The sequence below is a fragment of the Xiphophorus couchianus genome, chromosome 11 (assembly GCF_001444195.1).
Source record: "Xiphophorus couchianus chromosome 11, X_couchianus-1.0, whole genome shotgun sequence".
NCBI classification, from domain to species: domain Eukaryota; kingdom Metazoa; phylum Chordata; class Actinopteri; order Cyprinodontiformes; family Poeciliidae; genus Xiphophorus; species Xiphophorus couchianus.
In genome coordinates this window covers 11,674,478-11,949,358 of record NC_040238.1, presented here as the reverse complement: position 1 = coordinate 11,949,358, position 274,881 = coordinate 11,674,478, and the positions used below count along the sequence as shown (strand labels likewise).

Here is a 274,881-nt window from a genome sequence, read left to right as displayed (position 1 = left end):
GCCTCGAAATGGTCAATAATGATTTGTTCTGGGATTTTTTCCATCTTCCGAATTTGTTAGTTTTAGCTCCTCTCCAAAAGTTCCTTAATCATGGTCAAGAGGAGGGGCTGGAGAAACTGTAACGTCAGGTGTGACTTCATTTATTACCTTTTCCCACAGACATCCGTTGCTTGCTCCTTGAACTTGAAACGCTTTTCCAAAAGCAGTTGCTCCCGTCATCCTGAGAGACCTGGGACACATTTTGTCCGCTATCGTCGCCATACCCGACGTCGCCATGCATGAAAGGTCCCGATGAAGCGGGAGCGTGGAGGGAAAACGCGCCTCCTTCTGGCACCGAGAAGAGCATTAGAAATGCTCCTTCGGGCCGTGCTCCATCGGGCCTTTGCTTTGGCCTTCCACCTGCTCAGCAAGGTGTTTCTGGGGTCCCTCAGCTGCAGGTCAGTGGGTAAATTAGCCCAGAGGTTGTAGGGGACGTCAAACTGCTGCCGCAGCTTTGGGAACCTTTCAAAGATCAAGTCAATGATAAAAATCTTGATCCCTACAGAAACACCTAGGATAAAACCCAGCAGCTGGAATGGAAACATGCATGAGAAGATGAAAAACAGCCAAAGTATCACATAGATCTTAACAGTGAGCTCTGGCCGAGCCCACATGCAGAGGTTTTTTATCTTCTCAAGCATGTCGGCCATGTTTCCAAAAAGCTTCTGAGTTTTCTGAGCAGTTTTGACAACCCACTGGAACATCTGAACGATATTTAGGTTGTCTTGTAGATGTTCCACTGGCTCACCCATGTCGGGTATGATGCTCCACTCGATCCTCCAGCCTTTGGAAATTAGATAATTTACAGAAAGCTGGAGAATCATGAAGAGCACGACGAAGGAAATGGTCCAGCCAAGCCACACTGTGCACATGTAGACGAAGAAAAAACAGGCAGTCATGTGCACAGAGCGCCAGCTGGACAAAGCAGACAGGTTTCTAAAAAAGTGTTCCACAGGTCTCATGTCTTTCTCAAAGCGTCTCATGTTGTGGGTCATCTTAATGGGGTTTAATCCGTCCTCGCTCTCCTCATTCACTCCCTGGTGAAAATGGAAGTTGTCCAAAAAAGCTCTGAAACGATCACTGATCTTCATTTTGGCTGTTGGCTTCTGATAACTGTTTGGGCTCATCAGTGAGCTCACTGGACTTCTGGGGCAAGGTCTTGCTTCTGATCGTTGCTATGGAAACGATCAGAACAGTTCTGAATGAGTCAAGCTGAAATAATGACTAAATACTTAAATATTAATAGGCCTGTCGCGATAGGCGATAAATCAATTAATCGTACGATAAATTAAAACTATCGACGTCATTTCAATTATCGGCATTATCGTCTCTTCCGGTCTTTTTTTCTTTCTGTTGATGACACCGAATGAAAAAAGTCTCAACTCCGGTGCTCTCCACTGACCCTCCTTCCTCATTTCCTTCATGTAAAGCCCAGCTCACACTACACGATCTTAGAGCTGTCAGCCGATTGTCGGCCCATTTTCAAAACCTGACAGACCACACATTAGCCGACAGAAATCCTAGGTATAACGGTTCCACCGGGTTCCTGCCGTGTGGTTTCCAACAATGGGCACAAAATAATGGCTACACGTCCAGTGAACTAATTTAAAACCAGGCATTAATCAATGCTTTACTACAATCTACCTGCAATGCATGTGGCTAGTGTCAGTCCTGACTGAATGAAAATCATTATAACCTATTTACGTCACGTTAACGAAGAACAGCTGAAAAGTTACCAGGTTTATCAACTGCAGTAGCAATTTCGCTCCAACTCTTCCTCTTGTCATTTCTATATTCTTTGCATGTTGAATAAACATTAATATTGTTGCCACATATCATCTCCAATGTCCGCTGGACTTCGGGTTGCTCCGTGTCAGCTCTTTGGGATTCCCCTCCGTAATTTACCCTCAGAAAGCAGGAGGAGAATCTGCGCTTTCTGATTGGCTACCTGTCACATTCAACAGGCTACGTTAAGCTTCCAGTCGGGGAAAACCCCTGATTTAGATCGGAGCGGCAACGAGGATCTACCGTAACACACCACACAATCTTAGAAAGACCAATGTTCTAAGATTCTCGTAAGGGGAAAAATAGGAGCAAAAAATCGCGTAGTGTGAACTATTGCATCATGTAGACGATGTGTCCATTTTCTCTATTTAAATCTAATTATTACTGAAGGGCAACACAATATACAGACTTCATAATCTGCACTCTTTAGGTTGAATGAAGTATTTATTTCCACTTTGGCTTTATGTTGTTTAGTTTTTATCAAGTGCATTTTTTGTTAATGGAGACTGAGAATCCATTTTGTTTTTGGTTGTTTTGTTTATTTTGTTTATCAGTTCCAGTGTTAAATATTCTTTTGAAAATAAAGTGTATCTATCTTTGGCAGGAAATCGCATCATTATTACATCATTTCCATTAAATCAGTGTAAAAAGGTCTTCAGACAATATTATTGTTTATCGCAATAATTTTTTGAGACAATTAATCGTTCAACAAAATTTGCTATCGTGACAGGCCTAATTATTAAGTAATATTTTTTATTTAACATGAAGACATTAACAGTAGATTTCTACATGATTGAATTTTGTGGTTTTCCGTACCTGCTGTGGTATAAGTGGTTGTGTATTCCAACCCTGACTGGTTTCGATGGAGCGCGGCGGCATGGCGAAGTGACCTGTAACGCCATTGCCATATGTTTGGCTCTAGATTCCACATGTTTCGACTGAGCTGCACCAAACTTGGCAAGAATGATCCTGATTGGATGCCTGGTGATCCTATATCGTCATAGTCTGACATCATCTAAGCCCCGCCCCATCAGAACAGGAAGTGCCTTTTTTTTCATGGAAAGCGCTATCTCTGGCTCTCTTGACCTAATCAAGATGATTTTGTGTTGGATGACAGATAACAATTGGGCTCACTTGCTTTAAAGTGCTAAGAGTTTTCAATGGAGGGCGTGGCCATGGCGACGCAGCGAAGTGACAGGTCACGCCGCTGCCATATGTTTGGCTCTAAATTCCACAGTTTCAAGCTGAGTTGCACCAAACTTACTGGGATGGATCCTTATCCAGCCCCAGACAGGAATTCATAAGAATTCTTGGTGGGCGTGGCCTAATTTATCTACAGCGCCCCCTAGAAGTTTTTAAAAAATCAGCCCCAAGTCATGCTTCAACCCAGACTCATGAAACTTGATACACATGTGTATCTGGTCAGGACCTACAAAAAAAGTCGCCATGGTCCAAACTCAACAGGAAGACAGCCATTTTGGATCAAAGCTGCCATTTCCTCTTTTTTTATAGACATCGCATCTGATCGAACTCGTTATCAGCTTTTGAGATACGGACTTCAGAATCACTCAGCATAATCTTGAGGCACTGAAGGTCAAACAGTTATCACAGGATTTTTCATGTGGGCGTGGCTTAGTGTCAAAGTCTGACTATTTTCCATAAAACATCAAGGTGCAATAACTTCCACATACAAAGTCAGAGCTGCATCAGACTTTCTATGTCTCATTATAGACCAGCTCTCATCACATTCACATGGTTACCTGATGACATAACCTGCGCCCCTCCCACTTCCAACAGGAAGTCACTATCTGGTCTATCAAACCCTACAGGAAGTTCTTGCTAATGTTTCACTACTAAACAGGAAGTGACAATAACTCATCTCCCGGATGTCAGATATCAGCCATCACATTTTTACACAACATGTGCTCCTTTACCCAATAACAACACTTCTGATAAGCAACTATCGACGCACAGTCGACAATAAACGTTTTGATTCATATTTAATTGCCCTGATTAAATGATTTTTTCCTGTGCCAGCACCACCTGTAATAAAAATGTGCAGTTGTTAAGGATTTATTCCATTAAGCTTGGCTAGACAATACTGCCTGATTTGATAAAAAAAAAAAAAACAGAGAACTGTTTTTCATTCAAAGATCTAATCAATGCAAGGCTTTCAATTCTTCTAATTTATTTTTCTCAAATAATGAAACGTCTTTACACTGCAGACTTAAATCAGGTATTTGTTCCTGATCACTGTTTTCTATTTGTCTTCCTTTTTGTAATACCACACACTCCAAGCGTTCCAATTCAACCTCAGAACACCATTCAGCCCATCGTCTTCCAGCATTACATCACCAGTAACATTGTCCACAGATTCCAACTCAAACTCACTCCTACTTAAATCTACAACAGACTTTACTGAAGGTTTTGTTCCATCAACAAATCCAAACAAACCAGTTCTGTAAAACTCACCAAAGGTTGCACAACTTGAAGGCTTAAGTTCACTATCAAAGCGATAAGGTAGAAATAACTGCATTATGCTTTGGTAAAACTTTTCTGGCTCTTTTGTTTCAGAGAAACGCGCATATCGAACAGCTGCTGGTTTTGTCCAAATTCTTTTGCAATAAACCCAAAGTCATTATTCAACTTTATTGCATTTCTACGTTTCTCATTTTTTGTCAAAACGCTATAATCTGAAGCAAACTTAACCAGGCACCTATTATTAAACATATTATCATTCGGCCTATTCTTATAGCGGTCAACTATCTCAGTCATCCACATGTCTTTTGGGGTAAGATCCTGTGATCTAGCTTTTGTCTCAAAACAGAAATGGGAAAACTCATTTTCACAATATTATCACCAGTTGGAATAAAAATAACGCTCCGAGAACACTCCTTTAAATGCATGTTGGTGAGTCTATACACTGCTTCCTGAGCACAAACATCACGGTTATGCAAATAGAATCTACCAAATCTCTTTAAAGCTTCTTTAGCACAAACATTTCCTTCTTTGGCTGCTTCTCTTTCTGTCCACTTCCTAGAAGAAAACCAATTTCATGTTAAATTTTTGACATGTAAGATACAATATAAACACAACATGCATATGCATCAACACAATACTGGATATCAATATTTGCATTCCAAGCTTTTAACAGCGGTCTACTATATGGATTAATCCAGATTTCTTTAATTTGCCTTTTCAACACCATTCCTACTAAATCGTTTATATGCTGATTCAAATACATCTTGATTCATGCACAAGCCTTCAAACATTTCTTCCACGGTACTATATGGACAGTTCTCACCCTAACCCACCTTATTTTTATTTCATAAAGACACTGTAATATTTATTACAATACAGAGACATAAGAGTCGTCTTCTCTTATGAACAACCAAACCAAAACAATAAGAACAGATCCAATAAAACACTGATAAAATTAATAAATTACAAACTTTAAAACGATTGTTTCCTTAAAATAAGTATCACTGCTGTAGCATTTTACACACTGCATCACTGTTCTTTTCAAAGCTCAGCTTATTAATAACACTTCCCAATAATTTATAATCTGTTACAGTTTCAACTTGCCAAGTCATGAATGATTGTGCAGGTAATGCTGTTGGATTGGGATTTACAAAAGTCAGTGAACATATCTTTAGTTTTGGATACTGTAACGGGTACCAGGGTTCCGGACCCGTGAGCAGCAGATAAAGCTGAAAAATGGAAATGGAAATGAGCACATGGGAGACGCAGTCTGTGTTACTCCAATTTCTCTCAGCTTATTTATTGAACAAACCAGCTCATTTAACTGTCAATACAGCCCAATTTATAGTTCAGTAATTTACTGTACATATTAGACAAATTCCATCATTGACATAAACATCAACATTCGCTTTCCTTAAACCAGAAATAATCAAATAACCTCATATTTTGTCCCAATTCCCTCAGGTAACATGTACCTTCAATTCACTGCAATATGCATATTTAATATGCATATTTAATCACACACAGTGACATATTTAATGAGCATGTATCTAAAGTTATTGTAAACTGGCATAACTATATTAGAATTAGGCCTGTCACGATAGCAAATTTTGCTGAACGATTAATTGCCTCAAAAATTATTGCGATAAACAATAATATTGTTTGAAGATCTTTTTACACAGATTTAATGGAAATGATGTAATAATGCATGCAATTTCCTGCCAAAGATAGATACACTTTATTTTCAAAAGAACACTAAACACTGGAACTGATAAACAAAATAAACAAAACAACCAAAAACAAAAATAAAATGGATTCTCAGTCTCCATTAACAAAAAACTCACTTGGAAAAAAAAACTAAACAACATAAAGCCAAAGTGGAAATAAATACTGCATTCAACCAAAAGAGGGCAGATTATGAAGTCTGTATATTATGTTGCCCTTCAGTAATAATTAGATTTAAATAGAGAAAATGGGCACATCGACTACCTGATGCAATAGTTCATACTACATGATTTTTTGCTCCTATTTTTCCCCTTACGACAATCTTAGAAAGTTGGTCTCTTTCTAAGAGTGTGTGGTGTGTTACGGTAGATCCTCGTTGCCGCTCCGATCTAAATCAGGGGTTTTCCCCGACTGGAAGCGTTAACGCAGCCTGTTGAATGTGACAGGCAGCCAATCAGAAAGCGCGGATTCCCTCAGTGTTTTCTGAGGGGAAATTACGGAGGGGAATCCCAAACAGCTGACACGGCACAACCCGAAGTTGCCGACATTGGAGATGATGTGTGGAAACAACATTAATGTTTATTCAACATGCAAAGAATATAGAAATGACAAGAGGAGGAGTTGGAGCGAAATTGCTACTGCAGTTGATAAACCCGGTAACTTTTCAGCTGTTCTTTGTTAACGTGACATAAATAGGTTATAATGATTTTCATTCAGTCAGGACTTTACGCTGACACTAGCCACAGGTAGATTGTAGTAAAGCATTGATTAATGCCTGGTTTTAAAATTAGTTCACTGGACTTGTAGCCATTATTTTGTGCCCATTGTTGGACACCACACAACAGGAACGAACCCGATGGAACCGTTATACCTAGGATTTCTGTCGGCTAATGTGTGGTCTGTCAGGTTTTGAAAATGAGCCGACAATCAGCCAACAGCTCTAAGATCGTGCAGTGTGCGCTGGGCTTTACACTAAGGAAATGAGGAAGGGAGGAGTCGGAGTTGAGACTTTTTTCATTCAGTTTCATTAGCTGAAAGAGTAAAAGGTCGGAAGAGACGATAGTGCCGATAATTAAAATGACGTCGATAGCTTTAATTTATCGTACGATTAATCGATTTATCGTGACAGGCCTAATTAGGATTCAAACTACTTTAATTAAATGAATGCATTACGTCACAATTTAACCTTTCACCATTGTTTAGAACACAAATATACCCTGGAGCCTGATCTACATATCCCGCTATCCGCAGCTACAGTGTGCTAACCAACTAGCATCACGGCTTGTTAGCTACACCCTCTAGCTACTGCTGGCTGCGAAATACAACAAAACTCTTTCGATATCTTTACACTTTGACACATTTCCTTAAACATTTCTCGAACGGTACCAAATAATAAAAAAAGTACTTTATTAAAACAAACTTGAAGGTTATTCTCACCTGAAAAATGGAAATGGAAATGAGCACACGGGAGACGCAGTCTGTGTTACTCCACTCCAATTTCTCTCAGCTTATGAGAAAACGGCAGAGCAACAGGCAGCTCAGAGTCTCCATGCGCCACCTACTGGTGAAACACCATTACTACACCCAAGAAATGCATGCTCCTTTTTTCCTATTGTGAGCACACACCCGTGGGCATCACAATACATTAGTGTAAATGTGGATCAAGTCTGTATTTTCTGTGACTGTGAAACAGGGAAATGTTCAATCTGCACTGACTGGTTTTCATGTTTTGGTTTCTCTGCTGAATTCACCTGATACAGTAGGACCTGTTCCTGTGACCTTAAGGAGGAAATGTTCTGTTTCTGTGTTTCTCATCTGTTGCCTGACATCAACGTTTCCTTGTTGGTTCAGTCTGTGTTTGTTTGGCTTCATATCTACACCAGAAAGTTTCCACAGCCCCACAGTTTTACACAATCAGTTTTGGTTGCTCTTCGTTACTTTTGTTGTTTTTTAAAATCTACGCAAATACCTCACAATGATGAAACTAAAAATGATTGTAGACACATTTGTAAATTTATAAAAAATGTAAAAGTATTCATTGTGGCAGTCAATATTTCCCTGATGATCCTTCAGTTGTTTTGCTGCCACTTGTGATGAATTCAGCAGACTGAACAAGATGTGGAGTGAAACCCTTTGTACTACAGAAAGTATCTCAGCTGATGAAGAGGTTTCAAGGGTCCATAGAGTAGATAGATTTACTGATGTTTTAAAACACACTGGAGGACATTTCTGATTGGAACATCAATGATTAAAACACCTAAAGCAGACAAACGCAAGAGGACACCGTCCACCAACACCAGGGACGGTCTGGTTTTATACATGCCTGACAACGGATGTCGAGGTCAGTCTGGCATTCGTTAGAAAAAAACTGGACTTTATTATTTCACAACAAAATAAAAGACCTACGGTCAAATCTGGAGTACGGACACAACCACAACGGAAAAAAACTAACTAATCCCAACAGTCCACTGCAAGACCCTGTTAACACTGAAGAAAAACCTTGGTTGTTAAAGAAAAGTCTCAATGTTTACTGTTGCATAGGTCTGTCACAACCAGTGGCGCAAAAAGCGGGTATGAAGTGTGTGCAACGCATAGGGGGCGCTGCACTAGACGGGGCGCAAAAACGATGTGGGGAATTTTTTTTTCTAATCAGCATTTTATGTACTTAACAGCTGTTTGTGTATGAAATGATCAATAACAGAGGAACAGCACTGATCAGGCGGCCCTCCCCTCCTGCCAGCAGCTCTCCCCTCCCATGTAGCTTGAGCAGCGGCCCTTCGAGAATGAGCTGAGGCGCGGTTTTTTTTTTTTCTTTTAAATTTGAATTGTAGTAATGCTCTCGACTACAGGGAGCTAAAGATGGGGCGGCAGAAAAAACACCAGGGCACAAAACAGAAAACGGAAGAGGGGGAGGAATAAAGATGTTGGAGAGACGAAGAAAAGCTTTTCAAAGTGGTTGAAAGACAGAAGGTAAGTAATGTCAGTGTATCAACAAGAGAGTTGTAAATATTCAGGTTAGCTTAAGCTAAGCTAAAATGACAGGCGGTTGTTGTTGTCCAATACAGGACGCGATTTATTCCGTATTGCTATAAATGTCTGATAGACACACCTATCACACACATCTCGACAATAAGTGTAATAATAACGACCAAAACAAAACAGAGGAAATATTAAGGTCAGCTAAATTGTCGTTGCGGGACCTAAATACGAACCTCCTCCTCGCCTCCCCACGAACTGACGCTGTTGTCATGGTTACCTAGAGACGGTTGCTACGCAGGCGCGGTGAGCTGCTATCAACCCGCGTCTTTTTAAAATGTCCACCCGATAAAACACCGTCCTTAGAAGCAAAACCTCTGGCAAAAATACAGACGGTAGTAGGAAGACACACATTCCAGGCTAAACAACCAGAGTGAAGTTTAATAGGGGCATTAAAAAATGTGTCGGCGATATTCAGTGGGTTGTTTGATATCAGACAGAATGGGTCAGGAGAGGAACCGCAGACCCGTCAGAACCTGAAGTACCAGACATCAGTCTCTTCATCCCTCAGTCATTTCCTGAGACCGAAAAATAATATAAATGGCGATTTAAAGAACAAATCATACAAATAGATTAATAGTAAATAAATAAATATTGTGAAGAGAACATTAAAAACGTTTGTTAGGATAGTGTAGGAAAAATGTTGATATCTTTTATAAATACAGTGTTTTGTGGTCAATATTATTTCACCATTTTATTAATGTGGGTTGCCAGTTTGGATCAGGCTTCCTATCAAGCTATAAGAATGATAGAAAACATGCTAACAAAAAGCCTCAGACCTGCAGCTCACAGGCGGTTCTAGACACAGTCTAACAGAAGTGGCTCTTTGGCTCAAATATATATTAAATTATGACATGCGATGACATGTTCGCATACACCTTAGAAAGTATGTAGTTGTGCCCCTGGTCACAACAACAAATGTTACAGGACAATAAATTGTCCCAGAAGTTATTGTGATAAACGATAATATTGTTGTACAATGGCAATGGTATAACAATGCAAGAACAGATTCTCATTTGTCAATAAACTTTAAATTCTAATGAAGATTCAACACTGGAACTGGAAGACCTTTTAAATAACCAAAATAAATAAAACAACAGAAACAACAAATAAAAAGGATTATTAAGTCTCTATAAACTAAATTATCCTTCAAAAAAAGATCTGGTTGAGACCAAAACTCCAGACTGAAAACTTTCATCATCCAGATTTAGGCAGAAATAGAAAAACAATAAATCAGGCAAATGGAAATTATTGAGTTTGTTTTAACTGATCATACAATTAATTGATTCATCGTTTTTTGCAACATGACACTTATTTCATGACTCTTGTTTTACATTTACATTTTTATAACCTTCTGTAAGTCTGAATCAGTTCATAGACCCTTACTACTGGTAATAATTTTATTGTTTTCATTTTATTTCTTTTCTGCTTTGCTCTTTATTTGTAACAACGGGGTTTTTTTTCTTCTTAATTGCAATAAATGAACGGACATGTACATCCACATGTCACTTCATTCATCCAAACACAATAAATGAAGTGACATGTTGATGTACAAATGACTTGAGGATTTATCCTCAAAAATCAATTCTGGATTTATCCTCAAGCGAAGAAGTTTAGAAATAAATGTGCAGAAACTTTAACTGGTTCTTGGAATGTGTGGCTTTAAAATCAGCGCAAAAACAATAACAATTATAATTACTCACCTGGAAAATATGAAAGCAGACATGGTTTTTACAGGAAACCCATCTTTTGGATTCATGAGTATAAAACCTCGAGTGTAACCAATGCAGCCATTTTAATTCATCAGCATACAATACCAAACAACGTTGTATCAAGTTTATTGCATAAAATATTCAGTTCATCCAATATATATTTATAAAGTAGAGTAGTTTAAACTCTTTCGAGTGTTAGAATTACTCAATCACTTATAACAACTTATATATAATAATTAACACCAATTCTGAGAAGGACCAAATAAAGTGTTGATTTAATTCTACCAAATTCACAGATAATGAGTGACTTGGACCGTCGTCTCCCAGCAGATGAGCTTCATAAATCCCATCTTAAAATACCAAACAACAAATCACCTGATGGATTCTGTAAACAATCCCGGTCCAATCTTCTGTAATACAGCAAATAAAATTTAATTATTATTGTTACCGCTGAGCGCCATCAAACCGCCATGGACCCTCCTAGCTGCCGTCAGGTTCCTCTGGTGCTGATTCATGTCCTACCAGCATCGCGCTCCGGTCCGCTGTAGCAGCGGTTTTATACGGGAGGCCAGACCCTCTGAATTTGTTTGACTCCTCATTCAACCAATACTGCAGAGGAACGGTTTTCCAGAGTCAGCACAATCAGGAAGTGTCACAGCGTCCCTACGTTGGAACAACATGCCCACGTTCTTTCTCCAATCTTAAAGATCAATCACGTCTTTCACCCAGTCTAAAACTACCAACGTTCACACAGTAGTGTGAACGTTGTGTTCACACTCCTGACGTGTGGGTATAAGAGTATAAGAAGTCACGTACAGCACTATATTATGCAATGTTCACGCTTGAAAATAGAAATAAAATAAACATAATGTCCTGGAAAACTTACTGTATTCACACACAAACCTTCCTAGTAGTTCTCACAGCTTGGATCTTAAAGTTACCGGCCCGTCAGGTTGCAACGCCGTTCTCTTTCTATAAAGAGCTTTTAAATATTAATAGGTAATATATATTTTAGTGTCTTTATAAAGCAGTATAAAGATCTACTAAATCAAAACATCTCAACTATTTGAACTGCAGGAATAAGGTGGTGAGATCAGAAAATCCTCCTAGTTCATTATTCAAATTATATATTTAATCTGTTCATATGATCAAATATTCATATGCAGGAATTATATCCCGAAAATAAAATGTTTCCATTTTCAATTTGACAGCAGGATTTCATAACTTTGTAATGTTTGCATTAACACAGAATGGAATAGAATAGAATAGAATAGAATAGAATAGAATAGAATAGAATAGAATAGAATAGAAGTACTTTATTCATCCCAGCAGGGAAATTACTTCGCAGTTACAGCATAGAGACAAGACAAGACAAGAGACAAGACACAATAACAATGTCCGGGTGTTGAGTCGGGAGTTTGGCTGTGGTAGAGCCAATGACGTCACAGGCCACCGCTGCATCAGCCGATGGGGGAATGCAAACAGCGATCGAAATGGCGGACGTAAACTCCCTCGGCAATTAATACGGCCGCATTCCCACAGCCAGAAGTTCAATGTCCGGGCTACAATCTGTTAACTTCACGTTAACATGACCGGGATTACACCACCTCTCACTCACATAAAGTGCAATCCCATGCCTGCTTGGCAATATAAAATATAAAGTGCCAATATAAAGTGTTTAATTTCCCCATAAGTGCAGTTTTATTATTATCTATTCAGACTGATAGAGAAAAAATCTGAGGGGCCGTTCAGGACAAAAATTATGTTTTGTCTTACACACACTACTAAAGACTCATATACACACACACACAAAATATTAAAATTGCACATATATACTATTAAAATGTCACACGTACACATACAATTTTTCTCTCTCATGCATACACTAAAGACTAAGATTGCGCATATTAAAATATACTTATCAAGGACTCGAAGGACGTAGGGCTCTAACGCCGGAGTGAGCGGCATTAGAGCCCTGAGGTAACCTCTGAGCATTTGAGGAGGGAGCAGTAGAGAACGGCTGGCCGAAATTAGCGTTCATAAATCGGATCAACCTTGAGCTAAACGGCGCTTACTCCGTGGAGCGCCAATATCTAACTTGAAGCTAACGTCACTGTGGTAACAACGCATGCGTGATCTGATCTCCAAATTATGCCCCCCCTCTTCCGTGACAACTCACACATACAAAAAATGAGTCTTTCACACAGAGAAATACAAGTCCAATTCATTCATTCATTCATCCATTCATTCATTCATTCATTCATTCATTCATTCATTCAGCCTAGTGTTAGTTCACACATACATCGACCTATCATTCAGAATAGTATGTCTGTATCCTATGTGTGTGTGATATTTTAATAGTGTATATGTGTAATTTTAGTATTTTGTGTGTGCGTATGAGTCTTTAGTAGAGTGTGTGAGACAAAACATAGTTTTAGTCCTAAACGGCCCCTCATAACAACAATCTTACAGGAACTCAAAAATATACGCTTATGTGAAGAGCTATACATCAAACCTGAAACATGAATATGGCTGAATATTAACTACACATGTAAACTACACATGTATACGTAACCAGGAGAAAAATGGGTACATATCAAAAATGTATTTTGTAAACCATGTTTTGCTTTTATTTCACCGACTGGTTGTAATTCTTGTTTTTGTCAGCATGTGGTGCTGTTGTTACAGAGAGGTCTAAAATTACCGGAAGTAGAAAAAATCTCGTTTATGTACCGTGGCACCCTAACTGGTAAAACGGAAGAGAAGGACATTTTTGAGCCGAGACCTGCTGGAGAAGACGACTCCATGGCCACATGAGCGAAGAATCCAGGTGTTCGGTAATTAATGTTTGAACTGAATTATCTTCCGTGGACAAAGCTACAGAGATGATGCTAATGTTATGTTTTTCTGTTTGTCCTCTTTTAGAGGTGCCACTGCCGTTTGTTATATGCCTTTGTTAGATTTCAGCTTTTATGTGGAGCTGCGTTGCTACTCTATTGAGTGCTAATAGCGTTGTTAGCCCGCCATTTCACTGAAGCTAAGGCTTTCTACTGATAAAATACGGGTCATTCAGTTTTCCATATATTGAACCTCATTCTTTTCATTTTTTGCAACTCAGAGGGAAAAGTTTTTTTTTTTTTTTTAATTAAAGAACCCCTTTTATTTGAACCTCCGTGTACTGTATTGAAAGAGGTCTTGTGCGAAATTCTGAATCTGAATTCGTGGTCATAATCCATGTTAGAGTAAATATTTCCACTCAGGTACTGTAATCTGTTCTTGTGTCACACTGATGTGATTTCTCACCATTTTCAACTTTTCTGTCTCCATGGATACCGCCTCTATACTCAAACACTTTCTTTGTTAGCTGGAGCTTTCCAGTCGTTTACGCAAATGCGTTTCAGCTCGTTTGTGATTGGTGAGTGATGTTGCTATGGGATTTTGTAATCAACCCGATTCTATTAGCTGTCAGATGTGTCAATCACCCAGAGATGTTCCTGAGATGTATGGAATTCATTTTGGGGATGTCTTTTTGGAGAACTCTTAAAAAAAGTTTCCAAAAAAGAGGCTGTGGTACGAACTGCAGGTCAAACAGATTAAATGATCTGAGGAACACAGATAGTTTTTTAAATGATCGACTTTAAACTGTTTAAATGGAAAAGGTGGAACCTGATTCATCTGGTTCTACTGACTGTCTGGTTCAGTGAAGTGAGTTGGAACCGGTTCTGGTGCCTCAGGTTTAGCTGTCGCTGTAGAGCACAGGTGTCAAACTCCAGTCCTCAAGGGCCGGTGTCCTGCAACCTTTAGATGTGCTTCTGCTGCACCACACCTGAATGGAATAATTAGGTCATTAAGGCTCTGGAGAACTGATCTACACAAGGAGGAGGTAATTAAGCCATTTCATTCCAGTGTTTTGTACCTGTGGCACATCTAAAAACTTCCAACTCGTTCACGTCTGCTCGGTGAACGAGCAGACGTTCACCGCTGACCCGGACGACTGCCACACCTGCAGACACGGAGCAGTTCAGAACCAGAACCGAGCGGCTGGTAGGATGGATCCGAGCCGACGAAACCCACCGGCTTCCCGGCCAGCAGGGCGAAGATCCGCAACCGCTCTTCGCTCAGATGGAGGTCAGTCTGTGTCCGGCTCCAGTCGGCCAGCTGCAGGTCCAACAGCTGGCGGCAGAACCGTGACCCCTGAGGCCTGTGACAGCAGCAGGGCCAGGCGGTGGTCGCCTAAACACACACATCACCATGGTTACACACACACATTGCCAAACACTGTTTATAGCTCCAGTTTAAATTCACTATCAGGTTCTGCCGGTCTCCATCAGAACCCGAGGTTCTGTCTGCTCCTATCACCTTCCCTCTGGGCAAGTTGGCACGCCTCGCTGACGCGGCAGCCCGTCAGGTAGCCGAACAGTTTAAATTATAGGTTTAAATTATTTTATCACCAGATTAAATGAGAAAATCTGATCCATGTGTGAGTGAGGAAGAGGAGGAATGTGGAGCGGCGCAGGCTGCTCTACCTGGGCCTGCACCAAGAACTACCTTGTTGCTGAAATGTGCCATAAAACAGGGTTTATACAGGAATCCTAAACTTGAATTTACTACTTATTTTTACTATCGCTACAATATTTTTTACTCAATCCATCCATTTTCTTCCACTTTATCCAGGGTTGGGTCGTGGGGGTAGCAGTTTAAAAAGGGTGGCCCAGACTTCCCTCTCCCCAGCCACTTGTTCCAGCTCCTCCAGGGGGGAATCCCAACTGTAACCCAGTGTTAAAAACACAAGTAAATAATTAATAGATGTTGATTTAATGTCTTCTACAAGATTAAAAAGTATAAATAGATTTCATGTCTTATTCTACAATAAGAGTTAAAAAGTAATAAAGTTTTAAAAATAAGTTAATAAATATGCTCATAAATGTAGATAAAAAGTTCTAAAAATCTTTAAAAACTTTGACATATGCTTTTAGTGATTGCTTTTAGTGACGGATTAAACAACCAATAGCTGGCACAGTGTGATTTCACATCAGCCAATAAGGTTGATTGTCCCGCCTCTTTAACTGATTTGCTGAGATTTTGCTCAGACTGCGTTAGACACGCTTGAGAGCTCAGCGTTAACGGTTGTTTCTGCTAATAGCCTGGAGATCTTGTCAAATTTGACAGACTCTTGGAAATCGGTAAGAAAAAACAACGTTAAAATAGTTTCGCAAAATATATAATTCAAAATAGTAAATCCGTTTATATTAAATCTCAGAAAGCTTCCCTTGTGAGCGGCTGAAGCCCGGAAAAATCCCCTTGTAGCGTCGTGTAGCATCGGAGCATCGGTGAGCCAACTGCCAAGCACGCGCTTGGCAGTTGGCTCAGTAAATTCGCTGAAAATTGGATAAAATACCGAGTAACTGATCAAATTTAATAAAAATAAAATTGTATTGTAAGATTTTTTTATTATTATTATTGTGTATGTTGTGTTTTTTCTATGTAGTTGCACTTATTTTTCTATTAGCATATGTTCCAATATTTCAACGGTGCTAGTTCATGGTGCTGTAACGTGCTTTTCTGTTGGTATTGCTTGGAAACTTTCTGTTCTGAGTAGGTCAGAGCTAATGTGAGCTTCTAATCCACATTCTGATGTTAAATATAATGTTGTAGATAGAAATATATATATATATATATATATATTTTTTTTTTTTCTTCCATATATTGAACCTCATTCTTTTCATTTTTTGCAACTCAGAGGGAAAAGTTTTTTTTTGGTTTTTTTAAATTAAAGAACCCCTTTTATTTGAAGCTCCGTGTACTGTATTAAAAGAGGTCTGAATCTGAATATATATATATATATACAGATATAATATATACTATATTTAATTTAAAAATATTTATTATATATACATATAATATATTAATATAAATATATCTGAATATATATATATATATATATATATATAGATAGATAGATAGATAGAAAGCTAATTTCTTTAGTTTTACTGATGTGTTGGTAATATTGAACTCTGATAACTTGAATATTGTTGTACAACATGGAAAAAACTTGAGAAATGATGAAAGATCTTTTTGAATTGTAGCTTAAGCTTTATTGATATTAGCATCCTGTATTTTAAGATGCTTTACTTTGGCCTTGTTCCAGGTCAAGATCATCCTCTCCAGAACTTGGATGGCGAGTCCCAGCCCAGAGGTCCAAGTGAACTGGTATATGGTGACCCGACTGGTCACTAGCTGTGAGACATTGAATGAACATTTGACACACACATTGAAAAGACTAAACAAACATTGAATGAACATTTGACAGACACATTGAAAAGACTGGGTTATTTATTTTATTAAATTTTTTCATGTTGGTGGGATTGAGGAGGTCTTCGAAGTATTCTGCCCACCGGCCCACAATGTCCCGAGTTGAGGTCAGCAGCACACCATCCCCACTATAAACAGCGTTGGTGTTGTACTACTTCCCCCTCCTTAGATGCCGGATGGTGGACCAGAATCGCCTCGAAGCTGTGCGGAAGTCTTTCTCCATGGCCTCTCCAAACTGCTCCCACGCCTGAGTTTTTGCCTCAGTAACCACCTGAGCCGCATGCCGCTTCGCCCGCTGGTACCCATCAGCTGCTTCTGGAGTCCCACAGGCCACAAAGGCCTGATAGGACTTCTTCTTCAGCCTGACAGCATCCCTCACCGAAGGTGTCCACCAACGGGTTTGAGGGTTGCCACCACGACAGGCACTGACAATTTTGTGGCCACAGCTCCGATAAGCCGCCTCGACAATGGAGGCATGGAACATGGCCCACTCAGACTCAATGTCCTCCACCTCCCCCGGAACTTGTTCAAAGTTCTGCTGGAGATGGGAGTTAAAGCTCCGTCTCACAGGGGATTCCACCAGACGTTCCCAGCAGACCCTCACAACACGTTTGGGCCTGCCAGGTCTGACCGGCATCCTCCCCCACCACCGGAGCCGACTTACCACCAGGTAGTTGTCAGTGGACAGCTCTGCACCTCTCTTCACCCGAGTGTCCAAGACGTACAGCCGGAGATCCAATGAAACGATGACACAGTCGATCATCAAACTGGTGCCAAGTGCACATATGGACACCCTTATGCCTGAACATGGTGTTCGTTATGGACAATCCATGACGAGCACAGAAGTTCAACAACAGAACACCACTCAAGTTCAGATCGGGGGGAGGGGGGATGCGTTCCTCCCAACCACAGCCCTCCAGGTCTCACTGTCATTGCCCACGTGAGCGTTGAAGTCCCCCAGCAGAACAAGGGAGTTTTACAACAAGGGAGCGGCACTCAGTCAGTTGAAACACCTTTCCAAAACCAGTTGCTCTCATCATCCTGAGAGAACTGAGAGACAACTGTGTCCAACTCCTTCCCAGGAAAGTAATAGTCCATTATCTTCTCCATACCCGTGGTCGCCACGTATCCAAGGCCCCAACCAAGTGGGATAATGAAGGGAACGAGCGTCTTCGTAACGCTAAACATTGTTACTCTGCACAAATCTGAATGTCCAAGAACCGCAGGGAACTCACTCCACAGTACTCCAAAGTAGCTACTTTAAGTTACTTTGAAAACATGGTGTGAAGGACAGCAACGCAGATCCTTAACAGTATGTTGAGAACGATCTAACACTACTGTATGTCTCTGGATCTTTGGCTCAAGCCTTTTCAACCATCTTTGTGTGCTGGGAGGAGATGGCATCAAACGCCTCATCTCTGTGCGTCATGGCAGTAAACAACATGGGCTTTTTGGTGGTAGGCATTGCTACTGAAATCCCCATCCCAGAACCAGGTAGCACTGAGAAAGCCTTATGCTTCTTGACTTCAGTGATGTCATTAAGTTTGATGGCTATATTTCTCTTATTCCTGTAGCTCTCAATACACAAGTAGTTCTCTGTAACGTACAGGACTCTGGGACTTATGTACTTTTTTGGGGTCTTCCTGTCTCTATCAGGCAGCAGGCCAGCCGTTCTCACACACTTGGCAGAGGGCGCTCACTCTCCGGAAGGTTGAAAGCCTCATGAAAAGCTCCTCTCTTTGTGCTGTGGTATCAGCCGCCGCTTTCTTCTCGTCTGGGACTGAGAAGAGCAGCATTACAAATGCTCCTTCAGGCCCTTGCTGTGGCAATCCATCTGCTCAGGGCGGTGTTGCCATGCTCCTTCAGCTGCAGGTCGGTGGGTAAGTTGGGCCAGGAGGTGTAGGGGGCGTCAAAGCGCTGCCGTAGCTTGGGGCACCTTTTAAAGATCAAGTCAATAATGAATAACTTGATCCCTACAAAAATACCTATGATAAAGCCCAGCAGCTGGTATGGAAACATGCATGAGAAGATAAAGGCCAGCTACAGTCCCACATAGATCTTTAGGGTGAGCTCTGGCCGGACCCACATGCACAGATTTTTTATCTTCTCAAGGATGTCGGCCATGTTTCCAAAAAGCTTCTGAGCTTTCTGAGCAGCAACGAGAGCCAAGTGGACCATCTGAAAGACAATTGGGTTGTCTTCTGGATGTTCCAGTGGCTCACACACGTCAGGTACGATGCTCCACTGGATCCTCCAGCCTCTGGAAATTAGATAATTTAGGGAAAGGCGGAGAATCACGAGGAGCAGGAAGATGGGGATGGTCCAGCCATGCCACGCTGCGTACATGTACACAATAAAGACAATGGCAGTAGTGTACACAGAGTACCAGTTGGATAAGGCAGACAGGTTGCTCATGAAGTATGCCACAGGTCTGAAATCTCGTTCGAGGCGTCTGATGTTGTCAGTTAGCTTCCTGGGACGTAATGGGTCCTCTCTCTCCACAATCGTCTCCTCTGGCTGGAAACAGAAGTATTCCATGTAAACTCCGAAACGATTGTGAAGCCAATTCACAAAGCTCTCGTTAGGTTTTTCTGTTGGTTAAGGGGATGGAGGTTTTGATGACTGAGATGGAGAATCCTGAACTTCTAATTTTATGACTTTCTGTTCCAGCTCAATGCTTTTGGATCGTTCTTTCTCCAGTTCGTATTTAAGTGAATCTATGAGGGGCTCATCTTTCAGTTTCTTCAGCTCTTTTTGTAAAGCGATTCTAGAAGTCCTTTAACCTCATTCAAATCACTCTTTGGCTTTTCCTCCTCTCTGGGCAAGAAGCGTGTTTTTGTCATGACGTCGTCGCTGCTTTCTGTGTCCGATGTGCTGGGCGAGTCAAGGAAGTTGTCCCATCTTTGGAACCAAAACTGGATTTTGTCAAAACACCTCAGCATTTTGGGCGCTATGGAAACGATCAGAGCAGTTCTGCATGTGTCAAGCTGAAATAATGACTACATGTAATCACAAAAATATATGTTTGACATTTGCTAAAAGTAGTTTTGGTCAAAACTGCTTTAAACAAAAGAGAGGGAAGAAGACATGGAGCAAAGGTCAACTAGACCAGCCAAATAAACCAACAGTCATTTTATTGAACTCTGGGAGGAAACTGGAGAGAACCCACTAATGCACTTGGAGAAAATGCAAACCCCATGAAGACAGAAGAACCCAGGCTGGAATTCAGACCCAGGCAAATGTTTTATTCAAAGAAAAGAAATGTTTTAATCACACCTAAGCACAATTTAGAGACCAATTAACTAAACAGCCTTAATTTCAGACTGTTGCAGGAAGCCGGAGAGAAACCTGTCAAATCTTTTTACCTTTCAATCCCATAGTTTCATTTAACTGAACACATCAGGACACATGTTCAGTCCCAGTCAGATTTCTCCAGCCTCGAAATGGTCAATAATGATTTGTTCTGGGATTTTTTCATCTTCCGAATTTGTTATTTTTAGCTCCTCTCCAAAGGTTCCTTAATCATGGTCAAGAGGAGGGGCTGGAGAAACCGTAACTTCAGGTGTGACTTCATTTTTTACCTTTTCCCACAGACATCCGTTGGTTGTTCCTTGAACTTGAAACTCTTTTCCAAAAGCAGTTGCTCCCAGCATCCTGAGAGACCTGGGAAACACTTTTGTCTGCTATCATCGCATACCCGACGTCGCCATGCATGCAAGGTCCCGATGAAGCGGGAGCGTGGAGGGAAAACGAGCCTCCTTCTGGCACCGAGAAGAGCATTAGAAATGCTCCTTCGGGCCGTGCTCCATCGGGCCTTTGCTTTGGCCTTCCACCTGCTCAGCAAGGTGTTTCTGGGGTCCCTCAGCTGCAGGTCAGTGGGTAAATTAGCCCAGAGGTTGTAGGGGACGTCAAACTGCTGCCGCAGCTTTGGGAACCTTTCAAAGATCAAGTCAATGATAAAAATCTTGATCCCTACAGAAACACCTAGGATAAAACCCAGCAGCTGGAATGGTAACATGCATGAGAAGATAAAAACCAGCCAAAGTATCACATAGATCTTAACAGTGAGCTCTGGCCGGACCCACATGCAGAGGTTTTTTATCTTCTCAAGCATGTCGGCCATGTTTCCAAAAAGCTTCTGGGTTTTCTGAGCAGTTTTGACAATCTAGTGGAACATCTGAACGATATTTAGGTTGTCTTGTAGATGTTCCACTGGCTCACCCATGTCGGGTATGATGCTCCACTCGATCCTCCAGCCTTTGGAAATTAGATAATTTACAGAAAGCTAGAGAATCATGAAGAGCAGGACGAAGAAAAAACAGGCAGTCATGTGCACAGAGCGCCAGCTGGACAAAGCAGACAGGTTTCTAAAAAAGTGTTCCACAGGTCTGACGTCTTTTTCAAAGCGTCTCATGTTGTGGGTCAACTTAATGGGGTTTAATCCGTCCTCGCTCTCCTCATTTGCCCCCTGGTGAAAATGGAAGTTGTCCAAGAAAGCTCTAAAACGGTCTTTATAAAACTTTATAAATAATGTGTTTTAAATTTTAAGACTTTGAGTAAAAAATATCAAGTCTTTTCAAGTAAACAGCTTCAAGTTGAGTCAAGTCCCAAGTCAATGGCATGAAAGTCAAAGTCAAGTCCGAGTCTTTGAGCATTTTTTCAAGTCAAGTCTCAAGTCGTGATTTTAACGACTCGAGTCCAAGTCATGTGACTCGAGTCCCCACCTCTGTTGACAATCCAGTGGAACATCTGAAAGATATTTAGGTTGTCTTGTAGATGTTCCACTGGCTCACCCATGTCGGGTATGATGCTCCACCCGATCCTCCAGCCTTTGGAAATTAGATAATTTATGGAAAGGCGGAGAATCAAGAAGAGCACGACGAAAGAAAAGGTCCAGCCAAGCCACACTGTGCACATGTAGACAAAGAAAAAACAGGCAGTCATGTGCACAGAGCGCCAGCTGGACAAAGCAGACAGTTTTCTAAAAAAGTGTTCCACAGGTCTCATGTCTTTTTCAAAGCGTCTCATGTTGTTTGTTATCTTGATGAGGCTTAATGGGTCCCATTAAGCCCCAAGCTTTTTATAGTTTTTCTGGCTTCTTCTCTTGCTTATCCCTCTTATGCTTTAGATTTATCTGTCGAGTTCCAACTTTGTTGTGGGCATTTTTACCCGACTCTGGAGAGCTAACTGACTATGCTCCTATTCCCTCCACCATCTTGTCCGAAGTCCATCTAATATACTGGATGTCTTACTTTTACACTTTGATTCATATATAAGTGACATGAATGAAATTTTACAAATTCTAAAATCTAAAATAGTAAAGCAGTGGTCCCCAACCTTTTTATTACCGCTGACCTGTCAAGACTTGGCAGTTTTGCTGCGGCCCGGCGGGTGAACCGTCAGATAATGCTTCTGCACGTTGGTGTTCCTGCTGAAGCCTTTTTTTTTTTTTGCCCCGATTTTCCCTTTACGACAATCTTACAACGTCCTGCAGTGTGTGGTGTGTTGAATATGCCTGATCTAAAATTGGGCATATTCAACATTGTCTTGGCCCGATTATCGCAGCCTGTGGGGTTTTCCCTGACTGGGAGCGAGAGCGCAGCCTGTTGAATGAGACAGGTAGCCAATCAGAAAGCGCGATGACGTAAGAACAGAGGGAATCCCAGACAGTTGACATGGCAACTGAGAGTCTGGTGGACATCAGAGGTGATATGTGGAAATGTTTATTACTATATGTAAATGTCATTTTTATATATATTTACTATATGTGGTAATGTTTATTCAGTTAAAAATGTTAACTACGAAAAAACATAACTCAACTCCAAATCATAGTGCAGCAAATAGAGTGGCTGCTCCCGTCGTCTTTTATCAAACGCCTTTTCTTTTAGTTTCGTCTTTTATCGCGTAAAATGAGTCCACAAACTATCACTACTACTTCTACATAGTAGTAGGAACAAGGAACAACAGAAAAATGCTGAACAAATGGTTTAATGCAAGGATGATTCTGGGAAAATAGCGGGGCGACATGACAATGCTTCTATTTCTACGATTAAATCTGAAAATGTTTCTGCTTCTGTGACTGCATCTGAAACAAAGGGAGTTAATCCCGCACCTTACAATTCTTATTCTTCTTCTCTTCCCACACATCTGTACCCGGACTTGAGTGCTCTCTCTGTGTTGGATCCGGACCTCGACGCCTACCCGATTCCACCACTACGACAAGCGGTACCTGCACCAACAGCTGGGGTCCCTCAACCTTCAACAACAACGGTTGCAGCAGCAGCTGCTGCTCCTTCTAAGGAGGTGGCAGAAATTCTTGTGCCCGAGGATGAAGAACTGTTCAGTGATGAAGAGGATGAAAAGATGGCGCGTCCAATACAAGTTTTCAACTGAGGACGTGGAAAAAAGGGTAGGAGAGAAGATGATCTCAGATCTAGAGACAGGAACAAAGGACAATCTTCGAAGCCAAGCGTGGCTCCTGAGTTGAGTGCACCCATGGTTGAGGTTATGGGTCTGATGGACCAGATGTCGTCTTTCAATCTTGGACCACCCAGGACGTTGAGGACCCTGCAAAAAATCTAACTAATCCCCTCCATTCTGGAACTGTCTTTGCTGATCAGCTCGGTGAATTCTGCCGTGAATTCCGGCCTACGGGAGCAGAACTGTGGAGACTTCTGGCCAGAAAATTTGAACCACTGATTTGGCAAAAATTCATGTCTTTTTGACAAAACCTGAGGACCGATTAAAGAACATTGACTGGGATGACAGTGACAATGACAATTATAAAACAATTCTCACTGGACTTGCAAATACCATAAATATTACGTTTCCGGTCCGAATAGACACGACCTCCATCTATACATAAAAAAAAAAAAAAAACGACCAAATGGGAGTACTGATGACTTCATTCATTTCCTTATGGACACCGTTACAACATATGGAGGCCATGCCAGGCCAGATACTTTCAACAATCAAGCTCCACCTGGCCCTTGGGAAAGTATTACCTGTGATGCCATAATTAAAGGATTGCTACCAGACATCTCAAAGGAACTGAAACAGAGCTATGTGGGTTGGGCTGAGCAACCCCATTTAGAAGATGTCAGACGTTATGCCAGACATGCACAGCAGCAAGTGGACAGCCGCATCAGAGAGCAAAAGGACATGGTGGAAAAAGAACTTCATTTGGCTGCTGTTACAATGTACTATGATCAATCGATGAGAGAAAGAGGACAACCCAGAGGACGAGGCCGTGGCCGGCGAGGACGAGGCTAAGCTCCTCACAACAGAGATGCTGATGTTTGTCACAATTGCGGGGAGCCTGGTCATTACCGCTGGCACTGTCCCAGGAATTACAGGAACATGGCAGATTGACTAGAAGGGGCGTGCGAGGACGGATCGGCTCAGGGGGTGCACTCAACCGAGTGTAACGTAATGCACACACACACCTATACAAGCAAATTGTGTGAATGTCAATGATCCTGCTCCTTGCAATGAAGAGCTGCTTGCTGACTGTGAGGATTTGAATGAGTCTCCTGTTTTTTCTGTTTCTGGCAAAGAAGAGCTGCTTGCTGACAGTGACACATTTGACAAAATTCTAAATGCAATTTCTGACTTAGAAGAGAAATTTGGCTTTAAAAAGCAAACTTATGCTCATTTTGCATCTCATGCATAAAAGGCCGTCCCAACTTTTGATTTGACTATTTCAGGGAAAAAGGTGTCCTTTATGGTTGACTCCGGAGCAACATCTTCAATTGTGAGAAAAAAAGAATTTAGTATTCCACCAAAACTTAGTGGGAACTGTCTAGTCACTGTCTGCCTGCCTGAGGTCATGTAGTAAAGGAGAGAGTTACTACCCCTATTGCATGTAAAACTCCTCAAGGATTCTCTTTCAAACATTAATTTTTGTTGTCAGATATGTGCCCAGTAAATGTTATAGGGCGAAATCTGATGTGCCGATTAGGGATTCATCTTGTCTCAACACCGGAGGGCGTAAAAGTTGCATCGCGGTCTGATTGGACTCACACAGCTGTGAAATTTGACTCGTCTGCTCTTAACTATGTTTATAAATGGAAGCTTCCAAATTCAATTCTTTCAGAACAACGTCTTGCAGAAGTAAAAACTTTAATATCTCTTTTTTCCGATATTAAACAGCATGATGAATTAAACTGCATTTCTAATGTTTCATTGGGAGCTGATTGTGATTATGAGAAGCGATGGTTCCGAGCTCCTTCTGAAAACTGTCAACATCTGCTTTGTTTTGGAACACACACACAGCAGGTTTGGCTGTCTCTCTCTCAGCTGAGCAGAATTGCAAAAATTGGAATAGAGTGATGTAGGATAATTTATTCATGCGTGTAAAAATGAGACTGATTGGATTATTTCACCTGCTGACCCAAATGTAATGTTTTCTGAACGCATGTCGGCATTCAAAAAATTGTTTCATTGTGCAGTGCACTGTCAAAAAACTGTGGAATTGATTCCTACCACAGACCTAAATTTTGGAACATGCTTTTTATCTCACACAGATCTGTCTTCACTACCAAAAGCACTCTCTAAAGTTCCTGATGACTTTTGGGCTAAAAGCAAATATGATGTAGGTCTAATTAAAGGGTGTGAACAAGTTATTACCCTGAAATCCCTTCAAACCTGAAGCTGTTGAAGGCATAAAACGTCTTTTTGAAGCTCTACAAAAAGCCGGCATCATTGTTCCCTGTAATAACTCTCCAGTTCGCTCACCAATATGTCCTGTAAAAAAAGGCAAAGATCCCTGGGGAACGTCAAGAATGGAAATCCTCAGGGGCTGTTTATGAAAATGGAATATGGATGGGTCCAAATGGCAAGCCGTGCCTTCCTAAACATATTTTCCCACACTTGGCAAAACTGACTCATGGTTTTGACCATGTTTCAAAGTCTGGAATGATTGCTGCACTTACAGCACACTGGTTTACAAAAGGATTCAGTTCTTTTGCACAAAGACACTGTAAAACATGCATGATTTGTGCAACACACAATACAGGGAGAGGTGCGAGCGCATCTCAGGCTGCACAGCCTCCACCTGACAGACCTTTTAACTATTTGATGATGGACTTTATTGAACCTTCCCCTGCTGAGGGGAAGAAATTTTTGCTTGTTTTGCTTGTACATGTTTAGCAAATGGGTGGAAGCTTTACCATCAAAGCATGTGGACAGTCACACTGTAACTAAAGCTCTGCTGACTGAAATGATTCCACGATGGGGTATTCCTGACAGGATTAGCAGTGACAATGGCACACACTTTGTTAATGCTGCATTAACTGAAGTGGGAAAGTTTTAGGTACGACTCTAAAAACTCACTGCGGGTATTACCCACAGAGCGCATTTTAAAGACCAAACTAGCTAAATGCTGTGAGAAAACAGGTCTGTCATGGGTTAAAGCCCTACCAATCGTTTTGACTTATATGAGGATGCAAAGAAGAGCCAGGATTAACCTCAGTCCATTTGAAATCCTGTTTGGCAGATCTCCTAACTTGGGTTTACGGCCTCAGAGGAAGGTCCTTCCTTCCACTTCTGTCTGTGATGATGCAAAGTTGTCTTACTGTCAAAACCTGTCGAATGTGATTTCTCAAGTTTTTCAGACGGTGAAAGACGCATTGCCATGTCCTGCCGAGACTCCACTACATGCCATCAAACCCGGTGATTGGGTCGTGGTGAAAGACTTTCGGAGGACGCATTGGAACTCCAAACGCTGGCAGGGACCCTTTCAAGTGCTACTCGTCACAGTTACGGCTGTTAAGGTTGCAGAGCGGGCAACGTGGATTCACACCAGCCAGTGTAAACGGGTACCGGAGCCTTGAGAGGACACTCATCCTGACTGAGAGGAATTCGTCCAGCAGTCGACAGAACAGCAGACCAAGGAGAACGACACGCAACTTTCTGAATGAGGATAAATGACCTTACTGCTGCTGGTGTTAAGTGCTAGTAACCTCTGACACCGCAGACAGCCATGTTTCATTTCTTGCATTGCTGAATACCTTAATTTTGGTGTTAAGTGCTAGTAACCTCTGACACCCATCATTCGGGAAAAGAAAAGAGACGACACAAAGGAATACAGAAGGGACAAACACATCAACGAACATTGGTTGTTTTGTACATCAAAAGGCTCCCCAACCAAAGAACTATTGCTGGTCCACTGGCGAGTGGTCGAAGTGGGGATCGAAGATTAAAATAAATACTAAAAGAGTTCCTGAGAGAAAGAAAGAAAAAGGGAGTTCATCATGACGGCGATCACCCTTTCATCTTGTTCCAATTACAATTATTTGTGTTGGCTATTTTTAATTTTTTGTTGTTTGTTTGTATCACTCAGGTGGTGGGGTTTATTTCCCTCTGATAAGGTGGAAAATTTTCCTCTACATGAATTGCGAGATATTAAATGGCTGTCTACCGTTGATTTGCAACTTAAACATTCCACTCCTTACGCCTTGAATTTGTGGTACCACTATGCAAAGTATATTGCAGCACACTGGTTTCCATATTGAACAGGTCAAATTGCTATGTTTGCTCACACATGCCTTTAGCTGCCCACTCCCCAATGGTGATTCCACAGCCTTATCCAAACATCTCTGACTTGTTTCCAGACATTTTGAATTCTCCTCCACTTCCAGCTCTTAATGGTTTCACAAAGCTCTTTCAGGTCACCAACGCATTCTTTGAGGAACCTTTCATTGGCCCTGTTCACATTCCACCTGAAGTAGGATTTGACTGTTTTTTGAATTCCAAAGTTGAACTGATAGGTCACACTCCTACATTTATGGACAATATACCCCATTCATATTGCAAATCTGTACTTGTTCCTTGCGCTCCGTATGCTAACAATGCTTCTCTTAATTACTCTCGAGCTCCTCCAGGAACTATCTGTTCCCCTTATTACCAGGTGCCAGATGCCCTTGGCACTTTGCCCCGAATTGATATGTTCTGGCTCTGTGGATATTCCCTTTACCTGGCTCTCCCAGCATATTGGGCCGGTAGGTGTGCCCCAGTTATAGCAGAGCATTCTTATGCTGTTGGCAGTATAAAAATTCATGAGCAACACCGACGGGTCCGCAGATCACCCATAGACCCGCATGACCCGATTTGGGGTTCAAATGTCCCAGAGGATGGCAAGTTGTGAACTCGGGGTCAGAGGGCTGTTCTATCCTTCCTTCCTTAGGTATTGGTAAAGTTATGCTTCGTGTGGAGACTTTGAGTTACAGGTTTGAGTCATTTGTTAATGATGTTTTGGTTGGTCTTGGAGCGGCTAAAGTCGAATTAACTGCGTTAAGCCTAATGGCTCTTCAAAATAGAATGGTTCTAGATCAACTAGCATCTTCTACAGGGGGGTTGTGTGATGGCGGGTGCTTCTTGTACTTTTATTCCAGCTGATGATGAAGATGGTGGTGCTGTTACTCATGTACTGTCTAACCTGACAGCTCTAAAGAACGCTCTTAATGATGACCATGCTTCTCCATCTGATTGGTTCTCGTGATTTTCAGGTAACGGTTGGAGACAACTCCTAATAAAACTTCTCACACCTGTGTTTATTGTATTGGGGATATTAGTGATCTTCTCTTGCTATGTGAGTCCCCTACTTAAAAGGATAGTAGAAATTCTCATTAACGTTCATCTCCTGAAGTACACTTTCCTTACTCACAAAACCGATCAGTTCCGTAACCCTACCTACCTGAGTGATGATTCTGATGACTTGGACTTTTTGTCCTCCAGTGATGAGGAGGTTAATGTGTGATGTTTGGCTTTTTTGTCTTTAAATAGTTAATCATTGATATTTTCAAGCTAGTATCCTAGCTTAGCTTTCCTATCCTGCTTTGCGCATTACAGAAATGTCTATGTTTTACAAAAACAAATCCCTGTCCTTTCTGCATGTTCTGAATATGCATTTTATATTTTGATTTTACATTTCATTTGATCTGGAAATATGTTCGTTTTTTTTCTTTTTAGCTTTTTTCCTTTTAAGTTTTAGTTGGAGTTTCCTTGTTAAGAATTGTGGCATTGGTTTTAAATTGCTCAAATATATGTGATTCAGTACAAATTGTATTTCTAACTACTTATCGGGAAGGTTTTCTATTAAGCTTGAATTTTTGTTCGACACTGATTTTTGTTTTTTTTTACTACTTGATTTTATTATTTCTTGGGTTTTTTGTTGTTGTTTTTTTACTTTTGGTTTTAGCTTTTGTGTTAAATTTTTTGTGTGTGTTTTTTGATTTTTTCATGTCTTCAATCATTGGTGTGATTCCTCCACAACGTCTCCCTGGCAAGGACGGGTTGCAGGATAACTTTTCCTACCTGACAGTCATATTGTTACAGGGTTCAATAAGTGAATGCCGGTAGGTTTTTCGTATCTTGCGTATATGTTTTTTTGTTGTTGTTTTTTTCTTTCTGTCACATCTTCCAGGATAGTGTTATGTTATATCTTTTAGCCAAAGAGGGAAATGATGATTAATATTAAATATTATATTTACTTATAATCAAAAGGGGGGGAAATGATGTGGAAAAATTACAATAAGGTCACACCTGCTAGTTGTATTACTTTATGTTTATTCTAAGTTTCTGAATAGTCCCAAAAAGATAAAGCTATTTGGGTTACATGTACAAGGTTGGACACTGTTTTTCTCAGCTGCATGGGAACCAGTCTGTTTCCTATGTTGTGGATCCCTTTTGTATAAAACTCATGTGTTGTCTCTGCCTGGCAGAGCTTTCCGTTCAGACTTGCTCCATTATTGACTGTCCTACACGCTCTCTGACTTGTGCGCAATTCATGAATAAACCTGATTGAGTGATTTTACCTGAACAGTGCTTGGAAATAGATTTTTCCACCACAGTGCTAAAATACAAAGGTCTCGTTGGAGCCATGAGTTAAGTTTGGATTTACGTTCTTTAATCTTGTTTTCAATAGTTAAGGTTGATTCTTGGTTTTTGGTTATAACAGTTCCCAAGTATTTCATTTCAGATTTAATTGGAATGCTAGATATTTCTTTTAGGGGAGTGTCGTGAATGGCTATAAGCTCACTTTTTTTTTTAAACTTAGCATTGGTCCTGAAAAAAGTTTAATTTTATCAATTACAATTGGAACTTGCTTGTGATTTTTTAAGAAAATGGTGGTGTCATCTGCTAACTGGCTAATGATTAATTCTGTACCGAAAACGTCTTATTTCTCAATGTCTGCACAGTTTTTAAGATAGCTTGCTAACATTGCTGCAACCAAATTAGAGATATGGGGAAAATGGGACACCCTGGAGGAATTCCAACATTAATGTTAAATCTAGCTGTGGTGCCCTTAGGTAGTATTACACAACTATTAATGTTTTGATATAGACCTCTAATTAAGTTAAAGTTTGCTCCAAAACCTAAATGTTCAAGAACTGAACATAACATAACATTAGCATCATCTCTGTAGCTTTGTCCACGGAAGATAATTCAGTTCAAACATTAATTACCGAACACCTGGATTCTTCGCTCATGTGGCCATGGAGTCGTCTTCTCCAGCAGGTCTCGGCTCAAAAATGTCCTTCTCTTCCGTTTTACCAGTTAGGGTGCCACGGTACATAAACGAGATTTTTTCTACTTCCGGTAATTTTAGACCTCTCTGTAACAACAGCACCACAAGCTGACAAAAACAAGAATTACAACCAGTCGGTGAAATAAAAGCAAAACATGGTTTACAAAATACATTTTTGATATGTACCCATTTTTCTCCTGGTTACGTATACATGTGTAGTTCACATGTGTAGTTAATATTCAGCCATATTCATGTTTCAGGTTTGATGTATAGCTCTTCACATAAGCGTATATTTTTGAGTTCCTGTAAGATTGTTGTTATGAGGGGCCGTTTAGGACTAAAACTATGTTTTGTCTCACACACTCTACTAAAGACTCATACGCACACACAAAATACTAAAATTACACATATACACTATTAAAATATCACACACACATAAGATACAGACATACTGTTCTGAATGATAGGTCGATGTATGTGTGTGTGTGAACTAACACTAGGCTGGGAGGAATTGCCCCCCCAATCTGAACTCTAGTGGTGTTCTTTTGTTCCATAACTAACACCATGTTCAGGCATAAGGGTGTGCACTTGGCACCAGGACACCCTAGGCCGCAGTTCGATGATCGACTTTGTCGTCGTTTATTCTGCAGCCGTACGTCTTGGACACTCGGGTGAAGAGAGGTGCAGAGCTGTCCACTGATCACTACCCGGTGGTGAGTTGGCTCCGGTGGTGGGGGAGGATGCCGGTCAGACCTGGCAGGCCCAGACGTGTTGTGAGGGTCTGCTGGGAACGTCTGGCGGAATCCCCTGAGACCGATCCCATCTCTGGCAGAACTTTGAACACGTTCTGGGGGAGGTGGGGGACATTGAGTCCAAGTGAACCATGTTCCGTGCCTCCATTGTCGAGGCGGCTTATCGGAGCTGTGGCCGCAAGGTTGTCGGTGCCTGTCGCAGTGGCAACCCTCGAACCCGTTGGTGGACACCTTAGGTGAGGGATGCTGTCATGCTGAGGAAGGAGTCCTATCAAGCCTTTTTTGGCTTGTGAGACTCCGGAAGCAGCTGATGGGTACCGGCGGGCGAAGCGACATGCGGCTCAGGTGGTTACTGAGGCAAAAACTCAGGCATGGGAGCAGTTTGGAGAGGCCATGGAGAAAGACATCCGCACGGCTTTGAGGCGATTCTGGTCCACCATCCAGTGTCTCAGAAGGGGGAAGCAGTACAGCACCAACACTGTTTATAGTGAGGATGGTGTGCTGTTGACCTCAACTTGGGACGATTGTGGGCCGGCGTGCAGAATACTTCGAAGACCTCCTCAATCCCTCCAACATGCCTTCCATTGAGGAAGCTGAGCCTGGGGACTCTGGGTTGGGCTCTTCAATCTCTGGGGACGAGGTCGCCGAGGTGGTTAAAAAGCTCCTCGGTGGCAGGGCCCTGGGGGTGGATGAGATTCGCCCGGAGTTCCTTAAGGCTCTGGATGTTGTAGGGTCGTGTTGGCTGACATGACTCTGCAATATTGCATGGACATCGGGGGCAGGTCCCCTGGATTGGCAGATTGGGGTGGTGGTCCCCCTGTTCAAAAAGGGGGACCGAAGTGTGTGCTCCAATTATAGGGGTGTCACACACCCGTTTTCAGCCAGTTCAGATTTTCCTGACGGTTTGGCCCGTTTTCAGCCCGTTCAGGAGTTTGCCCTGATCGGTTCGGCCCGTCCAGGAGTTTCTCCTGACGGTTCGGCCCTTTCAGAAGTTTGCCTTGACCGATTCGGCCCATTCAGATTTTCCTGACGGTTCGGCCCGTTTTCAGCTCGTTCACCAGTTTTTCCTGACAGTTCGGCCCGTTCAGGAGTTTGCCCTGGTCGGTTCGGCCCGTTCAGGCGTTATTCCTGACAGTTCGGTTCGTTCAGGAGTTATTCCTGACAGTACTGCTCGTTCAGGAGTTTCTACTGACGGTTCGGCCCGTTCAGGAGTTTTTCCTGACACTTTGGCCCGTTCAGGAGCTTCTCCTGACGGTTCGGCCCGTTTTCAGCCCGTTCAGATTTTCCTGACGGTTCGGCCCGTTCAGGAGATTCTCCTGACGGTTCGGCCCGTTTTCAGCCCGTTCAGGAGTTATTCCTGACAGTTCGGCTCGTTCAGGAGTTTTTCCTGACACTTTGGCCCATTCAGGATCTGTGTCCTCTATCAAATTATGGGCAAGAATATTTTTTCATACACTGGTTTGTGAATAAAAACGTAGGTCTGACGTTAGAAAAACCGTTTCTATTTATATTTTTATAATCGTCCTCGCTATAGCGGGACAAAACCCGCCTCGCCCATAAACACAGAAATGTTTTGGCTGCAGAGAAACTTCTGACTTTAACTTCATCATTCTGCTAAAAGCCCGGTTCACTACAGGCAGCTTGAGTCGGTCCACCGACAGATAGAAAGAATATCTGATTTATATCAGACATCCTGATATAAGACACGGTACCGACTGTCACCACGAGTCGCAATGCAGATCAAAGCCCCGGTACCACCTGGTACCACCTGGTACCACCTGGTCTCTGTTCGCTCTGCTTCTCCTTAACGTTTCTACCAGGCGGGTTAAAGCTGCTGCTGACAGGATCTGGGCTGGAGGTTCACGACTGTAAATAGAAGTTATTGCAGAACCTCAAGTGTTAAAGGAAGATTCGGCCCAATTAGAGTTCATGAAATAAACATCAGAGAAAATATTGTAGCAATAATTAGAACCGCAGCAAAAAGCCAACGATCTGATTGGATGCTGGGAGACACCAGTGTGTTCAAGTTGTGCTAAAAGCAGTTAGCCTGTCAGAAAGCTATGCTAGCCTAAAATAGCCTCAATGCTAAACATGTAGCAGCTAATGCTAATGTTAGCATTTATAATCACATTTCTTTTTTTCTTTTTTTTTTAAAGGTTTTATTGGCTCTAGCGGCCTTTATTTGATAGTTACTTGACAGGAAAGTGGGTAATGAGAGAAGGGGGAAGACATGCGGCAAAGGTCGCCAGGCCGGGAATCGAACCTGCGACAGCCGCAACGAAGACTAAGGCCTCCTTATGTGGGTTGTACTTAACCCCTGTGCCACCACAGCACATCCCTCATTTATAATCACATTTCTACAGAAACTCCATGAAATTGCGAAGATAAACGGATAGAAAAACATTTTGAAACCTGAAGAACAGATTAAAAATGATAAACATCTTTGTTGTTTATTTCTATGACTTGTGATGTAAAGCACAAGTTCCTCTCAACTACACCCCTCCGGGTCTCACTGTCAATGCCCACGTGAACGTTGAAGTCCCCCAGCAGAACAAGGAAGTCCCCAGGAGGGACACTCTCCAGTACCCCTTCTAAGGACTCCAAGAAGAGTGGGTAATCTGAACCGTCGTTCGGCCTGTAAGCACAAACAACAGTCAGGACCCGCCGCCCCACCCGTAGGCGGAGGGAAGCTACCATCTCGTTTACCGGGGTAAACCCCAACATACAGGCGCCGAGATGGGGAGCAACAAGTATGCTCACTCCTGCCCGACGCCTCTCACCGTCTCTCACCTATGAGACACCTACAAAAACACCTATGATAAAGCCCAGCAGCTGGAATGGAAACATGCATGAGAAGATAAAGGCCAGCCACAGTCCCAGAGCTCCCTCGACGCCTCCAGGTGGTCCCAGAGCTCCCTCGACGCCTCCAGGTGGTCCCAGAGCTCCCTCGACGCCTCCATGTGGTCCCAGGATTCCCTCGTCGCCTCCAGGTGGTCCCAGGGCTCCCTCGTCGCCTCCAGGTGGTCCCAGGGCTCCCTCGACGCCTCCAGGTGGTCCCAGGGCTCCCTCGTCGCCTCCAGGTGGTCCCAGGCTCCCTCGTCGCCTCCAGGTGGTCCCAGAGCTCCCTCGTCGCCTCCAGGTGGTCCCAGGGCTCCCTCGTCGCCTCCAGGTGGTCCCAGAGCTCCCTCGTCGCCTCCAGGTGGTCCCAGAGCTCCCTCGTCGCCTCCAGGTGGTCCCAGGGCTCCCTCGACGACTCCAGGTGGTCCCAGGGCTCCCTCGACGACTCCAGGTGGTCCCAGAGCTCCCTCGTCGCCTCCAGGTGGTCCAGCCCCTGTGCCGACATTGTTCGCCGGACCCGCCTCCAGGGATTCGCCAACGAAGTTGCCCCCTTGGTGGATGGATGGATAGTTTTGGCCCCACTTGGAGAACATTCAATCTCCATGAAGACAGAAGAGCCCAGCCTGGGTTCTCGAAGCTGCGGCAGCGGTTTGACGCCCCCTACACCTTCTGGGCTAATTTACCCACCGACCTGCAGCTGAACCAGAAACACCTTCCTGAGCAGATGGATTGCCACAGCAAGGGACAGTCATGTGGCAATCCACAGCAAGATGACCCAGGCAAACATTTCAGAAAATAAAAGAAATGTTTTAATCACACCGTAGCAGAATTCAGAGACCAGTTAACTAAACAGTCGTGATTTTAGACTGTGGCAGGAAGCCGGAGTACCCGGAGAGAAACCTGCAAACAGGAAACTACTTTTTGATATTTATGAAATGTAATCACAAAAATGTATGTTTGACATTTGCTTAAAGTAGTTTTGGCCAAAACTACTTTAAGCAAAAGAGAGGGAAGAAGACATGGGGCAAAGGTCAACTAGACAAGCCAAATAAATCAACAATCATTTCTTTGGACTCTGGGAGGAAGCCGGAGAGAACCCACTAATGCACTAGGAGGAAATGCAAACCCCATAAAGACAGAAGATCCCAGGCAGGAATTCAGACCCAGGCAAACGGTTTAGTCAAGGAAAAGAAAAGAAATGTTTTAATCACACCTGAGCACAATTTAGAGGCCAATTAACTAAACAGTCTTAATTTCAGACTGTGGCAGGAAGCCGGAGCACCCGGAGAGAAACCTGCAAACAGGAAACCTGTCAAATCTTTTTACCTTTTAATCCCATAATTTCATTTAACTGAACACATCAGGACACATGTTCAGTCCCAGTCAGATTTCTCCAGCCTCAAAATGGTCAATCATGATTTGGTTCTGGGATTCTTTCATCTTCCAAATTTGTTAGTTTTAGCTCCTCTCCAAAAGTTCCTTAATCATGGTCAAGAGGAGGGGCTGGAGAAACTGTAACGTCAGGTGTGACTTCATTTCTTACCTTTTCCCACAGACATCCGTTGGTGGTTCCTTGAACATGAAACGCTTTTCCAAAAGCAGTTGCTCCCGTCATCCTGAGAGACCTGGGACACATTTTGTCCGCTATCGTCGCCATACCCGACGTCGCCATGCATGCAAGGTCCCGATGAAGCGGGAGCGTGGAGGGAAAACGAGCCTCCTTCTGGCACCGAGAAGAGCATTGGAAATGCTCCTTCGGGCCGTGCTCCATCGGGCCTTTGCTTTGGCCTTCCACCTGCTCAGCAAGGTGTTTCTGGGGTCCCTCAGCTGCAGGTCAGTGGGTAAATCAGCCCAGAGGTTGTAGGGGACGTCAAACTGCTGCCGCAGCTTTGGGAACCTTTCAAAGATCAAGTTGATGATAAAAATCTTGATCCCTACAGAAACACCTAGGATAAAACCCAGCAGCTGGAATGGCAACATGCATGAGAAGATAAAAAACAGCCACAGTATCACATAGATCTTAACAGTGAGCTCTGGCCGAGCCCACATGCAGAGGTTTTTTATCTTCTCAAGCATGTCGGCCAGGTTTCCAAAAAGCTTCTGGGTTTTCTGAGCAGTTTTGGCAACCCAGTGGAACATCTGAACCATATTTAGGTTCTCTTGTAGATGTTCCACTGGCTCACCCATGTCGGGTATGATGCTCCACTCGATCCTCCAGCCTTTGGAAATTAAATAATTTACAGAAAGCTGGAGAATCATGAAGAGCACGACGAAAGAAAAGGTCCAGCCATGCCACACTGTGCACATGTAGATGAAGAAAAAACAGGCAGTCATGTGCACAGAGCGCCAGCTGGACAAAGCAGACAGGTTTCTAAAAAAGTGTTCCACAGGTCTCATGTCTTTCTCAAAGCGTCTCATGTTCTGGGTCATCTTTATGGGGTTTAATCCGTCCTCGCTCTCCTCAGTTGTCTCACGGTGAAAATGAAAGTTGTCCAAAAAGGCTCTGAAATGATCACTGATCTTCATGTTGGCTTCTGGTCTCTGAAAACTGTTTGGGCTCAATGTTGGAGCGCAACACATTAAATCTTTAGAACTTCTTTGATCTATTGTGATGTACATGATGTCATCTATGACCTCATCAGTGAGCTCACTGGACTTCTGGGGCAAGGTCTTGCTTCTGATCGTTGCTATGGAAACGATCAGAACAGTTCTGAATGAGTCAAGCTGAAATAATGACTAAATACTTAAATATTAAGTAATATTTTTTATTTAACATGAAGAGATTAACAGTAGATTTCTACATGATTGAATTTTGTGGTTTTCCGTACCTGCTGTGGTATAAGTGGTTGTGTATTCCAACCCTGACTGGTTTCGATGGAGCATGGTGGCGTGGCGAAGTGACCTGTAACGCCATTGCCATATGTTTGGCTCTAGATTCCACATGTTTCAACTGAGCTGCACCAAACTTGGCAAGAATGATCCTGATTGGATGCCTGATGATCCTATATCGTCATAGTCTGACGTCATCTAAGCCCCGCCCTTGAAGGTTAGCACTTGAAGCTAACGTCACTGTGGTAACAACCGCCTCTTCCGTGGCAACACATACAAAAAATGAGTCTTTTATACAGAGAAATACAAGTCCCATCCCCATTCATTCATTCAGCCTAGTGTTAGTTCACACACACACATACATCGACCTATCATTCAGAACAGTATGTCTGTATCCTATGTGTGTGTGATATTTTAATAGTGTATATGTGTAATTTTAGTATTTTGTGTGTGCGTATGAGTCTTTAGTAGAGTGTGTGAGACAAAACATAGTTTTAGTCCTAAACGGCCCCTCATAACAACAATCTTACAGGAACTCAAAAATATACGCTTATGTGAAGAGCTATACATCAAACCTGAAACATGAATATGGCTGAATATTAACTACACATGTAAACTACACATGTATACGTAACCAGGAGAAAAATGGGTACATATCAAAAATGTATTTTGTAAACCATGTTTTGCTTTTATTTCACCGACTGGTTGTAATTCTTGTTTTTGTCAGCTTGTGGTGCTGTTGTTACAGAGAGGTCTAAAATTACCGGAAGTAGAAAACATCTCGTTTATGTACCATGGCACCCTAACTGGTAAAACGGAAGAGAAGGACATTTTTTGAGCCGAGACCTGCTGGAGAAGACGACTCCATGGCCACATGAGCGAAGAATCCAGGTGTTCGGTAATTAATGTTTGAACTGAATTATCTTCCGTGGACAAAGCTACAGAGATGATGCTAATGTTATGTTATGTTCAGTTCTTGAACATTTAGGTTTTGGAGCAAACTTTAACTTAATTAGAGGTCTATATCAAAACATTAATAGTTGTGTAATACTACCTAAGGGCACCACAGCTAGATTTAACATTAATGTTGGAATTCCTCCAGGGTGTCCCATTTTCCCCATATCTCTAATTTGGTTGCAGCAATGTTAGCAAGCTATCTTAAAAACTGTGCAGACATTGAGAAATGAGACGTTTTCGGTACAGAATTAATCATTAGCCAGTTAGCAGATGACACCACCATTTTCTTAAAAAATCACAAGCAAGTTCCAATTGTAATTGATAAAATTAAACTTTTTTCAGGACCAATGCTAAGTTTAAAAAAAAAAGTGAGCTTATAGCCATTCACGACACTCCCCTAAAAGAAATATCTAGCATTCCAATTAAATCTGAAATGAAATACTTGGGAACTGTTATAACCAAAAACCAAGAATCAACCTTAACTATTGAAAACAAGATTAAAGAACGTAAATCCAAACTTAACTCATGGCTCCAACGAGACCTTTGTATTTTAAGACGAATTTACTTATCAAAAATGGAAAGTTTGTCAAGATTGATTTATTCAACTTGTAGCACTGCTGTCCCAAATAGCTTAACTAAGACTATTAACAAAATGAACATGAACTTTATTTGGAGAAACGGGCTACACTACCTATGGAAAAGTGATATGGTCAAAGAAATCAAAGATGGCGGTCTGAAAGTAATTGACTTTGAATGTCTTAACAGAACCCTTAAAATTAATTGGTTGAAATCCTGGAATTAAAATTCTCAGTTATTTTGGTATTCTGTCCCTAACTACATATTTAACAAAATAGGTGGTCTAAAACTTGTACTTCTAGCTTATTTCAATATACATAAATTGGCCATTAAACTATCAGAGTTCCATAAACAAGTGTTACTATACTGGAAAATCCAGTAGCAGTCAGTCTCGCAGCAACTCTGAAGAGGCCTCTCACTAAAGACTGCTGCTGTGTGGCAGTCCCTGGACCTTTTCAACTCCTCTAAGATTTGAGGTCATAACTCAGGGAATATTTTGAGTTTTTACACTTTTAAGCTGCTCCTAGTTGTGAAAACAATACTTTATTGCCATGGTTACACATAACTGTTCTAAAGTAAAAGAAATAAGGAAAGTCCACGCAAAAATCCTTCCAGCTGCCTCTAAAACTAGATTAATTCATTTTCCATACATGAAAAGATTCAACAAAAAGGTTCAGAGACTTTTATTTTGCAGAGCTCTTTATTATAACAGAGCAGCTCCTGAGCAAAGTCAAAAGTTTTAAATAAATATTATTCAAATGAACCCATCCCTTCAAACTTTCGACAATCTCTGAAATGGACGGTCATTCCTACTGCACGAAAAAGAAAGCTGTGAAGAAACTGCTTGATTTTTTTTTTAAAGAATAATCAATATAATAATAAAGTTAATCTAATTTCAATTTAGACAAACGTGAAATGCAAGAACCTCAAATCACATTCGAGCAGCGAAGTGAGTAAATGGTCCACGAGGACAGAGGAACTCTACGGAGTTAAATGGGGGCCAGAAAGTTTGCTCAAGAGAAAATAAAAACTGAAACTGGGAAAACAAAAGAAAGACATTGAGTCTGAAAAGCAGTTTTCAACATATTTTTCAGTTTCACATCTTTTTTGTTTAGTTCATTTTTTTTTTCTCCTTTTGAACAAACGTCATGGCCCAAATTTAGCTCCTCAGAACTCTGCCACGGTTTCTGTTTGGTTCCGAGAGGCCATGTTGGCGGTCCGTTCTGGTTGCGGCGTGCTCATGCTTTCTTGGGCTTGTTTGCCTTGTTTACATATTTCTGGTAAACCACCCGCAGCGTGGTGAACAGGTTTCCTATGAAGAGCGTCAGGTAGGAGCAGCCACACATCAACACCTGCACGGCAAAATAAAACGGCAAAAACAAATCAAATTCATTTTATTTCAACAGACTAACATATTCCGGCACACTAAAACCAAACTCTATGTACATGTATGTGATTTGAGTTTTGTGTGGCAGAACCAACAGATTTGTAAAGTGGAAAGAAAATCTAATTGGTTTTCAGCTATTCTTAAACATAAAAATCTGATTAGTGTGGCATACATTTGTATTCAGGCCTCCTGAGTCAATAGCTTATAGCGGTGTTTGTCCAAGTGTGGACCACCAGGGGGCACTGCGGGGGCCTCAGAAAGTTGTAGGGAAGATGAGAAAAATGTCAAAAATAAAACAAATTGAATCCCATCTTTTTTTTCTTTAATTTATCTGTTATTCAATCATGCTGTTTTTTATATAAAATCTAAGTTAAAATCATTTATCTAAATGTTATTTCTGATGCTCATTTTCTGATTGGCTGCCTGTCAAACTCATCAAGCTGTTTTGCTCCTCACATTAGCATAAAACAAAAGCAAACAAGAAATGGGAAAGTTTCTGACAAGAAAAAGGCCAAATGAACCGTCCAGCCATCTGAAAAAAAATCAGTTGTGACGTTGCCTGAGCATCTTCTACATGTCCAATGTGGCCACCTCATGCAGCATGCGACAAATGTGGAAAGGTTCAAGGTATGCGAATACTTTGGATTTTTTTCCAACTGATGAGAAGAGAATGACGTTTTTCTAGGGGGAAACTAACCTGCCACTCTTTGCACTTTGGGAGCTGGGACATCTTGAAAAGCGTCATGCTGTTGTACAGCTGCCAAAACTGGAACCGAATTAAAAAAAAAAAATCAAGCTCAACAAGACAACTCAGGAAAAAAAAATATAAATCTGATTTATTGAATGATGTCACTTTTAAAACGGAGGCTACATACTTGGCCGAAGAACAAGAAGGGAAGCAGGAAGGTCAGGCCTCTCCACATCCAGGACTGGAAGCCCTCTAAACACCCAGAGAGGACATTAAACTGAGCTGACCTCAGACAGACGTCCTGCTGCTACGAAGGCTCAATTGAAACATTTTACAGCAGAGACAGGAAAACTGTTCTAACAGAGCAACAGAAACTCCTGCTCATAACGTTCTCATCCTGTAATTGTCTTGTTTTGCCATGATGTTGATTAAATGGGGAGAATGTCACAGATTAGAAAATGTGGACCATTATGAATATAGATGTCATTACGTGCTAATAACTGATATTACACGTTATTCGTTGAGCTATTCTGGAATTGTTTCTATAAAATGTGGTTCCTAATTATTCACAGAAAATGCGTGGATTATTTAATCGAGCATAAAGATATAATTTTTTTTAAATGCAGCTTTGAAAGCTGAAATGCAACTTGACACACTATTGGTTGATGTTTGCAATGCAACCAATCCAAAAGCACCATTAATTTTCCTAGGCTCCGATAGGCTGAAACGCCAATAGCTTCTGTGCTCTTTTGTTAGCACATAAGCTAACAAGATATATTAGCTTCTGTGGTAGTGCTAAGACGGTTTCCACTATGCGTGTTGATTAAGTCTGGGACTTTAATGCGCTAATTTCAATTAATTAATTACATGTATTTTTAGCATATTACATTTTTTAACGTAATTAGTCAGACATTTTTGTTTGACAATTGCTATGTTCAAGTTGTGCTAAAAGGCTCATCAGCAAAGCTATTCAAGCCTAAAATAGCATCTCAACGCTAACATGTAGCAGCATCCGCAAAGCTAATGTCAGCACCACGGTCCACATTTCTAGAGAATAAATCAACCTCATGGTCGAATAAACGGAATAAAATAAAAACAATAAATATCTTTGCTGTTGAATCTATTTATTCAATAATCTAGCAGCAAAACTGAACATTTTTGGACAGAAAATGTTGCTTATTTTGTCAATTGGTTTTGAATAAAATATGATTAATTTTGATAAAAGAATTACAGAACCTGCAATTAACTTTATGATTAAACATTTTAATTGAGTCCCAACATTAATACTAATGCATATAAAGGTATATGTGGTGTTTTAGCTAAGATAATAGGCTGTTTTTGTTTTCTCCAGAAACAGAAACGGCAACAAGTTGGCAATGAACATTGGTCGTTAATATCAGCCCAGTTTTATTTATCGGACCAAAACCGATATGCTACAAGGAAATCGGCCAATATAGCTGCCAATTTTAATGCAGATATAACGCCCATCTCTACATATTGCAGGTACATAGTTAAATAAAACTGCTTCTTTTTCTCTCCACATTTTTGTTGTGTCGTGACGTTGCTTAAAGTGTAAACGTGTTGCCTTCACTCACCGACTGTGAGGTCCATGTTGTGTCTCTCCCCCAGCGCTTTGAGTCGGTACAAACAGCCACTCTGGTAGTAGTACTGCAGGAACTGAACAAAACCTGCAAAAAGGAAACAAAACATCACAATGGATCAGTTGTATGTTCGGCAACAAATTTAATTCTGAAAAAAAAAACAACAACAAAAAACAATAACTTCACGTCTTTCCGCTGAATCTTCTAATATTCAATTTAAAAACTTTGCAAACTCTTATACCACTTTAGCCTTTTTTAAACTATTAAAATATGATATAAAAAGACTAACGTTTGAAAATATCTTCCTTTAAACAAGCATTTGTGTATTTACACTAGATTATTTTAGTTATCAATTAGTCTATCGATTATTCTGATGATTTATCGCATAAAAAATTGGCACATTCAATAGACTTTTCATTTAATGACTTACCCCTATTTACACAATATTATCAATATATTAAAATGTTCCAATTCCTTTTTAAAATAATAAACATTTTGTTGCCTAAAACACAATAACAGCATTTTTTTTAGTGTACAGCTGATCATTCCTACCAAAGGATGAATCTGCAGCTAAAAGCAATACACCACTAATCCATTTATTGTTGTTGTTTTAAATTAATAGTTAGCTATCAAAAGATTTTTTTATTTTTTTACAGAATTTGAAGAGTTCTGGGTTGAATATACTTGCAGACAAAAAAGGTTTTTCATCTTAAATGCAAAACGTAAATATTTTTTGTACAATTTTGTCTTAATATCTGCTCCGACTGTTGTTCTTTCAGCAACTGGCCATTTTTAGAGTCTGTATACTTTAGTCAATAATTAGTCAGTTACTAAATTACTTGACAATTATTTCAATAATCAATTTATAACAGGTTGAAACATGGAAAGATGTTCGTTTTGACCCATTATTTAATGTGAAACTGGCCCAGACAGACTTACTCTGATAGAGATTGTAGGATAGAAACTGATTTCTGAACATCTGGTAGAGGGCGCCGTCAGGCCTGCGAACAAAGGTCACACCAGGTGAGAGAGGTGATGAGATTGAGCGGATAAATAAGTAATAATACGGCTCGTTAAGTTACGAACTGTGGAGGATGGGTCGGAGTGCAGATCAGGTCTTACCAAGTCAGCATGACTCCAGACAGGAAGGCTGACACGTAGTGATGGAAAACCCACCAACCTTTGATCCTGAAACAGCAAAAGATGCTCAGAGTTGGCAAAACGTCTTCCTTCCCTGAATACTTTTCACATTGTGTTGATCGGATCTGGAGCGGATCCTTGCGAAATCGCTCAAATTCATTCAAACACCTGAATACGCTTCAATCCAAACCAAATGCGTTTAAACTTTTTGTCGAGTCAGAAGGACGTACGGGTCAAAGAGCAAAGTTTCTTTTACCTACTCAACAATAAACTAAGAATGCAATACATTAATTAAACAAACATGAATTAAAACAAGCTCCTCTTCCTTGCTGTTACTTATCAGTTTGATCTTATTTCAGGTATACTAAGATATTTGTACTATAGACTATGCCAAAAATTATTGGTAAAATTTTGTGTTTTTGTGGTGTAGCAGCTGACTATGTTCACTTATTAGGAGAACAATTTCTCATTTAATTTGAAAAAAAAAAAACTTTCATAAAATAAATCCATTTTCCATTCAGTAGGTATTTATGCACTATTATACACATTTTACTGACAAAAAAGTAAAACCACCTCTTACTTACAGGTAAAAGAGGGGTTATTTATACGTACTTATTAGTATAAGTACTTATACTTCTTTTTGGCACTACCAGAGCTCCATACAATGTCTTTTTGATGAAGGTTCCTGGCCACTGACATCTGTCCCACAGTCCTGTTTTGCACTATAACATGCAGAACTATTCATAATTTTTCTGTATTTTTTGAGCATTACAACATGTGGATACAAGTTCATTTGAAGTATTAGCTACTAATTTATCAAGTTTCAGACATTTCTTTTGAATATGCAAATAGAAAATCTGAGAAAATCTTTAGGCTGAATCCCAACGCTGGACGTGTTTTAGACTTTTAGATCTCTCACGGAGCCTCTTGCCCAACATGGGATGAAACCAGGTACAGACCTTGAGCCGTTGCTGATGAGGATGCTCTCCCGGATGGTGAGTGTGCAGTAATACCACACCAGCAGGAAGTTGAACAGAGCGTCCAGGACTCTGACACAGGAGCAAAAACAATCAGGGATGCGTCGCGTCATCACACAACCCAAATCTCCTGCTGCCTTGCAGCTTTTAAAATCCACCAACTGAGTCAAATCTGAGCCATTCCTACCTGTAGCTGAACAAAAAGCGACATGTGAAGGAGAACACGAACAGGATGAAGGTCAGGACCAGCTTGAACTTCTCATATTCACTTTTATATGCAAACCTGGGTGGGGAGAAACACAAGGAGACGGTTGGTGAAGCGGCTCTGAAGCGCCTGCACCGTGGCTGCACTGAGAATGTGCAACTTACTTTTCCTGTTTGTTCAGGAGCGTTACATTAATGTTTCCCAGAACCAGCGAGAGGTACAGCCTGAACAGGGAAGACGCAGAAACCAGTCAGTCGGGATATTCAATGCTCTACACTTCAAACTAGAGGTGGGTATTTATCACATAGTGTATCATTTATTGCGATAAATTTTGAATCAAGATTTGGATTTATTGCTGTCACAATAAATTCACATTAATGATATCATTTTTGCTACTTTCCCCCACTGTGTGTTCTATAAAGGCGTATCAATAAATACAAACAAATCTGAACCAGGGTTATAATAGTTTTGGGTTGTTCATTCTGGTTTAGTTTTATTTCATAGTGACATTTTGTTGGTCTAATTCAGTTAGTTTAAATTAGTTTCTAGAGTGTATTGGCTAGTTTTCATTAGTTAAATGTTGTTTAGTTTCAGCTTAGGTTTTATTTGTTGTTGTAGTAGTAGTTTTAGTTTTTTCGTACTTCAAACATATGATTAAATGCAGTTGCTGTGTTAGTGATGCAAATCACAGTGTTTTTGTGACGGGTGTCCTAAAGGAACGTATTGAAAAAATGCCGTGCTATGCAGTCACAGCTATAAAATGATCTAAAAGAGTAGTACAGTTTTAAGTGACACAACATTCCCACAAAATATCATGATAGAACTCCACTCCAATGTCTTTCTACCCGTTCTTCTTTGGCAGAAATGCTTCCATCTCAAAGAAAGCATTCGTTTTTTCTTTGATGGACTCTTCTATCTTAGAGACGCAACTCATCAGCTCTGGGCTCAGCATGGATGTCCGATGATTTTCTTTGCGTCTGATGGAGAAAACGTTTTTGACAAACGTAAAAAAAATATATATATATCTATATATATATATATACAGTACAGACCAAAAGTTTGGACACCTTCTAATTCAATGGGTTTTCTTTATTTTCATGACTATTTATAAGGCAATAAATCCCACTTATTAACCTGACAGGGCAGGTTGACCTATGAAGTGAAAACCATTTCAGGTGACTACCTCTTGAAGCTCATCAAGAAAATGCAGAGTGTGTGCAAAGCAGTGATCACAGCAAAAGGTTGCTACTTTGAAGAAACTAGAATATAAGGGGTATTTTCAGTTGTTTTACACTTTTTTGTTTAGTGCATATTTCCACATGTGTTATTCATAGTTTTGATGCCTTCAGTGTGAATCTACAATGTCAATAGTCATGAAAATAAAGGAAACTCATTGAATTAAAAGGTGTGTCCAAACTTTTGGTCTGTACTGTATATATATCATTTCCTGTTGACACTCACTTCCTCAGCCGAAGACTGAACTCCTTCAGTTTCTTCCTCTGCCGTGCTATGGCGTTGGAGAAGCTGCTCTGCAGTCTTGTCATTTCTTCAAGCTTCTGTTTATACAGTCGATGGGTTTCCTGCAGGTGGAGTAGATTGACGAGGCATTCTTACTCATTTTTAAATAACTTCTCTGCTGCTGTTGCACGTTTGTTTCTCTACTGATATACTGTATTGTAAGTGGTCTGTCTTTTTCAATGTTTTATAGACATGTTTTAGAAAAGTGATGATCTGACTCCGCTGCGCATCCCTTGGATTGCTAGCTTGATATATTTATTATCGTCATTGTTATGGTTAATCTTGTTTTTTTCTTTTAATGTACAGTATATATCTTACACTATTTGTGTTAACATTTATATCTGATGCTGCTGCTACACATACATTTTCCTCTTTGCAGAACAATAAAGGCTGTTTCTATTCTATTCTACTATATTCAGTAAATAGAACAGAGTTGTGTAGGTGTATATACATATTTTTATTTTCTTTATTGTTATGTTGCAATAAAAAAAAAAGAACAGAGCTGTAAAACACTCAAGTCATTTTAAATGCTGCCGGATTTGCCGAAAGTGATTTTTGAAAATATAAATATATAAATAAATCACCACCAGGTGCTTTGGAGGGAAAATGGCAAAAAAATGATTTAGCCTATTATTTTTTAGAAAGATGCAGAATGGACACAATGATGGGCTAATAAATACATCTAAAAAATGTTAATAAAGTCAATATTTTTGGTCATTTCAGAAAGTGAAACTAGCGTATTTTAAACACCCATTGTTCATATCAAGTTGTTATTTTTGATGAATTTGGCTCAAAGAAAATAAAAAAACAACAAAATTCTTTAAAAGAAAAATCTAAATATTTCATAAAATCAATAAAAAAAATTGTTTTAAACATAAATCTCAGGTTTGTAGGGTCTGGGCTCCTCTTGCAAGAGTTACTACATACCGTGATGAAATAGGATTATTGTGAAATATATTAAAGCTAATTCTGACCCTTTAAGCATTTCAACAGACAAGTAGCTGCACGTAAAATAACATGTGATCAAATCTGCCTTATAAGAACCGGCCTGTTAAAATGCATTTAAATGTTCCTGATAATCATAATTGAAGCTTATCTGCTGAAGGTGGATTCCAGCCTCCAGTCTCCACACACACACACCGTCTTTTAGCTTATCGGGGCAGCAAGTGTTTAAATTGTTTACTATAGATGGACACAATAACTAAACAAACCTGAATATTCTGGTGCTCTTTCTCCAAATCCTCCCATTCCCGACAACATTCGGATAAATCCGTTGGACCGAACAACATTTATCCCCCGTTGCTTAGAAATCAGGAGGAATTGTGAAACAGTCGAACGCTCCTTTGCGACAGTTGTAACCGTCAACGCGACATCAGCGGACGACACCCGCGTCCAGCTGATGCCTTTCTCTGTAAAAGCGTCACGCTGAAGAGCCTCGGGAAAAACAAAGCGACTATGAAGGTGCTTTGAAAAAGGCTGGTTTCTGCTGCCACAGCTGCTACATTTTCATTTATTACTTTTAAATCCTTGTTCGCCTCTCCTTTCTGAAGGTTAAACATTTTTATTTTTTAGAACCACATCCGGTATGTCGCTAGTATTGTTCCTATTGTAATTTTGAGGACGTTTTCTTACTAGTTCGTCCAATCAGAACATATCCTCGCGATTCCGTTATGAATTCTCAGCCAATCAGCGTCAGCGCATCATGACGCCACCTCGCATTCACGCCGTAAGGAACTTTACGTTAGCGCGTCCGCCATATTGTGACTGGCAATATCCACATTCTTCTAAAACAGGGGTGTTCAAATAATTTATTTATTTGATCTTAAATTAATATAAATTTAATAAATTGATTAATTATCAAACAATTAAAATATAATGCTTCTCAATGAAAAGAATTAACCATATATTAACTATATGTTTATTTTTTAAATATACATTTTTTTTTTTAATCAGATTTTTTTGGCCTTCAAGTGCTTTTTACTTGACAATTTTGACCCAGGTGACAAAAGGACCGAGAGCCCCAGGCGTCACCCAGGCAACAAAAAGTACTAAAGCATCTTTGAAAGCAGGGTCTTCTGAATAATAAAGATAAATAAATAATAAAAATTATAATCAACTACCGCTGATGTGTCTGTTTTTTGAGCAGTGATAATAAGTACAAAATAATATATTATGATAATATAATATGCCATTTGAGCACATGGAATGGTGATCTAAGAGACAGAAATAAATATATATTAAAAAAAATTTTAAGTTTTTTTTTTGGAAATTCTGGAAGAAGAAGGAGACAAAGAACAACAAGAAGAAGAAGTTTGTGTTTGGAATTCTAACAATTAATGATTTGAATTAATGTGTGCATGAAGCTGTCAGTGTGTTGATACGTTTTGGTTCAGGAATTTTAAAAAAAAAAACATCATAAAATTCATACTCTTCCACAAACATGGATTTATTAAGGGAATGTTGAACGTTGCCTTTTAAAATAAATGTCCAAGAATTGGTCAAACATAAGAACATACATGACAGACTGACATGTATTATCGTTCATAAAAATGGAGGTTTTGACAAATCTGTGTCCGTCTTTCCAATGGTGAGAACCTCCCACTCACACAACTGCTGCAGAAATCCTGTGTTGGGCCTCATGGTGGGTTTACATTTAATAATGTAGCTCCAGGATTCCTACAAAAGGCAGATCAACAAAATAATGCATTATTATGCATGCTTGAATTTTGCAGCCTTTCAAAATTCAAGACAAGTGTCATCTTTAAAATAACTTGATGTTTGTCTTGAAAATCCAAATAAAAATAGTTTCAAACTCTCCCCCAGAGGACATATCATGTTGTCTCGAGGGGTTACCCTTTTTTTATTTATTCATCTATTGAGTTTATTTGATATGTGACATAACAAAACGTTAATTCCACATGTTTTGAGTTATGCTGTTGTTAGCAGACATACAATAATTGTTGATGAACTCAAGTTTGAAACAATGTCACGTACACACTGAGAGATATGAATGGGATTGCATGTTGTGAGTTTAGTAGGCACCATTTCATCGCCACACCTCAAAGAACTTACCATATATTAACTATACGTTTATTTTTTAAATATAAAATACATATTATTTTAAAAATCCGATTTTTTGGGCCTTCAAGTGCTTTTTACTTGACAACACTTGACGTGTCTGTTTTTTGAGCAGTGATAATATGTACAAAATAATACATAATATATTATGATAATATAATATGCTGTTTTACTTTTTTTTTCACCACTAAAAAAAAAAAATCAACAATGAGTTGGGTAAAAATCTTTTTCGCAGGTGCGAACGCAAAGCTGAAAACAGTCATTCCATTTACGGACTATGAAATCACAGGGACACACGTTGTGACACTTAAAACCGGCAACATGTCTCAATGCCAAAAAATAAATAAAGGTTAGTTTAAAGTCATACTCTGAATAAATGTTACATGAATTATATTTAAGTTGAGTCAGTGTAAACACTCTAAGAAGACATGGTTCCACATTAATGGTGGCTAACCTGGTATCTGATGTTAAATGTGATTTAATGCTTGATGAAAGAGTTATTTTGATAATTTTTTTAGGGAACTTGTACTTCAATTGATCATCTGTAGTTAATATGAAGATATCAGAATATGAGAAAACAGGCAAACGTTTTCGTTTTCTCTCTGTGAATAATTTTTGTCATTTTACTATTTCCAAAATGAAGAGCAAAGTTGAAGCCATTGGCCAAATTGTTACTTGGATATAAAATGATGCCTTTTTTTTTACTTTGATGATTTGTGTACATGCCGTCCTGTATAATTTATACTTGCCTCCAGTGTGTATCTGAAGTAGTGTATGAGGAATGCGAGTACCACGGCGCTGCAGCGGCTTGTTCCCTCCCTGGAAACTATCAGGACACGAGATCCTTCATCAATGTGAGAACCTGAACAACAAAGAAGTTACCATTTGATTAAAAAACACATCTGCTCCAGGTGTTTTTCTAACAAATTTGCGACTTTTTTAAACTCAGAAAATTTTCTGGATGTTTGTCCAGAAATTCTGGATGTTTGTTTCTGGATGTCAGATTTTTTTCTAGCAAAATTTTGACTTTTCAAACTCAGAAATTTCCAAAAATTTCTGGAAACATTCAGAGATTAATCTAAAAGTTTTTGCTAATGCACCGTCGTAGTTTAAGAATTTAACTCTTTTTGTCTCATTCATGTGTAACATAATAGTTTAAGATTACACTCTTATGCGCTAACATCCACGCCACTTTAACTTCAACTTGTTCAACAGAAACATGTCCGATACTCACTAATAAAACTGCATGTGGTTTCGAAGTGCGAATATAAATCAGACTCCACCTTGTCAGCCAGCGGGATGTCAAGGATCACCCGGGTTTCTTTTTCAGCCCTGGAAGTTAACAATTGCGTTTACAAAAACAGAAAAGGAACTCATGAAGGATTTCGAAACATTTGCGAGTTCGAACTGGTCTTACTTTGAAAAGTCGCTCTGGGTGAACTGCGAGATGCTGACGATTGCACGGATTTTCAGGTTCCACAGGGAGCCCTGGCTGTGCTTCAGGTCTCCCATATACAGCAGTCCAGGTATGACCTCCAAAGGATAAAGCCTCAAGCTTTCAAGCTCCTGAGACGAACCCACACATATATTTGACTGTGATGGACTGGATGCAGCTGAAATCTTATCGTTTGTCATTGTAAAAGTTACCGAGAAATCTAAAGGTGGAGGGATGGTTGGTATGTTCTGCATACTGCATATTCTATAAATAAGATCATGTTCATCATTCATACTCATTTAGGCTTTTTCACATTTGATCATATTACGCTCATGGGTTTCAGTGTGTTTATAAAGAATTTATGTAGCAGATCAACACAAAATTGTGCATAATGTGAAGTGAAATATTTAATGAAATCAAATTACTAAGAGTAAGTCTGACGCAGACATGCACTGAGTCCTTTCTGGGTTGAATCTACATAAAACCACCTATTATTACAGTTACGACCACAAGTTTTTTTAATATATAGAGATATAGATAATCTATATAGATATAGACAGTATGGAGGATCAAAAAGAGACAATTTTAAAAATAAAAGCAGAAATACACTAATCAGTACACCTAATATGCACCAATTAATTTAAAAGCTGAGAAGTTTGCCTTATGTTTTATAATTTGCTTGACCTTCATACTTTATTTATTTATTTAATTTTAGTTGTAAGCTTATATATATAAGCACGTAATATACGTTTTACAGTTTTTTTAATTATTGTTTTGTGTTCTCCCTTTAAAGTTAAATGTATATTTGCATTTAAATTCTTGAACTTTTTTTATCTTCTTTTTCCCAAGGTTTATTTATTGCCATCTGTTCTTTTTGCATTTTCTGCCTCATCTTTTCGTTTTACCGTATGCATTTCTGCCTCATTATGCAAATGAGGAGGATTTGAGTTCCTGCCTGTTGGTTGGTTGGTACAACTCCAACCTACATGCAGAGCACAGTCACAACAAATATGTGAACTACAATCAGTTTGCCAGCCACTTTAGACGTAATGCATCTTTGAGTAAAAGGAAAAATATTAAAAACTATTTTTAAAAACAGTATGTGCAGAAGCATATAGTTATTTGGGAATAAACTGAAAAAAAATAAATTAAGTTATAAAACCTGAAATAAAGTTCTCCTTTTTTTGCGTTTTAAGAGCACCGATTTATTTATTTGGGCAGTTATATACTTTTACGTTTAATTACGTCAGTTCTGGTCTTCCATAATAGTAAGCGAGCAGATGGAAAACAGGCGTGGAAGAGCAAGAAACTGAAGTAGTGAGGTAAAAGCAACACCAACAAAAGCAAAATGAAGCGCAAGACGGAGCAAAGCAACCGAAATATTCAACTAAACTCGAAGCTCAAATGTTTGTGACTTTAAGTGGATTTTGAAGGCAGTGAGCTGCATTGAATTTGATTTTGTGACCTTTGGACTGGATAGATACATAGATTGATGTGTAAAAATAAAGCAGTCTGTGTTAGTGAGTTTTACCCAGATGGTGTAAAGGGTCTTCTCGGTCCTTAGAAATGGGTAAATAGCTGAGAACAGCCTGTAGCCTCCTGCCAGTATTTGAATTGGACGGTAGTAGGATTTTCCCAGCTCCCGGGCACAATCAATGGCCCTACCTGAAATCACAGCGAGGAGGGTTAATATCTGCTGCTGTGTGGGAGGAAGTTGTACCGTTACATGGCTGCTGATGTTCCAGTATAATTACCGCTTTCTTCTTCTAAACTGCTTGTGGTGGAATCATAGATCACAACGTTCTGCATGGTGTCGAGCTTCACTGCATCTGGCAGGTAGAACGTACCATCTCCAGCCTGCAGCTCGTCACCATGTGAAGTGGAAGATTGAATCAGTCACACAGAAAAGTCTTCATATTGAACAATCAGATCCTCTTCAGTGTGTAGCTTTTATAAAGAATTTTTTCCATATTTTCAAGAAAAAAACTTGAACATTTCTGCATTTCAAAAGTCAAAAAATTACAACTTTTCAAACTCCAAACTTTTCTTCTTTTTTTTTTTCTAGAAATTTTGTTAGATGTTGTTTGGCAGAAATTTTCTCTACAAAGGCTTTAATACACTGTCATGTTTTCAAACAATGTAGCCATAATGTTTCCACCAAAACTGACACTAATAATGTAAGGAATATCCTTTTTAATGAGGCTATTTTCAGTAGGTTGACTTTTTTTTTCTGATGTAATTTTCAATAAGATCCAAATGTATCATTGCAGAAAGTGTATTAAACATGAAAACCAAAATGTTTCTCTAATTTAAAAATCTAAACAAAATATGTTTGGGGTTTTTTTTTAGCTGTAAACTAAATTTTTGTAGGCAGACAGACAGAAACATGATGCCGTACCGTTTTCACATGTCTGGCTGTGATAATATGACCTGTCAAGAAGTGATGGGTTTCCTGGGCATCTAGAAAAGAAACAGAAAAGTTTCTCATAACTGAATTTCAATGAGGCAACGGGAGCAAGAGAATAAAACCATCAGACGCCCAGGCAACTGCAGCCGAAATCTCACCAATCAGACAGAGGTAGTTGATCTCGGCCAGCCTCGGCACGGTCCGGGTCTGGTTGAGGAGGTTGTAGAGCTCGACGGGTTCACACAGGGCGAGCTCGGCCATGCTGGGAGAGACGGACCAGGAACCAATCAGAACAAAGAGCCGCAGGATGTGGGTATAGTCCAGAGAAACCCCAACATCAACAAGTGGGCATGTTGTCTTCACTGGGGAAGCTTTTTCTGTTTGACTGCTTCCTGTTGCCAAGCAACACGGAATTCCCTCTCATTGGTTGCTGGTGATGATGCAACCCGGAAGTCTCAAATTCAAATTTGATATTGTAAAATTGGAGTTTTATCCAATGCTTGTTCAATGTTACACATGAAAGGTTCAAAATGTGTCTAAGCGATAGCTAATCCTACTAAACTAGTGCTTTAAAAAAAAAAAAGAGAGACGGTCTTTAATTAGCTTTTATATTTATCAATCTGATAAAACTTTTCTATCAGAATAAGCTGCTCTGCTTGTTTATTTTGTCCTTAAGCTAAAAGGCTACGACCTAATTTTAACTGCGGGACTTTAATGAATTGTGTGCAAACAAAACAAGTTAGTGCAAAAAAAAAAAGAAAAAAGAAAAACTAGACAAAACTAATATAGAAATGGATAACCAATAATTAAATTCCAGAGTGTAGACTGAAAAAAGGTGTATTTTTTAGCATAAGCTTACTATACTTCCACTTTTTCATACTAACAGCATCATCAAAATCAAAAGAGTAGACATTTTCCTGGATATTTTTCTAAAACATGTTTCCAAACAATTCCAACTCCATCTGTAGATGAACTCGTAACAGAAAATAAGCAATCATAGTCCAACCTGATTGTATTTGTTCTGCAAGTGATTTTATAATTTCTCAAAAAACACAGTTTGAACTTCTCACAACAATCATTCCACACCCGACTCCAACCGAGGTACAATTGTCTTTAATATTTGTCCCGACCCTCTAGTTTTTTTTAAACTCACCCTTCTCTCTTAACTCACAGTTTGATTCCGATCATAATGGGGTTTGCATGAATTAAACGCAGTTTTGTTTTATTATCACAAGACTGACTGAACCCTGACGCTTACACACACACACACACACACACACACACACACACACACACACACGCGCACACACACACACACACTTGTGTTCTGCTTATACAGTGGCGTTTGGAGAACAACACGTACTCAGTTCCAGGCCGGCCTGAATGAGTGACTGTGTCCTCCGTCCTGCCCAGAGCCATAAATCATGCTGACAGTCTGTGAGAAAAACAAAGCTTCTTCCTCAAGATGCAGACAGAGAAGGACGCTCCTTCCAACGGAAAAAGGATCTACCACATTTTTTCACTCGTCGTCTTTGGCTTCTTAAACTCAGGTAAGAAACGCTGTCAAGATAAACAACTTGGAGATTTGCAGCACAACTGAACTACTGGGCCTGTCACGATGACAAATTTTGCTGGATGATAAATTGTCCCAGATGGTTTTTTGTTTTATTTTTGTGATAAATGGCAATATTGTTGCTTTGAGACCATTTTCAAGTAACATAATAGCAACGGCATAATAACGCAAGAACGCATCCTCAAAGATCAATAAGCGTTAAATTCTAATGGACATTTCACACTGGAACTGGAAGACATTTGAAATATCCAAAATAAATAAACAATACAACAGAAGCAACAAATAAAATGAATTATGAGGTCTCTGTGGAGCTGTCGTTCAAAACAGGTTATAATTGAGGCCAAAACTTTTATCATGGAATTTTTGGTAGAAAGAGAGACGAGGAAAAAAAAAAGTTAAATCATGCAAATGGAAATTATTGAGTTTGTTTTAATTTGCCATGCGATGATTTACTACTTACTGCGTCAGAACCATAATATGTTGAAAAGGCAATGAGTAAAGATTAAGTGCATGTTTGCATAGCTCATTTTTACTCTGTTGCATGAGAGCATATTTACTTTCACAGCCTTACCTTAAGCAGCGACTACAGGGAAGAGTTTTATGATGCAGGGAGAACCTGTTGCAAATCTAAAATCTTTTCAATTTTTACATTTATAAAACGCTAAGAACATGTCGAAAATAGCAACAGATGTCCCGTTTGTTCCTCCACCACACCCTGTTGAGTTACTTTACCTCGTCACAATGTCAGTATTTGTTGGGATGCTGGATTGTATCCGACCGCTTGTTTTTTTCTCTCCACAGTCCGTATCAGAAGTGGCAGTGTCAGGGTTTTTTTCAGCTGTGTTTATGTGTTACTATGTTATTGTGGGTCACTAAGCTGCTCTGTTTCTGCAGCACTAGCCTGGTGTCTGGATTGGCCTTTTCATGGACTGCCAAGAGGGAAATTTGAACAAACAATGCTAACTGTTGTTGCTCCATGTGGGCCCATCCCATAGTCTAACAGCTGTTACCGTAGCGATGAGGCTCTGGCTCTGGAGTGACACAGCTGTATGGCTCCGTCCAGCTGTTGGATAAATCCTGCCCGTTTTTCCGTGTTTTAGGTTTTGAAAACCATTACAAATGTGTTGTGTTTTCAGTAACAGTGCATTCGTTTGGATTTCATAGAAATCACAGGCCAACCAAGGCATTGTTGGTACGGAAGCATTTAACTGCCAGAACTAGAAAATAAATACTGAAGTGATGCTTACTTGTTTCAGCAAGAAATAAAACCGACTATAACTATGTCTGTCGCAATAAATCAACAAATCAATGACAAATTAAAACAAGCTCAATGATTTCCATTTGCATGACTTATTATTTTTCTCTTTCTACCAAAAACTGGAAGACGAGTGTTAAATGTTAATTAGAATTGAAAGTTTATTGATCTTTGAGAACGTGTTCTTGCGTTATTATGTCATTACCATTACATTACTTGAAAACTGTCTCAAAATAACAATATTGTCGTTTATCGCAATAACTTTTGGCATAATTTAATGTCCAGCAAAATTTCAGACAATAACAACTTCGTATCGTTTAGAAGCTATTTGTTCTAATTTCAATTTTAAAGCATCGTCCACTATGCTGTTTCTAATGCGCAGTGAAACCCTCCATGCTGTTCTGCAGGTGAGGTGGGAGCCGTGAACATGACCATCCCTAACGCTCTGATCAGAGGCGCGGTCGGGGGGGAGGCCCTCCTGTCGGTCCGCTACAGCAGCTTCAGCCTCGACCTGCCGGTTATCAAGTGGCAGCTCCAGAGGGAGAAGGCGGTCACCGTGGTCCAGTCCATCGGAACCGACATCATTGGGACCCTGAGGCCTGAGTATCAAGACCGGATTCTGGTGTTTGAGAACGGGACCCTGCTTCTCCACAACCTCAGACTGTCTGATGACGGGACTTACGACGTGGAGATCTCCATCACAGACGACATCTTTACTGGAGAGGGAAGCATCACACTCACTGTGGACGGTAGGGTCGGCAACAGCTTCGTGTGGCTGCTGGTCACTTATTCACGGTTCTAGCTTTGGAGCTAAATTCGGGCCATAAAATTTGTTCAACAGAAAAATGAATTTAAAACTGAAAAAAATAAAAGATTTGAAGCTAAGAAATATTGTGAAACTGTGAAAAAGAAACTGGAATCTGAAAAGTATTTTGGAAATGTTTCTAGTTTCAACACTTCTTTTCAGTTGTGATAGAGTGCCTTCAGTCAGAGGCTTCTTACAGTTCTCCGTAATACAGACTGCTACAGGAGATATTTCCTGCCAATAGCGCATCACTATCCACAATAACTCTTTGAAGAATCTGAATTAATATTAGTTACAATTAATATTAGTGACTCAATTAATGTTGGGTGATTTCCCTTTGGAATCAATGAAATATTTTTGAATTGAATTGAACAAAAAAAAAATCTTTTTGTTCAGTTTCAAGCTTTTTTTGGTTTCAAATCTGTTTTTCTTCTTTTGAACAAGCCCTATGGCTCCAATTTATCTCCATGCCATTTATGTTTCCTTAGAGGAAACATGGCTGGACCGGAACCATTATGCTCAACTCTGGACATAAGTCAGATGTATTTTCTTCTAAGTATTCTTTAAATATGACACTGAGAATTAATAAAATGTTGCAATCTTTCCAAGTTCCCAAACTTACTGCATTGGAACAAAATCTTCAGTTTCTAAAGTTTTCATTCCAACTGGAGATGTTTAAATGTTCTGAATGTCCATTGAGGTGTATTCTGTTTTTGGCTCTGGTCTTACTGTAGGTGGGATAAGCTATGCTGGGAATGCTGGGAGTTCACTGAACTCCATTAATGACATGTTTGTTTCATGAGAGACAGAACAAGCTGCTTGAGACGCATTAATTCAAAGAGGAAGTTGTCTGCTAGTATCTAAACCTACATTTATCACTCAAAAAAATTACTCTTTGGACTAACATAAAAAAATCATGGAAAGGATTTCCACCTGATTGCTTTATTTCAGCGCTATGTAATTCTGCTACTCCAATTTAAAGCAAATGTGTTAGGTCAACTTAATCTATTAAGGTTGATTCAACTCATTTACTATAGTTGGACCCAGTGTAATTGAAAAGAGCCAGCCCAACTAATTTGCAATGTTTTGGACCAAATAATTGACTTTACTTGATTAAGATTAATGTAAATCTAGTTGAAACCAACTTATGTTACCTTCACACTACTTAATTAATTTGATCCAACTCGTGAAAATTAAGTTAGCTCAACAAACATGCTTCATGCTGAAAGAAAGCTATTGAATCGTGTGGAAATCCTTTCCATGATTGAATTCTGTTAATTCAGAGACATTTGTTTAAGTGCTATTAAATGAAGTGTTTTAAGACAGGACTTTGTGAAAGGGTAGAAAGAACACGCAACAATTAGAAAAGGTACAACAGAACTGTATTTTCAAAATTGTTATCAATTTTATTTTACATGTGCACTGCAGGCACTTTACTGCAAAAGGTATAAACTCTTGCCACATGATAACCCACTTGAACATGCATTTAAGCTAGTTTAAATGAATAGTTTAAACAAAACCTTTAGTCAGTGTTTAATTAGTAACAAGAAACTTCAAAATAGTTCAGTTACCACAGCTCTTAAGTGCTGTGCAGAGAAAAACAAATAACACAGCACAAAAAAAAACAGCTGAGTTTGAACATTGATGATGGAAATGCTCGCATTCCTAGATTTGTACAAACACCTGTAGTTTAATGTGTAACTAAAAAACAACAAAAGGTTGAAGTTTTGTTTTTCCAGCCAAAACTGGGCTGTGTTGATCACTGTTGAGCATAGAAATCAAATTCCTAACAAAATAAAAAGTGTCAGTAAATTTGCTCTTCAACTTTTGAGAACTGTAACAATTTAAATCTCGTTTTCGACTGCAGTCTTTAAAGACTGATTGGTCTTATGAAGCTTTCCTCAACTTTGGAGAACCATGTAGCAAGTTTCTCAGCAGGAGAGTTGTGTTTTGAGAACCTGTGCTTTGTTGGATAGTTTGTTTCCATCCAATTTCAGAACAATTTTCTGCAGAACTTCAAAAGTATAAGGGTTAGGGTAAGGGTTAGATAAGTGCATAGATAAGACCCAGCAACATCACCACCGCAAAAGATGCATTGCCCAAGTTGTTCATCACTTCCACCCCCTCCAGGACAATCCCAACATCCACATGGGCATCGGCAGGCTCTGCACCCTCTGGTCGAATAACGAAGATTCCCAACACAGTCTCTGCTATGGCCATTTGTGCACCTTGATCAATGTCCTATGAGAGATAGAGTGGGGTATTGGGGGGGGATTTCACATTTCATTAAATAAAAGATTTACATTAAAATAGTTTGGCTGACTCATGGTAAAATACTTCCAACAACTAAGGTCCACCAAGGACCTGTCTGTGTTAATTCTCAAATTCACCAGAGGCACGCCAGGAATCTCCCTGCTTCTCTTGAAAAGCCGCCATGAAGTTTTCCCAGGCGCACGACAGTTGTGTCACGTAATCTTCCGTAATCTCGCTAGCATCTCGCGTGATCTCCGCATCTCGCTAGACCAGGGGTGAGCAACTCCAGGCCTCGAGGGCCGGTCTCCTGCAACTTTTAGATGCATCTCTACTTCAGCACACCTGAGTCAAATAATGAGGTCATTAGCAGGACTCTGGAGAACTTGACTGCACTTAGGAGGTGATTCAGTTATTGGATTCAAGTGTGTTGGACCAGGGAGACATCTAAGATTTGCAGGACACCGGCCCTCGAGGACCAGGATTGGACTAGACCCTCTTCGGCTGGAGATCAGTCTGACTAAATTGAATCACATTATCTCAACTTGAATGCATTTTATTAACGCTAGGTTGTTGAATTTTATGTTTATCTGATATGATTTTGTCACGTTTGCCTTTGAGACAGGAAATTATTTTGTTAAAACAACATGTTATTTTTTTGTAAATGCAATGACCACCTCAATTCAATTTTTTGACACAAGCATGGAACAAGCAGAAAATGGTGCAAATGATAGAGAAATGCTGATTAATTGCCAGCTAACCATCACTGTTAGCACATGTTGTATCCCGAGTTTCCATTGACCGCATAAATGCGTAAATTTTAATTCTGAAAATAAATTTGCTTAATAAAAACTTTTGTTTTTCGATAAAAAGTTTTGGCGCTCGCATGCGGTGGGTTTTTGGCTGTATCAAAATTGGCTTATTTCACAAAACAGCAAAGGAGACTTTGTTTTCACGTCACACAAGTCACATAATCAACAACAGGATGTTACTACTGGTGGAAAAGACAAAGAAGAAGACAGGAAGCAGTTGGAGGTTGATGGAACTGCGTGTTTTTTAATGACTTACAAACTCATTCACATGGTAATTTAATTGCGTTTGTTAATTAATGGAAACACTGTGATTGCAAAATTGTGTTTTTTTGACATTAGCAGAATATTGAGAAAGTTTTGTGCTTACATTTCCATACATGTTTACATTAATGAATGTTGGTGTTTGCTCTCACCCTCACCCAGAGCCTATATCCAGGCCATACATCCACATGGAGGCCTCATCCGTCCTGGAGCTCAGCGAAAACTTTGTCCTTAACTGTTCTCATGACAACGGGACCAGAACCACTTACAAGTGGTTTAAAGGTGGGAAACCCCTGGCCAATGAAACACGATTCGTCCTGTCACCTGATCAGAAGTGCCTGACCATCAGTCGAGTGTTGATGACTGATGAGGATATCTACAGCTGCGCCGTGGAGAACCCACTGGGCAACATGACCAGCCTGCCAATCAGACTGGCCGTGTACAGTAAGTAACAACATACTTTTGTCAGTTACGCCTGTATGCTAGACATGCTGACATGGCCAGTATGATTCTTTTTTACAGGAACACAAATGGTTCAACTGAAAAACCCAGAAACGATTCACAGAGTAAACTATTCCAAATTTACTTTGTGAAATCACAATTATTAGGTAAGGGAGCATTTTGCCAAAAAGGAGATTTAATTGACTCCGAAAAGTCATACAAATGCAATATATATATATATACATATATATATGAATATATGAATATATATACATTGTTTTTTACAGGGACACCGCAAAAGATACATTACTCAAGTTGTTCATCACTTCCAACCCCTACAGGGGGTGTATATATGAGCATACATACTGTATATCTATATCTACAGATAGATAGATAGATAGATAGATAGATAGATAGATAGATAGATAGATAGATAGATAGATAGATAGATAGATAGATGTGAATATAGTATATGGTGTACTAGGGCTGTTATAGACAAGAAAGAAACGAAGAGTAAATTTCCCTCACATTTTGAGATTAATCTTAGGAATTTTCTAGGAATTTTTTTTTTTTTTTTAATGTTTGAGCTCGAAATGTCCAAAAATGTTCTACAGTAAAGACAGAAATTTTGAGATAAATCTCTGGAATTTTCTAGAAAAACATGGAAATTTCTGAGCTCCAAACGTCAAAAACTGGCAAGAATAAACTCAGAAACTTTGAGATTAATCTCAGAAATATTTTTTTAAAAATTTGGGGGAAATTTCTGAGGTCAGAAAGCTGAAAATTCTTTGGTTTCTTCTCCCAAATTATTGACTTTTGGAGCTCAGAAGTTTCCTTGTTTTTCTGGAAAATTTCAGACATTAATCTCAAAATTTCAGAATTTTTCTTGCAAATTTTGAGATAGGAAGAGGGCTGCAACTTGGATCAACGACGCCAGAACCATTAAAGATCTTGTTGCAAGTAGCAAACATGGTCACAAGAAACCATCGTCAGAGAAGGATGGGCTGAAAGCTCTGCAGTTGTTCAATAAAAGAATCCTTAAAACTACAACTTACACACATTGTGAGGGAAAATCACTGGAATCAAATATTTTCAAACCAGAATCAGGATGTTGCACCAAAACCTTTGACAAGCTTTTGGTGCCCTCTACTGGAGAGGTTGGTATAGAAATGTCCCCATTTTTCAGGATTACATATCACAGCATCGTAATAAAAGCAGCTTTCCTGTTAGTTTTTGGGTTAGATGTTAAAATATTAAAGTAAACAAGTCTCATTTATGTAAATATTTATTCAGTAGCTCTCGTTTGTCACCAGGAAGAAGCTCAGTCTACATCATGCTTTCCACAGGAGGAATCTTCATCCTCATCACCCTGGTGACAGTGTGTGCTTGCTGGACTCCTTCTAAAAAGTAAACTGTGATACTGTTAATTAACCATGATGGAGTTAAATTGGGGTCATAAAGTTTGTTAAAAAAAACAACTCCTTTTTTTAATTTCAAACGTTTTTTTTTTCCTTTTGAACAAACTTTATGACCCCAATTGAGCTCCATAGACCATCAACTGTATAGATGTAAATGTACGTCCACTGCATATTTACCAATGTTTTGTTTTTTGTTTGTTTTTTAATCTAAGGTCAAGACAGGAAACTAGAAAGTCCAGGATGTATGGTCATTCTCGTCATACACAGCTTAAACAGAAAGGTAAATATAACATTTCTGGAGACTGCAGCTAAAATTGACGTCTTGTGTAAGATGTGTTTTCCTTTACAGATGATGTGCTTCCCAAAATGACGGAGCATAATGGGATAAAAGCAGTAACTTCCCTTTACGTCCTCCAACAAAAGGTATGACTCTTCTCAGCACTCTGCTTATTTACTGTTTTTAGACTACAGAACGATTTTTGTAAAACTAGCTTTTTGTGATGGGGGAGATTGAAAATTAAATATAACTATGCTTTTATTGCAACTGCTCTCTAACAGGCACTGAAATGTATTGCATAAAAATAGGAATTATTTATGAATAGCTATCAAATGAAAAAACGGCTACTCGCTTGCTTTAGAGAGGCTAACAGCTAGCGTACTTCCTTTGCTTATAAACAAGCGAGCTTCTTCTTCTTCTTCTTCTTCTTCTTCTTCTGTTGCATTTTATGGCAGTTTACACACTTTGTGCATTACCGCCATCAACTGGACGGAGATGTAACTTCAGAAATTAATTATAAACTAGCAATGATAGGCTAGCATTAGCCTTAGATAGGCTAACAGCATACCTAGATGGTGACCTTTGACTCGCACTTTGTGTTTTTTTAAAGAAGCGTTTCTTTTATCAAGAAAAGCAATTAGCATTTACAATACCTGAAAGTAATATACGTTAGACACCAATGTTATCTAACGTATATTGCTAATAAATGCTAGTAAATGCTAATTACTCTGAAAAGTAATTAGCATTTACAATACCTGAAAGTAATATACATTAGATGGATTTACAAGTGTTCTTTAATATATATTCAGTATACCTTAATCCAACATTACACCACGGATAAATATATTGTAAATTACGGAGATTAAGTTAACTTCCGATTCGTCAGATGACTAAAGGGCTTTTCCACCTAATTTACCTTGAGCATCTTTAAATTGCTGTAGATTAAGAGCTTCAGTACTCATACTTTTCAAACATTGACTCGATCAGGGTGTTCAAAATTTTTGTCATGTGGACCAAATTTGTCAAGTCAAAAATGTATTAAAAGAAACACATCTAGTTTTCAAATTCTTTTTAACTCTGTTGAACAAATGTATTCTCAGTTATAAAACAGGATTTGGGTCACTTTCTTTTCTTTTCGCTTCCTAAATTTAGCTGATAATTAAATAACAGCTAAATTAGTTGTGGCAAAGTTGGCTTTTTAGTAAAAGTCCCTGGATAGAAATTGTTTTATTTATTATACAAGCTTGGGTATAAAAATATGAATACTTTGTATCATACTTAAAATGTTCCATTGTCATATGTCAGTTGTAATTTTACCTTTAGTAAAAATAGAAAGTTCAATGAAGTTTCTAGAATGTTCCCCAAATGCACATTTTTCAAGTGCAGTTGGGGGACACAAAAAAAGGAGCCACAAATGGCCCCTGGCTTCAACTTAACTCACTCACTCTGGTTACCAGCAACAACTAGCTAATTTGCGCTGCTGCAATTTAAGGTTTTGCCACCGTTCGTCATAACTGCTTAAAAGTAGAAAACAGCATGAAGTGAAAATTGTGGATAAAACAAGACCACACCACCAGTTTAGAAATATTTCAGATATTTAAAACAAAAAAAACTTATCTATCTGTCTTGACTGATAACTTGTGGAAAGTATAATGATACATTTTTTAGCCATATTGTCCCTGAACTAGTACTCTTCACTAAAAGCAGAATATTTAAAACCTAGTTTAGATTTGTGAAACCTTTATTTGGTTTGTGAAAGTTTAATAATGGACAATGCTAATATGTTCCCAAATCACCAGCTAACACATTTTTTGTATTTTTGTCAACTCAGTTTATTTAGCAAATAATGAATAGTGAAAATACAGTAACGCTTTCGTTCATATCTGAAAGTGTTTAAAAATCTCACTCATCTGCAAGTATCTGGTTCATCAGATTCGTCTGCATTACTTGCAGATGAACCACTAACTCTTGTTTTGTAGGAACCCTCATTGGACGACTCGTCCAGCAACAGCATCGGGTCTCCTTCTGAACTGGACAGCCCTCCATCCTACACAACTTTCCCCAACTACACAAACTCCCTTGTGCGGTCAGGTGGAACTCAAGCCGGCTCCTTCCGAAAGTGTGTCTGAAACTTCATAAACTGTTCATCATACCAGATGAAGGAACAGGTCATTTGGTGCCTGCCTTCGTGCAAAACTTTAACTTTGAGTTTTTGTGAACTCAATTAAAAAAATGTGAGCATTTTTTTTTTTTTTTAAAGATCTGTTACTCAGCATCTTGCAAAAGTATTTGCACTGGTGGAGATTTTTTTTTTACATTTTTGCAATGTCGCAGTTAGAAACTTTAGGGTGTTTTATTGAGATTTTATGTAACAGACCAACACAAAGACCAGTGGTGTCCAAACTTTTCGCTGAGGCGGCCAAAACTCGCAAATTTCAATAAATAAAGAATGCAAAAATTTGTTTATTGTTATGTGTTTAGATTGACCTGCTCAATAATGAACAAAATACTTATGAAATCTGTATATCATTAAAGATAAAAAAAAAAAGGTTTAGGACTGTTGCACTATTAAAAGAAAGAGCTGATTTCCACATTTTTTGGGGATATCAGTTGTTTTCTATTTTGTTGGCCAAATTTTGAACATTCTTGACTTGAAGTACAGGGACAAACAAAATAATTTGGCCATACTTTGGGCACTCCTGTCCTGTAATTGACTAATTAAAGCTGCAGATCGTCTGGGGTACGTCTCTTAACAACTTCTAGTATATTGAGAAATTGCATTTTTGGTATTATTCTTCAAATATAGTCCCAGGTTCTGTCAAATATGACGGAGAGCAACATTTAACACTAACTTACAAGTTTAGCCATGGATTTGGGCTTTGATTAGGCCGCTTAACACATAAATATGCTTTGATCTAAATTATATCTCAAATTTTCTGCAGCTTCGAACAGGCCTTCTTCCAGGATTTTCTTGTATTTAGTTACATTTCCCATCAATTCAGACCAGCTTTCCTGTCCCTGCCAACAATATGTATATATATATATATATATATATATATATATATATATATATATATATATATATATATATCCCCACAGCATGATGCTGCCACCACTGTGTGTCATCATGGGTTAAGAGTGGTGCATGTACTGTTAGTCATGGCTGCCATGTTTTTAAATGTTGAAAGTAGGACCAAAGTTGCAGGCAGGAACTTGTGGTAAGCACAATGAAAGTCTAATCATTAAAACAGAAAACCTACAGAGCTTGCACAAGAAAAACAGGCAGATTAACCTATTAATAATAAAATAATAATACACTTTATTTATACAGCACCTTCCAACAGCTTCTTGCATTGACCAAAATGCTGTACAAAGTAAAATAAATACATACACAACAAAATTAAATAAGTGCTAGTCAAAAATACAACCACAATAAAAAAAAGGTGAAAATAATATAAAAACTTACAGCCAGTGAGGCTGTATACAGAGGAAATGTTGGAATGGTGTATAATTAACAAACAATTAAGTTAAAAACCAAGGGAGGGACATACTAACACCGAACTAGAGGATAAACCGAAATACATAGAACAGAACGCAAGAAGATAATAAATGAATATACATGGCAATGAGCACAGAGTTTGACCCAATATAGGAAAACCTAAATAAATATAATATACTTAGCATATTATCACAACGTGTTCAAACATTTTCCACATTGAGGCTCATATGACCAACTTATGCTTAAATGTCAACAGAGACCCGTGGAGTTCATTTTGGTCAACATGGCATAAGCAACTCAAAATGTGGGAAAAAGTAGAGAATTGTGCACATTCACTTGCACGATGTACAAACGTACTGGCAACTGAGAAGTTGCTGGGAAACTGGGAGATGTTCAAAGCTTGATTTGGAACCTAACTCTGCTTTTAAACTTTGGTCTAAATGGTTTATCTCTTATGTTCTCTAAAAAAAAAAACTTCTGAGTCCAGAAACATAACAGCTCCATCTGTTTACTATTAAGGTGCTTTTAATTGGTTGCTCATGTTTTTTTTTTTGTTTTTTTTTTAATTATTCACCTTTCATGTATGTCCAAATTATGCACTACTTTGTGTTTCTCTATCACATAAAATGCACAAAAATAGGTTGAAGTTAGTGGTCATAGAGTGAGGACCATTATGTGAAAAAGTTTAAATTGTATGAATACTTCTACGTTTATGGCTCATCTTTGAATTGTATCCTTCAGGTTTTCCTTATTACTAGTTCCTGGAAAACTGCAGTAAAAAGCTCAGACAACAGGAAAATTACACATTTCAGCAGATTTCAGAATTACATTTGACCAGTTCTAACATTCCTATCATCCACCTCCATAAAGGTGCAGAGTGGTCAGTAAGATAAAGACATTTATTGTTTACACTTCTCTAGCATGTGTGACATATCATGTTGTGTATGAGGAAATTCAAAACTTTGTAGTGTCTTTTGTGTTAATGGAAATTTAGAAATATGTGAAGCAATGAATGGTTGTGAAAAAGTTAGGACACCACACAAAAGGATAGAGATCAGGGCTTTGACTAGGTCAAAGTTTTGACCTAGTTTGGGTCAAGGTCTAAGTTAGAGTGAATCTTATCGTGTCCTGATTTCTTCCCAGACAAAAACTGATTTTTTTTTAACTACATTTTATAGAACAAATTAAAAGGTATTCTCTTCACTTTTTTTATTTATATTGCTTAAATTTCCCAGTATTGTTAAAATTTATATTAAATATTCATATGTTTTCACATGACCTTCAATTTGAATTTTAAAGATGGTTAATTAAAACTGAATTTAAAAGAGAATTGTATTTTTGTATTATATTCTGTATTATTTCTCTCTTTTTATGAACTGAATTTCTTTTAAATCTACTTCAGGTTGTTGTGATTTCTTTTATTTTTTTAAAAAGTGAATCAAACGTATTAATCAGCCTTTTTGTGTGTGTTTTTGTTTTGTTTTCTATCCCCCCCATTCCTTAACAATACACATCTATTTACTGCTATTCTCAAGTTTTTTTTCTTTCTTTCTCTCCCATACTCTTCTAAATTGGTATTATATGAACGAGGCGTTCATATAAATGAGAACAAAAAAGACAGCAAATGATCAGAGGACATTTCTGCCTTTTAAGTTATAACTCTGTGTTGCTGACTGAAAAAATAATAAAAAAGTGAAGCAAATCATCACGCTGTTGGAAATCATAAGAATGGGAAACAAAACGGGGCATTTCTTAGGTATGTTTCTTGTAATACATATAATTGAAATGGTAATTATTGCACTATATATTTATTCTTGATGTTTCTCAACTTTTTTATGATTGACAGAAAATGCACAGAAGTCTCACAATTATCCTTTGATGATGAGCATCAGCAGAGGAGGATAAATTATTACTGGGAAAAAAGCAGAAAGCATTAAGATCTGAAGGTGGAAGTAAAATAATCTCTCCGATATGTTTTGAAATAACATAACTTGTTTGGGTTTATGAAAGAAACTTAATTTCTAATTCCAATTATTAACGAAATTGACAAATAAATTGAGGCTTTGGAGCAACACACTAAAACTATTACAGAATTTATCTAGAAATATTTGCTGGCGTACAAAGTAAGGCATCAGTCATTTCTTTTCAGGGTCAAACACAGTTATACGTGGCTGAATAGATTCCACATGCTTCATTTTCACATGCTGTCATTGGTTCAGTCTGGAGAGGCAAGCACAATTATTTAGGTTAGAGTGGCATGACATGATAATACAAGCGTTCCTGATTTAGTTGTGGAAATGACTTTCATGATGTACCACATGGTGGCGCCTGAAGCCATTTTCACAGCTTGTTTCAGAACTCAGATATTTCAGGGTAGAAAATATCCAGTTATTGGTTTCGCTCCAGTCCTTTCAAGATGTGAACCACTCTTTAACTCATCCAGATACTTTCACTTCTGACCAAGTTTGCACCAAAATGTCAATTTCTAACAATTAGAAACCGTATGTATGCCTAAATTTAGGTTTTATACAGCAATAAACAAACCCAGCAGAATCAGGATCATTTACAAACTTATTTCTAAGCCAATGTTAAAAGAGTTTTCTTTAAAAAAAAGAAAAGAAAGAGAGAGAAAAAACCAACAACAGCACAAGACAGCCAAGTGAAAACATGTTTAGAAACGCCTTTTGATTTATGAATTTATAACACATTTAATCATACAGTCATCCTCATTAGGAGAAATAAAGGTGCTAAAACATCAATCTTTGTCTTGTTCATTTATATAATGTTTTTCACTAGGTGATGGACTTACATAAATAAATCAATTTTTCAATCATATCCTAATTTATTGAATGGGTTTGTACTGAGTATCACATTCAGAACTGATCTCAGGAGCTTCTGAAGCTTAACTTGACTTGGTAAAAAAAAAAAAAAAAATACTGAATTACTTAAATAGCTGAAGACCACCTGAACTTTTGCAGCGCAACCAAAGTCACTGAAAAGAAAATTCTTACAAACTGAAAAGGTTTCACAGTAAAAGTCTTTAAAAACAGTTAAATGACATGCCAAATCAATCTTATAATTAGTGATACACCTAGAAATGTTTGTTTGCATTGGTTTGTCTGTTGGTTTAAGATCACTCCTTATAAACAACTCAAATGTGAGATGTTTTACATTCATTTCTGAGCCTCAATTTTTGCTTTAAACAATAATATTCAACGGATTCATGTAGAGATGAAAAATAAACATTTTTTCAGATTAAAATTGGAATTCCTTGTAACCTGGTCACACTGATCCACCACTATATTTGGCTTTCATGTCTAAGTTACTGCCATTTTTTTTGTTAGTTTTTTTTAAAAGCAGAAATAAAAAAATATGCTGTGATTTAGCATCCATCTTAATTTTTTTTATTTGCGCCCGGATGTTACACACAGACAGAGGTAAACCACGTGGAAGACTGTAATTAGTCGGATACTTTATTTCTTTAATTACAGCATATTGCATCCTCTGGTCGTTTGTGACAGAGGGGATTACAGCAGGCCTGTAAGGTCTGCGCATGCGCTATAAGCATCCTACATCATCATTTAAACACCCCCCCAGCGCAACCTCCTCTCCGGTTGAAATGAAGACCTCCGTCAAGTTCAGGCAGATCACACAGAAGACTTCCTTTGTGAACCTCCGCAATTTTGGCTTTTTATCGGCAATAAGTCATAATGATCCAAATAAACCCTTGAAATATGTCTCTCTGTGTGTTTGAATCAATCCAGGCAATGTATGAGTTTCTCTTTTTGAAATAAACTATTGAAATAATTCTGATATATTGAGAGGAACCTTTATTGAATTTTGAAATATGATAAGCAATGATTTAAAAAAAAATGTCGGGCTTAATAAAGTGGAGTTCTTCCTATCTAACTTTTTATAACATGGAACTCGGAAAATCTAATATCTGTGTAGGAATTGAACGCACCACAATTAGCATCTAAAGTGTAGGTTGTCGCTCTGAAGCTAGGTTAGCTGCCAACCGCTCCTGCTTGGTAAATATTTGTAAATTTGTTGTTTTTGCTGCATTTTATCTATTAATAAATTCTTAAAATTAAAATAATTGAGTGTAAAGGTAATGACAATTTTGAAAAAGCCCTTTTTTATAGAGTTATGTCTCAAAGTGCCGCTTGAAAATCAAAAGAGATACATTTTATAATTAGAAAGATAGCTAGTTTTAGTGTTTAGTGTTTTATTTTAACATTTTTTGTCGATGTCACCGACATTATTTACTATTTAAAACTGGTTTTGACGACTAAAATTATGATAAAGGCAACAAAGTGTGTCTTATTTTGAAATCTGGGTAGATGAACTTCCTGTTGCGGCGCAGCGGCTTGTCGCTGGAGTGGAGCTCCGTCAGAGGACCAGAGAGAGCGTGGTGAGGAATCCCAGCAGCCCCCCCGGAGAGTGCGAGCCGGACCGGCTGGACCCCCTCCCCCTGCCCCCGGAGGAGGTCCCGAGAGAGAACCACGTTGCCACGGGAGAGGCCTCGGTTCAGGTAACCGTTCAGTGCTTGCGGTTCGTGCTGCTTTTCCCGGGCAGCCAGGTGCTTTCCAGAGGGCTGCTGGAGATGGAGAGGCGGCGGTCGGTGAGCCGCACGAACCTCTGCAGACCTGACATCCTGTAGCAGTCTGATTTCTACACTCTCTGCACAAGGGTTGCTATGCCAAAACTGAAGGGGCAGGTTAGGGGTCGGCTTTATTTTAGCACCACATTTCACCGGCGTGAAAGGATCTGTGCGCCTCGATGCGCAAAAATAGCGGCACATATTATGCATCCTGGATAGCAGGACCCCCTAGTCCTCCTCTTCTGCTTTTCCTTGTGAGATTCTTTGCTTGTTTTTGTATTCTGTGTCATACGCAGGCGTGTGATGATGGTTTAACTGCAGCTCCGAATATTTCAGCAGCACAGTTCTCTACCAAAACAAATCCACCGTTGCTATAGCTATTTATTTGCAGAAGCAATTTTATAATACTGACAATTCTCTCAGAGAACAAAAACATCTCATTAGTTCTGCCTTCAAATTGGAACTTTATTTATGATGGTGAGGAACCTGTATCCTGCAGAAAAACGGAGTAATTGATTAATATTTCTTAGATTCATTATTCTGCAGTACTGAGAAGTAATGTTCATGCCTCAGTTCTTAGAGGAATTTATTGATGTTATGTCCTTTATGAACTGCTGAAAACCTATAAACCCCCTACTAAATCCATGTAAATATTAAGAAATAACATGTCTGAAGATTGTTGGTTAGGAAACAAAAATGACGGTTACATAGTTATTTGTGGTATTTTGGAGCCAGAAAAAAATGTATGAATAATAGCAGTTAAAGTTAGATAAGTTACCAAAGTGGACCTTGCCAGGGCCAAACCCTGGTAGCTGACATGAGGAGATACTGCAGAGGGGAGATCACGATGCTGGGAGGGTTGGAAGCTGGGATAGCCCTCCTCTCTGATGCAGAAGGGGAGTGGGGGTGGGCTGGTGGTGGCGGAGGCAGTGGCTGCGTTGGTTTGGATCAGGGATGGTGTGGCGCACCCATCCCTTCCTCCCTCCCTGTCCGTGGTATATACTGGTGCATTACTGCTCCCTGTTCACTTCTGAGTGTAATCAGTCTGTCAGCAGCAGCAGACTCAATAAGTCACCCCAGCACTAACACAAGAACACACTCTCCTTTCTGATTTCTGACCAGAATGTTGCCACAGTCAGCTGCCTCCTGCTGCCTGCATCCGTTCTGTCAACAGTTGTAGTCATTGTTTCTCACAGGGAAAATATGTTTTGTCTTGACAACAAGTGACACAGAGTGTGGCAGACATGTTTTTCTTTCTTCCTTTCTTTGTTCCTTTCTTTCTTTCTTATTCATCCAGGTTTCCTACAGAGTCGGGAAATGTTAGGAAGCATATGGAAATTTGATTAATGGAAAAGTTTGGACATAAAATTGAGTAGGGCTGAAACGATTAATCAAATTAAACGTGATGAATCGATTATTGAAATAACTGTCAACTAATTTAGTAATCAATTAATCGCTTACTAAATCGACTAATCGCTTATTAATCGCTAGTTAGTGTATAACTAGCGTATATAGTTATATGCTAACTATATACTCTATATTAAAAGATCAGTATCTTTTAATATACTTATATTAAAAGATACTGATCTTTTAATATAAGATCATTATATAAAAAAATAATTACATATTTAATTTCTTTTCCTATTGTCCAAAACATCCATTAATCCATAGGAATCCTGTGTACTATTATTGAGCCATTCCATGGTCTCTTATTTTACATTGAAGTTCAGTTTTCTTTGTGCCATCTCACCTGCAGTTCAGCAACAAAACATACAGATCATTCCTATTTTTTCTGCTCTTTGTGTTTATCAGTGTGAGTTATGCATTGTGGCTCTAAAGATGAAAAAAGGCTTATGGATTCAGTTCTTTATGTTCGCTGTACACCAGTGCTGAGGCTGTCTCTTCAGAGAGTTGCCTGAAGTCACTAGCAACAGCATGGCCACGTTGTACCCAGAATAAAACAGTTAAAGCAACAAGCTCCCACTGTGGGGAACCACTGAGGTCCAGCTGCATCTGCTGTGTCATATCCAGACTTTGCTTCTTTTCAGGAGATCAAATTACTCTTTTTATCACCAGTTTTATTTTGGCAAAAACCATCACAATCATCAAAGAAAGTGTAGCACAGTGTGATAAATGCATATTATTATTAATATGTTGTACAATAGTAAAGTAAAATTTTCAGTATTAATAAAATTGACTTTTTTGAACGTTACATCATGTTATGGTGTTATGCCCTCATCAAAAACAAACCTGCAGTGTTGCCTTGATTCTTTCATGCATGTCTGAAAAATCCTTTAATCCCCATGGCAACCATTTGGCTGTGGAAAATGCCTGGGTGGACCTAGCCCCGCCTTTGAGACGCAGCTCCTCCTGGCTAGTCTTGAGTTCCTTCAGCATCTGCTGAGCTCATTATAGGAACTACTAGTAGAATGCTTCAAAGAATGGTTGTAAACAGCTTCATGGAGGAGAATTGTTGTGATGACGTGTTAAAGGTGGAGTGTCGGAAAGAGCAGGAGCTTCTTAAAGAGACAGACAGCAATTTCAAGGTGTCACTTTGCAAAGTAAAATTTCTTAAGTTATGTTTGACGTATATAGCACGTTATAACAACTGACGTTGCAAACACATTGTACCGCCCTTTTAAATTTCACTTCACATTTTCAGTAGAGAGAGTGAGAATATCCTAAATTGTTTAACATTTAAATTTATTATTTAATTAGCAAGTTTACTTTGTAAAAGTGCAAAGAATCATCTTCATAGTTTGATTGTTGTGTCACCATAGCTACAATCTGATGCTATGAGTTTAATATTTCTGTTTGAAATATATGTACAGTATATTTAAGATACATCTCAGCAAATAATATCCGAGTGAATTCTTAAAAAGTCTAGAATTTGATTTGAATATAATTACTTTTCCACCTAATTATGTACCTTTACTGGCACAAATTAGATTCTTAATTATGGTTCATCCACATCAGAAGAAAATACACAGAGGTTCTTCTTGTGTGCTAATAATGTCTTTGGCTTAACCCATTTTTTTATTTATTAACTCAAAATGTTTAATAACTAAAAGCTTTTGTTTCAAATTTCCATATGTTATAAAATTTGTGCAGAACAGAATAGAATCTACAGTACAGTGTTTACACTTTTGGGATTTGATGTGATAAATCGACACTGACCAGGTTCCTGTTCCTGCCACAGTCTGATACTGCCAACACCATATTTCAGGGAGGGGATGGAGAGTTCAGATGTACAGTAAATATTTTTGTTTGATTTTTAAGTGGTGGATTGTCGAGGTTGGCTCCTTAGAGCCACTGGGGCTCAGGAATCCCACAGGAGCTGTCCATGGTGCTGCCCAGGCCGCTCTGGTGTTTGGGCTACTTTTTTCTTTTGACAATGATTTGCTCAGATGACTCATTGGTGCCATCTTGTGGCTAAGATGTATCAGAAAGTTGAACCATTGCATTTTTTTCTTTTCTTGCAAAGAGTTGTTTTTATAATTGCAAAGTTTAAACTGGGCTCCTAAAGTTAAATGTCTCCTTATGAATGCTGATGATTGTTGTTCTTGACTCATAACAGATCAATGTATTTCCTGTTTTTTTTTCATAAATGAACTTTAAAATTACTGAAAAATACCCAATCTTCAATCAGTTTCAGAATGTTAAGCTTGTCGGCACCAATTTATGTGTGACTTTTCTTCTTCACATTATGAAGTGAATATTGTACTGCACCTTTGTGGTGTAGTATAATAAAATTAGTGGTGGGACTGGATTAAAAATTTTAAGAATGGCTTTGCTGATAGGCTAACTGTTTTAGCAAAACTTTAACACAACAATAGTCTTTTCCAGTGTCAAATCAGATCATTTTCTAAGCAAAAATTAAACCCCAGTGGATGGTTGTTTGCCAATGTCGCTTGTGCATCAGATTTTTGGGAGTACCAGAAACACGCAGATATGAAGATTCCAACTGGAAACGTTGTATGTTTAAAAGAAAAAGTGATTGTCTGTGTAAACGTTTTTAACACCTTAAAACATATGTGATGAATTAATCAAAATTAATATGTTAAGGTCCTGGTTGTAATGTGTCAACAAGTTCAAGAGGCATGGCTACTTTTAGAAGGCACTACAGTTGTTTATGTGTGTATTCACCATGTTAGTGGTTCAGTTATACCATTATCCCTTCTGTGTGACACTTCTGCCAGAATGAGGCACTTAAATAAGATCAGTGTGGACATTTGCTGACCAACAGCCTGGAACCAACCAAGCGGCGGCCATTTGTTGCCGGTTTTAGCGTTCGTGTTCAGTTTTTATGTTTGTGAGTCGGTTTCAGAGCAGAACATTGCTCTGTCTAGGTGGGCAGCTGGTTGACGAGAGCTGCTGCAGCCTCTGCATTGGACTCCCTCACCTCACAAGAGGACATTTTTCTCATGCAGTTTAGTAAGTAATAGGGGGAATGAAAGTGGACAAGTGGGTTTTACCTTCCAATTGTGAGAGTTTTGTTGTCAGAGATCAACAGTTTGCAGTAATAGCACCTAGTTTCAGTGCTGTATTTTCAGCCAAACTGTCTTTCAAACTGTTCTTTATTGTCTGTTATCTTCCTCTGCAGGACCAGACCAGCAATGATTCATTTTGTTGAGTTGAGACAATATAAATGTGTCGGACATCAAACCGGTTGTTGAAGTCCTGTTAGGCTTAAAGTGGAGCCATTTATTTTTTACCAACTTCCCATGAAATTGTCTCCCATCTCCTTTTAGTTTCCCTTGAAGTCAAAATTCTAAATCATCATGGATCAAATATCACCTAACATCTGTCTCCACTCCAGCTGCATATTCACTCTAACTCTGTGCTTTGTGCTTTGAGTGACATCATGCTTTATTATTTACTTTACATTATATTTAGAATTCTTAATTGCACTTTCTGAACTTTTGAAAGAAGATTTGTTGCAGTTTATCTTTACGTGTTTGACCGAGGTAGTCAACCTTTGGTTTTTGTCAGTTTCTTAAATGTTTATTTGTTATATTCCTTATTGCACTGTGAAGAAATAAAAGTTGTTTTTACATGTTTGACTAAGCTTGTGAAGCTATTGGTGCATTTAAATCTGCTGTACTGGTGCAGAGTAATCATTACATTTGTAATTCTGTACATTTATGTCTGTGTTTAAAAAAAAGAAAGATTTTAAGTAGGGGTTCACCGATATTAAAATTTGGACTGACATTGATATCTGATGTTAATATTGCAGTTGTGACCAATAATCGATATTTACTGACATTGTAAATATTTCACTGCAGTTTTGACACTTTTGGGGAAAACAACAACCAGAAACACAGCAACAAAATAAAAATAAATATCGCCTATTTATTTATCTGGCCGATACCGATATGTTAAAAAAATGACTAATATCAACCGATATTGATGTTATTTTCAAGTCAATTTAGCACTGTTTTTTTATATTGAATTGGTATCGGCCAATACTAACCTCAGATATCAGTGTCGGTAGTGAAAAAAGCGGTGCATCTGTAGCTAAAGGGGAAACATGTTTTGTTTTATATTAGTGCCTCCAGATTCCTGCTGTTTGGCTGCAGCTCTACTGGTTACTACTGAAGGTTTAGAAGATCTGAGACACAAAGAAGCATTAGCATGGCTGTGTTAATTACAGTATCGACTGACAGTTCATCCTTTACTCTCGGGTTGCAGCAGAGGTGGTTGTTGTTGTGTTTGGCCCGGTAGACTCTGAGGGTTCATTCTCTGCAGGTAATGCTGTTGGCTCTCCACAGTGGCCAGATGACAGCATGGTCTCCCCCAACGCAGCCGTGAGCCAAGACAGTAAGGCCATCTGTCAGATTTAGCTTCCAACTGCAACCTCCCACTCCCCCAGGAATTGACTTTATCACTTGCTCAAAACGTCACCTAGCTTGTTAGCTAGGTGAACTAGACATTCATGATATTAAAGTGAAACATTGATCATACCGATGGCAGCTGTTAATGCTAACAATAAGGACTGCTTTCTGGTTGATATCCACACGTGGTCCTTTATTTATTTAATGCTTCAATCCCAAGTGCCAACATTTTAAAATAAAACCTAAAAAGCAAACTGGATACATGATATTTCCTAACATTCCTGTTTACTTTGGTTAAAACATTTCAAATCGCTACCGATTACTCCTTACAACTGTTTCTTTATTACAGGTTCTCAGTAACAAAGTACCTGACGATTCAAACTAAGTTGTCTGTATCAATGCTACACAGTTTTGTTCCTTGAGCCGATGGGCCTCGCAAATGTTTATTATTAATGTTTCGGACAGACGCTGAATATGAGGCTGGAGAAGAAGAAGAGCATAGACAATGTTCATGGATGATGGCTGGTGTGACACCTGCTGTGGCGCCCCCTAGAGGGAGTAAAAGAAGGCCTTTACCTTTGTGTATTGACCTATAAATGTAGGTAGTGATGGAACCATTCATCCAGTGGCTCCGTATTGATTATCCTCTTTATCCCTCTGCATGCCCTGAGCTGATCAATGTCTGCTCAGCTCCTTCGATGCTCAGCAGCGGTAATGAGATCCCAGAGGATATCATTGAATCAACAGATTAATCAGTTTAACCCGGTGAATCGAGGCTGCGCTCAGGGCAGCAGAGCTCATTGAGTTTTTGTTTCCACTGTGAAGGTATTTCAGACTGCTGCAGAGATGATGACATGTTGCGCATTTAGGTGAACATAGAGGATGGAAAAGCAGCATCTGTATATATTACAGTGTAGAGGAAATGATCTGACCTTGTCACCTGTGTGATTCCCCTCAGGGCTGAAGGATGTTTACCTCGGTGAAGGCCTTTGAGGGGCAGCAGTACTCCACCCTGAAGAGGCAGTGCCTGCAGAGTGGCCTCCTGTTTGAAGACCCCCGCTTCCCCGCCACTGACGACTCGCTCTTTCACCAGGGCAACAGGATTGGACGTGTGGTCTGGAAGAGGCCTCGGGTGAGTTGGTCTGGGGTGTCCAAAGTGTGGCCCGGGGATCTATTTATGGCCCTTTTGAACAATTTTTTGTGGCCCAGCTGACTGTAGTTCAAGAACGGTATGAATTTGACATTCCAGTGACAACATTTGTTAGCATAAAAATTTTGATGACAAATTTACAACAGAGTATTAGGACTACTGGAATTTTTTTTTAACTTTAATCTTAGATTTCTGAACATAACTTAAAATGTTGGCATTCTTACGCTAACCTTTGTTAGCACAAGAATGTTAACTTTGTTTCTGAATTCTGGGATTGCACTGATTACAGTGGAAACAGACCAAGTGTACTGCTGATTTCAAGTTTTGTTTTGATTTGTTAGTTAATTTTTCAGTATTTCTGAAGTTGATATCTAATTTCCATATAACCGAATGTTTCAGGTAGAGTGTCAGAATTTCTTCACACAATTGTAAATATTTTTTGTGATTTGTTAAATCTCAGTAATTTAGCAAGTAACGCTGATCCCCGGCGCAGAATATTTCTTTATCTAGCAAGAAATGTTGTATTTGTATGCATACAGGAAGGAGTAATAAGAGAGGAATTTCACGTTTCTTCTTCCTCAAACATGTAATCCGACTTACATATTCAGGGTTTTTTTTAAATGTAGGCTCTAACATCTTTACAAGCTTGAGATATGCTGCAATAATGGTTGCTTAAAGGAAGTTAGTAAGTATAGAGAGCTTTATATGCATATGCATTATGTATGTATTGTTTTTGTCTTTTCTGCAGATCATAAATGTGTTTCTATGTTCCGTTGATAGGAAATGTAAAATTCATTCGTTAATTATGTGAAAATGGCTGGAAGTATTCTGTCTCCTGGTGAATAAGTCTTTCATATGACACTCTGTGATTGAAATAGAGGTTTTTCTTGTGTTCTGAAAATGCAAAGACATCTTCACAGCTATCAAACACCTTCAGTTGAATTTTGCACCCAATGTAGCAAGACTTACTATTACTCTATAAAAAACAAAATGTGATGCATGTTTGGGTCTCCTGATGATGCAACCTGCAATAAATTCTGAGAAGTATTTTTGCCTCTTAAAAGCATCAAAATGAGTCAGCTATCAGTACTTAAGGTCCCTGCAGGATTGGAGATTATTAACCCTACAGTATGACTAATCATTTTTGATTCCCCGCTAACTTCAGCAGTAATCAGTAATTGCTCCACTGCACTCTCCTTGTGTATAAGCCGGTGATGTATTGGAGCTGTGGATGATATGAGATGCAGGGCCTCAGGACTCTGCAAGCCGAGTCCCCTGCCGCTGTTATCCCCCTCGCGCAGCAGGCCGTGGTTCTGGATGGTGTAACCTCCTTCTGCCAACGTGCATCGCCATGGAAACTGGGTCACACAGATTACATGTTTTGGTCTGTACTGCTGATGTCAGTCATGCAGACGTAAAACTGGAAGAAGGGAGAGAGCACGGGAGGAGGATTTCTTTCCGTTTTCAGTGGGAGATGATTTGTGTCGTCACTTACTCTGTTGTGTTTGTTGGTGTAAAGGTCCAAAGTTTATGATTTTTTCATAAAAAATAGCATTTACTGTTTTAGAAGAATAAAAAAAACAAAACAGCAAAAATAACTTTTTGCTGTTTTGTGTTTTTTCAGTGCTAAATTGACTTAGATTATTTTGACCTCATTAACATATTTGGAAAAATATTTCTTTATTACTCACAAAGCATTTTTCCCTGAATACATTTAATTTCCCTTTGGGATTAAATCTGCAGAATGTAACTTTTATATTTTTTTAAAAATGGTTTTACATCACCATGTCGTGATGTCATCCTCAAGTAGGCACTGCTCAATGTGCTAATGAAGGAGAAACAACTTATTGTTACAGGAACATTATTTATCCATTGTCAACAGTGGCTATGCTGTCTAGCTTACCATTCCAGACTCTATCAGGAAGAAGCTGGAGCATAGCAGAGAGCAAGGAGGGAAGGTGAGAGAGGGGGAAGAGCGGCACTACACAAGAATGATTGACAGCGCTAAGACCCTCCTCCTGGTTTTGATTGGTTGTTTTTAGTTAACACTGGGGGGAAGACAGCGGAGATTGATTTAAATTTTTTTTCACACTGTTTGTTTTGTACTGTCACGACATTGTTACGGCCCGGCTCGGATGGCCGCAACAAAAAGTAGGGAGGACACGGCAACCAGCAACAGTTTTTACCCCTTCAGAGGCATTTATTAAAAACACAAGATGTCAGCTGTGCCAGCGCCGCCTCAGAGTCCAGATCTCGTCTGCGCCTGGTTCTGTTGTCAGCCAGCCACAACCCTGATTAATGGAACAGCGCTCTTTATATACCATCCCGGTGTCTGGAGGCACCTCCCACAATCAAGGACCTAATTGATAAACAGCTTGCACTGCACAGCACACACACAGGACCGCACCGCAGGGCCGTCACAACATGGTGCCAGTTTTGATAAATATGTAAAAAAAGGTTATAAAGTATTTTTTTGAATTTGAGTTGAATATGGCTTCCAGTTAATGAAAACCCTCCACAGGGAGGGTAAGCTACGAAAGTTCTTCGTTGAGTTTCATATCCAAGCACAGCAAAGGAAAATTCAGTTGAAGGAAAAATTGTGGACAGATAGGATCCCACATAGTTTAAATTCATGCATGTGGTGTTTCATTATCTGCCTCCATAACCCCTTTGTCTGTTTTGGAATATACTGCTACAACCAGTATTTACTTCTTTCCTAACTTCCTGCAGCGAGCAGCTGTACTGCATTCGTAAATATTCATTTCTCCTGCTTATGCTTGCTTCCTGCTGATTTAAGTTGCCATCTCTTCATGTGCTAATGTGGGCAAAGGTCTTTATGCAGAAGTGGGTCTGTATGACGTGTAAAACCGTCTCAAAAGAGACACTAACCTTGACAGGCGGCCTTCATTTTCAGGAAAGATCACACACCAATAAGAGATGCTAGCCTAGGGCACAGTCCCTGATGTAGCATTATAACCCAATAAAGTTGACTAATTTGGGTTCCTTAACTTACTGATACTAGTGCAGTGAACGCAAAAGCAGATCTTGGATTGCTCTGCTGTTCTTCCCAGCGGGCACTAAAAGCTCATTCTGGATGTACTGTATTATTCAGTGGGGAGTGCATGATAATGAAGTTAGACATTAAACTACTTAAGGAAAGAGTGCCTTTGAGGGACTGAAATGCTCAGAACCATCAAAATTTAATGAAGGTTTTGGGAAAAGCTTGTTTTAAACACTGCACACCCGCCCTCAGACTTAGCCTGAAGTGCATTTCAACTCTGGCTGGACGTTAAGGTCAGGTGGGGCCACAAAAACTCAGAAAATAAGCTGGGAAGATTAAGGATTAGGCTTTGTTTTAATTCAATTTAGGATCTGTCCCTTCTGTTTAAAATTCACATCATGTCAGATATTTATTTATTCATAATCAGAAGCTTACATATATTTTCTCAGTATTTGTTAGCGTTGCCTCCGAACTTTCCTCCACAAGTTTCGCTCAATAGTTTGCTGGAGTTCTGGCCCATTCTTCCTGATAGAACCGGGTGAACTGGATCAGGTTTGTAGGCCACACAAAGTCTCTATAGGCTTGAAATCAGGGCTTTGTGATGGAAAAAACATTGATTTTGTTGTCCTGAAGCCACTTTGCAATCACTTTAGCTGTATGCTGAGGGTTATTGTCCATCTGGAAGATCAATCTGAGCCAAAGCTTTAACTTCCTGTTACTTCAATATGTTCTTTCCTCCTGATGCCATCATGTGTCTTTTGGCTCCTTCCTCGCTGAGTAGCCATTCAGCCCATGTCGGTACGGGACATGTTTCACTGTGGATGATGACTGTTTTAAAATCTTCACAAGGTTCTGGGCTTCTGTTCTTCGAGTTAATTTGCACATTTGTCCCCAAAAAGCAGCAGGATATTTACAGAGTATGGCTGGGCGATGAATCGATTTTATCGATAAATTGATTTTTAGCTTTTGAAGATTAAATATTTGGAAGATCTGGATTTTTTTTCCATCAATGGGTTGCCATATTTCAGAGTAATGTCGTGGCGCCCAACATGTCGTTGAACTACTCATAGAAGGGTTGATTGAAATAAAAGTCACTTAAAAAAACCCCAATTATGTTATTTGTAATTTCTTTTTTAGAAAAGAAAGTGAGAACAATAATTGATAAAAATCAAAAATCAGATCTGGTATGAAAAAAATCTGAGATTTCATTTCAAGCCATATCGCCCAGCCCTATTCCAGAGAGATAAATATTCAGTGAGAGGAGGAGAGACAGAAACAGATAAAAGATGACAAAAATAGAGCGAGTTGGTTGCACAGAACCGTTGCATGAGGCTGATGGATCCTTTCCCCCCTGGGCTCGGCTGATGAATGGCGCCAAAAAGGCTCTGAAACTGGTTAGAAAGTCTTTAGTGGCAGGGTGTTTGACAAGGCTGCGCTCAGCCACAGTATTCACATCACTTTAGTGTCTACAGGGCCGGGCGCTGATCGATACCCTATTACTCTTCCACCTGCGCCTGTCTGTGGACGGCGGGCCACCACAGGGAGCTCTCGCTGCTGCTCAGTCTCTGGGAATCAATGCTGCTGCGGACAGGAAGAAGAAACGTGCCTCGATAACTTAACTCAGATGTAAGGTGGCCATACGTCACTCCTACTCGCTGCACCCTCAGTGTAACCCAGCTTTACTGAATGTAACGTGGGATGAGGGAGTCAGTCGAGACCTCACTGCAGTGGCCTCTGCTTCTGATTAAAACTTAGCTTTGGCAGAATTCGGCTTTGCAGAGTCAGCAAATGGCTGACCTTGCTTGCATCCTGTATAAGTTGTGAATGTGTGGTGCTAGCCCTTTGTGTGTATACACATGACATTATACATTAGTACAAGTGCTGGTATTTAATAGTAAAGCTGCACACTGGGCTTAAAGGTGACCTATTATGTTTCCTTGAACCAGTTAGGTCTATGGACAACATAGACCTGTTATATTGTTATATTTGTTATATTTAGTTGCACAAAATAATTCCTAGATAATGGGATTTTAGTCTGCCCAGTTCTGCCCATTTTGAGCTCCTTTCAGAATGGGCTGTTTATTGTCTCTGTCACTTTAAAGCCAAATAAGCTGCTGCTGACTTTGCCTCCCAACTCTACATTTACACTTGCATGTGAAAATAGCTTCAAAAAGATGCACAAATATGCAGCCATACATCTTTGAAAAGCATTAGTAAAGCCTTCTGCACAACCAACTTTCTTCGGTTTTTAGGTGTTGTTTGGGTTGCAGTTTACTGCTACGGAACAGGAGTATTTTTCCAGAAAGTAAAAGACAGACATCTCTTCCGTTTATGGCACAATAAAACATTTCTGTGAGGAGGTTGGGCCGCTAAGGCCTCTGCATGTCTCTCAGGGTCTCTGCACGCCTTGCCAGAACAAAGTTTTGCAGAGACCAGGACAATAATTGGCTCTATTTAGCAAGTGGGAAGCTCCCAATTAGCATGCAGTGCTGCTGCCATCATGATGCATAGTTTTGTTGAAATTACTACTGGCAGGGATGGAGAAGAAGAGAAACACAGTGCGCAGAGTTTCTACCTCCAATTCCCACAAGTACTTTTGTCTCATTGAGCAGCAGTTCAGTTAATAACTTTTTTTCTTCTGACTGTATAAAACAGTCCCTCCAGGACATTGCAGTGGTTTTTTTACATTTATCTTAAAACATGTTTTTTTGTAAACAAAACGGTGAAGAACTGTGAGTTTGTATGTCTGAGAGGCTGCTGGCAGCTCACTTCCTGTAGTAGCTAACCATCCCACACACTATCACAGGAACCATGGGGAGTGTGATTGTGTGTGTGTGTGTGTGTGTATGTGTGGGTTATATTTTCTGCTTTATATTTTATATTTTCTGAGTGTGGGTAGGTGTAAGCGTCCAGCAGCTTATTAAGTGCGTTTTCAGGGCTCTCAGTCGTTGCATATTGTTGCTGAAAAATGAACCTAGTCACAGAAGCAGCAGGAAATGTGATTTCACAAATGCAAATCTGAGCTTCTACTCCTGTGGAAAAGGTCAGCAGTGTGACAGGACGGTGCATGAGGACAGATGGTCTGTCTCTGATTTATCAACTGGCCTCAGTAATCTATTTTTATGCTTTTATCATTACAGTTCTGAATCAAACAAAAACCAAAATCATACATTGATCTTCTTTTGCTGTTATTTTAACACTTAAATACTTAAAAATGTTAAATATTAGGTTGGTGTACTGGGGGGAAACTACCAGTGTGTATCACATGTATCAGTCATTTATTAAAATGTTTATTAAGTTTATTAAAAACACAATAAAATATTTAAATGTTGAAAGAATTATGTGAGATTTTATTTTATTAAATTTTTTTTTTAAACTCTGGTATTTCAGTATTTTATCTAACATTTCTCAATTTCCATCCTATAGTTTGTCTTAAAATAACTTAATCACTTAACCGTCATTCACCAAAAATGCTAATACGTTACCCGATTGGTTAACCGTCTGAGCTGCAGACCAATCATGTTGCCCAGAGCAGTGTTAACCACGCCCACTAAGGCTCACACATAGAATGAGTTGATATGCTGCTAAACAGAAATATGAAATAATAACATAGATGAAAAAATTATTAATTATAGTTCTTTTAACTTATAAGAAATGTATTTGTTTGTATTATATTCAAAAAATATTTATTTGAAAACATTGGCACCCTAAATATTTTTTTTTAAATTTTTTAATTAATTTTTGTTTTAGAAAAAAATCTTAGAAAATGCATTCATTTATTAAATGAACAGTTAACTACTGTACACTTATTTATATTATCACATGTGAATATTTATGTAAAAGCTTATTGATGTATTGAATTGTGTAACTTTTGATCATCTGTTTTAATTACCTGATGTTTCTTCATTTTTGAGAAATGTTTTCTGTCATTAACATAGATTCAGAAATGCTGAAAGCTTTTTTCCATGAATAAATGGAGCAATTATTGAGTGTTTTCTGTTGTGTTTAGGAACTGTGTGAGGACCCTCACCTGTTTGTGGATGGCATCAGTGCACATGATCTACATCAGGGACAGTTGGGCAACTGCTGGTTTGTTGCAGCTTGTTCCAGCCTGGCATCCAGAGAGTCTCTGTGGCAAAAAGTAAGTGTCTCTGAATGCGGGCTTTAACTTCATGCTGTTTTGGTTGTCTTCAAATGACAATGGATGAAGCTAAACTTAACTAAATTTATGCAAAAATGTCTTTATACTTTTCTGGAGCAAGGTTGTCTTGTAAAGTTGTATCTATGAACAGGTTTTCAAAATATCCCAAACTTCTTCTTTGGACTTTTTGTACTGCTTCAATCATTTCCTGTCCATTTCTTAGTTGTGACTATAACATACATCCATCCATTTTCTTACACTCTTATCCCACTGGGGTTGGGAGGGGTGCTGGTGCCTAGCTGTCAACAGGCGAGAGGCGGGGTCACCCTGGACAGGTCGCCAGTCCATCACAGAGACAGACAGGGCAAACCAAATCATGCACACACACCTAGGGAGAATTTAGAGAGAATTTTTGGACTGTGGGAGGAAGCCTGAGTACCTGTAGAGAACCCACCACAGAACCCATGCACAGGAAAAACACGCAAACTCCATGCAGCTACAAACTGCACCATTGTGACTATAACAACACATTTTCATTTGTGAAACAGTGGCCAAGCCACAGCGCAACAACAAAAGCAACAACAAATGGAACAAACACAACAACAAAAGCAACAGAGCTACAAACACAACAACAAGCAAAAACAAAAGCCACAGTGCATCAGAAAGCAGAAACAACATAGGAAAAGAGAGCTACAACAAAGTTTACTAAAATGGAGTTACAGTAACTTCCTTTTTAACATATCTTCCATTGAGGCGTAAGATGTTGCATTTTGGCTTTTGCACTTTGTTGACCCTTCTGGGCCACCATAGTGTGACTTTAAAAATGAACAAGTGCAGATCAACAAAAAAATAAGTTAAATATCAAAGTAGTATCTTTGAAAATCATCTTTAAAAAACCTCAGAGATCCATCAGGAAGCCTGAATATCAACATTTTAAAAGGTTATCAAAGTTTATCTGCGTGGATCAAAGTATATATATCTAAAAGTAGATATAATCCCATGTCTGTCTCTTTCCATTAATGATGATCACATTGAGGGAAAACATTTCTGAAGATGTACAATATATGAACTCAATACTTTGCTAAAGTGCAGTTTTAATTATCCTCTAATGAATGCTTGTATCCATTAGCAACCATTATTTGACAATGTAAAGATCAGAGCACTAAAGCGCCTCCCTGGTTTGCCTAGTGTGGAGTCTCTGAGGACAAACTGGAAGCTCTCAGGCTAAATGTGATTTTTATCAGGGTGTAACCTGCAGATGATTGTTTACACTGCTCTGACTAGCAGCCAGTACAAATGGATGGAGAAAGAGTGACGATGCATTGTGACAGATGGATCGATGAACCCTGTGAAACTCTGACTTAGCTGCAGACAGATTATCGTAGGCTAGATTAATAACTGGCCATGTCTTATGTTTTAGCTGATTTCAATTTTAATGTGAAATCAGCACATTAATGTGCTTTTAATGTGTGAAATTAAAAGAAGCACAAACCTTCATGAGGAGATTCTGTTAGACGCACATCTAGTTTCTTCTGCGCTCTGACAAACTGTCATTTGACTTTCAACTCATTCACGCCCTCCGAGGAGGTGCTGAAACTCTCGTCTGAAGCCGGAATAAAACTGTTCCGCTGTTGGTTGTCTCGTGACAAAACTGCATGAAGAGAAAGAACCTGAGAGACATTTTTGTTTGTTTTAGAAACAGATGACAGAATCCCAATCGTAACTGTTGATAGCACTGCTTTGTATCTTTACTCACTTGGTTTGGACCAGTGTTGTATAAAGTACTGAAATCTCAGAGTCAAGTAAAAGTATAAGTACCTCTCCAAAATACGACTTTGGTAAAAGTCGAAGTCACTGACTGAAATGTTACTTGAGTTAAAGTCTTAAAGTATCTGAAACTTCTTGTACTTAAGTATGGAAAGTACTGTAAAAATGGATGTACTCAAGTAATGTAATGAAAAGTACAAGTAAAAAGTAAAACGAGGCAAATGCAGTTTGAATGACTTTTTTTAAATATTTTGGTAAACTTGTCACTTAACTAAATCTTAAACACAAGCCCCTCATCCCATCCCCACACTTTTGCCCTCGACTTTTTTTCTTCCCCTCCAAATCTCAACCTCCCTTGTGGTCATCCTTGCACAAAACCCCATTATCACTTGAAACTGTAAAACCTTCTGTTCATCTTCAAAAGCAGCTGGCTTTCAAAGTGCCTAGAATTTAGCCGTACTCTTCGTGGGCTGAACACAAGACCTGCTATGCTGAACAGCCGTTCACATGCTGCAGATGCTGGGAGGGGCGTGTTGAGCTTGATAGACAGCAGGAAAGGACCTAAGCAAATCCATGTGGTCAGCTGAGCAGGACAGGTAGGCATCAAATTGTTTGGCGCCATCTTGGGTCTTTGATGCTTGCAGAGACGAGAAGAAGTCATCTTCATCCGAAGAACTCGACCTGGTCGCATCACCAGGCTGCATGGAGGGATCCTCGAGATGCTGCTTGATGTAATCAATTCCTGAAATACAGAAATATAGAAGAGTTATAGCACTTAAACAATGCAGCTTTCTGCCATGTAGTGGCCATAGTCTAAAGTAGTGACATAAAGCATTTGATTTTTTTTCTTGCCTACATTAATTATTTCGTGTACCAACTAACAAGCAAATCTATTGATGCATGAATGCTTCCCAATGTGTTGACGGCATTCATGCAATCCCAAACCAAGTCAGTCCCACCATCATTCTTGACTAAGCATGAGACACTTCTTTGCATTTCTCATTTGGTCACCATCACATGCTTGACACCATCTAAAGCAAATGTGTTTATCATGGTCTCAGAGACAGAAAGACTATGGATTGCTGGAAGCATGTCATGTGGTCTGATAACACCAAGATAAACAAATTTGTTTTAGATGCGTCAAATATGCGTTGGTGAAGTTAGTAAAAAGAAAAGTGTCCCACGCTCACAGTAACGCATGGTAGTGGGACTGACATGGTTTTGAGCCGCATGAATGCAGTCAACATGCATGTCGACATGTACCATCACTACTGAAGCAGATTCGTGTACTCATTAATGTATAAGCTTACCCATTTTAATGGTGGCATCGTCCTTCGTCCATGTTGTTCGGAATTTGGGAAGAAGAATTGCAGCTGCAACCAGCTCGGCATCCTTGAACATGTGCAAGAATCGGTTCTGAATTCCAGACTGTAAAGAATCAACAAGAGGCCTGCAGTACTTCAGCTGCAACTTGACTTTGTCGAGCTTAATCTGCAGCAGGTGAATTGTCGGAAGTAGCCAACCCATTTGTGTGTTGGTTTCTGCTTGCAGTATGTTGGTTGCCTGGGCGACAGGGCTCATTACAGCAGCATACTCCGTGAGAAATGCGAGTTCGGCTGGGTTGAACCTGTGTTGACAAAAAAGAAGACACATCCGGATTTTTGTTAGATGGAACCCAGGATTATAAAACTGAATAGAAAATTGACATTTCTGATAGATTTCCAGTGATTTGTGTTTATAATAGACACTGTTATTCACATTGTCATTTGTTTATCTGCAGCTGTTCTATTTTTACTTAAAAAAAAACTTTAGGCCTACTTACATTGGGACCTTCAGGTCGGTGGCAATAGCTCTTAAGGTTCCCTCTCCCTTCTCTTTACAAATCCTGAGTAGACGTTCCACGGCCATGAACAACGAGTTCCACCTTGTTTTATTTGGCCTTAAAAGTTGAAGAGAACAGACATCCTCAACCATCTCTGCTGCAAGTGTGGATCTTCCACATTTGTTCCACAGGCCATAACACTTAGCAAACGTTGCATGGTGCAGCTTCTTGTACGCATCACTGGAGTTTGCATTTGTGGAGTCTTCACTGGCGATGAGGTTTAGAATATGACAAGCACAGCGTTGGTGTCTTGGCAGCTGGAATTCAAACCCATCATCTTCATGCAGCAGAGCTGCAGTGTCAATGTACTCCACATCTTCCTCAGGCACCCCAGTATCTCCTTCATCTTCAGACTGCGCTTCAGCTTCAACTCCCTCTTCACTGTTGTTTTCGTCCTCCCCAAACACTCGAAAAGCCTTCACAAAGTTTGCACCATTGTCAGTGGTTGTCCTCACAATCTTGCCTCTGATTTCAAATTCTGCGTGGATGTCATTCAACGCATTGGCCAAGAGATCAAAAGTGTGGGATCCCCTCAGCTGTCGGCATGCCAAGGCTGCTGAACATCTCTCAAGATTATCCGGGTCGATCCAGTGTGCCGTAACGCCAATGAACCCTCGCCTTCTCACTGACCAGCAATCAGTAGTAGTAGCTACGTAGTCGACCCCCTTCATTGCTTCAATCAGCACAGCCTTCATTTCGTTAAAGCCATCTTCGATCTTGGATGCGAGCGTCACCCGTGACAGCATCTTGGCATTAGGGACAAGGTCCTTGATGAATTCTCCGAATGGCTCCTGCTCGACTACCGAGAAGGGCCGCAGCCCATGTACAATATATTTGACAATGGCCTTCTCAACACTCTTCTGAGGAGTCATGGCCAAGGTGTGAGTCAATGTGGTCTGCTTGCTGGCGGGGGTGGGTGGTCCACTGGCCCTTTTGCGCTTTGCTGTGGTCAGTTCAATGTATTTCTGAACATGGTGCGGATGCTTTCTCTGAAAGACCAAAAAAAAAAAAAATGGACACAAATTGACCCACACATCAGTTACAAACACTAATTTCCTTAGGTTGCAACATAAATGCAAACAAAACACACTTAATCTAGTACAATGTTATTTAAGTAAACTGGTTGGTATTGAACATTGGCCACCATGTAAACGTAGCTATTGTGGCGACTGCAAGGTCGGCTAACCTTGGCTTTGTTAAGACAGCAGAAGCACACACAAAGTTTGTTCCAGTTTTAAAGAGTAGCACATGTTAATGGTTTGTGGTTTTGAACTTGCATGCCTTTCCTATATTCGTTAAATTTAGTCTAAATTGCTATCGCTATGGCTTCTGTCCCCCCTTGAACAGAGGAGTCTAGGTAGCCTGATACAGTCAACATTAGGCCTAAGCTAAATACACCACGTGTGGAACTGAAACAATGCCAAACAAAGTTCATTTATACAGGTAACGTTATGCTCAAGATTTCACAGTAGTGCCTAGTGACCAAGCTATAGTTACTGAAACAGGAGGATTATAACCATTTCATAAGAAGTTACCTCGATGTGTTTCTTCAAGTTGGACGGGGAGTTTTTGTAAGAAAGAATTTCCACATCTTTGGGCAGGAATAACATAAACTGCATGCGGTACGACAAATCTTTAACACCCACGAAAGTGTATATTGTATTTAAATAAGGCCAGGGGCTCTCATCACCAGCTGGTGGTTCCCCTGAAGCCGTGTCCGACGTAGTTGCAGTCTCCGTCTCCTCCTCCATGTGGCTGCTGCTGATTGCGAGACTTGCTTTGTGTTTAATGGGAGAAGCGAAACAGGTGTATCCTATTGGTGGTGATGAACAAGCCCAGGCAAGCAGGCTACCAACTTTGTTCGGTAGCCTACTTGCTACTTGCTAATCAGTAGGTGGGATCAAAACACTTGCGTTTCTCTCTCTCGCTTTTTTGTAACGAGTAACTAAACCACACATTGAAAATGTATCGGAGTAAAAGTACGCAATTAAGTTCGGAAATATAGTGAAGTAAAAGTGAAAGTTATCAAAAAATTTCATACTCGAGGAAAGTATGAAGTACTCCAAAATATACTTAAGTAAAGTAGTGAAGTATTTTTACTTCGTTACTATACAACACTGGTTTGGACACAACTAAACGCTAAAGGGCGAAAATGTTTAATAATGTTAACATAGAAAGGAAGCAGAAGGCAATTAAACATGATGTAGTCCTTTTAGAAATAATAGAGATAATGTGTTCCGGCCAATGTGCTGTCAGGAATATAATGATAGTAATAATAAATAGTAGTAGTAATAGATAATTGTATACACATTATCATTAATCAGAATAATAATTATTCTATGCAATAATTGCAATTATTATTACAGCTATTATTATCATTATATTTATTAGAATAATTATAGTAGTAGTATTAAAAATGTAATCACAATAAAATGTATTTATTTTAAGTTTATTTGTATCGAACATTTCAGTAACAAGGCAATTCAAAGAGCTACATCATGAAAACATACAGCCAGCTATTGTGAAACAAGCAAGTAACATAGTAATTATTTATTGTAAGTATATTATTTTTAACTTTATATTAATATAAATTATATCAATATCATTATTGTTATCAACATTATTATTTATAGCATTCCAATAGCAGTAGACATAGTAGAATAAAAAAAAACTTTGTTATAAAATAAATAATAATTATATTGTATACATTGTATTGTTCTTACTCTTATTAATAATCATAAATTCTAGCCAATCTAGTCATTAAAGTGTGAATATACAAATATAACTCACGTTGGAGCCACAGGAAAACTTATAAAGATGATTTATTAGCTTACATCTTTGAACTATTCTTTCAATAAATATTTTTCTCCTAAATCAGACATTAATAATTTGCTATGTTGAATATTTTGATGCTCTACTAAACTAATTGTCCCTGATGAAAACTTACGCAGCATTCTCCTGGTCATTGTTAGGCTCATCGAACTAAAAAACAGCCACCGCTAAAATACGATCCTGCTTGGTCCAATTTGTGTTTTGGTCAACAAGTGACATGCAAGAATGAGCAGAACGATGCATAGCAATGAGGAGACCGAACTATAATCCATATTCATGGATTCAGAGGCTTCAGGCAGGACGGTTTTAATTGGGACTCCTGAGAGCGCGCTGACATTTTTTGGGTGAAACCAGCCTCAGCCTCTTGTGCTTCAACAAAATCAATCGCTGACAAGAAATGAGCTGAGATTCACCTGATCTGTGACACGTTCACATGTTCTCAGGCGCCTCTCGAGCACAGTTCCTGAGCAGAGCCGGAGGTGTTTTGTAGAAGCCATTGTGAGCCTTAGGGAGGAGGAGAAGGGAGAGAGCTTCCTTCTTCCTCCTGTTTGTCAGGGTCACCATTATGTGGCGGTTTGCTCATCTGCTGGGGAATACTCACTCTGTCTCTGTGCATTTCCTCATGTGGGACCGGGCTGAGGGAAACCCTTCCGGGCTGAATGTTTATCAGACAGGAACATTTTGGTTCAGCTCTCAACCCACGAAATGACAAATACAGGGATCAGACAGGCATCTGAAAGCCTTGAAAATTCGCAAATTTCTATTAGGTGCTTTCAATGTTTGAAAAGTGCTTTATTTCTGTATAAAGCTTGATTTTCAAACTGAACAGTTTTGTAACAAAGTGCAATGTACTGATTCATTAAAAGCCTAAGTTTGGAAATGTTATTTACAGCTGAAACCAAATTTTTTTATACATCTAATAAAAAGACACACATTTTTTCTCACTGTCTGAAGTTAAATCTGACTTGTTTTAGGTCAGTTGGCATTACCAAAATTATTTTAACTTTCTTTGTTTGTCTTTTACATCATTTACCTTGACACCATTTGATTAAATTGTTTCAATGTAATTTATATTAATTATTACAAAAGACTCAGTGACTTATTGATCATCTTATATTTCATACATTAAACAAAGTTATTGAAATTGAGGGATTTTGTTTTTGTTAAATTTGTGTTTTTGTCTTGGACCTGTTAGGTATATATGGTTTGAATACATGTATATATACAGTACATGTATATAAATGTGTATATATATATATACAGTATATATATACAGTATATATATATATATATATATATATATATATATATATATATATATATATATATATATAAAGAAAATTCTGAGTTTAAAATCAAAATTCTGAGAATATTGGTAGAATTAAAGTCAAAATTATGGGGACAAAAGTCAAAATTCTGAGATTAAAGTAAATTCTAAGTTTAAAAATAAAAGTCAGTTCACTTTTTTAAGTGGCCCTAATCATCTTTTGTAGTCTTTGTAAACAATAAGAGTGGGCTCTTATTGTTTTATTATCTCCAAAGTGTGGTACTGGAGAAGTTTGAAAACTTACCTTGAAAATGTAAAGTGCTTTAATTTTACTGTGGGAAAAGTGTATGAACCCTTCAAATAAAACCAGGACGCAGTTGTTATTTGATTTAACTGTATTTATTTCCATCATTAATGGCTGCAGAGATAAAAAGCAAACAACAGATTTGGTCCCAAATTTTCTTGAATTCACAAAATAACAATTCATAAAATTGTGTCATCACTAGTTTATGACACAAGAAAGGTAAAACTTTGAGTTCTTTCAGTTCGTCGCATGTCTTAAGCGTCCACCATGAAGGTGATGGAGCAGTCGACACTCTCATGGCTGCATCCTTCTGCAAAAGCAAACAGGAAGTACATCACTTTTCTCACCTTGGCCAGTTCTGCGATCCTCTCCCCGAACTCAGCCGCGTCTGCCTCGTAGCACTGAGCGGGCGCGTCCTCGGCAGCCGTTCTCCAGAACACACCGACGGGCTCCAGCAGCTGGCGCGTCATCAGGTTGGTGAGATCCGGCGTCCAGAGCTGCGAGGTGGCCGTGATGGTGAGGCGCCCTGGCTGCGCCAGCCGCACCATCCAGTGGGAGAAGCGGAGCGACTGCTTGGAGAAGTCCAGCCGGTACACAGCCTCGTTGGGCCTCAGCAAGCGCTCGCCCTCCTGCCGCTTCTGGCTGCGCTGCTGCAGGGACTGGACCCGCAGGCGCATCACCTCTGTCAGCTGGCTGTCCAGCCGGAAATGCAGTTCAGTCTTTGTAGACATCCTCCCACAGCACTAGCGGTCGACAACAACTGCAGGCTGGATTAAAATCGGCTTCTGTGTCCAATCTGGACTTTTTCTCTGTCCACTATCTCTTAATCTCCGTCTCTTTCTGCTGACTGTCGCAGTTTGCATGACTTCACGCCTAAGCAGTGTTAAAGAACAGAGGGAGGGTACGGATGAACCAGGAGAAAACAGGATCTAATTACATTTCAAAGCAGAGCTCAGCACCGGCCCGCTGGGAGCTGTACTTAGAACTGTTTGTCACACGTTTGTTTTTGACTTTGCTCGCTTGGTTACAGCAGCACATCCAGAACATAAAGTTCCATCTGGATTGCGCAAACTTATAATTCACTTTGCAGATATTTGTTATGAATAAGGCAGTAAGTACCTGATGTGTTGATTTTGGTCAAGAGGAAAAGGATGAGAAAAAAACTTTAGTTCATTCCTCTTGGGACTTTAGAAATATCAGGGGAATGCAAATCACTGTGTACTTCTGTTCAGTCTTAAATGGGACCTATTATACAAAATCTCCATTTTGCACTTTTTTCTGCTTCCATTTGGCTCCCTACTGTACAACTACTGTAATTTGTTGGCATATTAGTGCCATCATGGAGGGAAAAAAAGGAAGAGGAAATTTCTGAATTTGAAAAGTTGAAAATTTGCTAGAAAAGCTTGAGAAATTTTCTCTGGAAAATTTCTCAAGCTTTTCAGAGCTTTTCAGAGTTTCAAAATTCAAAAATCTTTGACTCTTGAAACTTTTGAAATATCCACGTTTTTGCTAAGAACATTTATGAGATTAATCTAAAAATTTCCAAGTTTTTTGGTGGACATTTGTGCCTTTTTTTCTCTATCTACAATACGCCATCATACTACTGCTTCTAAGAACTGCCCAAGTCCTTAAAAAATCTATCAAGCATTTTTTAGCAATAAGTTAATGTTTTTTAGTTAATATTTTTAAAAACCTTGTGATTAAGTCACATTTGATGGGCACTGCGCCATTACTTAGCTAACCCAAGTAAAGTTAGCTTGGTTTGATTACTTGGCAAGCCTAGCCCTGTTACATAGCAACTCCAATCAAGTACAGCCCCGTTACCTAGCAACCCATGCTGAGTTCCTGCATGTTTGGTCAGCTGGTTTTACCGCTGTGTGCTTTGTACAATGGCTGCTAGAAAAGACAAGTGTTTACTTGCTGCATTCTTGTTGGTTGTGCAGGAGGTACCACTTCTGCTTTTCAAAGATGCATGGTTGTACATTTGTGTATCTTTTTGAAGTCATTTTTTCATGTGATTGTAAATGTTGAATTGGGGGGGAATGGCCAGTAGCAGTTTATTTGGATTTAAAGTGACAGAGGCCCTAAAACAGCACATTCTGGAAGCAGTTCAAAATATGCAGAACTGAGCAGACTAAAATCTCATTATCAAATAATGATTTTGTGCAAAATATGTAATGAGCATATTTTGTATAGCCTAAAGATCTATTCTAACATGTTCAAGGAAGAGTAATAGGTCATCTCACTCCCAGAGTTCTGTTGCTTCATCACAACAGATGAAAGCTAAGATAGATAAAGTGAGAAATAGAAACATGAAAGATAACCATCCAAAGGGTCACCAAATGACTGTGATGCGTCTCTCTCCTCCTGCTCTGGAGCAGCGGAGGGCCGGATTCTCTCCATCGGCACAGAGTTGCCTCCTGCAGAGAGGTTTGACAGGAGCTGCTGCTCAGTTAGCTCATCTTGACATCTCCAGGGACACCCGCTGGAGGCCTGTCACTTCGCTCACATGTTGCTGTCGTTCACTGTTCATAGTGTTGGAGGTTCCACCACTGTCTGTACAGAACTGGGGAAAACGTATTTGCTCCCTTAAAGATGTCTTTTCTTTCTGTTTTTTAATATCAGACAAAGATAACCTGATTATATAGAATAAACTGTTTTCAATGATGAGAAAAAAGTCTAAACCAGTATGACCCTTTTGAAAAGTTCCTCCGCCTTTTTTGAGCCATTTTTTGACGTCATTGTCTTTCTGCATAGCTCATATGTTCACTTACTGATAGTGATCAAATAAAGAAAAACAGTGCTTAATTGACTTAACGCATATCTTTTTGTTAACCGACATAAATTACAAATTTATTACAGAACTCTGAACCAGTACAGCACACTTCAATGCACCAGCATGTTTGTTGGTCAAACATGCTTACAGCATGTAAAAGCAATTTACTGCAACAAACCTTTCAAATGGTTCAGAAAGTGAGATTATGAATTGTAAATATAAAGTAAAATAAATAATAAGAGCACAAACCAGACAATTAGACTAAATATGCTGCCCTTACTGTATAAGCTGGCCCAATTTAAAATTTTTTCAATGTTGGAACAGATATAGATATTAATATCGGATCAGTGCGTGTCTAATAATAACAGCATTTTACTTCTGTCATGTCAAATTAGGACTCCAGTTTACTCTGTTAACATTTTTTCTAGGGTTAGGGTTTTTTGTAAAAAATAAATAAATAAATAAAATGAGCGCAATTTACAAAATTGATGTGGTGTGATAATTTAGGTAAGTGTATAAATTAGTTCACCGACTCTAAATGCATCAGCAGATATGACGGAACGTGATCTTACTGAATCCTCTGCTCACACCGTGTCTTCCACCTCGTTTTGCTCCAGGTCATCCCGGACTGGAAGGAGCAGGAGTGGGACACAGAAAAGCCTGACTCGTATGCTGGGATTTTCCACTTCCGCTTCTGGCGCTTTGGTGAGTGGGTGGACGTTGTGATTGACGACCGGCTGCCAACAGTAGACAACCAGCTCGTCTACTGCCACTCCAATGACAGCAACGAGTTCTGGAGCGCCCTGGTGGAAAAGGCCTACGCCAAGTCAGTATCAGTACCAGCAGATATTCAGCCTCAGACGAGGCAAAATGCTGATGATTTACGTTGTAGTTTTACACATTAAAAGCTGTAAGTCCTCCGGGGCATACCTGAAAGAAGAAATAAGATTAGTTGCCATAAATATGCAGATGAAACACCGTTCTATATTACGATGACATCAGGTGACTCTGAACCCATCTAAGCACTGAACAGATCCTTAGAACAAATCTGTGTGGATGTGCCATAACTATCATTCATCAGAACAAAAACAAAACTGAATTTACTATCTTTGGACCTAAAGAAGAATGATAGGGAGTCAACACCTGCGACGGACTGGCGACCTGTCCAGGGTGTACCCCGCCTCTCGCCCGGTACGTAGCTGGAGATGGGCACCAGCAACCCTCCCGACCCCATTAGGGACAAGGGTGAACAGAAAATGGATGGATGGATGGAGGGAGTCAACACACAGCTTCAGTTATTACAACTAAAAACCACAGGCTTAAATCTGGGAGTAGTGATGAACTCTGACATTCAGAGCCACATAAAGACAGTTACAAAGTCGGCCTTCTATCACCTGAAGAACATTTCCAGGGTTAGAGAACTAATGTTCCAGCAAGATCTAGAGAAACTCATCCAGGCATTTATCTTTAGTTGCATTGACTACTGCAACAGTGTCTTAACAGGTCTGCCTAAAAAATCAATTCTCCAGCTGCAGCTGATCCAAATCGCTGCTGTTCAGGTTCTGACTAAAACCAGGAACACAGATCACATCACACAGTTCTAAAGTCCTTCCATTGGCTCCCTATAGCTCAGAGAATAGACTTTAAAATACTGTTGTTAGTTTATAAATCACTGAACGGCTTAGCACCACAATACATTAAAGATCTGTTGTTGTATCAACCTTCCAGACCTCTCAGGTCTTTTGGTTCTGGTTCTGCTCTGCATCCCCAGAACCAAAAGAGGAGAAGCAGCTTTCAGCATCTATGCACCACAAATCTGGAACAAAGATTGAATTTGTAAATAAGAATTTGAATTAAATAAAAATAAGTAAACAACCTTCCAGAACATTGCAAAAATAGCTGAAACACTGAGTTCCTTTAAATCAAGGCTAACCCCACCAGTGTAGAGCTAGCAAATGGAACGCCATATTTGATCACCATATTTGATGTGTATTTTCTTGATGATTTTAATGATGGCATTTAACAAAATATAATGTTTGTTGCTTGTTTCACAATTGGTGACTGTATGATGTTTTGATGATGGAAAGCACTTTGAACTGCCTTTCTGCTGAAATGTTCTACAAATAAACTTGAACTTGAACTTCTTTCCCTGCAGGGTTTACGGCTGCTACGAGGCCTTGGATGGGGGAAACACAGCAGACGCCCTGGTGGATTTTACAGGTGGTGTTTCGGAGCCTGTGGACCTTCTAGAGGGTCAGATGGCGACAGATGAGGCGTCTCGTAACCAGCTGTTTGAACGAGTACTCAAGGTCCACAACAGAGACGGCCTCATCAGCTGCTCCATCAGGGTGAGCTAACGACGTCTTTCACTGAACGCTCAAAGCTTCAGAACCCATCTGACATCAGACATCTGGCTTAGTTTGCTTCTGTAGAAAACTAACGATTATTCTAGTGATTAATTGATTAATGGGGTAAAAAAATTGGCACATTCTCCAGAGTTTTCATTTAAGCTTTATATACAGTACAATATACGTATATTGACTTTTTTTTTTCCAGTTTTTTCCCTAATTACGGCTCTGAGTGGCTCTGAGTGTTTTTCATCAAATGGTGTTTTTTGTGAATGTACACTCTAGTTAACTATTAATCATTTACTAAATTAGTTGACTATTATTTCAATTGTGGATTCATCATGATTATTCCGATTAATCGTTTCGTCCTAGTAGAAATATTCTGTAATATAATGTACGAAATATCCGGCATTAAGACTTCTATGAACTAAAAGTTTATGACATCATACTTTCAGAATCCAGGAGCATCTGTAGTTTTCTATTCGTAAGAGAGTGATTATCTTAGTGGGTAATAAAATATGTTATATTGTGTAAGCATCAAACGATTAATAAGATTAATCATGATGCATTGATTATTGAAATAGCTGTCAACTAATTTAGTAATCGATTAATTGTTAACTAGAACATACAAATGCTGAAAGAACAACATACTCACAGCAGTAATTAAGCCAAAACTGAATGAAAAGATACATACATTTTGCATTTGAGTATAATAAAAAAAAACTCTTCTTATGGGATTAATCAATAGAATAATAATTTTGTAAAATTATTATTAGTTGCAGCCCTAAGCACTTTGTATTGCCTTGTTGCTGAAAATGTGCTATATAAATAATGTTACATTTACCTTTACTTTTAAGTAACGGACGATTACTGATGTTAAGTGTTGAAAAGAAACTTTAAAGAAAGAAAATAACATTCCAACATAGAAGCTTTACAAAGATCTTCCCACTGACCCAGATGTTTATTTCTTCTGGATTTCACAGAGTAAAGGATCATGTTGTCTTTAGCTTTTTGGTTCTTCCAGAATCCTGATTCTTTCGTTCATCCAGGCGACCACAGTGGAAGACATGGAGGCTCGGCTGGACTGCGGTTTAGTCAAAGGCCACGCCTATGCCGTGACAGACGTTCGGAAGGTGCGGCTCGGTCACGGACTGCTGGCCTTCTTCAAATCGGAGAAGCTGCACATGATCCGCATGAGGAACCCCTGGGGGGAGAAGGAGTGGAGCGGCCCGTGGAGTGACAGGTAAACACAATGCTGCAAATGTTTCATTTTCAAACTCTTGAAGCTGCTGTCATCTGTCATAATTTGATATAACTGAATTGTCTGTGTTTGTTAAAGGAGGAGAAACAATGAATATATCGTTTAATATGTGACCTTGCTGTGCAATGGTCTAAACATTTTCTCTGAATTAATTTCCAAAAGTGAGATGTTCCTCTGAGTCTGACTTTGACACGCTAATTTCTAAGAGACTGTATGAAAAGAATGAGCAAATCTCAGATGACTGGACAGAGATCAGCCCATAAATAATGCACACATTGTAGACAAGAGGGCAACACAGTGGGAAATGTCACACAGACACTGAAAAATGGAAATGCAATCAAGCTAATGGGCCTCCCAGTGAACAACAGGGAGTGAATTCGGCCCTTTCAGACGGCTGGTTTCAGGAGTTCTGCTTCACTCGTCCATCTCTGCTCCACTGAGGAACAGATAACACTCACATGAAGGACCTTCCTCTGCAGAAACCAAGCAGGGAGGTGGTAAGTCTGGGTAATAATGGAATATGAATTATTGATGGGGGTGAAAGAAACAGATGTCATTAAGGCAACGTGAATCATCTCATTCACTGACTGTCGCTGAATTATTTAGCTGAGGTTCGATCCAACCTGTTGCTGAGTGGAGGCTGGGAGGCTTTTAGGAGGGAGCCGTCGATCATAAACAGAGACACACTTAGAAGTTATAATGATTCCCCAGAGCCGTGAACACACAGCAGACATTAAGGTTTAGCTTTGAGCTATGCAAACTAAAGCAGTTCATTGTGTTGTGTGAATGATTCACTGTATTTATTTACTATATGTAATAGCAGTAAGAGTATAAATAGTGGTAGTAGTAGTAGGAGCATTTTATGTTATCATGTGTGACTGATGCATTATTTGCTTTCATTCATTTACTTATTTATTTGTTTAATAGTAGCTGCAGTGGTAGTTGATATAGTAGTAATGGAAGTATTGGTAATAGCAGCAGTAGTGGTATCAGTTTGGCAGTAGAAGCAGTAGTAGTATACCTGCTATCTCTACTACTACCAGTAGTATTAGTATTATTGGTAGCAGAAGTGGTAGTTGTAGTAGATATCTAGATAGTTAGGTCAATAAGATACTGAACAAAAACATTTTCATGCTAATTTGTCTGAAACAGTCAGTAACTTTTTTCATTTAACAATTAAAATCTATCAAATGTCTTGTATTCATCATTTATTGATCTTAAAACGTTCTGTCCCATTTAATTTGAACCTATTTTGTAACATTTGGAAAAAACACAAACAAAGGAGTCGGCAAAAACTCTATGCACTTTATAAATAGAACTAATTTGTATTAAAGCAAGTCAGATAAGGTAAAATGTTACTTTTTAGTTTATTTATTTTGAGTTTCATTTAATGTACAACTCTGAAAGAAGAAAAAACAAGGTGTTGCAATATTTGCGATAGACTGTGTGTGAAATAATAAAGTGCAGGTTTGCTTCAACGAGGTGCATGTGTTCCTGCTGATTTCAGCTCTGAGGAGTGGAACAAGGTGAGCAAGAGTGAGAGAGAAAAGCTGGGCGTCACCGTGCAGGATGACGGCGAGTTCTGGTGAGACCCAGAATATTTCTAACACTTTGTACCAATATGACTATCATGGGTTAAACTGATGATCCTGCAACACAATACTGCTAATAGTACTATTAAATACAAAAGATTTTAATATTGCTAGGTGTAATGCAGAGAGAAGTGAAGATTTTCTGGATAGTGATAATGTTAAATTAATACTGTGGAAAATGATAAATATTAATTTATATTACACTACAGAATCAAATCAGCTTGAAATGTTATTTTTTTGCATTTTTAGATGCACTATTTGGTACATTAGTTACTGTACTGCCAATTTAGATTTTCATATGAACTGTAATTCCCTCCAAAAAAAATGATAATTTGTGCTTTTTTAATTTCTGGTTGACAATATAGTGAAAACTTATTCCAACTTAAAAGTAACTGCAGCATATCTTTTGTTTGTAAATCAGGCTTTCACTTGTGAAAAAACAATGTTAATTCATGACTGAACAAGGGAATCAATCGCAATTTTAAGTAGAGCAAAGTTGGTCTGGATGGATTTTTCGTTTAACCAATTAAACCTATAAAGAAAACTTTTTTTGCTTTTTTAGTTTATCATTGTCTGATATTTGTTTGATGAGCCAAAACATTTAGGCTGAAAGGCTCGTTGTAACCTGTTAACATTCCTCTTTGCTCTGATTTCCTTTCATTTTGAACCCATTTAAGAACTTCTTCTTTTCCTCCAGCCGGTTTCGACTCTCTCCGGTCTATCTTCTCCTCTTTGCCTGTACTGCTGCAGGATGAACTTTGATGACTTCTGCCAGTATTTCACTGACCTGATCCTCTGCCGCCTCATCAACACCTCCTACTTGAGCATCCACAAGACCTGGGAGGAGGAGGTGATGAGGGGGTCCTGGATTCACCGCCAAGACCCTCTTCGGAACCGATCCGGAGGCTGCATCAACCACAAGACCACCTTCCTGCAGAACCCTCAGGTCGGTCAGCAGCAGTGTTGGGCAAGTTACTTATAAAGAGGGCTGGACTATATGGCTGCAAAACCTATCACGATATAAGGGGTTTATATCAGTTGACATTGATAATTATTGATCAGTTTTTTGTTTTAAATATTAGAAATGCTGCTAAACCGGTGGTGCCAAACCTCCCTGTTTCATCCAGTTTTCTCTCCATGCTGCTGATTTTTATGTTTAAGCAGTTATGAGGCACGGTGGCAAAACCTGAAACTGCTGCTGTGCAATTTGTGCAACAGGTTGTTGCTAGGCAACTGAAGTTGGAGAGAACTTGAAACTACTTGTTACTCACCAGGTTGTTGCTAGGTAACCAAAGAGTGAGTGAGTTAGCTGATGTCACCAACCTAGCTTACCTGGCCATGAGAAGTTGAGCAGCTAAAAACTTTCCTCTGCCTACATTTCCCAGAATTCTTTGCAGTTCAGTGAAATTATTGAATATTCTATCAGACGTACTATCTGTTGATACTGACCGCATGTCTGTGGGGATTTACATTGTTATTAATTTATTATGTCCAGTCTTATTTGTATATAGTAATTAGTTGCTAATTACTGATTAATTCCCCAAGACAGTTATATGTTTACTTTACTGATTACTTATTTTCAAAAATATTGTTTTTATTACTTTACTTAGTTACTTAGTTTAAAAAAAAAGCTCAACCTGAATGCACTGTAAACAATATACCTTTCTGCCTAATTAATTTATTAATTGAAATTAAATTAAAATATAACTTAATTTTAATTAAGTTTAAATTAAGTTACATTTTAACTTTGTTTTTATTCATTTTTAACAACAATGACATTTTTTCCTAGTTAAAATCTGTCATAAACACATCATGCAGTCACCAATTGTAAATCAGTACGTTACAAACATTACGTTTTGTCAAATGCCATCATCAAAATTACAAATCAAATATGTTAATTAATGTTCCATTTATTATGGTTTAAAAGCAACTCTGAACTGGTGGGTTTTAGTTTTAGTGTTTCAATGTTTCAGCAGTTTTGCAGTTTTCTGGAAGTTTGTTCCAGATTTGAGGTGCATAGAAGCTGAACTCATCGCTGGTCACCAGGTGCAGAGGGTAATAACGGATTCTTGTTTTGTTCCTACCAGTATGTGTTTGACGTGAAGAAGGTGGAGGACGAGGTGCTGATCTGCTTGCAGCAAAAAGAGAAGAGAGCCACACCCAAAGAAGGCAAAGGGGAAAATCTTGCTATCGGCTTCGATATTCACCGGGTAAAAACACCACAAAAAGAAAGAAAACCCCCCCAATAAAAACACGACTGCTTCTATTTTTTTCCAAACTTCTGCTATAACATCTTGTCAATCTGCAGGTGGAACTGAATCGAAAGTACCGTATGCACACAGCCCAGCAGAAAGTAGCCGGTTCCATTTACATCAACTCGCGCTGCGTCTTCCTGAGGAAGGAGCTAAAGGAAGGTCGATACGTCATCATCCCCACCACCTTTGACCCCGGGCAGCAGGGAGAATTTCTACTCCGGGTCTTCACTGATGTGCCTTCAGATTGCAGGTAATTAAGAGGGGCGACCAAGAAAGCTTGTAATTCAACCTCTTTAAGAAATTATAAAGACAGTTTGATCATTGCCAGGTTCTATGGTCATTTAAATCTTAACTATTAAATCTCTACAAAAATACTCATTAAAGATGCAGAAATAATGAGCTTATCCATTTTGTTTCTAATGTCATAAACCTTGCATGCTTATACTTTCTGTTTGTGTTAAAAATTAATAGAAAGTGCTTGTTGCTTTTTTGGAAAGCAGCAGCAGAAACGCCTTCAGGTTGAAATATCTCAGTGTTTCAATAAACTCTCTCTGCAGAGAGCTGACTCTGGACGATCCTCCTCAGACCTGTTGGACAGGGATGTGTGGCTACCCTCAGCTGGTCACTCAGGTCCATGTAGTGAGTGCTGAGGGGCTTCAGGGACAGGACACCAACGGAGGTAAACAGCAGCTGTAGTCTGAGTGGGGTCCTCAAGGGGGCGCTGTGGAAACCGTAGAAAGTTAGAGGGAAAATCAGGAAGAAAATGCAAAAAAACCCCAATTTAATCACATAAATCTTTTTTATGTTAAATTTGTTTTTTTGTGTGTGTTTTTTTTTGTTAATAAAAATAAGTTAAAATAAATCATATGAACATTATTTCTGATGCTCATTTTCTGATTGGCTGCTGGTCAAATTCATCAAGCTGCTTCGCTCCTTAAGGTAGCATCGCTAGCAAGAAATCTAAAATATTCTGAGAAACAAATGAGAGAAAATAAAATTTTATGGAATTAATCTAAAATATTACATATTTTCTTATCAAAAGAGAGGATATTGTAATGAAAAATTGTGTTATTTGATGATAGAGTCATAATATATTATCTGATAGTAAACATTTTCTGCCACAGATCTCAGGGCTATCTAACAGTTGATGTTTCTTTACATATTTTGTAGCATTGTGTGTCGATTAGCAAAGGGCGTCCCCAGCAAGAGGTTAATGCTCTTTGGGGGATCGTGGCCTGGAAATACTTGGGAACCCGTGAACAAAGCTACAGTGTTTAGGATGAAGCAAAAGGTACCACAGCGCCTCCTGGCTGCCATTCCTTATACTTTTTATTTTACTGATTTCATTTTAGTAGTAGCTTTACTAAGCCTTTTAATTGAAGCCCACTTCATTATTAAAATCTGCAGTTTACTTAAAGGAGTTAAAGAGCTTTATTTACAAAAAATGCTTCATAGAAAAGGCAAATATGGTCTATTTTAATCCGGTTTATTTCAGTACAGTCAAAATGTGATGAAAGACTGGAAATAACTTGGAAACATTTAAGAACGAATCACTTTGCAACAAGAATCCCCTGAGAATCCCCCTCTTGAATTTTATAACTGAAGAGTCAACGACCTTTAAAAACCTAAGAATAACTTTTAACCTAAACTGTGAAATTATTTACTTTTTAACATCAGACAGTTGGAGTCTCCATCCATCCATCCATCCATCCATCCATCCATCCATCCATCCATCCATCCATCCATCCATCCATCCATCCATCCCTTCCATCCCTTCCATCCCTTCCATCCATCCATCCATCCATCCATCCATTTTCTTCCGCTTATCCGAGGTCGGGTCATGGGGGTAGCAGCTTCAGAAGGGAGGGCCAGACTTCCCTCTCCCCAGCCACTTCCTCCAGCTCTTCCGGGGGAATCCCGAGGCGTTCCCAGGCCAGCCGAGAGACACAGTCCCTCCAGCATGTCCTGGGTCTTCCCCGGGTGGCTCCTCTCGATGTGAAGGAGCAGCGGCTCTACTCTGAGTCCCTCCCTGATGACTGAGCTTCTCACCCTATCTCTAAGGGAGAGCCCAGACACCCTATGGAGAAAACCCATTTCGGCCGCTTGTATCCGCTTGTTGGAGTTTCCTCAGGTTTTAAAGTCTCCTCTTAAAATGTGTAATTTTTTTTACTGGATTGTAACTCAGTTTGAAGTAATGGCTTACTGCTACTTCTATTTATTCTTCATTGTTTCTTTGTGTTGTCGGTGTGCAGCACTTTGGCCAACTGTCTTGTTATTAAAATGCTTTAAAATTAATGCAGGTTGAATTGGAATCAAATAGAGGCATTTTAAAATACTAAAAGGCTTAGAATGCCATTTATTTTCAAAGATAACATATCTGAGAATAGTTTGGATGCATTTAATAAATAGCAAAGAAATAAGCAGTTTTTTCAGTACTTGCCCTGCCAGATCGGGAGAAACTGGCTCCAGTCTCTGGCAATCTGACTTGTGCAACTCAAGTAGATTTCATGCAAACATCATGTCTAGGACTTTTATTTATCACAATTTTAATTACATTGTAAACCTCTTAACTCATTAATTGTGAACAAAATACATAGTAACAACAAATACAGATAAATAATTGTCAAGTCATATCTGAACCTCTTTAATCTAGCGTTGTCAGTTTATTTTTTTGACTAGGTTAAGATCATAATCAAACTTTTATCTGTATTCAAATATTTATGCAATTTTCTGACTTTTTTCCTTGCAGCTGTGGATTCTTACGTGATAATCACCTGTGAAGGAGAGAGGGTTCGTTCACCAGTTCAGAAAGACACACATTGCCCAAACTTTGACATCAAAGGCCTGTTTTATCGCAAAAAGCCCAAGGAAGCTATCCACATCGAGGTGAGTGCTCACTCTGCTGATTCAGCACCCCAGGCTGGTTTAGAATAAAGCTGCAGGTCAGTCCGCTTGTCTGCGGCAGCCACGAGCAGTTCAAGGCCTAAACACTAAATATTCAACGGTTTCTAAATTCTTAGAAACAAACAGTTTCTGCTGTTTCAAAAAAAAAAAACATGAACTGAAAGGTTTAATATTTACAAAGAAGACATTGCTGATTTAACCATTTAATAACAGTCAAATGGGGAATAAGAGCTGGGTTGTATGGAGAGAAAAAATTATGAACAATTTTGACATTTATCCCATGATAGCATATCTTTGAAAATTAAACTGAAAAAGACATTAAAACAAACTTCAACTTGTCTAAAATGCGGCCTTGGGGATATTTGTTGCCCCTAAACTGATGTTTTTGCATCCCTCGACTGCAAAGAATGGTACCGATTTGGACAGGTGCTTGATGTTTTTTTTCTTGTAATGAACATTACAATTTACTGAGACATTAATATCTAAAAATGTAAAATCTTAGAAACAACACAAAGTATTCAACTTTTAATAATCATGCTCTTTGCTTTCCTTTTTTATTTTGCAGTAAGTAAGGGCACAAATATCCAACAACTTAAATCGGTTGAGTTTATTTAAAGGGACAGTTTTGTGTATTTTCTAGTGTAATTTTATTGCACAATCAAGTATCACCAGTACTCTTGGTTGTTATAAAAAATGTGTATATATCAAATATGGCAACAAAAATACACTTCTCAATTTAATGCTTTGAATTTGGGCATCTTTAAGCTCTTTTTGATACTGCCTTCAGCAAGTCATAAAAACAATCCTCAATAGTTGTAAACAACATAACAGATCATTGAACTGAATACTAGTTCGTATGATGAGCTCAGCAGATGTACAGATCCACCACGTATTTGCTAATTGCTGCTGACTAGTCTGAAGGAGCTGAGTGGGGGAGTCGCCTTAAAATACATCCACAGGTGAACGTCCAATTAAATCAAATGTCTCAGTTAACCTATCAGAAGCATTTAAAGCTTCTGATAGGTGATGACATCAAGTGATGATGATGTATCTGATGACATCATCTGAGGTGTCTCAGATGATGTCATAATTGTTAGATTCATAGTAATAATTCTGTATGTTAAGTGATATTGATATTGACATTAACAAATACTTTTCTGACATATTCTGGTTGTCATTATTATGGCATTTAAGTAATAAAAACATGATGTAACTTCAGACAGAGAGAAAAAACATTTGTATTTTTATTAGATACATGTAAACTTCTGGTTTCAACTGTATGTGCTAGTAGGCCTGTCACAATAATGCATTGTGCTGGAAATTGTTCCAGAAGTTATTGCAATAACCAATAATATTGCTGTTTTGAGCCCATCTTCAAATAATATAAAAGTAATGGCATAATGCCAATTCACATTCTCAAGGATCAATAAACTTTAATTTTTAACGAACATTAAACACTCAAACTGGAAGACATTTTAAATATTTGTCATGCAGTCTTTGGTAGAAAAGAGTGAGAAGCTTTACCATGCGATTTTTTATTGCTTATGTGTTGGGCTATAACATAAAGTACCAATAAAATATTTTGTTTGTAACATAATCAAATTTAAAAAGCTTCTGGGTCTACGCTTTCATTTGCAAATCTCTGTAGCTCTCTTTCTTCTTCTTATATTTCTTTCTATCTGCTGTTTCCTTCTCTCTTTTCCCTCTTCTTACCCTTTTCTGTTTCCCACCTTTCTCTTCGCTTCCCATGAGTGGCGCTCAGATCTACAACAAGAACATGATTATGGACACCTTCCTGGGACAGGTGGTCCTGTTCAGCGAGCCCAATGAGCGGCAGGAGCAGCACACGCTTCACCTCCGTGACAAGGGCAGTCGCCAGGACAACGACATCCCGGGCATGCTCACTGTGCGCCTCTTAACCTCCACCACACTCAACAACATCTGACGAGCTCGTTACCGAATCTGGGGAGGCTCACCCATCTTTCTGAGCTCACTGTCCTTCACTTTGTTTTCCTGCTGTTTCTTTTTGGGGAGTTTTTCAAAATACCTGCGTCCGTACGTGTAGGTAAAAGGTGCCATAAAGGTTATGTTTTAACAAATTCCTGCTAGAATAGAATGGATAATGTTATTTGTTGTCATAAAATTATCTGAAACTGGACCACTCTACAGGTTTTGATGCCGGAAATCTTCAGTTAAAGGGGACCTATTATGCAAAATTCACATTTTTCATATTTTTCTCCTTCTGTTTGGGTCTCAACTGTTTCTAAAAACAGCACAAGCGCTTTAAAATTTTTTTGGGGGAAATAAATTTATGAGTTTCAAAAACCTCCCAATTGTTAAGTCACATTCCACAGGCACTGCGCCGTTACTTAGCAACCCCACCCAGGCCCAGCTCTGTTACCTAGCAACCCAACTCCAGAACGTTTGCTCAGCTGGGTTTAACACTGCTGGAAAAGACAAGTGTATTCTTGTTGACTTGTAACTCCACGATCTATTTATCAGCTAATTTGCTCATGTGCTAAAAGAAATAATTCAAAGAACGGTATGTTTGTTTCTTTTTTCTTTTGGTAATTCTTGTAATTGTAAAAATTCAATTTAATTCAATTCAAAAAGGCTCTATTGATCCCACAGGGAAATGAAATGTTGTTATAACTGCTATTTATTCAAACATTTTCAAAGAGTTATTGTAGATGTTATATATAAATAAATATACAATAATAAAAAAAATATTTATAGTTATTATAAACTATAATAAAAGTAAATAGTACATGTTTTAAAGAGAATAGCTAAAAATAAGAATAAAAACAGTATTACTGGATTTTGAAAGACTATTTTCTAAACAAAACAAAAACCTTCCAGTAAATGTTTGTACCTGTGAATCAAATGTTTGAACGTTGATGGAGTAATATTGGGATATAGTCTTGTACAATTGATAACACCTTTAGCTAATCTCATAAAAGATATGATTGTTATGAAGGTAAAGGTCCCTTTTTTGTCCAGGAAAAGTATCTCACAGTTCCTTCAGTCCTATTACTTTTTCTTTTTTTTTTACTGAATAATAATCTATGAACCAAATTATAAAATGTATTATTCATTAAGAGAATTATAACATAGCCCAGAAAAATAGCATAAGTAGTTTTTTAATTAATACAAATGAATATATTAATGTATATTTTGAGAATGATCCAGAAGTACTTTCTTCAGCGCATGCGCAAGTTAGCCAGCGGTATGGATTGTGTTTCGGAAACAGACCGTGCAGTGGCAACACATTTTTGTTTGTTGTGCGGAAGGATCCTCTTCTGCTTTTCAAAGATATACAGTTGTATAATTGTGCATCTGCTTGCGTTTTTTCAGCCTCCTGTCCCCCCTTCCTGTCATTTAAAGTCACAACAGGCCCTAAAACATCTGAACTGACCACACTAAAATCTCATTATCTAAAAATGATTTAGTGCAAAAACTGTAATTATCATGTTTTGTACAGCCCATAGACCACTAAAACTATTGCTGAGCAATAGTTTTTGTTTTATGATCCCATAAAACAAATTTTTGCATTTTTCATTTATTGAATTTTGTGGTCCTCCAGTAGTTTAAATTTGCCAGTTTTGGTCACCCCCTGCCATAGACTTAACCTGTTCATGGAAGCATAATAGGTCACCTTTAAATGAATTATCCAAAATTATTTGCTACAAACTGAGTTTGCCCTCGTCATACAATACATTATGCACACATTTCTGCACTCTCCATGCATGTGCCAATCTTTCCAAGGGCTCTGCAATGCCTTAAGGCTGAGTCTGTCTCTCCTGTTTCAGGAGATGGGGGGAGGAGTTCTGTGAAAACTGTTTTCAGTGTTAGCACCGTCTGATCTACAACCTGCCCCCCTTCCTGTCAGAGCTCAATCCCCCTGCCTAGACGCCTCAGCTCCTCGTCAGGTTGCAGCTGCTTCAGAGAGCATCCAGCCTGAACTTTACAAAGAAAAGCCAACAGCAGCTATTTCCTCCCTCTACCAGGAGCTTTCTTTTCCTGCGCTTACGTGTAAAGTCTTTGCCTCCCTCGTCTCCCGTCACTTCTAAACTCGCTGCCGGTTGCTCTGGACGATCTGCAAACTGCATGGCTTGAAAACGTTTCTGCCTGTGCTGCACATATATCCAGTCGTAGCTTAGCAACCGGGGCTCCTGATCGTTTCCCCTGTTTTCCCCGACGTTGGAGTGCAAAGATTCAGCTTGACATAAACCAAGTGCTTTATGGGACCAAAGATGAGCCGGGCCCTTCGCTCTCTAATGTCCCGTTCAGAACCTTCTGGCCTAGCCACAAACCACCACCCCGTGTGCCACTTCATCTCTTAATGGCAACACCACTGCCTGATGCTTCCATTGACGAGAGTCCGACGGGTTGACCCGAAAGACTCGCCGAAGACAGCGGCCATGCTTCTGAGAAGACGCCAGCTGCGTTTCCATTGATCATAAATTAACCTAAAGCTGCAGTATGTAACAAACTCCAGTTGTTCGTCATATGACGCGTGTGATGCGTGTTTCTATTGCAGTTTTGTGAAATAAACAAATTTAGAAACAGCCAAAAAACCACTTCAAACTTTTGATCAAAAAACAATTATTTTCAAAACTGGCATGTATCCTGCTGCAGTATGTAACTTTTAAAAATTTTTGTTTTTTTCATATTTGGTCATACTATCATGTAGTGACAATATAATATGAGACAGACAAACTGTGGAAAGCTCAATTTCCTCCACTTCCTCCCTGAGCTACTATTGCTGTCTGAAGAAATGCAGTGCTCCAGACCAAAAACAAACAAGCAGAGCGAGGAGGATCTTAGCGCTGTCAATCAACCTCATGTACTCCCTGCTAAATGTGCTAATGGTGGAGAAACAACTTACTGTTACAAGAAAACAGTTTATCTGCCATCTTTGGGGGCTATGCTAAGCAGCATCACCTAGCTAGCTTGAGGGTGATTGACAGCGTTAAGAACCCCCTCCTGGCTCTGATTGGCTGCTTCTGGTTAGCACTGGTAGAAGGTAGAGGAGCTGTATTTTTTTTTCAGATTATCTGTCTCATACCATACTGTCACCACAGCGACAGATTCAACAAATGTGCAAAAAATATATTTTTTATAAAAGTTACATACTGCAGCAGAAAACACCAATTTAAAAGACAAAACCAAACTTGTTTTTCCACTAAGATGAGATGGTTTTTCAGTCATAAAATTGCAACGGAAACGCTTCTTTCACATCACATGAATCACATGGTCAACAACCGGATGTTGCCAGTGGTGCAAACCACTAAGAAGACGACAGGAAGTAGTTGGATGATAATTGCGTGGCATGTTTTTTAATGACTTATCGCGTGAACAAACTTCTTCACGTGAGATTCTTAATTATGTTTCTTATTTAATGGAAACACAACAATTATAAAATTGTGGGGTTTTTTTCAACATTAGTGGAATATTGTCAAAGTTTGTGGTTGGAAACGCAGCTTGTGTGTTTGTTTTGCTTCCTGCCGCCTTGCTTCAGATGTGGGTGAATGCAGATCTGTTGATCCTGTTTGTATCTGGAAGACATATTTCTGTGGGAAGGTGTGAGCAGAACACCTTGCACTTTAACTTCAAAGACAAAGAAACAGGAAGTTTTTATCAGCAGAGACGTTTCTGCCAATCAGCTTGTGCCATCATCTCGGTCTCGGCAGGATGGATGATCGGATCTCTCTCTTGTTAACCATGACTCTTCCTGCATCGGTCAGGTGGCCACACGGTGTGAGCTTTTCACTCCTGATGAACTTTGTTTTGGTTTTGTTGACTCAAAAGTGCAGTCTTGAGTTTTATGCACTGCTGGATTTTATTTCTTTTGTTGTTAGAAGTTAGGATTTAAACTGTAATCTATCATCAATGCATTTCCTTTGAATGTAAGGCTAGTCTCTTGTGAGAAACTATCACATCAGTTTTTCTGTTTTGTTTTATCACTGCAGTGGTCACACATGGTGTTATTTAAACTGGTCAGTCCAGTTATTGTCAGGGTTCCTGCACAGTGTGGAAAAGTCTGGAATTCAGGGTTTTCCTGGTCTGAATGGGAAAATTAGAGAATATTTGCATTTATAAAACTTTATTCCCAATTTGTCAGCTATCCCTTCCTTGTTTTCTTTTTTCTTTCCTTCCTTCCTTCTTCTCTTTCATTCTTTCTTTCTTCCTACCATCCTTTCTTTGTTTCTTTCTTTTTTCTTTCCTTCCTTCCCCACTCTGTTTTTTTTTCCATGTTTCATATTTACAGCCCACAGTATAAATATCATAAGTTCCTGTTGAATCTTGATATTTTAGACCGAGTGTTATAAACGGCCTGAGGTTTCTGCAGGTTTTAACCTGCTACAGTATTTTAGATTTTCCATGTGAAGGAATCCTGTTTTGTGTACAGCATCCCTATAAACGTGTCGTGCATGACTTATTTTCCAATATGTTCATGGCCTTGTTCGGTACTGCTCAACTGTTACGATATCTATTTATTCTTTCTATCTGGATCGTCATGGAAACGCTCGCTTTTGAGGAGTCAGCATGTCAACATCCGATGACCCTCGTCCGGTTCGGATCACATGGAAGGCTTTGAAGCAGCAGCTATGTCTTATTACAGTTATGCATTCATAAAGCCTCTAGCGTCTGAACATTAGCAGCAGCTGTTGACCTCTCTCTAGGTGCTACTTCTCTTCGCTGTGCTCCTTCTTGTTTTCAGTCGGACAGGAAGTGGAAGCTGCTCCAGTTCCAGCGTTTGGACCTGTAGAACCAAACGCTTATCGATTGGTTTGGATTTCATTCACAAAGACGAGGATAAAACACGGAAAAACCCACATTCATAAAGTTCTGCTGAAGTTTCAGTGTATGAGGTAGCCTGAACTCACTGAACAGTGCGGCTGAAAAGGATTTGCCCCCTTAGAGGTTGTAGATGCTTCTGATCATGAAGCAAATTATAATATCAGACCAAGATCACCTGAGTCCTTACCAGATTCTGTTTTTTATCTACAGGTCAGATAGTTAAGGCATGCATGGTTATGTCTTGTTAGATTGACCCAAAATAATTGAGTTAGTCATTATGAAACAAGAGGGAATTATATTTTTGAATAGTTTCTCTCAACTTAATTATTGCAATCATTTGAAAACTACATTGTTTATTTACCTTTACTTTATATTTGTCTGATATTGACATTTATTTGATGATCTGAAACTTATAGATATGACCAAAAACGAGAAATATTTAAGAAGGTGAACGCTTTTTCACAGCATTTTGAACATTGTTAGCATCTCCTTGTTAGCATAATACTGCATTGTCCTCAAAACCAACCGCTAATAACTTCTATAGGGATGGAGGAAGAGTGTGTAGTGGGAAATCAGTCGTGCCAAATGTCAAATTGATCTTTATTCACAGAGTTTAGCATTTAATGCACAAAAATGTGTTTATGGAGCAGAACCTGGTAGTTTTTGATTTAAGTTCCTCTCAAGCTGCCATGTTCTGCTCTGGTTAAGCCAACTGGTCCTGAATAATATTTCAGCTGTTTTCTTGCAGCTCTGTTTTTATTTTTGAACAGAATATTGTGTTAAGGTTGTCCTGAAAGAGAATGGTTGTCAGGTGGCGACATAACTGGGTTAAAAAGTAACTGAAGATACTTTAAATGCCTCAAATGTAACTGGTTGAAGTTTTGAAAATTAGGCAGCTGCACGTTCAGATTTCTGACTCAATCACAAATATGAAGGAAGCACAAATTAGGACGCCTTAAACATAACCCTGTCTTCTCCCTGTTGCTCCCCCTATTTATGTTGTCTCTCTACATTCAACCCCCAAATCCCGTAAAATCAGTCAGGACTCATTTGGCTGAGCATTTAATTAGGTTAATTAATTTGTTTCACTGAGGTTAAAGCACCAAAATAAGCCAAAGACGTATAAAAACAAACCAGAGGCAGTGAACAAGTCGAGCTGGTCTTAAAACCAAGCTGGACAGTTTTTACTCTGTAAATCACAAAAATAAGAATACGCCTTTGAATCTGTTTACTTTCAGAACATCTGATTAATCATCAATGAGTTATTTATAAAATTAAAAACTAATAATGAGCATTTTTGAACCACTAACAGTGTTAACATTTCAGATTTGTGCTCAGGAAGTCGCTGCTCCATCCCTCACTGGTTTAATTTGAATATTAAATGTAAAGACTAACTACTGAAGCTAAAAGCAGTCTTGATTTTCTTGAGGTAACAGGCTTTTCCAAAGACGTTTAAGCAATATTACTCCAAAAGACAAACCAGTTAAAAATACAGATGATTTCCAGTTATATCGGATTCAATTTGGTCAAAATTCAGTTTAAATCAATTCAGCAGATTCCTTTAAATTGAGTCCAAATTTTAAAAAGCAATCATCCAAAATGTAGTTGATCATAAGTTTTACATCTAAGGACACTCAACCAAGAGGCAAGCATGAGGTGACAGTGGAAAGGAAAAACTGTCTGGCTGGTTGCTGAGAGGACAGAACAACAAGACGGAAAAAACAGAAAGTACACTGGACCAGGTGTACTTTCTATATGGAAGGAAAAGAAGGGAAACGACTAGGCTGAAAGGCAGCAACAATAGTTAGTCTGGTCAGAAGCAAAAGAGAAGTGACGTTTTCTTCTGATGGGAAGAAAATGTAAGAAAAAGAAGAGTTTCAAAGTGTGTAAAATATGTTTTCACTACAAAACAAGCCTTGCTATCTCGGGATAATGAGATAATTATCAGCTCATGTTCAGACAATGCCATGAAAATACATTTCTAAGCCTTTATATTCTCTCCTTCTGTAGCAACTAGGGGTGCACCGATTGCACTTTTCTGGCCAATCAACGATCTTTAAAAATCCTGACCTGCCCGTTTCGTTCTTTTTTGTTTGAAAAGTCGGTAAATATAGTGTCAAAGTCGCTAAGTCTGTGACTGTTGTTAATACTTTAAGGAGACAGAGGTTAATTTTCAGAACGATAACATCAGTTTTTCATCTCCCAAAGTGAAGGAAATTGTGGCTGATTTATTGGTGCACCTCTAGTAGAAACCACAGTCATCATAAGAGTACCTTCAGGCATATTTCTTTAAGATCACGTGCCACAGCAGTGCCAAAAAGACATGTGGCCTGTTATGTTACGCTGCGTTGTGTCTTATGAACTGTGAGTTCTAAAATTTTTGGTACAAAAATGTTTATCAAATGTTTTGCTCTCCATTGTGTCCTGCTTTGTTTATTCACTGCAATGCTTCTTTATAATTGTTGTATAATATGAACTTTTTTGCCAAAAGTGTTACGGCTTTCACTGTTAACTACACACACACACACACACACACACACACGCCCCCACACCGGAACACACACACACACACGCCAACCGTCCAGCTACTAACCAAGCTCGACTGGAGTGTCTGGACCTTGAGTGTGGTTTTTGATAGTTGCTATATTGCTTCAGTCTTCTGCATATATAAGCATTTTCTGCATGGTCACTCCAAGGCAGGTTTTTAAATGAAGCCCAAATTCTCTGAACGGTGGTGACTTTTATATGACTCAAAAAGCGGCCAAGCATGTAGCAAAAAAAGAAAAAAGACAAAGAAAACGCTTTCATATCTCCTTGTTTCATCTCGAATCACAGGATTGATGATTTTCCTTCAGACAGTTGACAAACATAATTCGCTGTTGCTACTTTGATAAACATGCTGTGTGTAATTAAATGCCTTTGTTGCACACTTGCATGCATTGAGACAGTATCCAGTTTTCTAATATTTTCTACGCAGTAATCTGCATTTTGCAGTGTGTATATAAAAGTAGCAGCAACTCAGTCTATAGGTGGTTTGATCCTTGTTCTGATTCACACTAATATCAGTCCTTTATAGTTACAAGTGAATCATCCACAGTTTGTGCTAGTTAATGTGAATTATTAGGACCTTAAATCATGGGATTTCTTCCACTGAACTGAATGCAGATTTTTTCCTTTTTAATGGAGATTGGAGCAAAATTATTAGTGTAACGTTTTACCTGTTGCACCTTTTTGGAAAAATAATGCTAAATCACATTTTTAAAAATAGATAAAAATATAACATCCATCATCCTTGCCTTGATATGTGATGAAATGGCGACTAGTTGAACTCACTTCCAGGCTTCTGGAGTTGAAATGGATTTGGTTTGGTGACTCTGTTACCCCACATATGACATTTGATGGTTTCAGCGACTTACATTTTGTAAAGGTACCAGATAGAAAATAGTCTTTAGGTTGATTTAGTTAAGTATCTTTTATCAGTATTTCATCAGCTGTGTCTCAGCCACATATTGGCTCTGAATTTGAACTTAAATGCAACCAGTCCATCAAAACAGATGGCGTGATGATACACATACAATTTAAAGAAACAATGATGGCCTTTGCATTTCCTCATAAGAGGTAAATATGGAGCTATTTTACTTTATAAGGGACTAATTCTGCACGACTTTGATTGCCATGAATTTGCAGATCAGTTCAGTGAAAGGAGGATTCAGAAATTCACACATTTTTGTGATGTAAGCAGGAAAAATGTGATCAATGAAACTGAAAATTACATCCGTAAGTCGACTTCTATCCGTTCTCTACTCTAGGATTGATGGATTTAAAAGCCACGTCAGTTTGCCCAGCGCTGCATGTGATCAAGTAGATCAAAATATCAGAGAGAAAACACCTGGTTTCTCCTCTGGACCGCACCCGATTCGATAAACTGAGATTTTATTAAAAAATAAAATAAAACAAACCTGACTTTGAGTCTCGTCCACTCAAGGAATGAGCTTGTGATTTCTCTTGTATTTTTCTGCCAATGTTTATTGACTGGAGGCTGGAAAACCTACTGCATGGTGACTCTTATAGGAGATGCTACCGTCTTTGTAACGAGTATCTTTTATCAGTATTTTCTAAGCTTGTTAATTTTATATATCCACTTTAACCTGCGTTCCTGACTGATATGTTTACTGATAGCTATGTATCGGGGAGCCGTGCTGTATGTTCTGTACCGTGTGCTTGTCAGTGCGTTACTTTCAGTGTGAGCTTTGCTTTTCTTTTTCTATTGCGTGTTAGCTGAATTTGGTTTTCGGTTACACTGTGGTTATTTTATAGCTACAATCTAAAATACTTTTTTTTTTCTTTTGTATTTAATGTCAACTTGTGGCATGACTTTGAAATAAAACTAGAAAATATATCCTGAATTTGTCGAATTTGTGTGACAGCAAAATAAACTCCAAAATTCAGTTAAAAAAAAAAAGAAATCATCACACATTTGGTCAGGGCTCTGTAAATACTCCACAATACACCCACAGTGGTTTTCTTCCACTCAGTTTTCCTTCAAAATGTTTGCAGTTTCAATTGGAGCCAGTTCAAGACAGTTGCAACACTGCAAAAACATAAAATTGTACCAAGTATTTTTGGTCTCGTTCCTAGTGCAAATATCTTAGTACACTTGAAATAAGACAAAACTAACTTACTTTTCAGAAATTTAAATACTTACTTATGCTCTTGATGAAGAATTACTAGTTCACTGGCAGATAGCTACAATCTATCTGCTCATGTTTAACTTGTAACATAAGAAAATTGTTTTTTATAAACAAAAATATTTGCCAGTGGAACAAGTACAAAAATAAATAACATAATTACAAAATAACAAATTTTAAGCATAAGAAACATTTCTAATAAACTTTTAAAATATATTTTAACTAAGATCCCAAGTTAAATAAAATAATCTCCTTGCAGTGCTCTAAATTATTATTGAAAAACATTATCAGCTTTGTTTTTAAGCTTTTAATGGGTCCTCTTCATTGGTCGATATCACTAATAAGAGAGAACAGCTGTGTCTTGCTTGATTGAATGTTCCATGCTTCTTTAAAATAGAAGAATAGATCACTAAGATAATTTTAAAGCAACTTAATGTTAGTACTTTAGCACTGTGGAGGGGACAGACGTTAGCAGGTGAATATCTTAAAAATAAAGTTACGTTGGTTCTTGATTTATCCATTTTTTCAATGACATGCTATTAAATGTAGGAAGTACTAATTTCAGTCCTATGGAGTGAAGCTGTCTTCATTGTTCAGGTCTATTTTTAACATGTTCTCTATTGATATACAGTATATATTGGTAATTGAGCATTTTGTTGCACAGCTAAGAGATTGTGACCTCCACGTCCTCCTCCACCCAGCCAGTCTCTGTTTCTGCCACCAGCAGGCTCCACCTCCGAGCTAATCAGGATCAGCGGCCATGAATGAGACCCAGTACTGAGACTCCTGAGATCTCCGCCGCTGACCCAGACATCAAGCAGTAACTGGGCCGCAAACGCTGCAAAACACCGCCGGCAGGAGCCTGGAGCCACAGCAACAGCAGCTTTCTGAGGGAGGGGAAACTTTCAGAGAACAATTTTTTAAAAACTGCACACCAACAGACTGGAGCAGCACAAGTAAATTTAACTTCCACCGTTTTGTTTTTTGTTAAATAATCCTATCAACTGTGGAGCATTTACCAGAACCAGAACAGGAGGAAGGAGCAGAATCGTTACACAGATTGCAGTGAGGTAAGAGTGGCAGGTGAACTTGGGTTAAGAATTAGTCTGCAGCCAGGCCACAGTGCGGCTGCTCGTCTGTAGATTTAGACTAAAGCCTCTTATTGCTCGCTTTGTCCTGGGCCAGCACTTAAGCAGCCGTTATGTGCCTTTAAAGTAACAATCTGTAAAGTGGAACTGCTGTAAGTTGTCTCAAACAAATGAGTGTTAGTTTGACGCAGTTATCACCCAGTAAAATATTGGACATGTTTTTGTAATTATCAGTCAAATAATTCATCCAGTGAAACAAGAAGAAGCAGATGAAGCTACTTTGAACAATAAACATTCTTTAGATTCAAACAAAGTTGGAATTAATGCTTAAAATATTTTTGACACCACGTTACTTTTAAAGGGAGCTGGTATGTCACCAAATGTCGCCAAGTTCTGCAGAGGTCGGATCTAGATCCAAATCACATGTCCTGAATGAAGGAAAACTTATAATAAGGGATGTCAAACTCTTACAACTTTCAGATGTTCCCCTGATCCAACATACTTCAATCAAATAACTAGTTACCTAGTTCCTTTAGAGCTGAATGCTGGTGATTAGATGTGTTGGAGCCATAATGCATGAGGACTGGACTTGGTCACCCCTACCTTAATGAAATGGATAAACAGCATCCTTATTGTGTAATCAAATTCTTAAAAGTCTTTCTAATTAGCCAATAGTCTGATTATTTGGCATGTTGAAGCAGAGAATTATCAAAAGGACAGACATTTTGGATACTGGTCCTCAACAGCTGGATCTGAACAACACTATGGTAGACATTTTGGTTTCACTTGTGTACATTTTTACTCCCATAGGTGTGAGATTTTAGGGTACATCCACATCAACCCTGTTAAATCCATGTTAATTGAACTCCTTGTTTCAGACTGAAGATCCGGTTTGTTTGGGAAGGTGTGAAGGTGAACCAAAAAAGTGAACTCTGCTCCGTCTACAAACCTTGGTCTCAATTCGGTTGAAGTGAACTCACTTCTAGTTACAATAAACATGTGAATGCCAAGCGGACTGCAGACCGCCCCAAATGCAGGAAGCAAACTACAGTACAGGGCATTCTGGTTAAATACAACCAATGAGCATGGCGCTAGCGGGAGAAATGACTGGCTGTCTTTACAAAAACCAAAAGAGATATCCTATCACCACTCAAATCTGACACCACTCCTTTTTTGTTTACATTTTGTGAATAGGAAAGTTGTGTCTTTTTCAGAGGTTGGTGTGTCGTTTTCTTCAGTGGTTCTTGCTGCAGCGCCACCACAGGCGAGAAGGTGAACAGGTCTTTCAAAGGGTTTGTTTGGTTTGACACAGTGCAGTGTGAAAGAGAACCACACCAGCTGAAAATGTAATAAATGTTGTAATTTTGGTCCCCAATTGAATCGAGTCTACGATACTATCAGGGGTGAAAACAATCTTAGTCTTGACGTTTTTGTAGGGCTGTAAATGTAACATGTTAATTTCAATCAATTAATTACGGTACATAGATTTTATATGTTATAAATTTTATTGCAACTAATTGTGTGTTTTTTTAAACACAAAAAATTCCTAAGATGGAACCTATGTATGTGCGTGTTTCTACTATGCCCATAAATTTGATGCACAAGTGACATCCACAACAGCAATGGATGACAAAGTGGCTTCTTTTGACCCACTGCGAGTCAATTTCTGCTTCAAAAAATGATCTGATGGGATGTTGAAAAATACTATTGTTGTGTTCAAGTTGTGCTAAAAGGAGTTAGCCTAGTAGATAAACTATTTCAGTCTAAAAAAGCATCTCAGTGCTAAACATGTGGCATCACCACAGACATCCATAATGCTAATATCAATGTCCACAGCAAACATTTCTAGAAGCTCCATCACCGATCAGGCCTTCCTGAAACTTACAGACTCTGCAATTAACTTGATTAAAAACCTCAGTTGAGTCCCACTGCTAGGCTTTAGACATGTAACTGTGAATAAAAGCTCCTGTTTAACACAGCTTACATCACCATGGTGACTGGAGGTGCAGATGTTAAGCATGTAAGCCTCCTCAGAGGTCATGTAAAGCTCTTTAACCCTAGGAACTGCAGCTGTTCAAAATGTAATTAAGGTTAACTGCTTTGCTTAATGCTGAATTACTTTCCTGTTTATGTTTTGTAAAATTTAGACTTATTTGTGCATCACAGAAGAAAGCACCTACATTTCTCAACTCGTCTCATATTCTTTCAGACGCTGAACCTCGGCCATCTTGATGGAGGTGAGTCTCCCAGAGGTTCTTGGTCGATGATGAAAGTGTCCCACCCAGCGGTGCCTCTGAATCCCTGCCATGTGAGTGATACGTGTGAAGTGCACATACTTGTTAGAATAACAATGCAGACCACAAACAGATTAACAGCCAGGAGCTTTAATGAGCCTCTGTGTGTAAATCTTCCAGCAGGTTGACTTTGAGTCTTGTGAGCTGTAAAGATTAACTGGTTTGTTTTAAAAGTCTTAAGATTCTTTTTTTACATGGAAATCTGTAATAATCAGATGCATCTTCAGTCCAAGTATTAGTACAACAAACATTTAAAACAGCAACTGAATAATTGAGATTGAGCTCACTGTGGAATACTGGCCCCAGCTCAAGTGAAGCACACACACCTCCAAACTGCAGAGGCCTAATTGTGCAGCAGATTTCCAGGCTGCAGTTTAAATGTAAAATCGTGAGGTTGTTTAGCAATGAAGAGTAGGAGGATTAAAAAGCAGCTTTGTGATTTTCTTTAAGGCTACGTCCACACAGCAATTTTTGATGTTCAATAAAAATTTTCTGATGGAATCCAATTTTTTTAGATGATCATTCATTCTGCTAATTAAATTTGACTGCAGCCAGAGTTCTGTGTGAACGGTTAACGACCCCAAAAGCAACCCGCATGCACAGAAAAATGAAGCAGATATCACACAGCTGCGAAATGTTTAGGAGAGTAATGGTGGACACTGCCATCTATGGATTAGTTTTAAAGTTGTTGAGTCTGGGGAGCCTACAGTATTGTTACAAGATCACAACAAGACAAAGAAAACTAAAAAAGTTATTCATTACGTTAAAAAGAGTCCCGACCCCAGTCGTAATGTTTTGGCCCCACCCTGTGTTTCTTATTTATTGCGGTTTTGTGTCTGTGGTGAATCCTTGAGCTTATCATCCTGGTTATTTCTGAATATTGAGGACTAAATCACTCATTTAGATCTGCTTAAGACCTTTTAAATTCAGGAGCAATGTGACATTTTTTTCCAGATTTCTGATTTTTATTTATTCCCTTTGTCTGCTTTGTTTTTGTTTGTTTTTAGTGATCACTTTAGATGTTTTCTAACAGGGAATTAACCTTCAGAAAAACCTTTATAGGAATTTTGAAAAGTATTTAACGTTCCCTCCCACTTTGCAGTAATGTGTCAGTCACATCCGTTCACCTCGAGGGTTGAGGATGTGGAAAAATGCCTACGGATATGAATACTTTGACTTACCGTAACTGAAGTGATGTATTTAGTACTTAGATGAAAAACATAAACATAAAAGTTCCCAGTTTGATCTGGGTGTTCTGCATTGAGGCATTATCAGTTAATCTGGTAGATCCTTTCCTGTTGGATTGTAATTGCTCTAATGGAAGTTGTGGCTAAAGGTTAAAGGAGAATCAGATCCATATGTCTGTGTTGGAGACTGAGGATAAATTGGCTCCCTGCAGTTCAGGATAAGACGCTAACATGCACTAATTATTCATTATGGCTGAACCGAAGCAGCTCCTTCATACTTGTAATTTAACAAATAAGGAAAAAAAAAAATGAAACATTTAGAAATGTTGATTAAACCTTCAGAGTTGGTACAGGTGCTTGAAATCCTTGAATTCCAATTAGGTGTTTTCAAGGTTTGGAAAGTACTCGATTTCAAAATCAAGTTCTTGGACGTGCTTGATATTCAAACTGAACAGTTTTGTTATAAAGTTTGATTAAAAGCCAAAATTTAAATATAGATTTTTATACAGACATTTTTATACAAATGAACGTTTTTTCTCACTGTCTGAGGTTGAATTAGAATAAACTTTTCCTGTTTTCGGTCAGTTAAAATTACCAAAATAATTTCTACTTGCTGACTTTTCTAACTTTGTTTGTATATTGTGTTTTAAGCGTTTAATTTGAGCAGGAAAGTCTTTTACTGTAACACGATTTATTTGGATTGTTTCATTCTAATAAAGATTTATTATTCATAATGGTTCAATGACTTTTTGATCTGTGTAATTAAAATAAAGTTTGTCTTATATTTTATACATTAAAGTTGTAGAAATTGGGGGATTTTTGTCAAATCTGTTGTTTTTCCTTTGGATCAGTCAGGTGCATAAAGTGTGTGAGAGACATTTCAAAACAAAATATTTTTTATATTTTAATGTATCTTTTTCCATTCTGTGGAGTATGTAATACTACCACATTAAATTATTAATAACATATAATATTGAACTGTCGTTTTTAGTTGATTTTTGTTGTTTTTATCTACAAAGTGCAGCACTTTAAAAGTTTTAAAACTTACCTTAAAATGCAGGAAAAGTGTTTCCTTGATACTTGTAGTTTAGTGGAAATCTGTTTTCTCAGATTAATTTCACCAGTTGCTCCAAATACGGTTTGATTTAGGAGATTCTTAAAACTATCATATTATTTTATTCCAGCTCCAAACTTGAATTTTCCTGCTGACTAGTGTCGCAAACACAGAAACTGAAGTCATACTGCAGAAGGTGATAGGATAGTGCTTGTATCTATTTAGTTATTTAAGTTTACTTTGGGGCATTTGGCCATATGCCACTTCAGTGTTATTGCAAACAAAGGGAACAAAGGAAGGACGACTCAGCGGGGGGGGGGCACTAAGTGATTCAGCAGTCATAGCTGCAACAACTGTGGCTGGTGCTTAAACCACAGGATTAGCTCCAGGAATCTGAGTAAGCCTTTAACAGTCTCCTGTACTGGTTTGTTGTTTCCAGTTGAGCCGTGCAGCTGGTAGCGGCCATGCGCGGCCATACGTCTCTCAGCATTAAACGCTTTCTGAACCTCTTTCACCCAACTTGATCTGCTTTTCAGGCTGAACATTTTCAGAGGTTTTATTGTTTAATAAGCCATTTCAATCTGACCTATTAATCATAAAAGCGTTGAAAGGCTTCAAAACCTAAAGGCCTAATCTCACCACTATCCAAGTCTGTTCACTTTATTTTGGTGATCAAATTGGCACTTTGCTTTGTTGAAAATAAATCTAAAAAAATGACAGAGATCACCAAAGAAATCCTACAGTCTGAGGAGCAGATAAAGGTCTTGTTCTCCCACGAATGTGTAAAAATAAGGTTGAGACTTGAGAAAATGCTCGATTAGTTTGTTTTAAAATCTAACTAAAACATGATAACATAAAAAAAATATGTAGAGTCAAAAATGAACATTTTGATAATTAAAATAAGGTTTTAATTATAATTTTAAAAATTCAACTTGTTTCGTCATACTGGAAGTAGTGATAATGTTTTGGAGCGGCCCAGTCAGTTCCAGTTTGAATCTTGGTTCCAGTTTTCACACCTGATAGTCCAGTTAGACGCGGTTTGTTAAACTTTCAGCTGGTGCGGTTCGCTTTCACACTGCGCTGTGTCAAACAATCCAACCCCTTTGGAAAACATGTTCCCCTCCTCACCTGTGGTGGCGCTGCACCAAGAATCACCGAAGGGAACCACGCAAAAATCTCTGAAGACACAGAACGGAGTTCACTTGTTAACAAAGTTTTCATTAGTTTGAGTTATATTTAACGTATTATAAATTTGCTTAGGCTTTGATCACTTTTCAGTGATTATTAGCGGAGAACATGGCATATAGACTGAGGCATTGTCAGGTTGTTTTCCTTTTATTTCCTGCTTCTAAATGAAAACATTTTCAGGTTCTGTTTATTTCCTTCACATCATTTTTTGGCTTCATTCTCCTCTTATTCTATTCTAAATGTGAATTTTTTCTTAGATCTTAAGCACACGTGCATTGATCCATCATGCTGAGGTAAAAGTAAGTGGAAAATAAGTCAAAATCCACAGAAAAGGTTTTGAATACCTTCAATAACTCTGGACAGCTGTTCATCAAGACACTAAGGGATTATAGGCAACATTTGTTGACTTGTTACCAACAATAGCAAGGAGATAAAGCCATTTAAAGGAGTGCAGGCAGTGCAGCATTGCTTTAAATATGTTGTCTAAGTTGTTTGAGATCATTTTTTGTTGTTTATCTTTGAAGGTCTCCCTCACATGGTGACTTCTGATGTCCTCAGGGAAACTCAGACCTGAACCATGGTCATTCTGCAGCAGGTAGGAATGAGCTCATTGGTCCATGTTGCATGCTTTTATTTCTTCTGTTGTATTTCTACATGGCCGCTGTTCTCTTGATGTCTTATCAGTTTAACTGAACAAACGGCCACATTTATTCACCTGTGCTGCAAAAAAGAGTATAAGTGAAAAACAGACCAGTTTAACAGATTAATGTGAGGATAAGTAACTTTGAGATTACATATTATGTAAGAAACTGTTACCCAGAGTTACATATTCTGCTGTTTATATGAGTTTGATAGCTATCTGCATGGAGTTCACTTTTTCATTTATTCACCTAACCTGTAGCATTTTTCTGCTTTGTCCGTATCCATTTTTACAGTTTTAGACATCATAAAGAGGGATATATAACTATTTATTTTCTTACTTTAAAATGTTAAACATTTGTGTCACCCATTCATAACAGTAACTATAGCTGCGTTTCCATTATAAATGTCTGCAAATCTTTGAAGATATTCCATTAATGTTGGAAAAACAATATTTCGCAGTTGCGGTATTTCCATTGAATATGAAAACCACACGCGAATAAGTTTGTTCACGCGACAAGTCATTAAAAAACATCATTCTAGTACCTTTTCCTGTCTTCTTTTTCTTTGTGGCAACCACCAGTTGTTAATACAAAAAATGTGTGTTGCCAAATAAATCAATTATGATACAACTGAAAAACCACCTCATCCTAGCATGAAGAGTTTTTACGAAATTGACGCTTTTCCGTTAAGCAAATTTATCTTCAAAACATTAAATTGTTCAATTAGAGGTTAGGGTTCCCAGTAGAAACACAACTAGAGAAAGTCTGTTTAAAATCTTAATTATCAGAAATCAATTACAACATTTGAGCTGCATTTAGTTATATCTTCTGGTCAGGAGTGGGAACTATTTCCCAGTGTGCTTAGTGGCATGTTTTTGTATCCTGTGTTGCGCTGTGAGTGAGATGGAAGTGTGTTACATTGTTCTGACTCTTGTGTATTATTAAGGCAAATGTTTATTTTAATGCAACGGACAGTTTGCACAGCTTGAGGATATTGTCTTCTTCACACTAACTGTTTTTGAGCACAATTCATCGTGATGTTAAATAAAATTCAAGGTCAGATCAGAAATTTTGTTCATGCAATTTGAACCAATAATTTAGATTATTCAAAAGTAGAATGAGTAGTTATTTTAAATTGATTTTGTGAGTAAGAATAATAGAGAATGTGTGCTCTTTAATTTGGTAAGGGCATTTTTTTTTTTTGCATATTGTGAAATAATTATTTGGTTCAAATTGCAGCATTAAGTTAAAACTGACAATTCAAGATTAATGTTCTTAAAAACAATGTTTAGACAACTTGTCTTTTGTTGTGAAGTCAACGTTTTGAGCTTTAATTTCTGAGTTAAAACCAAAACAATTTTCTTGTGGACTTAAATTGCCCTTTCAAGGCAGGAGGTAGACTTTCATTTTCAAGTTAAACCACCTACCAATGTTTTACAGTGTAAGGATCAGATTGAAAAAGACTTCAGAATTTTCTCTCCCCATCACAGAGAAATTTTTCTGAATGTTTTTTACTTTATGCAAATCTACCAAACTGTTCTGGTGTCTTAGAGAAAAAAAAACATTTAGTGGGATTTAATGGTGTTAAATAGAATTTAATGGAACATAATGCAAAAAAAATGAGTGGAAAAGAAAAAATACACTTGTTGACAGTGTTCCCAAGTCTCAGAAGAAAAAATAAACTTAAGATCACAGTTGCTTATTTTCTGTAGAATAAATCATTTTCCACATTCATCCACATCTCTAACATTGTATCTTAATGACGTCAGTAATTCTTAAATTAGTTTTCTTACTTCTAAAAAGTCCCACTTGGTTACATTAAAATAAGCTTTAGAAACCCCATAAATTACTGACATCCTGAGTGTAGGGCTGGAGAGCCTTATTTTCTCTTTCGGTTGTCATGGAAATATGCAGATTTTATGCATATTAAACATATAATATTGAAGCAGAGGTGAAGACCTGATAACACCATCAGGAATTAATTATATTCAGCTGAACTTAAACATGCAGAAATTTGTATTGGACTCCGGTACCTTCCTAAGTGGATTTTAAACAGACGAATCAGACTTAGCTCATATTTGTACAGGTTTTAGTTCCGTCCAACTTAACAGCCAGTCAATAAAACATAATTATCGCAAATTATCCTCATAACATTTGTAATTCACTATATAATGCTGGACAAAATCCTGACTGCTAGTGACCCAAATGCCGAACCATTACGATGCTAGTAGCATTATGTGTAAAGAGAGCTAGCTAGCAGGCAATATGCATTTAAAGTGACATTAAAAAGGTCTTAAAGAGCCTTAAATTTGATTTGCTGAAACATGAAGATGCCGTGTTACAAATGTGCATCAACTATTAATGGATTATTTCCCTGTTTTCAAATTTACCTAAGTTTGCAAGGATAAATTTAGCTGTGAAACAGACCAGATAATCGTTTCTTTCTAAATTTCACTAGAAATTGGTTAAATCCTCAGTTTGTTCTAAAATTAAACTCTGTTACGTCTCTTCCTAATGTTCCATCGTGACCCATTTGGCCTGAAGTTAAGCCTTTTTCAAACTAAATCCTCCCATTCAGTCAGCTGGCAGCAGAAAAATTAGGTAATTCCGATACTTCCTGGTTATTCAACCTGCAGATCCAAACAGAAACAACAGGTTACATGACAACATGAGGCTGATTTTTAACATGTTTTTCTCTGGATTCACCTCCACCTTCAGACACTAGGTGTCCTCAGTGTTCCTCTTTGGGCTTCAGATTGAAATTTTACTTGTAATTATGTGGATTTATTCCCTCAATATTATGCTGTTACATTAAGATGAATGACAGCTGTATTTTTTAACAAAAAATATCTCCTTCTAAGATGTTCATTTGTCATTTGATCCAGCGTTTTAGGAGACCAGATTTATCAACTCTGAAACTGAGTGCTAGAGTGGATAAATTTCAACATGGTGGTTTCATAAATAAATATTGTGTAAATATTAAAATGAACAGTATGTACATTTATGTGTACTTCCAGCCAAGGTTCCCATGTAACTGACTGATTCTGTGCTTTTAGTTTTCCTGTTCTTTCAACTTGTCCAACTTTGTTGAATGTTACTTGTCAAAATACAACTAATTAAAGCCTCTCTTTTATTTCTGAATATTAATTGGATACATTTTGTTTAATTTTTATTAGTGAAATTATCGTTACAGAAACCAAAACATGAAGTTAGAGCAGTTTTATGGATGTAATTCACCACAGAATCATCCAACTTGGCTGCGTTTGGCACAAACTGGAAGACATCTGATAGTTCCAGATGCCTGTAAAAGGAGTATAAACACTTTTCTGTGCCACACTTAAGGCACATACACCAGAGAGTGTGGCAAACATATTTTTCAGAACACTTTTTTAGTTTTAATAGTAATTATTCTTATGTTTTTTTCTCCTGTGGCCTAAAATCTTAACATACATGCCTTGTTCTTCCTGATGCAGGGGGACTACGTATGGTTGGACCTTAAGACAGGCCGGGAGTTTGTCGTCCCCGTCGGAGCTGTGGTGAAACTCTGCGACTCTGGACAGATCCAGGTTCTGGATGATGAAGGCCGGGTGAGTCCTCGACCCAGCAGGAGGACAAATCTGTGAGACCTAGTCGGCTCATTCTACTAGTTCAAAATTCTATATATGAATTAATAACAATTAAACACAGTAAAAAATTGATGATCTGAATAATCTATAAAAAAAAAACAACGTATTTATTCCCTATTTTCCCTTCCCTGTGCAGGAACACTGGATTTTCCCCCAGAATGCCACCAACATCAAGCCGATGCACCCGACGTCCATCCATGGTGTCGAGGACATGATCCGCCTGGGCGACCTCAACGAAGCCGGCATTCTCCGCAACCTGCTCATCCGCTACAACGAACATGTCATCTACGTTAGTGACATGTCAAGTTCACAACAAAAACATTTGCATTTTCATAGACTTCTGCAACACTGGCTATGCTTCCATCGACCATATAATTGCGCAAATTGAAATTACAGAAATAAATGTGCTTAATGGAAACACGATAATTGAAAAGAAAATCTAGTTTTTTGATTCTAAGTTTTTGCACCACCATGAGTTGATTTTTCAGCTGTAACAAAATTAGCATTAGCGTAAGCTAATTTTAACAAAGTGTAAACTCAGATGTCAAAATCTCAACGAAATAAGAAGACGCCAAAAGCATGACGAAAACATTCTCTAAACATACTTTTTTTGTAGATCTAGATCTTGTAAGTTTTTATTTTACTTTATTTTTTCTGTACCCCCTCCCAGACGTACACCGGCTCAATCCTGGTGGCTGTGAATCCCTATCAGCTGCTTCCCATCTACACTCCGGATCAGATCCGCCTCTACACCAACAGGAAGATCGGAGAGATGCCGCCGCACATATTCGCCATCGCAGACAACTGCTACTTCAACATGCAGAGGAACAACAAGGACCAGTGCTGCATCATCAGGTGTGACTTTGTTCCCTAAACTGTGCAAAAGTTTTTGACTCACTCCCTTCTTTTTTTTAAATGTATTTATTTTTTAATATTTTTATTTGGTTTTGTATGACAGTGGTGAATCTGGAGCCGGGAAAACTGAGAGCACAAAGCTGATTCTGCAGTTCCTGGCGGCCATCAGCGGTCAGCATTCCTGGATAGAGCAGCAGGTCTTGGAGGCCACGCCCATCCTGGAAGGTCAGCCTCAATCACCATCCACAAAGTTTATGTTTGTCCACTTTATAAACAAGCAGGAAGAAATTATTGCACCCTTCTATGTTTTCTTCATCACCTCCTGGTCTGATTTGTTTAACTGTTCAGCTTTTGGAAATGCCAAGACAATTCGTAACGACAACTCCAGTCGCTTTGGGAAGTATATAGACATCCACTTCAACAAACGGGGCGCCATCGAAGGGGCCAAGATAGAGCAGTACCTGCTGGAGAAATCTCGAGTGTGTCGACAGGTCAGATGATCCCACGTTCTGTTCAGATTTACTCCAGAACAGTTTTAGCTGAAATTAAATTGTATTCTGATCTGATATGTTCCTCTGTACTACTGGAATCTTCTTTAAACAGAGGAAATATTTTCAGGAAAATATAGTTAAATAAAAAATATATCTAAAACTGATTTATGCTGGAGGTGTTGCAGACATCTACATATTTTCTGAATTGATCTAAAAAATGTGATTCTAACAGAGCAGAGTGAAAACTAACATGAATGCTGATTTGTTTTTCTCTCCTTCAGGCAGCCGATGAGAGGAACTACCACATTTTTTACTGCATGTTGAAAGGAATGGGTCCGGAGATGAAGGCTAAGCTGGGTTTGGGCCTGGCCAGGGATTACTGCTACCTCACTGCGGTAAAATTGACTGTTATTTACACTCGTTATTTACACATATAAAACAACTCAGACATTTTTACACTGTTTGATATTAAACCAGACAAAACCTTTTTGTCTTTAGTTCAGTTAAGATTAACAAATTACTAGAATACCATTTTTGAAATAATTTTTCTTAACCTTCAGTCATGAAGTGATATATGTCATTTCATTGAGATAAGGTGTAGGTTTAGTTAAGTGTTGAATTGTCCTCTCAAACAGAAAAGTAGTGGTAAGTCAATTATTTTGTTGTTATTTCCTGACAGAACTGCCGCAACTGTATCAAGTCTCTAGGCCAACATTGACATTAGTTGCATCTCCATCAGCATTTTTTATGTGTATTTTGAAGTATCACATTAGAAAAGGTTTTCGGAAATCGCAAATTTTAAATAATTCTTCAATTTTGCAAAGCTTGAGGTAGTTTTCAGCTTTTCTAAAAAAGTTGATGAGCTAAAGATGGGAACAAATTGACCGAATAAGTTCTGATGTTGCAAACATTCCCATCTACAGAGGCAAAAACTCCACACCTCCACAAAGTCCACACCTTGGACTTCCAGGCCCAAGTCCACACCTTGGACTTCCAGGCCCAAGTCCACACCTTGGGCCTGGAAGAAAGGACTTCTTGAGAAGTGTGGTTCATGCTAGCTGGCAACCTCTACTTCCTGTTTATTACAGCCATAGGTAGCGTCAACATCTAAGAAAATTCACTTTGCGTAGCGTGGTTGATTCACTCCGAAGGTTGGGTTGCTCAATAATGACACTGCTCTGACCAAGAACTGTAAAAGCCTCCCTGTCCTCGCTGTTTCCAGGGTAACTGTACTGAATGTGATGGCCGCGACGACCTGGCTGATTATTCCAGCATCCTGTCGGCCATGAAGGTGCTCATGTTCAGCGAGACAGAGAACGTGGAGATTTCGAAGCTGCTGGCGGCCATCTTACACATGGGCAACCTTCGGTTTGAGGGTATGTGAACACCTCAGAGTCACTACTGCTGGTGGAGGTGTGGAGGTTCTTCAACCGTATCCTCGTTACCTGCAGCTCGTACGTACGACAATCTGGACGCCTGTGTGGTTGTGAGATCTCCTGACTTAGTGACTGCTGCTTCACTCATGGAGGTTTGTTCGGACATTTTTTCAGTTTAAAGTAGAAAAATGTAGAATTTAGCATTCAGAACTTCATTTCTGACTGTAACTTCTATTTTATAGCCTTTTTTGACCTTTATTAATAGGTTATATAACTGATTCACATCAAAGGCTCTTTCATGGCACTTTACACAAATATATCTCTTTCTGGTCCATAATTGTATAATCAATCCAATAGTATCTGATTACAGACGGATCTAAACTCAATAATATATTTTTCAGTTTAATTGGATTGTGTGGTCTGACAGCAAACATTTCCCTTTTATCTGAATGTCAGCCTTCACAGCACAGATAACAAAGAGCCCATCCGTTATAAAAAAGCAGCACATTTTGCGTGGTTTTGTACTGCAGGTGGAGCCGAAGGACGTGATGGTGTGTTTGACCACTCGAACCCTCATCACCCGGGGTGAAAGCGTCACCACGCCTCTCAGCGTGGAACAAGGTCTGGATGTCAGGGACGCCTTTGTCAAGGTATTTATTATTTATGCTTTAAAGAGCTGCTTAAATCCAAACACAGAGTTGCGTTGCTGTGAGCTCCTTCCTAGAGGTGATGGTTGGATGTTTTATTCTTACATTGACTCCAATCAATGTAAGCCTCATCAACAAAAACTCACAAAATATGTGCGCAGAGTGGTTTCTGACCTATAGCTTTCAGTATGTTTCAGTCATAAAAAATATTAAAAATTAGTATTTTGTTTTGGCTTTTGCTTTTTTCAACAGTAAACAACTGTCTGTGATTTGCTGCTGGACTGTAAGCCAATCCCCTATTTTCAAAAGGCAGGCCCAAGTGTTTGTGCCATTATTATTTTGCTGTAGTTTCTTTAAACAAATGAGAAATGTAGCATTTTGCATGCACGCTGATGTGTGGTTTCTCCTTTTGCGGGAATTTTTATAAACAGTCAAGGACTGTAAAGCAGCTAAAACCAGAAGTTATCAGGCAATCAGCTTGGGGCCAAAATGATCTGTTCTAGGACAAGCTTTTTTATTACTTTGAGGCTCAAATGTCACATTTAAAAGCTTTCTTGGAAAAGCTTTGTGACGTTTTCAAAGGACTCCACACCCACACAATCCCATATTCATATTGAACCTTTTTACATTTGTGAAGCTACAACCATAAACATAAATGCTTTTGTTGAGATTTTGTATGACCAACACAAAAAAGTATATAATTATGAAGCAGAAGAACAAAATGATTTTCAAATGATTTTATAGGTAGATATCTAAAGATGTTTGTTGTGTGATTCTCCAGTACCTATTTACATCTATCTAAAGCACTCTGCTTCATCACACCTGAATTAAATAATGGAATAAGTGCAAGTGTTTGCAGGATGTGTATTTTTTGTCAGAGTAGTAACTCTATTGATGGAGGGGAGTCCCCTCAGATCAGTCCTCCAGTCTGTCTCCAGACAGGTTTATGTTCTCGCAGCTAAGCTAATGCAGGTTTGCTGACTTTATGCTTTGTCATGCAGGGGATCTACGGCAGGCTGTTTGTCTGGATAGTAGATAAAATCAACGCAGCCATTTACCGACCTCCTTCCTGTGAGAGTAGTGTCATCAGAAGGTCCATCGGACTTCTGGACATCTTCGGCTTTGAGAATTTTATCGTCAACAGGTGATGAATCCATTTTTTTTTCGTGGGTTAAACTTCTTTTAAGGTGATTTTTTTCTGAATTCTCCGACCGCTTGTGTAGCTTTGAGCAGCTGTGCATCAACTTTGCCAACGAGAACCTGCAGCAGTTCTTTGTTCGCCACGTTTTCAAGCTGGAGCAGGAGGAGTACAACCTGGAGGACATCAACTGGCAGCACATCGAGTTCACAGACAACCAGGAGGCGCTGGACATGATCGCCAACAAACCCATGAACATCATCTCCCTCATCGACGAAGAGAGCAAGTTCCCAAAGGTACGACTTGAAGGATCAAACACAGTTTTATTCTGCAAAGTTGTGTGTGGTGTAAAACAGTTTCTTGTCCATTTTTTGTCAGGGAACTGATGCTACGATGTTGTATAAGCTCAACTCACAGCACAAACTCAACACCAACTACATCCCTCCGAAAAACAGCTACGAAACCCAGTTTGGCATCCAACACTTTGCTGGGGTGGTGCATTATGAGTCCAGAGGTTCGTTCACCCCAATCAGAGATTAATCTTCTAATTTATGGTCTTTATGTTTAATTATATTAAATTAATCTGTCTCATAATCCATCAGAATTCCTACTATTTACATCCAAACTGTCTTTATACATATATAAAGACCTACAAATCTGATCAAAACTATTTTCTTTAAATGCACCACCTAATGCTATCATGCACTTTTTTGAGTTAATTCAGATTAAAGTTCAAGACATAATGGTTTGTTGAAAAATAGAGATAATCTAGTTAGTCTATAATCTAAGACCTAAAAACTATGAACCTGCTTATAGAAAACAATCTGAATTGTACAATAATAAAAAAAAAGAACAGAAGTTACTCAGAAAAAGAATGATGCATTTGGTGCATATTTATCAGAAAATCTGCAAAAGGTTTACAGATTTAACCTTTTGTCAAGATTGTTTGTGTGTGAAGCTTTTGTTCAGTCCGAATGAGTCAACCAAACCCTCTCAGTGATTCCCATTTCATTCATCCTCCAGGATTTCTGGAGAAAAACCGCGACAGCCTCCATACCGACATCATCCAGCTCGTCCACTCGTCCAAGAACAAGTTCATCAAGCAGATCTTCCAGGCCGATGTTGCTATGGTAAGGCCTGTTTCCTTTCTGTTGTCGTTCAAGGTGATGACGAGTGGTGCAGCGCTTCACCTCCCACCTCCTCTCACTCTTCTGTCTCCTCTGTGTTTTTACTTTTTAAACATCAGTTTCTTTGTGGCTATCAGCAGCCCAGCACCTCCGCTCCCAAGGTAACATCGACAAACTTTGGTGTCTGTGTTTGCTTAACTTCATCCAAAGTCCAGCAGCGTGACTAGCAGCCTCCCACTCCACTCATTAGTCCTTTTCTCCGCAGAAATATGGCTTGTTGCAGGAAACAGCAACTTTTATAAACCACTTAATTATATGTATATATTTAAAGTTGTATCAGTGTCAAGGATAAAATATTTCCTCATGCTGTAAGTCTCAAAATCTTCCAGAGGGAGGAAATACTCTTTTTCAGAAAAATAATTTTGCGTGCAGTTTTGGCCAGAATATCATGTGCATCTTTATGCACATGGACATGTTTATAATGTTACACTGACTAATGGAATGTAAGTGGGGCAGCTTGAAGGAAAACTCACTTGAGGTTTGTAGAAATGGCAGCTTTGAAAACATTTAACAGACATATTGAGAAGATTTTTCCTTTCTTTGTGCTGCAGCAACATGTGTCCCCTGTCCTGTGTTGTGCATTGTAAACAATGTTAGTTAATGTGGTGAATTTCCTGATAAATATATGAAATGTAATTAATTGGTTATCTTTACAATAAAAAATAATGAAATTATCAGTGGAAATATGGGTAAGTTTGCTGGTCAGCCGATCTACAATTATTTAGTAAAAAGATTTATAAAGTTTGGTCAAAATAAGGGGAGATTTCACAGAACTGCATGTTTCATTCAGAAAGTTTCAGCTGTTATTGGGACAAACAGTGTTCAGTCATTCTCCATGACCGTATTTTCAAACCTGTTTTAGGGAACGAAGATTTTACTGTATGAGTTGAAGTCCTTGCTCCACGTTATGACAATCCCTTCTACATTTTGAGTCAGAATGTAAAATAAATCAATCTTTAGTTGATTTTCTTTTAAGCATTTTTACTATTACGATATTGTTAACTAATTTGTGGTTTGCAGTATTTTTCTTCCTTTTTATTAGTTATTTATTTTGTTTTGTTTTACCAGTTTGTTTGTTTTACAATGTATTTTCAGGGTGTTGAAACAAGAAAGCGTTCTCCAACTCTGAGCAGCCAGTTCAAACGTTCCCTGGAGATGCTGATGAGGACGCTCAGTGTGTGTCAGCCGTTCTTCGTTCGCTGCATAAAACCCAACGAGTTCAAGAAACCACTGGTAAGAGTCTCTAACCAGTGACTGCTGTTCAGTCTTCCACAAACAAAGAGATCCCTCCTGCCAGGTTAAGCTAAGTAAGGATCAAACTCACTGTGGTGAGCACAATGAACCCTGTAAAGGACGTATATAACATATTTTCATTGTAAAAACTGTAAAAAATTATATTATTGATTCTCTGTTCTGAGATTTTAGAAGAGTAAAATGTGGCATAGAGATGGAAGGAAAAAATGTGATTGTCAGAGTTATTAGGAGGAGAAACCTTTTTAAAGGTTTGCAAATAAATCCACTTCAGCGTTGTTACTTTTTACATAAGCAACAAAAAATGATCAGCTATATAACACTACCACCTTTCACATTTTTATAATGTTTTGTTTATAGTTTATTTCTTTCCAAAATCTCGACACAATTAATAAATGCCGATGTAATCTTTCAGAATGCAGCTTGTTAGCCTAGTGTAGCAACAGCTAACTTCACTCTGAGCTCTAATACAAAAATTCAACTGAAAACCTTAAAAATAACACAATTATAACAACTAAATATGAATTTTTAAATGTGGTGTTATACCAGTTTTCACTGCTTTGGCACAATTAAATTGAAATCCTGCCTCATGTTATGTTTGAAAATACATATCAAAACTATAGACTTGCAGCATCTCCTGTCTCCATTTTTGGCTAAATACAAATAAATCTTCCCTGGTGTTAATTATTAGTGACAAAATCAATCAGAACTTGCAACATTTTTATCCTGTATTAGTATTTTTTTTCATTGATAATGATGAGTCATGTGTTTCTGCGTTATTTTCCTCAGTTATTTGACAGAGAGCTGTGTATTCGCCAGCTGCGCTACTCCGGCATGATGGAGACGATCCGGATCAGGAGAGCAGGTTATCCCATCAGATACAGCTTTGCTGAATTTGTGGATCGATATCGAGTCCTGATGCCTGGAATCAAACCTGCTCACATACAGGTAAACAGCACGATCTCTTTGGTTTTTATCATATTCTCTTTTTCATCACATTTCTGTGGACACGGTTATATCGATATTCTTCTGTTTGCAGAGCATTAAAGCATTTTTAATAGATTTTATTTTGATATTGACATCAATAGTGAAATGAAATCTTTTTGGGGGGTCTTTGTTTTTGTAAAAACAAACAAACGGTGTTTTCTTAAACTGTAACTTGTCCTGATTTTATTAAAACATTTTACTAATGCAGACCTTCTTGGATATTTCTGACCATTTGAATATTTTCTTTTTCTGCTATTCCTCACTTTTGAGTACTTAATTACTTTTTTTTTCCATTCAGGATGACCTGAAGGGAACCTGTCAGCAGATAGTCTCAGCCCGGCTGGGAAAACAGGAAGACTGGCAGATAGGAAAAACTAAGATTTTTTTAAAGGTTGTTATGAGTTTAAACTGATGAAATACTGTGATGGATTACAGTTCAGTGAGATCTAATGTAGATCCTTTTTTCTGATTTCCAATGTGTTGCAAGAAACTGTTTTTTATGGTCTATCATAAATCCATCTATGTTGTTTATTTAGCTTCTTAGCTGTAAGCAAAAGAGCAATTACTCTTTGAAGATTTTTCAGATTTGTTGTTGTTGATAGCTTTACAAGTAGTAGGTTCAAAATCAACATTCTGAGGAAAATGTTCTGATTGAAACCTTGAATTTTTGACAAATTTGTCTGCTTCGCTCTGTGATCAGCAATGTTGGTTAGAGTTTTAGTGGAGAAAGTTTAACTTTATCTATTTGAAGTTAATTTCAAGTGCATTACGAATGATTTTGTGAGGCAGAAAAATAATTTTAGCAAAGCCAAACGTTTGATTTTACATAATTTGTAGTCTGAATTCTGTTTCGTGGGCCTTTATTCTGTAAAGTTTTTATTAGGTTTTTGTTGTTTAACACAGGAAATGTGAAATGTACATAAGTATATTTTAAAGCCACCATAAACAACAGAAGAATTCGAAAGCAGTGTTTTTCTGTTAGATAAATTTGACCTAAAAAAGGGCAGATTAATTTGTTCCCATAATTGAAGTAAAGAAAATCAAGATGAAAACGTGAAAACCACCCAGAGCATTTAGACAGTGAGACTCCTCTGCAGGTAAACATAAACTAATCTTATTATTCCCATTAAAAATTGGTCGAGCCGCCTGAGTTATTCTGTGAAGTCGTGGTAAAGTATTTTTTTCTTACTTCTCTTCTTGTGTTTTCCTGTCAGGACCACCACGACATGCAGCTGGAGATTGAGAGAGATAAAGCCATCACTGATAAAGTCATCCTCATCCAGAAATCTGTGCGTGGATTGAAAGCCAGGTTAGTGGAGAAATCATGGAAGCTGTGTGTTTTGAGAAATACGTTTTTTAAATTTCTTCTCTTCACAACATTTGCTTTCATTTTCCTTTTTCTTCATAAGATCATAAACTGAGCTGACCCTTTTAAAGTAAAACCACCTTAAAGGCTAATATTTGATGAAATTGCTTTTAATGCTTCTTAAACTATTTGCTGCCAGCTTGTGGCAGTCGCCTATCCAATCTGTGGCATGAAGCATGCAGGTGAGGAGTTTACAATAACTACTACAAAGACCTAAGTTATTTTTTTGAGCTTGATATTTTTATTTAAAACATTATTATAAGTCAAATATTGTGTTTGAAGAAAACCAAATCAAAGCCGTTTTATCAGCTTGAGGCGTGAGTTTTCAAACCATGCAGCAACAGACTCCATAAACAAAGAAAGGTGCATTGAAACAGTTGAAACATCTTTGCTAAATAGAATAAAACCATGTCTTCAGCATCTGTAATCCTACAGCAGGCCATGAATATAGCAGATCATTTACATACAAACTTAAAAAAGGGGACCAACAGCTGAGCCTTGTGGCTTAACTTATAGATGGCTATATATGAAAATATATGTATGGTTAAAATATCTATGAATGTATAAACTACTTATTGAACTTCAAAGAATTGATTTTGCCTGATGGAGTTGTGGTTTAATGTGTATTTTCTGTTTCTTTGACAGGTCAAACTTTCGCAGACTCAGGAGCGCTGTGGTTTGTATTCAGAAGGTCTGGAGGGGGTACAGGAGCAGGAAGAATTACCAAATTGTGAGTCCTTCTGATTCTTGGAGCGTTTTGTGTGGAGTTTTTTTTAGATGCTAAAACAGATGTTTTCTCTTAAAAGCTTAAGGAATGATGACAATATAAAATCTTGATTCTTAAGGGAGTGTACTATGAAAAATTCACATTTTGTACACTTTTGTACTTTCATTTGAGGTTCTTCTGCTACTGAAAACAGTGCTTAAAAAGCTGAAATTTCATCGTCTAAGAATGATTTTATATAAAATAAAAAAAAAACGTAGCAAACATATTTTGTACAGCCCATAGACCAATCCTGAAAACTTTCCTGGGAAAAACTTGACTTTTGGAATAAATGTTTCTCCGTCAGATGAAGTCAGGCTTCATTCGCCTTCAGGCGGTCTGCAGGTCCAGGAAGTACTACAGAAGCTACCGGATCACTCGCTGCCGCATCACCCTCATCCAAGCCCGCTGCCGGGGCTTCCTCATCCGGCAGACCTTCTGGAGACGCCTCCGAGCCGTGTTGACCCTCCAGGCCTACACCAGAGGCATGATAGCCAGACGCCTCTGCCAGAGGCTCAGGGCCGAGGTAAATGGTTACTACGTTTACTACTGCTACCTACACCTCATTGACCTGCCAGAAAGACACGGAGACTGGTTGTGAGGGAGTGCCTGTTAAAAAATCTTTTAATATTTCTATACATTTATAACAGAACTACACCAGGAAGGAGCAGAGGCCTGTGTGAAAGCTATCCTTCCCTTTACATATCAGCCAAATAGCATCAAATGCTTCCTGGTCATTTTTTCTTTCAATGTTGTTGCCAACATTCCCCGTTTCTTCTTCTTCTTCTTCTATCCAGCCATCATTGTTTCTGTTGCGGGAATGACCAGAACAGGTGCTACAATACAGACATTTATGTTTTGTAACTTATAATTTGCTCATTTGCCAAATATTTTTTATAAATGAATCCAGTTTTAACTGTTAAAATTGTGTCTTGAAAACCTGAATTAAAAAAAAAATCACCTTAGTACTACAAGACATAGATGTTTTATTTCTATATGAAATACTGCTCCATATGTAATGTTATTAAAATTAGATCAATAAAGTGGTTTAAACGATAGTAGGGCTGCAACTAACAATTATTTTTGTCATTGATTATTACTACGATTAATCTGGTAATGTAATAAGAAATAATTTGCACAATGTGCAGATTTTTCATTTAACCAGCCTATTTCATACAATATTTGAAATACTTAAAATGCCATAGTGTATACTTGATCATTTGTTGCAAAGGATTCATCTGTAGCTGAAAAATACTTCTAACATCAAGATGTGAGAAGCTCAGTCCTTTCTGAGCCACTGACCATTGATTGAAGTAATTATCTTATTTGCCTCCTAATTTAGTAATAACAAATAGATTATTTAAAATGATGTCCATCTGCAAAGAAAATAATTAACATTTTCAGACTTAAACATACATTTGATGATGTTGACAGGTTTATTAGACTAAAAACTAAAGCATCATGTCTCTCAGATGTTTTGTGTTTATACATTTCACTGTCATTTTATTGAGTCACATCTGACAGATTCTCTCTCGATTGTGTTTAGAGGTTGAGGAACAGGAGCAAGAGCTGATCAAATTTTCTAACAGCAACATGTCTGCAAATTGGCATAAATACAATATTTTTATCCTCAAATGTTCAGTGGTTATGAGAAGTGCAAGGAATGTTTTTGGTGGATTTACTAAAATAATCAAACCTTTTTAACTTTGCAAACTAAATATTGGACTCTATATACATGCTACTCCCTTATTTATTTTTAATCTTAAATTAATTTATGTTATGATGTAAACTAATTCATTATGAATTTGTTTAAATCTGCTTTTTTTAAAACAATGGACCAGTTGTATAAATTGGCTTATTCTCGATAAACATGAATACAAGCGAAGGTTCTTGAGTGCCCTCTGCTGGCCTGGAGTCTTAATAAGTGGCTCAGTTTGTTGTTGCCTCTGGCTGGCTCTGCTTTATGAATGAAAACAATGGTGTTCATTCAAAAGAAGCTGGAGCAGCATTCGTTTCACATCATTGTTATTATGACTATTATTATTTTTATGTTCTCACTTGCTTTGTATTTTTTGTTTTTATATTGACTTATTGTGGGCGTATCTTTTTTGCTTCCTCATCCTCGTGTGTTGCCCTTGGAAACCTAATGTCAGAAAGTAGACCTATTATTACCTGTGGGCCTTAAATGATTCTGCTGTGTTCTGTTTGTGTTTTGTTAAACAAATAAAAGAGTCTTTGAAAATGAAAAGATTAAATGTTTACTATTTTGATGTGTATTCACTGTTTTTCAATTTAACTACTGTGGACTCCAGGCAGCATTTATCCATCTCAGAGCTGCTCAGACTCATCTCCACTAGATTTCACCAAAATAAAAGTCATGAGTTGAATCAACTACGCTGGACTTCATAAATCAACATAATTCATCCTGCAGTAAAACTCACAATTATTCCTACAAACAAGTTTTAATTTTATTTTGTTGTTTTTTTTGTCTATTTGTTTTTTAGGGGGAAAAAAGTAACATGTCTATAAATTTTTTTATTATTACATCGTTTCTTTTTATGTTTTAAAGATTTGTAGTTCTGTTCTGTATAATTTCAGAATATAAAGAAATTATAATTTTTGTCCTACAACATTTTTATGAATATAAATAAAAAGTGGCTATAAATTATACAAAAAATTTAATATTTATTCTTATTTGTAATACCGATAATAATTATTACTCAGTGTGTTTGCACCTCCTTAAATGTCTTAAAAACTAAGTTGGCCTTAAATATGCTAGTCACAGGTCTATTTAATCTTGTATATTCTACATGTTTTTATTATTACTGTTATTATTATTATTATTATTATTAATAATATTGTTATAATTTATTATTTATAATAATAGGAAAAACAAGTAGAGCAAAATCAGCAAAAAATAGGGAGGGCTTTTTAATGTGAACCGAAACAATAAGACGCTCACTAACCCAACTTTTCTTTGAGTTTTGAATAAGTCAGGAAACAACTGCAGTTTTAACGTCTTCGACTGTGAACCGTGTTCTTCTGCTTTCTCATCTTAAAGCATCAGCGGCGCCTGGAAGCCGAGCGGCAGCGCCTGGCCGAGGAGGAGCAGCTCCGGAACCAGATGACGGTCCGGCGGGCCAAGGCGGAGGCCGACAGGAAGCACCAGGAGCGTCTCTTCCAGTTGGCCCAGCAGCAGGAGGAGCGGGACAGGGAGGAGAAGGAAGAGGCGCGCAGGAAGAAGGAGCTGCTTGATCAGATGGAGAGGGAGAAGGAGCAGCCTGTCGACCACTCTGACATGGTGGACCGGATGTTTGGTTTCCTCGGGGACTCCGGACCGCTCCCGAACCAGGACGGACAGGCGCCGGCTGGGTTTGAAGTATGTGTTCATGGTTTGATTAAATTTCTGCCAGAAAACTCAGAAATTTCCATATTAATTTTCCAGAAATAGCAAGGAAATTTCTGAGCTCCAAAAGTAAAACATTTGCAATAAAAAATACAGAATTTGTACGATTAGTCTTAGAGATTTTTTCAAGAAAAGATCAGGAAATTTCTGAGCTCCAAATTGAAAATTTGCAATGCAGCTTTTTTTTGTCAAAAATTTGTTCAGTTTTTTTTTCTTTATCTACACACAGTGGACCTAATATGCCGTCTTACGTATAAGCTTTGGTGAAAGTTAGATAAGATCATTCAAATACAAAGAAATGTGCCTGAAGCATCATAAAAACACTTTAATCAGTCACATAGACGGATTTGGTGGTTGTGAGCAACCTGTAACTTTATTTAAACTCAATGAAAACCATTTGATGCATTGTATCCGATTACAGCTTGTTTCTAACTCACATCTGCAGAGGTCAAGATAAGAAAAGAAAGCCAGAGAATAGTGAAGAATTGAGTTAAGAATATCCTCTAAAATGTAAAAAAAACTACCATTATCAAACAACATCATTGCATACATGTAAGACCCTACCAAACTATAAAACCCATAACACCAAAAATGGTTGTGGGTTTCACATGTTCTCCATATTAAAATAATTCCCTTGTTTGTTTATCCTGACAGTAAATCTTAGTGTCGAGGTTCTGAAAGTGACGTCCCACTTTTCGGTGTTCCCTCAGGATTTGGAGCAAACTCCTCGCGGCGAGGAAGCAGAAGAAGAGATGCTGAATGAAGCGCCGCCATTACCTGACGAGGAAGAGGAAGATCTGTCCGAGTACAAGTTCTCCAAGTTCGCCGCCACCTACTTCCAGGGTCTTTCTACTCACACCTACATCAGGCGACCGCTGAAGCAACCGCTGCTGTTTCACGAGGACGAAGGAGACCAGCTGGTGAGTTTCAGCTTCTGATCAGATTGTAGTAAAGAAACACGCAGTAGGGGGCGGCCATGTTTGTTTTCAGTTCAGGGTGGAGCAGAAATGTGAACAGAAATAGTTCTGGCAGGCGTGGAAAATTGTGGGTATGTTGTTAATTCATTTTATTTGCATTGAGCCAATTCAGAAAAGATGTCATTTCGAGTCACAACATAAACAGTTAAAAGTTGTATCCAATTATATAGAAAAACATGTAATAAATAAACCAAATTCATACAGATTCAGCTATACAGACAGATTGAATCAAATAAAGTTTGATTTGATCATAGAACATAATGCAATCAGAAATCTCATTTTCCTTGTTTAAATTATGTAACACTTAGGGAAATCTTTTTTTTTTTTTTAATTTACGGTTTATCTAGACTGACCCAAAAGGTTCAATATATCATATTTATTTTATATTTTATGGCTATTAGAAACCAGGATGAAGGGGCATCACAGCTAAGTGGTGGATGTCACTATCCCTGGTGCAAACAGCAGAATTCATCAAATATAAAACTAAAAAATATGCAATCAAAACAAAATACCTCTGAAAAACACGATAAATAATGTAGGGTGCTTTATCCAAGAACATTCATGGAAAGTTTAGTGGAAGAAATAAATTGTGATTGAAAAATTGTCACAGCAGAGTACCCTGTGACGAGCTCATCAAAGATTAAAACCTCTTTTCCCGTGTCTTCCAGGCTGCATTAGCCGTGTGGATCACCGTGTTGAGGTTCATGGGCGACCTGCCAGAACCAAAATGCCAGATAGTCATCAACGACGGCAGTGAGAAGATCCCCGTCATGACCAAGATCTACGAAACCCTCGGCAAGAGGACCTATAAGAGGGAGCTGCAGGAGCTGCAGGTGGAGGAAGAGGTGAGGCGGTGCTGCACAGGGTCTTATCGCTTATTTTCTGAGGAGGAAACTTTCAAACTTCCACGTTTGTCTCTACAGAACAGCTCCATCGACTCTCAGAAGAGGAACAGCGTCAGACATAAGCTGGTGTCTCTAACTCTGAAGAGGAAATCTAAGATAACAGAAGAGGTGAGGTTTGTTTATGTTTACAGACTGGATTAGGATTAATTCAGTGGTAAAAACAAAGGCATTATGGGTCAAATCTGCAGAAACCTTCATAGAAAATGTTTTGGTTCTATGTTATGGATGCAAGTTATTGATTGAATTCATGTAAAACTGATCTTATTGATTGACTAACGATTAATTGATAAGTGTCCATTTTCTTACAAACTTGAGGGCTATTTTAGTGTTCCACCAAAAATTCTTACTTACAAAAGTCAAGCATTTTCAACTTTTGAAAATCAGAAAATTTACAAAAGTCTAAAATATTCCTAGTTTTTCAACAACATATTTTAGATTAATCTTAAAATGAAATTTTTTTTCTGGTAAATTTTTCACTTTTCAAACTCAGAAATATTCACGTTTTTTTCTAAAATAAATTCTGAGATTAATCTCCATTTTTTTGTGGAAATTTACTCCTTTTTCATGGAGTGGAATGTTTTATAATATGCTGAATTCAAAAAAATCAACATACTTAAAGTGCATTTTGCATCCCTAACTAGACTCTGTTTGGGCCGTTTCTCTTCACCGTTCTGGAAAGTCCCTTGACTAACCAGTGGCGCCCTCTGTTGGACGGCAGTCAAACTGAAACACTAAAAGAAAGTCTAAGTGGGCTTTAATAGTTAATGATTGGAACTCATTTTAATCTAACAATCTATTAATAAACAATTACAGTATTAATACTTTATTTTCTCAATTTATCCTCCAGAAAAAATCTCACTCCTTTATTTACCTCATCTGAAAGCTTTAAAGCTAAAAGTTTTTCCCTCTATCATCTGTAGGTCACCAGGCGGCTGACAGAGGGCGTGGACTACGGCCTCCAGGGCAACAGCATGCTGGAGGATCGACCCACCTCCAACCTGGAGAAGCTCCACTTCATCATCGGAAACGGCATCTTACGGCCAACGCTCAGGTTCGCAGAGCAGATCCAAAGCCTTGGTGGTACTGACATCCAGCTGCACTTTGGTAGACATCGACAATGTTTCTTCTCATATTCTAAGTTAAATTAGAATATTTAACTTAGAATATGGCTTGTTAAGTCAAGAAAATTGCTTTTTTTATGTAAAAATAAAAACACCTACTGGTTTTGCACTGAAGCCCCGCTGTTGTTTGGGTGGTGCAGGTATGGATGATATATAATTATCCCCCAGTATCCTTCTTAAACACCAGGAGGAAAACGAGATCCACCGGTTCTGACTGACGTGTCAGATACTGTGTGTGAGTGTGTGTGCGTGTGTGTGTGTGTGTTTAATTCATTCATCTCTGCTGCAGGGATGAGATCTACTGTCAGATCTGCAAACAGCTCACTCAGAACCCGTCCAAAAGCAGCCACGCCCGGGGATGGATCCTCCTGTCTCTCTGTGTCGGCTGCTTCGCTCCGTCCGAGAAGTTCGTCAAAGTAAGAATGTTTAAGGGGAAATCATTTTATTCTCATTTTACTGGTGTTTTTTTTGTAGTCAATATTTAATGTGAAAAGTATGGACTATAGTTTAGGTGTTTGAAGGAAAACAAAACTCTTGCTTGTTTTCCTGACAAAACGCCAACGGAGGCATTTTTAAAAATAAACTGTATGTTAATACATAAGTTTAAAAAGTTGCTTTTATTTTTCCAATGGCACATAGCACATTGAAAAATAATGTGCTATTATAAAAAAAGAGAAGAAAATCTGCCCTTCCCAGCAGTATGTTGGTTAAAAATGTTTTTTCTGCTGTGTGGTCAGTATTTACGGACCTTTCTGAAGAATGGTCCTCCTGGTTACGCTCCGTACTGCGAAGAGAGGCTGAGGAGGACGTTTGTGAACCGCACACGAACCCAGCCGCCGTCCTGGCTGGAGCTCCAGGTACAGACCTTCATGTCTCACTTAGCCGCATGAAACTTCCTTCTCAACTCCTCTGGGATTTGGGAGAATCTGTATGTCTTATAGGAATTAGGCAATTTTAAAAGAAAAAATCAAGTTTTAAAGACATAATTTTAACAGTTAAAACTGCAGAAGTTTCTTAATGAATGCTGTTATTGCGTTTAAGACAATAAAATGTTTATTTTGTATTTAAAAAGTTATCAGTTTATTTGCATCTTTTAATGTATTTCTAATATTTGATAAAAAGGCTTAAGTGTTTAAATGAAAAATCTACCGAATGTGGCCATTTTTTATTTGATTAATCAATACAGTAATCCATTACTAAGATCATTGTTAGTTGCAGTGCTGTCATAAAGATAGAAACAGAATAAATCAAAACCGACATAACAGAGCTGCTCCAACGTGCTTCTAGTATTGTTTAGTTAGTATAACTAGCGAGTTTCTGTATTTTTTGTTTCCTTGAGGCGACCAAGTCCAAGAAGCCCATCATGCTGCCTGTGACGTTCATGGACGGCACCACCAAGACGTTGCTGGCGGACTCCGCCACCACGGCCTTCGAGCTCTGCAACGCCCTGGCGGACAAGATCAACCTGCGCGACCGCTTCGGTTTCTCCCTGTACATCGCTCTGTTTGATAAGGTACGGCCCGAAACGCCCCCATGATGTCATTCACTGCGGTGCCGCCGCTGACAGATGCGCTTCTCCGTCAGGTGTCGTCTCTGGGCAGCAGCAGCGACCACGTCATGGACGCCGTGTCGCAGTGCGAGCAGTATGCCAAAGAGCAGGGCGCCCAGGAGAGGAACGCCCCCTGGAGGCTGTTCTTCAGGAAGGAGATCTTCAGCCCCTGGCACGACCCCACGGAGGACTACGTCGCCACAAACCTCATTTACCAGCAGATCGTCAGAGGAGTGAAGTTTGGAGAGTATCGCTGTGAGAAGGTCAGCAGCCACAATCTCTATGACGAAGCAGATAGATGCTTGAGAGTTCCTCATATCTTCTGCTGTTCTTACTGTGAAAATTAACTTTCAGGGAAGTTTTGAGAGATTTAAATGTGATCATTTTAGTAACTTGATTCAAAATGCTTTAGATCAGTTATGCATTTAATATTTGTTTTTCATGTCCAGTAGACATTCATTATTGCTCTCCATGAAAAAACTAGGCCCTAAAAACTTGATTGTTAGATGAGCATTACGTGCAGAGAGCTGTATCCAAGCATATTAATGGAGAGTTGAGTGGGAGGAACATGTGCAGAAGTTCCAGGTATAACAGTGAAGAAGCATCAGAAACTTCTTACCTGGGCTATAAAGTCCTCTTTTCAGGGTGGCATCCTTTAGTGATGCAGTAACTCATGCATAAGGAGCCCAGACCAACTGCTCAGTCCGTATACTTTCAGCATATGGAATTACTGTTTATTAATTTTAACACATATTTGCGTTAAAATTAAGGCCACGACCATAACGCATTGATTTTTATATATTAATTACACAGATTTTTAAAAGTAATTAATTGCTTTTTTTTGTTTTACATACAAAGGTTCCAATCAGAATATGTTTCTAGTACGCCTGTAAATCTGATGCACAAGTGACATCCGCTAACATCAACGGATGTCACTTGTGCGTCATCCGTTTTAAATATTTGCTTCAAAAATCAGTCTGATGGGACGCTGGAAAGACTATTGTTGTGCTGAAAGGGGTTAGTTTGTCAGTGACACTATTCAAGCCCAAAATAGCATCTCAATACAAAACATGTAGCAATACACATGCTAATGCTAATGTCACCATCCACAGTTCACATTTCTAAAGAAGTTCCTTGGTTGATCAGGAGTTTTTGAAACACTTAAACATTTAACTTTGCTCCAATATGATGGTTAAATAACTTTAATAACAGATTAAAAACAGTAAATATCTTTGTTGTTGAGCTCATTCAATAATTTATCAGCAAAAGGGGTTTTAAATTGAACATTTTGACAGTTTACAGTTTTTGTTTACAGACCTTTCAGTTAAAATCAGCCTTTGGTTGGTCTAATGTAATATTCTAACTTTCCAAGATACTGAATTTTAAGTTAATTTGCCATAATCAAACATGAACAGAAATCAGCTCCAAAATAGACTGTGCTGCCAAAAGTACAATCCACTCCTAATGTTTAGGGTTTAATGTGTACCTGGTGCAGCTGGAAAGGTGTGGAAATTGATGATAAAAAATTGACCAAGGATGTTCTGTGGTGGCACAGGGGTTAAAGCACAACCCACATATAGAGGCACCATGCAGGATTTCACTGAGTCCGTATTTTAGTACCTTCAGAAGGACAGATTTTCAGGTCATATTAAACATTTTTGTTTAAACCACGTCGATCCTTTGCAGGAGGAAGATCTGGCTGAGCTGGCCTCTCAGCAGTACTTTGTGGACTATGGCTCTGAGATCCTCCAGGAGCGCCTGCTCAGCCTCATCCCGTCCTACATCCCCGACAGGGAAGTCACCTCCACTAAGACTGGAGAGAAGTGGGCTCAGCTCATCATCAACGCCCACAAAAAGGTACCTGCTAAACTGCTCACTCTGAAAGGAGATAAACATAGACAGAACTGAGCAGACGAAAATCTCATTATCTAAAGGAACATGTTTTGTAACCACTTCAGAGAAACATATCAGGTCACCTTTAAAACAACAAATCTTTGGTTTTATTTATTACCGTTGAGCGATGGTGACTCGCTGCATCTCTTCCTGCAGGGATTATACCACAAAAGGAGGCTGAACACTCAGAAGGTGAGGGAGGACGTTGTGGATTTTGCTCGCATAAAGTGGCCTTTACTCTTCTCACGTTTCTATGAGGCCTTTAAATTCTCAGGTAAGGAGGTCAGTTCATTCTTAACTATGTTTCAGAAACACAGGAGTGGTGTTGATGATTTTACATGGATATAATTGTCTGCTACAGGGCCCAGTCTGCCAAAGAATGATGTGATTGTGGCTGTGAACTGGACTGGGGTTTACTTTGTGGATGAGCAGGAGCAGGTTCTTCTGGAGCTGTCGTTCCCAGAAATCACAGCCGTGTCCAGCAGCAGGTAAGAGAATGGCTCATCCAATTAAATGTCAGAATAATCAATTCATTCTCAGAATAATCGATTTCGAGTATAATTGTTAGTTGCAGCCCTACCATGTTTTTGAAGCTGTTGCTATGGAAATCACTTTAAAGTTTAAACTTTAACTGTCCAGAGGAGGAAAACTGCAAGGTCAGAGTTTCACACTGGCCACCATCAAAGGAGACGAGTACACCTTCACCTCCAACAACGCGGAGGACATCCAGGACCTGGTGGTCACCTTCCTCGAAGGTCTGAGGAAGAAGTCCAAATACGTGGTGGGACTGCTGGACTGTCCAAACCCTGGTGAGCTTCAGGGTCGGTCTGTGGGAAGGTTCAGTTCAGGTCCTGAACTGAGCTGCGACTCTCGCTGTGACCTCTGTCCTGCAGCTGGCGTTGACTCCACCTTCCTGAGTTTCTGTAAGGGGGATCTGATCATCCTGGATGAACATGACGGAGAACATGTGATGAACTCCGGCTGGGCGCACGGCGTCAACGACAAGACCAAGCAGAGAGGAGACTTCCCTGCTGACTGCGTCTACGTGCTGCCCACCATCACCAGGCCGCAGTACGACATCGTGGTAAGAGTCAGTCATCAGGGTGAACTGCTTTAATCCTCAGTCTGAACACATTTTGCATGTTTTTCTACTTCCATTTAAGTTTTTGTCAAGAAGTTAATGTTTTTTGGTGTCTGGAGTAAGAGTCATTTAAAAGACCTCTCAATTGTTAAGTCACATCAGCAGGCACTGCCCCTCACCTAGCAACCCCAGCAGAGTTCCACCCGTTACCTAGCAACAAAAGCTAAGCTTCACCATATTTGGTCTGCTGGTTTGTGTGAAAAATGTAATGAACATGTTGTGATTAGGCCATAGACCTGTCCTAACCTGTTAAAAGAAACATAACTCACCTTTAACTTGAACATCTAATCCTGACCCTGGGTTGTTGTTTTTTTTTTTAGAAATTACATACTGTGTAATAATTACCTTCCTCAGTGTAGATCTTGTCGTTTTATTCTTGTTTATTCTAACCTGCCTGTTCTGGTCTCAGGCTCTGGTGACGATGACTCCTGATCAGAGGAGGGAGTCTCTCAGTTTGTCTCAGATGAGTCTTTCTGAGAAGGACAAATCCAAGGCCTACACCCTGGAGGAGTTTTCCTACGACCACTTCAGGTGCCCGACTAACCAAATGCCTCTCACAGAACGGGTTGGGTGCTTGCTTTAACCTTTAACCTCTCCAGGCCGCCTCCGAAGAGCACCCTGAGCCGAGTGATGATGTCCAAAGCTCGAGGGAAGGAGCGACTGTGGAGCTGCGTCAGGGAGCCTTTCAAACAGCCGCTGCTGAAGAAAGTCCTGGCGCACGACGAACTCTCCCAGGAAGCCCTTCTGGCCTTCATAGATATCCTTCACTTCTCACGTTAGTCACATCGCACTTCAGTACAACAGAAATTAATTAGAACAATTATTTTTAAACCATTTCAAGGTTCATAGAGTAAGAAAAAACTGAAGGAAATTCACTTCAAAGACGCAACGTCTTCCCAGGTATTTTTGGTTTAGTTTCTAGTCCAAACATCTTGGTACATTTAAAATAAGACAAAACTAACTCACAAGTAAGTTCATAAGTTTCAGCAAGATATAGAAGCTTGTTTTAATATAATATTTTTATGTTTCTCCAACAGTCGAGTTTTGCAGCACATCTCACATTAAATGTGAATTTATTACAGCCAATTTAAAATCAGCATTTTATCAGGTGTGTTGAGTGTTTTGGATTCGGTATGTCGTCTCTGTACCTGTGTGTTTTTTTTCCCTGACCGTCTCCGTACCTGTGATGAAATACATGGGCGACTACCCGTCCAAACGGGCGCGGTCCGTCAACGAGCTCACCGATCAGATCTTTGAAGGAGCGCTGAAGGCGGAGCCGCTGAAGGATGAAATCTACTGCCAGATCCTCAAACAGCTCACAGACAATCACATCAAGTTAGTAAATGTCAACTGAAGGGCAGCGATAAGTTTATTTCTCTTAGTCTGCCCAGTCAGCTGATGCTGTGGTTTCTCTGTGAAGGTTCAGTGAGGAGAAGGGCTGGGAGCTGCTGTGGCTCTGCACTGGTTTGTTTCCTCCCAGTAACATCCTGCTGCCCCACGTCCAGAAGTTCCTCCAGGCCAAGAAGCACTTCCCGCTGGCGCCGGACTGCATGCAGCGGCTGCAGAAAGCCCTGCGGTACCACATGGCTGCTCTTTCACCCCATCCTTGTTTTCCTTCTTGCTTCATCTCTCCTCTTCCTCCTGATTTGTGCAGAAATGGATCCAGGAAGTACCCTCCTCACCTGGTGGAGGTGGAGGCCATCCAGCACAAGACCACACAGATTTTCCACAAGGTTTACTTCCCTGACGACTCGGACGAGGTCAGAGGCGACTCGGGTTCAAAACGTTTGTTGGATAACTGAAACCGTCTGAACTGAGGGATCTAAACTTTGTTCAGGATTTGCTTTATAAAAAAGTAATTGTAAAACTTTTTTAAAAACTCGCAGAAAATTCAAAGCAAAAATTTTGCTTTGATAAAATATAAAATGTGTTTTACAAAAAAACACACTTGTTCTTTCTTAAATTGAAGAAAAAAGAAAAATTGGCTGCAGATATATCTACATTTTGTTTCTGAACTTCCTCTAATGTTTCTATATTTGTATTGCTTGTCTGTAAACTGTGTACATTCGGAACCAAAGGCAAATTCTTGATCATTTTTGGTAAACAAGCGTTTTCTTTGGTTTTCTTGTGATCTCAGGTGTTTGAAGTGGAGTCGAGCACGAAGGCTAAAGATTTCTGCCATAACATCTCCGGTCGACTGATGCTCAAATCCTCTGAGGGCTTCAGTCTGTTTGTAAAGATCACAGACAAGGTGAGGAGAATATGACAGAGTAGAGATTTGTTTTTTAATTATGAGAATAATGTCATAATGTTAGTAGAAGATACCAGAAGATAGTTGGAAATTTACTAGAAAAAGCTTTTTTTTTCCTCATATAATTACAACTGCTTGTGATTTGACTTTTTGCCATATGACATTATTGTATAACTAAGAAATTTTTCTGGTAATATTATGACTTTTCTCATAATATTGACTTTTTTGTTATTACAACTTTATTCTCAAAATATTAGGTCATATTCTCATAATACTCAGACTTTTATTATTGTAATATTGCATCTTTATTTTTGTATGATTTTTTTTCTCAGAATATTGACTTTATTCTCATAACATTTTTTATTTCTTAGCCTGGTCCTGCAGTTTGTGTCCTAATTTTTAAAAAAAAGTTAAATCAACAATTAGCTGTTAGATGTGGACTAAATATCAGAGGGGTGAGTGAGATTTACATTTAAGAAAATCTGAAGCCATTCAAGTTCCTTCAGTCCTTTTCTCTTTAAATATTAAATATGTATCTTTTGCTTCTTTGTAAAATTTCTGGTTTTGCAGCACAAAATTTAAAGAATTACCTCAAATCTTGTGAATCTCTCGTTTCCTGTTGTTTTTAGGTCATCAGTGTGCCAGACGGCGACTTTTTCTTTGACTTTGTGAGGCATCTGACCGACTGGATCAAGAAAGCGAGACACGGTAACGAAGGCGGACAGCTGCTCTCGTCTCTGAAGCTCCGACTGTTTGAGCATCTCTGGCTCTTCCTGCAGGCTCTACAGGCGCGGTGCCTTCACTGACCTATCAGGTGTTCTTCATGAAGAAGCTGTGGACCAACACGGTGCCAGGAAAAGACGCCATGGCCGACTCCATCTTCCATTATTACCAGGTGCTTTCAGAAATGTTTAAACTGGACATTAAACATAATTAATGTGCCTACTTAACGCAGTTCTTCTTCAGAAAACTTGAAAATGTTAAGATGTAGAAATATGGAGGCTATTTCTATTCCTGGAGGATTTCATATTTAATTTGTGTTCAATTTATAACTCATGTAAAGTAGAATATTGTGAAAAATGTCATTAATAGCTCTCTTTTCAGAAATTAAAGCTCAAATATTAGAGTAAAATATGTTAAGCCTTTATTTCTTGTGACTCTGAATATTATGGTGAGGACCGAAGATAAATTAAATATTACATAAGATCAATAAAAAATTATATTTTAAGCAGAAATGTCAAGTTTATGAGAATTATATTAATTTCTATGCACTCAGTTCTTGGTTGGGGCTCCTTTTGCATGAATTACTGTTTCAGTAGAGCCTTTAACACGATGAATGCAACATTTGTAGCCCATGTTTCAGATTCATCTGAGCAAATGCTTCTTCCTACTCCCTCTTGGACATGTTATGTTCACATTACTCTTTTTGTTTTTGGACTATTTAGATTTTTAATTTGTTTTATTTATTTATTCATGTCTTTATGTTTGTTTCTGTTATTTTTCCCATGTCTGAAATAAATCCCCTCAAGGCTGCAGTTGCCTTTGTTGCTGGCGCACTTTTTCTTTCCACTCAACTTTCTATGAATATGTTTGGATACAGCACTCTGAGCAACCAGATTCTTCAGCAATGATCAAGCGTACATTAAAGGAGTGCTATGTTGTTCAATTTGAGACAAGACAATGTTTACTTTTTTATTTTAAAACAAATTACTTTTATTTGTACTTTAATGTATTTTTAAAATTGTAAAAGACAAAAAATTTGCAGAATGTGCCAAGATTTTACCTGATTACTTGATTCATTATCAGAATGTTTGATTACTAAGAAAATTGTTAGTTGCCCCCCAAATATTACACAATGTTGTAATTTTCATATACACTGAATTTTGGGTTTTCATGTTTTGTGAGCTGTAGTAAAAAAAAAATTACAAATAAAAAAATAATAATATAAAAATAATAAAAATAAAAATGAAATTTTACTCTGTGTGGTGAATCTATAATACTATATAAGATTCACTTTCTGGAATGAGTGATAGGTTTTTAATTTTTCAAGATTTTCTTCTTGTTTCAGAAATCCAAAACATAAAAAAAAAATTTGCCTCAATGAAGGAAAGGGATCCAGTTTTCAGATTTATTGTTAAACTAATGCTTTAAAATGTAGATTTGTGCTTGAATGTTTAATGGTATAATAACTGATGACCATGTCACCAGCCTTCAGTTTTGTTTCCCTAATTGTTTTTCTGTGCAGGAGCTGCCCAAGTATCTCCGCGGTTACCACAAGTGTTCGAGGGAGGAGGTGCACCAGCTGGCGGCTCTGATCTACAGGGTGAAGTTTGAAGAGGACAAATCCCATTTCCAGAATATTCCCAAGATCCTGAAGGACCTCGTTCCTCAGGACCAGATCCGACTTCTGTCCCCAGACGACTGGAAGAGGGTGAGCAGAGCAGTGAAACCGAGTTAGACCAGGTTTACCTTCAGCAGCACAAAGAATGAAAAATTAATAAGATCTGGTTGGTTAATGTGATTTAGATGCTTTCATCTGAGACCTGGATTCATTTTCTGTGTATTTTTTAACAGGCTCTAAATGTTCCAGAACATCAAACAAAGTTAACCTGCAATAACAAAACAGTTGTTTTGAAATTGTTTCTTTCTAGGGAAAAGTCCAACCAACAAGTTCACATCAGAAAATACATTTTCAAGCTATTTTCAGTAATGAAGCTGAATAAAATCCAGAGCTAACTCACCGCTGGATGCCTTCAAAAACAATAGGTTTTGGAGTGACCTAATCAAAGTCTGGACTAAAATCTGACTGGAATGCTGTAAAACCTTCCAATGTGAATTAAATAAAATACTTCTGGCCAAAATTCCTCCACAGTAATCAAAAAGACTTCTTAATTTCTGCTGGGAAGCAGAACCAGATTAGGTACTATTTTTGTTACGTCCAAGTGGGTTTAGAATGCTTTTATTCACTTTTTAAAACTTCTTTTTATATTTATGCAGGTTGTCTTTGATAATAATTCTTAGCTGAAAGAGTTGAGTTGATTTTTCTTTTATTCTTTAGTCGGTTGAAAGCAGAGATCCATAAAGTAATGGATTTCTAGCACCTTTCATAGTGAATGATGAGTTTATATGACTCACGTTTTGGATTTTCTTCTCTCCTCAGTCCATCATGACGCTCTTTAACAAACAGTCTGGAAAAACACCCGAAGACGCCAAACTCTCCTTCCTGAAGGTCATTTACAAATGGCCGACGTTTGGCTCCGCCTTCTTTGAAGTCAAGGTGAAGATGCCAGAAAAGTAGTTGTAAAAAAGACCAAAAGTCATATATTTTGTTCCTTGCCACATGTAATGTCTTTGATTTTTGCAGCAAACAACAAATCCAAATTACCCAGAAACTCTCCTGATTGCCATCAATAAACACGGAGTTAGTCTGATTGATCCGAAGACTAAGGTAGGGATTAATCTCACGGTTTCATCTATACAACTTTATGAAGATGTCATGTTAATCTGTGCTAATCCTTCGTCCTGCAGGACATCCTGACCACTCATCCCTTCACCAAGATCTCCAACTGGAGCAGCGGCAACACATACTTCCACATCACCATCGGGAACCTGGTGCGAGGCAGCAAGCTGCTCTGCGAAACGTCGCTGGTGAGAATCTGAATTTATTTTGTAAGGACGGTTCTGACCGTTGCCATAGAAACATGACAGAAAGACATATTACACAATATGTGTAAGGGGACCTGCAGGGGACAGACGCCCTGCAGGTGATTCTCAGGTGTTGTCCACTAGTCCTGCAGCTAATTATTCCCTGCAAACATGTTGTCTCTCCAACTACTCCAGGGTTACAAGATGGATGACCTTTTGACCTCTTACATCAGCCAGATGCTGACAACGATGACCAAGCAGCGAACGTCCAGAGGAAACAGCAAGTGATCAGGCCACACTCCTGAACTAAAACCCACCTTTCATTTTTGTGTCCTGTCTTAAAAACTCACCTTTTGCCTTTAAAGTCACTCCTTCAGGACTCTCCTGTGTGGAGCTGCTTCTGGATTGATTAACAGCCTTGCAAAAAACATTCAGACCCCAGGAAAATTAACACACTTTGTCATGTTACAACTACATAGCTGAGTGTCTTTGTCTGCAGGACTTAATGTGACAGACCAACACAGAGGGATGATGTGGAAATACTTACGCTGGGGGTCTGCAGCTTTTAATGCACCCCTGATCCAAACAGCTCAATCAATGGACATAAGCAGGAGGTAATTCAGACTTCTCATTTAGTGGTGTGGGAACGTAGATGCATCTTAAAGTTGCAGGATCCAACTTTTTCTCTGCAGCCTGAATTCCCAACTCCGACGAAATGATAGTTTTCAAAGTGTCTGCAGCCTGAACGATCATTTCGCCTTTAATCTGACTTTTACGTCACAGACGTGAGACATGAGTCATAATTCTGCAGCAGAAGAAGCCAAACGCTGTGCTTTCTTTTTATTATCTTCCTTCGTCTTTTAATGATCTTGTGATGAAGTCGGCTGCCACTCGTCAACAGATTTAAAATTGATCCGTAAACAGCAGTGGCCATTATTCTTTCTGTAAACAGAAATAAAAATGGCAGATCGTCGCAGAGTCACATCTATGTTCTTCTTCTGCACATTCGGGTCGTTTTGTGGTCATAATGTTCACGCAGACGTCTGATTGCAGTCGCATTTCATTAGCAGCATGAACAACCACAAAAAAAAATGGATTTCAGCAAAAGAATTGACCCATACGTTTTTAGATGTTAGCTTGCAAGACATTAGAAAACCATCATTTTACTTAAACTTCACAATGAAACACTGCTCTGTACTGGTCTGCCACACAAGTTTCCATTAAAATACATTGACACCAGTTATTGTAACATGAAAAAGGTCTAAATTAATGTTAATCCTCTGACCTGAAATTGAAACGAAGCAATCAGGCAACATGTCATATGAGACCATTTCTAACCTCTCAAGTAGGTAAAAATTTTATTTTTCACTTAAGACAGTTATACATTATTGCAATAAAATTCACTTTATTCTGGACGATGGTGCCCAAGACCAGCTAGTTTCCTTTTTTAGACGGCAACTATTAACTCCCAGTGAGTGTCTTCACATGTATTGAAGTTGAATTTTTACACCTTTAACTAATACAGTTTTAAATTTAGTTCTGCAGTGAAAACCTGCATCATGAAATCCAAAACAAAACCATTCATCTCCCACAAAAATGTCAATTAGACGCCTTTTTCCAGTCATTTTATGTATTTAGCATAATTATTTTTTTTAGATAATCTTTCCTCTCTGTTGGAAAAAGATTATATGTGGTTTTAGATGAAAGGAAATGTGATTTGTTCTGCAGGCGTGCCACTAAATGAAAACACCATCTTTGTTTCATAAGGTTGGTTTTCAGAGAATCTGTCCCTACAGGACACCACAGGAATCTGTTTCTAATCTCATGTTTAAATACAAATAATTTAATAATTTGAGTGTGAAGTCATCATGTCTCACGTCATCCATGTACAAAGTACTTTTATCAAAATATGTGACTTAATGTTATGTAGCCATAAATAAATTACATTTTGCAAAGAAAGTTGGATTCATTTCTCATTTAAATATGGTTTCTTCACTTTTACCTAAGAGCTATTGAAGATTATTATTTAGAAAAACTGCAAAAACACAGAATGCTTTCAAGTATTTTTGTCTATATTTTAGTTTTTCTTGCACATGCACTTTGAATTGTCTTTGGCTGAAAAGTCCTATATAAATAAAATTGCCTTGCCTAGTGAAAATATCTTAGTGCACTTTACGATAAAACTAACTTACAGACAACTTCTCAGAAAGATATCGGAGCTTGGAGTCAGTAATTTCTTAATATTGATGAAAAAGTCCTAGTCTTTGAGCAGATGATTTCACTTATAAAATGCGACAAATGTCTGGTTCTAAGTGAAATAATCTGCCAGTGGGACTTGTTCTTTACCAATATTGAATTTAAAAATACTGAATACATTTAAAATTCGTCCCTAAACGGCTCCGTCCATTATTACTTCTTGCTGCTGTGTGATGTCAACATTCTTCTTGTCACATAGCAGGTTCAAACACATGAACCATGCAAACTCCAGGACACGCAGACACACAAAAAGAACAAATGCAACAAACACTGCAAATTAAAAACGCTGCAGCCACAGGAAGTTGGAGCAAGGAGAAATGCCATGATTATAGTAAAAATAGTAAATCTGACATTTCGCTCTACAAGACTGAAGTGGCTCCTGACCACTAGGGGGAGTCGACCAACGAAGTCGCATGGGAGCAGACCTTCAGTAAAGACCGTAGACATACTTATGTGTCTACGGTTGGAGTAAGGAAGAAAAGGTGCGTCATATTTAATGACGTCGCTCAGAGCACAAAGCGTAGAATTAGACTGAACAGCCCTTGTGGATTGAGTACATTGTCACTGATCCCTGAGCTAGAATTTGTTTCCATATCAGGTTTGATACATATAATATCAGATTGGTCCGACTCTAATTTTGTGGAGCAACTTTGCAGCTCTTCATGTTTAGACCATTTTTCATTTGCATTTGTTTCATTGATTGTGGGTTTTTGTTTGTACACATTTACGCCTGTTTGCTGCATGTTTGTACCTGTTGGCTACTTTATTTCCCCGACTGTTTTACTCATTCTTGAATCTCTGTAGCAATTTGAGACAGAACTCGGCGCACAGAGATGATGCTTAGGCCTCAACGTTCACGAATAAACACTAAGCTCCCAGCTGGAGAAAAGGACACAGACCTCCAAAAAGCTGTGCTGGTTGCTGGGAGACTGAAGGAGAACACACCGCTACACACCTCATCTATTTACACCAGCACGTTTAGGTAGGGAGAGTCGGGACAGATTACCGGGCTTCAGCACAAGCATTTAAGGTTCTGGATGGAACAGTTTTAAAAAAGGACCTTTGACCAAACTCAGCTTGTTTGAGTTCTTTAATAAAAAATACTTTGATGCCTACAACACAGAAATAAATAGCTCTCTATGCTGCTGTTTAAAATCTAAAACGTACACATCAGACTTCAGAGCTTCAATGTGATCAACTATCCAGACATTTTGGATTTTCTTCATACAGATTGCTTCTGTCAAGGTTTTGGCACAAAAAGCTAAAAATACTTTGAACTGGGCTCAACAAACAGGATGGTACAGCACTGCTGAGACTGATGGTGGAGGAACAGAAACCTCCCATCTAAATAATAATAAATACCACATGTGAAAATATGTTGGTATTTGTATCTAGTATAAAATAATAATTCTCATTAAAAATCTTATCTTTAAGCAACTAAACCAGCTTCATTATTGTTTCCATCAGTAGGAACATTAATCCAGTCAGAAAGATATACAGATATAAATTGTTTATTGATGTTTTTTCAGACTAGTTTCTTTTCAGTCACATTGTGAAGCAAAGCTAATGGCAGTTTATGGTGCAACTTGATCATTACTAAAGGGGCAGTATTACGTGTTTTCCAGGCACATGGTGCCATTTAATAGCACAATCAAAGTAACTATGTTACCTTCAGTTGTTGTAAAAAGGCTATGTACATCAAATATGACTTAAAATACATTTTACTTTGTAATTTAACACCTTGAAATTGAGCCTCTGCTTCTGTAAGAAACTCCTGCTCTTTCTGAAGCTCCGCCTTCAGGACTTCATCACAACATGGCTCCTCTATTAACAACGTTTTTACCAGTGGCTCACTGGCTCACGCCTCGAAGGCGGGGCTAGGTTCAGCCAGGCATTTTCCACAGCTGAATGGTTGCCATGGAGATTGAAGATTTCTCAAGCATGCAGGAAATAATCAAGGCAACACTCCATGTATGATTTTGATGAGGGAATAACATTATAACATAATGGAAAGCTCAAAAAAGTTGACTTTTACATAATACTGCCCCTTTAAAGTATAAATCACTATCGGAATTTAACCTGAGAATATTTGATGTTTGGCGTTTTCTTCTGGCGTTGACGTGATTTGGTTGCAGTATGACAGAAAACTGGCAGTGTGAGAGGTTGCCAGATCAGCTCTGCCTAGAGGGCTCTGTCACGGTTGCCAGGTTGAGCATCTTCTCTGTTTGACAGTTTGAGCTGGAGACTGACCAGATGTCGCCCATCTCTATGAAATCATCAGAGAGAGAAATGATCATTAATACGTACAGGATGGAGCATTACTCTGCAGACAAATCACAGTCTTGCTGAAAGATGTAGACAAGCACTGCTGCAAGAAAGTGTCTGTAAAAAACTGGCAGAAGTTTCTGACTCTGAGTGGAGCTTTGTATTCGTTACTGATCCACCCACGCTCTCATTTCATCCATAAAACTCTGAAGAATCCGTCTCCAGATATGCCTTGACCCAACCTGGACACCTCAGCTGACGAGTTCAGCCTTCCTTACCTTGGCCAGGTCTCTGAACTCTGAACCTCTGGGTTTCCTAGGTAGGATGCAGTTATTGAACCTGACAGAACTGGAAGATAATGGGTTCCTGGTTGCTACACACTTCATCCTTCTCAAATTAAATCAGTTAATTTGCGTCTTTTTACTTGCTGCACGCTTCTTAAGACCCTGTTGACTATTTGTAACAACAAAACGTTTGATGGTTCTGTGATCACAACATCTCAGCAATTTCAAGAATACTGAATCATCCTCAGAGACCTTTGGTCTTCTTTGTCTCTTCAGAATCAGTTAAACCATTAAAGAAAAGAAGTTGCCTAATGGTTCTGCTCACCTTGATGCAGGAAGTTGTGTAGGCCACACCTCATTACACAGATACGCAGCTATGATTAAATCCATTCAGGATTCAACTTTATCCAGCTTGGAGTTAGAAAATAAGCCTAGAATTTATTATATGGTCAAAATACTCGCCTATTATTTGTGCACAGTATACAGTGAATAATAATACACAACGCCGATAGCTGAGTTGTACTTTTAGGTCACCTGGTTTGTTTTGCCTGCAGCTGTCGTTATCCTGCTTCACTTCTCGGTCCGAGCAGAAAGCCAGTCTTCGTTCCCGCCACCTGCAGTTTAAAAAAAATTTATCAAAAAACATTTTTTTCTGCATACCTGTTCGATTTCTGTCTCAGAAGGATGCAGACAGGTAAAAAAAACAAGCGTTGGTTCACCTGTGAAAATAGAAGATGGCGACGACCAGCATGAAGGAGAGGACGTCGGTGAGAATCCACATCAGGTTGTATTCTTCTGGACTCTGACACACACAGGCAAAAAGTGTTGAATTGAATGTTTGAATTGTTTTTTCACATTAGAATATTAAAATAACCTGTGTGACTCAGAATTTATAAAAGTAAAAAGTCAGGCCCTAACTTTCAAAACCACCGTGTTACACTAATTTGGATATGAATCAATTAGGGAAATAATATCTTGGAAGGTCAACCGGCAGGTGCCATTGGTTCACACCTGTTTTCACCCAGTTCAGTGTCGACTAAAAACCGAACTTCATCTGACTTTACCCTCACTGTTACTGCTGAATAAAACCCCTGTTTAAAATAAGCAAGCAAGGCTTATAATACACTGAGGGAAACCCTGTAATTACTTTATGTTAGTATGTTTTAGTGACTAAATTAAAAATATTGCATTTTAAAAATCACTTTTGGAAAAATGTTGAAGAGGTTTAGTCCCATTTGTTACCAATAAATGTTATCTTCAGAATAAAATGCACTAAGTTTTTGCACTTCAGACCTTTTAGTGAGCAGCTCTGATTGACATCGGACCCACCATGAGGAGGAGCGGGGAGTCCAGGGTCCGGAGCAGCTGGGGGGCGTTGGTGGTGACCGAGTGGACCCCAGTGCACCAGGCCAGAGAGTAGAGCCACGGCTGGCTGATCACATACAGGTTGGTGCTGATGTTCACCGCTGAATACTCTCTGCAGGTGAGAACAGCAGCAGCGTTGGTAGAGAACCCAGTGGGCCCTCTCTGCTCCGCAACACACACACGGACCTGGTGAGCTCGGCTGACATGGAGCTGTAGGGCAGGTTGAGTCTGACGATGTTGTTACGCTGCAGCTCCTCTAGAGGGAGTCGAGTCCCGGACGTCTGTTGGAGGCCGGGATCCGACTGGTGGACCCAGGATCTCTGATCGGACGGCAGCCACAGAACCTAAACTTGCAGACGTTAGTGCCTGCTGACCAGGGAGTCGTCATTCACCGGGCAGCAACTTTACATCAAAAACAGCAGACGAAAAAACAAATCCCACTTCCAGCTGCAGCCAACCATTATTCTGGCGATTAATTGGAATGAAAACAGGCAAATGCTGCAGGTTTTTCATTTAACCACTTAAGAATCTCTTATGCTATTTTAGAAATACATTAAAAGATGCAAATAAACAATTAAATTTGTTTTTAAATGAGAAAATAAACATTTTATTACCTAAAATGCAATAACAGCATTACTTTGGTGAACTCTTGTTCATTTGAAGCAAAGAATGCACCTGCAGCTACAAAACATCAACATGTGAACATTTCTTCTTGACTTAACATCATTAAGATCTGGTGATAATTTTTTATTCATTGATTAATAATTGGATAGTAAAAGATGCTTCATTGGAGTTTTTCCCCCTTTTTTTTTTTTTACAGAATCTGAACAAGGTGAAGCTGAAAGACCCACTTGAAGATAGAACACATTTACAGACAAAGTTTTTTTTATCTTAAATGTAAAATATATTTTAAATAATTTTTTGTACAGTTTTTACTGCTCTAAGTATGTTGTTCTTTCAGCAATTTACCTTTTTAACGAGTCTCGATACTCCAGTTAGCGATTAATCATAACTAAATTTATTGATGATGATTTCAGTAATTGATTAATAGAGATTTATCATAATTAAATCTCTTGCTCTATGCTTTTTTCCTCTGCTCCCTCCCTGCCCTGCTTGCTCTGTTTTTCGTCTTTTTCTATATTTTTGGAGCCTTTCGTTGCACATCCTCCAAATCTACAAATTATAGATCTGGTCAACCAATCTCTCAATGCAATTGATCACATTTTCTTGACGAGAAGACTGAACACAGGAGAGCCCTCTTGTCCTGCGGGGACACACTCGGCGGGATTCACCCTGGATTTATTCATGATAACAGGATTTCTGCTGTTTGGAGCTTGCGGATACTTGACTTACTGACAAATTTGTGACGGACTTGGCCGAACTAGCGAACACTCAGGCTGTTGGTGTGGAAAGAGACACAAGTTGGATGTGAGTCTTGCTGAGACTCGCAGCCCAGCTGAGGACTCAATACTCACTAACTAAAGATGGAATCGATCTTGGAGAAGTTGTTAGTTTCGGCTCAGTGGAACGACCAAACTACTTTGGATAATTGGAAACTGAGATGAATCGGAGAGACTTTAGGGAAAACTGAAATTTATAATCTACCCGACCTAAGACATTCTGTATCTGAACTGGTTTTCCCGTGTTGCCTTGGAAGGGCTGCATATTTCTAATCTCCTTGAGGATATGTAAACATAACGTTCCTGTTATCTATGCAGCTGTGGAGCTGAGCGCTCCCAAAGACATCATGCCTTGCCAACAATATCTTTATCAGATTTCTGCCGGGAGGCTGAGCAACGTGGTTTCATGGCCCTGTGATGTCACTTCCTTCACTCATGTCTTTGTTTTGCCCTTTGTTTTGTCTGAATGTTGCCATTTGCCCTAATGTGTCCTTTCCTCTGTTTTATTTTGTTAGAAACTGTAGAGTTCTCACTATTTAGATGGAGAGAGACTGATATTATTTCAACCCAGAAAAGGAATTAGAACGAACTTAGAATCCAGAAAAAATTCTTCCAGAACAGGAACATTTAGTTTTTATTATTACTTAGAAATTGTGGAGTGCTCATTACTTTTACACATTTAGAGCACACTTAGAAAGTCCAGAGAAAACTTACTTATCTAGCAACCCAGAACAGGGATTAGAACTTGGAATCCAGACAAACTACTTCAGCAACTACTTTTTAGACTCCTATTCTTCCAACCCAGAAAAGGAATTAGATTAGAGGATACTTACTTATTGCCTTGTTGCTGAACATGTGCTATAAAAATAAAGTTACCTTTACCTTTTACCATTAGATCAATCGTTTGAGCCGTACTTTATACATGAACATATTTATCGTTAAATTGGTTTAAATGAGATTAATCAGCCCTATCTTGCAGTTCAGTATGATTTCACTGATTATAAAGCTGGCTGTGGTTTACAATGGGCCACATCCAAGCAATTTAATGGGAAGTTGAGTGGAAGAAAAAACTCTGGTGGACAGTTTTTTTAATTCTTCCTTTAAATTTTCTGAGAAACAACATTTTGTGCTTAAATTTTTATCTGATAAACATGAAATAAACCACTGTAAAAATATACTAGCTTCAGTTTTTGGACTGAACTACAGGAAAAAAAACTACTTTTAAATGATTAATGTTGTAATTTATCACAATGTACCAGCTGTCCTGTCCTTGTATGCACACAAATGTTTTATTTTTACAGAAAAACAATTTTAATTCTGATTTAAGGAAAACATTTAAAGCTATTTAAACATTAAATAGCCCTGAATGAGTTTTACCTGCGATGACTGGATGGACGACACATTGTAGAGAACATCCAGGGTTCGCTGGATCCAGCTGTTGCTGTACGGGTGGCCGTAGGGCGGGCGGTAGAGGTCAAAGATCACCAGTTTCTGAGCCTGACCCGCCAGCTGCAGGAAGTCCTGCAGGCTGCAGACCGACTGGTTTCCCGCTCGCTGCCGCTCCTCCTGCCGCAGCGAACCGGCTGTCCCAAATGGATTTTGCTTTAAGGTACAAAGAGAAAAAAAAGAAAAGAAATCAAAGCCCAGTTATTTCTGTGACAACACACCGATCGATGCGTTTTCCATTTGCTGGCAGACTGCGTGTTGCTCTGGATTCGGTCATGAGGAAAATATGGTCAACATGTTCCAGCTGGACTTCAAGCTACACCAGAGCTGCTGAACTTCTGATGCTGCCTCCACACTCATTGGCGCTCCAGGTAAAGATGACCAAGAAGCGTTAAAAAAAAGGAATATTTAATTTCTAACATGTCTTTACACTGCTGCAGTTAAAAAAAAACAAATACTCTAAGGACATTTATTCAGTAGGGAGTAAGGGGGGAATCCAGTATGAAAGAAATAAAAATCTATTATATTAGTATTCCTCTGCATTTACAGTAGATGACCAGTAGGAGGCAGTGTCTGAATCAACAAAGTCCAACTATATGGATTATTATATGCACTTTTGTCACATCCCACAGTAAAATTCAAGCATTTTTAAGGTAAGTTTTCAAACTTTTTCAGCACCAAACTTTGGAGATAAAACCAATACAACTTGACAAAAAAAGCCAGTTTCAATTCACTATTAAATATCATTTGCTACTGTTAATAATTTGATTGTGATTGTATTCTATGTTCTACAGAAAAAATGTGTTTGTGTCTTTTCATCAGCTGTATGAAACTATCCGGTTTAAACTGTAGCGTTTTCCAAATTTAAGGTTTCATTGCACTTTATTACAAAGTTGCTAAGTTTTGCAATAGAGTTTTATACAGGAATCAAGCACTTCCAAACCGTGGACACACCAAGTAGAGGTTCACGACTTTTCCAAGACAGAAACTCACGGAGAGGAACCAGGAGCCGGCGTTCAGGCCCTCCAGCTCGCTCCAGGTGAACGTGGCAGCAGGGGCGCCGGTCCGGTTTGGGAAAACCTCCTGGACGTTGGTGGTGCGCTGCAGGTTGTGGTCGTGCATCAGGAAGGGCACGCCGTCGTAGCTGCAACCACACAGCGAAACCTTTTACATGAAATTACTGAAACAATCAATCAAATGAATCGTGATTAATCAATTATTAAAACAATCGTCTACTAATTTAGTCATCAATTCATTGTTTTAACTGAAGTATACAGATTCAAAAAAAAGGCAATTCGCTGAAAGAACAACACTCAGAGCAGTAACTAAACCAAAACTGTATCAGAAATATATAATTTTTAATTTGACATTTGATTGTTTGCATATTTAATGTGTTTCTAATTCTGTACAGAAAGGCTTCAGTGGTTGAATGAAAAACCTGCAGAATGTGACAAATATTTTTATCTGATTAATTGATTAATGGTCAGAACAGCTGATTCTTTATAATATTACAATATTGTGTCTTTAGAATAATCAGACACAGCAAGTTTTTCCAGCGCAGCGTTGAGGTTCGGCTCATCGGCACCAAACGGACCTTATTGCAACGTCCGTCTCCAGGCCGTCGCTTCCGGCTTCCACCGCCTTCTCGAACGACATCAGCGTGTTTTCTGGAGCGAGCTGCGCAGCGGAGGAGAGGCAGAACCAGAACCCTCACATCCAGAAGGATAAATATTTAAATGAGTCAGTGGACAAACCGAGGCTTTCAGCTCGAGAGATTTAAAAACAGGTGAAAGGTCAGAGTCGCAGTTTGACTGGAACTTTTCAGGTGCAGCTCAAAAAACTAAAAGATTTTAATTTTGGACACTCATTTCCAAAATATCTGTTCATTTTGATGTCTAGCAGATAATCAGGAACAGGAACTCAGCCCCCCCCAAATTTAATATTACATATAATCATCTTTAAAAGAAAAGAAAAGCTTTTTAACATATAAATGTTACGTTTTGGCCACATTATGAGCTACACACTCATGGGGAAGACTGAACACTGAAGCCACAAAAGGTCGTTACTAAAAAACAAGCTGGGAGTTCACAGAGAGCTGCATGCAGGCATATTCATAAAAAGTTGAGTGGAAGGAAGAAGTGTACCAGAAAAAAGGATAACTGCAGTATTAAGAGGATTGTGAAGAAGAAAATATTCAAGAATTTAGGGAAACTTTGCATTGATGCAGTAATTAAATGCAAAAGGAGCCCAGACCAAACATAGAAATGAACTTATGCTAACTTTTAACCAGTTTGTATTCAGATTTTTTCTAGATATATGAAGTTCTATAGAATTTCATTCTTTCAGGTGGGATCCATTGATTTCATTTATCTAATGAATAAAAACCCTGAGATCAGGCTTAATTCATGAAATCCGCCTGATTAATTTCCTTTTCTAGAGTTAAACCGAATCGTTTTAACAGCTCTGACAGGCGGGCCGCTCACCATCGGCGCCCCCCGGTGGCCGATCAGCGCCGGCGCGGGGCCCAGCGTTCCTTTCTGTTTGATGCAGGGAGAGTACAAGCCCAGAGGAACCAGGTAGAGGGTCAGCAGGACGGACAGGTAAACCCCCACGATCAGCCCCCGCCTCACTGCAACAGAAACATCAGGTTTTAAAACGCTGCATCGTCGAGACGCTTCAAACGTTGACGACGCCGTCTAACTTTAGCAGATTAGGGAAAAAACAACAAACAGATTGAGATGAGATTCATTTCAATAATTGTTTTAGTAATGTCAGATCACTTCATGTATTCTGCATGTAAATGTGCAGAGATAGAAGCTGTGAGTTTGTCAAGACGTCAAAAAAATAAAGTTTTCTGGGCAAAAAGTTCCAGAACTTTAATTTTTAATTTTGGAATAAATTAAAAACATTTAGTGATAATTATTGCAGAATTTTCTACAGCAGAGTATGAAAGGAAAGTAAAAACAAAAGGAAGGAAGGACAGGAGGAAAGCAAGAATTAGAGAAGAAAGGAAGGCGACAACAGGACATTTGGTCAGTGGGATTAGGAATCCAGTCTGGAAAACTCATTTAGTTGTTCTTTTATATATTTAATCCAGATCTGGAATAATCTGGAATCAACTTTCCCGACTCCAGATGAGAACAGATCACGATGAAGATCAGAAAGTCTTTAGGAGACTGACATTAAAGCCAGATCACCAGAGTAAATGTTTCTATCAAATTTTGTTTCAGTGTTCAGACACCATTTTGTTTTCAACCCGAAGTGTCTCCTCACCGCTGCTGTTCATGCGGAAGACGTGCAGAGCAACAGGCCAGCCCAGTGATGTCATCAGCAGAACGCCGCCGAGGTGCAGGTACGGCGCCGTCACCTGCTCAGGTGATCAAACACACCATCAGTGGTGATGAGGAAGAGGAGGAGGAGGAGGAGGAGGAAGATGTTACCTGGAAGGAAAGCAGCAGAGTCGTCCATTCTTCTCCCCACAGGTCGGATAAGACCGCAGTGGCTGCGACAGAGAAGATCAGGCTGATCAGGATCCCAACCTGAACACAAACAGGAAGAAGGAGAGTCAAAGGTCAGAGGTCAGCAGCCTTCCCGGTCTGAATTAATGAAATTCGCCTTGAGGCGCAGAAACCGACGAGACTCTTTGGAAGAAGTAGGTTTTAGGGAAACTTAAGAATGTAAATCTAACTTAAAGAATCACTTCAAACTTTTATCACAATGAAACTAAATGAATGAAAAGTTCCAAATTTATTTAACAGTTTTCAGCCTGATGACTAAACTACACTCAAAAAAGAAAACAGGCGATCCAACTTTTACAAAAACTGAGCTGATTTGTTACAAGTAATCCAAGAAGGTTTATCCAAGGAAGTTCATTAAGTTGTCATGACGTCATCATTTTCTTTTTAAGTTCTCTTTTTCAGTGTTCAGGAGCCTTTTGACCTTCCAACGTCTCTCTGTCCAGCTTTCCTGCCAAACGGCCAGGCAGAGATGTAAAGAGGAGCAGCAAAAGCAAACGAGGTGGATTAGCAGAGCTAGCTAACAACCGATGATGTCATCAGGACACGTTATTGTGGAATATCGTCTCCGCTGTTCACAAATTGAGCTGTTAGTGTCATTACAGTCATGAAACTGTCAACAACCAAGAGTCAGATTGGCTGACTGCTGCTTTAATATAAGATGCAAACAGTTTTGAATTTAATGCACTTTGCAAGCAACGTCTGGCTTCTGATGCAGACTTACAGTATGTTGAATTAAATATATTGTAATGTAAAATACTTTTTTTTTAATCTATCTGATCTTAACCCAAACCGGTGCTGAGTTCAGGTTACCTTGTGACTCCAGTGTAAATGAAGCTTCTGGCCCTCAGACAGTAAACACACCGCCAGGAGCTGCAGAAAGAAACAGAACAGAAACAGCTTGAGACACTTTGCTCACTTCCTGCTTTTCGCTCGCTGCAGGTTGCTCAGTGTTCCTGCCACGTTTCTGGAAGCACTGCGTGTTTTCCAGACTTCTTCAAAATGGCTTCCAGCTCCATGGAGTCTAATCAACCAGAATTAGCAGCTTAAAGCTGCGAAATCCTGAAAATGAGGGGCTTATTCTGTATTTTTAATGATATTCATATTTTAAAAAAAAAAAAAAAAAAAAACTGTTTTGCCTTTGATAGCAAATAAAAACAATTAGTACTTACAAAAAAATTCATAACATGATCTGTGACACCATTAAACTGGCGTTTATGCTGCATTATAAAAACACAACAGTCTTTAACAAACAAGAAAGTTGGTATTTTAAGTAACTGTAGAGACTATTTTAGCTGTTTAATCTTTCACAAAAAATTAATAACTGCTCATAATTTAACTTAAAATAGTTTCTAATGTTTGTTTGAAGCCTTAGGGTTTGAAATCTACCATTTTAGTTCACTTTAAAATAGAATGTTTTAACTCAGAAGAAATATTAGCCTCATCTGAACAAGAAGGAAAAACTGCAGCATTCACATGTAAAATATCAACTTATTTAAAGACGGATCATTTACATTTTGATAAAAAGGTGATAACTACATGCACAGCATGTCGGCGCCTCACCATGAGCACAGTGACGTAGGTGAAGAACCCTGCAGAGATGACCAGCAGAACCACAGACCAGGGGAACCAGAACCCCAAATGACCAAAGTTAAACCTTCAAACCAGCAGAGGAGCAGAGAGAGGGTCCATTTAATACAGTCGGAATGAAAATAAGGTCCATTTAATGAAATAACGCATTGACAGAAAATAAGCTTTTGTTTTATCGACAAAACTGTCGAAAGAAACAGAGAGAGAAAGAAAGAAAAGGGGGGAAAAAAACAGGGGAAAGATCCAGAGAAACACACAAAAAGAAAGAAACAAACAGACAAAAAAGAAACAAAGCAAAGAAAAAAAAACTCAGTAAAAAGAAAGGAATAGAGAAACAAACAAAAAACAAATGGAAGCAAAGACCCAAAAAAGGAGAAAAAGAGAAAACAAAAGATGAACAAAGGAAGAAAAAGAGAAAAAAAACAACAAAACAAAGAGAGAGGTGTGAAAAACACATAAAAAACAACTAAGCAATCTTAGTAAATTTTGACCAAATTTATATCAGTTTAGAAATGTTAGTCTTTAAAAATCACTTTTTAAGCTCATTTCTGAAAGCAAGAAAAAAAAAATCATTCAACCCTGAAAAAGTGTTTTTGAAATTTCTTCCTCTCCCACGAGAGTTAAAAAGGTTAATCAGCGGCGGCGCGGCGGGGGATTAGGACTGGTTAAATAACATTCATTTCATGAAACTCAGAAAATAAACTATCTAAATGTTTCCAGTAGAGAAGAACAACAAGGAGGACGTAGAATTAGAAAATTAGTTTAAGTGCAGGAAAGGTTGTTTAACCACAGTGAGCGGCAAACATCTGGCTGTGTTTAGGCCTGCAACAAGCAGAACAGGAAACCTTTCCAGAGGACTTGTGGAAACAAGTCTTTGCTCAGTTTTAAGGCAACAAGAGTTAATTTCCCAGGAATTCAAATATTGAATCATTTAAAACAAGCAGGACAACAGAGTGAAGACGAGCTGCGTGTCGAGGAGACGCAGCAGAAGGAATCTGCTCCTAAACAAATATTTAAACAAATCTTCCCTCCTCTCCTTCATCAGGTTCAGGAGTAAAACTGCTCCAGTTTGTGTAGACGTGTTGCACACAGAGTAAACTGTCTGACCCACCAGTCAAAGTCGTTGTAGTCGTTCTCTGCTTGTCCCCAGAAGTAGAGGAAGAGCAGCGTCAGACAGAAAGCGACGACCAGCAGGGCGAACGACGCTCCCTCCAGCTGCGGACGCCACAACCCAACAGGACATTTACACAAAACCTTACGTCAAAATCACACAACAATATTCTGACTTTATCTGATGATTCATTTTATATTTTCATTCTCTGCCACCAGAATGAAAAGAAATGAGGACTTGGATTATGTAACTCTATGCATAAGAGCTTCACTTCTCAAAAATACTCAACTAACCCAGAAATATTAGTTGAGTTGACGTGCTCTCATGTTATTTCCATTTTATTATGATTCTTTTCATGTCTGCGTTTTGGTTTTATTTTATTTTATTAGTATGTGCAGCACAAATTGGAATTGGAAATTGGAAAATATTAAACTTTTTCACTCTTTTGTTTTAACTTGTCTGGTTTGCTTTGTGCCCTGCGACAGACTGGCGACCTGTCCAGGGTGAACCCCGCCTCCCGCCTGGAACGTAGCTGGAGATGGGCACCAGCAACCCTCCCGACCCCATTAGGGACAAAGGGTGAACAGAAAATGGATGGATGGATGGATGGGTTTGCTTTGTTGCTTAGTTATGCAGTTCCTCCTCCTGTTTTTTTTTTTTTGTGATTCCAAAATCGTGGAAATTCACTACGAAACCACAAATCCCTGCAATTATTCATACCAATGATTGTGAGTTTATTGCAAAATTTACCACAAAAATACTATAGTCAAAAACGTTGATTTTAAGTGACAAACTCCCACCTGCAGGTGGCAGTATTTCTTACTAGAGAGGTGCGATAATACCGTTACTAAGTAAATACAGTGCCAGTATCGCCTATACTAATATTAATATTGATACCAGTACATTTTATTTAAGTTTTATATATCTAACTTTAAATCTCTAGTTCTTTTTGTAGATTTTTTTTTCTTCCTTTAATTGTTTTGTTAAAAACTCTGACAGAATTTGAACACAGTTTATAGGTGCCTACAAAATATTTTAATAACATATTTGGGTAATTTCTTTCTAGGTAAAGAGCAAAGCCATTTGATTTTCATATATTTCATTTTTTGAAGCAGAAATGAACCCGCAGGGTGCGAACAGAAGCGACCTTGTCGCCCATCGCTTTGTTTACGGTTGTGGCCTGCAGATTTATGGACGGACCAGAAACACAAAACACAAAGGTTCCACTCGGACGTTTTGTAGGTAAAAGAAAAAAAAAAAAATGCAATAAACTTAAGTTACATTTTTAGCATGTTAAAATCTATGTAACCATTTAATCAAAACTATCACAATAAGTTCCTCGCTGTAGTTTAAAACCATCTTCTTCAGAACATGCTGAACATTTTTTATGCATTGGCAACAATTTTTTAAGCCAATAAATTAAAGTCTGATCTGTTCACCTCGGAAGGAAATTACATCACCTTTTCCTTCATAACATCCTTAATTTATTTAATGTCATCATTCCAAGCAGCCAGGCTTTCCTATAATCCCGATCTTGAGTTCTTTGAGCTAATTTGGCAACATTTTCCCCCTGAGGCAGATTACAGAATATCCTGGCTGCGGACAAGGAGAATATAAGTTGTTGAGACATTTTTCCATGGTTCTGTTCTTCACATTCTTGCGCAAAATTAACTATTCCTGAGCTGCAGCACTGCCCCACAGTGTCTGACCTTGCTGCAGCAGCAATCTTCTGGCTGACCCCTGCTCCTCTCGTAGCGCCTCCAGCGACAGCCGTACAGACCCGACAGACACCGCACGAAGGGCCCGTGTTCGTAGCGCTGCAGCAGTTTGGCGCGGAGGCCAAGCAGGCGCTGCGAGAACCTGGACGCCATCGCTGGATACGTCATGAGTCAACCACCATCCTGCTGACACACACCTGAGGAGCAGAAAACACACCTTGAGACGGCGCTGCGGCGAGGCGGGACTGGTCATGATTACAGGGATTCATCGATTATTAGAATAATCGGCAACCAATTTAGCGATCAGTTCATTGTTAACTGGAGAGCACAGGCTCAAAAAGAGTTGTTTTCTGAAATAACAGCATCTTCAGAGTAGTAATGAAGGCAAAACTGATTTTATATTGAACTTACCCCTGCTTGGCTCTTAGATTGACACTATAAAGTTTAAATATCTATATATATATATATGTTTATTCCGCACTTTCAGGACAAGATACAAGATTAAGTGACTCGACTGCAAGTCGGTCATAAACTATGGCACAAGGTTTTTCTTTGTTCTGGCGTCTTCTGGTCAATTTTTGTGTAAAACAGCTGACACAAAAAGTAGCCTCTCATTTCCAAAGTACCGGGTAACCACAAAAGGCGTGGTATTATTGCTTTTCTGCTTTTCATGCACATAAATAAAACGCAGTCTCTAAATTTGAATTCTTGAGGTGTGCCGTCTGTTGTGTGTGATCACATTTCCATAGACCGTTTGCATTTAACGTAAAACCTTCGTCTATATTACAGACCCAATGTGTTTCACACGCGTCTCACATCGATGACGTTAAAGTTGGATAAAATGCAACATGACAGTTCAGACTGCAGACGCTTTTTATTAGTAAATATTTGTTACATATTGTTGTGTTTTAGTTTAGTAGTAGCTCTAGTTTTCTCATACTTAGGTAAATTTGTAGGTGCATAATTCAAACAGATCATATTATTGCGATTACATCAATTAGGCAATAGATATTCAACAGGAGATACCATTTTCAAAAACTGTATTCAGTTATTGTTGAACAACCAACTGACTGGTTTTCTTCCAACTCTTATTGTCGCCATTTTGAGCTCCAGCGTTAAGCGCCAGCAGCAGAACAGAGGGCCGTAATCTGACCAGCTTTCACTTCAGTTTGAAAGGCTAATAAAAAGAATCATAAACACAAAAACGAAGGACATTACAACTATAAACTTCAGTATACTTTAGTTTGTTTTATAGACGCATGACATAGTTCCCCATGAATTACCATCTTTTTATATTATATGGTTAAAATAAAAATCTATTTCAGTTTTCTTTCTTTCGTTAGTTTTAGTTTCCTATAAAAACCTTGAACTGGAGCAGAGAACAGATGTCAGCGGTGTGGTTCTTTTCTTCAGTGTCAGAAGGGGAGAAAACTATAAACAATATTGTTAAATATTAGTTATTGATCACAGTAACTCTAATGTCCAGTGTTGGTATTGATCACATTTTTAAAATGAAACACAGCAGCACCTTTTCATTAGGGATCCACTGATTTAATAATCTGGGCCAATGTTGGGTGAAAACTGTTGCTATGGCTGAAAACAAACATTAATCGATATTACATATATTAAACCACACTTTTAACACCACTAAAAAAAACCCAACAACCACATGGCGGAGTTTTCTGCATCACAGTCACATGACCAAACAAACAGCACATGACCAACAGACACACAAACAGGAACAATGTGGAGATAAGCATCGTTTGCAGCATTAGTGCTGTGACGCTTCCTCACATCAAAATCTATAAACAAACTTTATTATGACTACAGCTTGAACAGCAACAACACATTCAGGAATGTAGGATTGTCTTGGTTTTGTTCTCTGCAGCATCATCCGTTCTCAGTCCCTCAAAAGGTGCCAGTCGGATTCGACCTCCAACCTGAGTTTTTCCTTCCGGCAGATTTCAGGTCAACCTCAGCAGAGCCACACCCGAAACTTCATCCCTGTAATCTCCTATCTTTGTTTTGTTGTTCTTTGTGCAACCAAAAATATGATATACCTTCCCGCAGACAGCCAGAGGCAGAGTTGCAGCAGCTCCTATTCTTATTGTACTACAGGAGGACAGATGTAACTGATCTGCTGGGTCGGCTCGTCGGCTTCCTCTCCAATTACTGAAACATTCACGCATTTTAGCAGCTAAAAAGGTGATTCGCTCTGCACACAGATGGATTCTGTCCATTGCAGTTATTACAGCAAATTAAAACCCAAAATTCAATGTCTCTGACAATATTTCATCAGGACAATAAAAAAATGATTTTTATTACAGATATTTGGCCTAAAATGTTGGTTGGGGCTCGTTTTGCATAAAGGAGATCAGTGGCGGGAATCTTTTACTGTCTCACAATTCCATTGAAAATCGATTTTGGATTCAAAACAGTTACTCACAACCATTTCTGCTTTAAACTATAGGCGTATAAAGGCTCTTAACGATCTATAACAGTTTGCTTTGCAAGGCAGAATGACAAATAGAAACAATAAAGGGTCTTATTTCACATTTATTAAGTTTTAAATATTAATCCATGCATCCTCAAAAAGTCCGGAAAGAGCGCCACACGTTTCTGCAGACAGCCTCCTCAACGAGCTGCAATCTCCATCCAGAGGTTTTCAGCCATTTGACAGCCTGATTATTATTCTAGTTATTTAGTGAATAATCAGAAACAAGTGGAGATAATTCCTCACTGAGTCGGATTCAAGTCGCCTACAGATAAAACAAAATGTCAGCGGAAGAGGACTAGTTGATCTGAGGGGAATTTAAAGGTAATTTTATTTATATAGCACATTTTCAGCATCCAGGCAACACAAAGTGTAATATCAACAACCCTGTCCGAACACATTTCTCCATAAAACATGCCAACAAACAACTGACCAATCACAGGTATCACAGGTATGACTGAACTTGGCCCCGCCCATTTGCGTTAGTTCCCGTTTTGGTCAATCTTCGTTTTGTGAACCTTGGCCAGTTCGGTCTTCCTGGGATTTCAATAAAAAGCTAATTGTGTCCAAATGTCTTCACGAAGACGGACCGGTTCAGTCGCCTCTGTCTCGAGTTTCCTCCGTAGACATGGACACGTGAACGCCTCATTGAGCGGGTTGTGTCCGCCATGCTTAACGTGGTGGATTTGCTGTACTGTTTAGTTTTAAAATTGATTTTGGGATATTTTATAGCGATTCTGAATCGCAGGGAATGAAAATCAGAATTATTGTGTGAATCTTTTTTTTTTTTTTTTGCTGCTGCTGCTGCTGCTGAGGCGTCGTGAAAGTTCAGTTACTTTGACTGCGGCCTTTGGGTCTTCTTCACTGATGGGTCTGGTGGCTCTCAGACCAGTTTGCAACAATCCAGGTGTTCCTCTCCTTACTTCAGGTAGATAAAAAAAAAAAAAGAGTGAAACGTTTCAGGTCACCCTGACATGAAAAGTCAGGGAAGAATCCAAAATTGGAAATAACTGCAAAGTGCTGTAAACCGTCACGTAGCCATGTCTTGTAAACATTGCAGCTGTAGACAATTCCTGGAAAAGTTTATAGGACTCCAGCTTGAAACGAGCCAAGAGCTCTGGGTCAGAAAACGGGAGTTCATCAGATTAAAAGTGTCAGATATATAAATATGACAAGATATCTTGTTAATGAACGAGATTTGTTGCAATTGTGGAACTTTGTGTACTCAGATATGCTGAGTTCATCTCCTCCCTGTTGGCCCGATCCCAGCAGAAAGACCAGAGTCCTGTGTGGTTTTTAGTTTTGTAAATTTGCCACATTGTCCCCCTGACAGGAACAGATTAGCATAATAAATGTCAAAAATAGAGACCATAGTCGTGCACTGCAAAAACACCAAATCTTACAAAGTATTTTGTCTAGTTTCTAGTATGAATACCTCAGCATCACTTAAAATAAACCCTAAGCTAACTTAAAAGTAACTTATCAGCAAGATATAGAAGCTTGTTGATGTCATTAATTCTAGAATTTGAATTAAAAGTACCAGTTCCATTGGCAGATTTTTTTTTGTTTATATATATATATATATATATATATATATATATATAGTTTTATTTTTTTAACTTGTTTTAAGACTGATGTTTATTACACTGTAAGTATTTGTCCATGTGTGGTGACCGTGGAGTTCCCTAAAACTCTTGAACACCCCTTAACCTCACATTCATAACAAGGCATTCTTTGTGCGCTTTTCCTTCCACTAAATTTTCTATTAATATGCTATGGACAGGGCAGTCTCAACAGCTGGCATCTTTAGTAATATTTTACCTTCCTTGTTTAGTATCAGTGATAGTTTGCTGCTGAAGGTCAGGAGTCTTCTCCATGTCTTTATCGGCCATTTTTAAAAATATTTTAAAATATTCTTTTGAATTATAAATCTCCTGAAGTTTTCCGGGACGTTGAATTTTAGGATTTTATTTGCTGTAAAACCTCAAAAATCAACACAAGGACTTTGGAACGCGTCACTTTTGTTGGAACGTGTCACAATCTATTCCAGTTTCCCCTGGTCGATATCAATAACACAGAACAACGTTTTGAATGATTAAGGCATGTGTGGATACTTTGGCAGAAATATCTGCTCTCCAGCTGCATTCCCTTATTTCCAGGCCTGAATGCATCATGATTCCTGCAATAAAATGAAACAGCAGCGCTGTACTGTTTCTGAACAGTACATCTGTAGGTTGAAACATGACGACCAAAATGAATAATCTGGGACATTTAGATTAAATAATCCATCCCATGTTGTGTTTGCCAGTCGAAATAACAGTCAGCCTCCGTGTTAGTAAATCCTTCACTCATTTAAGCACCAAACTTTTTAAATAACTCCGTGTTTTTTGGAGCTTTTTGCCCTTTTACCATTTTTAAAGCTTATTTATTGCGTCAAAACAGCACGTCTCATCGGGTTGCCTTCATAACTGTCTCTATAAACAAAGAACGGAGCCGCTGAGCTCTGGGAAATCCGCTCAGAGGCGAATAAACCCGTAACCAGCATCGACACCAGCATCTCTTCCCGTCTTGTTTCATATTTATCCCTTCTGTTTCAGGCCGGTCTTCCTACCTCCAGGCTCTCGGTGAGCCGGCAGAGACGAACCCGCAGTGCAGAGCTCCTTCTCCGGCTGTCGCTCGGAGCAGATCTGCTGATCAGGAGGAGTCAAGAGAGCGAGAGTTACCGACACCACAACCGGAAGTAAAAGACTTAAGACTTTAAAACTTCAGCAGGTTTTCTTTAAATGTAAGTAAAAAAATCACAAAATTAACAGTGCAAAAATAAACCCGGCGTCATTTTTGCTGGTTTATAAGATCTGAACTGAACACCAGGGGCGTCTCCAGATCTATAGGGGGCCTGATGGTCATCTGGGGTGGCACACCAAAATCAAAAATATAACCAGAATACAAGTTTTGTAAGTTTATCATCACATCTCAGTGAGCCAGGTTCTGGTTCTGCGGGATGTTTCTTCCTGTTAAAGGAGAGTTTTTCCTCGTCCAGGAGGAGTGAAAGCTGCACGACTTCCTGAGAAAAAAATGTAAGCAAATTTGAATAATGAACTGAACTTGATGCACTGCTTTATTACTAGGATCAATTTGAATGTATGTGTGACTGAAGTGAAATTGAAACTTTTTGTGTAAAGTGCCTTCAGAAGTAATTATATTAAAAAACTGAATTTAGTCAATCAGATTTACTTTGTCGCTTTAAAAAAGTCTGCTTCTAATTTTTGATAAACATCTGAGAAATTTGTTGCCATTTTAAAGGAATAACCATTTTATTTCTGCTTTTAGTTTTCGTTTTTCAATGAGATGTAATTCATGAAACAAGTAAAAAAGAAGGAAAGGAAAAGGAAAGAAAGAGTTTCAAAGCAGTAATATTACTGGTACTATAGCTGTTATTCTGTTGTGGCAATGCAATGCAATTATTCCATGGATAAATGTAAACCTGCATTCGACATATCTATAAATAAACATATTAATTTGCCCCTTATGTTTAGCCAAAGTTGTCAGGAGCCATTCTGGCTCCAGTCAGGAACCAGAAAGGTGTGGGGACAAACACTTACCACACTGAGGAATTTCCACAGGTGAAGTTTTGTGAGTGAAAAGTGAAGAAAGAATCTAATCGAAGGAGAAAAGTTCTATAGAAAAACAAAGCCTCCAACCATCTGGTCCGACAGCAGTGCTGAGGTTATCTTCCTTGGTTAACAATCAGGGAGGGAAGAAAAGATGTCGTGGTCCTCAGATCTGTTATAAGCCTTATATTTCTCTTCCCCTTCACTTCCACTGTCTTCTTGGATTCAAGCTGCAGAAGGTCTAATTTCGTGGTGGTTCTAGACCCGAATTACCATCCACAGCCCAGGCAGCCTTCATTGAACCGTAAATTATTGGGAATTAGGGGAGAGAAGAGGAAAAGGCCTCAGACTGGTGCGTTTGCACGATGCCATCCAGCGCCCCAAAACAGAGCAATATTTCATTGTCTATATGAAGAGAACCAAAGAGCAGATTGTAGCTCCAGAAGTGCAAGTCGTGGACTCCTGGTCACCAGCCCTGTTTAGTCCAACTCAATCCAACTCCAGTTTGTTTGTCTAGAAGGTCCAGTTCGTTTGGGGAGGTGTGAATGCACAATCGAACTCTGGTCTACCTACAAACCAGGGTGTGGGTTCAGATGAAGAAGTTTCATTTCATATGTGAACGCCGCTCCAAAAGCAGGAAGTTGACTACAGAGCAGGGCATTCTGGGTAAATACAACCAAACAAACACTTAAATGTAGTGCAAGCGAGATAAATGACTTGTGGTCTTTGACCAAAGACAAAAGAGAAGTCCTACCACCAATTAATTTTTGTTAACATTTCATTAAGAAGGAAGTTGCATCCAGTGTCTTCTTCAGAGGTTTTTGTGTTTCCTTCAGTGGTTCTTGGTGCAGCGCCCCCACAGGCGAGGAGGGGGAAATAGTTTGAGCAATTAGAAAAGCAGCCAGTGCAGCTGAAAATGTAACAAATGTTGCAATTTTGGTCACCAATCAACTCCCTAAAAATCTGTTGTGTTTTAACAACGCCTCAGTTCAAATGATTTGTTAAAGTAAAATTGCAAAGGTAAATCATTAAATTGGTCAATGGATGATTTAGTTACGATGTCTGTGTCAGTGCATATCATGATAAGACATTGTGAGAAACTCTCCACACAGCGATGGCTTCAAAGACTTGCAGAACAAGTAGGTATAAACGATCGATGGATGTTTCTCCATGTTTATCACCCTCACAGCAAACTGATGCGTTGCCTAGTAACAGAACCGACTCAGATATGCACGAAAATCTGCAATAACACTCCCTTTCATCCGCGATGTTTGGTTATAAAAGGGACTTTATGAAATTAACCCGGACATCACGTTGCTTTCTTCACATGGTGACACTTTGCGTTTACTCTAGCCAGGTAAACACACGAAGGTAATAAAGAAGAAACAGCGCCCCCTAGAGTCACAATACGAATTATGATCCTGGTCATTTCTCTGAGTCGGAACATTTCTGTTCTTCACATTTGTTCTGTGAGAAGAACCTAAAATGACTCGTATTATTATTTTTATTTCAAAGTAAAGTTAATAACTTTTTTAAGAGGGTTGTGGTAAAAAAAAAAAAAAACAAAAAAAAAAACAACTCCGTTTCTAAAGCAGAAACAGACCCGGGAAAACAAATACAGAAAGATCTTTCAATTTCTTTCCATTTAATTAGCTTATAGTAACATAAGATAATTATTTATGTCTCTCTCCGTTTCAGGCATTCACTAACAGAGCCTGTACTGTGGGCGCTGCTGGTTTATTAAGAGCAGAATTTAAGTTTCTCGTCTATTTTTCCCGCCATATCTGGAGAAACTCTGTAGCCGAGATAGAAAATATAAAGAGCAAAGCAGATTTTTGTTAGATTTATTTTGAAAATAAAGCGGAAGCACTAGAGATTTTCTAGCAAATGTACATAAGTCATGCTGGTGACCCTGCTCTTCGGTGTCATCCATCGCCACCTGTTGCCAAGGTGATGCAAACACACCATCAGTTGAGTCCAGTTGGATGTCAGCCTCTTTAAAGAGATGCGACGTTTTGGTGAAATATTCTGTATTTTGTTGTTTTTTTTATACCAACAGTGACTCATTTAATAAATTTCTTAAAATATGTCCAGAAACATTGCTCTCACAGTTAAATATAGTCCTGGATTAAATATCTGAAATGCTCAAATTCCTTTTTTAAAATACAGCTAATGAAAAATCCTGATATATTTTTGTTATTAAGTAAAGATCAATTTATACATATAATCAGAAATGTAATGTTATGGCCTAAATGACCATGGGGGAGACTGCCTGGCTTATTATGAAACCCCTTTACAAAAGGTCCCAGTGTGTCTGTTGGGTATATTCGTGGAAGGTTTGGTGGAAGGAAAAAGTGTGGAGAGGATTGTGAAGCAAAACCCTTTCAAGAGAGCGACCAAAAAGCTAATCACACTGATGAAATTTATGCAAAAGGAGCCCAGACCAAGTAGTTGGTGCGTATATGGCTTGAGTAGGAGAACATTTTGCTATGAAAGATCTCAAAACATGATCCTAAATAACAGATGTTTGGTTTGAACTAGACGGAAGAGAGAATAAATGCAATTAGATAAATAAAAAGAAACACGCAAAATATGTCAACATCTAAAGGCATGAAGTTACTCAGTGCAAAACATAACGTGGAGAAAATGCTGAGTAAGAATGAGACCTGCAGTAAAATCCCAGAGTCAAAGTACAAGTGAAGAAATGAACATAGCAACGTTATAAAGCACAGAGTGTGATGTGCAAAGTTCACCTCAGAGTTGGACCCTGTGAAAACAAGATTACTGTTACATAACCAGCAGAAAGTCCACCTGTTTTAAAGGTTCACATACAGCTATCCTCCATATTAACACTTCAGATAAAAAACTGACTGATGTCTGTGAAAGTAAAAGCTAAGAAGCAGTAAAACTACTTAGCTTTGCTCCAAAGTCACTTTCTCACTGCTGTAACATTTGGGGGTCAAGTAAACAATAAATGGTAAATATTGCTACAGGGAGTATTTCACCGTTCCAACGTGAACATACAGCAAGTCCTGGCTTCAGACTTGATTGTTTTAAAAAGTGCTCATAAAATAAAGTTCGATTTTTATTATCATAATTGTTATTTTTAAAGACTAGAATTGCATAACTAAATATAATTTTTCTGTCTGATTTACCTTTTCACAAGTTAAATCAGATGTTAAGATCAAACTGTTGTGTAGCCTTTTTTTAAAAAAAAACAAAAAAAAAGGTTTTACTTTCATGTAAACATATGAAAGTATTTCTACTCTTGCTTGAGTACATGTTTTAGCTATTCTGCCCACCTCTGGGGATTTGCAGCAGCTTCCATTGTTATCCAACACAATTTTTATTTTCTTTTAGTTTATTCTGTTTTTTAACCCACTGAGCTCAGCTCTCCCTCCAGCTGCTCTCTTTCTCAGTAAAGTTGTCAAACCGCTGGAGCAGGAATGTTCTCGCCCTGCGTTGAGCCTCACCGCCAGTGTTGCACCCAAACAGATCCGTGTTTCCATCGAATTCATCGGCACTTCCGGTTGAACCGTCAAAATAAAACCGGGTCAACGGTTACAGCTCTGGTTTTGCCTCTAAAACCAGGTAAAGTCCAGATTTCTCCCGTATAAAGGATGCATATACAATAAGTGAACTTTAAAGGGTAAAAGAAAAAAATAGATGTGTAAATTATTTTCTATGAATCTTTTTGTTGGACTTTAAGTGTATTTTTAATCCTCAAAATATTGGTCAAATAATAAGATGAAGAATTAGAGTTTATTTAGATAAAAACTTGAAGCAAACACACAAAAAGGCAGGCACGTTCAGAGGGGGGGTGAGGGGGGCTTCAGCCCCTGCCCTTTTTATCCTTGATGCCCCTAGTGGCCTTTTTGAGTTTTTTTATTTTTATTTTTAATCTGTATGTCAGGAGGCTTGTTTGTGCCCCTCAGCAATAATATTTAGCTAAATATAATAATTTAGTAAAAATAAACTAGTCTGGCTGCCCTCAGTCTAATAATGACTCTCAGAGCCTCCATGTTGTTCAGACTCCGGGTCCATGGTGAGGAGGAGGCGGATCTGTGTCCTCTATCAAATTATGGGCAAGAATATTTTTTCATACACTGGTTTGTAGGTCTGATGTTGATGTTAGAAAAATTGTTTCTGTTTATATTTTTATAATCGTCCTCGCTATAGCGGGACAAAACCCGCCTCGCCCATAAACACAGAAATGTTTTGGCTGCAGAGAAACTTCTGACTTTAACTTCATCATTCTGCTAAAAGCCCGGTTCACTACAGGCAGCTTGAGTCGGTCCACCGACAGATAGAAAGAATATCTGATTTATATCAGACATCCTGATATAAGACACGGTACCGACTGTCACCACGAGTCACAATGCAGATCAAAGCCCCGGTACCACCTGGTACCACCTGGTACCACCTGGTACCACCTGCTCTCTGTTCGCTCTGCTTCTCCTTAACGTTTCTACCAGGCGGGTTAAAGCTGCTGCTGACAGGATCTGGGCTGGAGGTTCACGACTGTAAATAGAACTTATTGCAGAACCTCAAGTGTTAAAGGAAGATTCGGCCCAATTAGAGTTCATGAAATAAACATCAGAGAAAATATTGTAGCAATAATTAGAACCGCAGCAAAAAGCCAAACATGCCACAATGAAATGAATCAAAATGTCTCCAAAGCATCGGCGGACTGACATAGGGGCCACCGGGGGATTCCAGGTAGATTCCAGGTAGATTCCAGGTAGATTCCAGAGATGCGCATTGCAGCAGCTGTTCCTCCAGGGCCGGCCCAAGGTAATATGGGGCCTTAGACAGAAGCCCCCTCCATCCAGAACCCGTCCTACTAAGAACCTCAGCATCACTAACATGTTTAAATATCGATCAGGTGAATCTGTGAGAAGGAGACCAGGTTTATTGGCCCAGTTTAAAATCAATCACTGATTATTGGTTATTTGCTGTGATGTATTTGTGAACAAACCCAATTCAAACACAAAGATTACACCATATTGTAGCCATGGTAACGCAACAATCAAACTATCAAGATGATTCTTTAAACCTTTACAAAGTAAACGTCCTAATTAAATCCTAAATGTACTATTTATTTTTCTCAGCTGAATGCATTAAATAAAATGTAATAACATTGTCATTCTCTATAAATGATGCTACAGGTTTAGTTCTACATGGTCTGTGTTATAATTAAACCATTTCTAGGGGCCCCTGAGTGTCTGGAGGCCCCTGAATGGCCCCTACCAGCAGCTATTGAGTTTTCTTTGCCTTGATATCCCAGTCTTATAATTCTAGATCTAGAAGTTTAACATCAAACTATTATATAGAGTTAACCCCTTTGAGCTTTTTGATCTATAAATCAGTCTGCAGCCAGGTTGTTCTAGAGGTTAAATAGATATTATTAGGGCTTAATTAGTAAAATGGCAGCAAATTAGCTTATTTCATAACTTCATAACCTTTGACCTTCTCTCCTCTGGTCTGTTTAACAGCTACAGTCTCAGATCAGCTCAGATCTCCAGGACTGTCAGCAGCAGAAACAGAAACTTTATACCTGTTGGGGAAAATATAGACTAGATTTGCTTTGCATTTCCCCACATGATGGCAATGATATAGTAGGAACCAATTAGATTCTTGATTAATATGGGTTGTTGCTATGTTGTTGTACGGAGTTTTTGTTCAATGTGCCCCTTTTTTAAATTTGAGCCCCGGCCCCTCCATAGGTCTCTGCACGACCCTGCAAAAAGGTTAAATTGAGTGAACTGAATCTCAAATTTGTTGTCGTCTATTTATTGTAATGATTTGGAAAATTTTGGAAAAGAGTACCAAAAAAAGGATAACTGGATTATTCACAGAAAGAGCAGAAGTTATTTCCTTCAGTTGGATAGAGTAACCATAACCACATAAAAAAGACAAAAATCTTTCTTAAAAATTTAACTGGGACATTCCTGGGGGTTTTTTTTGTTTTTTTTTTGTCTTATAAGAAAATTGGTCCAACAGCAAAATAAACCTATTTAAAGATTTGAAGTTCCCTTTTTCAGATTAAATGAACTAGCATTTGATCAAATAGTGTTAAAAAATGTGACCAATCAAGAAAAACGGTCCAAAAACAAGATTAGACCAATAATAACATTGCAAATATAATGTATGTATTGATTTTTAAAAAAATTTTTATTCACAATACCCCATTGCTGGAGTCACAAGAAATGTATAGATATAGAGAAAAATAAAAGATGATGCATCAAACTGCTTAAAAAATAATAAAAGTAACTTAAATATTTACTTTTTGCCAAAGTAGGTCTGTAATTTATGTTTCCAACAAATGTATATTTCTATCAGAGTACATTTTGGTTTGGATAATTGTTTGAGACATTGCCGTATCAAATTGTTGGTCATGCCTTTAATTTGAAGGTTGAGTTATTCTGTTTCCTGTTTAACGATAAAAACTGACGCAGCGGAGACAACGTGGGTCTCCCGGACTTTGACACTCCGCCACTGATAACTAGTGTAAAAAGTTGCGCTCTGTCCAACCAGCGACTCGATCCTCGGGATAAACCCGCCTGTAAGGCTCCGGACCGCGGACATGGCTGACCTGTGGGTCTCGCTGGGTGTTCTGGCCGCCGCGGTGCTGCTCTGCGAGGCGACGCGCCGAGCTGCGGCGCGTTTTCTCCCCGGCGTTTGCTGGATTTACCTGCTGGAAGCGGCGTCCACCTTCCAGCTCTGCTGCTGCACCCAGGAACTCAAACTGCTCGCGGAATCCGTCCGCTTGGACCTATCGATCAGCTTGACCCTCACTTATGTCGTCACCGTTGTTCACTTATCAACTTTCAGGGAAGCGACGTGTAATCCCGCTGCGGCTCTGGAGAGAGCCTGCCGCGGCGCGGCGAGCGGCAGAGCGGCGGCGCTCCTCATCGCCGTCCAGCTGGGAGCCGCGGTCGCCGCACGGTCCTTTGCAGCCTCCGTTTGGTCGCTGGGGCTGTCGGATATGCACCGCCGGCACCAAAAGTTCGGGTTCCGGTGCATCGACCCGCTCGGCGGGACCGTGCTGGAGGCTGCCGCCGTGGAGCTGGCGTGCGCTTTCGCGGTGCAGGCCACCGCCATGCACGTCCACAAGCTGGAGGAGAAACTCCGAGTTCACGTCTTCGCTGCGGTCATCACCGCTTTGGTTTACACAGGTGTGTTGAACCGGGAAAAAAAAAAAAGTAATGCAAACACGTAAAGATCCCTGGTTTTATTTATTTTTATCTTAAAGTTGATACGATTGATCGATTATTGAAATGATCGTTAACTAATTTAGAAATCTATTCATGTTAACTGGAGGATACTGACAAAAAAAACATTCAGAGCAATAATTAAGTCAAACTTCTACTCAACTTGTCATGCATACAGTTTGTATTTAAAACTTTTATTTATTTATTTTTATATATATGTTCAAACTGTCACTATAATTGTGGAAAAAAAAATCGAGCTCCTCTGCCTTCTCCCAATGCTAACTAGAAAGTCTTAACTTTAATCATTAATAGTCTTAACTTTAATCATTAATAGTCTTAACTTTAATCATTAATAGTCTTAACTTTAATCATTAATAGTCTTAACTTTAATCATTACTAAAATCTTCGATTATTTCAATAATCAATTACTCTGATTGTTTATTTCAGCCATAAAAAGTGAAAGCAGCAGACATGTGCCAAAACCATCAGAAATGATACTTGAAATGAATAAAATTGTGCAAATGCCTGCATGGACAGTTGCTGGATTTGCTCAAAATATTTTAGAAAATTAAAAAGCAGAGCAAATGTGCCGAGAACAGAGTATAATTGTGACGCTTTTGTCCAACAGCATTTGTAAAATCCAAGTTTTAAAGGCGGATTTATTTGGTCAGCACGGTTTGCGTACAAAACAAGAAATGTCGTGAAAGAACAATACGGAAAACTGAAAATAATCTCAAATTTAAAACCGATAAGCAGAACGTATTATGGATTAAATGACGAAGCGTCTTTAAAGGAACGCTGCAGAGATCGGAATTGTTTTCATTCCTTTTGAACAGTTTTTCCACGCCTCGGGTTTTTATGGAGTTTGTTCCACTGAGTATCGGAGAAACTTTGTTTTGTTTAGTTCTGGTTCTGGGATCTGTGACTTAGCAGGTCTTTTATTTATTCATCTTCTCACAAAGACTTTTAAAGACAATTACAATGAAATAGCTTTCAGAAAATAAGATCACAAAACAATTAATCCGTCTTGATTTGACAGTGAACCCACCATTCTGGTAACAGGCTGATTTAGCAACAGATTAATGTTCAGGTAAAATGAGTATTAGTGTAGTTATATATGTGTTTATACTCTATAATCTGAGCTAGGATGCTAGCTTTAGCTCATCACCTTTTAGTTACCACCTGACCCTAGAATGAAGTTTTGAGGAACTTTGATGTGATCTTTGTTCACTTAAACATCGTCTTTAATGAATAATAATTCTTCATGGAATTGCATCATTTTTTTATTTACTTTTGCTAAACATGGATGACTGTTTGGTTTCAGCAAGTTTGGATTTAAAGAGCATATTTATGTGCTTTTGTTTATTTTGTCCCTTTTTTTTTTTGTGCAGGTGGGAGTATTTCTGGAGCCATTTTTAATCCAGCCCTGGCTTTCTCTGTTCAGTTCCCCTGCAGTGGCCACACCTACCTGGAGTACTGCTTTATCTACTGGCTGGGTCCAACGTTGGGTAATGATCCTGTTTTCATCTGATTCCTCCTCTTTCTTAGTGTTTTAATTTGTGTTTTAGCTTCATATTGAGCACACAGGCTGCGTTAAAACGTAGGATGCTGTGTGCCTGCAGGCATGGCGAGCTGCATCCTCCTGTTCGAGAAGATCGTCCCGTTTCTTTCTGGAAAGGGCCCCGCTGAGACGGACGGCTCCGTTGCACAGAAAGAGAAGACGCAGTAGATTTTTGTTTTATTTAAGTGGGAGAACAATTCTGGATAATTAAGACTCGTCTCTGTGACTTATGGGGACGTGCAACAGGACTATATTGGTGAAGCATCACTGATGAGGGAAAAACCCTTTTGGAAAATTTATGCTCTAGAAACATCTTTGCCACCTCCGTGACTTTAACAAATCTGAACATGAACAGACAGAAACTTTTGCTCTCACCACGTCATTTATAAGAAGCAACAGTGAGCCAGCAGATGAAGAGTTAGATTTAAAACATGCTATGTTTTAGTGATGACTAAAAACTCAATAGTGACCAAAAATAACATAACTGTTCAACATAATCCAATATGGCTGATGCATTGAAGTTAATGTTATGCCTATCATTAAAAATTCCATAGAAAAAAACTGTATTTCATATCAAATGTAAAAGTTCTGTTTTGATTGCGTATGTCTGGGATTGTTTTTCCACATACGATTAGCATTGGTGGTGCTAAATTTAGGAAGGTCTTTAAATATAATAAAACTCAATTCTCTTGTATTTACAGCCTTTAACCATTTTAAAATCTGACTAAAGTTTTTATCAGACTCAGTTGTTTCAAACATACTCATAGCTAGCAATCCTGCTAAGGTTAGCTAACTATTACTGTACTTGGGTTTAGAGCAGCACTAAAAGTATATACATTTGATTTATAGGAAATGTATGTAGGCTGCCTGCCCTGCTGGACAATTTCTGAATAATCCAGATATATACATGTAGGTTAGCTAATAAAATTATGGCATAATTGGTTTGAATTGTTAGCTACTTCAAAGTTAGCTAACAGTTAGCTAAAAACACAAACCATTTCTTACACTTTGATAATTTTTTCTCTTGAATACGAAACTGTTCTCAAACTTTATTTGGCATTTCTCTTTTAGCCTTATTTAGTCTTTTCACAACACTATTGGGTTCCGCAACAATACAAATCTAATCTGTCTGTTTGTATGCCAACTCAAAGTCCCAACAATAAAACAGTTTATTACATTCCTTAGAGCAGTGGTTCCCAAAGTGTGGGGCGCGCACCCTAGGGGGGCGTAGTGCCATTGCTGGGGGACGCCGTATGGATGAATGACAAAAAAACAAAAAAAAACACAAAATTGTTTCACTATAAAGATGGTTTGTAGTGTGTTTTGTTGCAACCTGAAATTTGAAATAAACTTCAGTGGAGTTTGAAAACAAAATATGTGTTTAGGTTTATGTCTGGTTCAACGATGTGTGCGCCCAGTTGATTTTTTTTGTTTTGTTTCTTTTTGGGGGGGGGGATTTTATTGTAATCCATAGGGGGGCCCAGAAAATCTTTGGGAACCACTGCCTTAGAGAAAAATGGTTATTATGTTATATAATTATATGAGCGAACCTCTTATGATATGGTTTTGAATTTAATTTTGTTGGAATATTGTTTAGTTATTTTGCTTATTTTAATTAAATAATTACATATTTCCTAAAACCAGCAATCCAAATGCATGGAGGTTTTGAAAATGCACTGCAAAATGTTAATGCCTCACTCTTAACAGACGACAGTAACGTTTAATCGCATGTTTTATATGCATCAAATGGCTCCATAAGTGTCCTATTAATAGCATTTATGCTCTCTATGCAATACAGTGAACTCGTATTCCTGCACCAAGTGCTGACGAACATTTCTAAGAATGTATGAACACTCCAGCTAAATGCAGCCAGGTCAATATTTGGTGACAGTTTCTCTTAAAGGGTCAATAAAGTCCATCTACAGACGCTGTAAAAAGTTAGCACGCCCTCTGACGATGAGTTTTCTGTTTATTCCAACCACAGTGTGCAAATATTTACTAAATATTTGATCAAAATGTAAGTTAGTCAAAATGATGTAGAATAAAAAGCCACAGAAACAGATGGCTGTACTCTGCCTACCCACCTGCCTGCCTTTCTAAAAATGGCTGATACTGTGAAATATTTTTATATATCTGACAGCACTTGAATGTTGTTTAATTATCTTTGTTATAAATGAGTTAAGCACAAAAGTTGTATTTTTCTTTTCTTTTATAGATGAATAAATAAGAAAAATAGCATTTTATGACAGCTTTGATTCCACCAAAGTGTTTCTATTATTTACAAAACTTTTTGTTGAGATTTCAGGCAGTCATGGTAAGTTAATTTGTTTTAGATGAAAGTAATTCCTCGGTCTTTTGATCTTTTTAGTAAAGTATTGCTGCATACATCACTCTGAGTAATAATATGCTGTGCTGCTGCCTGGATGAAGTATTGACAGAGGATGCTGAGGATTGTAGTAAACATACAACTTGCTTGTGTTCATCTTTTTCAAATTTAAGCTATTGCTAATAGCTCATGTTGCTATAAAATAATTCATTTTTCCGATTTGCTGTTTGTCAGGAAAATGTACGTTACGTTTCTAGGAAACACGGTTTTGTACGTGTGTAATAAAAAGGCATTTATTTTTAATATGTGAAGTATTTTGATTGGAATAAAAAGTAAACAAGTAGCTTTTTGTCACTGATGTTTTGGGCTTTTTGAGTTTATTGTTGTTTTTTTTTCTGATATCCCTGTCATCTGCAACAATGACCCAACAATAACATGAAGTGACTCTGATGGCATGACCTACGCTACTTGTTGGCTAATAACTACCTGATCACATTAGGGCACTCAGAGCATTAAAAATAAATTCTCAGACAGTTCATAGGTCCTTAAATGGTGGCGTTGTGCCAACAGTTAGGTTTGCCATTCTGACTCAGTGGTCAGTGAATTTCACACCCTTCATCCAAACACACATGCTCTATTCAAACCAAGAGCCCATCAAAGGAGACGCACCTCGCTGAACAAAGTGACAGCACTTGATGTTACACAAGTCTAAATATGGAGAAATTAAGAGAGAGTACAAACTGACACAAAGTTGGTATGAAATCACCACTGATATTTGATTCAATTTCATACTGAAAAAGTCTGTTACAAAATAACCAAAACCACAAAATCGTAGTGGAAAACGATCAGTGGTTGTGGTTGTTCAGCATAGTGGAGGTGCCATCATGCTGTGGGGTCGAACTGCTTATTATACCAGTAGATATGCCTGAAAGTAAGATGCTGTTTGTGTTATTGAAAGGGCCAGTAGCACAAGGAATGAATAAAAGATTTCAGTCTGGATTTAGATCTGCAGAAAACATTCAAAATTAAATTACACAATAAAAGTAAGTGTTTATTTTTCCATTTGCAAAGTGAAAAAAGGTTTTGGGAGGAAGCTAATGTCAGTCTCTATTTTTAGCAATTTATGCTATTTATTCAGTTGAATTGTAAAAAAAAAAGAAAAAGTGTTTTACATCATTTTTTATCCTAATGATGTAAATAATATAAATTTGTGTTGTGAGAAAGAATAAGTTTTGTAAAAATGTAAACACGTTTTGATCTTCTTTCAGTTTGGCTTTAGGTTGATCAAATCTTTGTTGAATAATTCTCTAATTACTGTTCATATGAATTTATTGGTAAGAAAGTAAAGTGTAGATATTTTTTCCCAAAGCCTTATCACAATAAATGATCTAAATAGCAGGTAATCCCCTCACTGAAGTCTGGATTATCCAAAAAAAGCTCCATTAAATCCTGCCAGTCACATGGTACCTGTTACATAACATGAACATGTGGCCTTTATTTAACTTTTACACTCAGATTGAACTAAATGTCAAACTAAAAGCAGCACCGATTACTTTGCACTGGTCATTTTCATAAACAAGACAGCTAGCAGGACATGTGGTTCACACTGTTACCAGCAGACCTGCATGGAAAGTATGTGGATCCCAGAGGAACTTGCAGCATCGACACCTTCCTGGGGCTGATGTGTGCAGACGACCTCTACTGGCAGGCATGAGAACTGCATGTGCTTGAAACTTTCTGTTTCAATGTGCTCATCAAAACCTTTGTACTCTCACGTCTTCAGTTAGGATTGAAGTCGACATGTCTGGTAGAGCGTTTTCCGTTTTCAGCGGCAAACGTTTCTGTCAAAATACTTTTTCACTCTGTTGGAAAAGCTTATATCCACCTTTTCAATCCACTCTCCTCTCCACTGTCTCCTGTTGTCCAGTTACTGCCTTCAGTAACCTGAAGTCCCTGCAGTGTGACTCTAATAAGCTCTAAGCTATCTTTACACACCTTTATAATCACTAGCAGCTTCCTATGAAGCTGAATTGAGAGTTTTAGATTGAACCCATACATACCTTCTGCAATGTCTGATATTAACAATACACATTGTAAATTCAGCCTGGTGCTGAATTTAAAAATTGTATATGTTTGTATTTACGATGCTGATATCACAATAACTGTAATGTGCCTTAGTGAAAACACACATGCATTAGCAAAGCAAACCCTCAGATCTGGAGATAGAAATCTGATCTTTGAAACAAACCAAAAGGTGTTAAATCTGTGGGAAATTCAGTCAGTTGTGAGGATTTTATTTGCATTAACTCTTCATAATTTCAAATAGCCACACAGACTTTATTAGCCGTCGCGTTAACACTGATGACTCCTCCCTGTCCTAATGGACAAACAAGCTCCATCTGGATCATTTAACTTGGTTTCTGTAGCACTTTGCTCAACCGGCCGCTCCTGACCGGGCTTTTTGACGTTTAGACTTTTGATGCATCATATTCAGTGGTGGACTGGACATCGGGAACACCGGGTCATTTCCCGGCGGCCTGGCTGCTGCTCCAGTCAGGATCGCTGAGGGATGGGACCCAACCTTGGGTTCAGGTCACACTTACTAAAAAATGATCCATGCTGTTCGCGCGGCTCACTGGTTCATGCTAGGCTAAAAGTCACGTCAAGTTTATTTGAAAAGCACATCTAAGTAACAATGAAGTTCACAGTGCTTTGCATTGTAAAAACATCACAGTCACCAATTATGAAACACGCAAAAAAAAAACATTTTGTCAAATGCCATAATCAAAAATCATCAAGCAAATACAAATCAAATACACTATATTGCCAAAAGTATTTGCTCACCCATCCAAATGATCAGAATCAGGTGTTCCAATCGCTTCTTGTATATATTGTGGTGCTAAGCCATATAGCAATTTGTAAACTAATAACAGTATTTTGAAGTCTAATCTCTGAGCTACAGGGATTAGACTGTGGAAGGATTTAGAACTGGGTGATGTGATCTATTTCCCTGGTTTTAGTCAGAACATGATCAGCAGCGCTCTGGATCAGCTGCAGCTGTCTGAGTTTGTTTTTTTTAGGAAGAACAATGAAGACACTGCTGCAGTGATCAATGTGACTAAAGATAAATGCCTGGATGAGTTTCTCTAGATCTTTCTGGGACATTCGTTCTTTAATCTCAGATTCAGAGTGATAGAAGACGACGTTGTAATTGTCTTTTTATTTCTCTGAAGTGTCAGGTCAGAGTCCATCACTACACCTGCAAAAACTCAACAGACACCTCTCAACCACTCCTTTCATTTTCTGAGTCTGTCTGTCACAGCAATGCAGAAACACAGATTGTGCACAGGTGCTATATGAATGCCCGCAGAGATTAGATTACATTTTAAAGTTGTGAGATTTGCTGACTTTGATGTTTTGAACAGAAAATTCTTGCCAAACCAGTTAGACTTTACTTTAAATTCTTTGTGGAATCAAAGCCTGACATTCCTCCATCTACTTCCTGCTCAAACACACCTTGAATCTGGGTGGAACCAAAGTCTGCTGAAGGTGGAAGCTGATTGGTTGCTGCCTCTCTGCACTGACGTGATTTTCAGATCAGAGCTCAAACCGGTTTCTGTTTCAGAAAGTGAAACTCACACAGTCACTGTGACAGAGAGACGAAATGGAGCAGAATCAGATGGACCAAGAAACTTTGTCCTGTTCGATCTGTCTGGATCTACTGAAGGATCCAGTGACTATTCCCTGTGGACACAATTACTGTATGAACTGTATTAAAATCCACTGGAATGAAGAGGATCGGAAACGAATCCACAGCTGCCCTCAGTGCAGGGAGACATTCATACCGAGGCCTGTGCTAAAGAAGAACACTGTGCTAGCAGCTTTAGTAGAGCAGCTGAAGAAGACTGCACTCCAAGCTGCTGCTGCTGATCACTGCTATGCTGGACCTGAAGATGTGGCCTGTGATTTCTGCATTGGGAGGAAGCTGAAAGCCATCAACTCCTGTTTAATCTGTCTGGCCTCTTTCTGTGAGAAACACCTTCAGCCTCATTATGATTCAGTTACGTTTAAAAAACACAAGCTGGTGGAGCCGAACAAGAACCTCCAGGAGAACATCTGCTCTAAGCACGATAAGTTGTTGGAGATCTTCTGCCGCACTGATCAGAAGTGTGTCTGCAGTCTCTGTTTAACAGAGGAACATAAAGGCCATGACATAGTCTCAGCTGCAACAGAAAGGACTGAGAGGCAGAGAGAGCTGGAGGAGAGACGAGAAAACATCCAGCAGAGAATCCAGGACAGAGAGGAAGATGTGAAGCTGCTTCAACAGGAGGTGGAGGCCATCAGTCGCTCTGCTGATAAAACAGTGGAGGACAGTGAGAAGATCTTCACCCAGCTGATCCGTCTCCTCCAGAAAAGAAGCTCTGATGTGAAGCAGCAGATCAGATCCCAGCAGGAAACTGAAGTGAGTCGAGTCAAAGATGTTCAGGAGAAGCTGGAGAAGGAGATCACTGAGCTGAAGAGGAAAGACGCTGAGCTGGAGCAGCTCTCACACACAGAGGATCACACCCATTTTCTACACAGCTACCCCTCACTGTCAGTACTCAGTACACCTATCAAATTCTCCAACTTAGAATATCTTCCTCTAGGACACTTTGAGAAGGTAACAGCAGCTGTGTCAGAGCTCAGAGACAAACTACAGGACATCCTGAGACTCTCATGGACAAACATCTCACTGATGGTCACTGAGGTGGATGTTCTGCTGTCACAACCAGGATCAGAACCAAAGAGCAGAGCTGGATTCTTAAGATACTCATGTGAACTCACTCTGGATCCAAACACAGCATTCCCATGTTTGGGACTATCAGAGGGGAACAGGAAGGTGACATGGATGAATCAGCGTCAGTCTTATTCCAGTCATTCAGACAGATTCACTGATTGGACTCAGGTCCTGAGTAGAGAGAGTCTGACTGGACGTTGTTACTGGGAGGTGGAGTGGAGCGGAGAACTAGTTCGTGTAGCAGTAGCATACAAGAATATCAGCAGAGAAGGGGGGAATATGAGTGGCTTTGGATATAATGACAAATCTTGGGTATCAACTTGTTCCCATAGCAGTTCTAGTTTTACTCACAACAGCATCTGGACCTCCGTCTCAGGTCCAGTTTCCTCCAGAGTCGGAGTTTACCTGGATCACAGAGCAGGTCTTCTGTCCTTCTACAGCGTCTCTGAAACAATGACTCTCCTCCACAGAGTCCAGACCAAATTCACTCGGCCGCTGCTGGCTGGAGTTTATGTTAGTACAGTATCCTCTGCACAGTTCTGTAAACCCAGATAGATTTTCTTTCTTCTCTGTGATTGTTGATCAGGGTTTATTGTTTTGTTTCTCTTTAAATCCTGGTTTATTTTTGACTGTGTTCCACCAGCCATAAAGGAAATCACTGCTGATGTTTCCTTTCATTCTTATGACAGAAATATTTATCCACATGAAACTCTGAACTTCTCTTGCCTCTAATAGTTTGACTTTAATATTTGTATTGATGTGGTCAGATGTTCAGGTCTCTCTTCCACTGTTCTGCAGAACAAATGTTCTTTAAATCAGCTGAGACTGAAGTGAACTGAACTTACTTCTATTTTCTTTATTGTGATTCAAAGAAGAATCTGAAACTAGCATGAACTCACAGCTGATGCTGTTTTCTTGGGCATCTAGATTTAGATCAGAAAAAGAAATGTCTGCTATTCTGTCTCTTTGGCTTTCATCAATAAAACAACTTGATTACAGGAACATTTGGCAAATGTTCTCTTCATTATTATAATAAATTGTGAGTTTTGTTGTCCTTCAGAGTGCGTCGTGTCCTTCTGGAGAAGTTCAGATACTCAATGCATACAGAACCAACAGGAGCTGCAATCTGACCAGAGTTAAAGAGGATTACATTTAGCTTTAAGGCCAAGTTTCCAGCCTGGAATATTGTCCCAGTCCTCAGGGTAAAAACCATAACTATCAGTTAAAGTGTAAACATGTCCAAGGTCTGTTTCACAGTTTAGTTTATCATCTACTATTGTCCCAAGTTGACTGTCTGCATAAAGGACTTTGAACTTCTGCATTGCTGAACTGTGCTATACAAAAAAAACCCCCGATTGATTTATTGCACTTTTTAACTGAACTGATGTATTTCTCAAACTAAGTCTAGTAGTAAAGAAAATATTTAAAATATTCTAGTTTGAGCTGCATTCTAAAAAACTTACATGTTATACATTTATGTGCTTATTGATTAACTCAGTAGAAAACGCAGAGCAAGACAAACATATGGCTTAAAACCCAGTTTATTATAAGAAATGTACAAGAGCCGATCCATAAGAAATAGCAGTAAACAAACAAAAGTATATAGCAGACAAAACACAATCCGTCTACTAGGAACTATGCACAGTTTCTTTCTTTCCAGCTTCATCATGAGGTAAAAAGGAAACAGTTAACACTTCAGTCGTTGGCACTGGTCTTTTTCACTGAGCTCATGTTGTTTCTATGCAACACGCATCAACACATTTCTCAGCTCAGCCCACCAGAACACATTTTATTATTATAACTTTTATATTTGGGTTCGCAAAATTCTGTCCAGCTGAAGACTGGATGTGGTAACATTTGTGTTCACTGTAAGCAGCTCGTAGAGTTTTGTTTCTTCTTGGAAGTCGTGTTTCCGGTCAATAGAGCAACTTATCCTCTGGAGACGGCGCTCCAGAAAAATTTACAAATGTTTTTTTTTTTTTTTTTACAATATTCTCTCTCAAATCAGGTCATCCCATTCCCCTTCACTTGGTCAGCGCCTGCCTATGACACAACGTCCTCAGCACCAACAAAACAGGTCAGGAGACACACATCTGTAAAACATGCCCAGATTTTTTTGATTTTGCTATAAAACCTGTTGTGCCAATGTTACTTCCCTACAAAAAAAACCTAATAGAAACCCATGCAATCCCATAGAATTGCCCAATATATTTCCTTTTCCATGATTACAAAATGCCTCTAAATATATTACAGCAAAAACTACACATATACACACAGACTGGTTCCAGCAGAGGTCAGTATAGTCATTGGTTTGAATTTTTTGCGTCCATTCCTCTTGTGAAAAACGTCTCAGTTTTACTTCCAAGCTGCTTATTACACAGACTCCTCATAATTTTGAACCTTTGGGGATAAATCCAGAAAACCCGGCTCGGGTTCAAGATTACGAAAACAAAAGAAGTGCTGGAAGATCTGGGGAAGAAGAGCGAGGAAAACAATGTTACGATGGAGCTGCATGATTTTAAACATGCAATGAGGGACAATGTACATAAAAATGAGACACTTTACATTTTTACTCAAAATAATGGTTTAGATATACAAAAAATACAAAAAACAAAATAAATGAAATATGAAGACACTGCGAGATCTGAGGATTAGGAGGGACAATAGTTTAACTTTCATTTCCTCAAAACAATTCTCAATAACGGAGAGCTCACCACTGGTGCTGATGGCAATACACAGAATTCAAATAATTACACAATGTATACAATATACAAAAATCTACACTATCACTCAAATACAAAAGTTCAAAAAGGAGGGAGGGGTGAAAAAAAAAAACGGGTTGGTCACTCGGATGCATTCGCACCTTGAACACGAGGCGGATGGAAAACGGATGGTGGGAAAGGAGAACAGATTTCCAGATGCTGGCCGGAATCATCCAGCTGTTTTAAGGGTTAGCTTATTCAATATGTCATTTACAGAGAAGCTAAAAACAGGACAAAGCCAAGAAATCAAAACTCCACTGTACAAAAAAACATTTATTTTTGGGCGCTAAAAAATTTCAACTGGGTGTATTCATTTGAATAAAATTTCTTCCTTTAAGATATTTTGAACACATTTTAATTTACAAATCCCCCCCCGAAGATCGTCAATCAGCCGGAAAGCTGCAATCGGTGCAACTTTGGTAAGGAATGATACTTTAAGTCAGACAAGCAATCAAACAGTAACCAACTGTTCAAAATACAAACCGTTTCAGTGCCAGATTTTGTAAATGTATGTTAGTGCTTCAACAGATAAAAAAATCTACAAAAAGAGAAAACCAGCTGGGAGGAAAACCGACGACGGGTTTGGCAGTGGAGGATCTGATGATGTGTTGGCGTCGAGAAAGAAGCTCCATGTCGAAATAAAAACGACAACAATGGGTGGAAGGGGGAGGGAATAATAAAGTTAAGCAATATAAAAATACAATACCACAAAAAAATAATAAAAATAATAAACGGTACACCATTTCTGTTGTCTTTTTACAATTGTTCATTATTGCAGACGTAGTCCACCAAGTCTGTGACTCCTAACAGGTCGTCCTCGTCCTCGTCCTGCGCCGCCATTTCCTGTCCTGCCAGTCCGTTTGGGGCGGCGGCTGGTGTGGAACTCACAGTTTTAGGCGTCTCCAGGTGTGGAGCGGCGACGCCGTCCAAGTTCTTCGTCTCGCTCTGTCCGTTTGCAGGCTGCTTCTCCGCCGGGCGGCGGTCCAACGAGTTTGTTCCCTTTGAATCTTCCTTCTCTTCCTCCTCCACCTTCGTCTCCTTCGGCTTTTCCTCCTGCTGCTGCTCCTCCTCCTCGTCGTCGTCATCCGAGTCGATGCGGTTCACCCGCTTTCGTATGGGCCGATCCTCCTCTGAAGAGTCGTCTGAGTCAGAGTCCGAGTCTGAGTCCGAGTCTCGAGACGCTCGCCTGCGTTTCAGCGCCAGCCGCCTGCGCCGGGAGTCTTCTTCTGAGGAATCGACTCTTCGCTTCACCTTCAGGTCCTTCGACTCGTCTTCAGAGTCTCTGGAGAAACTCGCTGGAAGGAAGAAAAACGTTGCGTGAAAAAACAATAGGGCTGAAATGATTAAATGGAAAAATCGTGATAAATTGATGAAATAATAGCCAACTAATTTAGTAACCAATTAATCGTTAATTGGAGTATACGATTGCTATTCACCAAAACTGTACAAAATACATTTTGCAGTTAAAAATTTAAAACCCGTTTCTGTAAACCTGTTCTACCCAGAACTCCTCAAGTGTCACTTTAAGCTAAAGGAATGTTCTTAGTACATTCTAGGCAACAAAATGCCTATTTTTTTTTTTTGTTTGAAAAAAATTAATTGAATTATTTATTTGTATTTTCAATGTATTTCTAATATTGTATAAAATAAGTTTACGTGGCTAAATGAAAAATCTGCAGATTGTGCCCCATTTTTATCTAATTAATCACCAGAATAATCGATTAATTGTCAGACTGAACCGGGCTGATCTGGGTCCGATCAGCAGCAGAGACGGTTTCTGACTGACCGTCGCTGTCGGAGCTCTCCTGGCACCGCCTGGGTTTCATCTTGGCCCGGTTGGTTCCGGCCTGAGAGCCTTCGGACCCCGACGTCTCGCAGTAGTTCACCTCCTTCTTGTGGCTCCGCCGGGACCGCCGCCGACTCATGTCCAGGTCGCTGTCGCTGTAGTCACTCGACCGTTCCGTCTCTGCAGCGGAAATCAAGGCTCAATTAGTAAAAATAAACTGTTATAAATGTTTTTTGACAAAAATCTGGAACCAAGATTTTAAGACGTAGATTTATTTAGATTTAGGGATCTTGTTTTATTTTATGCATAAATTTAAACAGATTTTTCACTTTTTTTCCTAGAACTCCCAGCTTGATGGATGGATGATGAATAAATAGTTGAATTTACAGTTTGACCAACTAATAGAGACGAAAGATGGATGATAAACAATAAACCGATGACAGATGGACAGATATTTTATTTTCTTTAATTAAGCAGAGGTGAAAACTTGGTATTTCAAACCCAAACTTCCTTAAAAATCATATGAAAATCTGTTTATTTTGGTCAGATTTATCCTTAAAGCATCATTTTTATTGACTCCAACCCTTATAGCGCCCCGTTAATCTACAGAAGTTTCATTTTCATTTCCTCCCTTGTTCACATTTAACAGCCAAGCATCAAAGAGCTAAAGTCCAACCCGATTAAAAGAGTCTTCCTACCAATGTCGTCCTCCTCCACTTCATCATCTGTCTCGTCCTCTTCATCATCTGAGTACCACTTGGGTCTCCTCCTCTTCCTGGAGCTCTGCCTGCGTTTCTGCGGCCTCCTGCTCCACGACGACGCGTGGCGCCGCCCGCCGCGGTCGCTGCCGTTCGACTCCGCCTCCGTTTCCGGCTCCGTCTCGTTGTCGGACACGACAAACTCTTCCTCCGAGCTGAAACCGAGCACGAGGAGTTCAGTGGAGACGGGAAACCACGGCGCTGAGGGCGAGACCGAGGGGTTGAAACGTACCTTTCGCTGAGGCAAAACTCTTCCTCGCTCTCCTCTTCGTCCACGGTGCTGTCGCTGTCCAGGTCGTTGAGTCGCCGGCGCTTCTTCCTGCGCTGGGCGGCGTTGGGTCGCGGCGGACGGCCGTTCTCCTTCCCTTCCTGCGCCTGCAGGATGGTGGAGATGTCCTTGCCTCTGTGGCCCGTGATGTTGGCCATGTCCTTACCCCGACCGGCTCCTGCGTTAATAATTATTATGTAAAAATAAATACAAATATTAAAAAGCTGCTTTTTACTTCCCAAAGTATTAAACATTATCGGACACAAACATCCTTCCTACCTCCGCCTTCTGCTTCTTTGATGTCTTCCTCAATGGCCTCCTCGATTGCTTCGTCAAATTCATCAAATCTGTCAAACGAAAACAGTCGTTGGCACACTGTGCGTTTGTCATGTGATGCATCAGTACGCAGCTAAACTTCACATTAATGAGTTTGCACACTTTAAAAAGTAAGATTTTAATCACCATCTCAAATATGAGAACAATTTCCAACATTTTCACAAGGATAGTTTTACTTAACATGAATCCGGGTTAATAAAAACTTAAATCACAACATTTACAGTTTTACCCAAATTGGTTCAGGGTTCGTACGCTTTCCCACAGTAAAGTTCAAGGATTTTCAAGTTTTCAAACCTTTTCTGCATCACACTTTGGAAATAAAAAAATAACTAAATAGAAAAGACCATTTTAATTCGCTATTATATATAATTTATTACTGTGTTATTAATATTTTTTTGTGGTAGTGTTCTACAGAAGGAACAAAGTAAACCAAAATAAAATGTAATGTTTGAAATGTCTCGCATAAAGAAAGTACGCCCACTTTCTTTAGTAATCCCACCACATTTTATTCAGCGTGTGCGCCCCCTTCTGGATGCTTTCTATAGTCAAATAAAGCTGCTATTCCACTCTGTAAATTTCGAGATGTTGCACAAGTTGCATATGTTTTTCACAAACTTCCATTTATCTAAATAAAATCTGGGGTGTATGACCTTGATTTTCCCGTTAAAACCTGGAAACAGGGTGTTCTTTCTTCCTCTGTTTGCCTCTGACCTGTAGCTGATGGTTTTCTTGGCCCTCGTCGATCTGCGGCCCCAGCTCTTACTCCGCTTTGCTTCTTTCTTCTCCTTGATGACGATCTCAGGTTTTTCTTGCTCCACCTCCACCTGCGACGGGTTTAACATCTTTTATTTCACAAACATGAGCAGGCGAGCGACATGGTGTCCGGCCGGGCCTGGTTTGTACTTACAGAAGGCGTGATGATGTTCTCAACGCTGATCCCCACATAAATCAGCCGTTCCTTCCTGCACAAGTGGGAAACACATTAAACACGAAGAATTATAAACAGCAGCTGCAGTTTGAAACAAAACTAATAATTTTCAAACTATGATTTGTTGTTTTGGTTTTTCCATTTCAAAATATAATAAAGGAAAAAAAAGTGTTTTGGTTGTTTATAAAAAATAAATGAGAAAAACTGATATTTCCGATTTTTTATTTTTATAGTTACAGCAAAAACTATTTTATATTTTGTCGGTGCACCATTTGGGAAATCATGGATTGGACAACGGATGTATTACATTTTCACACTGTTCAAAATTACATTTTGAAAAAGGAAAGACGAAAAAAAAAAAGGTTTTTTTCTTCTTGCAATTTTGTTTTAAAACAGAAAAACCAAACAACAAACTACATATGGATTCTTTTGCTTTGTACATCTCATTAAACCCTAAAAAAATTATTTTAATGTGTTTCTTGCCAGGAATATCTTAAATTATCTATAGCTATCTATAGTTTAAAACAGAAAGCACAATGTATGTGAACTTATTAAATGCATCAAATGAAAGACAGTCAAGTATGGAGGTCCAGAAATGCCAAAAAAGAAAATTTATTAAATGACTAATGGAGTATCTTAATTATCTAAAACTGTAAACAAATACAAATTTATTATATTTAAACCCAAATATGTAACTGATAAAAACATATTTTCTGATATGTTCCAGGATACACGCTTTCCCCCAGTGGGGGAAGATAACGGCTGGATGTTGCAAGATATTGCAAATATTTATGTTGGTCTTCCTTCTTAAAGCCAGTGGGTGGGGCTAAAGCTGCTCTAGTGATAATTGGTCAAAAGCAGACTTCCTGTTTAGGTCGACCAATCAGGTCATTGGGGGCATTTATAACAGTTTAAATCATTTTCTGGTGTACAGAGGCACATAAACCATGACAACCTGTAGAAGCCTGTAGTGGGTCAGTGGGAGAGCAGAAATGAGAACTTTGATTAAAAGAAGAAGAAGAAAGTCCCACCTCCTCTCGGCCCGCTCCTTCTTCTTCAACGAGGCGTCGAGGTTCTGCAGCTGCTCCTCCAGTTTGTCGCAGAGCTGCTTCTGCAGATAGAAACAAAAGAACATCTATCCCTCATTCAGAGCTCTTCCCCACTGCTACCTTTGGTCAGCGACAGTCTGACATGAACGTACGTGCTGACAGGGCGGGCAGAACCATTCTCCGTCCGGGATGACCATGAGAGGCGGCCGCAGGCAGGCGGTGTGGTAGCCGCTGTCACACGAGTCGCACAGCAAGATCTGGAGGAGACGGTCAGATCAAGTCGCAAAAGATTCTGTTTGCATCCGGATACATTTTGCTGCTCCGTTTGATATCAATGTTTTCATTTTAAGGATGTTTTTGTCTCTTTTTTTTTTCTCTATACACCTAGAGGTATTTATTTCTCCATGACATTCAATCAGGCAGCCAGTCTTGGGATTTACAGACATAGTGACAATTTTTGGTATTATCTGGTGATAGTTTTACTCTAAAATATATAAAAATATTAAAAATACTCATGCCTGCAATGAGCAAATATAACTAACCAAAGCTAAAGTATCTTTGACTCATGACTGCAACTCATCGGTGGAAAAATACTTTTAACTTAATTGATTAATAGTCAGCGTAAACGATTAGTAAAATAATTGTTAGTTTCAGATCTCAGTAATTAATTTCAAGGTAAAACTCTGGAAATGATTACAAAAGAAAAACAGTATTCTAACCCATACATTCATTTCATTTTTGTAGTGACAACACTTGTTCTGTGTTTTGTCTGTTTCTCCTTTGTTGTTTCTTGTTCCTCTTTGCTCATCTGATTGGTTATTTTGCAGATCAATACCTCTGTTTGCTAATCTGTGCTGTTTGTTTTGTCTGCATTAATTGGTGATCAAGAATAAAATGTATATCTCAAGGAATGGCTGAAGGTTTGCAGACCAGCAGAGGCCCCGCCCACCCACCAGCTCAGGGTGATTTGGAAGACCACAGTGTTTGCAGGGGTCGTCGTTTGGAGGTAGATCGTCGTCGGAAGACGTGGAAGAGTCCGAGCTCCGCCTCTCCCGGTTCCGGTTCCTCCTCTTCCGGTTTCGCTCGACCTTGTAGTCTTCATCGCTGTCGTCCTCCTCCTCGCTCTCCTCCTCTTCGCTCGATGACTCCTCGCTGTTCTCGTCCTCGTCGTCGGAGTTTTTCCTTTTCCTGCGCGTTCGAGTGTTGGACCACCGAGTTCTCCGTCTTTTTCTCCCCTGAAAACAAAACAACTCAATTTAGTAAAAAAAAACATTAATCCCTGAATCAGTTTAGAAATGATCAGAAATAATAATCAGATATTGATCTTACTTTGGGTTTTGGCTGGCCCTCCTGATCAGCCTTTTTCTCTTTGGGTTTCTTTTGAACAGTCTTCACATCCGCTTTTTCCTCTTCCTCCTCTTCTTTCTTGTCTTGGTCTTCATCACGGTCCTGAGGAAGAGTAGTGGGCGGGGGTTTCTCCATCTTCTTCTCCTGAACCTCCACAGCCTTCTGCGTTGGCCTGGAGATCCTCGGCGACCGCCTCAGACACCGCCCCGTGTTTGTGTCCGACTCCGAGTCGCCGTGGCGATCCTCCCTCTGCAGCTCGGCTCTCCTCCTGAGCGCCGGTGGCTTGTTTCGTCGGCGTGCGCCCCCTTGTGGCGGAGAGCCTCCGTCGCCGTTCCGCACCTGTTCTGGTTTCCTGCCGCAGTCTGCAGGCGCGTCACCGGCTGCTCCTTTGGTTTGTTTTTCCTCCGTTTCTTTTGACGACTCGGATTCTTTGCTTGAATTTGTTGGACTCGACTCAGTTTTGTTTTGCTTCTGAGCTTCTTCATCCGTTATTTCACTTTTTTGGGAGTCCTCTTCCTTTCCTTTGTCAGGTGAAATTTCTTTCTTATTTTCTGATGGTGGGTCCTTGGCTGTCAACGACACTTTCTCCTCTTTCCGTTTAGATTCTGTTTCTTTGGGGGATTTTTTCTTCTCGGCAGGACTGGATGGTTTATCTGTCTGTTTGCAGGGTTTCTGTTTGGAGTTTTTCTCGTCGGTTTGCATCTTCGTCCGATTGTTTTCATCACCCGATTCTTCTCCTGTCGGCCTGGAGTCGCATATCGTACCATCTTTGCAGTTTGAATCTTTCTTTACGTCCTGCTGATTTTCTGAACTCACCTCTTCGACGTCGTCGCTCTTCCTGCTGGTTGCACATGACTCTGATTTGTCCTTGTTTACATGAGGTGCTTCTGTTCTCTCTCCTGATATGTCAGTGATTATTGGTTTGTCTGTTTTTGCATCCGCACACTGAATTATTGTAGCTTTAGGTTCAGCAGATTTCTGCGCAGGATCTTTATCTGAAGGATCCTTTACCGTAGGATCTTCTATTGTTGAATCCTTCTCCGACAGATCTTTCGCTACAGGATCTGTTTTCATTGCATCAGGATCCTTCTCTGCAGGCTCTTTCTCCGCAGAAACTTTTTTCAGCACATCCTTCGTTGCAGACTCTATTTCTACAGAATCTTTTTTTGTTGAATCTCTCTCTGCATGATCTTTTATTGTTGGATCTTTTGTCAAATCTTTCGCCACAGGGCCCTTTTCTGCAGACGTTTTTGTCGTCTGATCCGTCTTTGCAGACTCCATCTCTACAGGATTTTTTGCCATTAAATCTTTTATTGTTGGATCTTTTGACACAACATTTTTTGTCGAGTCCTTCTCTGCAGGATCTTTCTCCACTGGAACTTTTGTCACCAGATCTTTCTCAACAGAATCTTTTGTCGTCAAATCTTTCTTTGTAGGATCTTTCTCTGCAGAAACTTTTGTCAAATCTTCCTCTACAGCATCTTTTTCTGCAGAAACTTTCTCTGCAGGATGTTTTGCCATTGAATCTTTTATCAACGGATTGTTCGCCACAGGATCTTTCTCTGCAGAGAAGTTTTTTGTCTGATGTTTCTCTACAGGATCATTTGTCATTGTATCTTTCTTTGGCGGATCCTTTGTCGTTAGCTCCTTTATTGTTGGATCTTTTGCCACAGGATCTTTTTCCATTGAATCTTTCGTTGCAGAGTCTTTCTCTGTAGGATCCTCCTCTGCAGAAACTTTTGTCACCAGAACTTTTTCTGACAGATCTTTTATCATCTGATCTTTCTCTAGAGGATCTTTTATCGTCTGGTCTTTCATCGTTTGATCTTTCTCTAGAGGATCTTTTATCGTCTGATCTTTCTCTAGAGGATCTTTTATCGTCTGATCTTTCTCTAGAGGATCTTTTATCGTCTGATCTTTCTCTAGAGGATCTTTTATCGTCTGATCTTTCTCTACGGGATCTTTTATCGTCTGATCTTTCTCTACGGGATCTTTTATCGTCTGATCTTTCTCTAGAGGATCTTTTATCGTCTGATCTTTCTCTACAGGATCTTTTATCGTCTGATCTTTCTCTACAGGATCTTTTATCGTCTGATCTTTCTCTACGGGATCTTTTATCGTCTGATCTTTCTCTAGAGGATCTTTTATCGTCTGATCTTTCTCTACAGGATCTTTTATCGTCTGATCTTTCTCTACAGGATCTTTTATCGTCTGATCTTTCTCTAGAGGATCTTTTATCGTCTGATCTTTCTCTACAGGATCTTTTATCGTCTGATCTTTCTCTACAGGATCTTTTATCGTCTGATCTTTCTCTAGAGGATCTTTTATCGTCTGATCTTTCTCTACAGGATCTTTTATCGTCTGATCTTTCTCTACAGGATCTTTTATCGTCTGATCTTTCTCTAGAGGATCTTTTATCGTCTGATCTTTCTCTACAGGATCTTTTATCGTCTGATCTTTCTCTAGAGGATCTTTTATCGTCTGATCTTTCTCTACAGGATCTTTTATCGTCTGATCTTTCTCTACGGGATCTTTTGCCTGATCTTTCTCTGCAGAAACTTCCTCTGCAAGATCCACATCTTTAGTTTTGATGCTTTCCTTCATGTCTTTCGCTTCAGATGAATCCGACTCGCCACCACTCAACTCTTTTTTCGACTCGGATGTGTCCATTTTCACGCAGGATGACTTTCCCTCCGACTCTGCAGATGTAAGATCAGGATTTGCTTTATCTGTTTCTCTCACTTTGACCTCTGCTGGTTCGGATTTGTCCATTTTCTCCTCCTCTTCCTGATTGGATGATTTGTCCCCATCTTCACACGCCAGCGTTGATTCTTGGGGAGGTTTGTATGTTTCTCTGTTTTTTGTTTTCTTCTCTTCTGTTCTTGTCGAATCGTCCCGGAGTGATTTATTGCCGCCAGCAGGAAGGTTTTCTGTGGGTTTGTCTTTACTCCTCTGTTTCTCGGGTTCTCCGTCCACTGGAGGCAGAACTTCACCGTTCACCTGATCTTTTATTCTCTGGACTTTCTGCTCCGGATTTGACTCAGGAACAGACGGATTTTGTGACATGATGGTGCCGTTTTTCTCACCAAAGTCCTCGCTGAACTTCATTCCCCGTTTCTTCAGTGGGATTTTGGCCTGCTGGTCATTTTTTAGGGTTTGCTGGATCTCCTCCGAGCCGCTCTTCTTCACCTCCTCTCCCTTTACGGCGGCACAGGGCGGCGTCGGGTCGGTCGGAAGCAGTTTGGAGTCCGCCGCCTCCATCGGCTCTTCTTTGATGCTTTGAGCCTTCGCGCTGATGGTTTCTGAAACGAGTTCTGGCTCCAGTTTAGCTTCGATGACGCCGTTTAGTGACAGTTTGGCTTCTGGTTTCACCTCCAAGTTTTCTGTCCCTTCATTTTTGTCTTTCAGGTCTTCATCCGACGTATCGTCAGTCCCTTTTGTGTCGCCTTAAAAACAAGACAAAGGATGAGGGATGGCTTTGGATTCAACTCAAAATTAAACATTTGAATTCAAATGCAAATCTTTGAATTTCAGTTCAAAAACGAATTGAAATTCATTTTGGATTTTCAAATCAAAATATTTTCATTGATACAATAAATGTCCACCTTTGTGGTCACACAGAGAGCTGTATCCTAGAATGGAAAATTTAGTGGAAGGAAAAATCGTCTAAATGAACAGCAATAAACTTGGCATTTAGTAAAGAAATAGAATGTGATTCTTTTCTTCCACTGAACTTTCCATTAATATTTGTGTTACAGCTAATAGGCAAAAACCAAATTCATCAAGACTCTATGTAGCCTTGTCACAATAAATTGTTCCAGAAATTATGGCGATAAACGATACAATTTTATTTTGAGACCATTTTCAACTTAATAGCAGTGTAGGCTTATTAATCCTGGTACACCAATTCAAAGATAAAAAAATATTCTAAAAAACATTTACAGTGGAACTGGAAAACATTAAACATAAAAATAAACAAAACAACAACATTTAAAATGGATTATGAAATCTCTGTGACCAAAATTGCATTCTGAAAAATAATCATCCAGGGAAAACAGGCAAAAGGGACAGGTAATGTAAACTAACTGTCTCGTTAGGCTGTCAAATGCTTGCAGCGTTTCTCAAAACGTCGGCTTTTCAACGATATTAAAGGGGCGGGTCTCTCTAAAGACTATAGTCTGTAGAGAAAATGATTGCGCCTTATAATGCAATTAATTTATTTATTGCTTATTGTGAGAGAATAAACTAACTATGCAGTGGATTTTTCCTCCATTAATCTCCAAATGTGCTCCTATGGTTGATTATTTCATGATCAGCGTGTAAAAATGAGGCTTCAGCAGTCCAACCTTTGTCTTTGTCCGTCTCCCCCTCTGTTTTACTTTTCAGTTCCAGGTCTCTCTTCAGCAGCTCGGGGTCGATTTGTGTCTTTAGGAGAGCGACAACTTCAGCCAGGTCATTTCTGGTTCTAAAGGAGGAAAAAATAAACACATTTCACTGATCAGTCTGCAGACATCAAGACATTGTTTTACCGTGGTTGGAGCATTTAGCTGCCAGCCGACCTGACGATGCATTTCCACGACGCGCTGTCCAGGTCGTCCTGCTCCTCCACGTAAACCCGCACGTTGTCGTCCTGGTCCAGCTGGAACCAGTACATCTGCCCGTCCTTGTCCCGGCCAATCGGCTGCAGCCGCATTTTGTCCGGATCTTCATCGTTGATGGCGGTTTTGAACTTCACGTTCTCGTCAAACTGGATCTCGCATAAATACTGAAGCAAGCACAAGGGAAACAAGGGACAATGTGGCAAATGATGCAAAAATCTTTTTACAAGAATAAAGTTAAAATATTCCAAGAATAAAATAAGAAAATAAAGTAGAACTATTACAAGAATAAAGTCCTAATATGGCAACAAAGTAATATTTTGAGAATAAAGTCATAATTTTCTGACTTTATTTTTGTAATTTTATTTTGCTTTTCTTTTTTAGCGAGGCCATGTTACTCGGTCTTTGCTGCCTCATCCTTACTTAATGTCTACTTAAAGTCGAATAACAAAAATTGAGCTATTTAAGTTCTTCAAAGATTAAAAACGTTTGTGTCCAATCCGTCTGCTTGGCATTTTTTTTCTCATATATGCAGAAAGAAGCAGGTTAGTGAGGAAGAAACATTGTAAAATACCTTGCAAATATTTCTAAAATAAAAATCACAAAATCTGTGATTTTTATTGTAAGAAACAAAGAAAATACAAACAATGATGAAATCCTGAAGGGGCTGGGTCATTTTTTGTAGCAGACGAATCCAAACCTGCTGAGTTTTATCAACTGAAATTAAATTGAGTTTGAACGCATAAAGAAATAAACTTTACTGTCCACTAGTCGGCCCAGCAGACTCTTACCTTCAGGATGTCCGTCTTGCACTCCATGGACAGCTCCTTGTATCCGTTCTGCTCCAGTTCCCACGCCCAGGTTGTGTTGAACTCCTGGCATATCTGCAACAAAAACAAAACTGACCGACTCAGACTCCTGGGAGTAAAAACTATTTACCAAGAGAAACCATTAATCTATTAACTTCAGTAATGTCAGATACTCTATTTTATTAATGTTATTATTGAATGCCACAGAAACAAGACATACAAAGTTTCATGTACTTATAACTTTGAACTGTCATCCAACTGTCTCTTGATTTAATTTCTAATCTAAATTGGGAAAATGTTGATTTTTAGAGCAAAATCTGCAGCTGAAAACAGAACGTTGCTGTTTTATGATACGTCAAGTCTGAGACTTGTTCTGCATTTAAGCGTTGGTCTTTACATATATTTATAAACGAACAGTCACACTGGAAAAATGAACAAAAGATAGAAATTCATCCCGGTTAGCGCTCAGGTTCAGGATTGATTGATGCAAAAGCATTTCTCAGTTTCATCTTTGACCTGATGGCAAAAAGCTGGATTCTATGATCTTCAGACAAATTTTCATTTCAGACATGGAGCTAGCCTCTCTTTTTTGGTCTAATTTCAGTTCAGTCAGCATTCAAGTTTACCCAGCGTGGAGTTAGAAAATCTGAAAACGATATTGTCAAAAATACTCACGAAGATAAACAGTCTAGATGCTGCAAGGCACAGAGAGCAGCTAAACTGGTTTTTGTTCTTGCAACAATGACAGTAAAGATTTATTATGAAAGCGAAGTTGGATTATGGCTGCTGAACATATTGTATTGCAAAGTGCAATTATTTTAGTAATCGATTATTCTGACGATTAATCGGATTAAGAAAATGGTTACATTATGCAGATTTTTCACTCAACTAAAGTTTATTGTATCCACTATCAAAAATAGATTAAAGTACACAGAAATCATTCAATTTCTTATTAAATGAGAAGAAAAGACATTTAAAATTCACTCATCCCGACAATTCAATTTTATTTTATCATCTTGAAAAAGTCAGACGAGAAACAGAGAATCCTACCCTCAGGAAAATTGTGGTTCAGTCTCGCACACAGCACCAACACACCAGACAATACAGCAATACAGTGAACCCTCGTTTTTCACAGGGGTTACGTTCCAAAAAGAAGCCTTGATAGGCGAAATCTGTGAAGTAGTTACCTTTATACACAGCATAATTAAATACTCTACATTGAAACCAAAGAACAAAATCTGTTTTTTTAAAAACAAATAGAATGCTTTCTTACAAATAACTACAGTAAAAGAATCATTTTAATCATCAATACAAAGTACAGTAAGACTAATTGTGACTGGCGTATTTCACTGTTCCTCTGACTGTGACGCTGCGGCCTGACTCCGCTCTCTAGTGGCTTTTTCTTCTGAAGCCTGAGGTGCAGGTGAGTTTTTTCGAGAGAAGAACATTTTTATCAGTAGCTGTTGTTGTTGCTCTTTTTTCTTCTGGGCAAAATATTTGCCAAAATTTGCCAAGCTGTATCACGTATATTTAAATACCGTAATGTTATTGGCACACAGGTAGAGAAGAAACGCGGAGGCTGTTTAGCCAATCAGGACGCAGAACACAATGCACTGCGAAGCAGCGAGGCTGTGAAAGGTGAACCGCGTTACAGCGAGGGTTCACTGTACTTAAATCCTTTTTTTTTTTACATTAACAGCCCGATCCTATAGTCCCTCTGTTTCTATTGTACTCCTGTTAGCCCTCCTTCCAGTCTCCAGTGAGGGGTTGAAGAGTTTTATTGGCTGGTGTTATCCATAATAGCTTTGAGTTTCTGTAATGTTCTCCTCTCTACCAGAGAGTCCAGCCTTGTATGTAAATATTACATAAAACCGCATGAAAACCACATTTATTTCTTCTATTCTTCCTTCAGCAGACATTTAAAATGACAAAAGCAAACTTCATCCTTTCCCACTAAACAGCCTGGAGGCTGAGCGCTTACCTTGACGAGGTATTTCTCCCATCTGTCTGCAGAAACCGACTTCCCAATCTTCCTCAGCAACTTGACGTGAAGATCAACCAGCAGCTTTGGAACTGAGGAGACAGGGCAACGTTACCCGGGTGACAGATTCATCCCTGAATCTGAGCAGATGAACAAGTTTTTAAACATGCCGACTCCTCCTCACCGTGGATTCACCGACCTGAAACTCTGGGCCGATATCAATATTTGGTTCTAAGAAGAGAAGTTTATTTGCAAGACAATTCAAAGTGCTTCACAGGAGGAAAATGTAAAGAAAGAAACGCCTGGATGAGTCTCTCTAGATCTAAAAACAGCAAATCCAGATTAAATAAATCAGTGAAAAAAAATTATGAAAACATAACAGAGAAAAAAGAAAGGTTTAACTGCAGCTAAATTATATTTATTAGACTTACAAAACTATATATTACATACAATTTCTATTTATAGATTTCTAATTTCTATTTATAGTTTTAAATTTGAAAAAGAATTTATGAAAGACTGTTTACACTAATAATTAGACATATTCTTACAATTATATTTATGTATATAAAAAATACACAGTAAAACACTGTTTCCCAAACCTGGTCCTCCAAGCTCACTGCCCTGCATGTTTTAGGTATTTCTTTGCTTCAGTCCAGCTGATTTCAACTGACGACTGATTAACAGGCGTTTGTTGAACTGCAGTCAGTTGAATGAGGCCATTAAAGCAGGGAAACCTCTGAAACATGTAGGACAGTGAGCCTTGAGGACCAGGGTTGGGAAACACTGCACTAAAAAACTAGTTCTTAAAGTTGCATCTATAAGAAAAAAAACTACCTTGCAGATAAAAGTAAAAAAATAAACAAATAATAATTTTAAAAAAAATAAGGCAACATTTTCCAAACAATTTAGTTATTTAGTTTAGTAAAGCCAATTTTGTTAGGCTTAAAATATATATATATATTTTTATACATAAGCTAAAAAAAAAGCAATAAAATTGAGTTAAACTTCAGTACAAATCAGAATTTTAAACACATCATACCCAATTATTAGAGCTGCAATAATAATGAAAATGTCAAAATTTCAGTTTATATCATTTTAAAAATGACCTTTGTGATGCTGCTTAATATTTGGATTATAAAATATTCAATAAATTCAATATAGATTGAATTTTATTACTGATCTATAAACAAACTTGCTAACTTTATATCATTTGTAATATTTTTATTAAATACGCAAAATTGTCGATATCAAATGACATTTGCCCTTTTTACTCATTTACTTTCTAACAAATGAGTGAACTGACTTGTTTTGACCGAGACGACCTGTTCAGTTAAATGAAAACTATTTCAACCAAATCATTTTGTTTGAGCGGTCCATAATTTACAAATAAACACGTCACACAAACTTAAAGATGAATTAAAAACTCAAATTTAAAAGCATTTTTCTGTAATTTTGGGTTGATTTGCACTCAAAAAAAAAAAAGGATGATCAATTTTAAAATAAAATAAAATCAGGTATTTGTGTATGTCTGAATTTAAAATTCTGGCAATTTTACACCTAAAGACATTCTGTAACATTACAAGCTGCAGGTTTTCAATATTAAGGGGTGAGTTTTCTCTACCTGTTGCTGTAAATTGTTTTAAACAATAACATAGCGCCCCCCTGAGACGATTTATTGCCATTACATGTCAGCATTTAAACGTAGCTCCTTGGAGTGGAGAAAAACTCAACCTAATCTAATGAACGCATCACGCTGCTCTGAGAAAATGCATCACGTTGGGTCCATTTAGGACTTTTCATTACGATTAATTTAATAAAATAAAGTTTCCACAGTGCAGCTTGAGCACATGTTAATGAGAGGTAGAAATTAAACCCCAATCAGCAGCACTTCAAATAGGAAGCGCACGAAAAGCGTCAATTTAGCCGCAATAAGCACCGGAAGACAACGTATCGACATTTTAAACAACATAAAAACACATTTAAAATAGATTCAAATATTATTTACAAAGATAAACTTGCCTAAGTAATACAAGTACTTGGTGAAGTTACTTGTAAATAGGAAAATACATGACGAGAAGTCTGCTTGGGTATTTAAATTAGTTTTATTTTGAAAGCCTAAGCCGGACATCGTCACCCTTGCGGCTAACTTAGCCTCAGCTCAGCTATCCACTACCTGAGAATATATTTAACTGTAAATAAAGTGCATAATCCAACATCCGTGTAACACTCTGACCGATTTATCAGCAGCATACAGTTTTACACGGCTCGTTGCGAGAGCTCGCATCACGCCCACGGGCACACAGGCAGTGTTTTCACCGCACATTTATGCTTGTGTTGTTGCACGACAAGCAGATAAAGGCTGGGGGAAAATTAAGCTCAATTCAAAAGCTAAAAAGTGACAGAAAACATCGAACAAATCGACATGTTTGCGTTTTAATCAACATGAAGATAGGCGGGGAGACGTTTAAAACCTTGAATAGCATGGCTGGGAGGCGGTTGAGTTGAGTTTAAGTAAACACGAAGGTTAAAAAAATCCACACAATAACAGCTAACATTAGCGGTTAGCACGTTAGCTCAGTCCCATTATCATTAATGCAAGGCAGGAGCCTCTCCGCGTCCTCCGAGCCTCCTGCTGCGGGCTTTCTTGCCCTACCTGAGGATGTGTCCTGCAGGTATCTTTCCAGCTGAGGGAAGGTGAGCTCCGGCAAGTCCAACAGGGCTCCGTATCGCTCCAGGAACGAGCAAACCACGGCGTAATTTGGACACAAACCGGGGGGAGAACTCGCCGTTGCCGCCGAAGCAGCCATCTTTTCCACACCAGTGTCAAGCCCCAAGCGGCGAGAGTGCACACAACTTCCGGTGTTGTTACAAAATAAAACAATACCGGAACAAGCCATGTTAATAACAAGGCAGGTGCCATGTTTTGGTTTTTTTTACACTTAAATGACGTGAACATTTGTTTCACTGAAAACAAATACATTTTAAAAATGTATCTTTTCAAATAGATTGTAATCTTTTCTTTTGGATTGCAATGATATATTTAACCATTCATTCACTTTTGTTGTCAATATAGAAATAACCCAAATTGTCCCTTTCAGGATATTACGATGTGTTTGGATTAAAAATAGCAATATATGTTTCACTAGAGATTAAGTATTTAAGTGTTTCCTCAGTACTGCAATTTTATTCTACATGTTTAATAAGTGTCAGATAGCTGACTTTAGTGGGTGATCTATAATTAGTTGAAATTGGAAGCTTATACACTGAATAAAAAAACGCAATTTTTCCACTGTCTGAAGTTAAATCAGATTAAACTTATCTGATTTAACACCCAGACTGTGTTAATGGCAGTCTGAATTACCAAAACAATTTCTATTCACTTTCAATTTGGAAATAACGGCCTTTATGAAGTAACATACATTTCATTAAACCTACATTTCTGCTTTTATTTTTTTTAATTGGTCTGATGTAATATCCATCCATCCATCCATTTTCTGTTCACCCTTGTCCCTAATGGGGTCGGGAGGGTTGCTGGTGCCCATCTCCAGCTACGTTCCGGGCGAGAGGCGGGGTACACCCTGGACAGGTCGCCAGTCTGTCGCAGGGCATCTGATGTAATATTCAAAATGTAATTGGGAGGTTTCCATTTCCTGTTAGTAGAAAGTCATCGCGATTAAGCAAAAATTAAGGTGTTAACACATCAGTTTTTGTCTAATTAATCTATACAATGCGTCTCAATTGGTGCTGGAGTTACTGAAATAAATTGAGTTTTCAACAATCTAATTTAGCAAGTTAATTTGTAAATAGACAGTTTCTACTAAAGATTTAGAACAAAAACTGGATTTTTTTGGTACAACTGCATCCTTTTAATATCTAAATGGAGAAAAAAAACAAGTCTGAACAACTAAGTAATGTTACTTATTTTAATCACTTAAAATGATTACGTTTCAGATATCAAACATTTAAAAGGAACTGACTAATTTGTATGACAACGGAACAAATTTTTATTATCTCTGTATCTAAAAAATTCATTTATTTAACATGATCTTAAGCTGAATATTAAAGGTTTGCTGGGGGTCCCCAGTCCAAGACCAGAGGTGAAGCTTGGAGCGTAGATGGTCCAGTTTTCTCTTCATTGCAAAAACAAAAACTGCAGAAATGTTCATCTGTTCATCCCTTAAATCCAAGCTGAGATTTGGAAGATGCCTGAAGTTCTGAGACCTTTGCAGACTTCATTATATAAAATATATAAAACACAACAAACCAGAGTGGAGTCTTGTTTGTTTCGTTTAAGCTATCTTTATTTCACATTTATTTGTACACAATAAATACAGTCAAACATCCACTGGTGTGTAAATCTGAAGATTTAATGTCCGCAGAGCCGACATTAAACATGGGAATTTAATCAGTGAACTGGGCGTTAAATCAGGACCAGTAGCAGGTTTAAAACAACAACAATAACAAAGTCTCTGATGGAAACGAGACATCAGTCTGATTTTATTTTAATACAACAGGGTAAACGCAAACTTCAAAAATAAGTTTGATGTCATTCAGATCTCAAGGAGATCAATGAGAACACAGCAACGAGGCTGACAGATATCTCTTTCCCTCTGGTCTAATTATCTACTGTTTAATAAAAAGGTCTTTATTTCCGAATATAATGAAACAAACAGAGAAAATGCTACAATTTTTTTTATTTTTTTTTAACAGATATCCATCTCCAAGTTTTCTGTAAACTATTCATGTTTCAAAAACAGAAGCAGTAAAGACACTACGGTGGCTATTTAAGGCTAAATAACACAAAGAGCTGATAAAATAAATGCTTTTATACGAATACGGCTTTCAAACAAACCTCAAACATCAACAATACTGAGAGGGAACAAGAAGACGTGAAGAAAGTGCTTCGCTATGGAACGGGACAGTTAGCATCTCAAAGCCAGTAGCTGCTAGTGGCTCCGGCTAGAGGTGGCTAGCGGTCCAAGATGGTAAAAGATGTTAAGATGGAACAATCTGAATGATCTGCAGGGTTCCTGAATGGCTTCCACTGAAAAGGAACTCAAGATTTAATAACTAAAATTTTAAAGATAAAAACATTAGGAAGGAAGGAGTGATGGAGAGATACTAGGAAGGGAAAAAGGATACAAGGAAGGAATCTGGGAGCGAGGGAAGAATGGACACAAGGAAGGAATACAGGAGAAAAGGAAGGAAGGAAGGGAGGCCATTAAGGATGGAAAAGAATAGATGGATTTAAGGACTGAAGGAGGGAAGTAAGGAAGGAAAGTTGACACAAGGAAGGAAAAAAGGGACAAAGACAGAAGGTTGAGAGTGAGGGCATAAAGAAGGAAGGAAGGAAGGAAGCTGAGCATTTAGGGAATAAAGTCTGGAGATTTTTTTTTTCTTTCCTCTTATTTTTTTCAGACCACTTTTCCAGACCTGAAAAATCCTAAAATCATATTCCAGATTTTCTTTCCTCAGACTGCGAAGAAACCCCGAACATCACAGAAACATCTAAATCTGGACGTCGGGACACAAAAACAACAACAAGACGTTACACTATGTGTGTGTTTACGCTACAGGATTCCTTAAACTGCTTCTAAAGCGAAAACAAGGGCATAAAAAAACAAACAAAAAAACAAAGAGGAAGTCACTGAAAAGGAGAAAAACAAACAGAATTGCCACTTTTCCCTTGTTGGTGTAACCGTTTGCAGTTACGATGCGTTGAAGGCGGAGAGGACCGGCCTCGGCCGAGCTGGAGTCGGGATCAGACCACAGTTTGATTTTATTGGCGGGTCATGTGATCAGGAAGCTGCTGCTTTATCAGGAACATGAAAAAATTACCAGCAAAACATCGCTCTGATTTGCTCTGATTGGGCGCATAAAAGTGTAAAAAAATAAAATAAAAAAATCTGCCACTAATTTTAAATAGGTAAAATGGAAAAGTGTAACATTTAATGCATTTTAATAAAAAATAAATGAGGATGACATTGTAGTTATTCAATTTTCTGACAGATTCATAACTTAGGAAGATTTCCATCTTATTTGTGCTTTGAAAAATAAAACTAAACAAGTTAAAAGTAGAATTTAAAACCATGGTTTTGGCCAAGAAAAGCCTGGATGGCCTCAAAATATCCATAAAATGAATCGAACTTTAATGTTTATCACAGTATTAATCAGCTTGGGATTGGAAAGTTGGACAGTGGGGAAGTTATCTCTTCTTTTTCAGCAGGAAAACAAATGAATATGAAGCCAGGAGGTGATTAGCGCCAGCAGCTAAATCCTGCCTCTAATATTCATTAGTTGAGTACGGAAGCTCTTAACTGCCAGGAAATAAATTCCTGTGCAAAATCTGTTTTAAACGAGAAAACATTCTGGTTTAATCAATATTAAAAACACTAAATACTAATACAAGATTTATTTGATCTCAATAAAACTAAAATATCTTTTAAACAAGAAATCTGCCAGAGGAGCGTATTTTTATATCTTGTTACAGCGCCAACGCTTTTCAATTCCACATTTTTACAAAAAAACTTTCACATTATAATATTTTTTACTATTTTTGACAAGTGCCATTATTTAACATCTTTTTCTCATTTTATGGAGAAAACTTTTTTAAGGTTTTAACAAGGAAACTCTGTTGTTTTAATATATTTTCTTTTTTCCCAATGAGAAAATTGCCGTTTTAACGAGACACTGTTTCTGGATTAATCTCCATGCTGGCATTTAAATGTTTACATTTTTTAAGAGATTAGAAAATAGAATGAATCACACTGTAATGAGAGAAGCTAACATTTTCTGTTACACTGTACAAAAATATTGACGCCTGCAACTAAGCCGCATTTTTAATTACGAACTTCAACGTCTTATGTGAACTTTATGTGTTGAATCTAAAAGCGACAGCGCCCTTCCAGACACAAGATAAGGATGCAAATTTAAATTAAAATTTTATACATTTGTTTTTCTAATGAGCTTTAGGGTAAATTTTAGATGCTTGTTCTGCATTAGTTATTGTAAATTTAAAGCGAACTGGTTTAAATGAGGCCAAACTTACTGAAAATCAGTGAATTACACCTCCAGGAAGTCAATGTGGCTTCAAAAATGTTCCTTAAAGTGCAATCCACTCTGCTGACCACGAGTTGTTCCCTTTTCTGTAAACTTCCCTTAATTTACCAGGAGGAAATGTCTTTTTTGTTTTTGGTAATGTAAATATTCCAGATGCAGATAAAGCAGGCGATGTTCCTCGTTTGCGTCAACTGAGCAGGAAAAACAGACGATAAAGGCACATTATTCCGACCCTCTGAGGTCTCAGACGTCTCCAGGCTCGCTCAGGGCGTCAAGCGTCCTCCGGTTTATTTGGGGGTGTCGGTGTCGGAGCAGTTTCACACCAGCGTGATCTCCACCTCCTCCCGGCGCTTCACCTGGCCGCGAGGATGCTGCTTTGGGGGAGGAGGAGCTGCACGGACCTGCGACACACACAACACGACCGACAAAATCACAACAAAGTTGCTTTTCAAAATACAGGCATGATAAAAAAAATGAAAATACACCCTACTCTCAGTTTGAGAAATAACACTACTAAATAATACTACAAGGCTTGCACTCTTTTTCCTACAGTAAAATTCAAGCACTTTTCAAGGTAAGTTTTCAAAATGTTCTAACACCAAAACAATAAAAAAAGACCATTTCAATTCATTAAAATATATATATATATACTGTATATAGGAGTATATAAAATAAATATATGTAGGAGTTTTGAGTTTAACTACTGCTCTGAGTTTTGTTCTTTCACTAAATGCCTGTTTTTGAGTCTTTACTACAATTAATCAATTAGGTAGAGATTATTTCAGTAATCCATTAGTCATGATTAATACAATTAATCTTTTCAGTGTTTGTCCAAAATAAACAGTGGAATCAAACTTTACAACACATGTAGTTTGCTATGTGACTCTTGTTTTCTGGAGCCATCATCTGGTGAGAGATGTTACTGAACTGTAGCTTACAGGTCTGATGCTGCCGGCGCCGCTCTCTGGGTATTTAGGAGGTTGAGGGGATCCTTGAACTGGACCTGAAGGAATGAGAAACATTCAGATTGTTCATATTTTATCTCTGCAAGCTCTTTGCTTTCACCGCAGACACAGCAGCTGATCTTACTGTGATACGGGCTCTTGTGCGGCGCCGGCGGAGGCCGGTGGTGTCCGTTGTGGTAAGATGGCGGCCGGCCGACTGGAGAGGCTGCGGCGCTGCACGGACTGGACGCGGGAGAGGCGGCGGTGGGAGTCTGCAGGGGGCTGCTGTGGAGAGGCGCCTCCTGGAAGGGACTGCAGGGGGAGCGGTCGCTCTGAGCCGCGGCCGAGGGGGAAGCCTTAAAACGCAAAACGCAGCGTCACAAACCCAACATGCTGCAAACTGGATCAACTGCTGCACAATTCAAGCTTTAAACACAACAGCAGCTCCATTTATACAGGGATCTTTACATTTTAGAAAATTCAAACACTTTTTAAGAATTTCAAGGTAAGTTTTCAAACTTTTACATTTCATTGAAGGTAAAAACAATACAAACAAACTAAAAAAAGACTCATATTCAATATATGATATCATATTCAGCTGCAGAGTTGCCTTGCAGCAAGAAGGTCCTGGGTTCGATTCCCGGTCTGGGGTCTTTCTGCATGGAGTTTGCATGTTCTCCCTGTGCATGCTGGGTTTTCTCCAGGTACTCCGGCTTCCTCCCACAGTCCAAAAACATGACTGTCAGGTTAATTGGTCTCTCTAAATTCTCCCTAGGTGTGAGTGTGTGTGTGCATGGTTGTTTGTCCTGTATGTCTTTGTGTTGCCCTGCGACAGACTGGCGACCTGTCCAGGGTGAACCTGCCTCTCACCCGGAACGTTAGCTGGAGATAGACCAGCACCCCTACTGACCCTGTTAGGGACAAAGGGTGTAAAAAAATGGATGGATGGATGAATGGATGGATATCATATTCAGAGGTGGTGGAGTAACCAAAAGTTGAACTCAAGTAAGAGTAGAAGTACTTCAACATAAAAACTCAAGTAAAAATAAAAAACAGTAATCTAAGAAATGACCCAAGTAAGAGCAAAAAAAGTACTGAGTAACTGATGGATTTAATATTTAATAATTACATCATCAGATGGAGTGGAATGTTTGGTATTTTAAGGATCAAGAGAAAAAAATATTTCATATAAGTAAAATCAGGTAAAATATTTATTTTTCCAAATTAATTTCTTTTGATATAAAACTTATAAAACTTTATACAAACCTGCCGGTTTTGTGTGTTTGTGTCTGGAGGAATTTTTGGTTAGAACTTGTTTGTTCTTTTTTCAAGAGAAGCAAAACTTCACTATCAAGTACAAGTAAAAAGTACAGGGTAGTAAAAGTACTCCTAACGGTACATTTTATTAAAATGTTACTCAAATAAATGTAACTGAATAAAGTAATTTCTACCCAACTCTGATTATTTGTCACTGTAACTAACATCTTGTGACTGTATTCTATATTTTACAGCATGCACAATATAAATGACAAAATAGCAACATGTGATGTTTAGAAACATCTCTCACACACCTGACTGGTCAGAGAACAAAAAACTCATTTGACAAAAAAAAAAAAAAAAAAAAAAAAAATCAATAATCTTGTTTAGTGTATAATACATAAGACAACCTTCATTTCAATTACACAGACCAATAAGTCATTGAGAAGTTAAGAATAATAGATATTCATTACATGGAAACAATCCAAGCAAATTATGTTCAGGTTAAGAGCTTTCCTGCTCAAATTAAATGTTTAAACAAACAAAAAAAAGTAAAATAAATAAATAAATAAATCTCTAAATATGTTTTCTGGCGTTTTGCAAATGAAAATAATTTTAACAATTCTAACTGACCTAAAACAAGAAAGGTTTAGTCTGATTTAACTTCAGACATCGAGAAAAACGTATCTGTGTCTTCTTATTATGTGTATGAAAATAAAGTACATAAAGGTTTCAAGGCTTCAAGCTCCCATATGGCCGTGCTTTAGTATCAGCAGCCTACCTGAGCGCCGCCTTCTTTCTCTCCATCTCCGTTTTCGATGACTCCAGTGAGATCTTCCACCAGGACGGCAGGAAAGACGCCGACGGCGCCGTTAAACTCCCCCTCCCAGAAACCGTCGTCCTCATGAGTCTCTCTGCTCAGGATGCGGATGATGGCGCCTTCGGGGAACGAAAGTTCTTCGGCCGTTTGACCCGCGTAGTCGTACAGAGCCTTCGCAAACGACACTGATATAAACAGATTACTGTTATTTTACATGCTCGTCTGATGCTGATCAGCAGTAGTGTTGGGTTTGCGGGCCTCACCGCTGGAGTCCCCGTTGACGGAGCTGGCGGACAGTTCGGTCTCGGGTTCGGTGGAGTTGCTGGAGGAGTGGGAGCGGGCGTCCAGCGAGGCCAGGGACTGCAGCATGCTCAGCAGGCTGTTGGAGGACGGCAGCTGCAAGTATTTCTCTGGAACATAACCGACCTGTCCACTGCGGTTCCTGGCCTGCAGAAATAAAAGTGTCATTCAATATATATCTGTAAAGACACAGCCATGTTTCAATCCATAAGCGGGATTCCTGAGCATCCATGTGAGCCAGGCAGCCACACTTGTCTTTTCCTGTATAAATAATAAATCCTTAATATTTATGCATGGAAATCTCTTTTATTATGCTATTGTGCAGATATACAGCCATTTTTTTAACCTCCTTTAAACATCCTGGACAAAAAAGGGGTGCACAAACTTTCTATATACACATACATGAATGTGTAGCAGCATCTTACCTTGAGCCAGTCCTCCATATCTCCATCATCGATGACCTCCAGGATCTCCTGTTCCTCGATGGTCAGTTCGTCTGGCTGAGACGCCTGCAGGCAGCAGATTAAACTGACTTCAGTTTTCCCCTGTTATAATCCAACTCCATTGGTCACCTCGTGCTTTTCGAGCTGCTCGGTCAGCTCTCTGTTACCTTGTAGGAGTAAAGCACTTTGCAGGTGAGAGGATAGTTCTTCAGGGTGCTGGAGGGACTGGAGCTGCTGTCGTCCAACACCTCACCGCTGTCCTCCGTCTCCTCCTCGTCTTCCCGCTCCAGATCAGCTGTTCCCTGAAAAAGATTACATCTTCACTTCTGCTAAATGTTACTTTAATTAAGCACACAAAAAATACACTAACAGTTTTTAGAGCCATTTCCGTAACAACAGACAAAAACATTGAGTTTTGCTTGAATAAGGCAGGTTTGGGGTCTTACAGAGAGTGAAGGATCATGGGTATTGAGGTTGTTCCAGCGTTCGTTCTCCAGTTCCTCCATCACCTGGTTCATCGCGCTCTTCAACCACGTTTCCACAGCAACTCCCGCCTGCCGCAGGAGGTCCAATCGGGCCTCAGCCTTCACTTTCACAGTCTGCCATTAAATGAGAAAATGGCCATTTTATTTGCATACCAATGTGGCAGCAAGACATTTACAGCTTCTACAGTTAAGTTAGTGTTGGGTAAATTGTATTATTAGTATTATCAAATATTTGTTGTATTATGTAGCCTTGTAGTTACATTTAGATAATGTTTCTGTGTGTTCATTAATTCTGATTTCTTCTTAATCCCTCCTTGGAAGAGGGAGGTGACAGATATTCTTAGCAGGACTCCCTGTGAAATGGAAGTGTTAGTTGTTCCAAGCTGAGTTTTACAACCCTGGAGGAAACTCTGCTTTGTTCTTTGTGATACAAAGCCGTTGCTTTGAAGCTATACAACGTGTCCTATTCGACGCCGTGCTTGGAGGCTTTGAAGCTATACAACGTGTCCCATTCGACGCCGTGCTTGGAGCAAGAAGGATTTAGATTGTAGATACCATGTGTTTAGTTTAGTGATTGTCTTGTAGCACTGCAACTAAAATGCTTTGACCCCACCCCCTAGAGTTGCAGCGCCCCGTGTGGCAGGGTTCCTAAAATCAATAAAACAGAGGAGCGGGAGATGTGTTTTTCAGAGCGGTAGGAGATTTGTAACTGAAAGCACATCTCTGTCTGCTCTCCTCGCGAGAAACAAAGAATCTAACTCTCTTGTCTTTCCTGTGTTTGTTTAAATTGTCTCTAATAGGTATTTAGACCTGACATTTATATGGTCCTTCGCAGCCGGAAGTCAAGACACCGAACGGATCCCGGCAGGTCTGGTCGACTCCGGTAAAGACCGTGCGCACGGCAAGTTTCTTATTGGAAACTTCTCAAAACCTGTTGAAGGGCTGGTGTCGGCCTACCTGTTGGAATCTGACGGTTGACGACTCCGAGGGGAAGACAGAGGGTGAGTGGATTGTTGTTTAAAAGTGTGGCGAATGACTGAGGGTCATTGCGCGAATACAAAACCCTGTAAATTCTAGACTCTAACAGGTAAAAATAGAGCACAGAAATCCGTGAAGGGCGTACGAAGTCCTTGCGCAAAATTTCGTTGAAACAGGTGCACGGAGCCTGGTGCAGACCTGCAGTAAAATTTAATTAATTAGGCGATAAAAAAAAAAAAAAAATTTTTTTTTTTTTCGGCGATAAAAACGAGAATAATAAAATTTAATAAATTCGGAATAATAATAAAATGATAACAACAATAAAATTTCCTCAATTCGATATATAATAATAAAATTTAATCAACAATAAAAAATATTTAAATCAGGCACTAAAATTGTAATTGGAACGGATGGCGGAGTCCGGCGAAGCAGGCGCTTAAAGTCCGCAACAAGTGTGTGATTGTGCGAGTGCTTGGAGGTGTAAATACCACTTGTTATTTTACCTCATATAAAACAGTAGGATTGTAACCAGCAAACCTCTTGAGGATGCAGAGGTAAGAACCCCCACTCGAAAGAGTTGAAGCGTGGGTTACCTCAACAGGTTGTTTCAATTGCTGGCCTACTGAACAGAACCCCAGTTTTTAGGACTCCCTAGGCGTCGACAAACTGGGCCAAAATTTTATAAATAAAAAAATTTTAAAAAATGGGGAAAAATATAAGTAAGAATAAGCCAACAGACAGTTTAAAAACAAATGACTGGAAATATGTTGAAAATCAGGATCCGCATAAAATAAAACATTTAGATAAATGGATAACAAACTATAACTTTGACGGCCGTCTAAACTCACAAGAACTAACAGTACTGCAGGATAAAATAAAACAAAAAACAAAGTCAAACCAAAAGAAAATGCGCAAAGAAGGGTATGAGGATATAAAATTTTGGTTAGAATTAGCACAAAAAAGAGAAGAGGAGGAAGAAGCGTTTGATGAATACAGCCTGAGAATGCATCAACATTACATGAGATTGAGGACTGGGATTATGGTGATTTTTCTAAACTTGATTTTGTTTTGATTTATATCAATTTAAAACGATTTTGAATAAAACTTTAAATTCAACGACAAGTAAAAGACCTAGGTAAAATTGGTATATTTTGAAAATGTCTAGATTTGTTAAGTTGACATTATAATTTCTCCGGGTTTAACTCTTTTGAATTTTGTTTAAGGAAAGCATGTTGAATGTTTTAGACAAATAACCAGTAAGATCCAGTTTGTACTATAAAAGTAATTTAAACTGGACTGTCTAATTCACATTGATATTCATTGTTTTGATGATAAATGTAAACTGTACAACTGCGGCGAATTTTAAGCTTTTGTTTATTTGTTTTGTTTTGTTTGTTTAGTTCTATTTTATAAGATTGGTTTAAGAGAAAGATCTGCATATGTTTAACATTTTGGCAAAACATTACTTTGGAAACGTGTCTTTTGAAGCTGGTGATTACAGGGTTTTGGTATTTTCCATCGGTTGGAGTTGTGATATATATATAATTGAAGCATAGATTGAATAGATTACATCCACCATTTAATGAGCAGAACTGGACAAAGTAGGAGATAAGGCTTCACGTGATGAGTTGCTCATGGCTAACTACATACAGCCTGGCTTGGAGTTCTGAGCTCCAAGCCTGACTCTGAACTCTGCAACACAAGCTGTTGTCTCTGAGGCAGAGTGCCACTGCTTGAAGAAGCGGTTGCACACTTGTTTTGACGATAGCAGCCACAGAGCCACGAGCGTTGGAGAATTCACTCGGACACAGTGAATTGAAGATATTTGTGATGACTACACAAATGAATTGATGCCTTTGGAGAATCTGATCTCTGTTTTGTCATAACAGTTTTGCAGTTCCTGGTGCCCTGCGGATGTGGTCTCATTCAAGGTCTGCTTCTTTGATAAAAAGGATTAAAGTAATTCCCTTGATGGAAAATGACAAAGCAAATTTACTTTCTTTAAGTTAAGCCATTGTTTGATTATGCTGACACTGATGATGACGGTGACACTAGAGAATGTTGTGCTTATGTTTATGATGCTAATGAACACTCCTGTCGATGATGTAATGTCTGTTTTAACAACTTGTGATAGGTGATGGCACAGATGTATCCTTTATTAGAGAAAAAATCTGACGTTGACAAAGGATACTCTGATGAGGATTCTTCTCCAGATCCTGGCTTTGGACTGGATGTGACCTCTGAGTGTAAACATGTTTGCTTTCCAAAACTTGATCTCCCAGCTGAAAATCATTTGAAGTGACTGTTTTTGGAGGGATATTAGAAGTGCACCAAATATCTGATAAACAGGAGGGAAATGTTGGGTAAATTGTATCATTAGTATTATCAAATATTTGTTGTATTATGTAGCCTTGTAGTTACATTTAGATAATGTTTCTGTGTGTTCATTAATTCTGATTTCTTCCTAATCCCTCCTTGGAAGAGGGAGGTGACAGATATTCTTAGCAGGACTCCCTGAGAGATGGAAGTGTTAGTTGTTCCAAGCTGAGTTTTACAACCCTGGAGGAAACTCTGCTTTGTTCTTTGTAATACAAAGCCGTTGCTTTGAAGCTATACAACGTGTCCTATTCGACGCCGTGCTTGGAGCAAGAAGGATTTAGATTGTAGATACCATGTGTTTAGTTTAGTGATTGTCTTGTAGCACTGCAACTAAAATGCTTTGACCCCACCCCCTAGAGTTGCAGCGCCCCGTGTGGCAGGGTTCCTAAAATCAATAAAACAGAGGAGCGGGAGATGTGTTTTTCAGAGCGGTAGGAGATTTGTAACTGAAAGCACATCTCTGTCCGTTCTCCTCGCGAGAAACAAAGAATCTAACTCTCTTGTCTTTCCTGTGTTTGAGTAAAATTGTCTCTAATAGGTATTTAGACCTGACAGTTAGCAAAGCAACCAACAATTATTTTAGTTATTTATTAGTGGATCGATTATTTTGATGATTAATCAGAGAGAAAAACTGGCGCATTTTGGTGATTTTTTATTTTTCATTTAACCACTTGAGCCTTTTTGATTCAAGATCAAAAAAAATATACAAATAAACAAATACTTGCATTCCCTTTCAAATTAGAAAATAAAATTGTTCTTCCCTAAAATGTAATAATAGCATTTATTTGGTGTACACTGATCCATTTATTATGTTTTAGATTAACCTATCAATAACTGGATCGCAAAAGGTTCTTAACAGAAAATCTTTTCGTATGAAGAATTTGAACCAGAATTTGAAAACGATGCCACTTGAGGAGTTCTGGGTAGAACATGTTTACAGAAAAAGAAGGGTTTTTAAAATAAAAGTGTATATTGTTTTTATATTTCTGGTTTAGTTGCTGCTCTGACTGTGTTTTTTTCAGCAAATTACCCTTTTTAGAGTCTGTACACTAGTCAATAATTCAGTGATTACTAAGTTAGTTGACAATCATTTCAATAATCAATTCAACACGATTACTTATTTCAGCCCTAATATAATTTATTCAAATTTCTACTGCATGATATTAAGTATACAGCATAACTTCAGATCAAAAATCTAAAACCATAATAATCTGAAGTTATTTGGACCTAAAGAGGAATGATTTAGAGTCAACGCACAGCATCAGTTACTACAACCTGAAATCAGTGATCAGGCCCAAAATCTGGGTGTAGTGATGGACTCTGACATGAACCTTCAGAGCCACATTAAAGGACGAATGTCAAAGCAAGATCTAGAGAAACTCATCCATGTGTTTATCTTTCCACTGGCTCCCTAAAGCTCAAAGAATAGACTTTAAAATACTGTTGTTAGTTTATAAATCACTGAACGGCTTGGCACCACAACACATTAAAGATTTGCTGTTGTTGTATCAACCTTCCAGAACCCCCAGGTCTTCTGGTTTTGGTCCACCCTACATCCTAAGAACCAGAACCAAACATTGAGAAGCAGCATTCAGCTTCTATGCACCACAATTCTGGAACAAACGTCCAGAAAACTGCAAAACAGCTGAAACACCGAGTTCATTTAAATCTAGAATAAAAGTCCAGCTGTTAAGATTTGCCTTTTAGTTTTAGCTTTCCAACTGCAATTTACTCCTTTTTTATATTTTTGCCACATAAAGCAATTAGAATTGGCTTGTTGCTGAAATACATTATACAAATAAAGTTGCCTGGGCTTATATTTTCCTCTAATGGTAATGTTTGACATTCCACATGAATGAATGAAAGGTTTATTAGACCTTCAGCATGTCACTTCACCTCTCTAACCAGCAGATGGTGTGCTGGAGACAGTATGCGTGAGAACAAGAGTGAGATTTAGGGTGCATTCAGAATTAGAGTCTTGAATCAGACTCTAATTCGTTTATCTAGAAAGGCCGATTCGTTTGGGAGGTGAGAATGCAAATTTGAATTCCAAAACGGACTGAAAATGTGAACTCTGATCCGCCTAAAAACCTAGGTCTCGATCCAGTTGAAGTGAACTCTTGCACGGTTGAAAGCATATCTGAATGCAACCTGACTAGAAACTGCTCCAAAAGCAGGAAGTGGACTACAGTGCAGGGCATTCTGTGTCATAACAACCACAACAAACGCGAGTTTCCACCATTAGCGGAAAAAATGGCTCATGGTCAGATGTACAGTTGCAGAGCCGCACCAAGGTAAAAAGACTTCGCCATCAATACATCAAAATACATGACATGATAAGGACAAGTGGAAGTTCAGGAGACACGAAGGACAAGTGTCCTTGGTATGATGAACTAGATGCTATTCTTGGCACTCGATCCAGGAGCAGCCCGCAACATGTTGCGGAGTCCTACCAAAAAGAGCCTCCTCTCTGTCTTCTTCAGAGGTTTTTGTGTCGATTCCTTCAGTAGGAGCTGGCGCAGCGCCACCACAGGCGACAGGGGGAACAGGTTTGTCAGTTAGTTTGACACAGTGTAGTGTGAATGCAAACTACAGTCCTGAAAATGTAACAAATGTTGCAATTCTGATCCCCAATCAAACCGAGTCTACCAGGCTATCAGGTGGGAAAACACCCATAGAGGAGATTTTATCATTTCACCTCTGACCGCCGAAGACTCTGCCGGCCCACCTCCATCTTGGTCTCCACCTCGCCACCACTCTGCTCAGACGAATCCTGATTTCCGTACTCCTCCAGGGCCTGAAAGCAAACCACGATGAAACATCGTCTTGGTTACATCACAGACATCCAGAGTGTGAACAACAGAAGTGTGACTCATCCGACAATAAAAGAGATAAGAGGTGATGAAACTCTGACCCGAGTCATCGCTCAGCATAAATTTAATTTTGATTAAATTTATGCTTTAATCAAGCAAAATTTACAACCTCTGGGTTTATTTTTCCCAAACTAAAACGTCCTGCTGCTTCGACAGGAAGAGGGACAGATTCCAGCTCAGTGAAGGAAAACAACACCTCATACTGGAGATCAAGGGACAGATGTGTGTTAAAACTGTAGAGAAAACTAATTTTGCTGAGCAAGAATATATATAACAACATTTTGGTGTGAATTTCTTTTGATCTACAAATCCAAACCGCATGATTTCCCATTATTAGTGCAAATCTTGCAATAGAAATAAACCTTGGAAATCCTAGCTTTAAAATCCTGGATTTTTACAGCCATCTGGGACTTTAAATGGCCCAAAATCCACAGAAAATCCCAAACGAAACATGTACAAGTGTTTATTCCAAATGCAAAACATAATTATGTTGCTTTGGTTTTAAACAAGAGCTTTTCATCTGAAGGTGACCAATATTGTTTTTGTTTGGTAGCTATATTAGCAGCCTTGTATGTTTTTAATATTATGCTGACGAAATTTGGGCTGAGCAGTGTATTTCATTGCTGTACCATTAATAATAATGCAAAGGACTGTTATTTTCATATGTCATAAATACACACTTTGCATGTCATTAAGACATTCAATCTCACAGCTGACACAGATAGTAGAGCACAAGATACTGAAGCTCCCACTGACAGGTGGAAACAATAAATAATACAAGTTTAGAGAAATTGTCTACTTGAGTCAGGTAAAGAGTCTGTGTGACGAACAGGATGCAGTTCTCGGGGCTTCAATTCAATTCAAAAGTACTTTATTTATTTCAAAGGGAAACTAAATATTGCTGCTCAAATCATCCAAGTATCTTCAAAAAGTCATTGTGGAGGGTGATGCTGCGAAAAGGAGGGATCTCCAGTAGCAGTCAGTCTTGAACGAGAATGGAGAAGCCTCTGACTGAACACTGTTGGTGTATGACAGTCTAATGACTGTTACGACATGCTAATAGCTTCATATCCAGACAGCAGAGACAATATTCCACAATAACATGTCCTGAGTGACACCATCAGTTGTTGGGAAGCTCTGCTAATCCACCTCATTTGCTTTTGCTGCTCCTCTTTAAGTTTCTGTCTAACCGTTTGGTTAGAAAACAGAGCAGAAAGACGTTGGAATCGGGGATGAAAATAAAATATGCCCATTTCACAGCTTCTTAAACATTCACTGGGTTATCTTACACTAAATGTACATTCGTCAATGCAGTTTGTGATCTTTGATACCTTCTGTTAAAGAAAGAAACGTGTAAATTTTAGTGCTTTATTTGCACCTAAACCAAACAGAGATTAAAACTGGTTTACAACACAGTTTAAGAGCTCACAAACAGAGAAATGGCCATTTTTGACTTGTGCATTCATCTGCAAATAATAAAAAATAAATCAGTGATGGCTAAAATGTTAAAGATAAAATATGTAATTTATAACTAAATCAACATAAAAACAATTCCCTCTCATTCTTATCATTTGGATAAAGTAATCAGTAAAATATGGAAATACTAACATCATTCTATATTCAGATTTCTTTTGACGATATTTATATTCACATTTGTCCAGTTGATCTCATATTATTTTCCTCATTCTTCTGTTTTTTTAGCAAACAGAAATAATTATAGTGATTCTAACTAGCGTGAAACAAGATAGGGCTGGTTTAACATCAGACAGTGAGAGAAAAGTGGACATGTCTTCTAACAGTTAATGATAAAAGTGATATTTTTACTGCACATGAGACACCAAGGTGTGTTTGATTTCCTCCTCACCCTCTGTGTGTGGATGATGCTTTTGTATTCTCGTGCTACGCGGCTCGCCCACTTCCTCGCCTCTTTATCCAGGCTGTGCTCCTCGGCCGTTCCGCTCTCTTTCTGCAGCTCCATCACCTGAGACATAAAAACACCAGCGTGAAAAAGATTAAATCCTGAAAACATGCTCAATTTGATAGACTTTAGGTATAATTTTCTTGTAGAAATTCTGTGAATCTTTGCAAAAATAAAAAATAAAAAGCTACAAAAGGAGCAGCTTTTCCAAAATAGTTATCTTTGATGTAAATTTATTCCTCTGGAGGGCGCTGTTGCACATACAGCGCCCTCATTTTAAATCCCTCATTTTAAAAGGGGAGAAATCATTTTAGATTATTTTCTCCCCTTTAGTCTGATTCCAGACTAACAAATTATATATATATATATATATATATATATATATATATATATATATATATATACACGGATCGGTCTGAAGTTGTTGACAAGATTTAACATGATGAAAGTAAAAAAAAAACATTATACTGAAATTTTATTTTACTGAAATTTTATTTTAGTTTTATATAAAGAGTGAGTGAGTTACTCAGGAGGTTGTTGCTAGGTAACTGAAGAATGAGTGAGTTAGTGAGTTATTCAGCAGGTTGCTGCTAGGTAACCAAATAGAAAAGGAGTTAGTTAATCCTACCAACGTAGCTTAGCTGGTTGTGAGAGGCTGAGAGACTAAAGTCTTTCCTCTGCCTACATCCCCCAGAATGCTGTGCGGTTCTGGATTCAGTGGAATTATTGCATATTCTAACAGACTATCATCTATTGATATTAATCACATCTATCACGACATACTGATTTAATGTCCAGCCCTAGTTTTATAAAAAGTGCCATTTTGAGTCATAAAGATAAAAAACAGGGTTAAGATGCAACAGTGTGTCTATGGTGTGACTTTTCTCTTCATTACGTTTTGAGTAAATGAATCCACATGACATCGGGGCAGTGTGTGCATATGTGTGTGTGTGTGTGTGTGTGTGTGTGTTGAGGGAAGAGGCCAGGGTGGTGGGGGGCTGAGGTCAGTGCACTCTGATGAAACACACACACAATGCCTCCTTTTCACAGATGGCCCGTTCACAGGGCCCGGCCTGCTTCCCATCCAGCTCTGTTCCTCACCGGATCCCCTCGTCTGCAGCGAGCGGCGCTGGACGGAGGGAGGGAGAGAAAAAGGGAGTGGGAGAGAGGGAGGCGCTGCACCACTAAAGTTTTCTTTAGGAACAGGCTGCTGCTTGTTTGGCCTCCAATCAAAACAACACGAGCATTTGCAGTTCGAACAAATTGTCCAGTGTTGTCCAACGGAGCAGCGGAGAAAAGGAGCGCCAGCGATGGGCGATCCGCTGCTTCTCTTTCATGAGTCGTTAGAAAATCAGGGGAACATCTGAACTCCAGGCTCATCTCAAAGGAACATCCAAAAATATGTTTGGACCCTGCGTTTGTTTAAAGCAGGGTAAAAAACCCCCAAAAAACATCCAATCAAAGTGAAGTGAATGAGGAAAAATGTCTGAAGGAACAGTGAGAGGTTCATGGCAGGTCTGATGAGATGAAGAGAAATAAAACTTAGCGGCAATTTTAGGATGGATTTGATTCCCATTTTTCATTTCTGACGACCAGTCAAAACCACAGAGTTATCTAACATAAATACTAAACTTAACAATAAGCTTGATATGAAAAATTTGATCATAACTGATGGATGGATTCAACCTTTAGCTGATGAAAAAGAAGATAAAACCTGGAAATTCAAACATTTTTCATTCTTCTTGTTCCAACATTTCCAAACCTTGAAAATTCTTAAATCTCATAATCTAGCCTGAGTAGAAATACATAAAAAAACTACAACTGAGAAACAATTTTAGAACAGCTGCACCTCTGTGATGCAACAATCATGCAATTAAGAAAACTCCTTTCTGCTGGGTTTCACTTCCAACACAACATGCTAAAAAACGCAAAAAACAAAAACAAAACCATGGGAAACCCTTTTGGAACCATGTATCCTTTTTATTTTCGGATTTGTGTTGGTCTTAGGCATTGTTAAAGCAGAGAGTCAGCGCTCCCGTCGCTGTTTCTGAGCTCAGTGTAAACGCTTCCACATGCTGCACTGTGTTGGAATTTCCTAATAAAAAACATGCAAAACAAAGAATCAATCCAAACAAAGACAACACAATCCAAACGCTTCTGGTAATCCACTGATTTCTAGGATTTCTTAAAGTTCTTTTCCCGTCATTAACAACCCAGTTGGATGCATTTCCTTCTTTTGCTTTAAGCCGCTGTTGACATTAGTTGAATCATTCTTATTTTTTGAATTTTATGTCCCATTTGCTTGTAAACATGATAAATATGAAGATTTCAAAACACAGCTGGAGTGATCGACACCCACTGGAAACTTTTGTTTACGAGAGGGCGACATTTCTGTGAATCGTAGAAACATTTCCGTGGGGGGGGAGCTGTTTACGACCGCAAACCGCAAACTTTTAGCAGTGAATAAATCTGCAAACATCTGCTTACAAAAGGAATTTCAACACATTTTCTCTCAGATCCTGATAAAATTTTGCATTCCAACCAAAAAGTCTGATTACTGGAGATATAAACAACCTAGCTTTAAATTGTTGTATCAGAAAAGGAACAACTATTTTATTTTTTTCCAATAAAACTCACAAACTAAAAAAAGGGAAGGGTGTTTCTAATCATAAAAAACAAAACACGTTGAAGCTTGGCATCTGTTTTTGTTTCAAACAAAAAGGTTTAAGGTCTGCTAAGTTTTCCTAACACTTTTGATCTCAAAACACGATAAAGTAAAAAAAAAAATTAAAAATGACATGTACACTCAGAAAATTAGAATATCGTCAAAAGATGAGTGTTATATCCAAAAATACTCATAGAAAGTTGAGTGGAAGGAGAAAGTATGACAAAATAGGTTGAGTTTTTATCCTTCGGAAGCCATAAATATCAAAACTACAAGAAAAAAAATGCTTGAAATATTTCACAAAAAAGAACTCAAAACAAAGATAAATGGAAGAAAATAAAATCATATTAAAACAGGAAATGAATGCATTTCCTGTTCCTCATCAATATGATTTCTGAGGCGTTTCTGATTTAAATTAAATCTCACTGTTGCAACACTCAGCAATGAGAAATAGCTGGTTCCAAGTGAAACAACGCTCTTCATTAGACTTCATGAAGGCCGTCAAAGCTTCAGGTTTCTAAAAACAGAGGTTTCCCCTTAGAGTCTGGACTTTATTCTCACAGTAAGAGCAGTTTATTAAGCCCAAATTAATATTATTACTAATAATATTATTGTCATTATTTTGTTACATTGTCTGCATTTATGATAAAGATGGGTTATAAAATCTTTTCATGACTAATTATTGCTTTATTTATGTATTTATTTCAAACATAATAGAAGTATAAAATCACACACATGAACCAAGAATGCAGAAGACATATTTTTGTACAATAACCTTAAAATGCTCAAAAATCAGGTTAAGATTAATACAGCACTTAATTTTCATGCAAGTTAAGTGCTGTATCTTAGTGCTAATTTTAGCTATTGTTACTTTGTAACTAGTTTATTTGACATTTCTATTTTCTGATATAATATAAGCACAGGAAACCTTGGTAACAGTTTTTGTTGGATATTAATATTCTAGCCTTTCCACTATTATTTTTTCAGATGCAGTACATGTAGCTATTCCCCGCCTTTCTTAAATGTTCTTTTCTCTTTCCCAGTTCAAAGAGCAAACCAACGAATGGCCCAAGAAAACAGAACATTTTGGATCACTCAAAAGGCCAGGCTGATCAACTTACAGAGGCATTAAAAATATTTCACTTTACAACAACTCCAAGCAGCTCTAAAAAGTGTCAAACTGGTGACTTTGTGTTTTAAAAAACTGAATAAGTGTTCTCATATTAAAAAGCTTTACTAATATACTGAAAGCCACAAGCTCAGGTTTATGGCTTGTTTTGGCTCGCTCCACCGTGTCAGAGCGGGTCGGCAGAACCGTTCAGAGCTTCAGCAAACAACAGCTGTTGTTCGGCGTGAAGCGATGACCCAGATTTGGTCCTGCAGTCCGACAGTCGGCTTTTATTCCCACACTTCAGAGAAGTTGTGCAGCGGCTAAATGTGTGACAGCTGCACATGGAAAACAAACAGTGTGAACAGTCCATGTTAAGACCTGATAATTCTGCACTTTCAGCTGATTTCACAACTAACCTTTACCACTACGGGTAATTACTGGGTGTAAAATAAGAGATATAATCTAACAGCAGACGATGGTTTAGTGCCTGTGTGGTCCGTCAGCCCTCCGGGGGTTTTCCATGTAAATCTGACCAGGTCACATGTAACGTATACATATCGCTTTAACCAGGGCAAGGGCTAGTCAGCTGCTTTAGCAGATCATATAATTACAAAATAAATAATGACCAAGTGTAAATTAGCATGCTCCCTGACTGTGCAAGACAATATTCAGTTGAATAAATTTTATTTTCATGGTTTGAACCAAATGCAGTACAAAAACTTCTGCATCAACAGGTGAAAACCTCGGATCCCAAACTGTACAAATCAAAATAAAACCTTATTCTTTCTTGAAGATAGAAGCTACTTTAAAGCTTTGTGGTTGGTTGAGTTAAAAATATAATTTTTTCGTAATCTTTCAGTGAGATGATTAAAACTAATCCTTAAAAAAAATACAGGTGTGACTCAAAAAACTTTAATACGCATGCATCCTCCTTTTTCAGGACTGGTCTGGAGTTTCCTAAAATTCAATGTCAAACAAAATATTTTGTGTCTGTTACAATGGTGGACAGAGAGGGAGAGGAGAACATAAGTATATTAAAATCTCGCTGAACAAAAAGTTAAGGTGGACCGTCGCTCCTGGATTTGTTGCTTTGCTAATGTAACCCAGTGTTTAAAAACACAAGAAAAAAATAATAGATGTTGATTCAATGTCTTATTCTACCAAAATAGCTAAAAGGTAATTACGTAAATCTTCAAAAAATGTGAAATATGCTTTTAGTGTTAGCTTCTATTGACAGATTAGGCAGCCAATGGCTGGCGCGGTCTGGTTTCGTGTCGGCCAATGGGGTTGATCGTCCCGCCCCTTTTTAACAGCTGGCAGTTGTTTCGTTCGGAGCGCGGCAGACAGGCTTGAGAGCTAAAGAAATTGACGAATCTGGAAATTGGTAAGGAAAACAATATTAATATAAATTCACTAAATATATAATTCAAAATACTACATTCGGTTTTATTAGATCTCGGAGGGTTTCCCCCGTGAACAGCTGAAGCCCGAAAAATAGCCGTTGACAACTCGGAGCATCGGTGAGTCATCGCACGCGCTCGGCAGTTGGTTAAGTAAATTTGGTGAAAATTGGCTAAAATACCTATTAAATTATAAAATTTAATATAAAATAAAATTGATTGTAAGATTTTGTATTGTTATTGTTGTGTATGTTGTATTTGTTTTATGTAATTGCATTTATTTTAAGATTGAATGTATATTATATTCTTTTTTTACCACATATAAGCTAATCTATTTAGTTTTACTAATATGTTGGAAAAATTGTGTTCTGTTAACTTGTTGTTATACAACATGAAAGAAAAAAATAAGAAGAACTTGAGAAATGATTAAATAGCATCTTATGTGCTAAAATGTTTTACTTTGGCCTTGTTATAGGTCAGGTTTTTTTTTTTGGAGTTTGTACAGTACACTTTTGGCTTGGAGGGCCAAAGATTCCAAGACCCTCTTCACCTGAAACTGGATGGCGAGCCCCAGCCCAGAGGACCAGGCGCACGGGTAGATAGTGACCCGACTGGTCACCAGCTGAGAGACTTTGAGACTGAAGAATTAATTCATTGGAGACTGAAGTATTCAATTTATTTATTTATTTTTTTTAAAAGCGCGCAGTATTTGTTTGTCTGTTTTAAATGTGGATCCACAATTGTTTATTATATTAAATATTTGCTCTTTTCTTGTAGACACTGTGTGTTCTGTTGTTGCTCACACCTGGGTTCCCTAGAATTTAATATCTTCTGATTAGGCCCAACTTCCTATATATATATAGTATAAATTAATTAACCTGTTTTTGTGAGTTGCAGGTTACACTAACATCAGCCAATAGCGTTTCAAGTTGCACTGTGCCCATCTATCTCAGCTTCCCAAGCTGCATTTTCTTTAGAAAGTTTTAGATTTGCTCTATGGAAATTTCCAATGCAGAATAAAGTCAGAAGTCTCTACCTTAAACTGAATTGTTTTCATTCCAAACCTTTTCCAGACTCAAATTACTAAATTGTTTTCTAGTTATATTAACCTTCCTAACACTCAACCATAAAATATTCACCTCAATCTGCGGACCCTCGAGTCTCAAACTCGAGACTCTGACTCAGGTTACACTGAAGTCCCAAAAATAAGATTTTACTTGGACTTGTGCCCTGAAGACTTAAAAAAAAAGAGACTTGTGAACACCTCTGGTTTCCACACATCCTGAATCAACAACTTGCCAAAATCACTTTATGTTTTTTCTGATTTCACTTCCTGTTTGGCATCTGGACCCCCTCAGCCCAGCTCTACTTCCACATCTGTAACTCTTTTACTAGTGTAATAAAGACTGAAGCATCAAACTGCAAAAATACATGTTTAAAGCAGTTTGTAAAGTTACTCTTATCTTCTGCAGCTTTGATTTTGTTTGTAAAAATTCCCCAAAATAGCTTTTTTTAGAGTGGCATTTCTACCAAACCATGTTCAACTTGAATCTGAAGTTGTTTAAAGTAGAAAAACTCATTAAATTGATTTTTTCAACTTTTGAATGACAGCAGATTGAGTCTACAAGTCAAAAACTAAAATACTGATGGCTAAAGTGTTTAAAATTAAAGTTGTGATGTTTTAGTCAAAGACAAGAAATGTCACTTAAATATAAAAACAACACTGGATTCGTTCTGTACGCATTTGAGGCGACCCAAAGCGCCCTGAAAGAATGAATACATGCATCTTTACACACCTAGAGGTTAATGTGTGAGCTTTTGGCAGTGCAGACCTAAAGAACTGAGCAAGCTTACAGAGAAGTGGACGCATCGAAAACATGCATAGAAATGAGTTCCAGTTTTAATTTTCTCGTGGAAGAGATGACTGACTGTAAAGTTGGAAAGGCAGACAAATAACAAAAAATCAGCATTTACCTTATCTGAGTCAACGGGGTGATAAAGGAAATCTGAGGCTTGTTGAAACACAGGATTCTTCTGCACAAACGTCTGCTGGTGAAACTCCTGGAGAAGCTGCACATTACAAACAAGAACCAATTCAAATGCCGGGAGGTGCCAAAACTGGGACCAAATAGAAACAAAACTGCATTAAATATTTGTGGTCCTAAAGAGGAACAAATTAGAGTCAACAGACAGCTTTAGTCATTACAGCTAGAAACTATTAATCAGGCCTGAAATCACATTTCAGGCCTCTTAGGGTTCCTTCCAACCTAGGGTTCACTCTAACAGTGGAGTGAACCTTAAGAGTCATATAAAAACAGTTACAAAGTCAACCTTCTATCACCTGAAGAACGTTTCCAGGATTAAAGAACTAATGACCCAGAAAGATCTAGAGAAACTCGTCCATGCGTTCATGTTTAGTTGCATTGATTACTGCAGCAGAATTCAGCTTTTATGCTCCTCTAATCTGGAGCAAACATCCAGAAAACCGCAAAACTGCTGAAACAATGAGTTACTTTAAATCAAAGCTAAAAATCTTTGATTAATAAGAACTGAAACATTAATGATTCTCCTCTAGACTTTACCACTTTCCATCACGTTCCTAAGTTATACCAGCACATGATGTTTTGTCTGATGTTTTGAACTACCTTGTTGCTGAATTGTGTTCTACATATAAACGTCCCTTGCTCTCCTGCTCTGATGATTTGCTCATACTGTGGTGAGAAGAAACAAAAATCCCTCTCTGGGTCCAGAGACGCAAGCTGACCCGAACAAATGTGAGCGGCTTTGGAGCTGCTGTAACTGAGCAGCGGCGAGTAACTCAAACCGCTTCAGTTAATCAGGAAAACCTGAATCAGCCGAGTTCAGCTCAGGTTCATTAAACTGATTTGACGTTTGCACATTTTGATCTATTTAACGAAAACTTTTCACAATTTACCACTGAATTCATTTAAGTTACTATGACTCTAAGATTATTGAAGTTGGGTTTGTTTCACTGTCGGTCATAAAAGCATCAAAAATTCACTTTAACATAGAAAAAACACTGTGAATCAAAACTGTGAAGTAAAAATAGAGAAACTTTGTGTTTTTTTCCTTGTTAAGATGTAAAATTAATATAGAAAAGAAAGTGGGATTTTTTTTTGTTGAGCAAATGTGTTCTATGGCCACATTATTTTTCTTTTAATACTCAGTCTTAATACTCCACCACCTAAACCAGACCCGGCTTGACAACCTCAGATTCAGTTTAAAATCTAAAAGGCCTTTAAGAAAAAAACATAAGAGTAAAACAGAGTTTGTTTGAATTTTGAATAATTGCAGATTCTGCCAATAACAAACCAATCAAAACAAAACAATACGTTGGACAAAGACAATTTTTGATTTGGCAAGTCAAAGTTTCTAATGATAAATAAATGTAAAAAGTCATTTATGCCATTTTAAATTCTATCTTTTAGAACACGATAAAAGCGGTAAAGGTATTTTCTTTTCTGCATATGAATCCAATCTGAAAAATAAAGTCAAATTCAATGTTTTCCAGACTTTAAATCAAATACATAAACGTAAACACTGGCTCATTAATATTACACTGGCTCAGTATTAGAATCTGTTAAACAATCTTCACCTGGGTGCAATAAAGGCTCATCTAATCTTTCCTGCAGCTGTTGCCCTCCATAACTACAGTGAAATGTGCCCAGGTGTCTGACCTTTGACTGTTTTTCTAAGCTCACCCAATATTTCAACCACGAAGCTGCAACACTTTAGATAAGGCGGCTTTGTTGAGAGTTAAACTTCAACTTATTATGTCAGAACTGAAGAACTTTATGCATTAATTTATGTAAAGATAAATATTAAGTGATGCTGCCCTGCGACAGACTGGCGACCTGTCCAATGTGACCCCGCCTCTCCTCCGGCACGTTAGCTGGAGATAGACGCCAGCACCCCTGCCGACCCCGCTAGGGGACATGGGTGTACAGAAAATGGATGGATGGATTAAGTGATGCTCTGTTTGATTCCAGGAGTGGGCAGAATGAACTCACCCTGGCTGAGCTGTTCAGCAGCTGGGTGAAGGAGTCGTGCACCGCCTGCTGCGTCTCCAGCTCCGTGTGACAAAGCGAGACCAGGTAATCTTTAACCTGCTCGTAGATTCGACCGTCTAGCACCTGAAACGCGGGAGGAAAACAGAAAGTGTTGCTATCTCTGGGGGACATGAGGACCCGCAGTCGTTCAGATCCGGTTTGGACCGGCGGCCGCACCTTGATGCAGTCCAGGAGGTCTGCGCTGTAGTAGCGCCGCAGGTGAGCGTTGGAGGCCGCCAGGGTGAGAAGATAGTCGTTTCTGGCATGAGTTGCTTTGGAGTTGCATTCACTCCTCTTTGCTTTCAGCTGAAATAAAACCAGCAAAAACACAGTTAGCAGAATCAAACATCATCTAGATAACAAGCAGGAGCTTTTTTAAGGTGTCAATATCCGACCTTTACGCTGGCCCTCTGGAGACTGGAGCGCGACTGGAAGAGACTTAGCTTTGATCTGAAAAACATACAAATCAGATGTTGAAACTTGCAATAGAAATACTTGTTTTACAGTGAGAATGTGGTTTAAATTAGAACAATTGAGCAGAATTTCTAACAGCCAGTTGAAGCTAAAGTACAGCGAAGTGATTATTAAGAAATGCTGAGCAAAGTTGCTTTCATTTTTGACTCCTAAAAACTCAGGATGCATATGGAGATAAATTGAAAACAATGCAGACTGAAAAAAAACAGGAATAATAAAACCTTTCAAACTGAAAAGTTGCTCAGAACTTTATTTTCAAATCTTTTTCTATTATTTTTGTTTATTTTCAGCCAAAAAAACAAAAACGGTCCCGCATATATTAAGTAAATATAAAAAACCAATTGATATATTTGGCACATTTTGGCAATTTTGCAAGCAACAAAAAAAAAAAAAATGCTTGTATCATTTTTTAGTTTACTTTTTTTTTTAGTTTCAAAACAATTTTTTTTAACAATCTCTATGACCCCAATTTACCTCCAATTTGGCACAAATTATCAGTATTGCCATCTGTGTCGGCCGATGCTGGTCCTCTATTTTTAGAACATATTGGTACTAATATTAACCGATTAACTGATCCATCTTGTTGCTGTTTGTACACGTGAGGGATTTGTGGGGCGTTTACCTGACACAGAGACGCAACGGGAATATTCACAAAATTGATAGAAAAAAAACCCATCTTGATTGCTACATATTTGTGTCACAGAGGTTAAAAAACTGGAAAACTATTTTTTTAAGAAACATTTTTCCTCATTATTTGTGTGAAAAGAGACTGTTCTGAGATAAATTAAGAATTTACGCGACATGTTTACTCACAGCGTCCCAAAAGAAATTACTATTGGTACAAGAACAAGCGATTCTCCAGCAGTTAATCCCTCCTGAAAGCATTTCTTTATGAAGTCAAGCCGCAGCTTTTTAGAAACGTTCCCGATGGGCAGAAAAATGTCAGAAATGCAGTGAGTCACGGCGCCAGCTGCTTATGTTGTGCCAGGATGAAGAGCAGAGGGGCAGCTTCCTGGACTCCTCTGAGACATTTTGTCTGTTTGAAGCCCATAAAAAAGCAGATTTTATATCTGCAGATCTGGCGTCTTTGGGATAAAAGAGCACAAGTTCTGGCGTGTCCAGCCAGGGAGTGAATCAGTCGCTGGGAAGTGTGAATGAAATGGGAATTTTATGAGAATTCTGCACCGTGATGTTCTAGCTTTGAGCATTTTGCAGCTCTACAGCCCAACAGGAAGTGATTTTAACCAACACTTCGCTCTGTGAGCCTTCAAATACGCTGGTTTGGGTCTGTCGTACTTGGCCTCGAGCTCGGTCTTCTCCCGGACGGCCTGCGCCATGGTCTCAGCCTCCTGGTACTTCTTCCTGCTCTTGCTCAGCTCCTTCACCGAGTCCTGCAGCTCCGCCTGGATCACTGTCAGCTGCTCGATGCACTGGGGGGCCAAACACAGACACACACACACACAACACATTCATGCAAAGGATTTATCCACCTGGAAAAGCATGCAAATGCTCTTCATCAAAATGCACAGAAAACAGCTGAATATGTGTGACATGCAGGAAACATGGAGACATCTCCCGAACGCAGAGGGCAAACAAGAGCAGCTTTGTGAGGTGTGAGCAGTGAAACAGAGAGCGGCTCTTCTAATGTTTCTGAGCAAAAGGATCAGGAAGCAACCTGAAGCCTTTCACAATCTGTCACATTGCAACTAATCCCATGACAAATTAAAGCAAGCTTAATAATTTCCATTTGCATAATTGAACATTTTTATCTTTTCTCTCTGTCTACCGAAAAAAAACTTAATTGTTCATCAGAATTTAAAGTTTATTGATCTTTGAGAATGTTTTCTTGCATCATCATGATATTACCATTGTATTACTTCAAAATGGTCTCCAATAACAATATCATCTTTTATCACAATAACTTCTGGGACGATTTATTGTCCAGAACTTTTTTTTTTTTTTATCATGACAGGCAATTCCAAACTTTAAAGCATTTTATGACAGTTTTATCTAAGAGACCGGCACAAAGTAAAAGAGAAAATTAAAAAGTAATAATAAAATAATACAATTCAGAATCTGAAACGTGTGGCCTGCATTTGAATTCAGCTCCCCTGAGTGGATGTTTTTCCAGGTGCAGCTTCTTTGGAGTATTTCTCCATCAGCTTTATCTAACTTCCAAGATAACAGTTAAATATTATTAAATATTAAATATTATTTTAGCAAGCAAATTAAAGCAGTATTTATCTGTATACAGCCAAGTTACACCAATCAGTCCCTCCAGTTTTTTACGATTCTGTAATTGTGGAAATTCATACAAAATCAACAGATTCTGACATTTTTTTTGCACTAATGCATAATTGTGAGTTTGTTGTATTTTTTTAAGCAAAAATGGTAAAAAAACAAAAACAAAAAAACAACAACAACAACAACAAAACAAGTTTCAGTGATGCTAACTCACAACTGTAAGTGGCAGTATTTCTCATTTCCACTGCCTCAGCCTTATTTTATGTAAAGTTATAGTCCTGATCAAAATGGAGAGGGATAAAAACATCTTCCATCATATTAAGTGTACTGCAAAATTTCTTACAAATATTCCTAAATTAGCTCCATAAATTCTGTGATTTTGATTGCAAAAAAAAAAAAAGTCACAAAAGGAACTGAAAATACTGGAGGGACTGATTTCTATCTCGTACTGATCATATTTTCAAATGTTTAAATATTTATTGATATACTCACTGGATACAAATATTAGTACGGTTTTAGTGGGTTTTAAACGTTATTGTGGCAACAATAAATTAATATTCTTAGAAATGTATCACGATAAATGATAAACAATACAATACATGCCCACTCCTATTGCAAAGTCAAGTTTATTTTCAGTCATGTTAATATAAACAACATTTTTATGACAACTGAAGGTAACCTTGTTACTTGATTGTGGAAAATACATGGCAAAGCCCCTTTAAGGCACCTCAGAGGTTGCCATGGAGATGAAAGGTTTTCTCAAACATGCATGAAGTAATCAAAGCAACACTCCAGGTATGTTTTTGATAATGCAACTGGTGTGTATCTGCTTCTCAAAGCTGCAGGTCACGACAGATTATTTTACACAACCTAAGCTGTGTTTTAGTGACTCTAATTAACACCTCTTTAATCTTCTTTTTCCACTGTTTTTATTAGCCGCGGTTGCTCCCAAACGATCGCGTGTCTTTCAGTAAGCTGCTGAAACCTCCCTCTTTAAATGTCAGTGTAGCACATCATGAAGCATAATGGGTAGAATTAGGCTGGTTCGGACATCTGGGACACATACTTTAAAAACCGGGGTCACAGTTTCAACTTCATCTCAGTTCTGCTCTGATGAAAGAAGCAGATCCCAGAACGGAAACAGCTTTGTGATTCTGTGGGTGTGATCTTCAGTGAGAAAATTGCCTTTTGTGGTTGGTTGAAAAGGGAAGGACAGCAATTGCTGTGAAATATTTCTCTTACTACATCTTCCGTTATCAAATGTGACACAGAGTGAGATCACCAAGCGTCTTTAAATGCAAATATCTCCACAGATTAAGTGAAAATGTAAACTTTGTTTAAAGTTTACCCAAAAATAATCTTAACAGATCCTGGACTGCAGCATTAAAAAAGCTTCAGTTATTACAGCTATAAACTCGTGATCAGGGCTTAAATCTCAAAGCTGAACATTCAGAGCCACATAAAGACAATTACAAAGTCGGCCTTCTATCACCTGAAGAACATTTCCAGGATTAAAGGACTAATGTTCCAGAAAGATCTAGAGAAACTCAGCCATGTGTTTATCTTTAGTTTTAAAATCCTTCCACTGGCTCCCTGCAGCTCAGAGAACAGAGATTAAAATAATTTTGTTAGTTCATAAATCACTGAACGGCTTAGCACCAAAAGAGCTGTTGTTATATCAACCTCCCAGACCTCTCTGGGCTTCTGCATCTGCATCCTCAGAACCAAACATGGAGAAGCAGCATTCGGTTTCTACCCACTATAAATCTGGAACAAACTTCCTTAAAGCTGCAAAACAGCCGAAACACTGAGTTTCTTTAAATCAAGGCTAAAAACCCAGCTGTTTAGAGCTGCTTTTGATTAATAATAACTGGAACATAGATCAATATATTTGATGTGTATTTGCTGAATCACTTTGACGACGACATTTGACAAAATGTAATGTTTGTTGCATGTTTCATAATTGGTGACTGTATGATGCTTTTATGAGACAAAGCTCTTAAAACTACCTTGTTCCTGAAATGTGTTACAAATAAACTTGACTTTAAAAAAGCCAGAGGTGAGTGAAACCGCAGCAGAGTTGTGTAATTAACCTGAATTACCTTCCTGAGCTGCTGCTCCTTCTGCAGCCGCGCCGTCTTGGCTGCGTCTGCGACCTGGAGCTTGTAGTTATCGCAGGCGCTGAGTCTGGACTGCGTGGCCTGGACGGTGCCCTCCAGGTACGCTCTCCACACACAGAACATGTTCCTGAGGAGAAAGAAGGACAAACATGCAGGAAACAATGATTTATGGTTCCGAGCAACTGGTTTATGTAATTTCTTTGCAGTTAGAGAAAAGCATACAGGGTAACTTTCTGTCCAAGTAACAGGAAGGTTAAAAAAAATAAGCAGGAAAACACATAAATCTAAACTTCCAAAATCAATATAATTGAAAACCTTGTACATAGATATATAAGCTATGATGATTCTGGCTTACAATCAATTAAATCCAATATTATTTTTCTTCGGGAAATTTGAATATTACACAAGAGCAAAAAAGTGGTTTTAATACATAAGTGTGAAGAGCATCTATAGTAAGTACTTGGTTACTGCATAAGTAATAGATTATTCTGCTGATTAATTGAATTTAAAAAAAATTCATTAAGAACTTAAGCATTTTTTTTTTTTTTTTACAGAATTTGAACTGAGAAAAGCTAAAATGGCCACTTGAGTTCTGGATAGAACATATTTACAGACAAGTTTGTTTGTTTTTTATCTTAAATGCAAAATGTTCATATTTTCTGTGCAGAAACAAAAATTTGAGTCATCAAAAATAATAAACTCTTGAAATATACGAGTAGGAAGCCATTTAGATACAATCTCAGAGACAAACTTCTAAGTTATTCCCTCTTTCTGAAAGATGATGTAAAATAAAACCATCCCATTTACAGGTTTAAAGTTTTATTGGTCCTAAGTAGAAATTTTGTGCTTTGAGGAACAATTTAAAGCAAAATATTTTAAATCTTTTGAGGAAATAAATGTAGAGTACTAAAATTCACAAACATAAAGCTAAGCTTCTATAACAGTAGCAAGCGTACTGATAAAGTCAAACGTCCTTGAACGGCACATTACTTCTCATCAGGAAGAAAGGAATATAAACGGCAATAAAAAAAAACACCTGCTCATAAATGTTTGCGCAATAAGTTGAGGTACGAAACAAAAAAAATAGAAGCACTTCTATCTTAAGTTATGACAGACAGAAGCAAACAATCACAGAGAGCACAGTAAACTGAACCAACCTGTGATCTGCTGGATTTTCTGCAACGCTCTCCGGCCATTCCCTCTTCAGATACTGATTCGCCAACTTCTGGAGAGCCTGAAAAAATGAAAGAAAGGAAGAAAGAAAGAGAAAAAACAAAGATGTTGAGAATAAATGTAACCATATTAAACTTAACCAGCAATTTAACCCTTTCAAACTCGAGCTTAATTGTAGCTGTCAGCTCTAAAGTTGCATAATCATAATCAAAAGTAGCGTCGTTTACTAACAAAAATGTCCTTTCATGGAAAGACGGGAAGAATAAGACAAATTTTTATAATGGTTGTTAATTGAAGCAGCTTTGGTGTGGAGCGTTGTGATGCATAATGTTGGAATCTGTGGAGTCTCAGCTTTTGTTTAATGTGTTTTATCTGCTCAGCATAAAGTGTGGTAGCAGCGGAGCCAGAAATGTGACAAGTGGGATTGGCACAGAGGTTATTTATTATAATCATTCATTTCGGTTTACGCAATCCATGTTTGTGGCATTTAAAAATAGATTACCAGGGTTAACACAGAAGCAGAGTTGTGAGGGCGGGGTTTCAGAAGCACCAGGAGTTTTTAAAGACACAGAGTCCCAATTTCAAGGACTTAAATCAGGAAAGAAAATTTCTCTTAAGTCATATTTGATATATTCAACATTTTTTTAACAACTGAAGGTAACATTAATTTGATTATGCTATAAAATGGCACTATGTGCCTCGAAAATACACATCCCGTCCCTTTAAATCACTACGATTAGATTAGATTAGCTTAGCTTCCTAGCTTTTTCTTAAATAAAAAATACCAAGACTTATTCAAAATATATATAGTGGCCACATGGACGTGTAAAGTGATATGCAAAATGCTCACAAGTAAGAGCAGCAAAGGCATACAACATCTTTTAAATTCAACATTTGAGCATTTTGAATCGATTCTTTATAGAATACATTTTTTTCTGCACCTCTAGTAAATACAACCAAAACAAACGTGCTAATCTAGGGCTAGCGGGAAAAATGGATCGTGTTTTTTTTTTTTACCAAAGACAAGAGAGAAATTCTCCAACTGCTAAAATCTGATGCCAACAAATATGTAAAAAAATGTTTTTTTATAAAAGTTACATACTCCAAAAAAACAAAAATCTGCTCTTCCAAAATAGTTCTCAAGGGATCCATTTGTTTTGGTAAAGTGCCAGAGCTTTCACCAAAAATAAATCTATGCAGCAGTCTGAGGCTTCGCTGTTCAAACAGACAATGCGTTTACTTCACTTCTGGCTCCAAATAGAAGCAAGTTTTCTATTTAATTTGACTTTTTCTTCTTCTTTTTTTTTTTTTTTTTTTAAAGAAACAACTATTTTAAGGCCCAACAAGCGCTCATCTGTCTTCCTTTACCTCTAAAAGACAGGGCCGGTTTATGCAGTCCTGAAGCCGGCGAGGCAGCAGCCGTGAACTCATTGATCTGGGCAATCCGGGTGCCAAAGCTTCGAAGTTGCTACAGACGCCATCACTGTGGCCTCAGATAGAGGGACAATCACGGACTGAGCCGGACTAATGGGCGCCGTGAATGGCAGAGGAAGAGCCACACAGAGGAGGGCTTCTTAACCGGAGTGTGATACGAATAGCAATGGCTGACAGCCGAAGCCGCCTGCAGGTGTAAGAGACGGAGGAAAATAAGAGACGGGTCTGAAAGGAGGAGAGCTGCTAAAGGGAGCAAACTGTTCCAGAGACGGTCTGACCCACTTCGATTCAAACACTGAATAAACAATCAGACATAACCAACACATCAGACTACTGCCAGCTCGTCCCTGAAGGAGAACTAATTATCATTTTTATGAATTAATAAAGAGTGTATCTAGTTGCTCTGAAACTGTTCTGCCTAAACTGGGGATCTGATGTCCAAACTGTTTGTCACTATTATCATGTCAAACTTTTACCAAGAAAATAAAAGAAAACTAAATTCAAGCAAAGTAGTTCCGAATTTTTGTCTGTTTGCTTTTTTGTAGGGAAAGGAAATTTATAAATCATAGATACAAAATTTACAAGGGATTACAAGGGAAACAACAAAAACAATACACATCTATTTTTTGAATTTTTTGGAGCTTGATCGAACAAATTTATTCTCAGTTATAAAACCAGGACTTGGGTCACTTTCTTTAAAAATGCTTGATATATTTAGATGAGTTCAATAAACTGAATAATGTTTTACTTCCTTCTGTTGTGAAACAAATCACTGAATCTAGAAAGCAGGCGACAGGAAGCAAAGAAAAACCAAACAGAAGAAATGCCCTGTGAAAGACAGTGAAGGGAATGTAAACTCATTAACTACACACACAGCACAGCAGAACCACAGGCTCATCTCCTCCATGCTACGCTGCATTGATGCAGTAATTCATGGAGCCCCACCCACATATTGAGAGCAAATACTCTGAACTATGCCAATACACTGTGCATCAGCCCCACATTTATTAAAAATATTTTTTTGGTCTTATGTATTTATATTTTTAATTAGCTTTAAGCCACAATCATCAAAACTAAGGAATAAACATCTTGTGTGGAATGGTTCTAAATGTAATTGCTGATATATTTATTTTTAATGACGTTCACGTTTGATTTTATGTCTTTTGCTGCTTTTTCTTTAATCTGTATGGGACTGCAGATAATAATATATGTTATATGAAAACAAATCGATTAACATCTGATTTATTTTTACCTTTCAAAACTGAAATAATGAAGAAAAAAAAAACTAATTTATAAATTGTCATGGAAGTGATCAGTCTTATGTTCATGCTGTAATTCATGCAAAAGGCCCCTGTCGTGATAAAAAAAAACTTTGCTGGATGATAAATTGTCCCAGACTTACTGCAATAAACAATACTATTGGTAACACATTCTCAAAAATCAATACATTTTAAGTTCTAATGAACCTTTAACATTGGAACTGAAAGACATTTTAAATATCCCCCCAAAATTTTTTTAAATCCAACAGAAACAACAAATAAAATGAATTATGAAGTCTCTGTAAACCAAATTTGTCCATCAAAAAAGAGCTTGTTGAGACCAAAGCACCAGACTGAAGACTTTTATCATCCAAAAATGATAAATCATGCAAGTGGAAATTATTGGGCTCATGAGATTGATTGGTTTATTTTGACAGGTCTAGTAATGAGTCTTTATAATATTTAAAAAATATGGTATTAAATGCATGCACTTTTGATGTTAAATTTAATTATACAGATGCACACAAAATAAAAGAAAGGGAAAAAAATCAACATTAAGATGTGGGTTGTTTGGTTGAAAACTACAAACATGGCCCCACTCTTTACAGCTCTGGAGTACAGGGACATGCAGAGACCTATGGAGGGGCCGGGGCTCAAAGTTAAAAAAGGGGCACATTGAACAAAAACTCCGTACAACAACATAGCAACAACCCATATTAATCAAGAATCTAATTGGTTCCTACTATATCATTGCCATCATGTGGGGAAATGCAAAGCAAATCTAGTCTATATTTTCCCCAACAGGTATAAAGTTTCTGTTTCTGCTGCTGACAGTCCTGGAGATCTGAGCTGATCTGAGACTGTAGCTGTTAAACAGACCAGAGGAGAGAAGGTCAAAGGTTATGAAGTTATGAAATAAGCTAATTTGCTGCCATTTTACTAATTAAGCCCTAACAATATCTATTTAACCTCTAGAACAACCTGGCTGCAGACTGATTTATAGATCAAAGAAGCTCAAAGGGGTTACCTCTATATAATAGTTTGATGTTAGTACACTGAAAAAAATCAACTTAGGGGGTTATCACATTAACAAAAGAAAATCATGTACTTTTAACTAAATAATTTCATGTTTCAAACAAAAACGTGATACAATCATGTTGGATAAACAAGAAATTCAACAACTTAACGTTTATGAAATTTAATCATGTTGAGATAACATGATTCATTATAGTGAGACTGATATTGTGCTGAAGACGATGAGTGAGATCACGGGATATCACACGAGACCACGCGAGACAATTGTTTTTTGTCTCAACTTGAATAACATGTATTCAATTTGAGATAACGTGATTCAATTTAGTCAGATTGATCTCACTCCGAAGAGGATCTAGCGAGATCAGGGGATCACGCGAGATTATGGAAGAACACGCGACATAACTGGGAAAACTTCAAAGCGGTTTTAGTTACACATTAAACTATAGATATTTGTTTTTCTCTGCAGGGCACTATTGGCATTTAAGAACTGCACTGTAACAAACCGGGTGGTACCAGGTGGTACCAGGTGGTACCGGGGCTTTGAGCTGAATTGCGACTCGTGGTGACAGTCGGTACTGTGTCTTATATCAGGATGTCTGACGTAAAGACAGATATTCTTTCTATCTGTTGGTTTCTATCTGACTCAAGCTGCCTGTAGTGAACCGGGCTTTTAGCAGAATGATGAAGTTAAAGTCAGAAGTTTCTCTGCAGCCAAAACATTTCTGTGTTTATGGGCGAGGCGGGTTTTGTCCCGCTATAGCGAGGACGATTATAAAAATATAAACAGAAACAGTTTTTCTAACATCAACATCAGACCTACAAACCAGTGTATGAAAAAATATTCTTGCCCATAATTTGATAGAGGACACAGATCCGCCTCCTCCTCACCATGGACCCGGAGTCTGAACAACATGGAGGCTCTGAGAGTCATTATTAGACTGAGGGCAGCCAGACTAGTTTATTTTTACTAAATTATTATATTTAGCTAAATATTATTGCTGAGGGGCACAAACAGACCTTCTGACATACAAATAAAAAAATAAAATATATATATTTTTTTTTTTAAACTCAAAAAGGGCACTAGGGGCATCAAGGATAAAAGGGGCAGGGGCTGAAGCCCCCCTAGCCCCCCTTTCTGCACGTGCCTGCTGGAACAGATTCCTCACTGGGCTGAAAATCAGAGCCAACTGGGACACAGAGGAATTTCCAAATATCCCAACCGTGTTTTCAGGAAGAGGGGGGCAAAAACAAACAACCATAAAAAAACAAAATCAACAAGACGGCAAGGAGGAAGTCAGATACCCGACCAGCAGTGGAAGCTGGGATGTTTTTTTCTGAGGCTTGTCGACTTTCATGGCTTATCTGGCCACAAGTGAATCAAAACCGATTTTTTAAATGCCACATCCTCGGCCCAGTGTGTCTCGAGGGCGTGAAGAAGCATTTATTTTTAGCGTCCCAAATGACAAGGCGCTCCAGCGGTGGCGTTAACGAGCGTCGGCAGTGGGGCTAAAAGGACAACAACGCGGACAATTTCATTTACCTGGGCGTAGTCCCGCTCTACCGCTGCCCTCTTCTGACTGAAGGTCCTGCAGAAACGAAAGAGAAACTTCAGTGATGATCCAGAACAATTAAGTGTCAGACACCACATCAAACAGAGCGCTGCTGCTGGTCTTTTAAATGTGACTTTGGTGCCTTAAATTTATAGATTCTATGCAGCTTGGTGAAAGAAAACTGTATTGTTTTGCACTTGAGGTGCAACAAAACCAGTTTAACATCACATATAATATTTAAGTCATTGTTATAACACAATGGCTGCCTGAGATAATAAACCACCACACCTTGGAGTCATAGTGTAAACTCTTAGAAACTTTCAGTGCATAAAATGGACTTTGAAGTGAAGAATGTAAAAATACTCTGTGGGATAAAAGCAGGTGTAGTTATGGCTTCAGAAGAGGGAGGAGCTTATTTTAGCCAGTTGTGCAAAGGAACAGTGACTGTTACAATAAATTTTATATATTTAAGAGGATATACAATTAGTTATAAAACAATGAGAAATATTAATATCAGATGTAAAACCAGCACTAAATATACGAAAAACTGTAACCTGCTTAGGGTTATAAGCTTAAATAAAATACTGTCACACAGAGATCACGGTGTTGTTTACGCTGCGATGCATCCTGGGTAGATGAGGCTTATTAGGTTCTACGAAACCAGCTCCTTTCAGCCAGAACAGTCATTTTCATGCAAAGAGTAATGTTCAGCCAATTTCATTTAGATCAGAGTGAGTTGAAGCAGAAGGAAATGTAGAAATGACAAGAGGAGATGAAGATGAGGAGGATGAAACGGATGAAGAAGAAAGAAAAGGCTGCTGCGTGTAAATGCCAAACCAGAAGGAAATGCCAAACCAGAAGCTCCTTGCAGAGTGTACTCTGCAAGGAGCTGCAGTTTGTAACTCAAGCTGTTCACGGTAAGAATCTGGACCAAAACATTTTCTCAAATATATTAGAATGGTTGTTAAGAAGACTTAAATATGCTTTACTGTCATTCATTAGCTCCCACTTAGTTAGATTTCCCATTAGTTACTGCTAATGGTGTTAGCTCCTGCTAATGGTGCTAGCTCCTGCTAATGGTGTTAGCTCCGTTAGATTGCAACCCAACCCTGTTTGTTTGTTTCAACAGATATCTCGTGTAGAACGGCACATGAAAACTTTGAGGCAGTTTGCCTCAATCCAGATGTTTTGTTGGCTTCCTTGACTTCTTGAGTTTAGCCTATAGACTTTAGTCCACTGTAACCTACCCGAGTCATCGGCCCAGAATGCATTGCACGGGTGAAAAGATGGAGACCTCCGCAGGCGCAATATATAACAAAGCTCTACAATTTCTGAACTATTTATGAGTTTTTACATATCACAAACAACATCTTTGTTGTTTGTGATATGTAAGTCAGTGCCCTGGGAAAAACTCCCGCAGCAAAATCATCATTAAGTCATTAAACATGTCGAGACTCGGCCGCCTGCTCCACCCTGACTCTATACAATCTGCTGTACTTCCTGGGAGCTTCCGCCTCTTCCTCTCCGCCGCGTTTCCATCGCTCCCTCTCTCTCTCTCCCCTCCTCCATCGCTTCCTGCCATTTTCCCATGCAGAGCTTTTGCTGACAGCCACGAGCAGCTTCCAGTTTGCTGAATCACTTCAGCGGAGAGAGGAACGTCGTTTCCGATCGAGTGAAGCTGCAGAACCTCCCGCGGCGAACGATTCGGGGCGGCGGGAACATCTGGCAGCTCTCTGTGACCTTGACTTCCAGCTGCTGGGAGGGCCGGAGGGCCGGAGCGCCAGCACCCGACCACAGACAGGAAGCGGGGAGCCAGAGATCGGCAGCTTAGCACAAAACATCACCGCAACCTTTTGGCTTTTTTCAGCCTGAAAAGGGCTCAACGTGAAGCTTCCTGTGTGGGTTTACAGGTCCTGACGTTATCCAGCCTGATCCGTTTGATTTATACATTTCAGACACAAAACATTTGATCTCTACTGAGTTTTCACATTTTATCACGTTAAAAGTTGCAGATGAAACCCTGTTAGACACTTCAAAGTGGAAATGCAACGATCTGATATTAATATCTGTATTCGTCCTGATATCGAATATAATTCTAGATCAGGTGTCGGTGACAATGTTCCCAATCCATAAGGGCAGATCTATTCAGCCTAATTCTTTACTTTGTGCTCTGAGCATAAAAAATAAAAAACATTATTTATTTTACATTATATTTAGGATTCCTAACTGCACTTCCTGAACCTTTAGAATGAAGGTTTGCTGCAGTTTGTTTTTGTCAGATTCTTTATTATTTATTTTTCATAAATAATAATGTCAGTGTAATTCCTCCTAACTGCACTGACTGAACAGATTCAAGTTGTGTTGTTTTACATGCTTGACCAAACTTGTGAAGATGCAGGTGTATTTAGGTGAGCTATACTGGTACAGAGTTATCAAATAAACTTGTAGTTTAGTTAATCTTTGTCTATTTAGAAAACAAAACCATTTTAAGTCAACTCAGCGATGTTCTTCTGTATCGGATTGTATCACTAAACCTAACATATCAGTATTGGAAGTGAAAAACGTGGATGGATGGATCCCTGGTTTTCACATTAAAAGTTTGAAACCCGTGGTGCCGTAGTGGTTGGCGCGACCCATGTTTGGAGGCCTTGAGTCCTCGACGCAGCCGTCGTGGGTTCGACTCCCGGACCCGACGACATTTGCCGCATGTCTTCCCCCCTTTTCCTGTCAGCCTACTTTCAAAAAATAAGAGACACTAGAGCCCACAAAAAAGAAAAAGTTTGAAATCCTATTAGATACTTTAAAGGTCTGGTGGTTTATTCAGACTTTGAAGTTTGGATCAATTTTATACATAGTTTGCAAACATGGAAAAAAAAGAAAAAAAAAACTACCTCAGACAGTAAAAACGTCTTGGTTCCTTGCAGATTTACTCATTTTGTTGTTTTCTTCCACTTAAATGCTTCAGATGCTCAAACAAATTTGTTTTAAGGACAAAGATAAATCCGATTTTGACTTGTAACTTAATTATCCAAACCCCAGTGCTTACCTCAGGTCTTCCAGCAGGTCACATTCTGTCTGGTGTTTTATCTGTAAGTGGCTCATCTGCTCGGCCTGCGTGTGCTTCAGCTCCTGGGTCAGCCTTACCTGGCAGGGAAACCAAACCAAACCAGCTGTGACATGAAGTGGCTAACAAACCCAGAACTTTAGGAGTTCTGGGTTTCATGGCAGGTTTCATTACACTCCTGAAGCTAAAGCGCTAAAAACGCTGCGATTCAACAGCAAACTGAGTCGGGTTGAATTAAACGAGAGGCAGCCGTAAAGCTGAGTTCAAAATTGTTCATACAACCAACAGACCTTTATCTGAAATGATTTTTATTCAAACACGAAGCTATTTTTATGTTGAGAAATGAGACCAGCGTCTCTCAAAAGACGAGTCAATACACTAATACACTGCTCAAAAAAATAAAGGGAACACTTAAACAGGTGTTTAACACTTAAAGTGTTCCCTTTATTTTTTTGAGCAGTATATTTTGTCACCTTCCACTTAATTCGATAAACTTTAACCTGCAACGTTTTAAAGAGATTAGGCCTCTGACCAACAGAGGCAGACACATCTTACCTCAACTGCATGATTTTATCACACATTAAGAACTGTTCCACAACATGACTGTTTGAAATAAAATCCAATAAACAGATTTAGAAAACATGTTAATAAAGCACTTACTAGGAGGCCACAGTTATATAACATGTACCTAATAGTTCAGTTTAAAGCACGGCTGGTTAATAATCAGATAATTATAAATACAGAGCAGCATTCTGCACTGACATGCTCTTTTTGTTGGCAGGTCTCTGTGCCATCACCCTAAACTTCAGCTGCCGTCCACAGATTCCAGTCAAATCATGACTATAAACCAAAATCTGCCAGGATTAGAGCTGCAGCTAACCATTATTAGCAATCGATCAATCGATTATTCTAACAAAATCGGATTAAGAAATTGACACATTTTGCAGATTTTTCATTTAATCACTTAAGCATTTTATACAACATTAGTAAAACATTAAAATGCAACTAAACAAACTAATCAGTTGTTTTTGCAGAATTTGAACACAGCGAAGCTAAAGCTACGAGCTACTTTAGGAGTTCTGGGCAAAACATATTTAAAGACAAAGAAAGGGTTTTTTTTATCTTCAATGTAAAATGTACGTAATTTGTGCAGTTTTTCTTAATATCTGGATGATTTTATTTAACGATTATTCGTTCACTAAATCAGTTGACGATTATTTCAATACTTGATTGATCTGATGAATTGTTTCAGCCCTAGTCAGGAGTCTGAATAATTCTGGCCTCACTTGTTTAACGCAGCCAGTCTAGAAGCAAACAGAAGAATCACATGGAAATAATACAACATTCAGAGCTGCTTCAAATGGAAACAAAACTCGAATATTTGTGACGTCGATACACCAGGATGATGATGTCACTTCCTGTGTAGCTTACCTTCGCAGAAATTCTTGCCACTTATCAAAGATTCTTAAGCTAAACATTTTAAAATTAGGAGAGAAACAGAATCTTCTGGATTTTTATAACTCATTTACTTATTTTATAGCTTATTTACACCAAAGAAAGTCTGAAAACACTTAAAAGATTCTGCAGTAGAGAAACGTTTTGTCTCTTCTAGAGCTGCAAGAGCAAACGGACAAGACATTTCTCTTAAAGGCATTAAAACAAAATGTTTTAAGTGGAGTCGGGCAGACAGCAGCCTGTTGGTTGGTTGATGGTATTTCACATAAAAGGGACTTGAGTGCACATGTTCACTGTGACGGGGCTCTAAAGGTTCTACGAGTGAAAAATGACCAAAGCAGAGAAAACTGTAATAAATTGAGCTGCAGCTTCTTTCACAGAGGAAGCTTTGGATCACAAAACGAGAAAATGACATAATCATACTCATTTACAGCTCATCTATTGCCCTGAACTTTTCATACGATCTCAAACTGAAAGAAACATATTAAAGTATTAAGTTTTGAAAAACTGAAAATAACAGGGGTTCTGAGTTTTGATGCATTTAATACACAGGGGGGGGAAAAAAAATGATTGAAAATCTCACCATGAAACCTGCATTCAGCTGGGCTTCAAATGAAGCTACTTTTACTGGAATGGAGCAGAAGCTATATTCCAGTAATGTTGGGAGCTAGTAAATATCATCATTTAAAAAAATAATCAGAGGTATTTTGCCTTTTAAGAAACATCACGAACATTGCTGGACAGTTTAAAGTAGGGATATAAAATATATCTGCATCAACATTGTTATCGGACAATGTTAATATTAGTATTGGTTTTTGTCTTATTATTTATTATTTAAAATTTTTTAGTATTGGTCCAATACGTGAAACTGGACCGATATCAACAACCGATGTTTATTTGAATTTTTTTTTTTTTTTTGCCATTTGTGTTTTAGGAGAGGGTCGAGTTTCTCATTTATCAAATGTTTCCATCTCCCCTTTAGTGCACCATGTCTTTTTCAGAAAAGCCAGAAACCAGCTCAAACAAGCACACAACCTTTTTTTTTTTTTTTTTGCGAAATTGAGTATGTTTTTTTTTTTTTTAAATGTGCATTTTCTATCAACCTCTTCTAGTGCGATACTTCAAAATACACACAAAGGAAAAAAGCTATGCAAGCAGTGTGATTGCTTTTTTTGCTTTGGAAAGTTTAGGGATATATATCTATATATATAGATATATATATATATATATATATATATATATATCTATATATATAGATAAATATTGGATATTCGTCATTATGGCAGTATTAATATCAGCCCAAATTGTCATATCGGTGCAAAAACAAGGTAAAACTGCAGCGCATTAAGTGTTTTTAATATTGGATAAGTGTTAGATTAACACTCATCCGTGTTAATTTAACATTGATACAAATCTAGTGGTTAATAATTCAACAATTACACAAAGTTAAAAAGTGAAGCAGTACTAACTATCAGCGCTGATCAGGGCAGAGTGTGTCTGTCTGACTGGAAGTGACACAAATACTACAGAGAGTTCAGACCAGGTGTGATTAGAAGTGTTATTAACAGCAGCTCTGAGGTTAAATATTCACTATTATATATTTGCAGCAAACTGCTGAAGAAAAGAGTCTGATAGAATATACTTTGATTACACATTTGCACATAAAAGGTGAGCAGTGGTGCACAAATAATCGACTATTTTCCCCTGAATGGCTCAAGTCGTTGCGTTAAATGCTGAAAATTCTGATTTATATCCTCCGCTTTTCATCCAAATCTGATTTTTCTGCCTTTCAAATCAGAAAAAAAAAACAACTTATCTGCAAGAAATTTTATTCTAAGATCTTTAGTAAATACAAACAATTACGCAAATGTTTCCCATACAAAGCTGCACACTGACTATTACTACAGCTACAGTTTAACCGCATGCACCACTATAACCAACATATCCTCTGTCAACATGTCTGTTTGAGACGTTTTTAACAACGTTTTGGTCATCAGACGTTAAAGTCCAAATACAAAAAAATACTGTCAGGATTGCTATAAATAAGTGTAGATTTATGAGCCTTCAGTGAACTGAAACATATTTACTAAGAGGACTGGGACAAAAATGGTCTGTGCTGTTATTGAAATATGACACTATGTCCACATACTTCCACAGAGACTGATGTCTGCAGGGATTTGCGTTTTTAAGGCTTAACTTAATGATAAAACATGCACTGCAATGCTTCCCGGAGGATAGTTTAGACTTTAAATAGCTTATAGCCCCTCCATCCTTTTGGAAATAACAGAAATATCCCAAAAAGTTGATCAATTTAACATACTACAGGTTATAAATATGCCAAACTTTACAGGCAAAAACTAACAGAGCACCTCAGTTATTATAACTCAAAAATAGTTTCTAACTCGCAGACAGCTTGGAGGGAAATAGTTGAAGAACCGTTTTTCATTTTCAGAGCGAACGAACCACGTTTGATGAGCGCAAAAAAAACACAAAAAAAACAAGGGGAAACTGCAGCGCATCAAGTGTTTTTAATAACTTTTCTTCCTTTTTACTCACTTAAACAACCGCAGTGGTTCTGACGGGGAAAGCAACAGTTTATGTGTTTTATGACGTTCAAAAGTGGAAGTCCGCCGTGTGAACCAGGCGAGTAGCAACAAAGCGTACATTTCCAACCATTAAATATGCACCACTACGTCGAAGTAACGCTAGCTTAGGAGGCTACAGCCGCGGAAAAAAGGAGAGAGAGGAAAAAAGAAATCTCACCTTTCTCGGTGGGGGTTGCATCCTTGGTTCTGGACATAAAACTGATCCAACAAGTCCAAAAGTTTACCCAGAAAAGTTCGTACGAATGGCTTTCGGGGCAAGATGGAAAGCGGACGGACGGAGTTCCAGCCCGGGTCAAGCAGCCATAGCGGGTCCAGTGAGCAGCGAAGTTGAGTCCCGTTGAAAACACTGTGGCCCCGGGGAACAGAAAACCGTGCGTCAATCCGCCGCACAGTTCACTATCCACTTCCGGTTGACGCCACAAAATAAACGCCATGGTCCGCTGTATTATAAAACTCTACTTCCGCAAGGGTTTTTCAGAGTAAAGTTAGGTTCGGACGTTTTAATTATTGAACAATGGTGCCGTAGGAATCGGTCTCAAAGAGATCTACTTCGGTTTCTTATTTTACTGTAAACTTGTTTTATTTTACTGCTTAATACTTTTACATTTTACGGAACTTTAGTTACCTGAATAAATAAGGGCTGCTGCGCATATTATACTGTTGAACCGTTAGTTAATATAAAACTGTAATTGCTGACTAGACTTTCAAAGCTATCGCTGGTATTTTTACAAGTTTATAGTAATTTTATTTATTTATTTATTTGTTATTCTTTGTTGCATTATTTTTTTATTCCAAATATTTTTATTAAATATATATATATATATATATATATATATATGTGTGTGTGTGTGTGTGTGTGTGTGTGTGTGTGTGTGTGTGTGTATAAAAACATCCCTGGTTTTCAAGTTCTTTATAACTTTAATTTAGAGTAGAATATAACAGATTAGAAAGCTACCTATTGCTTTATTTACCTGTTAAGAACAAATATACATTAGGTAGTTTTCCTGTCATCCGCTGTAAAATATTAAATGGTAAGAGGCTTGTGTTTTGTATAGCGCTTTATCAAGAACACGGGAACCCAAAGCGCATTACGCAGCATTTAAATATTTTCAAATCTAAAACAATGCAAAAATATTGAAAACAACACAGATATGTAAATTAGTGGGCCGGTTCTCCTTACTATTGGTTCATTTAAGTGACGTGAAAGCCACTGCCTCCCATCTCAGTAAACTCAAGTTACCATTTACATGTCTGTCATTTCCTGTTGCATTTTCAAAATAAAATCCATCTCCCAATCTCATTCCAGTTTGCCACCAAGTAGCAAACAACCACAAACCTAGAAATTATACATCTTGCAATATATATTTATTTATAGTTGCGGCCATGTTTCATATAATTTTATACATGAAGCAAAATCATAAAAGTTTTGGGAAAGTAATCAAGTAACCGTGAACAAAACTCAGAAGATATAAAATAAATGCCACAGATAGTTTTTATAAATACTTATACAATGCAATTAACAGCATACAGTGTCTAATTTCTTTTATAGTATTGCAAACTAGTTTTGTGGAGTTGAACGTGTCTGTCCCGCTTCTCTAAGGCTTACGTCTTTACTTTTATTTTGAAGGGCAGACACGTGAAAGCGGATGTGAATGCTTCGGTTCATTTCGCTTAACTTTCTCTTGACCTCGCTGTCAGATTATAGACTTCGCATATTTTCTGTCGTTTTAGATGAAATATGATCTTCGGTTTGCCTTCACGTCGGTCTCCCGATGAATGAATAACTAGCCGAGCTCAGAGCCGGGATGTGTGCGTTGAGACGGCTGCACAGAAGCGTGCGGACCCTTCGTGGATCCTTCACCCGTGGATCGCTCAACTGCACCGCGGTGACACAATGGCAGCCAGGCCGATGTGGAGGTCTGACTTTCTGCCAGAAGCTGAGCACCGGTGGAGCCTTACGGAGCGACTTCCTTAAAGGTGGGAACCGTGGAGGATCTGGAACAGAAGTGGTAGCTAAACAGGAGTGATCTGGATCCCACTTGACATATAGTCATATTTTAAATAAACTCAGTATATGAAGCTCCTCGCAGAGTTTATATCACAAGTAGACTTGTTTTTTCTGAATATTTTAAATCTCGCCCATTATTCGGCATATATAGTGTAGGCACAATAAATACATTAAGAATTGTTTTCCTGTTATCCTTTAAAGCTCCATGCAAAGTTACTGATTTTCGATTTTTAAAAAAAATCAATTAATTCATTGATTTATCAAGCCAAATTGGAGACAGGTTAGTCTCCAATTTGCATTCTTTTTAATATGTCTTTAATTAATATTCAAGGTTGACAAAACTAGACAAACTGACAGCAAAGTTCTGTTTCTAAATAATGGTTTAGATTAAGAAGAAAAGGAGAAGATAAAGCAAAGATCAACTTCTTTAAAAGTCAATGGTGATTTTTTTGTATCTTTGTATTTCCTGCTATTTGTAGAGTTTAGGAGATTTTTTTTTTTTTTTTAACCCAATTGAGTCGTTCAAACAAACCAAAGAAACACTGATTGGTGACAAGATAGAAAATTTGTGAAAAACACTGAAAGACCCTCAGAAACGTCTATGGATCAAAAATATTAACATACAGGTCAGACTCTTTGGGCCTGTGGAGCTGGGTTTTGCAGGTCGCTGTGAAATTTTGCACTTTTTGTTTAGACCTGGGAGCCCAGTTGGCAGCGGCGAAGAAGAAGGCGGCAGACAGTCTGCCGGGCAGCAACTGGATGCCCTTCGAGATCAACCCCAGCCTCCCCCCTGAGACGGCGGACATCGTGATCGTTGGCGGCGGCGTGATGGGCTGGTCCATCGCCTACTGGCTGAAACAGAAAGAGAGGTTCTCCAAAGACATGCGAGTCCTCGTTGTAGAGAGGGACCCAACAGTAAGGACTCCGTTTTTGGGGGGGATTTCAAAACATCTTTAAGATAAGACACAATCAAAGAGGTCGCCGGCTCTAAAAATTAGGGGGAAATCAGTTGTTAAACTTTAACACAGAAAACAAACGTATATAAAACCACTTTTTAACCCTCTTGACTGCGTCCAGTATTCCCAGGCCTCCACGGTTCTGTCTGCGGGAGGAATCCGCCAGCAGTTCTCCCTGCTGGAGAACATCCACCTCTCCCTGGAGTCTGCAGACTTCATGAGGAACATCAACGTAGGTCAAAGTCCATAAGCATTTCAATCACCCAGTACTTGCTATAGGAGGAAATTGTGTGGAAATATTTTGGGAGTGATAATGTATAAAGAGAAAAAGGGGTTAGAAAAGTTGTGCATAAGCAGGTGAGAGCTACAAAATAAAAGCAGCGGCTGGTTATCCTTTGTTTTAGCTTTAGCCTGGATCGAATCATCTCCTCTGTTTCCCATCAGGAGCATCTCAGCGTTGTGAATGAAGATCCGGTGGATCTGCAGTTCAACCAGTCGGGATACTTGTTCTTAGCCAGCGAGGCGGTGGCTCACGTCATGGAGCAGAACTACAACACCCAGAGGTGCCCGACGGCGAGATGCGCTCTGGATTTCAGACGGTTTGCCTTGCTAATCATCTCATCGTGTGATTCCAGGTGTGCGGGAGCTAAAGTTTCCCTCTTCTCTCCGCAACAAGTGAAGGAGAAATTTCCGTGGATAAACACAGAGGGCGTGGCACTGGCTTCATACGGTACCAGAACACGATTTATTGCATCCAATTTAGCAATATGCTCTGCATTATTCAGGCCCTAAATGAATAAAGGGCACCAGAGCCTGGGCTAATTCATGACACAATGTTTAGTCAGTACGATTTAATTAACCTCAGTTTGCCGTGGCGTTTTGCATTTGTGGCCGAGTCGCTGGAGGCCGATCAAACAAACACAACTTTATCACTGAAAGCTAAACTGGAAAAGAAAAACAAACAAGAATCTGACATGATGGAAGTTGCCTGCTCAAGGTCTCGCCTCAAGAAGATTATGAGTCCTTTCTTCTGTGGAGTGTTGGAAAAGTTGCCAGATGAGGGAAGGCTAGAGTCCCTGTGGATCATGATGTTTGCAGATGATATTGTGATCTCTAATGAGAGTAGTATAAAAGCACCAAAACTGGACGAGTGCATGTACCAAGCATCCAAAGCAACCTTAACCCTAACAGACATGATGATCTGTGACTTGAGGTTAGTTGCAAGAGAGAAAAAAAAAGCTTACAAGACTTGCAGCGATGTGCAGTTTGGAGCGATGACGGCTAGACTGAGACTTGACAATGAAGAACTGGACAGATGTCGAATCCTCAGCTGCTAGGGAGGAAAAGAGGAAGACCACAGAAAAGACTGACAGATCTTGTGAGCTGCTCTGAAATCTTTGACTAAGACAGACATCGCTGACGCCGTGAAGCTGCCTTGTTTACTTTACTGGTTCGTTCACACCTGCCATTTGTGTAGTGCTGTAACTAAATGCAGTTTGTAACATTTCTCACAGAAGTGAGTTTCCCCATTTTTAGAAGCCTTACTGATGCATAAATTTGAAGCATAGAGTTAATTGGGGAGGTGTTAACATGCTTAACTGCTCATTTTCTACCAGATTAAAATGTCTTCCTTATTGTAGCAACAGTATTTATAATGTAAGGATGTTTATGTTTTTGTAACTAATTTATGCAACCTATTGTTCCTGCAAAGTAAATCATCCTACCTGACTGAGGCCGATTTATTTTTGCAAAGCCTGAGCAAAAGTTTTAGTCTCCAGACATGCAAAGCTGGTCGAGACAAACCCCAGAAAGACTTGCAGCTTTAACTGTGGTTCCACAAAGTATCGACCATGCGGACGGACGTTGCTAAGCCAATTGTGTAACAATCCTTTAAATGCTAGTTGGTGTTTTTTTTTTTTTTTTTTAAATGTCACCCAGAATTATTTATTAGTTTGGGATAATTGCAAGCTTTTGGATTGCTAACTGGAAACAGGCTAATTTAGATTCTTTGGCTGTTGATAAAACCGTATTTAACTTGGTTCTGCAGCTGGTTTAACGTCACTCTGGGGGTTTGGTGCTGTGCAGGGCTGGAGAACGAGGGCTGGTTCGACCCCTGGACTCTCCTGAACGCCTTCAGGAGGAAGGCCATGTCCATGGGGGTCATTCAGTGCTTCGGGGAAGTCGCAGGTGGGTCATACCACCAGATGTTGGTCACGTTTTAGGCTGATTTGTGTAAACGCCTCCTTTTGTCCTCCCATTTATACCCTGTAGTATTAATGTGACAACAAGCTGGTGTATTCCTCTCGATTAATACAAACATATCAACCTAAAACCTGAAATGAGAACATGTCACATGTAATATGTTAAATATTTGTGTTTATTGTCTGTTAATCTATTAATCTTATTCTCATCCACAGATTTTAAACACATGAAACAAGTTATGATGACAAAAAATGGGGAACAAATGGAAAGGAGGACAATAAAATCTGTCAAAGTAAGTGGAACATCCAGAACTTACTGAGAGTGACGGATAGGAAACAGTAAGAGGTTCTATGTAATTTGGTTCAAAAGACTCACTGAAGACTCCTCTTGGAGTGTAATGTTTGCAGATGACACTGAGGGTCAACGATTCAAGGGTGTGAAAACATCCTTAAAAGAAAAGTCAGGTGGAAGAAAAAAGTGTGGTGGAAAGCCATCCGCAAGCATTACATTTTAATTGGGAATAAGAATCCTAGAGAGAAGTTCGGACTTCACGTTGCTTGAAGTCCAAAGTGAATGCTCTGATGCTCGGAAAGCAGCCTGGACTTCCTGAACACCTCCGCAGAACCACAGCATGATCTCCGTGCCACGCCGCATGGAGGCAGTAATTCATGTGAACTATTGGTCAGGGCCTCATTTCTCTGTCAAAGTGATCCCAGCTGTGTTGAACGCTGCAAAAATACAAAATCTTACCAAGTTCAAAATCTTAGTACACTTTGAACTAGACAACTAACTTGCAAGCAACTTTTCAGCAAGATATAGGAGCTTGTATTAAGTCAATAATTCCTTAATAGTGATGAAAAAGAACCAGTTCGACTAGCAGATTATTTTATTCACAATATGGAAAAAAATGTCTTTTTTTTTTCTAGGTGAAATAACCTGCCAGTGGAACTGGTTCTTTTATTAATATTAAGGAATTGTTGACTTAAAATAAGTTTATATATCTTGGTGAAAAGATCTTGTAAGTTAGTTTTGTCTCATTTATATTTGCACTAGAAACTAGACCACAAAACCTGGTAAGATTCTGTGTTTTGCAATGTGACCTGCTGTGCGGTTTCCCCTGACGTCTTGCTGCTGTTAAGGTTGACAAACACAACAGTGCAGCTTTTCACTACATCAGTCGGTTTGCGTCTCGCAGGTGCAGATGCCGAACAGCCTGGAGTACCAGCCGGTGGACTGTGCCCTTGTTGTGAACGCAGCCGGAGCGTTTTCTGGGAAACTGGCAGAGCTGGTGGAAATCGGCCTCGGCCCCAAAGACTCCCTCGCTGGATTTTCAGTCCCTGTGGAACCTCGGAAGAGGTCGGTCTCCACCCTCAGCTGCTTTTTCAGGGTTTCCTTTTTGTTTCTAAAGGAGCATTTAGTCATATCTTAGAATGCAAAGAGGAAAGGTGTTTTTGTTGTTTTCCCAGGTATGTGTATGTGGTTCACTGTCCTGATGGCCCAGGCCTCGACTCTCCCTTCTTAATCGACTATTCCGGAGTTTATTTCCGGAGGGAAGGTTTGGGAGGAAACTACATCTGTGGAGTGTCGCCGGAGGAGGTCGGTTTCATCTCTGAGCAGCGTCTTTTTGTCTGAGCTGAAACTGAGAGGTTACCTCATTGTTTCCCTCTCAGGCGGAGGAGCCGGACACCAGTAATCTGGAGGTGGACCATCAGTTTTTTGAAGACAAGGTTTGGCCCAAATTGGCCAATCGAGTTCCAGCTTTTGAGGAGCTAAAGGTACCTCAAGGCTCAATTTTAGGTTTCATACTTTTTTTTTCTTTTTGCATGTTTAAATTTATTTTTGATCTTAAATGATGAAAAGCACATCATTTTTTTTTGTCGCGTTTTAAAAAATTGCCTCTGGCTTTAATTTCAGTATCACAAACCGTGATAAAAACTTTACACAAAACACATTTTTGCTGGAGTTTGATAGTTTCTCCTAGAGTCCTCTGCATAGATATCAATACACACCTAAATAACATAAAATAGGATTTTCTTTGTACTTTCTAGTCATTACATTTACTACACGTTTCAACTATGAGACACAAGGCCACATTAAGCCAATTAGAATCTTAGAATTTATTTTAAGTTGGTTTGCCGAGCCCAGCTCTGTTACCTAGCAACCCCAGCTGAGCTCTAGCCCGTTTGGTCGCTGGTTTTACCGCTGTGTGTGCTCTGCAATGGCTTCTGGAAAAGACAACTGTTTAGTTGTTGACTTACCATTCAGAAACCACTTGCTGCATTCTTGTTGGTTGTGCATGAGGTTCTACTAAGGCTTTTCTAAGCTGCACAGTTGTATAACTGTGTATCTGTTTGCAGCCATTTTCACATGTGAGTGTAAACATTGATTTCAGGGGCGTGGCCAGCATCAGCTTACTTGGATTTAAAGACAGTGGCCCTGAAACAGCTTATTCTCTAAGGAGATGAAAATAGCCAGAACTGAGCAGACTAAAATCTCATTCTAAGACTCATATCTAAGAATGATTTTGTGCAAAAGATGTAATGAGCATGTTTTGTAAAGCGCATAGACCGATACTAACCCACTCAAGGAAGCACCTTTAAAATTGTGGGAAATCCCTTAAGTCTATTGATCACAAGTCCAAAACCTGAAGTAAAAACAGTTTTTTTTTTTTACTTTTTAACATTTAAAACAGCATCTCATGGTCTGACTTGTTGCCCTTTATTCCTGCCAGGTGACCAGCGCCTGGGCCGGTTTCTACGACTACAACACATTCGACCAGAACGGCATCATCGGCATTCACCCTCTGATCAACAACATGTACTTCGCCACCGGCTTCAGCGGCCACGGCCTGCAGCATTCGCCGGCGGTGGGCCGCGCCGTGGCGGAGCTCATCCTGGACGGAGAGTTCAAAACGCTGGACCTGAGCGGATTAAGCTTCCAGCGCATTCTGATGCAGGAGCCCATGCTGGAGCGGAACATTGTGTAGAAACGGCTCCAATTAGGAAAAGTCGAGTCTTATTTTTTTATTCAGTATCCTGTGAGGAAGACGCTCCGGCTTTGGAAATATAGGGAACACATGTTTGTTTTTTTTTGACGTTTATATGCCTTTTTCTTAATTTTTTCAGTGCATATAAATCACGACTGACAAACCAACAAACATTGCAGGCATGTGCAAAAGTGCCAGTTGCACCAAAACCTTTACAATCTTGTGTAAAAGGAACAGCAAATATTGTCATTTAAAAACTTCTATGTCGAAAACTGAACTTTTTTTCTTGCTAAAATCCGTAAAAGTGAAAGCAGCAGAAAGAGGCTGCACCATAACACCAAGAAGGAAAACCAGCAACAATGACTTCAGCAATACAACTGTTGTCACTCTGGGAAGAGTTGTAAGGACGTTTCCAAACTGTAGGAGTCCATCGTTCTACACAGATAAATATTGAATAGTGTCAGTTTCCTTTAAATTATGCCAAAGTATAATGCTCAAAGAAATGGTGACGGTTCGTATGTTAAGATGTTGAAGTTAATTACAGGACAGTTAGAAAAATTCTCCATAAAGTGGTACTTTATTAATATTGTGAGGATTTACTTTATAAATGTTTTGCACTTTTGACCTACAGTGCTTTTCAGAAACTGTGCACCAGATGGCGCTATTTATCCATTTAATCACTTTTAGAGTTCGCCCTAGCTAACATTGCATTTATTTTACAGCTAATTTTAAGACACTTGAAGACCAAGGAGGCGGAAACGTCTCCGTGTTTTGTTTTACTAGGTTCATATGTTGTATTTTGATGTCCAAAAGTTGAAAAGGTCTTATTTTTATCTTCTTCTACTGCTGCCAAGCCCAGGACATGTTTGTAAATTATATTTTTAATCTTGATAAGTTTATTTTTCTCCTGGTGAAATAAAAAGTACTGGAAAAAAAAAACTACATATTTTTTGACACTTGCTAAAATCCTGTGAGTTTATTAGACAACTCGACGCCACACAGACAACACAGAGACAGGCTGCAGTGCAGTCAAAGCTACGACGGTGTGTTACAGCCATTGTAGTTAGAAGAAAAGGACGAGCGAATTTACACAAAAGTATTGCTTTAAACAGTGAGACAATTGGAATAATGATGTGCATGAGACAAAAATAAGCATATAAAGAAACCAGGGATATTATTGTGGTCTTTAAGAAACGTGAGAACCTTTAAGTTCCTTTGCCCAACATTTTGACTGATACTTCAAGAGGCCAAACAGAAGCTTCATCTCCTCAGGAAGCTAAAACTAGCTCTCTTCTTTTACCACCTGCTCATCAACTTTCATCTAGAAAAGAGAGTCTCCTGACCTGCAGCAGGTGGTGAGGGATTACCAACACCAATACCCTCAAAGACATTTACACTCGCCGACTACAAAAGAAGGTATTTTTAAGGGCCGCACCCACCCTGGGTATCATCTGTTCTTTTTGTTACTGTCTGAAAGGAGATACAGACTCATCTGCTACATCAGACAGAAGAGAAAAACTGCTTTCTGCCCTCCAGCTGCCAGAAAGGTAACAAAACACCAACCCCCAAAAGATGCGACCAAGAGTGAAATAACTTCTATAATTAAAAAGTGCGGCGCAGAATTAGAAATAAATGGTGTCCTTTTTATTCGAGTTAAATCCAAAGTCACTGAAAGATTCTGTGCGTTTGCCCTGATTGTGGTTTTTTGTTGTGACTTGCCACAAAAGCCATCAGGCTGCGCTTCCTCCCCAACTGAGCTTCCTGTGTCACAATGCATTTCACCAGCAAAAGAGTGAGGCACGCTGTTAAAACCACTCAAACACACTCCTGTATCTCTGAGGTATGAAAACAGGCCCGCTAGCAGGTTAGAACAAAGAAAAGTTTCAGACGGTGAAGGCCACCCAGGTGTTGGACCTGCTGTGTGGGTGTTAAATAGATCACGTATAAAGGTTAAAAATAAATAAATGCCCACTGTGAATGAAGATGTTTAACAAAGAAAATGTGAAAGTTTCTTCTTCTTGATTTTCTGTTGGCACCAATAACAGAGTATTAGGGCCACGCTAAGAAAATAAGAAAAATAATTGCGAGAATAAAGTCACAGTATCAAAAATAAACATAATATTACAAGAATAAAGTCATAGAATTATGAGAATAAAGTCATATAAAAATCAAGTTGTAGTTTCACGAGAATAAAGACAAAAATTACGATTTCATGCTTTATTCTCATAATATTATGATTTTATTCTCACATTATTTTGGCTTTATTCTGATCAGTTTATGACTTTATTTCAAATGAGAAAGGATGTCCAAATAACAGCAAAGATGTAAACACTGGTTAAGATTGTTGGCAGCGGTGATGGTTGTGGAGTTTAAGAGCTGCAGAGAGGAAGGATCTGTGATAATGCAACTTTGTGCTTTTAGGATGCAGCAGTCTGATTACTTAAAATGTTAATTCTTCAAAAGAAAACACAAAACACAGCCAAATAGTATCCCATTTGCATTAATGTGGAAATAAAAACATTTCTTGTGCATAATATGCACCTGCTGAACAGATCTCACTTCTGTTTAGTTAAAAAATGTTACTTTTTAAATCGTAACTAGTTGAATCATCTCCTGTTGCTTTACTTACACCACTGGAAGTACGTTTTATAGATCTAAGACATTTCCCTGACGAACAGAAGATGGAAACACGGTTCTCAGATGTAAGAACTGCAGCATGTAGAAGAGACATAGTGAGGGCCTCCGTGTCTCTGCAGCTCTTCATTTTGATGTAAATGTGGGGCAACCTTGGAGGTTCGAACTGGGGGAGGAGGCCAAATGAAATGCAACTGGAGGGATCTTTTGTGTGGCCTCCTGTAAATCCCAAATGTTCTCAAGAAATGAAAACAAAAACAGCGTGAGCGCTTGGGCCGGCCAACTTCGGTCGCCTCAAGTGACGTACCAACTGCCCCAACAAAGAAAACCCCACTGCAGGCATTCAGTCGGCTGTTTTCCAGAATACTCGTCCCTCCCCGTCCTGACCAGGCATTTACAGTGTCAAAACCATGAAGGGAGTCGCCCACCGGGAGTCCTGCAGCTGTATGAGGCCGCCGTACATGGTGGCATGTGGCTGGGATTAGGAAATTTCACTGTGGATTAAAATCTTTCCAACGCCTCCATGGCCACCAGCTAAAAGGAAGGGAGTCCAAAGCTCTAGCGCAGATCCAAGGAGAACGCCGGGCCCAAAGTCTCACTGAGCAGGTACGTCCAAACTTTACTGAAACTCCCAGCGAACTGCTGCTGCAGGAACAATAATGCAAGACAAGGTTTGTTGACCTGCTAATTGGTCAATTATCTTTCAACAATGACAGAAGTTTTGTAGAATAAACAGGTGTACTTAACATTTATGGTATGTGAATGCTTCAGGAATCATTGAGAAGAACAACATAAGTTTTTAGTAACAGGAAATAAAACAATATATAACAAGAAATGTTTCCAGTTTGACAATTATGACAAAACCATGGTGATATTACATGTCATGATGTAATATCACCAAATTATAAAGCAACTCTTCAGATAATAAATATATTTTTTTATAGCATGCCAGGTTTATGTATGGTCTTGAGCCTTTAACTGGACCATTTGGTTTGAAATAGCACCAAACCACTGTTCTGTTCAGTAACTGAACTTATATGTAACACAATTACCCTGATGCACTCTTACAATGATGAAAAAAATGTGCATGTTCATTTGCAGAGGTCTGGCTTTACTACTTTATCCAAAAGTATGAAACAATTCAGATATACTAATTTCAATTTGCTATCAATTTCTGAATTTAAATATAGCTTTTTCCTTGATCAAAAATATTAGAAATATACTCCTATTAACATAGCTGTTATGGTCGATGTCTGACATCACACTTCCCCAACATCAAGAAGATGGAAATAAACATAATTTTTTAATACTAGTCCAGTATTACTTATGGGACCATAATATTTATTAACTAGAATTCCTGCAAACATAATCTTCCAATGGTCTTTGGGGATCTCAGAAATGGTAGCAAAACTGTTTTCCACTTACAAGCTGGAAAACCTGTGAAAATTATCAATAACTTTTCTCATTGACCAGGCTAACTGCTATAAGCAACAGAAGCCAATAATTCATATATGATCTAGAGATTAAAACTGGTGAAGAACTTCTGACTTTTCAAGTTTTAATTCCAATTTCTGAAGGTTTTCCAGTCGATTTTCTGACTTGGAATGTGAAAATGCCAAACTCTGAGTAGAAATTGTAATTTATATACAAATTTTAGTACATAAATGATAATTTGAAAACAATAAAACACACCAAACAATGTTTTTCTACTTGGGTTTGGCAACCATGCAAAAATGTGATTGCAAAGTTTAAATAAGAGTTCTATTTACTACTTTTCAGAAGAATGTTTGCTTTGTTCAAGCTACATTGAAGTAGCAAGTTCAATTGAGTTCCTTTGAATCAAGACTACACCTGTTCAGTTTCCTTGGAACCATAATTAAGAGAAAATTGACCAACATATTTTATGTGTATTGATGATTTTAACTATGGCACTTTACAAAAAGTAATGTCTGCTAATGTTTTACCCAATTGTTGACACTAGGATGAATTTATGTTTTTGTCTAAATGATGTAAAGCACTTTGAACAGCCTTGTTGCTGAAATGTGCTATAAATATAAACTTGATAGATTGTCTAATTGATGTGGAGGGAATACAAGTAATTATTCTTTCTACATCTGATATTACAAGGTATGTTTTGAGACTGCATAGATATTGTTTGATTACTAATCCTGCATTTGTTTCTGCAGCTCCAGGATGTTCCAGCTGCTTCCGGGTCACATCCAGCCGCCTGGCCACCGAACCCGAAAAAGCCGTTTGGTCACCAAAGACGGACACTGCAACATCGAGTTTGGCAACATTGAGTACAGTAACCACTTTGCCTTCGTGGTGGACTTCTGGACCACCTTCGTGGAAATCCGCTGGCGCTTCGTCCTCGTCCTGTTTGTGGCTGCCTTCACTGGCAGCTGGTTCATGTTCAGCCTGTTGTGGTACTGGATCGCAAAGAGCAACGGGGACCTGACGGCGCAGAACCAAACAGAGGAGCACGTCCGTTGTATAGACAATGTTAACGGCCTCACAACGGCGTTCCTGTACTCACTAGAGACACAAACCACCATTGGTTATGGTGGCAGGGCGCTGACTGGGCACTGTGCTGGCACGGTGGCTCTGATTATCATCCAGTCTCTAGTTGGCGTCTTCATCAACTGCTTTATGTGTGGCATCATCCTGGCCAAGATCTCCTTGCCCAAGAAAAGGGCAAAGACTGTCACCTTCAGCAATACAGCGGTCATCTGTCTGAAGAAAGGAAGTCTGTGTCTCCTTATTAGAGTGGCCAACCTTAGAAAGACCTTACTGATTGGAAGCCAGATTTATGGGAAGCTGCTGAGGACGACCACCACTCCAGATGGAGAGACCATCATCCTGGATCAGGTGGATGTTGACTTTATGGTTGATGCTGGCAAGGATAACTTATTCTTTGTTTGTCCGCTGACACTCTACCACGTCATTAATAGATCAAGTCCATTTTACGAGCTGTCCGCTGACACTCTCCCCCTACAGGACTTTGAGTTGGTGGTGTTTTTAGACGGGACGGCAGAGTCCACCAGCTCATCATGCCAGGTACGAACCTCGTACATCCCACAGGAAATCCAGTGGGGCTACAGCTTCCTCCCCATCATCTCCCGCACTAAAACAGGAAAGTATCGAGTGGATTTCTCAAACTTTTCCAAAAGTGTCCGAGTTACCACGCCGCACTGCGTCCACTGCTTTGAGACGGACGTAGACCATAGGATGCCCAACAAGGAGAACCACATCAACCAGCTGAAACTGGGCATCGACAACCTGGGCTTCCAGGTGATCAACATTCCTGAGCCGGTGGATGTCACAAAAATGTGAAACATACCTATTCTAGCGGAAAGGTCAAAGCTACAAGGACCACTGAAGATAAAAATAAAAGGAAGGGAAAATTTCCACCAATAAAACTCAGAATTTTTGGAATTAATCTGAAAAATGTTCTAAAATAAAAATGGACATATGTGTTTGAAAAGTCGAAAAATTTCAATTTGGACATTTAGCCTCAAAAGTCTAAAGTTTTTGCCTTTTCAAATTCAAACTTTTTTCAAGAAAATATCTGACATTAATCTCAAAATTTCCATGTATTCTCTAGCAAATATTTGACTTTTCAAACTCAGAAATTTCCTTGTTTTTTCTAGAATATTTCTGAGTTTTTTGGCAGAAATCTACTCTTCCTTTTCTATCTGCAATAGCCATAATATGCCATTGAATAAAGTCAAGAAATAAGTATGTAGGTCGACTTTTATGAAACCCACTTTCACTTTTACTCTGTTTCAAGTATTTCAAGCACTACAGACTACAGAAAGGTTTGGCTGTGAAAGAGAACGGTGAAAACTGGCCCCTGACTGGAATTAGACTGCTCATCACAATGAGACCTCACCTGGAGTTTTTATGGGGATAAATAGCGGAAGACACATTAAGGTTTTGATACGGTGAACATAAAAGAAAGAAAACAGTGAATGGCACAGTGGGCATTTCTTGAGAAGATTAGAGTCTGATCCTGTTCTAATGAGAAACCGTGGGCTCTAAAGTCTGTTATAGAGAATGTAGCAGAGAACAAACTCGCTTCAAACACTAACCCTGTGGTGTTTCAGTCATGTTGGCACGTCCTGTATCTCAAGATGACGAGGAAACAGCAAAGGTAGCTATAAATGTCATAATTTAGTTATGGCCAGTCTAGATGCACAAGGTTGTAATATCTCAGGGAACGTAAGATCCTCACCTGGAATAAAACGTTTTTTTCACTGTAATTTGTCTTACTGCTCATTATTGCCATAGTAATCACCCATAACTACCAAGTTAGAAACCCTGTTTGAGTGAACATTTCTCAGTGTAATTGCAGTGCAGATATAGGCTGGCAGAAGTCAAGGTAAGGTCTTGTGAATAAAAGTTAACCTGTGGGAATTCGTTTGGGCAGCCAGTCCATGCCGTGAATAGAAATCACAGTGGTGTGTTGACATTTTGCAGTTTGAAATGAAGCTCAAGAAGACACACAGTCAAGCATTCTTAGACATTGTGAGGAAGCAACTGTGTACAAGATATCTCTATACTCCAACACATTTTGAAAATAAAAACCCAACTTTAATTTGAGCTTTTTTATGAGATTTTCCACATGGAGTTTGAAAGTGAGGGAGTCGTTGATCAAAGTGCCAAGATACTTATACGTGTAAACTAGCTCTATTTCATTTCGTTTTGTGGTTTTATGGATCTGGAAAAATGCATACATTTATTTTTATTTGTATTAAGAGCAAGTTTCAAATTTATTAAAGAGTGCTGGATAGCAGCAAAGGCTTTCTGTAGTAGTCCATGCCTTATGACAAATACACTCATTAAAAACTCTTTCTACAAGCTCAAGCTTTAGGCTGGACATTTGACCATTTATCTTGGCATTATGGAGGTAATTGTTTAAGTTTCCTACCACAGGCCAGGCTTTTAGCCATCATTGAGAAACTCCCAACATGGTTACGGGTGGAGTTTGGGATTCCAGAAGCTTAATGGTGGCCTGTTGTATCATTTAAAACCCAGCTTTGATGTTTGTTTGGGATTATTCTAAAAGTTCAGAAATTACATTGCACTAGTGATACTGACCACTAAGATTTGCACAAATACTGATAATCACATTGGTAGCCAATTTGGGATTATAACTCTTTGAAGAATGTGAATTAATATGAGCTACAACAACATTTCATTATCCTTTCGGATCAATAAAGTATTTTTCAGTTCGAATTGAATTTGGGATTAGGTGCCTTGCTCAGTAACATAGCAAGAGGAAGATGGAATCAACCCGACAACTTTCAGATTACAAGTTGCCCCTCCTGTCCAGTTGAAACATCGTCTGTTTATGAGATGAAGTTCAAGAATGTGAAGGTTTTCCTCCTTTTTGTAATTCCACCCACTTTGTACTATTCCATCAAAACAGCAATGTACAGTATTGCTAGTTGCCAACACCGCTATGCTTGACAGATGGTTCTTAAGTTTAAAAGCCTTACCTTGACTCCTCTGAACTCTACTCTGACCAAAACATGTTTATTTCCAGAAAGCATTCAACTTCTTAGCACATGTCAACACGCCTGCAGTGTATGTCAGGTTTAAGCACTTCCAGGTCCTGCCTTGATCCAACTGTCTATTATCTTCTGCTGAAATTTAGACACAGAACATATCAAAATATGACAACTGAATGGTATTATTTTTGGCATGAGCTATCTTGTAGGAAAACAAATCATAAATTAAAGAAATTTTCCACAAATATTTAATGAAAACTAGCTATTCTTATTTTTAAAAATATATTAATTTAAACTGAGTTTTGTGTTTTTGTTTCACTATTTAAAAAAAAAAATTATCCAGTATTTTTTAAATATAAAATAGTAAATTTTTTGCTATTTCTTCACAATATATTATGTATAAGATTTATAAATCTTTAGAAATAAGATTGTATTAATCCTCTTACGTGTTTGCTTTTTAAAATTTTTTCTTCTCTTGGCCAAATTGATACATTTTTTTAAAAAGTCATCTGCGCCAGCTGCCCCGACCACTAGAGAGCAACAGTTCACTTCTTCGCTACAGTGTGATGATGTGCTTCACACAATTACTTCAACAATTATTGTCTGTTTGTTTTTTTTTTTCTTCTTTTAAATCTGTCCCAGTTCTGCCAGCAGTCTGTCTTTCATAAGCTTATATGCTCAGAGAAAAAGCTCCAGCCAGTAAATTCCTGAAGCTTACACTGTCGCACAATTTCAGGAATGGCAGCAGGTAGAAACCAACATCACCTGGTTAAATTCATCCTCCTCACCATGCAGACCGGGCGAACCAAACCAAAACACGTTGTTCTCTCAGAGACTGGGCCCAGTTGTTCATGTAGGACCATCTTCTGTCGGCGAGT

The 274,881-nt window shown here is 38.7% G+C and overlaps 14 protein-coding genes, 1 long non-coding RNA gene and 1 pseudogene across 20 annotated transcripts; 7 read left to right on the top strand and 9 right to left on the bottom strand.

The window, feature by feature from the left end:
- Positions 1-18,450: 18,450 nt before the first annotated feature.
- LOC114153227 (GRAM domain-containing protein 4 pseudogene) lies at positions 18,451-20,679 on the bottom strand (annotated as a pseudogene).
- Positions 20,680-25,512: 4,833 nt separating this feature from the next.
- Positions 25,513-27,552, bottom strand: LOC114152631 (uncharacterized). Its single transcript, XR_003597189.1, has 2 exons — positions 27,129-27,552; positions 25,513-27,052 (listed from the first exon to the last, which is right to left on the bottom strand). It is a non-coding gene; the product is annotated as an uncharacterized LOC114152631 (long non-coding RNA).
- An 11,685-nt stretch (positions 27,553-39,237) lies between these two features.
- On the bottom strand, positions 39,238-47,677 carry tmem120aa (transmembrane protein 120Aa). The gene is made up of 12 exons (XM_028032445.1): positions 47,298-47,677; positions 46,030-46,148; positions 45,414-45,545; positions 44,733-44,792; positions 44,551-44,646; positions 44,346-44,435; positions 43,369-43,434; positions 43,186-43,247; positions 42,241-42,333; positions 40,833-40,897; positions 40,655-40,723; positions 39,238-39,922 (listed from the first exon to the last, which is right to left on the bottom strand). The coding sequence occupies exons 1-12, from the start codon at positions 47,373-47,375 to the stop codon at positions 39,809-39,811; spliced, it is 1,044 nt and encodes a 347-aa protein (XP_027888246.1). The 5' UTR covers positions 47,376-47,677; the 3' UTR covers positions 39,238-39,808.
- Positions 47,678-48,507: 830 nt separating this feature from the next.
- Positions 48,508-55,455, bottom strand: styxl1 (serine/threonine/tyrosine interacting-like 1). The gene is made up of 9 exons (XM_028032420.1): positions 55,312-55,455; positions 53,165-53,268; positions 52,998-53,059; positions 52,354-52,456; positions 52,131-52,264; positions 50,582-50,730; positions 50,399-50,496; positions 49,914-50,026; positions 48,508-48,762 (listed from the first exon to the last, which is right to left on the bottom strand). The coding sequence occupies exons 2-9, from the start codon at positions 53,265-53,267 to the stop codon at positions 48,628-48,630; spliced, it is 897 nt and encodes a 298-aa protein (XP_027888221.1). The 5' UTR covers position 53,268; positions 55,312-55,455; the 3' UTR covers positions 48,508-48,627.
- On the top strand, positions 54,385-65,732 carry LOC114153713 (hepatocyte cell adhesion molecule-like). The gene is made up of 7 exons (XM_028032419.1): positions 54,385-54,556; positions 56,242-56,583; positions 60,125-60,406; positions 61,717-61,810; positions 62,034-62,101; positions 62,171-62,244; positions 64,078-65,732. The coding sequence occupies exons 1-7, from the start codon at positions 54,472-54,474 to the stop codon at positions 64,225-64,227; spliced, it is 1,095 nt and encodes a 364-aa protein (XP_027888220.1). The 5' UTR covers positions 54,385-54,471; the 3' UTR covers positions 64,228-65,732.
- Positions 65,733-69,958: 4,226 nt separating this feature from the next.
- capn5b (calpain 5b) lies at positions 69,959-107,779 on the top strand. Its single transcript, XM_028030356.1, has 13 exons — positions 69,959-70,131; positions 76,993-77,166; positions 84,195-84,326; positions 95,772-95,980; positions 97,310-97,502; positions 98,552-98,745; positions 100,271-100,348; positions 101,106-101,301; positions 102,443-102,565; positions 102,664-102,860; positions 103,168-103,289; positions 105,360-105,496; positions 107,277-107,779. The coding sequence occupies exons 2-13, from the start codon at positions 77,002-77,004 to the stop codon at positions 107,457-107,459; spliced, it is 1,929 nt and encodes a 642-aa protein (XP_027886157.1). The 5' UTR covers positions 69,959-70,131; positions 76,993-77,001; the 3' UTR covers positions 107,460-107,779.
- LOC114152462 (uncharacterized) lies at positions 86,286-89,556 on the bottom strand. Its single transcript, XM_028030358.1, has 3 exons — positions 87,916-89,556; positions 87,404-87,720; positions 86,286-86,835 (listed from the first exon to the last, which is right to left on the bottom strand). Exons 1-3 carry the CDS (start codon positions 88,845-88,847, stop codon positions 86,597-86,599), a joined length of 1,488 nt encoding a protein of 495 aa, XP_027886159.1. The 5' UTR covers positions 88,848-89,556; the 3' UTR covers positions 86,286-86,596.
- On the bottom strand, positions 92,486-93,272 carry ompb (olfactory marker protein b). Its single transcript, XM_028030359.1, has one exon. The coding sequence runs from the start codon at positions 93,107-93,109 to the stop codon at positions 92,633-92,635; it is 477 nt and encodes a 158-aa protein (XP_027886160.1). The 5' UTR covers positions 93,110-93,272; the 3' UTR covers positions 92,486-92,632.
- A 9,956-nt stretch (positions 107,780-117,735) lies between the features above and the next one.
- Positions 117,736-156,992, top strand: myo7ab (myosin VIIAb). 2 transcript variants are annotated; one of them, XM_028030387.1, is made up of 49 exons: positions 117,736-118,076; positions 120,304-120,402; positions 124,342-124,412; positions 127,932-128,045; positions 128,221-128,373; positions 128,755-128,939; positions 129,043-129,164; positions 129,288-129,430; positions 129,712-129,825; positions 130,653-130,806; positions 130,882-130,958; positions 131,337-131,456; positions 132,455-132,597; positions 132,677-132,887; positions 132,970-133,105; positions 133,615-133,721; positions 134,874-135,011; positions 135,819-135,977; positions 136,315-136,407; positions 137,231-137,325; positions 138,028-138,112; positions 138,453-138,671; positions 141,207-141,524; positions 142,262-142,471; positions 143,197-143,373; positions 143,452-143,541; positions 144,354-144,484; positions 144,844-144,970; positions 145,292-145,411; positions 145,894-146,067; positions 146,139-146,366; positions 147,790-147,960; positions 148,153-148,270; positions 148,358-148,484; positions 148,636-148,805; positions 148,890-149,080; positions 149,547-149,668; positions 149,737-149,894; positions 150,319-150,472; positions 150,558-150,713; positions 150,792-150,897; positions 151,275-151,388; positions 152,018-152,096; positions 152,168-152,283; positions 153,634-153,819; positions 154,549-154,665; positions 154,753-154,836; positions 154,917-155,036; positions 155,229-156,992. In XM_028030387.1, exons 3-49 carry the CDS (start codon positions 124,395-124,397, stop codon positions 155,319-155,321), a joined length of 6,543 nt encoding a protein of 2,180 aa, XP_027886188.1. In that variant the 5' UTR covers positions 117,736-118,076; positions 120,304-120,402; positions 124,342-124,394; the 3' UTR covers positions 155,322-156,992. The 2 variants fall into 2 exon arrangements, with proteins under 2 accessions (XP_027886188.1, XP_027886187.1); XM_028030386.1 differs by lacking the exons at positions 150,319-150,472; positions 150,558-150,713; positions 150,792-150,897; ... (6 more) ...; positions 154,917-155,036; positions 155,229-156,992 and adding an exon at positions 133,838-133,879 and having other exon boundaries at positions 149,737-149,974.
- A 2,390-nt stretch (positions 156,993-159,382) lies between these two features.
- LOC114152554 (glycerophosphodiester phosphodiesterase domain-containing protein 5-like) lies at positions 159,383-178,211 on the bottom strand. 3 transcript variants are annotated; one of them, XM_028030480.1, is made up of 16 exons: positions 177,089-177,219; positions 171,975-172,180; positions 170,266-170,369; positions 169,128-169,221; positions 168,378-168,437; positions 167,490-167,588; positions 167,323-167,416; positions 166,533-166,678; positions 165,644-165,726; positions 165,043-165,193; positions 163,981-164,205; positions 161,390-161,547; positions 161,168-161,315; positions 160,558-160,640; positions 160,373-160,452; positions 159,383-159,555 (listed from the first exon to the last, which is right to left on the bottom strand). In XM_028030480.1, exons 2-16 carry the CDS (start codon positions 172,149-172,151, stop codon positions 159,461-159,463), a joined length of 1,797 nt encoding a protein of 598 aa, XP_027886281.1. In that variant the 5' UTR covers positions 172,152-172,180; positions 177,089-177,219; the 3' UTR covers positions 159,383-159,460. The 3 variants fall into 3 exon arrangements, with proteins under 3 accessions (XP_027886281.1, XP_027886280.1, XP_027886279.1); XM_028030479.1 differs by lacking the exons at positions 159,383-159,555; positions 177,089-177,219 and adding an exon at positions 178,080-178,211 and having other exon boundaries at positions 159,979-160,452; XM_028030478.1 differs by lacking the exon at positions 159,383-159,555 and having other exon boundaries at positions 159,979-160,452.
- Positions 178,212-184,341: 6,130 nt separating this feature from the next.
- Positions 184,342-188,128, top strand: LOC114152556 (aquaporin-11-like). Its single transcript, XM_028030482.1, has 3 exons — positions 184,342-185,266; positions 186,694-186,810; positions 186,925-188,128. The coding sequence occupies exons 1-3, from the start codon at positions 184,675-184,677 to the stop codon at positions 187,029-187,031; spliced, it is 816 nt and encodes a 271-aa protein (XP_027886283.1). The 5' UTR covers positions 184,342-184,674; the 3' UTR covers positions 187,032-188,128.
- A 4,666-nt stretch (positions 188,129-192,794) lies between these two features.
- LOC114152555 (tripartite motif-containing protein 16-like) lies at positions 192,795-194,970 on the top strand. Its single transcript, XM_028030481.1, has one exon. It carries the CDS (start codon positions 192,854-192,856, stop codon positions 194,519-194,521), a length of 1,668 nt encoding a protein of 555 aa, XP_027886282.1. The 5' UTR covers positions 192,795-192,853; the 3' UTR covers positions 194,522-194,970.
- A 519-nt stretch (positions 194,971-195,489) lies between these two features.
- rsf1b.1 (remodeling and spacing factor 1b, tandem duplicate 1) lies at positions 195,490-213,426 on the bottom strand. 3 transcript variants are annotated; one of them, XM_028030477.1, is made up of 17 exons: positions 213,242-213,426; positions 210,589-210,680; positions 208,590-208,682; positions 207,760-207,965; positions 207,547-207,665; positions 204,762-206,646; positions 203,183-204,614; positions 202,807-203,088; positions 202,006-202,110; positions 201,836-201,915; positions 200,784-200,838; positions 200,588-200,700; positions 199,820-199,887; positions 199,505-199,718; positions 199,213-199,427; positions 198,515-198,694; positions 195,490-198,023 (listed from the first exon to the last, which is right to left on the bottom strand). In XM_028030477.1, the coding sequence occupies exons 1-17, from the start codon at positions 213,393-213,395 to the stop codon at positions 197,485-197,487; spliced, it is 5,832 nt and encodes a 1,943-aa protein (XP_027886278.1). In that variant the 5' UTR covers positions 213,396-213,426; the 3' UTR covers positions 195,490-197,484. The 3 variants fall into 3 exon arrangements, with proteins under 3 accessions (XP_027886278.1, XP_027886277.1, XP_027886276.1); XM_028030476.1 differs by having other exon boundaries at positions 203,183-204,966; positions 205,042-206,646; XM_028030475.1 differs by having other exon boundaries at positions 203,183-206,646.
- Positions 213,427-214,864: 1,438 nt separating this feature from the next.
- LOC114152992 (F-BAR and double SH3 domains protein 2-like) lies at positions 214,865-258,106 on the bottom strand. The gene is made up of 20 exons (XM_028031196.1): positions 257,862-258,106; positions 253,626-253,723; positions 250,570-250,615; positions 245,286-245,362; positions 244,111-244,255; positions 241,061-241,194; positions 239,686-239,740; positions 239,468-239,596; positions 239,252-239,374; positions 237,195-237,290; positions 229,991-230,107; positions 227,952-228,050; positions 221,858-222,010; positions 221,579-221,713; positions 221,394-221,477; positions 220,932-221,115; positions 220,630-220,853; positions 218,737-218,947; positions 218,586-218,650; positions 214,865-218,048 (listed from the first exon to the last, which is right to left on the bottom strand). The coding sequence occupies exons 1-20, from the start codon at positions 257,880-257,882 to the stop codon at positions 217,965-217,967; spliced, it is 2,280 nt and encodes a 759-aa protein (XP_027886997.1). The 5' UTR covers positions 257,883-258,106; the 3' UTR covers positions 214,865-217,964.
- A 1,254-nt stretch (positions 258,107-259,360) lies between these two features.
- foxred1 (FAD-dependent oxidoreductase domain containing 1) lies at positions 259,361-266,800 on the top strand. Its single transcript, XM_028032145.1, has 11 exons — positions 259,361-259,681; positions 260,407-260,627; positions 260,790-260,900; positions 261,113-261,231; positions 261,304-261,398; positions 262,754-262,855; positions 263,086-263,162; positions 264,066-264,226; positions 264,337-264,466; positions 264,541-264,645; positions 265,602-266,800. Exons 1-11 carry the CDS (start codon positions 259,510-259,512, stop codon positions 265,854-265,856), a joined length of 1,548 nt encoding a protein of 515 aa, XP_027887946.1. The 5' UTR covers positions 259,361-259,509; the 3' UTR covers positions 265,857-266,800.
- Positions 266,801-268,633: 1,833 nt separating this feature from the next.
- On the top strand, positions 268,634-272,752 carry LOC114152591 (ATP-sensitive inward rectifier potassium channel 1-like). Its single transcript, XM_028030521.1, has 2 exons — positions 268,634-269,096; positions 270,677-272,752. The coding sequence occupies exon 2, from the start codon at positions 270,684-270,686 to the stop codon at positions 271,821-271,823; it is 1,140 nt and encodes a 379-aa protein (XP_027886322.1). The 5' UTR covers positions 268,634-269,096; positions 270,677-270,683; the 3' UTR covers positions 271,824-272,752.
- The last annotated feature ends 2,129 nt before the right edge of the window (positions 272,753-274,881 follow it).

Coding starts and splice junctions, on each gene's coding strand:
- tmem120aa (XM_028032445.1), bottom strand. CDS start 47,375: ATGTTGTTCGGTCCAACGGATTTATCCGAATGTTGTCGGGAATGGGAG. Junction 46,149..47,297: donor AAGAGCACCAGAATATTCAG/GTTTGTTTAGTT, acceptor CTCCACCTGCAG/GAAACCCATCGACTGTATAA. Junction 44,793..45,413: donor TTTCTGCCAAAGAAGAACGG/GTAGAAAGACAT, acceptor TTCCCTGTTCAG/GCTGTACCTCTCGCTGGTTC.
- LOC114152556 (XM_028030482.1), top strand. CDS start 184,675: ATGGCTGACCTGTGGGTCTCGCTGGGTGTTCTGGCCGCCGCGGTGCTG. Junction 185,267..186,693: donor CACCGCTTTGGTTTACACAG/GTGTGTTGAACC, acceptor TTTTTTGTGCAG/GTGGGAGTATTTCTGGAGCC. Junction 186,811..186,924: donor CTGGCTGGGTCCAACGTTGG/GTAATGATCCTG, acceptor GTGTGCCTGCAG/GCATGGCGAGCTGCATCCTC.
- styxl1 (XM_028032420.1), bottom strand. CDS start 53,267: ATGGCCGAGCTCGCCCTGTGTGAACCCGTCGAGCTCTACAACCTCCTC. Junction 52,265..52,353: donor CAGTTTAGAAGAAGAAAGCG/GTAATTATACTG, acceptor CTGTGATTTCAG/GTAGGGCCATTGATTGTGCC. Junction 50,027..50,398: donor AACCACATGCAGTTTTATTA/GTGAGTATCGGA, acceptor TTTGTTGTTCAG/GTTCTCACATTGATGAAGGA.
- capn5b (XM_028030356.1), top strand. CDS start 77,002: ATGTTTACCTCGGTGAAGGCCTTTGAGGGGCAGCAGTACTCCACCCTG. Junction 100,349..101,105: donor CAGGATGACGGCGAGTTCTG/GTGAGACCCAGA, acceptor GTACTGCTGCAG/GATGAACTTTGATGACTTCT. Junction 105,497..107,276: donor AGGAAGCTATCCACATCGAG/GTGAGTGCTCAC, acceptor AGTGGCGCTCAG/ATCTACAACAAGAACATGAT.
- foxred1 (XM_028032145.1), top strand. CDS start 259,510: ATGTGTGCGTTGAGACGGCTGCACAGAAGCGTGCGGACCCTTCGTGGA. Junction 260,901..261,112: donor ACTTCATGAGGAACATCAAC/GTAGGTCAAAGT, acceptor GTTTCCCATCAG/GAGCATCTCAGCGTTGTGAA. Junction 261,399..262,753: donor CGTGGCACTGGCTTCATACG/GTACCAGAACAC, acceptor GGTGCTGTGCAG/GGCTGGAGAACGAGGGCTGG.
- myo7ab (XM_028030387.1), top strand. Junction 144,971..145,291: donor CGTCCGAGAAGTTCGTCAAA/GTAAGAATGTTT, acceptor CTGTGTGGTCAG/TATTTACGGACCTTTCTGAA. Junction 149,669..149,736: donor TTTTCCTACGACCACTTCAG/GTGCCCGACTAA, acceptor TAACCTCTCCAG/GCCGCCTCCGAAGAGCACCC.
- LOC114153713 (XM_028032419.1), top strand. CDS start 54,472: ATGCAGACAGAGAAGGACGCTCCTTCCAACGGAAAAAGGATCTACCAC. Junction 54,557..56,241: donor CTTTGGCTTCTTAAACTCAG/GTAAGAAACGCT, acceptor GCTGTTCTGCAG/GTGAGGTGGGAGCCGTGAAC. Junction 56,584..60,124: donor CATCACACTCACTGTGGACG/GTAGGGTCGGCA, acceptor ACCCTCACCCAG/AGCCTATATCCAGGCCATAC.
- rsf1b.1 (XM_028030475.1), bottom strand. CDS start 213,395: ATGGCTGCTTCGGCGGCAACGGCGAGTTCTCCCCCCGGTTTGTGTCCA. Junction 200,839..201,835: donor AAGGAGCGGGCCGAGAGGAG/GTGGGACTTTCT, acceptor CCACTTGTGCAG/GAAGGAACGGCTGATTTATG. Junction 198,695..199,212: donor AGTGGAGGAGGACGACATTG/GTAGGAAGACTC, acceptor TTTCCGCTGCAG/AGACGGAACGGTCGAGTGAC.
- ompb (XM_028030359.1), bottom strand. CDS start 93,109: ATGTCTACAAAGACTGAACTGCATTTCCGGCTGGACAGCCAGCTGACA.
- LOC114152462 (XM_028030358.1), bottom strand. CDS start 88,847: ATGACTCCTCAGAAGAGTGTTGAGAAGGCCATTGTCAAATATATTGTA. Junction 87,721..87,915: donor ACCGACCTGAAGGTCCCAAT/GTAAGTAGGCCT, acceptor TTGTCAACACAG/GTTCAACCCAGCCGAACTCG. Junction 86,836..87,403: donor CGATGCCACCATTAAAATGG/GTAAGCTTATAC, acceptor TCTGTATTTCAG/GAATTGATTACATCAAGCAG.
- LOC114152992 (XM_028031196.1), bottom strand. CDS start 257,882: ATGCAACCCCCACCGAGAAAG. Junction 253,724..257,861: donor TGCAACCCCCACCGAGAAAG/GTGAGATTTCTT, acceptor TTTCCCTGCCAG/GTAAGGCTGACCCAGGAGCT. Junction 218,948..220,629: donor AGAAAGAAGGCGGCGCTCAG/GTAGGCTGCTGA, acceptor TTGCGTTTTAAG/GCTTCCCCCTCGGCCGCGGC.
- LOC114152591 (XM_028030521.1), top strand. CDS start 270,684: ATGTTCCAGCTGCTTCCGGGTCACATCCAGCCGCCTGGCCACCGAACC.
- LOC114152554 (XM_028030479.1), bottom strand. CDS start 172,151: ATGACGTATCCAGCGATGGCGTCCAGGTTCTCGCAGCGCCTGCTTGGC. Junction 161,548..163,980: donor CGTCCATCCAGTCATCGCAG/GTAAAACTCATT, acceptor CTGCAAGTTTAG/GTTCTGTGGCTGCCGTCCGA. Junction 161,316..161,389: donor ATGTCAGCCGAGCTCACCAG/GTCCGTGTGTGT, acceptor TCTCACCTGCAG/AGAGTATTCAGCGGTGAACA.
- LOC114152555 (XM_028030481.1), top strand. CDS start 192,854: ATGGAGCAGAATCAGATGGACCAAGAAACTTTGTCCTGTTCGATCTGT.